Here is a 288,358-nt window from a genome sequence, read left to right as displayed (position 1 = left end):
CTAAGTAGGTCTGAATAGGAATTTCTGTATTTCTGTTTTGTCATTGTGGGGTATTGTGTATATATTGATGACGAAAATGTTTATTTAATCAATTTTAGTATAAGGCTGTAACGTAACAAAATGTGGAAAAAGAGAAGTGTTCTGAATACTTATAATTCTGAATACTTATATAGTGTATTTTCTGTGCTAATATCGCTGGCTATTATAATGTTTACTGGGTAGCTAACGTTACCCTCGCGACCATGGTCACAGTGACCAACCTGACACACAACACAGGCTGGGAGCAGCTCATGGGCACTTAGGGGTAAAGTGTCTTGCTCAAGGGCACAACATCAGCAGGTAGTATACAGAGATATTGTAGCTGGTAACCTTTTGGCTGCCGGATTACTCCCTGCGGATTTTCCCACAGGCAGCAGCTAGGGGTTCAAACCGATAACTATCGCTTAAAATCTCCCCCCTGGCGGTTGAGCCTAGTGGTTAAACTAACTTTGAATCCAAGATCTACATGGACAAGTTAGTTGTTTTCTATTTTGATGTTATTCACAAAAATAATACTAATAATAGGCAAGCAAATGTTCACACTTTGATTCAGTAGGTAAAACTAGAAATGGTGTTTTCTGCTGACGCCAGGCTTTCTGCAACATACTTTTTATTGCTTGTTCTGCACGACAACAAACAATTAGCTGAGTACAGAACAAACCCCTAATCTCTACACTCAACAGGGTATTAACAAATTCACTGACGACATGACTGTAACTCTAGAGGCTGGTATTCTCGATTCCAGCCTGTGGGTATCTGTGAATTTGTCCACATACAAAAAGGAACGTAAAGTGTACTGGGTTTAGAAGTAAACAAACACATGACACAGATTGAGTTGCCAACACAACGGAAAGAAGCTAACCTTGTTGATCAACTTGAATCTTTTTTCATGCATTTCTTGAACACCTCTTTGCATTGCAGTGATTTTAACACAACACAATACCAGACTGCTTAACATAAGAAACAACTCACCATAATTAAACCTGACCCAGACGCAGCAAGAGTCTGACCAAGCACAGGAGGACTACAAGCCTAAAGACTGTACTCTGGACTACTCACAGTTTCCATTGAACATAGTCAATATCACTTTATTGTAATATTTACGAATTGTATGATTGACACATTTCCTGAATATTGGGAATCTTTGCTTTTACTCCCAAGAGTTCCAGCTATTTGTTTTGTTGTTCAGCAAACTCAGTCCCTCATCAAAAAACTAGGCCAGCTCCTGCTCTGGAGCAATCTGAGCTATGAAGGGGGAGAGGAAAAGTTGGCCCACCATACCTTGGATATCACGTGAAGCCTCCAAAAATATCCTAGACGGCTGGAGCAGAAGCCCAGGCTCAGAGCCCTCCACTGTCAGAGGAGTGGAGAAGTCTTAGTGGGGGAAAGTGAGACTAACCAGAGAAGAAAAACACTTTTTAAACTGTTTTTGCCTCTGGAGAACGGTAAGAGCTTGGGTGGAAGGTAAGACAAGTTGTGGACTATGTTGTTCTTCCCTGTATTATACTTATGCTAAAAAAATATTCTACTGAGCCATTTACTTTATTTTCATATTCTTATCTTTTATCATTACTTATTGCATTGTCGAGAAGGAACCTGCAACCTGCAAGGGCTCCCGAGTGGTACAGTGCTCTAAAGCATTGCATCTCATTGCTTGAGGTGTCCCTACAGACAGACACCCTGGTCTGAACCCAGGCTGTATCACAAATGACCATGATTGGGAGTCCCATAGGGTGGCACACAGCGTAGTCTGGGTTTGGCCGGTGTAGGCCGTCATTGTAAATAAGAATTTGCATGACATTCTTATTAGGGGTGTGCCGACATGGAAAAAAAAAATGTTTTTTTTATGACTAAATAGATGTTGGCAAAATACCTCCCTGCACATTTTCACTGCAAAAGAGCTGCAGATTAGGATCAGCACGGAGGGGGTTGTGTGTGTGTGCCTGTGTCATCAACTTGCTGCAGGCAGACAAGTTTGCTGTCACTCAGTCAGAATACACATCAGCGTTTAATATTTTTGCCCTAACCTTTCCCCGCTTGCTAGATAGTATGGACATTGATGGCTTGACGGCAACAGTCCTCGACGTGTGATTTATCATAGTAGCATTCTAAATGATCAGACCGAAAACATGCGAGGAAAACTGATCAAGTGAAATTATGAAGCGAGTGGACAGGAGAAATATAGCTTAAATCTATCCAATCAACACAGCAGGATTAACGTATAGCCTGCCCTTCTCTTTACAGCAGCCAGTTGATTTATTTAGACCACATAGAACCTTGCACATGACTGACTGACATTAATAAGATAAGTCCTAACGGATAATTACAAAAGAACTTGATCATAATCATATCCAGAAAATTACATTATCCGTTACAAAACTCCTTTGTCCGACTACTCGGCCCATCCCTAATTATTGTGTACAATGGGAGTTAGCCTTATTAGTTGACAAGCCACTTGCACATACTTTGGTTTTGCAGTTACATTCAACTACATATTTATTTAGACAGTGATTCTAAAACGTTTAACTTGGCTCTATATTCCAACATTTTGGATTTGAGATAAAAATAAATAAATGTGGTGACAGTAGGAATGTCACATTTTATTTGATGGCATTTTAAAACACTATCTTTTTTTACCATTTAGAAATGAAAGCACCCCCATTTGAAAGTGTCATAAGTATTTGGACAAATTCACTTATTGTAAATTAAAATTAGTCAAAAGTGTAGTACTTGGTCCCATATTCCTAGCATGCAAAGTGTCACGGATCCCCTGGTACTGCTGCTCATTCCATTCACCAGCTCCAGAGGTCTACGTCTAGGCATCACTGAACTGGATACATTACCACCAAACCTGGACTGTCTTGTCTCATTATGGACACCTGGTTCCCATTCCTCTTGATTAGTATACAGTTGAAGTCGTACATTTACATACACCTTAGCCAAATACATTTAAACTCAATTTTTCACAATTCCTGACATTTAATACTAGTAAAAATTCCCTGTCTTAGGATCACCACTTTAATTTAAGAATGTGAAATGTCAGAATAATAGTAGAGAGAATGATTTATTTCAGCTTTTTGTTTCTTTCATCATCTTCCCAGTGGGTCAGAAGTTTACATACACTCAATTAGTATTCGTTAGCATTGTTTTAAATTGTTTAACTTGGGGTTTCAGGTAGCCTTCCACAAGCTTCCCACAATAAGTTGGGTGAATTTTGGCCCATTCTTCCTGACAGAGCTGGTGTAACTGAATCAGGTTTGTTGGCCTCCTTGCTCGTGCACGCTTTTTCAATTCTGCCCACACATTTTCTATGGGATTGAGGTCAGGGATTTGTGATGGCCACTCCAATACCTTGATTTATTGTCCTTGACTTTGTTGTCCTCCCTTGACTTTTTGTTGCAACCCCCGTACTTCACGGTTGGGATGGTGTTCTTCGGCTTGCAAGCTTCCCCCCTTTTTTTCCAAACATAATGATGGTCATTATGGCCAAAGAGTTCTATTTTTGTTTCATCAGACCAGAGGACATTTCTCCAAAAAGTACGATCTTTGTCCCCATGTGCAGTTGCACATTGGAGTCTGGCTTTTTTATGGCTGTTTGGGAGCAATGGCTTCTTCCTTGCTGAGCAGCCTTTCAGGTTATGTTGATATAGGACTCATTTAACTGTGGATATAGATACTTTTGTACCTGTTTCCTCCAGCATCTTCACAAGGTCCTTTGCTGTTGTTTTGGGATTGATTTGCACTTTCTCACCAAAGTACTTCAACACGCTTCTTCTTCCTGAGCGGTATGACGGCTGCGTGGTCCAATGGTGTTTATACTTGCGTACTATTGTTTGTACAGATGAAAGTGGTACCTTCAGACATTTGAAAATTGCTCCCAAGGATGAACCAGACTTGTGGAGGTCTACAATGGTCTACAATGAGGTATTGGCTGATTTCTTTGATTTTCCCATGATGTCAAGCAAAGAGGCACTGAGTTTGAAGGTAGGCCTTGAAATACATCCACAGGTACACCTCAAATTGACTCAAATTATGTCAATTAGCCTATCAGAATCTTCTAATGCCATGAAATCATTTTCTGGAATTTTCCAAGCTTTTTAAAGGCACAGTCAACTTAGTGTATGTAAACTTCTGATCCACTCAGAATTGTGTTACAGTGAATTATAAGTGAAATAATCTGCCTGTAAACAATTGTTGGGAAAATGATTTATGTCATGCTTAAAGTAGATGTCCTAACCGACTTGCCAAAACTGTAGTTTGTTAACAAGAAATGTGTGGAGTGGTTGAAAAACGAGTTTTAATGATTCCAACCTAAGTGTATGTAAACTTCCAACTTCAACTGTATGTGTTCTCTGTTCCCCATTGTCCTTGTTGGTTATTGTTACCATTGTCCGTTGGTTATGTGAGCACCTGTGCTGTTGTATTGGCCATCATTCAGATTTTTTTTTTGAGGTCACTGTCTATTCAATAAAGTTTCATTGGGAAACTAGATTTTTAAGGGACTTGTTTTCAGTTCCTACCACTTCCACTGGAAGTCACCAGTCTTTAGAAATTGGTTGAGGTTATTCCTTTGTGTAATGAAGAAGTACGGCCATCTTGAATGAGTGTCATTTGAAGTCTACTTTTTGAGACAGGAGCATGACTTAAAGTAGCTTGAGTTTGTTGTCTTCCTGTATTGAACACAGATTGTCCCGTATTCAATTTGATCGATTATTAACGTTTAAAAATACCTACAGTTGTATTACAAAAGTAGTTTGAAATGTTTTGGCAAATTTTACAGGTAACTTTTGATATATTTTGTATTGACGTTACGCAAGTTGGAAACTGTGTTTTTCTAAATGGACATTTTGGATATATATCGCCGAAATGAATCGAACAAAAGGACCATATGTGATGTTTATGGGACATATTGGAGTGCCAACAAAAGAAACTCGTCAAAGGCATGAATTATATTTTTATTTCTGCGTTTTGTGTTGCGCCTGCAGGGTTGAAATATGATACTCTCTTTGTTTACTGTTGTGCTATCATCAGATAATAGCATCTTATGCTTTCGCCGAAAAGCCTTTTTGAAATCTGACATGTTGGCTGGATTCACAACAAGTGTAGCTTTAATTTGGTATATTACATGTGTGATTTAATGGAAGTTTGATTTTTATAGTATTTTATTTGAATTTGGTGCTCTACATTTTCCCTGACTATTGGCCAGGTGGGACGCAAGCGTCCTGCCTATCCCAGAGAGGTTTTAAATAAAACTTGTATTATTTTTTATTGATCACAATTCTAGATCTCTAGCCCCTTGATATTATTGTTGGATCTGGTTTTAATAGCTAACATTTCAATGCCATAATAAATAGATATGCCAATAGTGGACAGCATTTTACTTCTCTTAACAATTTAATACTTTCTGAGAAGTAGCCATTATTTACTATTTTACACCAGGGGTTGCTATACATAACTTTAACACATTGTATAAGGGTTTCTCCTAAATTAAAATTATCCAGGCATTTACATATGAATTCCAGTCATACTTCATCAAAGGCTATGAATACCAGGCCTGGTGTCACAGATTCTTTATAGTTGTATGATTTTCAGTATTTTCTCGAAACTATCCATGTAAAAACCCTGTCTGACTAGAATGAATAATATATGACAATACCTTTTTAATAAATTCTATGCGCTATGCATTTTGCTAGAATTTTGGCATCACAATACTAAAGTGTAAGGGGTCTCCAGTTTTTTAGGTCGGACTTGATCTTTATATTTACCTCTTGGGTCCTGTTTCAGTAATCATTAAATCAGACCTTCTTGCTGAGAATTTAAGATTTTTATAGGAGTGGTTCAAGCATGTTAATAACGGACCTTTGAGTACATTGAAAAATATTTGATATACCTTTGATATACCAGCCCTGGAGTTTTCCCGGACGTGAAGGCTTTACTTGCATCTAGACGTTTCTCCTCTGTAATTAGGCCTTCACATGAGTATTTCTGTATACCTGTTAATTGTACACTATTAATATTAAAAATCCTTACAATTAACTTCAGTTAGTGGAGATGGAGGAAATGAAAACATATGATTGAAGTACTTCGCCTTTCTCTTTCAAAATATAATTTGATGAATCATGGATCACTCCATCATTTGTAACTTGTTTCTGTTAAATGTTGGTAGCATTTCTATGTTGAAGATGTTTCTATGTTGAAGATATGGTAGCATTTCTATGTTGAACATAATTACAGTTTCAACGGAAAGTATTCAGACCCCTTGACTTTTTCCACATTTTGTTACAATCTTATTCTAAAATTGATTAAATTGTTTTTTTCCTTATCAATCTACACACAAGACCCCATAATGCCAAAGAAAAAAAAGCTTTTTTATAATTTTTTTGTTAATTTATTATTTATTATAATAAATTCAGACCCTTTACTCAGCACGTTGTTGAAGCACCTTTAGCAGCGATTACAGACTTGATTCTTCTTGGGAATGACGCAACAAGCTTAGCACACCTGTATTTGCGGAGTTTCTCCTATTCTTCTCTGCAGATCCTCTCAAGCTCTGTCAGGTTGGATGGGGAGCATTGCTGCACAGCTATTTTCAGGTCTCTCCAGAGAAGTTCAATCGGGTTCAAATCCAGGCACTGGCTGAGACACTCAAGGACATTCAGAGACTTGTCCCGAAGCCACTCCCGCGTTGTCTTGGCTGTGTTCTTAGGGTCATTGTCCTGTTGGAAGGTGGACCTTCATATTAGTCTGAAGTCCTGAGCGCTGTGGAGCAGGTTTTCATCAAGCACTTCTCTGTACTTTGCTCCGTTCACCTTTGCCTCGATCTTGACTAGTCACCCAGTCCCTGCCACTGAAAAACATCCCCAAAACATGATTCTGCCACAACCATGCTTCACAGTAGGGATGGTGCAAGGTTTTCTCCAGAATTGACGCGTGGCATTCAGGCCAAAATTGTAAATCTTGGTTTCATCAGACCAGAGAATCATAGCAGGCTGTCATGTGCCTTTTATTTCGGAGTATCTTCTGTCTGGCCACTCTACCATAAAGGCTTGATTGGTGGAGTGCTGTAGAGATGGTTGTCCTTCTGGAAGGTTCTCCTATCTCCACAGAGGAACTCTAGAGCTCTGTCAGAGTGGCTATGGGGTTCTTGGTCACCTCCCTGACTAAGGCCCTTCTCCCCCATTTGCTCAGTTTGGCCTTGCGGCCAGTTTAGGATGAGCATTGGTGGTTCCAAACTTCTTTCATTTAAGAATGTGTGTTCTTGGGGACATTCAAGGCTGCAGAAATGTTTTGATATGCTTCCCCAGAAAACTTTTGGTTTTGATTATCTGGCCACTGTCTACAAATGCTCAGTTTTTTGCATTTGTGGCACGTAACCAATGCAAGTCAATATCCCTGATAATCCCATTTTTGCATGTCATGTCCAAATCATCTACACAATCAGAACCCATGTGTATTTGTGCTATTTGGGTAAACTATTCCTTTAATCATGGTCTCTAGATGGACGACATTGTGGCACCTGCTAGGACCAGTCTTGGCCACCACTGGTGTAGGTGCCAAGGAATGGGTCTCAAGATCCAACATGGTGGACATAATGCACAAAGCATCATATGTAACCGTTATATTGTATGCTCTCTTTTCTTTCCAGATCCAACATGGCAGTTACCAGCAAGTCTATGCCTGGCTCCACTATCGGCCCCACTCTGGGGTTTGATGACTACACTCTCTACAGCACCCTGTCAGATGACGAGCTGATGCAGCTGGCTATCGAACGCAGCCTTAGTGATCCCCACAATGCCACTTCACTGGGTGAAGCCAGCAAGACCTCCACAGCTCTAGGCAGAAGAACAGTCCAGTTCAGGGAAAATCCACCCACAACTACACCGAACCCATCAAATCCACCTAGGGAGGACCCAAGCCATAGGCCGCCTACTGCCAACCCACCTGACGCGTGTGTACCAGCTGAAAAGACCCTTCATTTGATTTTCATGATCCACTTTGGGTTTTGGGCCCCCATTTATATTAAGTTGTCGGCTACAGATAGTTACATGCATTTCAAATTCATTGGCATAATACATGTATTTCTTTTGAACATTTATTTGATTTAACTAGGCAAGTCAGTTAAGAACAAATTCTTATTTACAATGACAGCCTACCAGGGTTAGGGTTAAGGCCTTGTTAAGGGGCAGAACGACAGATTTTTACCTTGTCAGCTCAGGGATTCGATCCAGCAACCTTTGGGTTACTGGCCCAACACTCTGACCACTAGGCTACCTGCCGCCCCGTAGCACTATAACTGTCCTTATTTTTTTTTATTTTTCTATATTTTTTTTCACCTTTATTTAACCAGGTAGGCTAGTTGAGAACAAGTTCTCATTTGCAACTGCGACCTGGCCAAGATAAAGCATAGCAGTGTGAAGAGACAACACAGAGTTACACAATTAACAAGTCAATAACACAGTAGAAGAAGAAAAAAGAGAGTCTATATACATTGTGTGCAAAAGGCATGAAGAGGTAGGCGAATAATTACAATTCTGCAGATTAACACTGGAGTGATAAATGATCAGATGGTCATGTACAGGTAGAGATATTGGTGTGCAAAAGAGCAGAAAAGTAAATAAATATAAACAGTATGGGGATGAGGTAGGTAAAATTGGGTGGGCTATTTACCGACAGACTATGTACAACTGCAGCGATCGGTCAGCTGCTCAGATAGCAGATTTTTGCAATTCATTCCAGTCAGAGGCAGCAGAGAACTGGAACGAAAGGCGGCCAAATGAGGTTTTGGCTTTAGGGATTATCAGTGAGATACACCTGCTGGAGCGCGTGCTACGGGTGGGTGTTGCCATCGTGACCAGTGAACTGAGAGAAGGCGGAGCTTTACCTAGCATGGACTTGTAGATGACCTGGAGCCAGTGGGTCTGGCGACGAATATGTAGTGAGGGCCAGCCGACTAGAGCATACAGGTCGCGATGGTGGGTGGTATAAGGTGCTTTAGTAACAAAACGGATGGCACTGTGATAAACTGCATCCAGTTTGCTGAGTGGAGTGTTGGAAGCTATTTTGTAGATGACATCGCCGAAGTCGAGGATCGGTAGGTTAGTCAGTTTTACTAGGGTAAGTTTGGCGGCGTGAGTAAAGGAGGCTTTGTTGCGGAATAGAAAGCCGACTCTAGATTTGATTTTAGATTGGAGATGTTTGATATGAATCTGGAAGGAGAGTTTACAGTCTAAGCCAGACACCTAGGTACTTATAGATGTCCACATATTCTAGGTCGGAACCATCCAGGGTGGTGATGCTAGTCGGGCATGCGGGTGCAGGCAGCGTATGGTTGAAAAGCATGCATTTGGTTTTACTAGCGTTTAAGAGCAGTTGGAGGCCACGGAAGGAGTGTTGTATGGCATTGAAGCTCGTTTGGAGGTTAGATAGCACATTGTCCAAGGACGGGCCAGAAGTATACAGAATGGTGTCGTCTGCGTAGAGGTAGATCAGGGAATCGCCCCCAGCAAGAGCAACATCATTGATATATACAGAGAAAAGAGTCGGCCCGAGAATTGAACCCTGTGGCACCCCCATAGAGACTGCCAGAGGACCGGACAGCATGCCCTCCGGTTTGACACACTGAACTCTGTCTGAAAAGTAGTTGGTCAACCAGGCAAGGCAGACATCAGAGAAACCGAGGCTACTGAGTCTGCCGATAAGAATATGGTGATTGACAGAGTCGAAAGCCTTGGCAAGGTCGATGAAGACGGCTGCACAGTACTGTCTTTTATCGATAGCGGTTATGATATCGTTTAGTACCTTGAGCGTGGCTGAGGTGCACCCGTGACCGGCTCGGAAACCAGATTGCACAGCGGAGGAGGTACGGTGGGATTCGAGATGGTCAGTGACCTGTTTGTTGACTTGGCTTTCGAAGACCTTAGATAGGCAGGGCAGGATAGATATAGGTCTGTAACAGTTTGGGTCCAGGGTGTCTCCCCCTTTGAATAGGGGGATGACTGGCGCAGCTTTCCAATCCTTGGGGTTGCGACAATGGCGGCGGATAGTGTCAGAAATAGAGGGTCCAGATTGTCAAGCCCAGTTGATTTGTACGGGTCCAGGTTTTGCAGCTCTTTCAGAACATCTGCTATCTGGATTTGGGTAAAGGAGTACCTGGAGAGGCTTGGGCGAGTAGCTGCGGCGGGGGGGGGGGTGGGAGCTGTTGGCCGAGGTTGGAGTAGCCAGGAGGAAGGCATGACCAGCCGTTGAGAAATGCTTGTTGAAGTTTTCGATAATCATGGATTTATCGGTGGTGACCATGTTACCTAGCCTCAGTGCAGTGGGCAGCTGGGAGGAGGTGCTCTTGTTCTCCATAGACTTCACAGTGTCCCAGAACTTTTGGGAGTTAGAGCTACAGGATGCAAATTTCTGCCTGAAGAAGATGGCCTTTGCTTTCCTGACTGACTGCGTGTATTGGTTCCTGACTTCCCTGAACAGTTGCATATCGCGGGGACTATTCGATGCTATTGCAGTCCACCACAGGATGTTTTTGTGCTGGTCGAGGGCAGTCAGGTCTGGAGTGAACCAAGGGCTGTATCTGTTCTTAGTTCTGCATTTTTTTAACGGAGCATGCTTATCTAAAATGGTGAGGAAGTTACTTTAAAAGAATGACCAGGCATCCTCAACTGACGGGATGAGGTCAATGTCCTTCCAGGATACCCGGGCCAGGTCGATTAGAAAGACCTGCTCACAGAAATGTTTTAGGGAGCGTTTGACAGAGATGAGGGGTGGTCGTTTGACTGCAGATCCGTAGCGGATACAGGCAATGAGGCAGTGATCGCTGAGATCCTGGTTGAAGACAGCGGAGGTGTATTTGGAGGGCCCGTTGGTCAGGATGACGTCTATGAGGGTGCCCTTGTTTACAGATTTAGGGTTGTACCTGGTGGGTTCCTTGATGATTTGTGTGAGATTGAGGGCATCTAGCTTAGATTGTAGGACTGCCGGGGTGTTAAGCATATCCCAGTTTAGGTCACCTAACCCGAACAAACTCTGAAGCTAGATGGGGGCAATCAATTCACAAATGGTGTCCAGGGCACAGCGGAGGTAAGCCCAGGCACTGGGTGATGATAAGAGAGGTTGTATCTCTGGACATGCTGGTTTTAATGGGTGAGGTCACCGCATGTGTGGGAGGTGGGACAAAGGAGGTATCGGGGGTATGAAGAGTGGAACTAGGGGCTCCATTGTAAACTAAAACAATGATAACTAACCTGAACAACAGTATACAAGGCATATTGACATTTGAGCGAGACATACAGCGAGGCATACAGTAATCACAGGTGTTGATTGGGAGAGCTAGCTAAACCAGTAGGTGAGACAACAACAGCTAATCAGCTAGCACAACAACAGTACCTTATCTATAGTTACAGTGTAGAAAATAAAAGCTTTCTCTGATTATTATATGGATCTCGTCAGTAATGTGTGTCTATGTATCACTATACAGACATCTCCTTCAAAGCAAATGTAGTATATGTTTCCAGATTTATACAACCTTTGGTGGGGTTTGGCCATTCGATTTCATATGTAGGTTGCAGACATCATAAGTATGCATGAGTGGCGGTTTCCTCAAATAAATGACTTGACTCGTGCAGTGTTACCTTAATGATGTAGGATCTTAATTTGATCACTATTTTTTGGTGAGAATTCTTGCGCTGAAGGAAATGCAAATGAGCTTTGTGATTGACATAAATTAATAGAAAATCCGCGCTAACACAGTTATATTAACAGTACTGCACTTTACATGTAGCCTAATTTTGGCCAGCTAATAGCCTAACCATAATCAAAAACATTCTGGATTAAACATTGAAATCCTCTTGCTGCAGGATTATTTTGCTGCAACAATACCAGTCAAAATAACTTGACTAATAGTGACTCTATAGTTTTTCACAAAAACTTGGTGGTACCAGGGTTTAAAAAATATATAACTTATTAGTACCCTGCAACTGTGCATGTTGGATATCAACTATGCACATGCATTAAGCCTACCACTTAGAAATGCTTTCGGGGGAACACTTGAGCAGTGGATTGTGATGGTGGACAATTACTTTAGATGGCTGTACTGTATTCATTGATACAGAGCTTTCCATAGTACGCATGTCAGTAATGAAAGTTGTTTCAGGATTCAAATATTTCACTTTGAAGAAACACAATATACAATTAGATTAAGGACCCCCCATATTACTTTCATTTATTTGATGTACACATTTGCATAAAATGTGACTGTCAACTAATTATATCTCACCGTTCCTGTAGCAGGAGAAGGACATGTGAAGAAAGAAGGAAATGTGGAGACATTGTGGTGACTCATTTTGTAACTGGCAATGGAAAGCGCATGCTGGCATATCACAGAGGCGATGGCTCCATTCAGTACGTGCCAGACACAGAAAAGTAAGTGTGTCCTTTCACAGATGGTATTTAGCAACATATATTGCCTTCACACCAAGACATGAACACTTCAGTATATGTAATAATGTTTCTATATTATGTGATGATATTTGTTGTACTTTGTACATCATTTTTCCACGTTAAAGAATAGAAACCTGTTGGGATACCTGCTGGGATTTCCACCACTTTTCATCCTCATATGCATTATCTCCAGCAACATACCAACGTGTACCAATTTGTAAGTCGCTCTGGATAAGAGCGTCTGCTAAATGACTTAAATGTAAATGTAAATGTACATACTGTATGTGAAAACGATGCATTTCTTTTACAATACAGAACAACGAAAAGAAGAACAACAATGCACAACAGCGGTTTTCAAAACCTGCAACGTTTCTAGCCAGGGGAGGACATTTTCCTGCTCACCACGTGACCGCGATTCTCATAGTCTTTGAAAATCACTATATTTAAGAATGTTTTTACTTTTGATGACATCATCAAATTGGACTTTTTTTATCGTAGATTTTTAATCACAGTGCCATTTTCACATATATAGACAATGGTTTGGTGTTGGAAATAATAAATGAGGTAGAAAAGTGGTGAAATTCCCAACTTAAGTAACCAATGTCTTTCCAACACCATAAACCATAACTAAGGATGTGTGTATTTAATTTTAATCCACTTTCCATAACTCAAAGATAGCAAATCAATAAAATATTCACTAATTGAATTTGAGAATGTTCTGGATTGTCCCTTTAAAGGACTGCGAGATTCTGGCAATTAAGCCGTTTCTCTACTTAGCCAGAGTCAGATGAACTTGTGGATATCATTTTATGTCTCTATGTGCATTATGAAGGATGCTAGAGGTAGTTTTGCGAGCCATTGTTAACTAGTATTAGAGCAAGGACTGGAAGTCTACAGGTACAGTAGCATATGTTAGCTCTTCTATAGTTTATGTGGGCTAGGGAAAAAGGCAAGTGGATGATGATGGGTATGTTTGCCTATTAGGGAACAGGACCCTATTGTGAAAGCCATCCTGAATGGTGATGTGACTACGGTACGAGCTATGGCTAATAACATACTGCGGCCTGACAAGTATGGATGGATCCCGCTGCACGAGGCTGCATATTATGGCCAAGACCAGTGTGTCAGAGTTCTTCTTGGGGGTAAATGCAATTTAAAACCCCATAGATGTACTGTACATGTATAGTGAGTGGTTCCTTGTACATTTAGTAAAGTCATTCTTTGCATCATTGGTTGTTGTCCTTTTTTGTAAGGCTGGTATCTTTATATTTTATAGTCCCATTTAAGCTGGTACTTACCTGTTATTTACTGGGAAAGTGTGTAGTGGTAACAATTGACATTTTCTAGTCTCATGTTAAAGAATACAAAAGCAGTCCTTACCAAATGGTGCACCCATTTTACCAAGTAATTACCAAGTATTTTACCATTTTACCAAGTAAATGCCAGCTAAATAGCAGACTGTAAAATACAGTGTAAAATAAAGTATATCCTAATGTTCTTCTTTCCACTTTTCAAGCTCAACCTGGTGTGATTAACACGTGCGACCTGAAAGGCCGGACCGCTCTCATCTTGGCAGTGGAAAGCGAAAAGGTGGCCTGTGTAGAGGCACTTCTGGAGATGGGGGCTGACCCAGACCTTGCCAACAAGGAGAGAGAGAGCCCCCTCTACAAAGGTAAAACATTTGCCTTTAAGACCTTCTAAGACCTACAATATCTGCCAACCACTTTGTTATTATCCTTTTACTTTAAGCATAGTAAGTCATAGGCTACTGATAGTAAAATAACTTGTTGGATAGCAAGATCAGAAGACTGGGATTTTCTTTTAGCTGAAAAACATGTTGAATACATGAAGGGGGAGCACTTGTGAACAAGGGCACACTTCAGAAGAAAGGAGAGGTTATTGGGAGACAGGGATGGCTTGATATAGAAATACAGCTACACCCAAAATCTGCCATTACAGATGGCCTCTCCCAGTATCCTCTCAAGCTGTCTTGAGTACCCCAGAAAATTCTTCCATATAACTGCTGTCTGTCAATCTTTGACATTTTCCTCAGGTTGCGAAATGGACAATGCCGAGATTGTGGCCATGCTTCTGAATCACGGTGCTATGGTGAACAAATACTCTACCCAGGGCTGGACAGCTCTCCTAGAGGCTGTGAGCCGCAACAACGTTGAGATCTGTGAGATGTTAGTCCGGAACGGGGCTAAGGTCAACCCAACCAACCCAACCATGTCCAGTATCACACCACTTTCTACTGCAGCCCAGAATGGACATGTGGAAACACTTCGATTTCTTATTAAACACGGTATGGGTATGACTTCCCCTGGGAAAAAAGGATGAATTATGTAGGCCAAATGGCATTATACCGAATTGAGGCTATAACCATGGATATAACAAAAAACCTTTCTAACTGTACATTGTTCTGAATATGTTCTAGGTGCTGATGTCAATAGCGAGGCAAGTGATGGGTCCACAGCTCTGTATGAGGCGGCTAAGAACGGCCATGAGGACATTGTGGAGATTCTTCTTTCTCAGAAAGCTGTCGCAAACAAAGTGGGAAAGAAAGGACTTCTGCCACTCCATATCGCTGCCCAACAAGGAAATGATGGGTAGGTGAAATTAGCTTAAATTGCCTTGAAACATGGTTAGATTACAAATATCCCTGCACAGCACCCTTAACACTAGTACTCGCTAAAGAAAGCACTGTTGGTCATCCTCTTTAGCTTATGTATCAGATTCATCTACTGTGTTGTTATTAGTATTAGAGGTGTAACGACATGGCTATACTTGTATTTGTAATCATATCTGTAAATTGACAGTTGATACTCATGATCAGCAAAAGCTTAATTGTTTTATTATGCCTAAGTATCTGTGTGCTTCATTCTATAGCTAGAAGACTCTCCAGGGGTGTTCAAATCTCTTCAAGCACAGATCCCGCTAGCGGGATCAAATTCAAATACATCCGGTGAAATCTGAGCGCGCCAAATTCAAAATACAAAATCGTAATATTAAACATGAATGAAAATACAAGTGTCATACATGATTCTTTAGCTTAGAATCTTGGTAATCGAACCGCGTTGTCCAATTTCCAATAGGCTTTACGGCGAACGCATAGCATTTGATTATCTGAGGACAGCGCCCCACAACAACATATGTTTTCAAACCAGCACAGGTGTCATAAAATCATAAATAGATATCAAATAAATCACTTACCTTTGAAGATCTTCCTCTGCTTGCAATCCAACGGTCCCAGCTACACAATGAATGGCCGTTTTGTTCGATAAAGTCCTTATATCCCAAAAAGTTTAGTAGGCATCATTGAGTTCAGTAATCCACCAGTTCAACATGAAGACAAAGAAGTCCCAAAAGTTACTGGTGAAGTTCATCCAAACAAGTCAAACAACGTTTCTAATTAATCCTCAGGTAGTCTAATATTGAAATAAATGATCATATTTGATACCAAGACTAGTATGTTCAATGGGAAAGGAAAATAACGAAGCGCGCGCCCTCGTTCACGAGCGCAAAGAGACTACTTTTGCCTTCGTGCTCCCCTTGGATAAACTACTATTCCTCGTTGGTTTTTCTAAAGACAAGCCTGAAACCATGAATAAAGACTGTTGTCATCTAATGGAAGCTATAGGAACTGCAATCTGAGAGGTGTAAGTCATAGTTTTCAATAGCTTCACATTTGAAATAGCTGGGAGCTAAAAAAAAGGATTTCCCTCTGGTTTTTGCCTGCCATATCAGTTCTGTTATACTCACAGACATAATTTTAACCTCTTAGGTTTAGAAACTTCAGAGTGTTGTCTATCCAATTATAGCAATTATATGCATATCCTAGCTTCTGGGCCTGAGTAACAGGCAGTTTACTTTGGGCACGTCAGACAGGCGGAAACTCAGAAAACTAGACCGTGCGCTAAAAGCTTAAACTAATAACACAAATGATTGTATTTTTCTTGTCTATATTGAATACATCATTTGAACATTCAGTGTAGGTTGGAAAAAGCATGTCAACCCCTAGGCTAATGACTTCTTCAAAAGCTAATTGGAGTCAGGAGTCAGCAAACCTGGAGTCCAATCAATGAGACGAGATTGGAAATGTTGGTTAGAGCTAACTTTCCCTATAAAAAAACGCTCACAAAATTTGAGTTTGCTATTCACAAGAAGCATTGCCTGATGTGAACCATGCCTCGAACAAAATACATCTCAGAAGAACTACGATTAAGAATTGTTAACTTGCATAAAGCTGGAAAGGGTTACAGAAGTATCACTAAAAGCCTTGATGTTCATCAGTCCACAGTAAGACAAATTGTCTATAAATGGAGAAAGTTCAGCACTGTTGCTACTCTCCCTAGGAGTGGCCATCCTGCAAAGATGACTGCAAGAACACAGCGCATAATGCTCAGTGAGGTTAAGAAAAATCCTAGAGCATCAGCTAAAGACTTACAGAAATCTCTGGAAAATGCTAACATCTCTTTTGACGAGTCTATGATACGTCAAACATTAAACAAGAATAGTGTTCATGGGAGGACACCACGGAAGAAGCCACCACTGTCCAAAAAAAACTTGCTGCCCATCTGAAGTTTGCAAAAGTGCACCTGGATGTTTCTCAGCCCTACTGGCAAAATATTCTGTGGACAGATGAAACTGCAGTTGAGTTGTTTGGAAGGAACATACAACACTATGTGTGGAGAAAAAAAGGCACAGCACACCAACATCAAAACCTCATCCTAAATGTAAATCATGGTGGAGGGAGCATCATGATTTGGGGCTGCCTCAGGGCCTGGACAGCTTGCTGTCTTCGACGGAAAAATGAATTCCCAAGTTTATCAAGACATTTTGCAGGAGATAGACTATCTATCCACCAATTGAAGCTCAATGGAAGTTGGGTGATGCAACAGGACAATGACCCAAGATGGAGCCTGAGAAGCTGTCTATAAATCAACAACAGAAGGGCGTCAACAGAAGAAATTACACCTTCTGGAGTGGCCCAGTAAGAGTCCTAACCACAATGCGATTGAGATGCTGTGACATGACCTCGAGAACAGTTCACGCCAGACATCCCAAAGAATATAGCTTTACTGAAACAGTTTTGAAAAGAAGAATGGTCCAAAATTCCTCTTTACCATTGCATGTCTGATCCACAACTACAGAAAACGTTGTTTGAGGTTATTGCTGCCAAAGGAGGATCAACCGTTATTAAATCCAAGTGTTCACATACTTTTCCCAACCTGCACTGTGAATGTTTACACAGTGTGTTCAGTAAAGACCTGAAAACGTATAATTGTTTGTGTGATATTAGTTTAAGCAGACTGTGTTTGTTGTGACCAAGATGAAGTTCAGATCAAATGTAATGACCAATTTATGCAGAAATCCAGGTATTTCCAAAGGGTTCACATACTTTTTCTTGCCACTGTAAGTGCTGCCTGTCTTCCCAGTGGTCCACTTGGTGTGTGAACTGCTGCCTTCTCATAATTTGCAGGTCGTTGTTGACACATTAACTAGGATCAAGGGTACTCTACCCTACCTCCTATTTTCTCCGCACCTCAAAAGAAAAGTTAAAGGGACTCCCAGCCAATGAAAAGGCTGCTGTAATCATTCAGTTCGTAGAGCACATGATACGAAATGATAGTCATGCATAAACATTTGGTCGGACCTGTGACAAATATTCTAGACACACTAAAACCAAACTGTGAAAAAATGTTTTTGTTCCACCTAGAATATGAACCCCTTGTGTCCGGCCTTTGTGGTGGGCTTTACTTGTGGAGACTTTGAACCCATATTCCGGGTTGGATGATTCCCGCAATCAGGAGGATAATATCCAGGGAGGGAATTCTCCATCTTGGAATATTCAAATCAAATCAAATTAAATTGATTTATATAGCCCTTCTTACATCAGCTAATATCTCAAAGTGCTGTACAGAAACCCAGCCTAAAACCCCAAACAGCAAGCAATGCACGTATAGAGGCACCACTTTTCTTCAGAGAAGGAGGTGACTGAAAATGTTGTTGCTTGGTGGAATATATAATTTTACAAAATAAAATGCTTTAAACCATTATTACAGAGAATCTACCCCCTGCCTATTGGTTACTTAGCTTATTCAAGCCTGTCTCCAAATACAACACTGCCCCTATAAGACAAAAAAAGTTACTTACCTGACTCGCTTTTCAAACATGTCTAGAAATGCACACGTTTTGTACTCTTATAGGAAGCAATTACTCCCATATTGCTGACTACAAATGATCTATAACTGGGGTAATAACTCACTAACTAGCAAAATATGAATAAAATGTGCACACATGGCTACATGCAGCTCTCGCTTTGATCTCAAAACAAGTGCATCTACTCACCTCCACTCATGCTGTAAACGTGGGAGTGCAGTTCAAAATAAATGGCACAGATCCGTATATGTGACCCAATTCAGGAAACTAGGCGTATGTTGTGACTTCACAGGAGAGCTGTTTGAACGTACTAAAAATATTGTTTTATCAAAATGTGTTTTTTGGCAGAAATGCCTTCTCGAACATGTGAACTGTCGTGTACCTTGAAATCAAACTTTTATGCCATCTGTAAATACGAATACAATTGTTCAATTACAAGCCCAGTTGGTTTAGCCACAGAAAAAGGAAGTAACCTTTCCGCTAGCCATGATTGACTGAGATAATGAGTGTGCTGGACATGCAGAGATGAGTTTGGATTGGTCTATCATGTCTATAATATTCCGATTTCTGAAAGACGTGGGAACTTTGGGAAAGTTTTAGGGGGAAATTGCAACCCTAGCCCTTAATCCTCAAATCTGGGCACCCCCTAATTCCCCCTGTGTGATTTTCTATTTCAGTATCGTGTCGTTGCTGATCAAAGCCACCAGCAAGTCCAGAGTGAAACGCAGTGGCATCAGTCCCCTCCACCTGGCCGCCGAGTACAATTGGGATGAAGTCCTGGAGGTCCTGATCAAGGCCGGCTACGATGTCAATGCCGTGCTGTCGGAGGAACGCTCCAGGATGTATGAGGACCATCGTAGAACAGCGCTCTACTTCGCCGTCACCAACGGCAATGTGGACACGACCACCATGCTTCTAGAAGCCGGTGCCAACCCAAACCTGGACACATTCAACCCGCTACTTGTGGCCATGAGGCAAGGTAGTATTGAATTGGTAACTTTGCTGGTGGAGCACATGGCCAACGTCAATGCCTACATCCCCACTCACCCCACCTCATTCCCAGCCACCGTCATGTTCAGTATGAAGTATCTGTCCATGCTGAAGTATCTGATGGACAACGGATGCGATGCCCTCTCCTGTTTTAGTTGCACTTACAGCAGTGGTCCACACCCACCCCTTCAGGAGACCTCTGAGAGAGATGATTTGCGCTACAATACCGATATGCGCAGAAATACCGGGGAACCTGTTCAGGTAAATAGAATAGGAGTGAAATGTTTAGTGTGTGCTTGTGTAATATTTTCACATACAGTAGGATACATTTCTTTAGGGATCCCTTGATAAAGATGAGAATAGAAGACTGTATAAAATAAATACATACTGAGCTCTCTTGTATGCTAAAAAATATATTAATTGTATACTAATGCAATTGCTCAGAGAAATGCATTTTGTATAACAAGCAATTTAAAAAACCTCAAAAGGATAGCGGTCAAAATGATTGGATCCCCTGTTTTCAAGACTCCAGCACCCTCCCCTTGCAAACACTGAGCCTTTTTCTCAAATGTTTTATGAGATTGGAGAACACATAGAGAGGGGTCGTGGACCATTCCTCCATACAGAAACTTTTCAGATCCCTGATATCCTTCATCTGCGCTTATGGATTGTCCTCTTCCATCCAAACCATAGGGGTTCCACTCAAGAGACTGAGATGGCCATTGCAAAATGTTTATTTGCAAAAAACATTTATTTGTGGATTTGTATGTGTGCTTGGGGTTATTGTACTGCTGGAATGTCCACTTTTGGCTTCAAATTTCAGCCTCCTGGCAGATGAAACCAGGTTTTTGGCAAAAATGTCCTGGTACTGTCGCGGTTGTCGAAAGAAGTAGACCAAAGTGCAGCGTGGAGAGTGTACATTAATTTTTTTATTTAAAATGTCGCCAACAAAATAAGAAATGAAAAAAACAACCGTGAATCTCACAGGGCTATAGTGCCACTAACAAAGATAACTACCCACACTGAAAGGAGGGAAAAAGGGCTACCGAAGTATGATTCCCAATCAGAGACAACGATAGACAGCTGTCCCTGATTGAGAACCATACCCGGCCAAAACATAGAAATAAAGAAACATAGAAAAACGGATCTGTAAGGTCAGGGCGCGACAGTACCCCCCCCCCGCCCCCTCCCAGCGGACTCCGGCCATAAAAACCTGAACCTATAAGGGAGGGTCTGGTGGGCATCTATCCGCGGTGGCGGCTCTGGTGCGGGACGTAGATCCCGCTCCACCTCTGGCTCACCCAACTTTGGTGGCGCCTCGTCGACAACCCCGGACTGGGGACCCTCTCTGCGGGCCCCGGACTGGGGACCTTCGTTGCGGGCCCCAGACTGGGGACCCTCGTGGTGGGCCCCAGACTGGGGACCCTCGTTGCTGGGCCCGGAAAGGGGATACATTTAAAGGGGAAACATTTAAATTCAAAGCATTTAAATTCAAAGCCCAGACCCAGTTTTGTTGTGTGTCTTATTTCTTGTTTCACAATAAATAAATACATTTTGCATCTTCAAAGTGTGTTGCATATTGTACAAACCCCCCAAAAATACAAACCACCCTCTGGAGAGCCCTGCGGTTGCGGGCGGTGCAGTTGCCGTTTCAGGCGATGATACAGCCCAACGGGATGCTCTCAATTATCCATCTGTAAACGTTTCTGAGGGTCTTATGGGCCAAGCCGAATTTCTTCAGCCTCCTGAGTTTGAAGAGGCGCTGTTGTGCCTTCTTCACCACACTCTCTGTGTGGGTGGACCATTTCAGATTATCATTGATGTGTACGCCGAGAAACTTGAAGCTTTCCACGTTCTCCACTGCTGTTTCGTCGATGTGGATAGGGGCGTGCTCCACGTGCTGTTTCCTGAAGTGCCCGATCAGCTCCTTAGTTTTGACGTTGAGAGTGTGGTTATTTTTCTGGCCCCACTCTGCCAGGGCCCTCACTTCCTCCGTGTAGGCTGTCTCGTCATTGTTGGTAATCAAGCCTTGGTGTAAGGTAGAGGGGACATGATCCTTAATTAACTAGCCTCTCAAAGCACCTCATGATGACAGGTGAGTGCTACGGGGCGATCGTCACTTAACCTGTCTGCTACCAGTGGGACGGTAGCATCCCACCTTGAAAAACAGCAAGTGAAATTGCAGGACGCCAAATTCAAAACAACAGCAATCCTATAATTAAAAGTCCTCAAATATACAAGTATTATACACCATTTATGTCATGCAGGTGAAAGAGGACCCAAAAGCGACTTAACAGAAACAGAGTTTATTTAAGTCCAAACAGGGAATAACAGAAATCCTCTAGTCTGTAGAGGGGAATAACTGGAGAAGCGGCCACAGACTGCAGGTCGCTTCGGGTAGACGCAGGCCGTAGTAGACAGAGACACCTGCTCACACGCAGCATCTGATGAAGGCAAAAAACACGACAGGACAGGGCGAAACGCAATCACAGCATGGTGAATACTAAACAAGGAACCGACGGGACAGGAACGGAACACAAAGGAATAAATAGGGACTCTAATCAGGGGAAAGGATCGGGAACAGGTGTGGGAAGACTAAATGATGATTAGGGGAATAGGAACAGCTGGGAGCAGGAACGGAACGATAGAGAGAAGAGAGAGCGAGAGAGTGAGAGGGGGAGGGGGAGAGAGAGGGATAGAAAGAGGGAAAGAACCCAATAAGACCAGCAGAGGGAAACGAACAGAATGGGGAGCACAGGGACAAGACATGATAATAAATGACAAACATGACAGTACCCCCCACTCACCGAGCGCCTCCTGGCGCACTCGAGGAGGAATCCTGGCGGCAACGGAGGAAATCATCGATGAGTGAACGGTCCAGCACGTCCCGAGACGGAACCCAACTCCTCTCCTCAGGACCGTAACCCTCCCAATCCACTAAGTATTGGTGACCCCGTCCCCGAGAACGCATGTCCATGATCTTATGTACCTTGTAAATAGGTGCGCTCTCGACAAGGACGGGAGGGGGGGAGGGAAGACGAACGGGAGTGCGAAGAAAGGGCTTGACACAGGAGACATGGAAGACAGGATGGACGCGACGAAGATGTCGCGGAAGAAGCAGTCGCACAGCGACAGGATTGACGACCTGGGAGACACGGAACGGACCAATGAACCGCGGAGTCAACTTACGAGAAGCTGTCGTAAGAGGAAGGTTGCGAGTGGAAAGCCACACTCTCTGGCCGCAACAATACCTTGGACTCTTAATCCTGCGTTTATTGGCGGCTCTCACAGTCTGTGCCCTGTAACGGCAAAGTGCAGACCTCACCCTCCTCCAGGTGCGCTCACAACGTTGGACAAACGCTTGAGCGGAGGGAACGCTGGACTCGGCAAGCTGGGATGAGAACAGAGGAGGCTGGTAACCCAGACTACTCTGAAACGGAGATAACCCGGTAGCAGACGAAGGAAGCGAATTGTGAGCGTATTCTGCCCAGGGGAGCTGTTCTGCCCAAGACGCAGGGTTTCTGAAAGAAAGGCTGCGTAGTATGCGACCAATCGTCTGATTGGCCCTCTCTGCTTGACCGTTAGACTGGGGATGAAACCCGGAAGAGAGACTGACGGACGCACCAATCAAACGACAGAACTCCCTCCAAAACTGTGACGTGAATTGCGGGCCTCTGTCTGAAACGGCGTCTAACGGGAGGCCATGAATTCTGAATACATTCTCAATAATGATTTGTGCCGTCTCCTTAGCGGAAGGAAGTTTAGCGAGGGGAATGAAATGTGCCGCCTTAGAGAACCTATCGACAACCGTCAGAATCACAGTCTTCCCCGCAGACAAAGGCAGACCGGTAATGAAGTCTAAGGCAATGTGAGACCATGGTCGAGAAGGAATGGGGAGCGGTCTGAGACGACCGGCAGGAGGAGAGTTACCCGACTTAGTCTGCGCGCAGTCCGAACAAGCAGCCACGAAACGGCGCGTGTCACGCTCCTGAGTCGGCCACCAAAAGCGCTGGCGAATAGACGCAAGAGTGCCTCGAACACCGGGATGACCAGCTAACTTGGCAGAGTGAGCCCACTGAAGAACAGCCAGACGAGTGGAAACAGGAACGAAAAGGAGGTTACTAGGACAAGCGCGCGGCGACGCAGTGTGCGTGAGTGCTTGCTTAACCTGTCTTTCAATTCCCCAGACTGTTAACCCGACAACACGCCCATAAGGAAGAATCCCCTCGGGATCAGTAGAAGCCACAGAAGAACTAAACAGACGGGATAAGGCATCAGGCTTGGTGTTCTTGCTACCCGGACGGTAAGAAATCACAAACTCGAAACGAGCGAAAAACAACGCCCAACGAGCTTGACGGGCATTAAGTCGTTTGGCAGAACGGATGTACTCAAGGTTCTTATGGTCTGTCCAAACGACAAAAGGAACGGTCGCCCCCTCCAACCACTGTCGCCATTCGCCTAGGGCTAAGCGGATGGCGAGCAGTTCACGGTTACCCACATCATAGTTGCGCTCAGATGGCGACAGGCGATGAGAAAAATAAGCGCAAGGATGAACCTTATCGTCAGACTGGAAGCGCTGGGATAGAATGGCTCCCACGCCTACCTCTGAAGCGTCAACCTCGACAATGAATTGTCTAGTGACGTCAGGAGTAACGAGGATAGGAGCGGACGTAAAACGTTCTTTTAGAAGATCAAAAGCTCCCTGGGCGGAACCGGACCACTTAAAACACGTCTTGACAGAAGTAAGAGCTGTGAGAGGGGCAGCAACTTGACCGAAATTACGAATGAAACGCCGATAGAAATTAGCGAAACCTAAAAAGCGCTGCAACTCGACACGTGACCTTGGAACGGGCCAATCACTGACAGCTTGGACCTTAGCGGAATCCATCTGAATGCCTTCAGCGGAAATAACGGAACCGAGAAAAGTAACGGAGGAGACATGAAAAGAGCACTTCTCAGCCTTTACGTAGAGACAATTCTCTAAAAGGCGCTGTAGAACACGTCGAACGTGCTGAACATGAATCTCGAGTGACGGAGAAAAAATCAGGATATCGTCAAGATAGACAAAAACAAAAATGTTCAGCATGTCTCTCAGAACATCATTAACTAATGCCTGAAAAACAGCTGGCGCATTGGCGAGACCGAACGGCAGAACCCGGTACTCAAAATGCCCTAACGGAGTGTTAAACGCCGTTTTCCACTCGTCCCCCTCTCTGATGCGCACGAGATGGTAAGCGTTACGAAGGTCCAACTTAGTAAAGCACCTGGCTCCCTGCAGAATCTCGAAGGCTGATGACATAAGGGGAAGCGGATAACGATTCTTAACCGTTATGTCATTCAGCCCTCGATAATCCACGCAGGGGCGCAGAGTACCGTCCTTCTTCTTAACAAAAAGAACCCCGCCCCGGCCGGAGAAGAAGAAGGCACTATGGTACCGGCGTCAAGAGACACAGACAAATAATCCTCGAGAGCCTTACGTTCGGGAGCCGACAGAGAGTATAGTCTACCTCGAGGAGGAGTGGTCCCCGGAAGGAGATCAATACTACAATCATACGACCGGTGAGGAGGAAGGGAGTTGGCTCGGGACCGACTGAAGACCGTGCGCAGATCATGATATTCCTCCGGCACTCCTGTCAAATCGCCAGGTTCCTCCTGAGAAGTAGGGACAGAAGAAACGGGAGGGATGGCAGACATTAAACACTTCACATGACAAGAAACGTTCCAGGATAGGATAGAATTACTAGACCAATTAATAGAAGGATTATGACATACTAGCCAGGGATGACCCAAAACAACAGGTGTAAACGGTGAACGGAAAATCAAAAAAGAAATAGTCTCACTGTGGTTACCAGATACTGTGAGGGTTAAAGGTAGTGTCTCAAATCTGATACTGGGAAGATGACTACCATCTAAGGCGAACATGGGCGTAGGCTTCTCTAACTCTCTGAAAGGAATGTCATGTTTCCGAACCCATGCTTCGTCCATGAAACAACCCTCAGCCCCAGAGTCTATCAAGGCACTACATGTAGCACCCGAACCGGTCCAGCGTAGGTGGACCGACAAAGTAGTACAGGACTTTGATGGAGAGACTTGAGTAGTTGCGCTCACCTGTAGCCCTCCGCTTACAGATGAGCTCTGGCTTTACTGGACATGAATTAACAAAATGTCCAGCAACTCCGCAATAGAGGCACAGGCGGTTGGTGATCCTCCGTTCCCTCTCCTTATTCGAGATGCGAATCCCTCCCAGCTGCATGGGCTCAGTCTCAAAGCCAGAGGAGGGAGATGGTTGCGATGCGGAGCAGGGAAACACCGTTGATGCGAGCTCTCTTCCACGAGCCCGGTGACGAAGATCTACCCGTCGTTCTATGCGGATGGCGAGAGCAATCAAAGAGTCCACATCTGAAGGAACCTCCCGGGAGAGAATCTCATCCTTAACCACTGCGTGGAGTCCCTCCAGAAAACGAGCGAGCAGCGCCGGCTCGTTCCACTCACTAGAGGCAGCAAGAGTGCGAAACTCAATAGAATAATCCGTTATGGACCGTTCACCTTGGCATAAGGAAGCCAGGGCCCTAGAAGCCTCCCTACCAAAAACTGAACGGTCAAAAAACCCGAATCATCTCCTCTTTAAAGTTCTGGAACTTGTTAGAGCAATCAGCCCTTGCCTCCCAGATAGCTGTGCCCCATTCTCGAGCCCGGCCAGTAAGGAGTGAAATGACGTAAGCAACCCGAGCTCTCTCTCTAGAGTATGTGTTGGGTTGGAGAGAGAACACAATCTCACACTGCGTGAGAAAGGAGCGGCACTCAGTGGGCTGCCCGGAGTAGCAAGGTGGGTTATTAACCCTAGGTTCTGGAGGCTCGGCAGGCCAGGAAGTAACAGGTGGCACGAGACGTAGACTCTGGAACTGTCCAGAGAGGTCGGAAACCTGAGCGGCCAGGTTCTCCACGGCATGGCGAGCAGCAGACAATTCCTGCTCGTGTCTGCCGAGCATGGCTCCTTGGATCTCGACGGCAGTGTAACGAGCGTCTGAAGTCGCTGGGTCCATTCCTTGGTCGGTTCCTTCTGTCATGCAGGTGAAAGAGGACCCAAAAGCGACTTAACAGAAACAGAGTTTATTTAAGTCCAAACAGGGAATAACAGAAATCCTCTAGTCTGTAGAGGGGAATAACTGGAGAAGCGGCCACAGACTGCAGGTCGCTTCGGGTAGACGCAGGCCGTAGTAGACAGAGACACCTGCTCACACGCAGCATCTGATGAAGGCAAAAAACACGACAGGACAGGGCGAAACGCAATCACAGCATGGTGAATACTAAACAAGGAACCGACGGGACAGGAACGGAACACAAAGGAATAAATAGGGACTCTAATCAGGGGAAAGGATCGGGAACAGGTGTGGGAAGACTAAATGATGATTAGGGGAATAGGAACAGCTGGGAGCAGGAACGGAACGATAGAGAGAAGAGAGAGCGAGAGAGTGAGAGGGGGAGGGGGAGAGAGAGGGATAGAAAGAGGGAAAGAACCCAATAAGACCAGCAGAGGGAAACGAACAGAATGGGGAGCACAGGGACAAGACATGATAATAAATGACAAACATGACAATTTACTTCTACACCATAAACTTCTTGTAAATCCAACCACAGTGTCTGATTTCAAAAAGGCTTTACAGGCGAAAGCACCCCATCTGAATATGTTAGGTCAGTGTCTAGTCACAGAAAACCAAACAGCCATTTTCCAGAAAAGGAGAGGGCTCACAAAAGTCAGAAATAGCGATTAAATTAATCACTAACCTTTGATCTTCATCAGATAGCACTCACAGGACTTCATGTTACACAATAAATGTGTGTTTTGTTCGATAAAGTTAATCTTTATGTCCAAAAACCTCAGTTGAAATTGGTGCGTTATGTACAGTAATCATTGTCTCAAACAAACATCCGGTGATATTTCAGAGAGCCACATCAAATTACAAAAAACTCATCATAAACATTGATCTAAGATACAAGTGTTATGCATAGGATTAAAGAAACTTCTCCTTAATGCATCCGCTGTGTCAGATTTCAAAAAGGCTTTACGGCAAAAGCACACCATGTGATTATGTTAGGTCAGCGCCTAGCCACAGAGAACCATACAGCCATTTTCCAACCAAGGAGAGGTGTCAAAAAGTCAGAAATAGTGTTAAAATTAATCACTTACCTTTAACAATAAATGTTTGTTTTGTTCGATAATGTTCCTCTTTATGTCCAAAAACCTCAGTTTTGTTGGTGCGTTTAGATCAGTAATCCAAAGGCACAATGTGCACTCACAACATCTAGATGAAAAGTTTTTAAAAAGTACATTAAAAGTTTGTAGAAAAATGTCAAACGATGTTTAAAATCAATCCTCAGGTTGTTTTTGTCACAAATTATCGATAATATTTCAACCGAACAAAAGCTTCGTCAATAGAAAAGGAGAAACAAGTGGCGCGCTCCCGATCACGAGCTTGGCTCATGTCTGGAAATTTCCATTGTCCACTCATTGAACGTGCTGTATCTCCCTAAAATTTCAGAGTAAAAGCCTGAAACAATGCCTAAAGACTGGCCACATGCTCGTGGTGTAAGTTAGAGGGGACATGATCCTTAACTAGCCTCTCAAAGCACTTCATGATGACAAGTGAGTGCTACGGGGCGATCGTCATTTAACCTGTCTGCTACCAGTGGGACGGTAGCATCCCACCTTGAGAATTCTCTTGGGATGTAATACGGCCGTCATTTGATTGAAGTATTGTAGATTGGGTGAACAAAGGGACTTGAGTTTCTGTATGTTATCACAATCACACCATGAGTAGGTAATCATGAAGCATAGACCTCCGTATTTCTTCTTCCCTGAGTTATTTCTTCCCATCTGCACGATGAACTGAGTACCCAGCTGACCGACTGGATGGAGACAGTATATCCCCAGAGAGCCATGATTCCATGAAACAGAGTTTGTTACAGTCCCTGATGTCTCTCTGGAAGAAGATCCTCGCTCTGAGCTCATCTACTTTATTGTCCAGAGACTGAACATTAGCGAGTGATTTACTCGGAAGCAATGGAGGGTGTGCCAGCCTCCTGAGTCGGACTAGAAGTCCATTCCAAATACCTCTTCTCCAACAGCAGTGACTTCGAGCAGCCTCTGAGATAAGTTTAATTGCTTTGGGGGTGCGAACAAAGGCTCCAATTAGGGAAAATCTTATTACTGGTTGTAATGCTGGTGAGTTACCGTCGCTCTTATATCCAAAAGTTGTTGCGGGCTGTATGTAATAATACAAAGAACTTTCTGGGTTAATAAAGTAAGAAATAACACACACACAAAAAAACTGCAAAATTGCTTAGGAGCTAGAAGCAGAGCTACCATGTCTGTTTGCGCCATCTTACTTTCTATACAGGAACCGAGAGCTCCTTTTTCTTTATTTTCCTGTTAAAGTGTCCTTTGGTAAGGAATGTTTTTTGGATTTACTATGTAACAATGTTTAACAACACTGTAATCACCAATGTAACTGTCATGATGTTATGTTAGCACATAGGTATTTGGGACACTTCTTACACTTCTTGTTAAGTGGGGACAATTGCTTTTTGTGTTTCCATCATTAGTTTTGTGAGATAATCTCTACTCGGGCAATGAGCCGCTGGGCAGGACCCATCATAGACGTACTCCTGGATTACGTTGGCCAGGTGAAACTCTGCTCCAGACTCACTGAACACCTAGATAGCTTCAAGGACTGGGAAGTCATCAAGGAGAAAGCAAGTGAGTGTCCCCTGCTTCCAAACGGACGCACATATGCATACATGCTGTAGAAATACACCTACACAATTACACATATTACACAACAGAAGGTAGCATTTGGTGTAGGGGTACAGTATGTGTGGTTGATAACTAGGGTTCAATACCAGCATGTTACAGTGGTGTCGCGACCTGAATCCCAGAGCTAATGTCTAACCAGCAGCTAGAGGGTTGCTTCTCTGAAACTCATTTAGTATGTAGACTCAAGCAAGGCTGTTTCTCCTAGGGCAGCCTGCCCTGCCTGTCTCCCAGACTCTCACCAGCAGCCTATCCTCCTTATTTATGTTCAGAAAACAAATTGGAAGGCCAGAATTGTGGGGGGATAGCACGAATCATGTTTATGCAACCTAATAGTCACCCTTAGAATACTTCCAGAGCCAATTATGTTCCCCCATGCTGAAAGGGGGTTATGAATGAAAAAGTTTGGGAAGCACTGATCAACCGAATGGTTAGCACAAATCATGGGCAACCCCATGATTTGGCCTATTTGTTTATAGCCAGTATGCTGCATCAGTTAGGCACAGCTGATAATGCTTATTGCTAAATAACACACCAGCCTGATAATATGGACCAGTATGTTGTTCGGCTCATTTCTGGAGGATAAAATTATTTTTTAGACAGTGTCAGCATCATTTTATTTTCACTCATTTTGGAGTACAAACGTCGTTCAGTTGTGGTTGGGGATACAGTGTCATCGGAAAGTATTCGGACCCCTGGACTTTTGCCACATTTTGTTAGGTTACAGCCTTATTCTAAAATTGATTAATGAGGGGCGGAAATGTACACACAAAACCCTACAATGACAAAGCACAAACATGTTTCTTTCTTTTTTGCTAATTTATAAAAAAATAAATAACTGTGATATCAGATTGACAGAATTATTCAAATCCTTAACTCAGCACTTTATTGCAGCTCCATTGACAGCCTCAAGTCTTCTTGGGTATGACGTTACAAACCTGGCACACCTGTATTGGGGAGTTTCTCCCATTCTTCTCAGCAGATCCTCTCAAGCTGTCAGGTTGGATGGGGAACATTGCTGCACAGTTATTTTCAGGTCTCTCCAGAGAAGTTCAATCGGGTTCAAGTCCAGGCTCTGGCTGGGACACTCAAGAACATTCAGAGACTTGTCCCGAAGCCACTCCTGTGTTGTCTTGGCTATGTTATTAGGGTCGTTGTCCTGTTGGTAGGTCAACCTTCGCCCCAGTTTGAGGTTTTCGTCAAGGATCTCTCTGTACTTTGCTCCGTTCACCTTTGCCTCAGTCCTGACTAGTCTGCTAGTCCTAGCCTCTGAAAAACAACCCCACAGCATGATGCTGCCACCACCATGCTTCACTGTAGGGATGTGCCAGGGTACCTCAAGATGTGATGCTGAGCAATCAAGCCAAAGAATTTAATCTTGGTTTCATCAGACCAGAGAATCTTGTTTGTCATGGTCTGAGAGTCTTTTAGGTGCCTTTTGGTCAACACAAAGCGCGCTGTCATGTGCCTTTTACTGAGGAGTGGCTTCCGTCTGGCCACTCGACCATAAAGGCCTTTTGGTGGACTGCTGCAGAGATGGTTGTCCTTATGGAAGGTTATCCCATCTTCACAGAGGAACTCTGGAGCTCTGTCAGAGTGACCATCGGATTCTTGCTCACTTCCCTGACCAAGTCCCTTCTCCCCCTGATTGCTCAGTTTGGCCCAGCTGCCAGCTCTAGGAAGAGTATTGGTGGTTCCAAACTTCTTCCATGTAAGAATGATGGAGGCCACTGTGTTCTTGGGGACATTCAACCCTGCAGAATTTTTTTTTGGTACCCTTTCCCAGATCTGTGCCTCAACACAATCCTGTCTCAGAGCTCTACTGACAATTCCTTTGTCCTCATTGTCATGTTTTGTCATTTATTATCTTGTCTTGTCCCTGTGCTTCCTTCTATTCGTTTCCCTCTGCTGGTCTTATTAGGTTCTTTCCCTCTTTCTATCCCTCTCTCTCCCCCTCCCTCTCTCACTCTCCCGCTCTCTCTTCTCTCTATCGTTCCGTTCCTGCTCCCAGCTGTTCCTATTCCCCTAATTAATCATTTAGTCTTCCCACACCTGTTCCCGATCCTTTTCCCTGATTAGAGTCCCTATTTCTCTCCTTGTTATTCGTTTCTGCCCTGTCGGTTCCTTGTCAAGAATTCACCGTGCTGTGTTTGTGTATCGCCCTGTCGTGTCGTGTTTTCCTCAGATGCTGCGTGGTGAGCAGGTGTCTGAGTCTGTTTGGTTCAAGTGCCTTCCCGAGGCAACCTGCTGTTCACCTGCTGTTCAAGATCGAGTCTCCAGTTTGTCCTCGTCTTTTCGAGTGAAAGTTGTGTTTTTTTGATTGTATTTACTTTACTGGATTAAAGACTCTGTTTTCGCCAAGTCGCTTTTGGGTCCTCTTTCACCTGCATGACAGAAGGAACCGAACAAGGAATGGACCCAGCGACTTCAGACGCTCGTTACACTGCCGTCGAGATCCAAGGAGTCATGCTCGGCAGACACGAGCAGGAATTGTCTGCTGCTCGCCATGCCGTGGAGAACCTGGCCGCTCAGGTTTCCGACCTCTCTGGACAGTTCCAGAGTCTACGTCTCGTGCCACCTGTTACTTCCTGGCCTGCCGAGCCTCCAGAACCTAGGGTTAATAACCCACCTTGCTACTCCGGGCAGCCCACTGAGTGCCGCTCCTTTCTCACGCAGTGTGAGATTGTGTTCTCTCTCCAACCCAACACATACTCTAGAGAGAGAGCTCGGGTTGCTTACGTCATTTCACTCCTTACTGGCCGGGCTCGAGAATGGGGCACAGCTATCTGGGAGGCAAGGGCTGATTGCTCTAACAAGTTCCAGAACTTTAAAGAGGAGATGATTCGGGTTTTTGACCGTTCAGTTTTTGGTAGGGAGGCTTCTAGGGCCCTGGCTTCCTTATGCCAAGGTGAACGGTCCATAACGGATTATTCTATTGAGTTTCGCACTCTTGCTGCCTCTAGTGAGTGGAACGAGCCGGCGCTGCTCGCTCGTTTTCTGGAGGGACTCCACGCAGTGGTTAAGGATGAGATTCTCTCCCGGGAGGTTCCTTCAGATGTGGACTCTTTGATTGCTCTCGCCATCCGCATAGAACGACGGGTAGATCTTCGTCACCGGGCTCGTGGAAGAGAGCTCGCATCAACGGTGTTTCCCTGCTCCGCATCGCAACCATCTCCCTCCTCTGGCTCAGAGACTGAGCCCATGCAGCTGGGAGGGATTCGCATCTCGACTAAGGAGAGGGAACGGAGGATCACCAACCGCCTGTGCCTCTATTGCGGAGTTGCTGGACATTTTGTTAATTCATGTCCAGTAAAAGCCAGAGCTCATCTGTAAGCGGAGGGCTACAGGTGAGCGCAACTACTCAAGTCTCTCCATCAAAATCCTGTACTACTTTGTCGGTCCATCTACGCTGGACCGGTTCGGGTGCTACATGTAGTGCCTTGATAGACTCTGGGGCTGAGGGTTGTTTCATGGACGAAGCATGGGTTCGGAAACATGACATTCCTTTCAGAGAGTTAGAGAAGCCTACGCCCATGTTCGCCTTAGATGGTAGTCATCTTCCCAGTATCAGATTTGAGACACTACCTTTAACCCTCACAGTATCTGGTAACCACAGTGAGACTATTTCTTTTTTGATTTTCCGTTCACCGTTTACACCTGTTGTTTTGGGTCATCCCTGGCTAGTATGTCATAATCCTTCTATTAATTGGTCTAGTAATTCTATCCTATCCTGGAACGTTTCTTGTCATGTGAAGTGTTTAATGTCTGCCATCCCTCCCGTTTCTTCTGTCCCTACTTCTCAGGAGGAACCTGGCGATTTATATATATATATATATTGACAGGAGTGCCGGAGGAATATCATGATCTGCGCACGGTCTTCAGTCGGTCCCGAGCCAACTCCCTTCCTCCTCACCGGTCGTATGATTGTAGTATTGATCTCCTTCCGGGGACCACTCCTCCTCGGGGTAGACTATACTCTCTGTCGGCTCCCGAACGTAAGGCTCTCGAGGATTATTTGTCTGTGTCTCTTGACGCCGGTACCATAGTGCCTTCTTCCTCTCCGGCCGGGGCGGGGTTATTTTTTGTTAAGAAGAAGGACGGTACTCTGCGCCCCTGCGTGGATTATCGAGGGCTGAATGACATAACGGTTAAGAATCGTTATCCGCTTCCCCTTATGTCATCAGCCTTCGAGATTCTGCAGGGAGCCAGGTGCTTTACTAAGTTGGACCTTCGTAACGCTTACCATCTCTTGCGCATCAGAGAGGGGGACGAGTGGAAAACGGCGTTTAACACTCCGTTAGGGCATTTTGAGTACCGGGTTCTGCCGTTCGGTCTCGCCAATGCGCCAGCTGTTTTTCAGGCATTAGTTAATGATGTTCTGAGAGACATGCTGAACATCTTTGTTTTTGTCTATCTTGACGATATCCTGATTTTTTCTCCGTCACTCGAGATTCATGTTCAGCACGTTCGACGTGTTCTACAGCGCCTTTTAGAGAATTGTCTCTACGTAAAGGCTGAGAAGTGCTCTTTTCATGTCTCCTCCGTTACTTTTCTCGGTTCCGTTATTTCCGCTGAAGGCATTCAGATGGATTCCGCTAAGGTCCAAGCTGTCAGTGATTGGCCCGTTCCAAGGTCACGTGTCGAGTTGCAGCGCTTTTTAGGTTTCGCTAATTTCTATCGGCGTTTCATTCGTAATTTCGGTCAAGTTGCTGCCCCTCTCACAGCTCTTACTTCTGTCAAGACGTGTTTTAAGTGGTCCGGTTCCGCCCAGGGAGCTTTTGATCTTCTAAAAGAACGTTTTACGTCCGCTCCTATCCTCGTTACTCCTGACGTCACTAGACAATTCATTGTCGAGGTTGACGCTTCAGAGGTAGGCGTGGGAGCCATTCTATCCCAGCGCTTCCAGTCTGACGATAAGGTTCATCCTTGCGCTTATTTTTCTCATCGCCTGTCGCCATCTGAGCGCAACTATGATGTGGGTAACCGTGAACTGCTCGCCATCCGCTTAGCCCTAGGCGAATGGCGACAGTGGTTGGAGGGGGCGACCGTTCCTTTTGTCGTTTGGACAGACCATAAGAACCTTGAGTACATCCGTTCTGCCAAACGACTTAATGCCCGTCAAGCTCGTTGGGCGTTGTTTTCCGCTCGTTTCGAGTTTGTGATTTCTTACCGTCCGGGTAGCAAGAACACCAAGCCTGATGCCTTATCCCGTCTGTTTAGTTCTTCTGTGGCTTCTACTGATCCCGAGGGATTCTTCCTTATGGGCGTGTTGTCGGGTTAACAGTCTGGGGAATTGAAAGACAGGTTAAGCAAGCACTCACGCACACTGCGTCGCCGCGCGCTTGTCCTAGTAACCTCCTTTTCGTTCCTGTTTCCACTCGTCTGGCTGTTCTTCAGTGGGCTCACTCTGCCAAGTTAGCTGGTCATCCCGGTGTTCGAGGCACTCTTGCGTCTATTCGCCAGCGCTTTTGGTGGCCGACTCAGGAGCGTGACACGCGCCGTTTCGTGGCTGCTTGTTCGGACTGCGCGCAGACTAAGTCGGGTAACTCTCCTCCTGCCGGTCGTCTCAGACCGCTCCCCATTCCTTCTCGACCATGGTCTCACATCGCCCTAGACTTCATTACCGGTCTGCCTTTGTCTGCGGGGAAGACTGTGATTCTTACGGTTGTCGATAGGTTCTCTAAGGCGGCACATTTCATTCCCCTCGCTAAACTTCCTTCCGCTAAGGAGACGGCACAAATCATTATCGAGAATGTATTCAGAATTCATGGCCTCCCGTTAGACGCCGTTTCAGACAGAGGCCCGCAATTCACGTCACAGTTTTGGAGGGAGTTCTGTCGTTTGATTGGTGCGTCCGTCAGTCTCTCTTCCGGGTTTCATCCCCAGTCTAACGGTCAAGCAGAGAGGGCCAATCAGACGATTGGTCGCATACTACGCAGCCTTTCTTTCAGAAACCCTGCGTCTTGGGCAGAACAGCTCCCCTGGGCAGAATACGCTCACAATTCGCTTCCTTCGTCTGCTACCGGGTTATCTCCGTTTCAGAGTAGTCTGGGTTACCAGCCTCCTCTGTTCTCATCCCAGCTTGCCGAGTCCAGCGTTCCCTCCGCTCAAGCGTTTGTCCAACGTTGTGAGCGCACCTGGAGGAGGGTGAGGTCTGCACTTTGCCGTTACAGGGCACAGACTGTGAGAGCCGCCAATAAACGCAGGATTAAGAGTCCAAGGTATTGTTGCGGCCAGAGAGTGTGGCTTTCCACTCGCAACCTTCCTCTTACGACAGCTTCTCGTAAGTTGACTCCGCGGTTCATTGGTCCGTTCCGTGTCTCCCAGGTCGTCAATCCTGTCGCTGTGCGACTGCTTCTTCCGCGACATCTTCGTCGCGTCCATCCTGTCTTCCATGTCTCCTGTGTCAAGCCCTTTCTTCGCACTCCCGTTCGTCTTCCCTCCCCCCTCCCGTCCTTGTCGAGAGCGCACCTATTTACAAGGTACATAAGATCATGGACATGCGTTCTCGGGACGGGGTCACCAATACTTAGTGGATTGGGAGGGTTACGGTCCTGAGGAGAGGAGTTGGGTTCCGTCTCGGGACGTGCTGGACCGTTCACTCATTGATGATTTCCTCCGTTGCCGCCAGGATTCCTCCTCGAGTGCGCCAGGAGGCGCTCGGTGAGTGGGGGGGTACTGTCATGTTTTGTCATTTATTATCTTGTCTTGTCCCTGTGCTTCCTTCTATTCGTTTCCCTCTGCTGGTCTTATTAGGTTCTTTCCCTCTTTCTATCCCTCTCTCTCCCCCTCCCTCTCTCACTCTCCCGCTCTCTCTTCTCTCTATCGTTCCGTTCCTGCTCCCAGCTGTTCCTATTCCCCTAATTAATCATTTAGTCTTCCCACACCTGTTCCCGATCCTTTTCCCTGATTAGAGTCCCTATTTCTCTCCTTGTTATTCGTTTCTGCCCTGTCGGTTCCTTGTCAAGAATTCACCGTGCTGTGTTTGTGTATCGCCCTGTCGTGTCGTGTTTTCCTCAGATGCTGCGTGGTGAGCAGGTGTCTGAGTCTGTTTGGTTCAAGTGCCTTCCCGAGGCAACCTGCTGTTCACCTGCTGTTCAAGATCGAGTCTCCAGTTTGTCCTCGTCTTTTCGAGTGAAAGTTGTGTTTTTTTGATTGTATTTACTTTACTGGATTAAAGACTCTGTTTTCGCCAAGTCGCTTTTGGGTCCTCTTTCACCTGCATGACACTCATGGCTTGGGTTTTGCTCTGACTGACACTGTCAACTGTAGGACCTAATATAGACAGGTGTGTGCCTTTCCAAATCATGCCCAATAAATGTAATTTACCACAGGTGGACGCCAAGTTGTAGAAACATCTCAAGGATGATCAATAAAAACAGGATGCACCTGAGGTCAATTTCTACTCTAATAGCAAATGGTCTGAATACTCATGTAAATAAGGTATTTCTGTTTTTAATACATTTGCAAAAATATCTCAACATGTTTTTGCTTTGTCGCTATGGGATATTGTGTGTAGATTGCTACGGTGTTTTTTTATTTAATCCATTTTAAAATAAGGCTGTAATGAAACAAAATGTGGACAAAGTCATGAATGAATACTTTCCCGAAGACCAAATTATCAGGAATGTTTTATGTGTTTTCCCTACAAATTTTACCAGAAACAATCATTTCACAGTTATTTATTTGTTTATATATATTAAATCTCCAGGGGGAGCATGTCCCCAGACCCCCCCTAACATGCAACACAAAGTTACGCCCTTGGCTGCTGGGGTTACTGCTGTGATGAGGGGGGATGTCATGTACGCACGCACACAATGCACTGCCCAAACGGGCACTTATTTGGAGTGACTTGTGCACATGTTATATGTGTATATATATGTATACAAACATGTACAACCTCATATATGTTGTCATTGTCTTCCAGCGCCACCACGTCCACTGATGCAGCTGTGCAGGCTGAAGATCCGCCAGAAAGTTGGAATCCACAGACTGAGGTACATCAACAAACTGCCCCTCCCACAACAACTGATCAAGTACCTCAACCATGAAGAGTGCAACCAAGAACAGTTTGGTGAAGACTAATGTGTAAAATCATAGTCAAAGTAAGAGACAACAGAGGGAATACGGCACAAAATCGCTTCACATATTCATTGTTTTTAGTGTGATATTTGAGCAATAATATAGAGTAGAGTGCGTTGAACCTAGAGTTCACAATTAAACTTTAAGACCAGACTAAGGTAGACTTAACAAAGTCGGTAAGTGTGTGTGCTTGCACTTCACTTCAGACAAACTCCTCATGAGGGTGCCAAATGACTTCACAGAGGATGGATCCATGAATGAAGTTCTTTTGACACCACCATTCCTCTTGCCCTCTAGCATTGGACTGAACTACTACTGTACCACATAACCCAACCTAGTGCATTATTCATGCAATGTACTGTCCATGTTATGATGGCTCACATTTTACAACATATAATTATCTACAATGTTGTCTCTTGGATTGTTGTTCAATTACATTATGACCACTAATTGGATTGTGAATTATCACAGACATCCATATGGTAGAGGCAGCTGTTTTAGTCTTGAAATAGGTCTATAACAAGCTGTTCTGTATCCATGACTGAACTGCATTGGTCAGTATTAAAAACATAGTATGTAATTGCAAAACCTGTCAAGGCAATGGAAACTACTTGCCAACAATGTTGATTGACAGATGAACGCTTTTTCTGTAGAATTCATCACTTGATCTGTAAGACGTGTGGGAATCTGGTTCCACTTCTAGCACAGTGGTCCACTCTGTCCAAACTGAGGAACGCCACAGAAGATGGCTTTGTTAGACTGAGGTGCTATCTTTAGCTCACAGCTCATTTGAACTGTGTAGTGAAAACTCAAAAGCAGAGAGAAGGTGGATCTTTTGAGAAGTATTTCTTACTCTAACCTAAGAAAATATGCTATTTAAAAAATATACATGCATTTTGATTTATTGTTTGTAAATCCTGCTCTGTGATTTTCCCCAGTGAATTTTGCAGATGGTTACAGGCTACATTGATATGACATTGCTGCTGTTTGGTGTTATTTGAGTGTAAAAAATATATTTTCAAAGTTCACATTTATATGTATGGACTGTTATGTGCAACATCCTAATTAGGCTGCACTAAAAGTAAATGTAGAGATTATCATTATTTGAATGACAAGTCATCATTGAGCTATAATCCATCTATGATGATGCTGCAATTAACCTTACTCCATCTTCATACACCAAATGATTGATGTTTGACTGCACCTGTTTCCCATTTTCCTAAAATGAAACTGTCACCAATTTTCAGCCTCATATTTAGCACAGTTTCTACATTCTGAAGATTAACCCTTGTGTGGGTTAACATTTTCAATGTTTACTAAAAGAAAAATGATAGAATTAATACATTTTCAACCTGAGACTCACTGGCTTCGGCTCATTTTCTGTGAAGAACACATTTTCATTGAGTGCACACTGCATCCCCCTACACATTTATATTACATACGTGGTGTTCGGGTCCATTGGACCCAGGGGTAATAAAAGTGTGCGTGTAGGTGGAAACAAGTAAACATTTTACTCTGTATACCTCCTCCCTGGGCCTGCTGTTTCTAAATAGCACCCAGAACTTGTCTGTCTCCCGCTTTTCTTGCACTCTTTACTACTTTGTAGTGTGTGAAACTACACAATGTCTTGCGGGAACCTGCACACTGTACACTTATTGTGTACATAATGTTGCTGCTACCATCTCTTATGACCAAAAATTACTTCTGGACATCAGAACAGTGATTACTCACAGTGGACAGGAAGAAACTTTTTCCTTTAACGAGTCCGACAAGAACAATATCCTGCTTTCACTGGAACAGGACCAGATCCACGCTTTTTGCGTGAAGAAAAGACACAGGAAATTGGGCTGACGATCGGGCAGCCTTCTGGGAATCTGTAGGCGAGCGCGTACACTCCCACTGCCATCCATTTTGCTTGCTAACGTGCAATCATTGGAAAATAAAACTGATGACGTACGATTAAGATTATCCTACCAACGGGACATCAAAAACTGTAACATCTGATGTTTCACCGAGACGTGGCTGAACGACGAAACGGGCAATGTAGAGCTTGCAGGGTTTTTCCATGCACCGGCAGGACAAAGACGCTACCTCTTGTAAGACGAGGGGTGGGGGTGTGTGTCTATTTTGTCAATAACAGCTGGTGCGTGATGTCTAATATTAAAGAAGTCTTGAGGTATTGCCTGTCTGAGTTGGATTACCATATGAAAAGCTGTAGACCACACTATCTACCAAGAGAGTTCTCATCTATATTATTCATAGCTGTCTATTTACCACCACAGAACGAATCTGGCACTAAGACCACTCTCATCCAACTCTATAAGGCCATAGGCAAAGAAGAAAATGCTCACCCAGAAGTGGCGCTCCTAGTGGACATTAATGCAGGCAAACTTAAATCAGTTTTACCTCATTTTTACCAGCATGTCGCATGTGCAACCAGAGAAAAAAATGCTAGACCACCTTTACTCCACACACAGAGATGCATACAAAGCTCTCCTCCGCCCTCCATTTGGCAAATCTGACCATAATTCTATCCTCCTGCTTACAAGCAAAAAGTAAAGCAGGAAGTACCAGTGAGTCACTCAATATGGAAGTGGTCAAATGACACAGATGCTACACTACAGGTCTGTTTTGCTAGGACAGACTGGAATATGTTCCGCGATTCATCCAATGGCATTGAGGAGTACACCACCTCAGTCATCGGCTTCATCAAAAAGTGCATCGGCGACGTCATCTCCACAGTGATTGTTTGTACATATCCCAACCAGAAGCCATGGATTACAGGTAACATCCGCATCAAGCTAAAGGCTAGAGCTGCCGCTTTCAAGGAGCGTGAGACTAATCCAGACGCTTATAAGAAATCCCGCTATGCCCTCAGACGAATCATCAAACAAGCAAATCATCAATACAGGACTTAATAATAAGGGCAATGAACCACATGATTGGGCTTCTATCTGAATCCACGTTGACTCTTGTCTGTTTGTGATCCATGTCACCATGTTGCGGATTTGGGCAGGCCAGTAATACAATTGAAGGGAGGGAAGGGCAAGACCACCCTTAGATTCAGGTTTCGATAGAGTGGAAAACTTGATCCTAGGTTTTTTATTGCCCCATATAAATTTGGTGATGCTTTGGTTAGTTGTTTTGAAAAAGGAGACTGGGAGATAGCATGGGAGCATCTGAAATAAGTAGTTCAGTCTAGGGAGGACATTCATACGGATGACATTAATTCTTCCTACTAAGCTAATTGGGAGGGAGATCCAGGTTTGGAGATCATTCTTGATTCGATCCTGGAGTGGAAGATCATTTTCCTTGAAAAGGCCATTCAGATCTGGTGTTATGAAGATCCCGAGGTATTGAAACCCCTGTGTTTTCCATTGGAAAGGACATAGTGTCTTCATAGAGCTGGTGAGTGTAATATTGAGAGGGCAGACAGTGGATTTGTTAAAATTGATCTTATAACCTGAAAACTTGCCATACTGAGCAATTGTGTCTAAAATGAGAGGGAGGGATTTCTCAGGGTTGGATATGTAGAACAAGACATCATCCGCGTAAAGCGAAATCTTGTGCTGCAGGCCGCCTGCAGAAACACCCATAATACTTGGATTGCTCCTTATCAGCTCTGCCAGAGGCTCCGCCCCTAAGAAGTAGAGCAGGGGGGACAGCGAGCACCCTTGTCTTGTGATTTGATCCATTTAATAAAATTTGGGCCCAAAAAGAACTTTTCTAAGACTGAAAACAGAAAGCTCCACTCCATCGTGTCAAACCACTTCTCAGCATCCAGTGAAGCCAGCAGGACAGGGGTCTTCTATGCGTTTACTTGATCAATAATATCAAAAAGGCAGCGAATGTTATCAGAAGAGTATCTGTCTCTAATAAATCCAGTTTGGTCCGCTTTTATTATTTTGGGAAGAAGAGTGTTTAGTCTTTTGGCGAGCAATTTGGTAATTATTTTATAGTCGAAATCCAACAAGCTTATGGTCTGGAAGGACGAGCAGGATAGGGGGTCCTTGTCCTTTTTGAGCAACACTGTAATGCGAGCTGTGTGCATTGAGTCTGGGAGAACTCTGTTCTTTGCAAAAATCCTCCAGTATTGGCATGAAGATGGGGCTGAGCTGGGGCCAAAAAGCTTTGTAGAACTCTCTGGGGAATCCATCTGGGACTGGGGACTTATTAGCTGGCATGGAGGTAATTGCCAGGATCTCCTCAGGAGTGAAGGGGGAGTTGAGATCTTCTTGGTCGGTCTCTGATAGTTTAGGTAGCAAGATTCCCTCTAGGAAAGAGTGGAGTTCTGCCTCCGTGTGTTTTCTCTAAGAGGTATATAGCTTGCAGTAAAAAATCATGAAAAGTTCATTGATACTACCCATCGGGTCCGGGAGCGTAATCATCAACGGACACTAATTAGCATAACGCAACGGACATAAATATTACTAGAAAATATTCCTATTCATGAAATCACAAGTTAAATATATTGAAACACAGCTTAGCCTTTTGTTAATCACCCTGTCATCTCAGATTTTGAAAATATGCTTTACAGCCAAAGCAAGACAAGCATTTGTGTAAGTTTATGGATAGCCTAGCATAGCATTATGACTAGCTAGCAGCAGGCAACCTGGTCACGAAAATCAGAAAAGCAATCAAATTAAATCGTTTACCTTTGATGAGCTTCGGATGTTTTCACTCACGAGACTCCCAGTTAGATAGCAAATGTTCCTTTTTTCCAAAAATATTATTTTTGTAGGCGAAATAGCTCTGTTTGTTCTTCACGTTTGGCTGAGAAATCGACCGGAAATTGCACTACCACGTCGAAAAATATTCCAAATTAGCTCCATAATATCGACAGAAACATGGCAAACGTGGTTTATAATGAACCCTCAAGGTGTTTTCAAATATCTATTTTATAATATATCAACCGGGACTGGTGGCTTCTTAGTAGGATAGAGAGAAACAATGGCCGCATTTGTCCTTTACGCACCAAACACTCTGAGAGACTTCAGCTGACCACTGACGCAATGTTCATGTTCAGGCTCATTTTTCAAAATAAAAGCCTGAAACTATGTATTGTGACACGAGACACATTAGGGAAGCCATAGAAAAAAGGAATCTGGTTGATATCTCATTCACTGCTCAATAGGGACGCATAGGAACGCAGAGCTTTCTAAATAAGAGTCCCTTCCTGATCGGATTTTTCACAGGCTTTCGCCTGCAATATCAGTTCTGTTATACTCACAGACAATATTTTTACAGTTTTGGGAACTTTAGAGTGTTTTCTATCCTAAGCTGTCAATTATATGCATATTCTAGCATCTTTTCCTGACAAAATAGCCGTTTACTTTGGGGACGTTATTTTTCCAAAAATTAAAATAGTGCCCCCTAGATTCAAGAGGTTAAATTGATCTTTTTGGGGTCATATGTGACCTCGTCCTCTGCTGTTCGGATAGCCAAGATTGTACGCTCTGACTGCTCCTTTTTAAATTGGTAAGCAAGCAATCTACTGGGCCTATTGCTATACTCATGGTATTTCTGTTTAGTAAAGAAAACTTTTTTTATCTCCCGAGTATAGTCCAAATTCTGTTTAGCTTTGGCTGCTTTAAGATGACTCCAGGAGGTGCTGTCTGGGGATTGTTTATGTATTTTTTCACAGCATTCCAGCTCCCGTTCAAGATCTAGCCTGTGTGCTTCAATTGCTTTTTTCTTAGAGGAAGCATATGCAATTAGATGACCTCTTAGTGTGGCTTTAGCAGCGTCCCACATTGTGGCCGGAGAAACAGGAGAATCTTTGTTTTCTTGTGTGTAGTTGTCTATCCATGTAGTTACCAATGTATGGAACGCTTCATTTGATAGCATGGAAGTGTTGAATTTCCAGCTCTTTGACCTCGGTATGTTTTTGCAGAGGCAGAGGTCAAAGCGGAGGTGGACAAAGGCGTGATCTGAAAGTGTTATGGGTCCGATTGTACATGTGGCTGAATTTATGAAACTCCTTGGGATAAAAATGTAATCTATACGCTATACGGGAGTAGGTGTTATGGACATTGGAGTAGAATGTATAGTCCATAGATGAGCTATTAGTCTATCTCCAGATATCTATCAGTCCCATCTCTTTAGTAAGAGATTTCAACATCTTTGCAGATCTAGGATTTGTGGTGGGGACTTGAGATGATTTGTCTAGGGTTGGGTTAAGGGTGCAATTAAAATCTCCAGCCACAGCGCCAAAGGAAACACAATGCTCATTGAACAGGGTTATCATTTTTGACATGAAGACAGGAGTATCTGTCTTAGGGGCGTATATGTTTAAGATAGTAATTGGTTGACCATATAGTGACCCAGTTATCAAAATAAATCTCCCCTCCGGATCAATTATCAATTATGAATGGAACATTTTTATGGATAAGTATGGCTGTGCCTCTACTGTTTGATTTGAAAGATGAGAAATACACCTGTCCCACCCAAGCTCTGCGGAGTTTGGCATGTTCAGCGTCACAGCGGTGTGTCTCTTGTAATGGCGCGATGTCTGCTTTTTCCTTTTTTAGAGCACATAGTATCTTTTAATCCGTTGTATTACATGCCCTAGACCATGGCAGTTCCATGTCAATAGATTTAAGGTACTAGTCATCATCATCGAACAGTTATCGAACTTTAGTGCAAGTCATCGCTGGGTAAAAGTGGATAGTAGTTACAGCTGCGTTCACATAAAAGGAAAATAAATGGTGTACATAAAATAACAATCTCTGAACACCCCAGCCGAGATCCCAAACAACTCAACGCATCCCGTTGGATCTATTACCCCCCCCCCCCCTGCTCAGTCTCAATTGTGTGTTCCCGAAAGAAACAAAAAACCTGGGAACAGTTAGCAACGCACAATGTCTCCCTCTCCCCCCCCCAAAGAAATGCCTCATCCTCTCTGCCCCGCATTGAGTAAATGACACAGTAGCCCTCGTCCAGACCACACTAAAAGAGGGAGAAAATAAAATCAATAGCCCAGCCTACATATACCTCCCCCAAGGGACATAGGGAACCCCAAGTAATAATAGTAACAAATAAACAGGGAAATAAAAGTAGGCTGAAACATTAGTAGGCCTAGCTTAGGCTATAGCCTATCCTTCTCAGCTAAAGGAAAATAAATATAAATTGGACGGCTATAATGACATTTAGCTGGGCGGTTGGGTCTTTGGATATCAGCTATATGTCGTCTTACCTCCTTTAGTAAATAGCATTAATCGCATTTAGTCATTGGTCCGTTTCTCATTGACCAGGATTGTCTTTCAAAATGGTTTTGCCTCTTCGTGAGTTTTGAAGTGTCGCAAGGCTCCTTGGTGAAGAATCCTGAGCTCGTTTTTTTACCTTTTACTAGGCAAATCAGTTAAGAACAAATTCTTATTTTCAATGACGGCCTAGGAACAGTGGGTTAACTGCCTGTTCAGGGACAGAACGAAAGATTTGTACCTTGTCAGCTCAGGGATTTGAACTTGCAACCTTTAGGTTACTAGTCCAACGCTCTAACCATTAGGCTACCCTGCCGCCTATCGCACTGAGCAGAGAATTAATGGCATCTAATTTAGTGTTTAGTTCTGTATGTTGGGATCTCAACTCAGAAAGGATGTCTTCGACAGAGTGCGAGGTTGGCATTCATTGGGCCTCGGGGGGGAGCGGTTCCTCTTGCTCCTGGCTAATGGCGCTAGCTTTTTCTGAAGCTAGCTTCTTCTTGGAGGCCTTTTCCGTCGCTAATGCTCAAGTCCGGGTAAAAATGTCACCTGCAGTGTTGCTTTTTGTAGCCGCCATGACTTTTTTTACTAAAGCTAAATGAGTTTGAACTTGGAGTGGAGGTAAGATTAGGAATTGGAAATTACTTGTGCGGAGCTCTTAGTTCATGCGGCCATCTCATTCAAGGGTCACGTGATCCCCCCCTGAAACCCTTTCTGAAGACTGTTGACATCTAGTGGAAGGCATAGGAACTGCAATCTAGGAGGTATTCCTTTGAATATCCCATAAACAAGCATTTGAATGGGCTGTGACCTCAACAAAAGAAATGCTGGATGGATTCTCCTCGTGTTTTCGTCTGCCATATCAGTTCTGTTATACTCATAGGCATTATCTTAACAGTTTTAGAAACTTCAGCGTGTTTTCTATTCAATGCTTCCAATTATATGCATATCCTAGCTTCTGGGCCTGAGTAACAGACAGTTTACTTTGGGCACATCAGTCATCCGAACTTCAGAATACTGCCCCTTAGCCTTAAGAAGCTAGTTAAGGCTAAATCGTTAGCTACTTTTTGTCATCAGCTCAATTAGCAAGCTATCTGTTGAAAAACTTAGCTGGATAGCCGAGCTACATTTTTTTCCCAATTTATAGAAGATGGACATTTCTTCATGAGAAAGAGGGCGAAAGATACAACTCAGCAAACACAGTGACGGTTGTTTTATTTGCAGGAGCAATTTAATAGATTTTGTATGTGTGTTTACAGTACAATTACTTAGCATCTACAGTAGCTATATAGATGGATTGGCTGACAACGTCATGAGAACAATGTGCGGGCTTCCATGGGGCAGAAGTCAGCCTGTTGTGATTCTGGATGGCCAGACTGCTAGCAAGAATGACACTGCCATGTAGGGAATCATAAGTGACTTATTTCAGCATGTTTCATCATGTTATTGATACCATGTCTTGTTTTGAGGTGTTTTGACTAATTTCATGTCAATGCAAATATGTGACTCGTTTCAGGAAACTAGGCATTTGTCGCTGGTCATTACTTCGTATGAGAGTCATTTAAATTGAACTTTAAAAAACAAATGCGTTTCGGGGAAGAAATGCCTTTGGGAACATGTGAACTTTCATGTGCCTTTAATAACAGACTTATATGCCATCTATAAATATGAATAAAATGGTTGTTGGTTTAGTCACAAAAAAAAGTGAGCAACCTTCCCGCTAGCCATGATTGCCTGAGATAATGAGTGGGCTGGACCTGCTGAGAGATGAGTTCGGATTGGTCTGCCATATAGCACGGTTCTGTCTATTTGAGCTGGTCAGTATGTGTTGGTAATCCTGTCTAATGCAGCTTTATTTTAAATGTATCGCATAGTAGGACTGCATCAGTGTTGCTCTCCACTTTCTGGAGGACCGAGTTTTGAAATCAGTGGAATTAGAGTATGAAAGCTAAGGAGATTGAGAAAACACCTGTCTCCGGATTACATCTTCAAACTAAGGGCAACCATGGCATCCATGACAAGGAGCTCTGTGTCTCAGCTTTTATCCAATGCAAAAAACACCATTTCAAATTTTGCTACATAAGACCAAATCAAGGTGGTCGGTCACATACGGCAAGTATTTGCTCGCTATCTAACCAACAACTGTAAATGTATTTGAAACAACAATTGGTCATTGTGCAAATGTATTTGTTTTCAATACACATTGGAGAAAAAATATAGCTTACATGTTGTCAACAATCTAAGCCAACCTCATTGGTTTTTCCCCATGGTTGCACGCATGTCGATTTTGTTGCTAAAGTGACAGAGCGAGAGAGAACAGGTATTGAGGTTAGTGAAGGATAAGACAGTTGAATGTTAATCAGGTTTAAGATTGAGTGAACTGCTAATATTATTATGGAACAGAAATTATCCCAGATTTTACCTTTAGCTCAATTCAGGTAAACATGATTTGCCTTTTGTTCATATTTTCCGTGTGTGTGTGTGTGTGTGTGTGTGTGTGTGTGTGTGTGTGTGTGTGTGTGTGTGTGTGTGTGTGTGTGTGTGTGTGTGTGTGTGTGTGTGTGTGTGTGTGTGTGTGTGTGTGTGTGTGTGTGTGTGTGTGTGTGTGTGTGTGTGTGTGTGTGTGTGTGTGTGTTTGACTGTTCAGAATACTCCATATTGCTATGGTACTGATACTATGCCATCTCTGTAATAATATAGGAGATCCAGGAAAGCAGAACTTCAGACAAGGAAGAGAGGGGAGCAGACAGGACAGAGAGAGAACACAGAGAGAGGGGAGGCCCAAACAAGACAAACATGTCATATTCCACTCAAGCCAGAGAAAGTAGTTCTTGCTAAACATTGTCTCTCAAAAAAAGAAAGATGCCACTTCTGACAAGTCCTGTGTGTATAAACTGTTAGACCCTGTAATGTTTCCATCACTGAAGGCAATCATACAGGCCGCGCTGACCATCCCAGTTAGCAGCTGTGAGAGGTCTTTCAGTGCATTAAGACGTCTACATATCTGGTTGTGGAGCCCAATGACCCAAAATAGAATGCATCATGACAACTGACAAAGATATAGATAATAACACGCTTGGGGAAGAGTGAAGTCATAAAAAGGTTTGCATCTACAGATTCATTTAGTTTTATTTCTAATCTTTATTGATGGACTAACGTCCTAGTACTGTGTAATATAACTCGCAAACGTGAATATTTAGTTGGAGAATGGATTGTCTGCTGGTATGTACATGTGTGTAAAATTGTGAAGTGTTGTTACTACAGCGGGTTGGAGGTGGTGTTTTTGTGTAATTAAATACTCTACAGTTGTAATACAAGCCTACTGCTAATGTGATTTTAAGCAGTTCCAACATAATCCAAAGGATGGTAGCCTAAATTCTCAATCCCGCTAAATTGCGTGTAACTAAAACATAATTTCATGGAAAACCTTCATTTGTGGTTTAGGCTGCTACCATTTGGATTGTTTTGGAACTGCGCAGCATGACAAACTCAAATTATTTACCAGTAATGTGACCAACATCAACACATTTTTTATGCCAATCAAATATTGGACATGATTTATAAAAACATTGCAACAAAATGATAAATACTTTTTCCAACTATTTTTCTTCATGACAAATTACGATATATTTATGCGCTTGTACTTGTAATTTGTACTTTGCTAATAGAGTTGTATAAATATTATTAACACCATATTCCCTGGTTTTACTGAACATAATCCCTTTCATTAATATTGACAAGTGTTAATATTAGGCATGAGGAGAGCACAGAGTATGGAACAAAGTAGTGAGATATGTAACATAGTGTTATGTTTCTGCTAAATGCAAGGCCAAGAGTGCGAGGCGCTTAATTTCAGTCAGGCAGGGATCAAATTTTCCCCCATTCAGAGAGTGTGAATGTGGAAATGGATCAGCAAAGTGTTGACTGGGTGAGTGTGCAGGAGTGCTGGCAGCTGGGGAATGTCCCTATCGGCCAAGCTCACTTGGTACTGAAAGAAGATATGAGTGCGTCCCAACATAGTGACCTACTTTTGACCACTATTCCCTACATAGTGCGCCAATTTTTGCTAGGGCTAAAGTTTAAAAAAGCACTATAAAGGGATTAGGGTGCCATTTGGGATGCGCAGATCAAATTTCCATGATACGTTTCCCATGACCCAATAATTTGTACAGATTGAAAGACAGGCTATGGACCGTTGCTATACAATCTTGTTGAATTTTTTTTTATTATTTGTTTAAAAGTATTTCATTTTGAGTATATGTTTACGTAAAATAGGCCTAGGTTTCTGAATTGTGGTTGAGAGGAAAAATGCCAGCAACACCTTGTTCTGTAGAAGTGCCAATTGCAGGGATTTGAAGTAGTGTTTGTGTTGTTGATGTTTTCAGCCTTAGAGACTTTGTATCCACTGAAAGTGGTTGCCAGACCAGCAACTCACCAGTAAACATGGTACATTTTATAAATAGAGTGGAGAGACATGACTGCTCCTCAACCTACTTACTTTATTTTGCTACTACTCAGTGGTGTGAAGTACTTAAGTAAAAATACTTTAAAGTACTGCTTAAGTAGTTTTTTTCAGTATCTGTACTTTACTTTTTCTATTTTTGTCAACTTTTACATTTACTCCACCACATTACTAAAGAAAATAATGTACTTTCCATACATTTTGCCTGACACCCAAAAGTACTCGTTACATTTTGAATGCATAGCAGGACAAGAAATGGTGTAATTCATTCACTAAAAAAATAAAATCCCTGGTCATCCCTACTGCATCTGATCTGGCGGACTCATTAAACACAAATGCTTTGTTTGTAAATTATGTCTGAGTGTTGAAGTGTGCCCCTGGCTATCCTTAAATTAAAAAAAACAAGAAAATTGTGCCGTCTGGTTTGCTTAATATAAGGAATTTGAAATTATATATATACTTTAACTTTTGATGCCTAAGTATATTTAAAAGCAAATACTTTTTTACTTTTACACAAGTAAGATTTTACTGAATGATTTTCACTTTTACTTGAGTCATTTTTTATTAATTCATCTTTACTTTTACTCAAGTATGAAAACTGCAGTGCTAATTCCAAAAAAGTTTGGGCAGACTGTAAAGGGACACTGTAAAGTCCATAGAGAATAAGAGAACCTCCTCTCAGCTGCCCACTGCACTGACACTAGGAAACACTGTCACCACTGATAAATCTATGATAATCGAGATTTTCAATAAGCATTTCTCTATGGCTGGCCATGCTTCCACCTGGCTACCCCAACCCCGGCCAACAGCTCTGCACCATCGCAGCAACCGGCCGCCATTGTTGCAACCGCTATGCTATTACTACTCTGTTCAACCTCTCTTTCGTATCATCTGAGATTCCTAAAGATCGGAAAGCGGCCGTGGTCAACCCCTCTTCAAAGAGGGAGACACTCTAGACCTAAACTGTTACATACCTATGTCCATCCTGCCCTGCCTTTCTAAAGTCTTTGAAAGCCAAGTGAACTAACAGATCGCCAACAATTTCGAATGCCACCGTACCTTCTCCGCTATGCAATCTGGTTTCCGAGCTGGTCACGGGTGCACCTCAGCCACATTCAAGGTCATAAATGATATCATAACCGCCATCGATAAGAGACAGTACTGTGCAGCCATCTTCATCGACCTGGCCAAGGCTTTCGACTCTGTCAATCACCTTATTCTCATCGGCAGACTCAACAGCCTTGGTTTCTCTAATGACTGCCTCGCCTGGTTCAATAACTACTTCTCAGATAGAGTTCAGTGTGTCAAATCAGAGGGCCTGTTGTCCGGACCTCTGGCAGTCTCTATGAGGGAGCCACAGGGTTCAATTCTCGGGCCGACTCTCGTCTCTGTATATATCAATGACGTCACTCTTGTTGCGGGTGATTCTTTGATCCACCTCTACGCAAATGACACCATTTGGTATACATCTGGCCCATCTTTGGACACTGTGTTAACAAACCTTAACAAACACTCCTTCTGTGGCCTCCAACTGCTCTTAAATGCTAGTAAAACTAAATGCATGCTCTTCAATCGATCGCTGCCCGTACCCGCCCGCCCGACTAGCATCACTAACCTGGACGGTTCTAATTTAGAATATGTGGAGAACTATAAATACCCAGGTGTTTGGCTAGACTGTAAACTCTCCTTCCAGACTCACATTAAGCATCTCCAATCCAAAGTTAAATCTAAATCAGCTTCCTATTTCGCAAAAAAAGCCTCCTTCACTAATAATGCCAAACATACCCTCGTAAAACTGACTATCCTACCATCAAGGATGACTTCGGCGATGTCATTTACAAAATAGCCTCCAATACTCTACTCAGCAAATTGGATGCTGTGTATCACAATGCCATCCTTTTTGTCACCAAAGCCCCTCATACCACCCACCACTGTGACCTGTATGCTCCAGTGTGCTGGCCCTCGCTACATATTCATCACCAGACCCACTGGCTCCAGGTCATCTATACGTCTATGCTTGGTAAAGCTCCTACTCATCTTTGCTCAATGGTCACCATAGCAACACCCACCCGTAGCACGCGCTCCAGCAGGTATATGTCGCTGGTCATCCCCAAAACCAACACCCCCTTTGGCCGCCTTTCCTTCCAGTTCTCTGCTGCCAATGACTGGAACGAATTGCAAAAATCCCTGAAGCTGGAGACTTATATCTCCCTCACTAACTTTAAGCGTCAGCTGTCACAGCAGCTTACCGATCGCTGCACCTGTACGCAGCCCATTTGTAAATAGCCCATCCAACCTACTACCTACCTCATCCCCATATTTGTTTTTGTTTTTCTGCTCTTTAGCACACCAGTATTTCTACTTGGACATCCTCATCTGCACATATATCACTCCAGTGTAAATTTCTAAATTGTAATTACTTCGCCACTATCGGCCTATTTATTGTCTTACCGCCTTACTTCATTTGCACACACTGTATTCACATTTGTAGATTGTATTATTGACTACGTTTGATTATCCCATGTGTCTGTGTATATATATATATATATATATATATATATATATATTTAAATGGTTACTTTTTCCACCACTGCTACTACTATTCAACGGGTAGCCACAGAGCAACGGGTAGCCACAGAGCAGTGCCCCAAGAACACTTTAGGGGTGAAGTGCCTTGGTAGAGTGCGCAATGGCAGGATTTTACCTTAGATCAGACATCATGAAGCAGCCCTACTAAATGGAAACAAAAAATGATGTGCCATTTACGTGCAATGTGTATAGAGTTTTATTTTATTTGAACCAAATGAAACATATTGTCGCCTGTACAATTTTATTACAAATTTAAAGAGATGCATTACACTCTTTCAGCCAGGCATTGCTGTAGCATGTCGTCACCATGGAAACCCGTTTAGTTGCTGCAGTGCATATATTGTGTTACTAATGCAATTAATTTAAATCAGGTTGTTTGCTTGGGATTGTTGAAAAGTGTGACACCGATCAGGCCCCCAAGGACTGGGATTGCCCAGGCCTGTGTTAAAGGGGCAAGAGAAATGTTCAAGGTGTCTCTGGCACATGAACACGTAGCCAGCTATAATATGCTTCTTCATTGTTTTTGTTAGCTCGAAGTATAGATAAAATGGTGGTGGTGGTGCTTTTAGCTTAGAAAGGGCATAATTTGATCCTCTTCAGTTTAACCCTGAGGTAAGCTTTAGCCCTGGGCTAAGGATTCACACTTTCCAAAGCCCTGAGCTAACGGACAAACACAACATGCGACCAATGTTATAAGCATTGACATTTATCAACAGATTATTTCCCCTTGCTTCTAGTCTAGCATTTGCTTTCCAACAGTGATGGATTGCATAAACCTTGCTGTCTGCCTGTCTGACCTTCTGAAATTCGATCTCTCCCCTTTAAAAAGAATGCTATGCATGTTTTCTGAATCTCTGAATCAAATGAAATGTCAATGGAAAAGCTATGGAAACAGACAAACATGTAGTGTCTGCTCATAGAGATCATATAAAATTATTACTAGGCTATTTTAATTCTATGCATTTTCTCCAATTCCAGCTGTAGAGTTTTTGTAACTTCAGTAGGATTTTAGTGAGACGACATTAGCCAGCTTGCATAGCAGCTATTTTTGATAGTCATAGCAACCAATGTTTTTGAACAGAATAAATTATTTTGGTTGGAAGGATGAAAGTATGAATGCATCACAGGCATCACGAGCATATGTAAATTAGGTAACAGTGTAGCTTTTGTGATTGGACAGTGAGCACCCTAGGCATTGTGAACACTCGCTTAGCCCTGGTCTAAAATCTTCCTTAGTTAAGGTTTGAGGCTTCTACCATTTGTCAACAAAAAAAAGTAATTCAAACAAAAAATGTAACAGAACGTATTTCTTTGTACTTTTATTTTATTTATTGGCTCATTATATTTTTTTTCCTTGTATTATAGCATGCTTTCTCTCTTCTCTTTGTTTTATATTACTGGTGCCTCCGGAGGGATCTGCCCACGCCAACCCTCACCGCCCAATCAATAAAACCTGTGCTGAAAATCTGACATGCGTTAATAATGAGCTCAACTTACTATCTTATTCTAATATAAAGCATAGGTCAGTGCATGACATGCTTTATGGGGCAGTTTCTTTCAGACACAGATTACGCATAGTCCTGGACTAAAAAGCTAAATAGATCATCTTCATCTGAAGTTATTTTAAATCCAGGACTATGCCGAATCTGTGTCTGGGAAACTACCACTGATTTTGTTAGTCCTGTCGTGGAAATACTACACAGGGACAATCAAAGTCAATATTAAATGAATCATCCTTTATTGTCAGCGCATTGGAGAAGATCCAACCAACTTAATACACAAAAGTGCACATATCGATCAGGAGCTCCGACGGGGCTGTCCCATTAGTTCTCTTATATATTGGTTACAGACACGTTACATAGACATAGTTCATAGGGTTGGTTCCGGCATGTCTGGCTCCGTCTCCTATCTTAACTTATAGAACATATTCTGGATGTTCTGCCAGATGGTCCAAAGGAGGAGGTCGTGACGGCCCCCCCCCTCATATCTTTACCAGGCTCAGGCAGGAACCAAGGATTGTTTAGGACACCAAAGTCAAGATGAACATTTTCAAGACTGTTTCTTCACAAAGTAAAATTTCCTTCACAGTCCTTTGGGATGTTTTACACAAGGTTGGTCCCTAAGTTACATTCTGCTAATGTCATACTTTTGAGATTGTACAGCAGGAAAAACATGTTCTGTGTTATTAACATTACAAAAAAGGAAGGAGAGTATCATTTTAGGACATTGGATAAAAACTGCTCAACACATTGGGGTGTAAGTGTTGAAAAACTAGGACCACGATTCAATCCCATCGCGGGTTATAGGCTTTGCAGTTTTTAAAGGCACATTTTCTTTCAAATCTACACCTAACAGATTGAATCCCGGCCTAAACAATTTTTCAACTGCAATCTGCCCTTCAGTGTCACCATATCTGAATATAACCTACCACAATAAAGAATCCATTAATACTGTCCCCTTCAACTTGAATGTTACTAAAAAGACAGTATAGACATACAAGACCATTTGATTTAGTGTTATTACTCAACCACAAACACCTATATGACACTGTGTTTAACTTGGAGGGGTCGATCACCCTGCATATGAAGAGGAGGCTGCTGGTGGCTTCGAGGTAAATGAAGAAGAGGAAGGGCCAGTTGACAGTGAGCCGAGGAGGAAGACTAGCGAAGATGTTCAGGGCATGGGCATTCCCGGCATTGCTGTTCTCTTCTACGGTGATGGCTGCCTTGTCCACAACCTGAAACCACAAAATAATTAAGAAGACCGCTAAGAAATAATTGCCTAGTCAACATTAATCAGAAATAGCATTTTAAATATTCACTTAACTTTGATGATCTTCATCAGAATGCACTCCCAGGAATCCCATCATCCTCAAAACAGGTTTTAAATACTGTTGACATCTAGTGTAAGCCCTGGGAAGTGAAACATAACTAATATCACCCTGTATCTTCAATGGGGGCTGAGTTGAAAAACTACAAACCTCAGATGTCCCACTTCCTTGTTGGATTTTTGTTATACTTACAGACATCATTCAAACAGTTTTAGAAACTTCAGAGTGTTTGCTATCCAATACTAATAATATGCATATATTAGCATCTGGGACAGACTAGGAGACAGTTCACTCTGGGCACGTTTACCATCCAAAAGTAAAAATGCTGCCCCCTATCCCAAAAATTAAGAAACAAGGTTCATGAAATCAATAATTTGCTAGCAACAGATGACATTCATATTCTGACAATCTCTGAAACTTACTTAGCTTTGATCATACAGTGGTAGTGTCACGCCCTGATCTGTTTCACCTGTCCACCCCCCCACCCAGTGTCACTTATTTCCCCCAGTGTATTTATCCCTGTGTTTCCTGTCTCTCTGTGCCAGTTTGTTTTGTATGTTAAGTCAAGTCAACCAGTGTGTTTTCCCGTATTCCTTTTGCTAGACTTCCCGGTTTTGACCCCTGCCTGACTCTGGACTACTTTCCTACCTGCCTGATCATCCTGCTTGCCCTGACCTTGATTCTGCCTTCCCTTCGGTACCTTTTGGACATTAACTTTTTTTGACCTTCTTGCCTGTCCACGACTATTCTCTTGCCTTACCCTATTGGATTAATAAATATTGTAAGACTCCAACCATCTGCCCCCTGTGTCTGCATCTGGGTCTCGTCTTGTGTCATGATATTAGGGAACTCCCAGTCTGGCTCACCAGAGTACTTGTACCCACCAGAGACAAGGGTTTCCTAACAGGACAGGTAGCTATTATATGTCCTGCCCCTCCACAACTCTGCCTACATGAGCGTTCCCCAACCAATAACCTAGCTCTTCCCAGTTGCATAGGCTCAGGAGTATCCAATTCACCCGTCATTGATGATTCTCGGGGAACCTCGAGTGTTTTCGGCTCTCCTCGGAAATACACACTTCAGGGATTTCTCGATTCCTTAGGATGAGTGCCATCATCAGACGAATGAGTGTTGCCGAGTCCCCCCCCCACCTTCTATCTTGGGACTGCAAGGCCTGGCACACTTCCGAATCATGTTGGTAGCTCATGTTGACCAGTAGTGTGTGCCACAGAAAGTATTTGACTCTAGCCGCAAAATTAAGCAAATTAGAAGGGGGGTTCGGCAGGCAAGAAAATGGCCTTGCCAAAATCCTCACTCCCCCCTTTTAATTTCCTTAATTTTGTCACTAGAGTGAAATACTTTCTGTGGCACACATCAGAGTCAAATACTTTCTATAGAACAAACTTCACGTCAGGATAATCAACCGAAATCAATAAGTAATGTATGTGTGTTATATTAAACATAAAGGAGGGAGTAAAATGTAGGCAAGCAATAAACATTTCAGAACAACTACTAGTCGAATAAGACATGGGAGAGATGATGGATTTTGGCAAAGAGATGTATTTATAAACTGATACACTTGAAACAAATAGCCAAACTGAAAACTGCAGACATTACTAGTGCCTCCCCCGCGATGAAAGGACACAAATAAAAAATGTTTTCTGCTAGATTTTCAGCACAACAACGGCAAGGAGCCGCATACCAGTTATTACTATAGCGAATTGGTTAGGTTACTAATGTTAGCTCATCTGATGTTGGAACGTTAGCTAGCTAACGTTAGCTGTCTGACTTTATTAGCCAGCTCATTTTCACACCATAAACTCAATTATTTGATCAGTATAAGGGGGTGCATACTGGCGGCAGAGAAGTCAGACGCAGGAGAGGAAAACTACCCCCTTACAGAATCACCGACCAGGACATGAGGGGAAACAGAGGTTTAAATACACAACAAGTGTATTGGAGTGGGTCTAGGGTAACAGGTAGGGTGGAGGTGATCGAAGTCACCGACCTTCTAGCCATCACTGATCCTCTTTTCATTTTCCATTGGTTTTGTCTTGTCTTGTATCACACCTGGTTACTGTCATGTTTTGTCATTGATTATCATGCCTTGTCCCTGTTCTTCTCCTTCTATTCGTTTCCCTCTGCTGGTCTTATTAGGTTCTTTCCCTCTTTCTATCCCTCTCTCTCCCCCTCCCTCTCTCACTCTCCCGCTCTCTCTTCTCTCTATCGTTCCGTTCCTGCTCCCAGCTGTTCCTATTCCCCTAATCAATCATTTAGTCTTCCCACACCTGTTCCCGATCCTTTTCCCTGATTAGAGTCCCTATTTCTCTCCTTGTTATTCGTTTCTGCCCTGTCGGTTCCTTGTCTAGAATTCACCGTGCTGTGTTTGTGTATCGCCCTGTCGTGTCGTGTTTTCCTCAGATGCTGCGTGGTGAGCAGGTGTCTGAGTCTGTTTGGTTCAAGTGCCTTCCCGAGGCAACCTGCTGTTCACCTGCTGTTCAAGATCGAGTCTCCAGTTTGTCCTCGTCTTTTCGAGTGAAAGTTGTGTTTTTTGATTGTATTTACTTTACTGGATTAAAGACTCTGTTTTCGCCAAGTCGCTTTTGGGTCCTCTTTCACCGGCATGACAGAAGGAACCGACCAAGGAATGGACCCAGCGACTTCAGACGCTCGTTACACTGCCGTCGAGATCCAAGGAGCCATGCTCGGCAGACACGAGCAGGAATTGTCTGCTGCTCGCCATGCCGTGGAGAACCTGGCCGCTCAGGTTTCCGACCTCTCTGGACAGTTCCAGAGTCTTCGTCTCGTGCCACCTGTTACTTCCTGGCCTGCCGAGCCTCCAGAACCTAGGGTTAATAACCCACCTTGCTACTCCGGGCAGCCCACTGAGTGCCGCTCCTTTCTCACGCAGTGTGAGATTGTGTTCTCTCTCCAACCCAACACATACTCTAGAGAGAGAGCTCGGGTTGCTTACGTAATTTCACTCCTTACTGGCCGGGCTCGAGAATGGGGCACAGCTATCTGGGAGGCAAGGGCTGATTGCTCTAACAAGTACCAGAACTTTAAAGAGGAGATGATTCGGGTTTTTGACCGTTCAGTTTTTGGTAGGGAGGCTTCTAGGGCCCTGGCTTCCCTATGCCAAGGTGAACGGTCCATAACGGATTATTCTATTGAGTTTCGCACTCTTGCTGCCTCTAGTGAGTGGAACGAGCCGGCGCTGCTCGCTCGTTTTCTGGAGGGACTCCACGCAGTGGTTAAGGATGAGATTCTCTCCCGGGAGGTTCCTTCAGATGTGGACTCTTTGATTGCTCTCGCCATCCGCATAGAACGACGGGTAGATCTTCGTCACCGGGCTCGTGGAAGAGAGCTCGCATCAACGGTGTTTCCCTGCTCCGCATCGCAACCATCTCCCTCCTCTGGCTCAGAGACTGAGCCCATGCAGCTGGGAGGGATTCGCATCTCGACTAAGGAGAGGGAACGGAGGATCACCAACCGCCTGTGCCTCTATTGCGGAGTTGCTGGACATTTTGTTAATTCATGTCCAGTAAAAGCCAGAGCTCATCTGTAAGCGGAGGGCTACAGGTGAGCGCAACTACTCAAGTCTCTCCATCAAGATCCTGTACTACTTTGTCGGTCCATCTACGCTGGACCGGTTCGGGTGCTACATGTAGTGCCTTGATAGACTCTGGGGCTGAGGGTTGTTTCATGGACGAAGCATGGGTTCGGAAACATGACATTCCTTTCAGAGAGTTAGAGAAGCCTACGCCCATGTTCGCCTTAGATGGTAGTCATCTTCCCAGTATCAGATTTGAGACACTACCTTTAACCCTCACAGTATCTGGTAACCACAGTGAGACTATTTCTTTTTTGATTTTTCGTTCACCGTTTACACCTGTTGTTTTGGGTCATCCCTGGCTAGTATGTCATAATCCTTCTATTAATTGGTCTAGTAATTCTATCCTATCCTGGAACGTTTCTTGTCATGTGAAGTGTTTAATGTCTGCCATCCCTCCCGTTTCTTCTGTCCCTACTTCTCAGGAGGAACCTGGCGATTTGACAGGAGTGCCGGAGGAATATCATGATCTGCGCACGGTCTTCAGTCGGTCCCGAGCCAACTCCCTTCCTCCTCACCGGTCGTATGATTGTAGTATTGATCTCCTTCCGGGGACCACTCCTCCTCGGGGTAGACTATACTCTCTGTCGGCTCCCGAACGTAAGGCTCTCGAGGATTATTTGTCTGTGTCTCTTGACGCCGGTACCATAGTGCCTTCTTCCTCTCCGGCCGGGGCGGGGTTCTTTTTGTTAAGAAGAAGGACGGTACTCTGCGCCCCTGCGTGGATTATCGAGGGCTGAATGACATAACGGTTAAGAATCGTTATCCGCTTCCCCTTATGTCATCAGCCTTCGAGATTCTGCAGGGAGCCAGGTGCTTTACTAAGTTGGACCTTCGTAACGCTTACCATCTCGTGCGCATCAGAGAGGGGGACGAGTGGAAAACGGCGTTTAACACTCCGTTAGGGCATTTTGAGTACCGGGTTCTGCCGTTTGGTCTCGCCAATGCGCCAGCTGTTTTTCAGGCATTAGTTAATGATGTTCTGAGAGACATGCTGAACATCTTTGTTTTTGTCTATCTTGACGATATCCTGATTTTTTTCTCCGTCACTCGAGATTCATGTTCAGCACGTTCGACGTGTTCTACAGCGCCTTTTAGAGAATTGTCTCTACGTAAAGGCTGAGAAGTGCTCTTTTCATGTCTCCTCCGTTACTTTTCTCGGTTCCGTTATTTCCGCTGAAGGCATTCAGATGGATTCCGCTAAGGTCCAAGCTGTCAGTGATTGGCCCGTTCCAAGGTCACGTGTCGAGTTGCAGCGCTTTTAGGTTTCGCTAATTTCTATCGGCGTTTCATTCGTAATTTCGGTCAAGTTGCTGCCCCTCTCACAGCTCTTACTTCTGTCAAGACGTGTTTTAAGTGGTCCGGTTCCGCCCAGGGAGCTTTTGATCTTCTAAAAGAACGTTTTACGTCCGCTCCTATCCTCGTTACTCCTGACGTCACTAGACAATTCATTGTCGAGGTTGACGCTTCAGAGGTAGGCGTGGGAGCCATTCTATCCCAGCGCTTCCAGTCTGACGATAAGGTTCATCCTTGCGCTTATTTTTCTCATCGCCTGTCGCCATCTGAGCGCAACTATGATGTGGGTAACCGTGAACTGCTCGCCATCCGCTTAGCCCTAGGCGAATGGCGACAGTGGTTGGAGGGGGCGACCGTTCCTTTTGTCGTTTGGACAGACCATAAGAACCTTGAGTACATCCGTTCTGCCAAACGACTTAATGCCCGTCAAGCTCGTTGGGCGTTGTTTTTCGCTCGTTTCGAGTTTGTGATTTCTTACCGTCCGGGTAGCAAGAACACCAAGCCTGATGCCTTATCCCGTCTGTTTAGTTCTTCTGTGGCTTCTACTGATCCCGAGGGGATTCTTCCTTATGGGCGTGTTGTCGGGTTAACAGTCTGGGGAATTGAAAGACAGGTTAAGCAAGCACTCACGCACACTGCGTCGCCGCGCGCTTGTCCTAGTAACCTCCTTTTCGTTCCTGTTTCCACTCGTCTGGCTGTTCTTCAGTGGGCTCACTCTGCCATGTTAGCTGGTCATCCCGGTGTTCGAGGCACTCTTGCGTCTATTCGCCAGCGCTTTTGGTGGCCGACTCAGGAGCGTGACACGCGCCGTTTCGTGGCTGCTTGTTCGGACTGCGCGCAGACTAAGTCGGGTAACTCTCCTCCTGCCGGTCGTCTCAGACCGCTCCCCATTCCTTCTCGACCATGGTCTCACATCACCCTAGACTTCATTACCGGTCTGCCTTTGTCTGCGGGGAAGACTGTGATTCTTACGGTTGTCGATAGGTTCTCTAAGGCGGCACATTTCATTCCCCTCGCTAAACTTCCTTCCGCTAAGGAGACGGCACAAATCATTATCGAGAATGTATTCAGAATTCATGGCCTCCCGTTAGACGCCGTTTCAGACAGAGGCCCGCAATTCACGTCACAGTTTTGGAGGGAGTTCTGTCGTTTGATTGGTGCGTCCGTCAGTCTCTCTTCCGGGTTTCATCCCCAGTCTAACGGTCAAGCAGAGAGGGCCAATCAGACGATTGGTCGCATACTACGCAGCCTTTCTTTCAGAAACCCTGCGTCTTGGGCAGAACAGCTCCCCTGGGCAGAATACGCTCACAATTCGCTTCCTTCGTCTGCTACCGGGTTATCTCCGTTTCAGAGTAGTCTGGGTTACCAGCCTCCTCTGTTCTCATCCCAGCTTGCCGAGTCCAGCGTTCCCTCCGCTCAAGCGTTTGTCCAACGTTGTGAGCGCACCTGGAGGAGGGTGAGGTCTGCACTTTGCCGTTACAGGGCACAGACTGTGAGAGCCGCCAATAAACGCAGGATTAAGAGTCCAAGGTATTGTTGCGGCCAGAGAGTGTGGCTTTCCACTCGCAACCTTCCTCTTACGACAGCTTCTCGTAAGTTGACTCCGCGGTTCATTGGTCCGTTCCGTGTCTCCCAGGTCGTCAATCCTGTCGCTGTGCGACTGCTTCTTCCGCGACATCTTCGTCGCGTCCATCCTGTCTTCCATGTCTCCTGTGTCAAGCCCTTTCTTCGCACTCCCGTTCGTCTTCCCTCCCCCTCCCGTCCTTGTCGAGAGCGCACCTATTTACAAGGTACATAAGATCATGGACATGCGTTCTCGGGGACGGGGTCACCAATACTTAGTGGATTGGGAGGGTTACGGTCCTGAGGAGAGGAGTTGGGTTCCGTCTCGGGACGTGCTGGACCGTTCACTCATTGATGATTTCCTCCGTTGCCGCCAGGATTCCTCCTCGAGTGCGCCAGGAGGCGCTCGGTGAGTGGGGGGTACTGTCATGTTTTGTCATTGATTATCATGCCTTGTCCCTGTTCTTCTCCTTCTATTCGTTTCCCTCTGCTGGTCTTATTAGGTTCTTTCCCTCTTTCTATCCCTCTCTCTCCCCCTCCCTCTCTCACTCTCCCGCTCTCTCTTCTCTCTATCGTTCCGTTCCTGCTCCCAGCTGTTCCTATTCCCCTAATCAATCATTTAGTCTTCCCACACCTGTTCCCGATCCTTTTCCCTGATTAGAGTCCCTGTTTCTCTCCTTGTTATTCGTTTCTGCCCTGTCGGTTCCTTGTCTAGAATTCACCGTGCTGTGTTTGTGTATCGCCCTGTCGTGTCGTGTTTTCCTCAGATGCTGCGTGGTGAGCAGGTGTCTGAGTCTGTTTGGTTCAAGTGCCTTCCCGAGGCAACCTGCTGTTCACCTGCTGTTCAAGATCGAGTCTCCAGTTTGTCCTCGTCTTTTCGAGTGAAAGTTGTGTTTTTTTGATTGTATTTACTTTACTGGATTAAAGACTCTGTTTTCGCCAAGTCGCTTTTGGGTCCTCTTTCACCAGCATGACAGTTACAATCCTACATGGATATATGACGACAATTTTTATGGATATCTTTAAGAAATGGCTTTCTTCTTGCCACTCTTCCATAAAGGCCAGATTTGTGCAATATACGACTGATTGCTGTCCTATGGACAGAGTCTCCCACCTCAGCTGTAGATCTCTGCAGTTCATCCAGAGTGATCATGGGCCTCTTGGCTGCATCTCTGATCAGTCTTCTCCTTGTATGAGCTGAAAGTTTAGAGGGACGGCCAGGTCTTGGTAGATTTGCAGTGGTCTGATACTCCTTCCATTTCAATATTATCGCTTGCACAGTGCTCCTTGGGATGTTTAAAGCTTGGGAAATCTTTTTGCATCCAAATCCGGCTTTAAACTTCTTCACAACAGTATCTCGGACCTGCCTGGTGTGTTCCTTGTTCTTCATGATGCTCTCTGCGCTTTTAACGGACCTCTGAGACTATCACAGTGCAGGTGCATTTATACGGAGACTTGATTACACGCAGGTGGATTGTATTTATCATCATTAGTCATTTAGGTCAACATTGTATCATTCAGAGATCCTCACTGAACTTCTGGAGAGAGTTTGCTGCAATGAAAGTAAAGGGGCTGAATAATTTTGCACGCCCAAATTTTAAGTTTTTGATTTGTTAAAAAACGTTGAAATATCCAATAAATGTCGTTCCACTTCATGATTGCGTCCCACTTGTTGTTGATTCTTCACAAAAAAATACAGTTTTATATCTTTATGTTTGAAGCCTGAAATGTGGCAAAAGGTCTCAAAGTTCAAGGGGGCTGAATACTTTCACAAGGCACTGTACCTGCTAGATCTACTGTCTCTATTATATTATGACAGACCAGCTAGATCTACTGTCTTTATTATATTACAACAGACCAGCTGTATCTACTGTCTCCATTTCACTTTGGCCATTGTTGTGGGCCTGCCCTCCACTCAACAGCCTCAAATAGGCTATTTCATTTGGGTTGGGGTGGGGCGGCAGACACGCATCTCATATTTAATAAAAACATGAAGCTCCCGCGCTGAGGTCTGTTCAACGCTGGTCTGACCAATCTGATTCCACGCTCCAAGACTGCTTCCATCATGTGGACTGGGATATGTTCCGCATTGCGAACAACAACATTGTCGAATACGCTGATTCGGTGTGCGAGTTCATTAGAACGTGCAGTGAAGATGTCGTTCCAATAGCAACGATTAAAACATTCCCAAACCAGAAACCGTGGATTGATGGCAGCATTCGCGTGAAACTGAAAGCGCGAACCACTGCTTTTAATCAGGGAAAGGTGACCGGAAACATGACCGAATACAAACAGTGTAACTATTCCCTCCGCAAGGCAATCAAACAAGCTAAGGGTCAGTATAGAGACAAAGTAGAGTCGCAATTCAACGGCTCAGACACAAGAGGTATGTGGCAGGGTCTATAGTCAATCGCGGATTACAAAAAGAAAATCAGCCCCGTCACGGACCAGGATGTCTTGCTTATCACCTCCACCCTACCTGACACCCTAGACCCACTCCAATTTGCTTACCGCCCAAATAGGTCCACAGACGATGCAGTCTCAACCACACTGCCCTAACCCATCTGATGGCCTTGAGATAGAAGCTGTTTTTCAGTCTCTCGGTCCCAGCTTTGATGCACCTGTACTGACCTCGCCTTCTGGATGACAGTGGGGGGAACAGGCAGTGGCTCGGGTGGTTGATGTCCTTGATGACCTTTTGGCCTTCTTGTGACATTGGGTGGTGTAGGTGTTAATCTCTACCCGGCACAGCCAGAAGAGGACTGGCCACCCCACATAGCCCGGTTCCTCTCTAGGTTTCTTCCTAGGTTTTGGCCTTTCTAGGGAGTTTTTCCTAGCCACCGTGCTTTTACACCTGCATTGTTTGCTGTTTGGGGTTTTAGGCTGGGTTTCTGTACAGCACTTTGAGATATCAGCTGATGTACGAAGGGCTATATAAATAAATTTGATTTGATTTGATTTGATTTGATTTGACAAGAGGAATACCTATGTGAGAATGCTGTTCATCGACTACAGCTCAGCATTTAACACCATAGTACCCTCCAAACTCATCATCAAGCTCGAGACCCTGGGACTCGACCCCGCCCTGTGCAACTGGGTACTGGACTTCCTGACGGGCCGCCCCCACGTGGTGAGGGTAGGTAACAACATCTCCACCCCGCTGATCCTCAATACTGGGGCCCCACAAGGGTGCGTTCTGAGCCCTCTCCTGTACTCCCTCTTCACCCACGACTGCGTGGCCAGGCACGCCTCCAACTCAATCATCAAGTTTGCGGACAACACAACAGTGGTAGGCTTGATTACCAACAACGACGAGACTGCCTACAGGGAGGAGGTGAGGGCCCTCGGAGTGTGGTGTCAGGAAAATAACCTCACACTCAACGTCAACAAAACTAAGGAGATGATTGTGGACTTCAGGAAACAGCAGAGGGTGCACCCCCGTATCCACATCGATGGGACAGTAGTGGAGAGGTTAGTAAGTTTTAATTTCCTCGGCGTACACATCACAGACAAACTGAATTGGTCCACCCACACAGACAGCATCGTGAAGAAGGCGCAGCAGCGCCTCTTCAACTTCAGGAGGCTGAAGAAATTTGTCACCAAAAACACTCATAAACTTTTACAGATGCACAATCGAGAGCATCCTGTCTGGCTGTATCACCGCCTGGTATGGCACCTGCTCCGCCCACAACCGTACGACACTCCAGAGGGTAGGCAGGTTTGCACAACGCATCACCGGGGGCAAACTACCTGCCCTCCAGGACACCTACACCACCCAATGTCACAAGAAGGCCAAAAGGTCATCAAGGACATCAACCACCCGAGCCACTGCCTGTTCCCCCCACTGTCATCCAGAAGGCGAGGTCAGTACAGGTGCATCAAAGCTGGGACCGAGAGACTGAAAAACAGCTTCTATCTCAAGGCCATCAGACTGTTAAACAGACAGCCACCACTAACATTGAGTGCCTGCTGCCAACACACTGACTCAACTCCAGCCACTTTAATAATGGGAATTGATGGAAATTGATGGAAAATATATCACTAGCCACTTTAAACAATACTACTTAATATAATGTTTATATACCCTACATTATCCATCTCATATGTATATACTGTACTCTATCATCTACTGCATCTTTATGTAATACATGTATCACTAGCCACTTTAACTATGCCACTTTGTTTACATACCCTACACTACTCATCTCATAGGTATATACTGTACTCGATACCATCTACTGCATCTTGCCTATGCCGCTCTGCACCATCACTCATTCATATATCTTTATGTACATATTCTTTATCCCCCTACACTTGTGTGTATAAGACAGTAGTTTTGGAATTCTTAGTTAGATTACTTGTTGGTTATTACTGCATTGTCGGAACTAGAAGCACAAGCATTTCGCTACACTCGCATTAACATCTGCTAACCATGTGTATGTGACAAATAAAATTTGATTTGATTTGGTTTGTTTCTTCAGATCCGTTTCTTTCAGTCAATACATCCCGTGAAATGACCCATCAGATTTGATTGTGTTACAAACAAACCAGTTGATTGCAGTGAAACCAAACATGACTGGAAAAGTCACATTCTGTGTAGGTTATTTACCTGGAATGTGTCGTCGAAAATGGAATGAGACGGAATTCACGACACAAGCGATTCACAAAATGTTTCCTGTTAGGCTATAAAAACGGATTTTAAATCAACCAAAAATTTGTTTAAAAAGTTTGAAATATCCAATAAATGTCGTTCCACTTCATGATTGTGTCCCACTTGTTGTTGATTCTTCACAAAAAAATACAGTTTTATGTCTTTATGTTTGAAGCCTGAAATGTGGCAAAAGGTCGCAAAGTTCAAGGGGGCCGAATACTTTCGCAAGGCACTGTAGTTTCAGGCTTTTATTTTGAAAAATGAGCGTGAGCGACAACATTGCGTCAGTGGTCAGCTGGTGGCTCTCAGAGTGATATGTGCGTAATAGACAAATGCGGCCATTGTTTCTCTCGCTCCTACTAAGAAGCCAACTGACCCGGTTGATAAATTATCAAATAGATATTTGAAAAGCACCTTGAGGGTTGATTATAAAAAACGTTTGCCATGTTTCTGTCGATATTATGGATCTAATTTGGAGTATTTTTCAGGTTGTCGTGACAGCAATTTCCGTTCGATTTCTCAGCCAAACGTGAAGAACAAATGGAGCTATTTCGCCTACAAAAATAATCTTTATGGAAAAAAGGAACATTTGCTATCTAACTGGGAGTCTCGTGAGTGAAAACATCCGAAGATCATCAAAGGTAAACAATTTAATTTGATTGCTTTTCTGATTTTTGTGACCAAGCTGCCTGCTGCTAGCTAAGCATAATGCTATGCTAGGCTATCGATAAATTTACACAAATGATTGTCTTGCTTTGGCTGTAAAACCTAATTTCAAAATCTGAGATGACAGGGTGATTAACAAAAGGCTAAGCTGTGTTTCAATATATTTCACTTGTGATTTCATGAATATTAATATTTTCTAGTAATATTCTTTTGTCCGTTGCGTTATGCCAGTGTCTGTTGATGACAATTCTCCCGGATCCGGGAGCGGTAGTTGCAAGAAGTTTTAATGAATTAAGATCAAATTCACTGAAAGTAGACCTGAGAATACACACTGGAGAGAAATCTCACTGCTGCTCTGACTGTGGGAAGAGATTCACCTCTTCAGTGGACCTTAAAATACATCAGAGAATTCATACTGGAGACAAACCTTATGGCTGTGATCAATGTGACAAGAGATTCTCTGATAAAATATTTCTGATCAAACATCAGAAAATACATGGAGTTGTTTTATAATGTCAATGAATTAATGTCACAATGTAGAATGTTTTAACATTGTAGTAGGAGTATTTTAATGATGTCAGAATGTAAAACCCTAAACGTTTGTCCCCTGTTTATTTGATATACACTGCTCAAAAACATAAAGGGAACACTAAAACAACACATCCTAGATCTGAATGAATGAAATATTCTTCTTAAATACTTTTTTCTTTACATAGTTGAATGTGCTGACAAACAAAATCACGCAAAAATTATCAATGGAAATCAAATTCATCAACCCATGGAGGTCTGGATTTGGAGTCACACTCAATATGAAAGTGGAAAACCACACTACAGGCTGATCCATCTTTGATGTAATGTCCTTAAAACAAGTCAAAATGAGGCTCAGTAGTGTGTGTGGCCTCCACGTGCCTGTATGAACTCCCAACAACGCCTGGGCATGCTCCTGATGAGGTGGTGGATGGTCTCCTGAGGGATCTCCTCCCAGACCTGGACTAAAGCATCCACCAACTCCTGGACAGTCTGTGGTGCAACGTGGCGTTGGTGGATGGAGCGAGACATGATGTCCCAGATGTGCTCAATTGGATTCAGGTCTGGGGAACGGGCGGGCCAGTCCATAGCATCAATGCCTTCCTCTTGCAGGAACTGCTGACACACTCCAGCCACATGAGGTCTTGCATTAGGAGGAACCCAGGGCCAACCGCACCAGCATATGGTCTCACAAGGGGTCTGAGGATCTCATCTCGGTACCTAATGGCAGTCAGGCTACCTCTGGCGAGCACATGGAGGGCTGTGCGGCCCCCCAAAGAAATGCCACCCCACACCATGACTGACCCACCGCCAAACCGGTCACGCTTGAGGATGTTGCAGACAGCAGAACATTCTCCACGGCGTCTCCAGACTCTGTCACGTCTGTCACATGTGCTCAGTGTGAACCTGCTTTCATCTGTGAAGAGCACAGGGTGCCAGTAGCGAATTTGCCAATCTTGGTGTTCTCTGGCAAATGCCAAACGGCCTGCACGGTGTTGAGCTGTAAGCACAACCCCCACCTGTGGACGTCGGGCCCTCATACCACCCTCATGGAGTCTTTTTCTGACCGTTTGAGCAGACACATGCACATTTGTGGCCTGCTGGAGGTCTTTTTACAGGGCTCTGGCAGTGCTCCTCCTGCTCCTCCTTGCACAAAGGTGGAGGTAGCGGTCCTGCTGCTGGGTTGTTGCCCTCCTACGGCCTCCTCCACGTCTCCTGATGTACTGGCCTGTCTCCTGGTTGCGCCTCCATGCTCTGGACACTACGCTGACAGACACAGCAAACCTTCTTGCCACAGCTCGCATTGATGTGCCATCCTGGATGAGCTGCACTACCTGAGCCACTTGTGTGGGTTGTAGACTCCGTCTCATGCTACCACTAGAGTGAAAGAACCGCCAGCATTCAAAAGTGACCAAAACATCAGCCAGGGAGCATAGGAACTGAAAAGGGGTCTGGTCACCACCTGCAGAACCATTTCTTTATTGGGGGTGTCTTGCTAAATGCCTATAATTTCCACCTGTTGTCTATTCCATTTGCACAACAGCATGTGCAATTTATTGTCAATCAGTGTTGCTTCCTAAGTGGACACTTTGATTTCACAGAAGTGTGATTGACTTAGAGTTACATTGTGTTGTTTAAGTGTTCCCTTTATTTTTTTGAGCAGCGTATATATATCTATATCTCCTCATCAGGGGACAAATCCAGGCTTTGAAATGGATGAGTACTATTTTTATGATTTAACAAAACGTGACTAACAAAAAAGAGTTGTGTAACACTTACCACGTTGGTGACCCACTTGATTCAAAATGTACGCTTCAAAATGTAGCTGTCTGTCTTCTTCAGGTTGTCCTCTAGCCAGTGAGGTAAAAGATATCTCCCATTTCCATGTGTTTTTTTAGTTGTGTTAGTTTCAACAGCAAGTGCAACCTGATTTTCCCCCCTTAATCGATATCAGTGATTCATTGCTACTTGTCAAAACAACAGCATTTCTGGTGTTTGTGCAGTTTATAAGGAACTTGTATGATCATTGTGGATAAAATATTAGGAACACCTTAATATCGAGTTGCACCTCCTTTTGCTCTAAGAACAGCCTCAATTTGTCAGGACACGGACTCTTACAAGGTGTTGAAAGCGTTCCACAGGCAGAGAGAAAGAAAAGGACGAAGGCCAGTGGCCCGGAACCAGGCAAGGTAGTACTAGGTCCTTAATAGAACTGAAGACACTTGTTCTAACCTCCACTCTCTCTCTTCCTCTTTTTTGTCTCTCTCTCTCTTCCTCTCTCCTACTACCTCTGCTTTGATTCTTGGAGGTCCCTTGCTCCCATATTTTAGGAAAATTATGATTAAATGACTGAACAAATCATTTTAAAGGGAACTGTAACTAAGTAAACTTATACTCTGTTTTATTATATCTGATTAACAATATGAGTTCATAAGAAGGGATTGTGTGACACGGACAAGGAGTAATTAAAGTTAATGAACACCATTCCAACTAGGAAGAAAGGAATGGTTTGTGGATTAAGTAAACAGATAAGGTAGTTAACCTATGGTTGAACCGACGAAACTGAGCTCTGGCGTGTTTTAGATAAGGCAGTGAGTGCATTCCTAGGTTTTCTGTTAATTAGAACTGTCAGCTAAGTGGTGATCGATAATGGTGAGTCAAAAGTTAATTCAGTTGTGTTGTGTGTCCTGTGTATGTGCTAGGGGGTCAGAATGAACTCAGAATGAACCTTTAAAGTTCGCTTTGACCCAGTCTGGAGGAGGAGATTCATTTTAGGAGCAATGAAATGACGTCATGTTATTGTATATAAACTGTTGCTCGTGGTAACGTGGCAGCGCGCTCCGAGAATAAATGATGTTACCTATTATTGTTATGCAGGTGAATGAGGACCCAAAAGCGACTTGGCGAAAACAGAGTCTTTAATCCAGTTAAAGGAAATAGCAATACTCCTAGACAAATCGGAGCGGTAAATAAAGCATAAAAAACAATTCCACTCGTAATCACGAGAACTGACTGGAGACTCGATAATAAACTGCAGGTTGCCTCGGGAAGGCACTTGACCGTAGCAGACTCAGACACCTGCTCACCACGCAGCATCTGAGGGAAACACGACACGACAGGGCGATACAAAGACACAGCACGGTGAACAATATACAAGGATCCGACAGGGCAGAAACGGAAAACAAGGGGAGAAATAGGGACTCTAATCAGGGGAAAAGATAGGGAACAGGTGTGGGAAGACTAAATGATTGATTAGGGGAATAGGAACAGCTGGGAGCAGGAACGGAACGATAGAGAGAAGAGAGAGAGGGAGGGAGAGAGAAAAAGGGGAACGAACCTAAAAAGACCAGCAGGGGGAAAACGAACAGAAGGAAAAGCAAAATGACAAGACAATATAAGACAAAACATGACAGTACCCCCCACTCACCGAGCGCCTCCTGGCGCACTCGAGGAGGAATCCTGGCGGCAACGGAGGAAATCATCAATCAGTGAACGGTCCAGCACGTCCCGAGACGGAACCCAACTCCTCTCCTCAGGACCGTAACCCTCCCAATCCACTAAGTATTGGTGACCCCGTCCCCGAGAACGCATGTCCATGATCCTACGTACCTTGTAAATAGGTGCGCTCTCGACAAGGACGGGAGGAGGGGAGGGAAGACGAACGGGGGTGCGAAGAAAGGGCTTGACACAGGAGACATGGAAGACAGGATGGACGTGACGAAGATGTCGCGGAAGAAGCAGTCGCACAGCGACAGGATTGACGACCTGGGAGACACGGAACGGACCAATGAACCGCGGAGTCAACTTACGAGAAGCTGTCGTAAGAGGAAGGTTGCGAGTGGAAAGCCACACTCTCTGGCCGCAACAATACCTTGGACTCTTAATCCTACGTTTATTGGCGGCTCTCACAGTCTGTGCCCTGTAACGGCAAAGTGCAGACCTCACCCTCCTCCAGGTGCGCTCACAACGTTGGACAAACGCTTGAGCGGATGGAACGCTGGACTCGGCAAGCTGGGATGAGAACAGAGGAGGCTGGTAACCCAGACTACTCTGAAACGGAGATAACCCGGTAGCAGACGAAGGAAGCGAGTTGTGAGCGTATTCTGCCCAGGGGAGCTGTTCTGCCCAAGACGCAGGGTTTCTGAAAGAAAGGCTGCGTAGTATGCGACCAATCGTCTGATTGGCCCTCTCTGCTTGACCGTTAGACTGGGGATGAAACCCGGAAGAGAGACTGACGGACGCACCAATCAAACGACAGAACTCCCTCCAAAACTGTGACGTGAATTGCGGACCTCTGTCTGAAACGGCGTCTAACGGGAGGCCATGAATTCTGAACACATTCTCGATGATGATTTGTGCCGTCTCCTTAGCGGAAGGAAGTTTAGCGAGAGGAATGAAATGTGCCGCCTTAGAGAACCTATCGACAACCGTAAGAATCACAGTCTTCCCCGCAGACAAAGGCAGACCGGTAATGAAGTCTAGGGCGATGTGAGACCATGGTCGAGAAGGAATGGGGAGCGGTCTGAGACGACCGGCAGGAGGAGAGTTACCTGACTTAGTCTGCGCGCAGTCCGAACAAGCAGCCACGAAACGACGCGTATCACGCTCCTGAGTCGGCCACCAAAAGCGCTGGCGAATAGAAGCAAGAGTGCCTCGAACACCGGGATGACCAGCTAACTTGGCAGAGTGAGCCCACTGAAGAACAGCCAGACGAGTGGAAACAGGAACGAAAAGAAGGTTACTAGGACAAGCGCGGCGACGCAGTGTGCGTGAGTGCTTGCTTAACCTGTCTTTCAATTCCCCAGACTGTCAACCCGACAACACGCCCATAAGGAAGAATCCCCTCGGGATCAGTAGAAGCCACAGAAGAACTAAAAAGACGGGATAAGGCATCAGGCTTGGTGTTCTTGCTACCCGGACGGTAAGAAATCACAAACTCGAAACGAGCGAAAAATAACGCCCAACGAGCTTGACGAGCATTAAGTCGTTTGGCAGAACGGATGTACTCAAGGTTCTTATGGTCTGTCCAAACGACAAAGGAACGGTCGCCCCCTCCAACCACTGTCGCCATTCGCCTAGGGCTAAGCGGATGGCGAGCAGTTCGCGGTTACCCACATCATAGTTGCGTTCAGATGGCGACAGGCGATGAGAAAAATAAGCGCAAGGATGAACCTTATCGTCAGACTGGAAGCGCTGGGATAGAATGGCTCCCACGCCTACCTCTGAAGCGTCAACCTCGACAATGAATTGTCTAGTGACGTCAGGAGTAACGAGGATAGGAGCGGACGTAAAACGTTCTTTTAGAAGATCAAAAGCTCCCTGGGCGGAACCGGACCACTTAAAACACGTCTTGACAGAAGTAAGAGCTGTGAGAGGGGCAGCAACTTGACCGAAATTACGAATGAAACGCCGATAGAAATTAGCGAAACCTAGAAAGCGCTGCAACTCGACACGTGACCTTGGAACGGGCCACTCACTGACAGCTTGGACCTTAGCGGAATCCATCTGAATGCCTTCAGCGGAAATAACGGAACCGAGAAAAGTAACGGAGGAGACATGAAAAGAGCACTTCTCAGCCTTCACGTAGAGACAATTCTCTAAAAGGCGCTGGAGAACACGTCGAACGTGCTGAACATGAATCTCGAGTGACGGTGAAAAAATCAGGATATCGTCAAGGTAGACAAAAACAAAGATGTTCAGCATGTCTCTCAGAACATCATTAACTAATGCCTGAAAAACAGCTGGCGCATTGGCGAGACCAAACGGCAGAACACGGTACTCAAAATGCCCTAACGGAGTGTTAAACGCCGTTTTCCACTCGTCCCCCTCTCTGATGCGCACGAGATGGTAAGCGTTACGAAGGTCCAACTTAGTAAAGCACCTGGCTCCCTGCAGAATCTCGAAGGCTGATGACATAAGGGGAAGCGGATAACGATTCTTAACCGTTATGTCATTCAGCCCTCGATAATCCACGCAGGGGCGCAGAGTACCGTCCTTTTTCTTAACAAAAAAAAACCCCGCCCCGGCCGGAGAGGAAGAAGGCACTATGGTACCGGCGTCAAGAGACACAGACAAATAATCCTCGAGAGCCTTACGTTCGGGAGCCGACAGAGAGTATAGTCTACCCCGAGGAGGAGTGGTCCCCGGAAGGAGATCAATACTACAATCATACGACCGGTGAGGAGGAAGGGAGTTGGCTCGGGACCGACTGAAGACTGTGCGCAGATCATGATATTCCTCCGGCACTCCTGTCAAATCGCCAGGTTCCTCCTGAGAAGTGGGGACAGAAGAAATGGGAGGGATGGCAGACATTAAACACTTCACATGACAAGAAACGTTCCAGGATAGGATAGAATTACTAGACCAATTAATAGAAGGATTATGACATACTAGCCAGGGATGACCCAAAACAACAGGTGTAAAAGGTGAACGAAAAATCAAAAAGAAATAGTCTCACTGTGGTTACCAGATACTGTGAGGGTTAAAGGTAGTGTCTCAAATATGATACTGGGAAGATGACTACCATCTAAGGCGAACATGGGCGTAGGCTTGTCTAACTGTCTGAAAGGAATGTCATGTTTCCGAGCCCATGCTTCGTCCATGAAACAACCCTCAGCCCCAGAGTCTATCAAGGCACTGCATGTAGCACCCGAACCGGTCCAGCGTAGATGGACCGACATAGTAGTACAGGATCTAGATGGAGAGACCTGAGTAGTAGCGCTCACCAGTAGCCCTCCGCTTACTGATGAGCTCTGGCTTTTACTGGACATGAATTGACAAAATGTCCATCAAATCCGCAATAGAGGCACAGGCGGTTGGTGATCCTCCGTTCCCTCTCCTTAGTCGAGATGCGAATACCTCCCAGCTGCATGGGCTCAGTCTCTGAGCCAGAGGAGGGAGATGGTTGCGATGCGGAGCAGGGAAACACCGTTGACGCGAGCTCTCTTCCACGAGCTTGGTGACGAAGATCTACCCGTCGTTCTATGCGGATGGCGAGAGCAATCAAAGAGTCCACACTGGAAGGAACCTCCCGGGAGAGAATCTCATCTTTAACCACTGCGTGGAGTCCCTCCAGAAAACGAGCGAGCAGCGCCGGCTCGTTCCAGTCACTAGAGGCAGCAAGAGTGCGAAACTCTATAGAGTAATCCGTTATGGATCGATCACCTTGGCATAGGGAAGCCAGGGCCCTAGAAGCCTCCCTACCAAAAACTGAACGGTCAAAAACCCGAATCATCTCCTCTTTAAAGTTCTGGTAATTGTTTGAACAATCAGCCCTTGCCTCCCAGATAGCTGTGCCCCACTCTCGAGCCCGGCCAGTAAGGAGTGAAATGACGTAAGCAACCCGAGCTCTCTCTCTAGAGTATGTGTTGGGTTGGAGAGAGAACACAATATCACACTGGGTGAGAAAGGAGCGGCACTCCTTGGGCTGCCCGGAGTAGCAAGGTGGGTTATTAACCCTAGGTTCCGGAGGCTCGGCAGACCAGGAAGTAACAGGTGGCACGAGACGAAGACTCTGGAACTGTCCAGAGAGGTCGGAAACCTGAGCGGCCAGGTTCTCCATGGCATGACGAGCAGCAGACAATTCCTGCTCGTGTCTGCCGAGCATGGCTCCTTGGATCTTGACGGCAGTGTTACGAGCGTCTGTAGTCGCTGGGTCCATTCCTTGGTCGGATCCTTCTGTTATGCAGGTGAATGAGGACCCAAAAGCGACTTGGCGAAAACAGAGTCTTTAATCCAGTTAAAGGAAATAGCAATACTCCTAGACAAATCGGAGCGGTAAATAAAGCATAAAAAACAATTCCACTCGTAATCACGAGAACTGACTGGAGACTCGATAATAAACTGCAGGTTGCCTCGGGAAGGCACTTGACCGTAGCAGACTCAGACACCTGCTCACCACGCAGCATCTGAGGGAAACACGACACGACAGGGCGATACAAAGACACAGCACGGTGAACAATATACAAGGATCCGACAGGGCAGAAACGGAAAACAAGGGGAGAAATAGGGACTCTAATCAGGGGAAAAGATAGGGAACAGGTGTGGGAAGACTAAATGATTGATTAGGGGAATAGGAACAGCTGGGAGCAGGAACGGAACGATAGAGAGAAGAGAGAGAGGGAGGAGAGAGAAAAAGGGGAACGAACCTAAAAAGACCAGCAGGGGGAAAACGAACAGAAGGAAAAGCAAAATGACAAGACAATATAAGACAAAACATGACAGTACCCCCCCCACTCACCGAGCGCCTCCTGGCGCACTCGAGGAGGAATCCTGGCGGCAACGGAGGAAATCATCAATCAGTGAACGGTCCAGCACGTCCCGAGACGGAACCCAACTCCTCTCCTCAGGACCGTAACCCTCCCAATCCACTAAGTATTGGTGACCCCGTCCCCGAGAACGCATGTCCATGATCCTACGTACCTTGTAAATAGGTGCGCTCTCGACAAGGACGGGAGGAGGGGAGGGAAGACGAACAGGGGTGCGAAGAAAGGGCTTGACACAGGAGACATGGAAGACAGGATGGACGTGACGAAGATGTCGCGGAAGAAGCAGTCGCACAGCGACAGGATTGACGACCTGGGAGACACGGAACGGACCAATGAACCGCGGAGTCAACTTACGAGAAGCTGTCGTAAGAGGAAGGTTGCGAGTGGAAAGCCACACTCTCTGGCCGCAACAATACCTTGGACTCTTAATCCTACGTTTATTGGCGGCTCTCACAGTCTGTGCCCTGTAACGGCAAAGTGCAGACCTCACCCTCCTCCAGGTGCGCTCACAACGTTGGACAAACGCTTGAGCGGATGGAACGCTGGACTCGGCAAGCTGGGATGAGAACAGAGGAGGCTGGTAACCCAGACTACTCTGAAACGGAGATAACCCGGTAGCAGACGAAGGAAGCGAGTTGTGAGCGTATTCTGCCCAGGGGAGCTGTTCTGCCCAAGACGCAGGGTTTCTGAAAGAAAGGCTGCGTAGTATGCGACCAATCGTCTGATTGGCCCTCTCTGCTTGACCGTTAGACTGGGGATGAAACCCGGAAGAGAGACTGACGGACGCACCAATCAAACGACAGAACTCCCTCCAAAACTGTGACGTGAATTGCGGACCTCTGTCTGAAACGGCGTCTAACGGGAGGCCATGAATTCTGAACACATTCTCGATGATGATTTGTGCCGTCTCCTTAGCGGAAGGAAGTTTAGCGAGAGGAATGAAATGTGCCGCCTTAGAGAACCTATCGACAACCGTAAGAATCACAGTCTTCCCCGCAGACAAAGGCAGACCGGTAATGAAGTCTAGGGCGATGTGAGACCATGGTCGAGAAGGAATGGGGAGCGGTCTGAGACGACCGGCAGGAGGAGAGTTACCTGACTTAGTCTGCGCGCAGTCCGAACAAGCAGCCACGAAACGGCGCGTATCACGCTCCTGAGTCGGCCACCAAAAGCGCTGGCGAATAGAAGCAAGAGTGCCTCGAACACCGGGATGACCAGCTAACTTGGCAGAGTGAGCCCACTGAAGAACAGCCAGACGAGTGGAAACAGGAACGAAAAGAAGGTTACTAGGACAAGCGCGCGGCGACGCAGTGTGCGTGAGTGCTTGCTTAACCTGTCTTTCAATTCCCCAGACTGTCAACCCGACAACACGCCCATAAGGAAGAATCCCCTCGGGATCAGTAGAAGCCACAGAAGAACTAAAAAGACGGGATAAGGCATCAGGCTTGGTGTTCTTGCTACCCGGACGGTAAGAAATCACAAACTCGAAACGAGCGAAAAATAACGCCCAACGAGCTTGACGAGCATTAAGTCGTTTGGCAGAACGGATGTACTCAAGGTTCTTATGGTCTGTCCAAACGACAAAAGGAACGGTCGCCCCCTCCAACCACTGTCGCCATTCGCCTAGGGCTAAGCGGATGGCGAGCAGTTCGCGGTTACCCACATCATAGTTGCGTTCAGATGGCGACAGGCGATGAGAAAAATAAGCGCAAGGATGAACCTTATCGTCAGACTGGAAGCGCTGGGATAGAATGGCTCCCACGCCTACCTCTGAAGCGTCAACCTCGACAATGAATTGTCTAGTGACGTCAGGAGTAACGAGGATAGGAGCGGACGTAAAACGTTCTTTTAGAAGATCAAAAGCTCCCTGGGCGGAACCGGACCACTTAAAACACGTCTTGACAGAAGTAAGAGCTGTGAGAGGGGCAGCAACTTGACCGAAATTACGAATGAAACGCCGATAGAAATTAGCGAAACCTAGAAAGCGCTGCAACTCGACACGTGACCTTGGAACGGGCCACTCACTGACAGCTTGGACCTTAGCGGAATCCATCTGAATGCCTTCAGCGGAAATAACGGAACCGAGAAAAGTAACGGAGGAGACATGAAAAGAGCACTTCTCAGCCTTCACGTAGAGACAATTCTCTAAAAGGCGCTGGAGAACACGTCGAACGTGCTGAACATGAATCTCGAGTGACGGTGAAAAAATCAGGATATCGTCAAGGTAGACAAAAACAAAGATGTTCAGCATGTCTCTCAGAACATCATTAACTAATGCCTGAAAAACAGCTGGCGCATTGGCGAGACCAAACGGCAGAACACGGTACTCAAAATGCCCTAACGGAGTGTTAAACGCCGTTTTCCACTCGTCCCCCTCTCTGATGCGCACGAGATGGTAAGCGTTACGAAGGTCCAACTTAGTAAAGCACCTGGCTCCCTGCAGAATCTCGAAGGCTGATGACATAAGGGGAAGCGGATAACGATTCTTAACCGTTATGTCATTCAGCCCTCGATAATCCACGCAGGGGCTCAGAGTACCGTCCTTTTTCTTAACAAAAAAACCCCGCCCCGGCCGGAGAGGAAGAAGGCACTATGGTACCGGCGTCAAGAGACACAGACAAATAATCCTCGAGAGCCTTACGTTCGGGAGCCGACAGAGAGTATAGTCTACCCCGAGGAGGAGTGGTCCCCGGAAGGAGATCAATACTACAATCATACGACCGGTGAGGAGGAAGGGAGTTGGCTCGGGACCGACTGAAGACCGTGCGCAGATCATGATATTCCTCCGGCACTCCTGTCAAATCGCCAGGTTCCTCCTGAGAAGTGGGGACAGAAGAAATGGGAGGGATGGCAGACATTAAACACTTCACATGACAAGAAACGTTCCAGGATAGGATAGAATTACTAGACCAATTAATAGAAGGATTATGACATACTAGCCAGGGATGACCCAAAACAACAGGTGTAAAAGGTGAACGAAAAATCAAAAAAGAAATAGTCTCACTGTGGTTACCAGATACTGTGAGGGTTAAAGGTAGTGTCTCAAATATGATACTGGGAAGATGACTACCATCTAAGGCGAACATGGGCGTAGGCTTGTCTAACTGTCTGAAAGGAATGTCATGTTTCCGAGCCCATGCTTCGTCCATGAAACAACCCTCAGCCCCAGAGTCTATCAAGGCACTGCATGTAGCACCCGAACCGGTCCAGCGTAGATGGACCGACATAGTAGTACAGGATCTAGATGGAGAGACCTGAGTAGTAGCGCTCACCAGTAGCCCTCCGCTTACTGATGAGCTCTGGCTTTTACTGGACATGAATTGACAAAATGTCCATCAAATCCGCAATAGAGGCACAGGCGGTTGGTGATCCTCCGTTCCCTCTCCTTAGTCGAGATGCGAATACCTCCCAGCTGCATGGGCTCAGTCTCTGAGCCAGAGGAGGGAGATGGTTGCGATGCGGAGCAGGGAAACACCGTTGACGCGAGCTCTCTTCCACGAGCTTGGTGACGAAGATCTACCCGTCGTTCTATGCGGATGGCGAGAGCAATCAAAGAGTCCACACTGGAAGGAACCTCCCGGGAGAGAATCTCATCTTTAACCACTGCGTGGAGTCCCTCCAGAAAACGAGCGAGCAGCGCCGGCTCGTTCCAGTCACTAGAGGCAGCAAGAGTGCGAAACTCTATAGAGTAATCCGTTATGGATCGATCACCTTGGCATAGGGAAGCCAGGGCCCTAGAAGCCTCCCTACCAAAAACTGAACGGTCAAAAACCCGAATCATCTCCTCTTTAAAGTTCTGGTAATTGTTTGAACAATCAGCCCTTGCCTCCCAGATAGCTGTGCCCCACTCTCGAGCCCGGCCAGTAAGGAGTGAAATGACGTAAGCAACCCGAGCTCTCTCTCTAGAGTATGTGTTGGGTTGGAGAGAGAACACAATATCACACTGGGTGAGAAAGGAGCGGCACTCCTTGGGCTGCCCGGAGTAGCAAGGTGGGTTATTAACCCTAGGTTCCGGAGGCTCGGCAGACCAGGAAGTAACAGGTGGCACGAGACGAAGACTCTGGAACTGTCCAGAGAGGTCGGAAACCTGAGCGGCCAGGTTCTCCATGGCATGACGAGCAGCAGACAATTCCTGCTCGTGTCTGCCGAGCATGGCTCCTTGGATCTTGACGGCAGTGTTACGAGCGTCTGTAGTCGCTGGGTCCATTCCTTGGTCGGATCCTTCTGTTATGCAGGTGAATGAGGACCCAAAAGCGACTTGGCGAAAACAGAGTCTTTAATCCAGTTAAAGGAAATAGCAATACTCCTAGACAAATCGGAGCGGTAAATAAAGCATAAAAAACAATTCCACTCGTAATCACGAGAACTGACTGGAGACTCGATAATAAACTGCAGGTTGCCTCGGGAAGGCACTTGACCGTAGCAGACTCAGACACCTGCTCACCACGCAGCATCTGAGGGAAACACGACACGACAGGGCGATACAAAGACACAGCACGGTGAACAATATACAAGGATCCGACAGGGCAGAAACGGAAAACAAGGGGAGAAATAGGGACTCTAATCAGGGGAAAAGATAGGGAACAGGTGTGGGAAGACTAAATGATTGATTAGGGGAATAGGAACAGCTGGGAGCAGGAACGGAACGATAGAGAGAAGAGAGAGAGGGAGGGAGAGAGAAAAAGGGGAACGAACCTAAAAAGACCAGCAGGGGGAAAACGAACAGAAGGAAAAGCAAAATGACAAGACAATATAAGACAAAACATGACAATTATTGATAAGACTGGTCTCTGTCTATTTTATGCAAAAGAATCTTACAAATTCTCAAAATAGATTAAGGGAATTCAATTAATGAAAACACATTGGTATAATTAAATTACAGTAACACATGTCAGTTCAAGCCCTAAGAGGAGAGAGTGACCACTCCACAAGACCTCAGTATTCATAGGCCACTGTCACGTGCCCTGCCTCTCCTTCCCTTTCAGTCCCTCTCTGCTTTGTGTCCTGAACCAGGGGTCAGCAGGAGTCAGAGCGACAGAGGGAACATTAAAAGAAAGAAAGAGCCTATTTCCTGATTCCTTCTCTTCCTAGCTTCACGCTTTTAGATCTATGGTGGAACTGGAAGGCAATTGTCGTGGAAATTTCCTCTATTTACCAAATCATGAGCGCAAACCACAACACAAGTCAGAGTTAGTTATCAAAGTCCATCTTTAATTATATGAGCTTTATCATAACCCTGTGACTCTCAGATCAGTTCAGTGTCTATCATTTACTTACGCAACGTCTTTCAATGTTAAAATGTTTCACCCAGATGGAGATAATCCAATATGCGTTCTATAGTTACATCGTTAGGGTAAGATAACCAAAAGTGGACACACTCTAATCAGTTTCTAGAGCTCAATTTCCCAGATTTTGTAGATTATTTTAATAGTGCATAGTCATCTTTATCAAATTATCCATTTAAGATATCAACTCAAAACCTACGTACGTATACGAATGGGTGGTTTAAATTGTATCTAATCATTCTCAGCATTACTTTATCAAATCTCTAGTAATTGATTATACACACATACAATTCATCATAATTTCAAAGAATTCACAGAATCCATATAAAACTTAAGAAATCTTAGGTACTCACACAGAACTTTCAGGATCATCCACACAGGATTGGTCAGATGTTCACATAGAACTGGTCAGACGTCCACACAGAACATCAGAAAAAAGGTTTGCCCACACAGAGTCAACCCTACCCCGCTCACACAGAACGGTCCGACAACTATTACCTAGTGATCCCATAACAAAATACTCACACAGAGTAACCCAGGGCATACCTGGCTAGCACATTTAAAATAATTGGAATTCACCACATCTGAGGGTCACTTAGACAAATCACACAAATACACAGAATGAGGTCCTTCTTCCAATAGGGCTTCACCAAGTGCCGTGTTTCACCTAGAACACAGTCCCCCTGGCCCCTCACCCCGACAGACAACCTCACCAAATCCCCACTGTGATAAATTCAGTGCCAGGAGGGCTCTTGGTCACTGACAACCGGACAGTGCAGAGTATCTTTTGAGTCCACAAAACCCCCAGATTACTCTCCTCTGACTCGGCCCTGCTTACGCCGCCAAGGTGCCTTCCTTACAAACGAATTCACGCTCAGAGTATACGTAACAGGCATAATTTTAAAACTTTACTTCAAATCTGTGTGTGGTTCGCTCACCTTTTTCTTTAAAAAAAACTCAGTTTGAGATGTGGTATCCACTCGGCTCGCTTCCTCTTAGATCAAAGGTTGGTCCATCTGCTTCGTTCCCGAAGTGTGGTTCTCCCTGAGATCCCAAGTTTAGGGGATCCCTCGTGCACAATTTATTTACCTAGATCGTAGGAACGGTCACCGAGTGAAGATTCACATCCCCTCCTCGTCGCCAACTCATAAGCATATCATGAAAATAAAACATCTTACCTATGTTACCAACCAATTCTGATTATTCCACAACACAAGTTACTATTAAAGAGGCAGGTGAAGATTTAGGAAGGCACTTCAATGACAAGAGCTCACTGTTTATTAATCAGTAGGAAATACACCTTCTATAATCATTGTGGCAGATGTTTGTGTAGATAGCACATTTTATATTTAGGTTTTCTATATATCACAAACTGTTTCTGCATATTGGTTATTGATTTGGAGACTTTAAAAATGTTTTGACATTGGGGCTATCCCACCTAGCAAAATGTAATTGAAAAGAAGACCAGGCCTGACGTTCAATATACCTGTTGGTGGTAAACAAACTTGTCCAACAAATATATAGTATATATGTGTTGTCTTAAGGTGGAAGGATTTGGTTTTTCCATTATGTTTTGAGGTTGGACTTTAGCACGTAGCACGCACTGATTGGTGTCACCTTGTTAGTTAGTATATGTTACACCTGTGCTGGCTTGTCCATCTCGTTAGTGGGAAGGTGTTTCACCTGAGCTGGTCCAGGTTCTATTTAAGAGTGTCTGGCCCAGTGCTCCACTTGTCTTGATAGATGTGGAGAGTCAACACCTTTAGTTGCTCCACCTTTTCCTATTAAAGATGTTTTTCATTTCAGGTTGAAGCTTCTTTCTGAAGAGAGCTTATTTTTTTAAATGAATCAATACAAGCAAACAAGATCGTTTCCGGGGATTGGTATGGCAAATACCTTACGATTTGCCTGGACTGAAAAGGAGATGGAGCCATGGAGTAGAGAGACATTTGGAAGGACCATTTTGATGGGATGCCTCAGGATAGAGGTGAAGGAAGTGCTCTGCCTTCAAGGGAACCCGATTGAGAAGGCTTTCGATGTGACGTTTCACAAAGAAGAAAAACATGACGAAGTAATGAAGATGGCAAAGGAAGCGGAGAAAACGGGACCCCTGTGACATTATGCGGTGACCAGCCTGGCGAAGAACAACTTCAGGGTGGTCACCGTAACCATGTACAATCCGCATGTGAAAGATGAAGAGGTGAGGGCCTTTCTGGGGAGGTACATGGACAATGTCTCCTCAGCGAGGTACCTCAGGGACTCCCTGGGTTTCTGGAACGGAAAGAGAGGTTTCCAGGCATTACTCAGGGAGTCCCCGAAGAGTGTGGATGGCTATCTCCATCCTCCGGCGATGTTCTCCCTGGGGGCTGACAGGGGAACACTATACTATGCACGTCAGCCCCCGTTCTGCAGGCGTTGTATGGCCTATGGCCATATCCTGGCCTCGTGCAGTGCCAAGAGGTGTCGATTTTGTGGGTCAGAAGAGCACGAGGCCAAGGAATGTGACGAGCCCAAGGCTCGTCACAGGTCATACGCGTCTGCAGCTGGGGGGGCAGGGGATGGGGGAGAAAGAGAGGACGCATGCGGATTGTACGGATGGCACAGGGGAAAGGACGGAGAAGGACGAAGAAGGGAAGAAGGAAGAGGCGAAAAGAAAGAGGAGAGAAGATGGAAAGAAGGAAAAAGAAGGAGAGATTAAAACGAAGGTGGAAGAACGTGGAGGAGCAGAGAAGAGGGAGAAGGGGACAGTGGTATGAGAAGGAGTGGAAGAGGGAACGGGGACAGTGACGGAGAAGGAGGGAGGAGTGGAGGTGGGACGGGAGGGGGGAGATGGGGGAAGGAGTGGGGGACAGCCTGCCATGCTTCCTCGAGGTTGAAATGAGGGTTTTGGTGGAGGAGTTAGCGGGGATGGGACGTTGTCTCCCCGCTACCTCCTTCACCAAAGAAGAAAGGGATGAAGAGGGGGAGCTTTGCAGGAAGTGAGAGGGAGGGAGTGTGGAGGGGGAGGGGGGCTAAGAGAGTGGCGGGGGGAGGGAGGGTAATTTGTCCTCCCGGTTTGCCTCAGCCCCTTGCATTTTAGTGGATGACTCCAGTGAGGGGTCGGTGGGCTGTTTGCTAGAGGGATCCCAACTCCTGTTTGAGGAGATGGGGTCCCCTACATGCAGCCCCGAGGCAAGCAGGGATGGGGGGATGGTGGGTGGGGAGGGAGGACCCAACACACTGCCTGGGTCATGGGTTGGGATGGAGGACGGGGGGCGTCAGGAGTGGAGAGGACGTCCCCGCCGGTGGAGATGGACCAGGGGAGCATCGGGTGAGTCTCCTGGTTTTTTCTTTGGTTTTTGGGGTTTATTTGTTGAAAACAATTAAATGAATAGTTCTGTTTCTTTTTTTAGTCTAAATGTTAGGGGGTTAAGGGATAATGTTAAAAGGAGGGCGGTTTTTTGTTATTTAGATGGTGTGGGGTTTGATTTCTGTTTCTTACAGGAGGTTCACCTGAGGGATGGTGGGGATGTGTGTATATTTAGGAGGGAGTGGGATAAGGGGGAATCTTTTTGGGGCATAGGAGGGGTGCACTCAACAGGAGTAGGGATTATGTGTGGGAACAGAGAGGTTAAGGTAGAGAGCACTTTTGTTATAATGCAGGGTAGAGTATTGGGGATAGATGTCAAGTATAGAGAAGCTAGATATAGGTTAATTGGGGTGTATGGGCCACAGGTGGCGGCAGACAGGAGGGAGATGGTGGACTGTCTGGCTACCCTGTGTGTTACAAACAGGCACTTGGTGATAGGAGGGAATTTTAATATAGATTTAGGGGTAGGTGGTGATAGCAGTGCAGGCGCCATCACTGGGCTAATGGCTTGCCATGGTCTGGTTGATGGTGGCCTGCACACTACTCTGGCAATGGTCGGTCCTACATGGCGCAACTCCAGGGGGGGTGTTTTTAGAACACTTGTCCCGGCGGCTGCCAGAGGACATTAGAGACGTGATGGAGGCCCAGATCTCACTAGAAGAGGTTGAGAGCGCTCTTAGGAGGATGGGAAAAGGGAAGGTGCCTGGGATGGATGGGCTGCCGGCTGAGTTTTACCTCAAGTTTTGGGGTATACTTGGACCAGTGGTTCTCGAAGTCTTGAAGGCCATCCTTGAGACGGGGGTCCCGGGGGGATCAATGGCTGTTGGTGTGCTGTCACTTCTTTATAAGAAGGGGGGAAGCAACTGACCTTGGCAACTGGCGGCCTTTGACCATGCTGTGCGTAGATTACAAGATTCTTGCAAAGGTTTTAGCAGACCGGTTGCGCACAGCCCTTCCCTACGTCGTCCACGAGGATCAGACGTGCGGGGTAGAGGGCCGCTCTATAAGATGGAACCTACAGTTGATCAGGGATTCCATCGCTTGGGTTGAAGATAGAGGGCTGCCTTTAATGGTAGCAGCGCTAGATCAGGCGAAAGCTTTTGATCACGTGAATAGATCTTTTCTATTCAGGGTGTTAGGTAGATTAGGATTTGGGGAGAAGTTTATAGGATGGATTCGTACATTATATGTCGGAGCGGGGTGTCGAGTTAGTGTAAATAGTCATTTAGGTGACGTTTTTGACCTCTCGTCTGGGGTCAGGCAGGGATGCCCACTCTCGGCTCTCCTCTTCGTTCTGTACATGGAGCCTCTGGAGGCTGCCACTAGGGCAGACACAGGGGTGGAAGGCTTGTTGATCCCTGGAAGTGGTGGGCTGCGTGTTAAGATGACGCAGTACGCCGACGACACTTCCTTGCTGTTGTGCAAGGACTCTTTGGGGATTTCACCCGAGCGTCGGGAGCAGTTCTGAATCATTCAAAGTCTTCCGTCAAGTTTTTCAGAAGATGGCGCGGTAGATCTCTCTGCGAAGGGGCCCTGAGGATTCTCGGAGTTCATTTTGAGACCTCCGGCTCAGCGACGCTAAACTGGAACATGCGTATCGCAGTGGTACAGAGGAAGCTAGCAATGTGGAAGGCTAGGTATTTGTCTTTTATGGGCAAAGTCCTGGTCCTAAAGGTGGATGTGTTGCCGTCTCTTTTGTATTTGGCATACATCTACCCATTGCCGGCTTGTCTGAGGAGGCCTCTAGTGAGGCTTGTGTTTCAGTTTATGTGGAGTGGCAGGTGCGAGTGGGTCGCCAGGGCACGCATGATCTGTCCCATCGGGGAGGGAGGTAGGGGGGTACCACATTTCCCCCTCAAGCTGGACTCAATTTTTGTTTCTTTCTTGTTAGCGGAGCTTGCTCAGCCTGTGATACACCCGTCCGGTTACCTTCTGCGGGTGTTCTTCTCGTACCAGGCGAGAAGCGTAATGGTGTGGTCTAACGCGGGTCCTCGGGCGGAACAGCTGCCGTGGCACTTTGGCCATGCGGCAAAGTGGCTGCGTGAGCACCCCGAGGTTGAAGTTGCCCGAAAAGGTTTAGATCACAGGCACCTGTACGAAGAGGTCAGGCAGGCAGGGAGTCCTGCGCCTGTAGCGGGCATCTCGTCAGTGGTCTGGGCGGGAGTGCAGGCGCGGGGCCTGGACAACAGGCTCAAGGACCTGAATTGGTTGGGCCTCCATAAGTGCTTGCCGGTACTTTCCATCTTGTACCGGTATAGTGTGGTGCGATCCCCCACCTGTCCAAGATCTGCTTGTGGCAGGGAGGAGACTGTGCGCCATGCTTCTGGGACTGTGCCTGTGCCGGACTAGTATGGGCTAGGGCACGGGTGATGCTAGGTGTGGTTAGGAGGGATTTTGTTTTGACATGGGCTAGGCTAGAGAGAGGCGTAGGGAGAGCAAAGGGAATGGATAGGGACAGGTTTCTGCTCTGGCTTCTCATGAGTCTCTTTAAAAAGGGACTGTGGGAAGCCAGGCAGAATTTAGTCAAGACAGGGAGAGATTGGGGGGTGGAAGGGATAGTGAGAAGGGTGGAAGGTGATTTGAGGGGGAGGATGAAGAGGGAGGAGAGGAAGTGGGGGAAGCATGCGGCACGGGAGAGGTGGAGAGGGGGTTTAGGGCTGGGAGTGTTAGAGTGAGTTTGGTAAGGGGATAGATTAGGGAAGGGGAGATAGGGAAAGGGTTAGGTATTGGTTAGGTATGACAGGAAGGGACGATGCTCCCCTGAGGTTTGTTTTTGTTTGATGTTTTTGTAAATATAATTAATTAAGAATGAATGAGAATTATGATTTTGTAATAGTATGAATGGTATTGATTGTAATAAATTATTTTAACCACCTTTTTGGTTTACCTCCTGTCTAAGTTTTGTGTGGGTTTTTCTTTTGTTTGCCTCTTCTTGGGCAGATTTAGTGGGTCTCATGGGGTGTGTTAGGTTGGAGTCATTAAAACTCGTTTTTCAACCACTCCACAAATTTCTTAACAACAAACTATAGGTTTGGCAAGTCGATTAGGACATCTACTTTGTGCATGATACAAGTAATTTTTCCAACAATTAATTGACATAATTTGAGTCAATTGGAGGTGTACCTGTGGATCTATTTCAAGACCTACCTTCAAGCTCAGTGCCTCTTTCAAAGTTTTTACCAAGTTGCCATAATCAGCTCGTGCTGTATTCTGGCTGATCTAGTCGAAATTCACCATTCCAGCATGGTGATCGTCAAATCCACGTGATCTGGTCTCATGTAAATTTTGTTAGAGTAGTTGTTCAACCATTCGCATCCATAGCTCACACCTCGGTTTGCTTCATCTAATGTGAATTGGGTCATGGGGGCTTTATACTGGGGAAGAGAAGGCCGTTTTTCATCCCTCCCCAACCAATGTCTGTTCACTTGGGTGTGGCCATTGAGTGATTATAAAATGGCTTAAAAATTCTCTAATTTAGGAGCTAAAATCACATTTAATCTTCTCAAAAATAGTTTCATATTTAAATTGCACAACATTTCCATGATACCCTGTGTTAGTGTTTCATACTGGAGAGGGAATGCAGATCAACGACGATGGACAGAGTGGAATCAGGTGTATCAAAAAGGCCGTTTATTGGTCAAAGATATCTTGTTCTACATCGTGCACGGATCTAGTTCATATAACCCGATGAGGGGTCAGGTGAAAAAGAGAACTTATACAAAGGTTACATTCATTTTTATACCTAGAATAAAGTAGGTATAGCCTTGTCGTGACGTCTTCTGAATGGTCCCGTAGGGTTGGAGGCGGACCCGCTCTAGCCAGAGTAGAAGCCCCCATTGGTGCACAGCAGTCTTCTGTTCTGGGCACCCGACCAGTAAAAGAGGTGAAGACTGTTTATGTTTGTGTCAGGGGTTCGTGAGGTAGAGGGGCAGTTTACTATGGCTGGGTGTATGTGTTCATGCGATGGAATGTCTTTGTTTCCTGGGGTCGTAAGACAACAAGCTGAGGGGATAGTGTTAGGGGGTAGTTTTATTGCTGGCTGTGTGAGCTAGTTCCGGTTTTAGCAGGGGTACATAAGATGACTTGAGTCAGGCGGATTAGCTTAGTGCTGTATAATATATGAGCTATGTGTATGAATATTTATATAACACCTGATACCTAGAATGATTATATTTTCCAAGATACAGTTTATGTCATCCTGTCATCAGATATAATGTCCCAGACAAAAACTGATCTGACATATTCTTTAAGTACCAATGGACACTTTCAACTGGTTGAGAAAGGGAATTATTGTTCCATTCCCCAACCTTTTGATGTTACCATACTTTCTCTGTGGGAGAAAAGGGCTTTCCAAGAGACCATTCTGTAGAGTGGAGAGAAAAGGGGGGAAGGTATTTATGGGGTGGTCATAAACCTCACCCAACAGGGCAATGTCATGACAATACTAACCCATCATGTCTGCATTGGACACGCCTATGAGCCCAATACTAACCCATCATGTCTGCATTGGACACGCCTATGAGCCCAATACTAACCCATCATGTCTGCATTGGACACGCCTATGAGCCCAATACTAACCCATCATGTCTGCATTGGACACGCCTATGAGCCCAATACTAACCCATCATGTCTGCATTGGACATGCCTATGAGCCCAATACTAACCCATCATGTCTGCATTGGACACGCCTATGAGCCCAATACTAACCCATCATGTCTGCATTGGACACGCCTATGAGCCCAATACTAACCCATCATGTCTGCATTGGACACGCCTATGAGCCCAATACTAACCCCTCATGTCTGCATTGGACATGCATGCCATAAATAAATCCACTGTAACCAAAAGGGTAGAGCACTGATAGTGGAGACGAGACAAATCCCCTGGAGAGTGACCACAGTGAAGGATAACTTTTACATGGGCTGCAAAATAGCTATGTAGTGTATAAGTTCCATCCCTGTATGGCTGACTGGGCCAGGACACCAATTAAATTACACTTGTAGCTAGCATGCCAACCACTGGAGGACAGCGAGTGTAGCAGAATGAAGCTGATCTGTGCAAATTACCAGAGATCCTCCCGCAGCAGAGATGCTTCCAGTATTAAAATAGATCCATTCATGACATATAGGAGACACTACTTCAAGTCTCAGTGGGATGACATCACATCCATGGCAACTAGAGCTCACGTCTGCTAGTCACACCGCTTTCACCTCCTCCTATGCCAGACAGTATAACGCAAACACCGACTGATCTGAGGCAGTATAGCAGAATTAAATACTGATCTGTGTCAATGAAACATAATTAAATACTGATGAGTCAGTGTAGCATAATTAAATACTGATGAGGCAGTGTAGCATTATTAAATACTGATCTGAGTCAATGAAACATAATTAAATACTGATCTGAGGCAGTGTAGCATAATTAAATACTGATGAGGCAGTGTAGCATTATTAAATACTGATCTGAGGCAGTGTAGCATAATTAAATACTGATCTGAGGCAGTGTAGCATAATTAAATACTGATGAGGCAGTGTAGCATTATTAAATACTGATCTGAGGCAGTGTAGCATTATTAAATACTGATCTGAGGCAGTGTAGCATAATTAAATAATGATTTGAGTCAATGTAGGTAGCCTAGTGGTTAGAGCGTTGGGCCAGAAACCGAAAGGTTGCTGGATTGAATCCCGAAGCTGGTAAAAATCTGTCACTCTGCCCCTGAACAAGGCAGTTAACCCACTGTTCCCCGGTAGGCCGTCATTGTAAATAAGAATTTGTTCTGAACTGATTTGCCTAGTAAAAATAAAGTTTAAGTTAAAAAAAAATGTTTAAATGGAGCAGAATGAAATACACACAACATTCATTCTATGGGTACTAGATTGACTCAGTTCTGCTGGCTGCTGAGGTGTAGGAGGTCAGTGAGTGTAACAGAGGGGTGAGTGTGTTGAGGTTGAGGAGTTCAGTGAGTGTGTACATGAGTTAGTTGACAGGTGAGTGCTAGGGTATTTATCAATTCATCCTTCCTCAATTACTCTCCTCGTCTCCTTCTAAAAACCCATTGGAGAAGAAGGTCAGAGGGCAGGGACCTTGTACCTTCTCCTCCAATACTGTTTTGACACAATACAGGTAAGGAGATGTGAATAATCAAGGAAAGACGAAGTGAGAAAGCCCTAGTAGCCATCGATAACACTACTGTTATCCTAGCCCCACCCAGATCATGGTATTGGTAGGATAATGGCTGCTGCTTCGTGGGTATGAAGTGCTGTTGTGAACAGAGGCTGCATCACAGGTCAGACAGGGACTGTTCCACCCACACCAATGATCAAGGACATCAGCTGTTCCACCCACACCAATGACCAAGGACATCAGATGTTATACCCACACCAATGACCAAGGACATCAGATGTTATACCCACAACAATGACCAAGGACATCAGATGTTATACCCACACCGATGACCAAGGACATCAGATGTTATACCCACACCAATGACCAAGGACATCAGATGTTATACCCACACCAATGACCAAGGACATCAGATGTTTTACCCACACCAATGATCAAGGACATCAGATGTTATACCCACACCAATGATCAAGGACATCAGATGTTATACCCACACCAATGATCAAGGACATCAGATGTTATACCCACACCAATGACCAAGGACATCAGATGTTATACCCACACCAATGATCAAGGACATCAGATGTTATACCCACACCAATGATCAAGGACATCAGATGTTATACCCACACCAATGATCAAGGACATCAGATGTTATACCCACACCAATGATCAAGGACATCAGATGTTATACCCACACCAATGATCAAGGACATCAGATGTTATACCCACACCAATGATCAAGGACATCAGATGTTATACCCACACCAATGATCAAGGACATCAGATGTTATACCCACACCAATGATCAAGGACATCAGATGTTATACCCACACCAATGATCAAGGACATCAGATGTTATACCCACACCAATGACCAAGGACATCAGATGTTATACCCACACCAATGATCAAGGACATCAGATGTTATACCCACACCAATGATCAAGGACATCAGATGTTATACCCACACCAATGACCAAGGACATCAGATGTTATACCCACACCAATGACCAAGGACATCAGATGTTATACCCACACCAATGACCAAGGACATCAGATGTTTTACCCACACCAATGATCAAGGACATCAGATGTTATACCCACACCAATGACCAAGGACATCAGATGTTTTACCCACACCAATGATCAAGGACATCAGATGTTATACCCATACCAATGACCAAGGACATCAGATGTTATACCCACACCAATGACCAAGGACATCAGCTGCAAATCTGTGCAATATCAGACTAAATTAGAGTAACAACCAAATAAAAAACAGGCAAACAGGGAATGTTCAATTACCCAAAAATACACTTTACTTTATTTCATATCATAAAGAACACCTGTGGAAATGGGCAGTGGATTTAGACATCCATCTGACTCCAAAACAAGACATGATTGAATAGTTGAATAGTGTCTAATCCAAATAATCAGCACAATGGCAGGTGTTAGTGCAGGGCTAGAACAGAAACCTGCACACCCAGTAGCTAGATCTCTACCAGCAAGGTTGGCCATCCATTTTCTAGGTCGATGCATTGTTGCTTTAACTGTATTGCTGTAGTCAAACAACTTATTCTAACAGTAAACCAATATCATATTCAGAGCATTCAGAAAGTATTCAGACCCCTTTCCTCATTTTGTTACGTTAACGTTAACAGTCTTATTCTAAAATGTATTAAATAATATTGTTTTCCAAATCAATCTACACACAATACCCCATAATGTCAACGTTTATGGTTGTACATTGTGATATCACTAAAACACTCCTATTACAATGTTTAAACATTCTACATTGTGACATAATGTCATTGATATCATGAAACAACTCCTTTATATATGTATTTTCTGATGTTTATTTAGAGCTCTTTTATCATAGAATCTCTTCCCACATTGATCACAGCTATAAGATTTCTCTCCTGTGTGTGTTCTCTGGTGTATAGTCAGATGGCTAGATGTAGTAAAACTCTTCCCACATTGATCACAGCTATAAGGTTTCAATCCTGTGTGTGTTCTCTGGTGTGATACCAGGTTGCTTGACCGAGTACAACTCTTCCCACATTGCTTACAGCTATAAGGCTTCTCTCCTGTGTGTGTTCTCTGGTGTAAAATCAAATGGCTAGATGTAACAAAACTCTTCCCACATTGAGTACAGCTATAAGGCTTCTCTCCTGTGTGTGTTCTCTGGTGTATAGTCAGATGGCTAGATGTAGTAAAACTCTTCCCACATTGATCACAGCTATAAGGTTTCTCTCCTGTGTGTGTTCTCTGGTGTGATACCAGGCTGCTTGATTGAGTAAAACTCTTCCCACATTGATCACAGCTATAGGGTTTCTCTCCTGTGTGTGTTCTCTGGTGTGATACCAGGTTGCTTGACTGAGTAAAACTCATCCAACATTGACTACAGCTATAAGGTTTATCTCCTGTGTGTTTTCTCTGGTGTGATACCAGGCTGCTTGACCGAGTAAAACTCTTCTCACATTGATTACAGCTATAATGTTTCTCTCCTGTGTGTGCTCTCAGATGTACTATCAGGCAGCTTGAGCTAGTAAAACTCTTCCCACATTGAATACAGATATAAGGTTTCTCTCCTGTGTGTGCTCTCAGATGTACCATCAGGCCGTTTGAGCGAGTAAAACTCTTCCCACATTGATCACAGCTATAAGGTTTCTCTCCAGTGTGAATTCTCATGTGTACCTTTAGTGAATTTGATCTTAAGTAACTCTTCCCACAATCAAAACAGTGGTGAGATTTCTCTCCTGTGTGTGTTCGCAGGTGTACTTTAAGTTCTGATGAAGATTTGCAACCTTTCCCACAGTCAGAGCAGCGGTGAGATTTCTTCCCTGTGGGTCTCCGCTTGTGTTTCTTGAGGTGCCCTGAGGTGCCCTTCTCTGCCTCGTCAGCTTCATGATGTTGTAGAGACTCGCCAGAGGATCCACGGTAGTCACGTCTCTCTCCTAAAGTCAGACAGATGGTTAAGGCCACAACAGCAGAAATCCACTGTAAAAGGTGATACCAACATGATAGATGATGTTGAACAACAATTGACATCTGTAATGAATGTTACAATTATCTTAAGACAGTCAAGTGAGCAACAAGTAATATTTTTTATTGTTTTCACATTAGTAGTAACATCAATGATTGTAGGCTAGAAATAAGTTATTAAAGTTGTTGAAATCCTAAGCGCTGTGCCAGACGACTTTTGGTCTCCAATATAGGCCCCTTTCTGTGTTTGCTAAAATTGTCACGAGGGCAATGTAGACTCAATTTGGTTGTAGAAACTCATCCATGCTAATGCAGAAACCACTAGTTATACCAATAACATAGACCTACTGTAGGACCCATAACTTCACCTAATAATAACAAGATAGACTTCGGACTATAGATCATTTAATATTTCAGGTAAAACATGGAAAAAACCCAGATAATTTTGTGAATAATCCCACTAGGCTACTCTGTAATGTGTTGTCATTCTAAATGTCCTGAATAAAGGACATCAAGGAACAGTTCTTTACACATTATGAGCTAAGTATCTCCGTGTGCAGACAGACGACCTAGAATCCGGCGCCGACAGAGATGGCCGCCTCGCCGCGCGTTCCTAGGAAACTATGCAGGTTTTTGTTTTTGTACGTGTTATTTCTTACATTAGTACCCCAGGTCATCTTAGGTTTCATTACATACAGTCGAGAAGAACTATTGAATATAAGATCAGCATCAACTCATCAGTACGACCAAGAATATGATTTTCACAAAGCGGATCCTGTGTTCTGCCTTTCAACCAGGACAACGGAATGGATCCCAGCCGGCGACCCAAAAAAACGACTCCGCAAAAGAGGGAAACGAGGCGGTCTTCTGGTCAGACTCCGGAGACGGGCACATCGTGCACCACTCCCTAGCATTCTTCTCGCCAATGTCCAGTCTCTTGACAACAAGGTTGATGAAATCCGAGCAAGGGTAGCATTCCAGAGGGACATCAGAGACTGTAACGTTCTTTGCTTCACGGAAACATGGCTCACTGGAGAGACGCTATCGGAGGCGGTGCAGCCAGCGGGTTTCTCCACGTATCGCGCCGACAGAAACAAACATCTTTCTGGTAAGAAGAGGGGCGGGGGCGTATGCCTTATGGCTAACGAGACGTGATCACAGAAACATACAGGAACTCAAATCCTTCTGTTCACCTGATTCAGAATTCCTCACAATCAAATGTCGACCGCATTATCTACAAAGAGAATTCTCTTCGATTATAATCACAGCCGTATATATTCCCCCCCAAGCAGACACATCGATGGCTCTGAACAAACTTTATTTGACTCTTTGCAAACTGGAATCCATACATCCTGAGGCTGCATTCATTGTAGCTGGGGATTTTAACAAGGCTAATCTGAAAACAAGACTCCCTAAATTGTATCAGCATATCGATTGCGCAACCAGGGCTTGGATCATTGTTATTCTAACTTCCGCGACGCATATAAGGCCCTGCCCAGCCCTCCTTTCGGAAAAGCTAACCACGACTCCATTTTGCTGATCCCTGCCTACAGACAGAAACTAAAACAAGAAGCTCCCACGCTGAGGTCTGTCCAACGCTGGTCAGACCAAGCTGATTCCACACTCCAAGACTGCTTCCATCATGTGGACTGGGATATGTTTCGTATTGCATCAGATAACAACATTGACGAATACGCTGATTAGGTGTGCGAGTTCATTAGTGCGTTGAAGATGTCATTCCCATAGCAACGATTAAAACATTCCCAAACCAGAAACCGTGGATTGATGGCAGCATTCTCGTGAAACTGAAAGAGCGAACCACTGCTTTTAATCAGGGCAAGGTGACTGGTAACATGACCGAATACAAACAGTGCAGCTATTCCCTCCGCAAGGCTATCAAACAAGCTAAGCGTCAGTATAGAGACAAAGTAGAATCTCAATTCAACGGGTCAGACACAAGAAGTATGTGGCAGGGTCTACAGTCAATCACGGACTACAAGAAGAAAACCAGCCCAGTCACGGACCAGGATGTCTTGCTCCCAGGCAGACTAAATAACTTTTTTGCCCGCTTTCAGGACAATACAGTGCCACTGACACTGCCTGCAACATTTAAACGTGTTAACCCTCGCAGCGCTGCAGGCCCAGACGGCATCCCAAGCCGTGCCCTCAGAGCATGCGCAGACCAGCTGGCCTGTGTGTTTACGGACATATTCAATCAATCCCTATACCAGTCTGCTGTTCCCACATGCTTCAAGAGGGCCACCATTGTTCCTGTTCCCAAGAAAGCTAAGGTAACTGAGCTAAACGACTACCGCCCCGTAGCACTCACTTCCGTCATCATGAAGTGCTTTGAGAGACTAGTCAAGGGCCATATCACCTCCACCCTACCTGACACCCTAGACCCACTCCAATTTGCTTACCGCCCAATAGGTCCACAGACGATGCAATCTCAACCACACTGCACACTGCCCTAACCCATCTGGACAAGAGGAATACCTATGTGAGAATGCTGTTCATCGACTACAGCTCGGCATTCAACACCATAGTACCCTCCAAGCTCGTCATCAAGCTCGAGACCCTGGGTCTCGACCCCACCCTGTGCAACTGGGTACTGACGGGCCGCCCCCAGGTGGTGAGGGTAGGTAACAACCTCTCCACTCCGCTGATCCTCAACACTGGGGCCACACAAGGGTGCGGTCTGAGCCCTCTCCTGTACTCCCTGTTCACCCCGACTGCGTGGCCACGCACATCTCCAACTCAATCATCAAGTTTGAGGACAACACAACAGTGGTAGGCTTGATTACCAACAACGACGAGACGGCCTACAGGGAGGAGGTGAGGGCCCTCGGAGTGTGGTGTCAGGAAAATAACCTCACACTTAACGTCAACAAAACTAAGGAGATGATTGTGGACTTCAGGAAACAGCAGAGGGAACACCCCCCTATCCACATCGATGGAACAGTAGTGGAGAGGGTAGTAAGTTTTAAGTTCCTCGGCATACACATCACAGACAAACTGAATTGGTCCACTCACACAGACAGCATCGTGAAGAAGGCGCAGCAGTGCCTCTTCAACCTCAGGAGGCTGAAGAAATTCGGCTTGTCACCAAAAGCACTCAAACTTCTACAGATGCACAATCAAGAGCATCCTGACGGGCTGTATCACCGCCTGGTACGGCAACTGCTCCGCCCACAACCGTAAGGCTCTCCAGAGGGTAGTGAGGTCTGCACAACGCATCACCGGGGGCAAACTACCTGCCCTCCAGGACACCTACACCACCCGATGTTACAGGAAGGCCGTAAAGATCATCAAGGACAACCACCCGAGCCACTGCCTGTTCACCCCGCTATCATCCAGAAGGCGAGGTCAGTACAGGTGCATCAAAGCTGGGACCGAGAGACTGAAAAACAGCTTCTATCTCAAGGCCATCAGACCACTAACATTGAATGGCTGCTGCCAACACACTGACTCAACTCCAGTCACTTTAATAATGGGAATTGATGTAAAATATATCACTAGCCACTTTAAACAATGCTACCTAATATAATGTTTACATACCCTACATTATTCATCTCATATGTATACATATATACTGTACTCTATATTTATTTATTTATTTTTTTATTTCACCTTTATTTAACCAGGTAGGCTAGTTGAGAACAAGTTCTCATTTGCAACTGCGACCTGGCCAAGATAAAAGCATAGCAGTGTGAACAGACAACACAGAGTTACACATGGAATAAACAATTAACAAGTCAGTAACACAGTAGAAAAAAAAAATGGGCAGTCTATATACAATGTGTGCAAAAGGCATGAGGAGGTAGGCGAATAATACAGTTTTGCAGATTAACACTGGAGTGATAAATGATCAGGTCATGTACAGGTAGAGATATTGGTGTGCAAAAGAGCAGAAAAATAAATAAATAAAAACAGTATAAAAAAAGTATGGGAATGAGGTAGGTGAAAATGGGTGGGCTATTTTCCTATAGACTATGTACAGCTGCAGCGATCGGTTAGCTGCTCGGATAGCTGATGTTTGAAGTTGGTGAGGGAGATAAAAGTCTCCAACTTCAGCGATTTTTGCAATTCGTTCCAGTCACAGGCAGCAGAGTACTGGAACGAAAGAGATACACCTGCTGGAGCGCGTGCTACGGATGGGTGTTGCCATCGTGACCAGTGAACTGAGGTAAGGCGGAGCTTTACCTAGCATGGACTTGTAGATGACCTGGAGCCAGTGGGTCTGGCGACGAATATGTAGTGAGGGCCAGCCGACTAGAGCATACAAGTCGCAGTGGTGGGTGGTATAAGGTGCTTTAGTGACAAAACGGATGGCACTGTGATAGACTGCATCCAGTTTGCTGAGTAGAGTGTTGGAAGCCATTTTGTAGATGACATCGCCGAAGTCGAGGATCGGTAGGATAGTCAGTTTAACTAGGGTAAGCTTGGCAGCGTGAGTGAAGGAGGCTTTGTTGCGGAATAGAAAGCCGACTCTTGATTTGATTTTCGATTGGAGATGTTTGATGTGGGTCTGGAAGGAGAGTTTGCAGTCTAGCCAGACACCTAGGTACTTATAGATGTCCACATATTCAAGGTCGGAACCATCCAGGGTGGTGATGCTAGTCGGGCATGCGGGTGCAGGCAGCGATCGGTTGAAAAGCATGCATTTGGTTTTACTCGCATTTAAGAGCAGTTGGAGGCCACGGAAGGAGTGCTGTATGGCATTGAAGCTCGTTTGGAGGTTAGATAGCACAGTGTCCAATGACGGGCCGAAAGTATATAGAATGGTGTCGTCTGCGTAGAGGTGGATCAGAGAATCGCCCGCAGCAAGAGCAACATCATTGATATACACAGAGAAAAGAGTCGGCCCGAGAATTGAACCCTGTGGCACCCCCATAGAGACTGCCAGAGGACCGGACAGCATGCCCTCCGATTTGACACACTGAACTCTGTCTGCAAAGTAATTGGTGAACCAGGCAAGGCAGTCATCCGAAAAACCGAGGCTGTAGAGTCTGCCGATAAGAATATGGTGATTGACAGAGTCGAAAGCCTTGGCTGTATCACTAGCCACTTTAACTATGCCACTTTGTTTACATACTCATCTCATATGTATATACTGTACTCGACACCATCTACTGTATCTTGCCTATGCTGCTCTGTACCATCACTCATTCATATATCTTTATGTACATATTGTTTATCCCCTTACACTGTGTATAAGACAGTAGTTTTGGAATTGTTAGTTAGATTACTTGCTGGTTATTACTGCATTGTCGGAACTAGAAGCACAAGCATTTCGCTACACTCGCATTAACATCTGCTAACCATGTGTATGTGACAAATAACATTTGATTTGATTTGTCTAACGAGACCCTACTGTAAATCGAGCAGACAATAACATCAATTTGTAAGGGATGTTGGATCCAACATGGTGCACAGCATAACTGTCTTTACCAGAGTAATGAATGAAGAAGCACTTTGGTTGTTGTTGCATGTTGTGATGTTTGTCATTTGACTGGCATTCAGAAAATTATTTCCTGGATCCGCATATGATAGTTGAACATATGACTAACAAAACAGCTACAGTATTAAGTATTATGTGTAATTATTGAATGACCGCGTTAATGACAGTATCCATTTGGGTGTTGTGAATCAACTTAAGGTGACTCAGAACCATTGGATTTAGCAAACTGAAATGATTTAGAATTGCTGTGCCCATGAAAACTGTTTCCCCAGCGTAACATAAGGAGCCACTAAATGTTACTTAGTTAGAGAGCATTTCAGAGATCTGAAATCAAAACACTGTCCGACAGCAAGATCCAATATTTAAGTTGAAGTTCATCATATGACAAGCTTAACATTATGACTATAACTACTGTTCCCGGAAGGAGGGAAACTAGGTACATCATACTTGTTAAATCCGCAACTCGCTGGAAGCCCCGCCTTCCACAGGTGATGAGTGTTAGGCTCGGAATTATTCCTTCAATTTAATACCGCCCTTCACCGACCAGGAAGGGACGGGGACAAACAGGTGTTGTACATCTTTCCCAAGGTAATTTTTTCTTCACCTCAAATATTTTCAGCTCTCGCCCTTTTGATAACCACTCAGAATAAAACGGAAAAATGTAATGCTCTGATCCAGTGGAAATGTCATAAAATACCTGATTACTTCTTATCCCTTGAACAAATAGAGAACTCACTGGCGCAGGAAACTGAGGGCCCAGAATATTTCATACAATGTTGCAAGTTTGCTATCTCGAGTTTTGGGCTGACCCAGTTGATAGTTGATACAATGTTTAAAGTTTGGCCATGTGCAGCCAATGTGATTTATAGGATATGTATTTCTATTAGGATATTTTCTAGCTGCAGAATGCAATGTTTTTATTTGTTGGCAAAGATAATAGTTTCAGAATAATGTTTGTTTTTCGAACAGGTTTGCTATTTTATTTCAGTTTACTAAATAGTTTTTCCCTAAACTATTTTTCTATAATAAGCATGGAGGTTTCCCCCATCAACCAGTCACAAGTACTGGCGACAAAGCGCCTTGTAACCTAGCTGGGAATGGGACAGACGGAACCCTTCTGTGGTAACAGACAGGGGCGATTTGGAATCAAATCTAATTCCCAGGAATGGGGTTCATCTGAACCACAGAGACTGTGTGTGCGATAATAACATAGCCGTGTCCAACCCTGCTAGTTCCCTCGACTCCGCAACCAACCACTAATCTCCAACAGGGCCCTTAACCTGTATCACTTGACACCTCATAGTGAGCTACAGGTAGGAATCAGCAATGAATCACAAAAATGAGACACCTCTGGGGAAGGGTGTAAGCAACATTAAAAAATATATATACAGTGGGGAGAACAAGTATTTGATACACTGCCAATTTTGCAGGTTTTCCTACTTACAAAGCATGTAGAGATCTGTCATTTTTATCATAGGTACACTTCAACTGTGAGAGACGGAATCTAAAACAAAAATCCAGAAAATCACATTTTATGATTTTTAAGTAGTTAACTTGCATTTTATTGCATGAGATAAGTATTTGATCACCTACCAACCAGTAAGAATTCCAGCTCTCACAGACCTGTTAGTTTTTCTTTAAGAAGCCCTCCTGTTCTCCACTCATTACCTGTATTAACTGCACCTGTTTGAACTCGTTACCTGTATAAAAGACTCCTGTCCACACACTCAATCAAACAGACTCCAACCTCTCCACAATGGCCAAGACCAGAGAGCTGTGTAAGAACATCAGGGATAAAATTGTAGACCTGCACAAGGCTGGGATGGGCTACAGGACAATAGGCAAGCAGCTTGGTGAGAAGGCAACAACTGTTGGCGCAATTATTAGAAAATTAGGGAAGTTCTAGATGACGGTCAATCACCCTCTGTCTGGGGCTCCATGCAAGATCTCAGCTCGTGGGGCATCAATGATCATGAGGAAGGTAAGGGATCAGCCCAGAACTACACGGCAGGACCTGGTCAATGACCTGAAGAGAGCTGGGACCCCAGTCTCAAAGAAAACCATTAGTAACACACTACGCCGTCATGGATTAAAATCCTACAGCGCATGCAAGGTCCCCCTGCTCAAGCCAGCGCATGTCCAGGCCCGTCTGAAGTTTGCCAATGACCATCTGGATGATCCAGAAGAGGAATGGGAGAAGGTCATGTGGTCTGATGAGACAAAAATAGAGCTTTTTAGTCTAAACTCCACCCGCAGAGTTTGGAGGAAGAAGAAGGATGAGTACAACCCCAAGAACACCAACCCTGAAGCATGGAGGTAGAAGCATCATTCTTTGGGGATGCTTTTCTGCAAAGGGGACAGGACGACTGCACCGTATTGAGGGGAGGATGGATGGGGTAATGTATCGCGAGATCTTGGCCAACGACCTCCTTCCCTCAGTAAGAGCATTGAAGATGGGTCGTGGCTGGGTGTTCCAGCATGACAACGACCCGAAACACACAACCAGGGCAACTAAGGAGTGGCTACGTAAGAAGCATCTCAAGGTCCTGGAGTGGCCTAGCCAGTCTCCAGACCTGAACCCAATAGAACATCTTTGGAGGGACCTGAAAGTCCATATTGCCCAGCGACAGCCCCGAAACCTGAAGGATCTGGAGAAGGTCTGTATGGAGGAGTGGGCCAAAATCCCTGCTGCAGTGTATGCAAACCTGGTCAAGAACTACAGGAAACGTATGATCTCTAATTGCAAACCATGTAAATTGTTCGGTGTCGATTTTATGAATTGTTCAGCAGTCGTATGGCTTGGGGATAGAAGCTGTTGAGGAGGCTTTTGGTCCTAGACTTGACGCTCAGGTACCGCTTGCCGTGCTGTAGCAGAGAAAATAGTCTATAACTTGGGTGACTGGAGTCTCTGACAATTTTATGGGCTTTCCTCTGACACCGCCTATTATATAGATCCTGGATGGCAGGAAGCTTGGCCCCAGTGATGTACTGGGCCGTTCGCACTACCCTTTGTAGCGCCTTAGGGTTAGATGCCGAGCAGTTGCCATACCAGGCGGTGATGCAACTGGTCAGGATGCTCTCGATGGTGCAGCTGTATTACCTTTTGAGGATCTGGGGACCCATGCCAGATCTTTTCAGTCTCCTGAGTGGGAAGAGGTTTTGTTGTGCCATCTTCACAACTGTATTGGTATATACCCACGTGGGTGATTGAAATATGAACTGAGGTCCACACTCCAGTCCAGTTGATGGTGGTAATGCACCTTAAAGTTGGTTGCCAACCGCCATAAAAAGGCCAAAGAAGAAAAAGAAGCCTGAAGGAAGGAGAAAAGACTAGAAACTAATTTGGTTTACCGTTTGGGGCATCGCAACTGGTTACCTATTTTGATGTGATATGAAAGTATTGTGTGAAATGATTGATGTGAGAGAAAAAAGCTTATATTTAAAATTTTGATTTTCAAAATCTGGGTTCTGATGGGGTATGACAGTTGAACTAAGATCATGAGGCATTTCTATGTGATTTCTTCAAGAAACAATGGGTACATGTCATTAATGTATTAGTCCCAAAATGGATGTAACAACTGCTGATTTCCCCTTTAAGAGTATATCTTGGGATAAGCTAATAGGAGATATTGAGGACTATAGTAGTTCAGGCATTGTCATTGGATGCATTTGATCAATTGTTAACGTTTTGTTGATGGTCCACTCTTGATGTTCTACAGTTCCAGTGTAGCTTCAGCCATTCCTACAGAACATTAAAGTGTAGAACCCCTTTACTGCATATTGGTTCAACAACTGCAGAGACGGTACTTACTGGTGTTAAACAGATCTCCAACCTCCTCTTCTTCCTCCAATGTGACAGTAATCTCTCCCTGCTCTTCTTTCAATCCAAACACTGCAACCTCCTCTTTCTCCTCTTCTTTTACTGTAACATCTTCCTCATCTTTCACTCTGAACGCGTCTTCTTCTTCTTTCACGGTAACAGCCTCACCCTCTACTTGTTTTTGTATTGTAACAGCCTCCTCTTCCTTCTCCTCTTTCACGATAGCTTCTTTCTCCGCCCAGCAGATCTTCTCTTCTTTAGCAGGAGGAGAGTAGTTTAGTGAACTCATGGTCGGAGATATTAGCTAGCTAGCATTAGCGACTAGCCTTGTTCTAATCTAATTTAGCAAACCAGCAAGCTGACAAAAAAACGTAAATATATAATTAAATGGGCCAACAAGTACATACGACAGAAGTGTGTTTAATACACATCGACTAATATACACCAAAACAGTGTACAGAGCGTTAATGTTGTAGCTATGTTTGCTAGAAAGCGACCGAGGTGCCTGACTAGCTGTTGTTGTAGAAGCAGCGTCCCGTCCACTAGATTATACGTCACACTGGCAGCATCGCCTGAACCTAAAAGACGCACATTGCCATCTGCTGACTGGAATGGGCAACGCAGTTGAGGAACCAAAAGTTTATTTTTCATTTATTTCATAAAAATGTAATGTTATATTAAGTCGTTCAAAGAGAAGCATGTGTTGATTGATTCGTTTTCAATGAGTGAGAATTTAAAACAAATTTTACACCCATTACATATTTGCATTGAACCATACTTCTGACATAGATCATTTTGACCCCGGAGGCATATCTCGCTTCTTTGTATACATCAATGATGTCGCTCTTGCTGCTGGTGAGTCTCTGATCCACCTCTACGCAGACGACACCATTCTGTATACTTCTGGCCCTTCTTTGGACACTGTGTTAACAACACTCCAGGCAAGCTTCAATGACATACAACTCTCCTTCCGTGGCCTCCAACTGCTCTTAAATACAAGTAAAACTAAATGCATGCTCTTCAACCAATCGCTGCCTGCACCTGCCCCCCTGTCCAACATCACTACTCTGGACGACTCTGACTTAGAATACGTGGACAACTACAAGTACCTCAGAGTGGCAGGGTAGCCTAGAGGTTAGAGCGTTGGACTTGTAACTGGAAGGTTGCAAGTTCAAATCCCGAGCTGACAAGGTACAAATCTGCTGTTCTACCCCTGAACAGGCAGTTAACCCACTGTCCCTAGGCTGTCATTGAAAATAAGAATTTGTTCTTAACTGACTTACCTAGTTAAATAAAGGTGATTGGTAGGATGGTCAGTTTTACAAGGGTATGTTTGGCAGCATGAGTGAAGGATGCTTTGTTGTGAAATAAGAGATTTAACTTTGGATTGGAGATGTTTGATGTGGGTCTGGAAGGAGAGTTTACAGTCTAACCAGACACCTAGGTTTTTTATTTATTTATTTTAATTTTACCTTTATTTAACTAGGCAAGTCAGTTAAGAACAAATAGCCTCCAATACCCTACTCAACTAATTGGATGCAGTCTATCACAGTGCAATCCGTTTTGTCACCAAAGCTCCATATACTACCCACCATTGCGACCTGTACGCTCTCGTTGGCTGGCCCTCGCTTCATACTCGTCGCCAAACCCACTGGCTCCATGTCATCTACAAGACTCTGCTAGGTAAAGTCCCCCCTTATCTCAGCTCGCTGGTCACCATAGCATCTCCCACATGTAGCACGCGCTCCAGCAGGTATATCTCTCTGTTTACCCCTAAAAACCAATTCTTTCTTTGGCCGCCTCTCCTTCCAGTTCTCTGCTGCCAATGATTGGAACGAACTACAAAAATCTCTGAAACTGGAAACACTTATCTCCCTCACTAGCTTTAAGCACCAACTGTCAGAGCAGCTCACAGATTACTGCACCTGTACATAGCCCACCTATAATTTAGCCCAAACAACTACCTCTTTCCCTACTTATTTTATTTATTTATTTTGCTCCTTTGCATCCCATTATTTTTATTTCTACTTTGCACATTCTTCCACTGCAAATCTACCATTCCAGTGTTTTACTTGCTATATTGTATTTACTTTGCCACCATGGCCTTTTTTTGCCTTTACCTCCCTTATCTCACCTCATTTGCTCACATCGTATATAGACTTGTTTATACTGTATTATTGACTGTATGTTTGTTTTACTCCATGTGTAACTCTGTGTCGTTGTATGTGTTGAACTGCTTTGCTTTATCTTGGCCAGGTCGCACTTGTAAATGAGAACTTGTTCTCAACTTGCCTACCTGGTTAAATAAAGGTGAAATAAAATATAATAAAATAAATAAATAAAAAGTGGTTTATTCAATTCTTCCAATTTTTCATGACTTTGTCAATCAACTTGTTCTTAATAAATCTAAATAATGGTTTAGTGTTTCTGTATCAAAATGGACTTTTAACAATTTCAAATCCTTTGGAGTAATTTTGACCCCAGGCAAAAGCACCTTGATAAATAGGACATTTATTTAAAATCCAAATCAAATCACATTCTATTGGTCACATACACATGTTTAGCAGATATTATTGCAGGTGTATCGAAATGCTTGTGTTTCTATCTCCGACAGTGCAGTACTATCTGATAAGTAATATCTAACAGCACCCCACCAATCAGGCCTTTATGGTAGAGAGGCCAGACGGAAGCCACTCCTCAGTAAAAGGTACATGGCAGCCCGCTTGGAGTTTGCCAAAAGGCACCTGAAGGACTCTCAGACCATGAGAAACAAGATTCTCTGGTCTGATTAAGCAAAAATTGAACTCTTTGGCCTGAATGCCAAGTGTCACGTCTGGAGGAAAATTGGCACCATCCCTAAGTTGAAGCATGGTGGTGGAAACATCATACTGTGGAGATGCTTTTCAACAGCAGTGCAAATTGTCCACTGATATTGGTGTAATTTCTCACCCATTTTGTCTGTATGAAAGTTAATTTCCCCTCAGGCACACACATTAGTTATTTGTTATTATGAAGGTCATTTGTGTAGAATGTACTTTTCCCCACTACTCTTTACATTGCTTATTTATATTCAGTGGCCTGACTGCATCCAGACTATGTCAAAGGCCCATCCTGATAGATCTGAACCTAATGCAGCTTGCTGTGATTGGATGACAGAAGTCACATTTAGGTACCAGATTCCAAGAACACAGGATGAGATGTTACTATCCTGTGTGCAAGCACTTCCAAGAGTTAATGAACAGTGAGCCTGGTGAAATTTGGGGAGCGCATCGTCAGTAGTGTACCTTTGGTTCCTAGGGTGTTTCGGCCTTTCACACTATACACCCTCCCCAAAGGCGGCCAGCGACAGGGTGATCAATCCTACGCTTGCGTCCCATTCCCAATTAATCATAGGAGTTGCCTTGTTGTTGATAGCCAACATCCAATGGGACTATGCATGGCAGGGGCGTCCTCCTCCCTGAGTCAAGCATTGTTGACCGCATACCTCCTGGCCCTCTCACTTCGGGGCCCAGCTGGGGTCTTTCCTCTTCATCCAGAGCCACTGACTGCTGCCTTCTGCCGCCTCCGATACAGCTTTGATTGCCGAACGCTGGCTCTGGCCCTTAATTCCAAGGTCTCTAAGCAGTCTGGTTGTAGATGTTGCCACAAAACCTCTGCAGCCAACCTCCACTGGTCGGACTTCTGTGTTCCAGCCATGATGCCGTGCTTCGGCAGCTAGATCGGCATAGCGCAGATGTTTTCGCTCATAAGCCTCATCTACTGAGTCCTCCCAGGGTACTGTGAGCTCAATGATGAAGACCTTCTTGAGCGAACGGGACCAGAGCACCATGTCAAGTCTTAGGGAAACACAAGTTGCCGGCCAATGTCAACTAGCATTTTCCAGTCGCGGGCCAAGCGCAGCTGGTCTCGCTCTAATGGTGTTGAGGCGCTCTTCGGTGGTTTAGCCCCTTCGCAGACAAAGTTAGTCCGTAAGGGGTGTGACGCTGCTGGGGATGGTAGGGAGTTGGTGGCAGCTCGCTTGTCCTCCAGGGCGGACGCAAGGTTTTTAAGGACTTGGTTGTGACGCCAAGTGTAGCGTCCTTGGGTGAGGCTTGTTTTACACCCTGTGAGAATGTGCCTGAGGTTGGCTGGCATGGAACAGAGGGCACAGTCCGGATCTTCACCATACCATTGGTGAAGTGTAACTGAGGCCATAGATGCTCCATATCCATTACTTTGAGTGTTTATTATAATATGACTAAATGTGTTTCTGTGTTGCAGGGTGGATTTATCATTTTCAACAAATGTACTGGGTTCGTTGAAAAGTGATACTAAATTTACATACCATGCACTATTTTGACAGTGGAAGATATGCTGAATTTATACTATTTTCCATCCTAAAATGGACGAAGATACATGCTGCTTTTGCACAGATTTGTTCATTGGTTTTGCAAGAGGCTGTTGATTGGTCAGTCATTGGGTTCATTTGTTTTACAATATGTTCAAATCAAGCTTTATTTATACAGCACCTTTCAGACATGGATGCAACACAATGGCTTCAGAGAAAAAATCTAAAACAATGAAAATAAACATTTACACTCTAACCAGGCTACCTGCCGCCCCAAATATGTGTTGCTTATGCCAAAGTCTGTTGATTGGTCGGTCATTGGTTTCGCAATATGTTCAAATCAAACTTTATTTATATAGCAAATTTCCGACCATGGCTTTACATAAAGAAAACAATGAAAAACTCACATTTACTACACAACAAACATAAGAGGATAAAAAACTGAAGATTAACAACTGAAAGACTAATGAGCATTTTAAGGAAAATGATATTGAAATGTCATTGATTCAAATATGAACAATTGGATGCAATATACAACCCAAAATATAAGCTTGTTTTACTACATTGTTTGTTATTACGTTCCCCAGCAGGAAAACGAGAAATGTCCCTTAAATAGAAGACGGAACTAACAAAGAGTCACTGACAACAACTAAACAGGTGGGGTTTTAGGAGCAGTTCTGAAAGACACTATGGGGGTGTCCACTGAAAGTTGACTAGTAACAACAACTGCGACATAAAAGGCACCCCCCCATGAGACCCACTAAATCTGCCCAAGAAGAGGCAAACAAAAGAAAAAACCAACACCAAACTTAAAGACAGTAGTAAACCAAAAAAGGTGGAGCAACGAAAGGTGTTGACTCTCCACATCTATCACAGACTGGAACATGTTCTGGGATTCTTCCGATGACATTGAGGAATACACCACATCAGTCACTGGCTTTACCAATAAGTGCATTGAGGACGTCGTCCCCACAGTGACTGTACGTACATACCCCAACCAGAAGCCATGGATTACAGGCAACATTCCCACTGAGCTAAAGGGTAGAGCTGCCGCTTTCAAGGTACGGGACTCTAATCCGGAAGCTTACAAGAAATCCCGCTATGCCCTGCGACGAACCATCAAACAGGCAAAGTGTCAATACAGCGCTAAGATTGAATCATACTACACCGGTTCTGACGTTTGTCGGATGTGGCAGGGCTTGCAAACTATTACAGACTACAAAGGGAAGCACAGCCGCAAGCTGCCCAGTGACACGAGCCTACCAGATGAGCTAAATCACTTCTATGCTTACTTCGAGGCAAGCAACACTGAGGCATGCATGAGAGCATCAGCTGTTATGGACGACTGTGTGATCACGCTCTCCGTAGCCGACGTAAGACCTTTAAACAAGTCAACATACACAAGGCTGCGGGTCCAGACGGATGACCAGGATGTGTGCTCCGGGCATGTGCTGACCAACTGGCAGGTGTCTTCACTGACATTTTCAACATGTCCCTGATTGAGTCTGTAATACCAACATGCTTCAAGCAGACCACCATAGTCCCTGTGCCCAAGAACACAAAGGCAACCTGCCTAAATGACTACAGACCCGTAGCACGGGAACCCTAGACACCCGAGACACACTCCAATTTGGATACCGCCCAAACAGATCCACAGATGATGCAATCTCTATTGCACTCCACACTGCCCTTTCCCACCTGGACAAAAGGAACACCTATGTGAGAATGCTGTTCATTGACGACAGCTCAGTGTTCAAAACCATAGTACCCTCAAAGCTCATCACCAAGCTAAGGATCCTGGGACTCAAATCAAATCATTTTTTTTTATTTGTCACATACACATGGTTAGCAGATGTTAATGCGAGTGTAGCGAAATGCTTGTGCTTCTAGTTCCGACAATGCAGTGATAACCAGCAAGTAATCTAACTAACAATTCCAAAACTACTGTCTTATACACAGTGTAAGGGGATAAAGAATATGTACATAAGGATATATGAATGAGTGATGGTACAGAGCAGCATACAGTAGATGGTATCGAGTACAGTATATACATATGAGATGAGTATGTAGACAAAGTAAACAAAGTGGCATAGTTAAAGTGGCTAGTGATACATGTATTACATAAGGATGCAGTCGATGATGTAGAGTACAGTATATACGTATGCATATGAGATGAATAATGTAGGGTAAGTAACATTATATAAGGTAGCATTGTTTAAAGTGGCTAGTGATATATTTACATAATTTCCCATCAAATCCCATTATTAAAGTGGCTGGAGTTGGGTCAGTGTCAATGACAGTGTGTTGGCAGCAGCCACTCAATGTTAGTGGTGGCTGTTTAACAGTCTGATGGCCTTGAGATAGAAGCTGTTTTTCAGTCTCTCGGTCCCAGCTTTTATGCACCTGTACTGACCTCGCCTTCTGGATGATAGCGGGGTGAACAGGCAGTGGTTCGGGTGGTTGATGTCCTTGATGATCTTTATGGCCTTCCTGTAACATCGGGTGGTGTAGGTGTCCTGGAGGGCAGGTAGTTTGCCCCCGGTGATGCGTTGTGCAGACCTCACTACCCTCTGGAGAGCCTTACGGTTGAGGGCGGAGCAGTTGCCGTACCAGGCGGTGATACAGCCCGCCAGGATGCTCTCGATTGTGCATCTGTAGAAGTTTGTAAGTGCTTTTGGTGACAAGCCAAATTTCTTCAGCCTCCTGAGGTTGAAGAGGCGCTGCTGCGCCTTCTTCGCGACGCTGTCAGTGTGAGTGGACCAATTCAGTTTGTCTGTGATGTGTATGCCGAGGAACTTAAAACTTGCTACCCTCTCCACTACTGTTCCATCGATGTGGATAGGGGGGTGTTCCCTCTGCTGTTTCCTGAAGTCCACAATCATCTCCTTAGTTTTGTTGACGTTGAGTGTGAGATTATTTTCCTGACACCACACTCCGAGGGCCCTCACCTCCTCCCTGTAGGCCGTCTCGTCGTTGTTGGTAATCAAGCCTACCACTGTTGTGTCGTCCACAAACTTGATGATTGAGTTGGAGGCGTGCGTGGCCACGCAGTCGTGGGTGAACAGTGAGTACAGGAGAGGACTCAGAACGGGGGAATGGGGCCCCCGTGTTGAGGATCAGCGGGGAGGAGATGTTGTTGCCTACCCTCACCACCTGGGGGCGGCCCGTCAGGAAGTCCAATACCCAGTTGCACAGCGCGGGGTCGAGACCCAGGGTCTCGAGCTTGATGACGAGCTTGGAGGGTACTATGGTGTTGAATGCCGAGCTGTAGTCGATGAACAGCATTCTCACATAGGTATTCCTCTTGTCCAGGTGGGTTAGGGCAGTGTGCAGTGTGGTTGAGATTGCATCGTCTGTGGACCTATTTGGGCGGTAAGCAAATTGGAGTGGGTCTAGGGTGTCAGGTAGGGTGGAGGTGATATGGTCCTTGACTAGTCTCTCAAAGCACTTCATGATGAGGGAAGTGAGTGCTACGGGGCGGTAGTCGTTTAGCTCAGTTACCTTAGCTTTCTTGGGAACAAGAACAATGGTGGCCCTCTTGAAGCATGTGGGAACAGCAGACTGTTATAGGGATTGATTGAATATGTCCATAAACACACCGGCCAGCTGGTCTGCGCATGCTCTGAGGGCGCGGCTGGGGATGCCGTCTGGGCCTGCAGCCTTGCGAGGGTTAACACGTTTAAATGTCTTTACTCACCTCGGCTGCAGTGAAGGAGAGACCGCATGTTTTCGTTGCAGGCCGTGTCAGTGGCACTGTATTGTCCTCAAAGTGGGCAAAAAAGTTATTTAGTCTGCCTGGGAGCAAGACATCCTGGTCCGTGACTGGGCTGGGTTTCTTCTTGTAGTCCGTGATTGACTGTAGACCCTGCCACATGCCTCTTGTGTCTGAATTGAGATTCCACTTTGTCTCTGTACTGATGCTTAGCTTGTTTAATAGCCTTGCGGAGGGAATAGCTGCATTGTTTATATTCTGTCATGTTTCCGGTCACCTTGCCCTGATTAAAAGCAGTAGTTCGCGCTTTCAGTTTCACGCGAATGCTGCCATCAATCCACGGTTTCTGGTTAGGGAATGTTTTTATCGTTGCTATGGGAACGACATCTTCGACGCACGTTCTAATGAACTCGCACACCGAATCAGCGTATTCGTCAATATTTTTATCTGACGCAATACGAAACATGTCCCAGTCCACGTGATGGAAGCAGTCTTGGAGTGTGGAGTCAGCTTGGTCTGACCAGCGTTGGACAGACCTCAGCGTGGGAGCCTCTTGTTTTAGTTTCTGCCTGTAGGCAGGGATCAGCAAAATGGAGTCGTGGTCAGCTTTTCCGAAAGGGGGGCGGGGCAGGGCCTTATATGCGTCGCGGAAGTTAGAGTAACAATGATCCAAGATTTTACCACCCCTGGTTGCGCAATCGATATGCTGATAAAATTTAGGGAGTCTTGTTTTCAGATTAGCTTTGTTAAAATCCCCAGCTACAATGAATGCAGCCTCCGGATAAATGGTTTCCAGTTTGCAAAGAGTTAAATAAAGTTCGTTCAGAGCCATCGATGTGTCTGCTTGGGGGGGGCTGTGATTATAATCGAAGAGAATTCTCTTGGAAGATAATGCGGTCTACATTTGATTGTGAGGAATTCTAAATCAGGTGAACAGAAGGATTTGAGTTCCTGTATGTTTCCTTCATCACACCATGTCTCGTTAGTCATGAGGCATACGCCCCCGCCACTCTTCTTACCAGAAAGATGTTTGTTTCTGTCGGCGCGATGCGTGGAGAAACCCGTTGGCTGCATCGCATCGGATAGCGTCTCTCCAGTGAGCCATGTTTCCGTGAAGCAGAGAATGTTGCAGTCTCTGATGTCCCTCTGGAATGCCACCCTTGCTCGGATTTCGTCAACCTTGTTGTCAAGAGACTGGACATTGGCAAGAAGGATGCTGGGGAGTGGTGCGCGATGTGCCCTTTTTCGGAGTCTGACCAGAAGACCGCCTCGTTTCCCTCTTTTTCGGAGTCGTTTTCTTGGGTCGCTGCATGCGATCCATTCCGTTGTCCTGTTTGTAAGGCAGAACACAGGATCCGCGTCGCAGAAAACATATTCTTGGTCGTACTGATGGTGAGTTGACGCTGATCTTATATTCAGTAGTTCTTCTCGACTGTATGTAATGAAACCTAAGATGACCTGGGGTACTAATGTAAGAAATAACACGTAAAAAAACAAAAAACTGCATAGTTTCCTAGGAACGTGAAGCGAGGCGGCCATCTCTGTCGGCGCCGGATGTCCAGACTAAACCCCTCCCTCTGCAACTGGATCCTGGACTTCCTGACAGGCCGCACCCAGGTGGTGAGGGTAGGTAGCAACACATCTGCCACGCTGATCCTCAACACTGGAGCTCCCCAGGAGTGCGTGCTCAGTCCCCTCCTTGTGGACTACAGGAAAAGGAGCACCGAGCACGTCCCCATTCTCATCGACAGGGCTGTAGTGGAGGAGGTTGAGAGATTAAAATTCCTTGTTGTCCAGGAATTTAGATTGGTCCAAACACACCAATACAGTCGTGAAGAGGGCACGACAAAGCCTATTCCCCCTCAAGAAAATAAAAAGATTTGGCATGGGTCCTGAGATCCTCAAAAGGTTCTACAGCTGCAACATCGAGAGCATCCTGACCTGTTGCATCACTGCCTGGTAGGCAATTGCTCGTCCTCCGACCTCAAGGCACTTCAAAGGTTGGTGCGTAAGGCCCAGTACATCACTGGGGCAAAGCTGCCTACCATCCAGAACCTCTACACCAGGCGGTGTCAGAGGAAGGCCCTAAAAATGGTCAAAGACCCCAGCCACCCTCAGTCATAGACTGTTCTCACTACTACTGCATGGCAAGCGGTACCGGAGTGCCAAGTCTAGGACAAAAAGGCTTCTCAGCAGTTTTTGCCCCCAAGCCATAAGACTCCTGAACAGGTAACCACGTGGTTACCCGGACTATTTGCATTGTGTCCCCCCCCCCCATCCCCTCTTTTATGCTATTGCTACTCTCTGTTTATCTTATATGCATAGTCACTTTAACTATACATTCATGTACATACTACCTAAAGTGGCTCGACCAACCAGTGCTCCAGCACATTGGCTAACTGGGCTATCTGCATTGTGTCCCACCACCCACCAACCACTCTTCTTACACTTCTGCTACTCTTTAAAACGATACCTACATGTACATACTACCTCAATAAGCCTGACTAACAGGTGTCTGTATATAGCCTTTGCTACTCTTTTTTCTAATTTATTTTTACTGTTGTTTTATTTCTTTACTTACCTACACACACACGCACATGCACACACACACCTTCTTTTCTTTCCCGCACCATTGGTTAGAGCCTGTAAGTAAGCATTTCACTGTACTCAGTGCACGTGACAAATCAAATATGATTTGAAATTAAGATCCATGGCAATGCATGTCGATTTGGGGGAAATCAGGTTGAACCTGCTCTTGAAACTAACACAACAAAACAAAAAACACATGGAAATGGGTGATATATTTTACCTCAATGGTTAGAGGACAACCTGCAGAAGACAGTCAGCTACATTATGGATTGATGCATTTAAATGTAGGGGTCGCTAAACAAAGAGAAACAACACATTTGTCATCACTCATATAAATATCACGTTGACATCAATTGAGCGAGAGAGGGGAGATGAGGTTAAACGTCCTGTTAAAACTAACAGCTCAAAAAACACGGAATCTGGGAATAATGTGTACATCCCTGGTTAGAGGACAACTTGTAGAAAACAGCTACATTTTGATTCAAGTGGGTCGCCAACGTGGTAAGTGTAATAGAGCTCTTTTTTGTTACTCACTTTTTGTTAAATCTCTTTCAATTCAGAGCCTGGATTTTTCCCCCGAGTCATGCATAAATCAATCAAACAAGGAGCACACGTTTAGGGTTTTACATTATGACATCATTAAAATACTATTACTACAATGTTAAAACATTCTACATTGACATTATTTCATTGATATCATGACACAACTTCTTCATGTATTTTCAGATGTTTGATCAGAAAACTTTTATCAGAGTATCTCGTCACATTGATCACAGCTATAAGGTTATTTCTCTCCTGTGTCTTCTCTGGTGCACTATCAGAATGTTTTAGTTAAACTCTTCCCACATTGAGCACAGATACATGGTTTCTCTCCTGTGTGTGTGTTCTCTGGTGTATCTTCAGATAGCTAGAGGCAGCAAAACCCCTCCCCCATTGATTGCAGCTATACGATTTCTCTCCTGTGTGTGCTCTCTGGTGTATCTTCAGATTGCCAGTCACCTCTTCACTATTGACGTTGAGACTGGTGTTTTACAGGTACTATTTAATGAAGCTGTCAGTTGAGGACTTGTGAGCTTTTCTTTCAAAAACAAGGACATTTCTAAGTGACCCCAAACATTTGAACAGTAGTGTAACTTATAAATGCTTCAAATATTTCAACTGTATTACACCATCAGAAACCAAAACATTGCATAACTCCACTGTGTAGCCTCGAAACCTGGTTAAAACTATGATTTTGACCTTATGGATTGATTCAGTCCTTGTATTTAAAGTGTAGTGAATTCAGGGGGAAGCCCTGAGCTGAACTCAAACCTTGGTCTAGTGACTGTCAAGCCAAACACCTTATGACTGTCTGAACTTCTTGACGAGGTTGCTAGGTTTTGGGTTGAGGTTGATACAATAGCTTTCTCTATGAATTTGAGAGTGGTTACATTTCTCCAGCCCCCATCTCTCAACTGATTACCAAACCAAGTCTCAGGGCTGACATTTTGTTGCCGTTTAAATCCTAGGTTGCCCCTTTGAAAAACCCACACAATCAAATCAACCAATCTGCAGTTCAAACAATAACAAAGCTGTAATGCCACCGCTGTTTTGGTAATAAGATGATGGATGGGGCTGGAGAAATGTAACTACTATCAAATTCATAGATAGACCTAAGGATGCAAGGACCGGGAAATGGGAGATATATTTTATCTCACTGATTAGAGGACAACCTGCAGAAGACAGTCAGCTACATTTTGGAGTGATGCATTTAAATGTAGGGGTCGCTAAACAAAGGAACCCAACACTAATTTGTCATAACTCATCAATATAATGCTAAAATCATTTGTGCGAGAGGAGGGAGATGAGGTTGCATGTCCTGTTAAAACTAACAGCTCAAAAACCACACGGAATCTGGGAAAAATGTGCACATCCCTGGTTAGAGGACAATTTGTAGAACAGCTAGCTACATTTTGAAGTGTTGCATTTTGATTCAAGTGTGTCACCAACGTGGTAGGTGTAACACAACTCTAATGGTCTAATGTTGTTATGGTCTAATGGTCTAATGTTGTTATGGTCTAATGGTCTAATGTTGTTATGGTCTAATGTTGTTATGGTCTAATGTTGTTATGTTCTAATGTTGTTATGGTCTAATGGTCTAATGTTGTTATGGTCTAATGTTGTTATGATCTAATGGTCTAATGTTGTTATGGTCTAATGGTCTAATGTTGTTATGGTCTAATGGTCTAATGGTGTTATGGTCTAATGGTCTAATGTTGTTATGGTCTAATGTTGTTATGGTCTAATGTTGTTATGGTCTAATGGTCTAATGTTGTTATGATCTAACGGTCTAATGTTGTTATGGTCTAATGTTGTTATGGTCTAATGTTGTTATGGTCTAATGTTGTTATGGTCTAATGTTGTTATGGTCTAATGGTCTAATGTTGTTATGATCTAATGTTGTTATGATCTAATGTTGTTATGATCTAATGGTCTAATGCTGTTATGGTCTAATGGTCTAATGTTGTTATGGTCTAATGTTGTTATGGTCTAATGGTCTAATGTTGTTATCGTAGAATGTATGCACACATGACTGTAAGTCGCTTTGGATAAAAGCGTCTGCTAAATGGCATATATTATTATTATTAACTCTTTTTTGTTCGTCACTTTTTTTTTAAATACTCTACATTGTGACATCATTAAAATACTCTACATTGTGACATTATTTCATTGATATCATGAAACAACTCCATGTATTTTCTGATGTTTGATCAGAGATCTTTTACCAGTGTCTCTCTTCCCACATTGATTACAGCTATGAGATGTATCTCCTGTGTGTTCTGTGGTGTGACACCAGGCTGTTAATTAGAATAAAACCCTTCCCACATTGATCACAGCTATACGGTTTCTCTCCAGCGTGTGTTCTCTGGTGTAAAGTCAGCTGGCTAGATGGAGTAAAACCCTTCCCACATTGACTACAGCTATAAAGTTTCTCTCCTGTGTGTGTCCGCTTGTGTATATTCAGGCTGTCTGGTCGAGAAAAACTCTTCCCTCATTGATTACAGCTATAATGTTTCTCTCCAGTGTGTATTCTCTGCTGTGTTTTCAGGGTTTGTAGCCTAATAAAACTCTTCCCACAGTGATCATAGCCAAAAGGTTTCTCTCCAGTGTGAATTATTTTATGGTCTACTGAAGAATTGAATTTTTTCCCACAGTCAGGGCAGCAGTGAGATTTCCATCCAGTGTGAATTTTCAGGTGTACTTTTAGTGAATTGAATCTTATGAAACATTTCCCACAGAGCAGCAGTTCGGTTTTTTCCCTGTGGGTCTCTGCTGGTGTTTCTTGAGAAGTTCTGATCTGGAGAGACTCTTCTCTGCCTCGTCAGCATCATGTTGTTTAGGATCCACGATAGTCCCGTCTCTCTCCTGTGTGAACGACAAAGTCAGAAAGATGGTTAAATGCCAACAACAGCAGAAATCCACTGTTTGAGGTAAAAGGTGATGCCCAGAGCGTACCCATGAAGTTGTACAACAATTGACATCTGTTAAAATTTACAATTAAGACAGTCAAGTTAGAAACAATAGTCATATTTAGTCTTGTTTTCACATTAGTAGTAAGTTATTAAAGTTGTTGAAATCCTAACAGGCTGACTACACTGCTCACATCGCATGCGTTGCAAAATCAAATTAGAAATCTATATTATTCAATTATTGCACCCACACCTCTCGCACGCGCCAACGAGCGTCTGTGTTGCTAAGGGCTAAAATAGAAGTCAGTTCTATTTGTGATGCAGATCGCACTGCAAGTCCTGCCTCTCCCATCTCCTTATTGGTTTATAGAAGCAGGTACCCACATGCCATCTCCTCATTGCTTATACCCACATGGGTGACTGAAAGAAAGAACAGGGTCAGTGGTGGTAATGAACCTAATTTATGAAAGTTGCCAATCGCAATATAAAGTCAAGAGAAGAACAAGCCTGGAAGGAAGAGAGATGACTAGAAACGATTCGGTTGACAGTTTATGTGTGGATTAATTGGTGGAGTAGAGGACCTTGTGCATTTCAGGTAAAATAACACCTCAATGTTTATATCTCAGGACAAATGAAATAGCTAAATTGGCATACATCTTTAATGCCTCTCGATGTGTCCCCAAAAGAATATAATTGATTCAGTTTGTTTTGATATTTTAACCTGCGTGTTGTGGTCGCATTTGGTTTGGGGGGACAAAATACATGTATGCACGATTGCGCACGCGCAAACTTCTGGTCTCCAATATAGGCCCCTTTCTGTGTTGGCTAAAATTGGCGCATGATGGCTATGCACATGCAATTTGGTTGTAGAAACTCCTCCCTGCTAATGAAGAAACCGCTAGTTATGGATGTAATATATCTGCCTGGAGCAAAAATGGTGAGCGAAGATTTTAGTTTTCACAATGTATTCTGAATATTACAGCGCACTATCAGCGCAAGATCAGGAGTGCTACTCAACGAAGCTCACATTAAGCAATTCACCACCGTGGGGGAAACCTCAGGGGAGTTCTCTTAGGCTGAGTGCAAACATAGCCTTTTAACAAATTAACCCATAACTTTACCTAACAATAACATAGACCTACTGTAGGACACATAACTTCAACTAACAACAACATAGACCTAGTGTAGGACCCATAACTTCACCTAACAATAACATATACCTAGGACTATAAATAATTTAATAATTTTGTGAATAATCCTACTAAGCTACTCTGTAATGTGTTGTCATTCTAAATGTCCTGAATAAAGGAAAATAGCTCTGTGTGTTGTACAATAGCCTATCCATCAAGGAACAGTTCTCTACACATTATGCGCTAAGTATCTCTGTGTCCAAACAGACTAATGAGACCCGACTGTAAATCAAGCAGACAATAACACATTATAAACATCACATTTGTTAGGGATGTTGGATCCAACATGGAGCACAGCATAACTGTCTTTACCAGAGTAATGAATGAAGAAGCACTTCGGTTGTTGTTGCATGTTGTGATGCTTGTCATTCAACTGGCATTCAGAAAATGATTTCCTGGATCAGCTGATGATAGTTGAACATGTGACTGTAACTAAACAGCTACAATATTAAGAATTGTGTGTAATTATTGAAGAACCACGTTAATGACAGTATCGACTTGGGTGTTGTCAATAAAGTTAAAGTGACTCTCGGTTAAAACCATTGGATTGAGCAAACTCTGAAATTATTTAGGATTTCTGTGCCCATAAAAACTGTTTTCCCAGCGTAATATAAGTAGACACTAATTGTTAGGTTAGGTAGAGTGCATTTCAGAGATCTGAATACAAAAAAACTGTAGGAACAGGAAAATAACCTAAACCACAAGGCCACATCTACACTGAAGGAGCTTACCAAGATGACATTGAATGTCTTGAGTGGCCTAGATACAGTTTGGACTTAAATTGTCTTGAAAGTCTATGGCAAGACTTGAAAATGGCTTTCTAGTAATGATCAACAACCAACTTGACAGAACATGAAGGATTTTAAAAATAATTATGAATATTCACATGAAGATCTGTCGCCTATTGGATGACATCACGACTTCCCATCAAGCCAACTCCTTGAATGCCTTACTATGACATCACTCACTCCAAGTTTGCGGTTGTAAAAAAACACTATTTTGCTCAAATATATACACAGTTCAACAACTGCAGAATTTGTGCCCCTGTTAAGATAGTACTCAATGTATTTACTGGTGTTAATCAGATCAATGTCCCTGTTTTATTAGATAGTACTCACTGTATTTACTGGTGTTAATCAGATCAATGTCCCTGTTTTATTAGATAGTACTCACTGTATTTACTGGTGTTAATCAGATCAATGTCCCTGTTTTATTACATAGTACTCACTGTATTTACTGGTGTTAATCAGTTCTCCAGTCCTCTCTTCTTCGTCCTCCTCTAATGTGACAGTGATCTCCCCCTCTTCAGCCTTCATTCCAAAAATGTCTTCATCTTCTTTCACTTCATCCTCCACTCCCAAAACTGCATCTTCCTCCTTTTCTTTCACAGTAACATCCTCCTCCTCTTTCACCCTGAAGGCGTCTTTGACTGTAACGCCTTGATCTTCTTCTTTCACGGTAACAGTCTCACCCTCTATTTGTTTTTGTATTGTAACATCCTTCTCTTCCTCTTTCACGAGAGCTTCTTTCTCCGTCCAGCAGACCTCCTCTTCTTTAGAAGTTAGCATTAGCGACTAGACTTGTGCTAATTTAACCGGCCAGCTAGTTGACTTACAACGTAAATATTAAATTAAACGGGGTAGCTAGTTTTTTCCACATACGTATGTTTAAATCAGTGGCAAACAAAGCACGAAATTGTCTAAAGAACTTGAATGTTCTGACTTTGTTGGCTAGCGAGCTACCGAGGTGGCTGCAGTTGTTGAAGAAGCGTTCCGTCCACTAGATAATACGTCACACTAGAAACATCTTCTGAAAGACATATATCGCCATCTGCTGTCTGGAGGGATGAAACGCAGTTAAGGAGGGAACACTTCTCTTCTTCATTGAATTAGAATAGTATAAAGCAGTTTATGGAAACGTTTTTTCCTCTCCATTAAATATAAATATATCAACACGCACAAAGAGCAACAAGTGTTGTTTTATTAGTTCAGATTTTTAATGAGAATTTAAAACCAACTCTACATCTACTCCACATCTGTATTTCTGACTCAAATAACTAGATATCAAAATAAGTACATGGTTATTGATACCCTTGATAAAGATGAGCAAAAATTACTGTATAAAATAAATAAACTTTACCCACTACCAGGATATTTTAGCCCAAAACCTGGTTACCTCTCTGCTAGCAGAATGAAAGTTGGCCATAAGTGGATCTTCCAGCAAGACACATCAACATCCATGAAAAACTAGTAAATTGGGCACAAAATCAACATTTTTCTATGGGCATCTCAGTCTTCGGACTTCTGCTCCATTGAAAACCTGTGGTTTGAATTGAACAGGACAGTCCACAAGCGCAGCCTAAATAAATCCGCTCTCTCCACTGGCTTCCAGTTGAAGCTCGCATCCGCTACAAGACCATGGTGCTTGCCTACGGAGCTGTGAGGGGAACGGCACCTCAGTACCTCCAGGCTCTGATCAGGCCCTACACCCAAATAAGGGCACTGCGTTCATCCACCTCTGGCCTGCTCGCCTCCCTACCACTGAGGAAGTTCAGTTCCCGCTCATCCCAGTCAAAACTGTTCGCTGCTCTGGCTCCCCAATGGTGGAACAAACTCCCTCACGACGCCAGGACAGCGGAGTCAATCACCACCTTCCGGAGACACCTGAAACCCCACCTCTTTAAGGAATACCTAGGATAGGATAAAGTAATCCTTCTCACCCCCCCTTAAAATATTTAGATGCACTATTGTAAAGTGGCTGTTCCACTGGATGTCATAAGGTGAATGCACCAATTTGTAAGTCGCTCTGGATAAGAGCGTCTGCTAAATGACTTAAATGTAAATGTAAATGTAAATCAAGGACCTGGAGAGATTATGTTTGGAGGAATGGTCTAAGATCACACCCAATGTGTTCTCCAATCTCATAAAACATTTGAATGTCGTTATCCCCACAAGGGGAAGGTGCTGGAGAATTGAAAACATGGGTGGCAATAATTCAGACCCCTTCCTTTTGAGAATTACATGTTAAACTAAATCTCTTTCTCTGAGCAATTGTACTAGTATAAAATAATGTAATTTCCCTTGATTTGTTTTACATACAATATAGCTTAGTATTTGAACTCTTTATTTTATAGAGTCGTTTATCTTATCTTTATCAAGGGTGTCAACAATTGTCCCCCACTGTACCTCCATACTGCTGCTACATGGCGTAACAATACACAATGTAGATGTATATAATGAACAGACTAGGTCTATCCTGCTCCTACATGGTGTAACAACACATCATGTAAATGTATTTAATGAACAGACTAGATTATATCCTATTCTACTGTTTCTTAGACTATGCCGCTCTGACATTGCTCACCCAAATATTTATATATTCTTAATTCCATTCCTTTAGATTGTGTGAATTGTTAGATATTACTTGTTAGATATTACTGGACTGTTGGAGCTAGAAACACAAGCATTTCGCTACACCCGCAATAACATCTGTTAAACAACTGTATGTGACAAATAAAATGTGATTTGATGTATATAGGTCTGGTGTTGGTCATTCCACACTGTGTTCTACTACCCAGGTCTGGTGTTGGAGATCATTCCACACTGTGTTCTACTACCCAGGTCTGGTGTTGGTCATTCCACACTGTGTTCTACTACCCAGGTCTGGTGTTGGAGATCATTCCACACTGTGTTCTACTACCCAGGTCTGGTGTTGGAGATCATTCCACACTGTGTTCTACTACCCAGGTCTGGTGTTGGAGATCATTCCCAGGTCTGGTGTTGGAGATCATTCTACACTCTGTGGATCTCCTGCATGTATTTTCTGATGTTTAATCAGACCACTTGAATGAGAGTATCTCTTGCCACATTGATCACAGCTATAAGCCTTCTCTCCTGTGTGTATTCTCTGGTGCTCTTTAAGGCTTTCTCTCTGAGAAAAGTTTTTCCCACATTGCTCACAGCTAAATGACTGCTCTTCTGTGTGTGTTCTCTGGTGTGATACCAGGTTGCTTGACTGAGTAAAACTCTTGCCACACTGATCACAGCTGTAAGGCTTCTCTCCTGTGTGTGTTCGCTGGTGTGTTTTCAGATTACTTGAATGAGTAAAACTCTTCCCACATTGATTACAGCTATAAGGTTTCTCTCCTGTGTGTGTTCTCTGGTGTCCTTTAAGGTGTCCTATCCGAGAAAAGCTTTTCCCACATTGCTCACAGCTATATGACTGCCCTCCTGTGTGTGTTCTCTGGTGTGATAGCAGCTTGCTTGACTGAGTAAAACTCTTGCCACACTGATTACAGCTATAAGGCTTCTGTCCTGTGTGTGTTCTCTGGTGTCCTTTAAGGTATCCTCTCCGAGAAAAGCTTTTCCCACATTGCTCACAGCTATATGGCTTCTCTCCTGTGTGTGTTCTCTGGTGTGTTACCAGGTTTCTTGAATTAATAAAACCCTTGCCACACTGATCACAGCTATAAGGCTGCTCTCCTGTGTGTGTTCTCTGGTGTGATACCAGGTTGGTTGACCGAGTAAAACCCTTGCCACACTGATCACAGCTATATGGCTGCTCTCCTGTGTGTGTTCTCTGGTGTGATACCAGGCTACTTGACTGAGCAAAACCCTTGCCACACTGATCACAGCTATAAGGTTTCTCTCCTGTGTGTGTTCTCTGGTGTGATACCAGGTTGCATAACTGAGTAAAACTCTTGCCACACTGATCACAGCTGTAAGGCTGCTCTCTTGTGTGTGTTCTCTGGTGTGTTTTCAGATTACTTGAATTAGTAAAACTCTTCCCACATTGATCACAGCTATAAGGCTTCTCTCCTGTGTGTGTTCTCCGGTGTTTTTTAAGTTCTGATGAAGATTTGCAATGTTTCCCACAGTCAGAGCAGCAGTGAGGTTTCTTTCCTGTGGGTCTCTGCTGGTGTTTCTTGAGAAGTTCTGATCTGGAGAGACTCTTCTCTGCCTCGTCAGCATCATGATGTTGTTGAAGCTCCCCAGAGGATCCATGATAGTCCCGTCTCTCTCCTGTGTGAACGACAAAGTCAGACAGATGGTTAAAGACCCAGAACAGCAGAAATCCACTGTTTGAGGTAAAAGGTGATGCCCAGAGCGTACCCATGAAGTTGTACAACAATTGACGTCTGTTAAATTATTTGACAATTGTCTTAAGACAGTCAAGTGAGCAAGTCATATTGTGTCTTGTTTTCACATTAGTAGTAACATTGATGATTGTAGGCTAAAAATAAGTTAAAGTTGCTGAACCCCTAAGCAGTGTGCCAGATTACTTTTGGTCTCCAATATCGACCCCTTTCTGTGTTTGTTAAAATTGCAACATGAGGGCAATTTGGTTATAGAAACTCCTGCTAATGAGGAAAGCTCCAGCTGCGTACCCTCTAGCACCAGGGTCAACACACTCAAATGTTGTTTTTTTGCCATCATTGTAAGCCTGCCACACACACACTATACATACATTTATTAAACATAAGTTTGTCACAACCCGGCTTGTGGAAATTGACAGAGCTCTTATAGGAATAGGGCACAAATAATAATATAATCAATAATTTTGCTCTTCATTTAACTATCTTACATATAAAGCCTTTGTTCATTGAAATTTGTGAATAACTCACCACAGGTTAATGAGAAGGGTGTGCTTGAAAGGATGCACATAACTCTGCAATGTTGGGTTGTATTGGAGAGAGTCTCAGTCTTAAATCATTTTCCACACACAGTCTGTGCCTGTATTTAGTTTTCATGCTAGTGACGGCCGAGAATTCACTCTCACATAGGCACATGGTTGCAACGGGCATCAATGTCTTAACAGCACGATTTGCCAAGGCAGGATACTCTGAGCGCAGCCCAATCCAGAAATCTGGCAGTGGCTTCTGATTAAATAACATTTTCACAGAACCGCTTGTTGCAATTTTGATGAGGTTATCTTGTTCAGATTTCAGTAAGTGGACTGGAGGCAGGGCATGAAAGGGATAATGAATCCAGTTGTTTGCGTTATCCGTGTCAGGAAAGTAAATGCGTAATTGCGCACCCAACTCACTCAGGCGCTTCGCTATCACATTTGACATTGTCCGTAAGCTTGAGTTCATTTGCACACACAAAATCATACAATGATGAAAAGACCTGTGTGTTGTCCTTGTTAATGCAGACAGAGAAGAGCTCCTACTTCTTAATCATAGCCTCAATTTTGTCCCGCAGATTGAATATGGTTGCGGAGAGTAACTGTAATCCTAGATTAAGATCATTCAGGCGAGAAAAAAACATCACCCAGATAGGCCAGTCTTGTGAGAAACTCGTCATCATGCAAGAGGTCAGACAAGTGAAAATTATGGTCAGTAAAGAAAAACTGAGAGGCGAGCTTAAAGTTTAAAAAAACACATCAATACTTTGCCCCCTGATAACCAGTATGTTGTAAAAGCGTTACATGGTCGCTGCCCACATCAATGCATAGTGCAAAAAATACACGCAAATTCAGGGGCCTTGCTTTAACAAAGTTAACCATTTTCACTGTTGTGCCCAAAACGTCTTTCAAGCTGTCAGGTATTCCCTTGGCAGCAAGAGCCTCACGGTGGATGTTGCAGTGTACCCAAGTGGCGTCGGGAGCAACTGCTTGCTCGCGCCTTACCACTCCACTATGTCTCCCTGCGCCATCAGTACAGATACCAACATGAGCAGCAGCTACGTTTCGCTACATACGGACCGTTAGTGGAATTCCCGCGAGAGACTAATGGCTAATGTGATTGGATGTTAATTATTTGACTGGGCTACCTGTATTTGACATTGTGTTGTTCTTTTGCTGAACATGAGATGATTGAAGTTAATTTTTGGAAGTGAAACGAGGCTACCTAGGTAAGAAAAAAACATCACCCGGTTGGAAAATATAAACAGGTTGTTTGATAATGTGAAGAAAATGTATTATTTGTTCATTTTAAAAATGTGAATCACATTTTTATTTGGCGTACCCCTCACGGCATACTCCAGTTTGGGAATACCTGCCATACACCCACTGTAGGACCCATAACTTAACCTAACAACAACATAGATCTACTGTAGGACCCACACCTTCACCTAACAACAACATAGATGAAGTTATGGGTGCAACAGTAGGTCTATGTTGTTGTTAGATTACGTTATGGGTCCTACAGTAGGTCTAACAACAACATAGACCTACTGTAGGACCATAACTTCACCTAAAAATAACATAGACCTGCTGTAGGACCCATAACTTCACCTAACAACACAGGCCTGCTGACCCACAGACCTACAGTAGTAGGACCCATAACTTCACCTAACAACAACAAAGACCTACTGTAGGACCTATAACTTCACCTAACAACACAGACCTACTGACCCACAGACCTACAGTAGTAGGACCCATAACTTCACCTAACAACAACAAAGACCTACTGTAGGACCCATAACGTCACCTAACAACACAGACCTGCTGTAGGACCCATAACTTCACCTAACAACAACAAAGACCTACTGTAGGACCCATAACGTCACCTAACAACACAGACCTGCTGTAGGACCCATAACTTCACCTAACAACACAGACCTGCTGTAGGACCCATAACTTCACCTAACAACACAGACCTGCTGTAGGACCCATAACTTCACCTAACAACACAGACCTGCTGTAGGACCCATAACTTCACCTAACAACAACAACAACATAGACCTCGGACTATAAATCATTTAATATTTCAGGTGAAACAAGGAAACTAAAATGTCTGTCATGACATTTCATAACCTGATCACCAGATAATTTTGAGAACAATCCTACTAGGCTACTCTGTAATGTGCTGTCATTCTAAATGTCCCGAATAAAGGAAAATAGCTCTGTGTGTTGTACAATAGCCTATCCATCAAGGAACAGTTCTCTACACATTATGAGCTAAGTATCTCTGTGTCCAAACAGACTAATGAGACCCGACTGTAAATCAAGCAGACAATAACACATTATAAACATCACATTTGTTAGGGATGTTGGATCCAACATGGAGCACAGCATAACTGTCTTTACTAGAGTAATGAATGAAGAATCACTTTGGTTGTTGTTGCATGTTGTGATGCTTATCATTCAACTGGCATTCAGAAAATGATTTCCTGGATCAGATAATGGATTTCCTGGATCAGATGATGATAATTGAACATGTGACTGTAACTAAACAGCTACAATATTAAGAATTGTGTGTAATTATTGAAGAGCCACGTTAATGACAGTATCGACTTGGGTGTTGTCAATAAAGTTAAGGAGACTCTCGGTTAAAACCATTGGATTGAGCAAAGTCTGAAATTATTTAGGATTTCTGTGCCCATGAAAACTGTTTCCCAGCGTAATATAAGGCGACACTAAATGTTACATAGGTAGAGTGCATTTCAGAGATCTGAATACAAAAAAGAAAATTCACATGAAGATCTGTCGCCTATTGGATGACATCACGACTTCCCATCAAGCCAACTCCTTACTATGACATCACTCACTCCTTCAAGTTTGCAGTTGTAAAAAACACTATTTTGCTCAAAACACTTATCGGTTTCCCTTTAGTGTGTTTATACACATTACAGAACACATTACAGAATTTGTGCCTCAAGATAGTACTCACTGTATTTACTGGTGTTAATCAGATCAATGTCCCTGTTTTATTACATAGTACTCACTGTATTTACTGGTGTTAATCAGTTCTCCAGTCTTCTCTTCTTCGTCCTCCTCTAATGTGACAGTGATCTCCCCCTCTTCAGCCTTCATTCCAAAAATGTCTTCATCTTCTTTCACTTCATCCTCCACTCCCAAAACTGCATCTTCCTCCTTTTCTTTCACAGTAACATCCTCCTCCTCTTTCACCCTGAAGGCGTCTTTGACTGTAACGTCTTGATCTTCTTCTTTCACGGTAACAGTCCCACCCTCTATTTGTTTTTGTATTGTAACATCCTTCTCTTCCTCTTCTTCTTTCACGAGAGCTTCTTTCTCCGTCCAGCAGACCTCCTCTTCTTTACAATGAGGAGAGTAGCTTAGTGAACTCATGTTCGGGGATGTTAGCCAGTTAGCATTAGCGACTACACTAGTGCTAACCTAACCGGCCAGCGGGTTGAGTTACAACGTAAATATTAAATTATACTGGGTAGCTAGTTGTTTCCACATATGTATGTTTAAATCAGTAGCAAATAAAGCACGAAATTGTCTAAAGAACTTCAATGTTCCGACTTTGTTGGCTAGCGAGCTACCGAGGTGGCTGCAGTTGTTGAAGAAGCGTTCCGTCCACTAGATAATACGTCACACTAGAAACATCTTCTGAAATACATATATCGCCATCTGCTGTCTGGAGGGAGGAAACGCAGTTGAGTAGGGAACACTTTTTTCTTCTTCATTGAATTAGAACAGTATAAAGCAGTTTATGGAAACGTTTTTTCCTCTCCATTAAATATGAATATCATATCAACACGTACAAAGAGCAACAAGTGTTGTTTTATTAGTTCAGTTTTTTTATGAGAATTTAAAACAAACTCCACATCTACCCCACATCTGTATTTCCGATTCAGTTAAATAAACTACATATCAAAATAAGCACCTAGTTATTGATACCTTTGATAAAGATGAGCAAAAGTTACTGTATAAAATAAATAAATAAACTTTACCCACCCACTACCAGGATATTTTAGCCCAAAATCTGGTTTCCTCTCTGCTAGGAGGCTGAAACTTGGCCATAAGTGGATCTTCAAGACACATCAACATCCACGAAAAAATTGTTAATTGGGCACAAAGTCAACATTTTCAATGGCCATCTCAGTCTTCTACTCCATTGAAAACCTGTGGTTTGAATTGAACATGGCAGTCCAAAAGCGCAGACTAAATAAATCAAGGACCTGGAGAGATTCTATATGGAGGAATGGTCTAAGATCCCACCTAATGTGTTCTCTAATCTCATAAAACATTTCAGTGTTGTTATCCTCTCAATAGGAGGGTGCTGGAGTATTGAAAACATGGGTGGCAATAATTCAGACCCCTACCTTTTGATAATTACATGTTAAACTAAATCTCTTTTTCTGAGCATTTGTATTAGTATAAAATAATATTATTTCCCTATTTGTTTGCGTAAAAATACATAATGTAGATGTATATAATCAACAGACTAGGTCTGTACTGCTCCTACATGGTGTAACAATACATCCTGTAGATGTACAGTTGAAGTCGGAGGTTTACATACACTTAGGTTGGAGTCATTAGAACTAGTTTTTCAACCAGTCCACACATTTCTTGTTAACAAACTATAGTTTTGGCAAGTCGGTTAGGACATCTACTTTGTGCATGACACAAGTAATTGTTCAACAATTGTTTACAGACAGATTATTTCACTTATAATTCACTGTCTCACAATTCCAGTGGGTCAGAAGTTTACATACACAAAGTTGATTGTGCCTTTCAACAGCTTGGAAAATTCCAAGAAATGTTGTCATGGCTTTAGAAGTTTCTGATATGCTAATTGACATCATTTGAGTCAATTGGAGGTGTACCTGTGGATGTATTTCAAGGCCTACCATCAAGCTCACTGCCTCTTTGCTTGACACCATGGGAAAGCCAAAAGAAATCAGCCAAAACCTCAGAAAATAAAATTGTAGACCTCCACAAGTCTGGTTCATCTTTGGGAGCAATTTCCAAACGCCTGAAGGTACCACATTCATCTGTACAAACAATAGTATGCACATATAAACACCATGGGACCACGCAGCCGTCATACTGCTCAGGAAGGAGACGTGTTCTGTCTCTTAGAGATGAACATACTTTGGTGTAAGAACTGCAAATCAATCCCAGAACAACAGCAAAGGACCTTGTGAAGACGCTGGAGGAAACGGGTACAAAAGTATCTATTTCTACAGTAAAACAAGTCCTATATCGACACAGCAAGGAAAGGTCGCTCAGCAAGGAAGAAGCCACAGATCCAAAACCGCCCCAAAAAAGTCAGACTACGGTTTGCAACTGCACATGGGGACAAAGATCGTACTTTTTGGTGAAATGTCCTTTGGTCCGATGACAGAAAAATAGAACTGTTTGGCCATAATGACCATCGTTATGTTTGGAGGAAAAAGGGGGAGGCTTGCAAGCCGAAGAACACCATCCCAACTATGAAGCATGTGGGTAGCAGCATCATGTTGTGGGGGTGCTTTACTGCAGGAGGGACTGGTGCACTTCACAAAATAGATGGCATCATGAGAAGAAAATTATGTGGATATTTTGAAACAACATCAAGTCATCAGTTAGGAAGTTAAAGCTTGGTTGCAAACGGGTCTTCCAAAACGACAGTGACCCTAAGCATATTTCCAAAGTTGTGTCAAAATGGCTTTTAAGGACAACAAAGTCAAGGTATTGGAGTGATCATCACAAAGCCCTGACCTCAAACCCATTGACAATTTGTAAAGAGCAGCTCACAGATCACTGCACCTGTACATAGCCCATCTATCTACCCCATACTGAATTGATGTATTTATCTTGCTCCTTTGCACCCCAGTATCTCTACTTGCACATTCATCTTCTGCACATCTGCCATTACAGTGTTTAATTGCTCAATTGTAATTACTTTGCCACCATGGCCTATTTATAGCCTTAACTCTTACCTCATTTGCACTCACTGTATATAGACTTTTTGTTTTCTTTTTTTCTACTGTATTATTAACTGTATTTAATCCATGTGTAACTCTGTTGTTGTATGTGTCGAATTGCTTTATCTTGGCCAAGTCACAGTTGCAAATGAGAACTTGTTCTCAACTAGCCTACCTGGTTAAATAAAGGTGAAATAAAAAATTAATTAATAAATAAAGTGTGTGTGAGCAAGGAGGCCTATGAACCTGATCCAGTTAAGTTACACCAGCTCTGTCAGGAGGAATGGGCCAAAATTCACACAACTTTTTGTGGGAAGCTTGTGGAAGGCTACCTGAAACGTTTGACCCAAGTTAAACAAATTAAAGGCAATGCTACCAAATACTAATTGAGTGTATGCAAAGTTCTGACCCACTGGGAATGTGATGAAAGAAATAAAAGCTCAAATAAATCATTCTCTCTACTATTATTCTGACATTTCACATAAAAATAAAGTGGTGATCCTAACTGACCTAAGACAGGGAATTTCTACTAGGATTAAATGTCAGGAATTGTGAAAAACTGAGTTTAAATGTATTTGGCTAAGGTGTATGTAAACTTCCAACTTCAACTGTATATAGGTCTGGTGTTGGAGATCATTCCACACTCTGTGTTCTACTACCCAGATCTGGTGTTGGAGGTCATTCTACACTCTGTGTTCTACTACCCAGGTCTGGTGTTGGAGATCATTCCACACTGTGTTCTACTACCCAGGTCTGGTGTTGGAGATCATTCCCAGGTCTGGTGTTGGAGGTTATTCTACACTCTGTGGATATCCTGCATGTATTTTCTGATGTTTAATCAGACCACTTGAATGAGAGTATCTTTTGTCACACTGATTACAGCTATAAGATTTATCTCCTGTGTGTACTACCAGCTGGCTTGATGTAGTAAAACTATCTGCACATACATAGCTACAGTTGGGCAAAAAAATATTTAGTCAGCCACCAATTATGCAAGTTCTCCCACTTAAAAAGATGAGAGAGGCCTGTAATTTTCATCATAGGTACACTTCAACTATGACAGACAAAATGGAGAAAAAAAATCCAGAAAATCACATTGTAGGATTTTTAATGAATTTATTTGCAAATTATGGTGGAAAATAAGGATTTGGTCAATAACAAAAGTTTATCTCAATACTTTGTTATATACCCTGTGTTGGCAATGACAGAGGTCAAACGTTTTCTGTAAGTCTTCACAAGGTTTTTTGGCCCATTCCTCCATGCAGATCTCCTCTAGAGCAGTGATGTTTTGGAGCTGTTGCTGGGCAACACGGACTTTCAACTCCCTCCAAAGATTTTCTATGGGGTTGAGATCTGGAGACTGGCTAGGCCACTCCAGGATCTTGAAATGCTTCTTACAAAGCCACTCCTTCATTGCCCGGGTGGTGTATTTGGGATCATTGTCATGCTGAAAGACCCAGCCACGTTTCATCTTCAATGCCCTTGCTGATGGAAGGAGGTTTTCACTCAAAATCTCACGATACATGGCCCCATTCATTCTTTCCTTTACACGGATCAGTCGTCCTGGTCCCTTTGCAGATAAACAGCCCCAAAGCATGATGTTTCCACATGTTCTTTGGATGCAACTCAGCATTCTTTGTTCTCCAAACATGACAAGTTGAGTTTTACCAAAAAGTTATATTTTGGTTTCATCTGACCATATGACATTCTCACAATCTTCTTCTGGATCATCCAAATGCTCTCTAGCAAACTTCAGATGGGCCTGGACATGCACTGGCTTAAGCAGGGGGACACGTCTGGCACTGCAGGATTTGAGTCCCTAGCGGCTTAGTGTGTTACTGATAGTAGGTTTTGTTACTTTGGTCCCAGCTCTCTGCAGGTCATTCACTAGGTCCCCCCGTGTGGTTCAGGGATTTTTGCTCACCGTTCTTGTGATCATTTTGACCCCACGGGGTGAGATCTTGCGTGGAGCCCCAGATCGAGGGAGATTATCAGTGGTCTTGTATGTCTTCCATTTCCTAATAATTGCTCCCACAGTTGATTTCTTCAAATCAAGCTGCTTACCTATTGCAGACTCAGTCTTCCCAGCCTGGTGCAGGTCTACAATTTTGTTTCTGGTGTCCTTTGACAGCTCTTTGGTCTTGGCCATAGTGGAGTTTGGAGTGTGACTGTTTGAGGTTGTGGACAGGTGTCTTTTATACTGATAACAAGTTCAAGCAGGTGCCATTAATACAGGTAACGAGTGGAGGACAGAGGAGCCTCTTAAAGGAGAAGTTACAGGTCTGTGAGAGCCAGAAATCTTGCTTGTTTGTAGGTGACCAAATACTTATTTTCCACCATACTTTGCAAATTAATTCATTAAAAATCCTACAATGTGATTTTCTGGATTGATTTTGTCATTTTGTTTGTCATAGTTGAAGTGTCCCTATGATGAAAATTACAGGCCTCTCATCTTTAAGTGGGAGAACTTGCAAAATTGGTGGCTGACTAAATACTTTTTTTGCCTCACTGTATATGGCTGATGTCCTGTGTGTGTTTTCTGGTGTGATGCCAGGTTGGTTGACAGAGTAAAACCCTTCCCACACTGATCACAGGTATAAGATTTCTCTCCTGTGTGTGTTCTTGTGTGATACCAGGTGGCTTGACTGTGTAAAACTCTTCCCACATTGATTACAGCTATACGGCTTCTCTCCTGTGTGTAATCGCTGGTGTTTTTGCAATTCTGATGACGATTTGAAACTTTTCCCCACAGTCAGAGTAGCAGTGAGGTTTCTTTCCTGTGGGTCTCTGATGGTGTTTCTTGAGGTGTCCTGGTGTGGAGAGACTTCTCTGCCTCATCAGCATCATGATGTTGTTGAGGCTCCCCATGTTGTTGAGGCTCATCTGCCTACCACAGCCAGTGTGGTAGGCTGATGAAAGAATATACCAGCCATTGTAGCAGGCAAATGAAAGAAAATACACGACACAGATTTTTTACCAGCCCAAATATTTTTGGGGTCATGAATGACTGCACCAAATATCACAAGAGAACAAATGAGCATGCGTGGCAATGTTTGTAAAACAAGAAATGTAAGTATGAAGTAATGTGGTATATTGCTCAATTTAATTACATTTTTGCGACAAGAGACTTTTAATCTCTAAATAATTCATTTAGATACAATAGTAATGATGAACAGCTGTACAAGTGAACATCAAGAATCAACAAAGTGCCTGTCCTGCCAGATAAACTGCTTATATATTATTAAAGTTCAGGGCTCTACGCTGACAAGTTTATATACCAAAAATATAAACGACCAAAAATATAAACGCAACATGGAAAGTGTTGGTCCCATGTTTCATGCGGGATCGTCTGTGTGCTGAGGAGTATTTCTGTCTGTAATAATGCCCTTTTGTGTGGAAAACTCATTCTGTTTGGCTTGGCCTTGTGTAACATTATAACTTTAGACCGTCCCCTCACCCATACCCGGGCGCGAACCAGGGACCCTCTGCAGAGCAAGGGGAACGCACAGGAAATCTTCACTGGCAAATCAAGAATATACTATATAGCCTAGAAATCTGGTTAAACTATCATTATGACATCATGGATGAATTCTAGAATATACTATATAGCCTGGAAACCTGGTTAAACTATCATTATGACATCATGGATGGCCAGTCCTTGTATTCATAGTGTAGTGAATTCAGGGGGTAGCCCTGAGCTGAACTCAAACCTGGGTCCAGCGACTGTCAAGTCAAAACCTTATAACTGTTATGCAAAGATGTCTGAACTTCTTGACGAGGTCGGTAGGTGTTGGGTTACGGTTGCTACAATAGCTTTCTCTATGAATTTCAGAGTGGTTACATTTCTCCAGCCCCCATCCCTCAGCTGTTTACCAAACCAAGTCTCTGGGCAGCCATTTTGTTGCTGTTTAATAAAAACACATCAATCAATCAACTAATCTGCAGTTCAAACACTGTTTTGGTAATAAGATGATGGGGTTGGAGAAATGTAACTACTTTCAAATTCATAGACAGACCTATGGATGCAAGGACTGACCATCCATGATACTCGGCCTTGTCTCAGGATGGTAAGTTGGTGGTTGAAGATTTCCCTCTAGTGGTGTGGGGGCTGTGCTTTGGCAAAGTGGGTGGGGTTATATCCTTCCTGTTTGGCCCTGTCCGGGGGTGTCCTCGGATGGGGCCACAGTGTCTCCTGACCCCTCCTGTCTCAGCCTCCAGTATTTATGCTGCAGTAGTTTATGTGTCGGGGGGCTAGGGTCAGTTTGTTTATCTGGAGTACTTCTCCTGTCCTATTCAGGTGTCCTGTGTGAATCTAAGTGTGCGTTCTCTAATTCTCTCCTTCTCTCTTTCTTTCTCTCTCTCGGAGGACCTGAGCCCTAGGACCATGCCCCAGGACTACCTGACATGATGACTCCTTGCTGTCCCCAGTCCACCTGGCCATGCTGCTGCTCCAGTTTCAACTGGCCTGGGCCCTAGGACCATGTCCCAGGACTACCTGACATGAGGACTCCTTGCTGTCCCCAGTCCACCTGGCCATGCTCCTGCTCCAGTTTCAACTGTTCTGCCTTACTATTATTCAACCATGCTGGTCATTTATGAACATTTGAACATCTTGGCCACGTTCTGTTATAATCTCCACCCGGCACAGCCAGAAGAGGACTGGCCACCCCACATATGCTCTCTCTAATTCTCTCTTTCTTTCTCTCTCTCGGAGGACCTGATCCCTAGGACCGTGCCCCAGGACTACCTGACATGATGGCTCCTTGCTGTCCCCAGTCCACCTGACTGTGCTGCTGCTCCAGTTTCAACTGTTCTGCCTTATTATTATTTGACCATGCTGGTCATTTATGAACATTTGAACATCTTGGTCATGTTCTGTTATAATCTCTACCCGGCACAGCCAGAAGAGGACTGGCCACCCCACATAGCCCGGTTCCTCTCTAGGTTTCTTCCTAGGTTTTGGCCTTTCTAGGGAGTTTTTCCTAGCCACCGTGCTTTTACACCCGCATTGTTTGCTGTTTGGGGTTTTAGGCTGGGTTTCTGTACAGCACTTTGAGATATCAGCTGATGTACGAAGGGCTATATAAATAAATTTGATTTGATTTGATTTGATAACATCATAGTTTAAACCCATGTTTTGAGGCTATACAGTGTTGATTTACATTGTTTCTAAACAAGCTTATTTGGGGTGCTGATGGGGTACAACAGCTGAACTAAGCTCATGAGGCGTGTGTTATATTCTCAAAGAATTAATGGCACAGATGTAGCAATTGCATATTTCCCCTTTAACACCACACATCAGTTCAACAACTGCAGAGTTTGTGCCTTGGTATTTAAGACAGTACTTACTAGTATTAATCAGGGCCCGGTTTCTCAAAACCATCTTACGGCTAAGTTCACCATTGGATGCCTTAAGATGCGTTTGGGAAACCGGGCCCAGAAATCCAATTCCCTCCTCTTCTTCCAATGTGACAGTCATCTTCCCCTCTTCCTCTTTCACTCCAAAAACTGCATCCTCCTCCTCTTTCACTCTGAACGCGTCTTCCTTTTCTTTCATTGAAAATTCTTTCTCTTCTTCTTTCACTGTAACAGCCTCAACAACTTGTTTTTGTATTGAAACAGCCTCCTCTTCCTCCTCTTTGATGAGATCTTCTTTCTCCGTCCAGCAGCCCCCCTCTTCTTTAGCAGGAGGAGAGTAGCTTAGTGAACTCATGGTCGGAGATGTTAGCTAGCTAGGCCAATGCTAACTTAACCAGCCCGCTAGCTGACTAATAACAACAACACCGTAAATATGAAATTAAATCGGATAACTAACTAGATGACACAAGTGTGTTTTAAACACAGTGGCTAATAAACACTAAAGCATGTAAAGAGCTTTATTGGTTCGTCTATTTTGTCTAGCAAGCTACGGAGGTGGCTGACTAACTATTGCTGCTGTTGAAAGAAGCGTTTCATCCTCTAGATTATACGTCACACTAGCAGCATTGGCTTAATGTCCCACATCGCCATCTGCTGACTGGAGTGAGTAATGCAGTTGAGTAAAATGTAAATTTTATCTTCAGACAAAAAGATAAAGTGTAGGAAGCATGAGTTTTTATTCACCAGAGTAACAATACCATGTGGTTAAAGACTTAATAAGCTAGTTGTAGTCACTTTATGGTTACCTATAATTACAAACATGTTTTTGCGTTATTACATATTTATTAACTTATTTTGGGAAATCTTCTAAACTACCCACAATGCCCCTATTTCCCAAGGTCATGTGGATGATCAACTCTGTGCTACCGAAATTGTATGCTAGTGTAATGAAGTGTAATTTTTAAAATATATTAAACTTGATTTAATTAGGCAAGTTAGTTAATAAGAACAAATTATTTTTTACAATGACGGCCTACCCCGGCCAAACCGTAACCCAGACGATGCTGGGCCAATTGTGCTTACAGCCTGTTATAATACAGCCTGGTTTTGAACCAGGGTCTATAATGACGCCTCAAGCATTGAGATGCAGTACCTTAGACCGCTGCGCCGCTCGTGTGTTTACATTACACTCTGTGTAATACACTCAGTGATAAAGGTATGGGATTCTGGGTAATCCACAGCAGATATTTGGACAATTTGAAAATTGAGTGGTCCTGGGATAGAAATGTATAAAGTTGACATTACATCATACAATACACCTTTTAAATCATACATTAGTAATGTTTTAGTAACTACTGTTGTTGGTTTGTTGTCAAATAAGCCACTCTTTATGTTATTTTCTGAATCTCAGTTTTCCATGTAGGTTATATGCTAAAATTCCCTCTTTCAAGTTGGTAGCTAACTGGAAAATGCATATTCTGTAGGAGTGCTATTTTTACCCTGTCGACTACTGATCATTCATCCACACTGTGTGTCCAGTCATTGCAGGTCATTTAGATAATTTAAAACAAATGTATGAAGTATTATAAACTCATGAACACTAGCCGGTTTATTAGCCCGGTTTTGTTAGTTGATGTGTATTATACTTCCAGAGAGGGACATTGAGTAATTTCTAAGGTTAATTTGAAATATTTTGATGCTAAAATGGATGGTAGTTTACTCTGCTGTAGTGAATATGAGACACATGGAAATAATGTATTCATTTTTATTATAGCAAATTAGGAATTTTGGGAATTGTTAAATCCACTATACGATCACAATTATTTTATTTTTTTGATAGACATTTCAATTGTTTTTTTTTTGTATATTATGGTGCAGATTTATGGAGAATTGCTGTGGGAGTGCTATTTATATCCCGTCACTACTGATCATTCATCCATACTGTGTGTGTCCCATCATTGCAGCTTTGAAAAACTATCCATTCATTGCTCTTTCCTGTGTTGACTCACTGACTTGAGGGACGGGACTAGGAAGGTCACACTAGGTCCATATCTAGCTCAAGTTTGCAAATGTTAACCACACCTCATGCTTTTCATGAACTGTGTGATGGTGTTATCTAGTGAGAACCCGTTAGCAGGGTAGGCTCTGGTGCCTTTTTGCCGTGGGCTCAAAACGCCAGAGGAAATCAACTTGATTCATTTCGTCGAACAACCACCTGATTGGTTTGGTATTGGGCTTGTTCAACATTGCAGCCGAAAGTGCAGGTGACTGCTGACTGACTGGTCTACAAATAACCTTGCATCATAAATAACTACTCATTATTATTTATAAATCAGTCAGCCAGTAACTGTTAACCCACAATGCAGCATGGATTTGATGCTCTCGAACACGGTCAGTGGTTTAGTAGATGACATAAAGGCTACGCTGTGCACGCACTACAGTGTGGGACGTCATCTATAAAAATGTGGCTGTTCTAAATTCTGTGTTGCTCAAAGCCTTGAGTAGTGAACCTATTTTTGTCACAACAGGCTGAAAGCGGCAATGCTTCAGGAAGCTTTGTTTCCCCATCACTACTTTTCAGCATGTTCTCTGTGAAGTAGACTACGGGTGTTTTGCAACTTTTCCCGCCTTGGCTTACTGCTAGCGCGCTAGCTGACTGACATCTGGAATCTATCTATTTTGGATGTTAGGGATTTTCCCTGCCATCATTCTGTATGTCTCTGCTCTTTTGATCTGCAGTCATGTTTTAGTTGAGTTTTGTTAGTTGGGTTCAGACTGGTCTCCGGTAGTTGGTGTTCCAGCTCACTGACCATAGCTCATTGGCTAAATAGTCATGTTAGCTGGCTGGCTAAGATAACTGCATTTTGCTAACATTATTTGATATTTGTTTAGATGGCGTTATGTATTTCCAAAACTTTGATTTACTTTAATCACTCAAGTCATGAGTGCAAACGATTGGATTAATTTGAAGTTATACATGTAAAGTTATTTCTGTTGTAGTTTGCATCACAGGGAGTAGGCTGGTCCTCCATATTACATCGCAACTGACTTTGGCATTCTTCTGAATTCTGATTGGTTTTATGTAATAACTCCAACATCCAATGCCAAGAGGGGACAAAGCTGTAATCAAGGCAAATGGTGAATACTTTGAAGAATCTCAAATATAACATATGTTTTGATTTCTTTAACACTTTTTTGTTTACTACATGATTCCATATGTGTTATTTAATAGTTGTGTTGTCTTCACTATTATTCTACAATGTAGACAATAGTTAAAATAAAGAAAAAACATTGAATTTGTAGGTGTGTCCAAACAATTGACCGGTACTGTGTATGCATTGTGAAGGAGAACTGATCCTAGATCTGTACAAAGGCATAACATCAACAGCAGGAACAACTGTGTGTGTTAAAAAGGCCCAGGTGGATTGAATTGAGCTATTTAAAATGACATATTTTAATGTCAAATTATTTGTTCTGTTTGTCAATACAAGACAGGGTCTGTGGAGGCTTGGACTATTAGTGGTAGATTTGAGGGAGAATTTGATGTCAGTTAGAATAGTGATAGATTTTTGGAGGGACCCTTTCACTACAGCCAATCAGTGAGCAGCTTCCCTTCTCCCACATCTCAGGCAGTTCTGTTACTCACAACAATTCTCCTGCTTTCCTCAACAATGGCCTTGACATTTTTTACAATTAGGAAATAATGACATTTTTTTACTCGTACCTCAGCCAGCATTGTGAATGGTTGTCGTGCCCGGGGTGTAGTGGAGGAAGAAGTCAGGCGCAGGAAACAGAGAGTTCAGGGTAGAGATACTTTTTAATTCACCACACCGGTGAAAACGACGCCACCCAAACAAATGCTCCAAAACACGGGGAAGTAAACAGTCCAGAAGAACACACATACACGGACAACCGTGACCTACAGGCACAATAGTACACCGAAAAGAATCCCGCACACCCAGCAGGCGGGCCGGCTGGATAATAAAGCCCAACCAATTAACCTAACTGAACACAGGTGTAACTAATACACATACAAGGGGGGGAAAGGATCAGTGGCAGCTAGTAGGCCGGTGACGACGACCGCCGAGCGCCACCCGAACAGGAAGGGGAGCTACCTTCAGTAGGAGTCGTGACAATGGTGTCTGATGCCATACTAGACCATGGCAGTAAATCTAATACGTAGGTGTTTTTAGTCATGCATGAAACTTCTGGGGTGATTCTGTGGTTATAAGTTACTGACATTGGAATACATTTCTGGCCATGCTGGCAGGGTCTGAATCAAACCCAATGGCCACCAGGCACACTGACAGGGTCTGAATCAAACCCAATGTCCACCAGGCACACTGACAGGGTCTGAATCAAACCCAATGTCCACCAGGCACACTGACAGGGTCTGAATCAAACCCAATGTCCACCAGGCACACTGACAGGGTCTGAATCAAACCCAATGTCCACCAGGCACACTGACAGGGTCTGAATCAAACCCAATGTCCACCAGGCACACTGACAGGGTCTGTCTCTGACTGTGCTGCTGCTCCAGTTTCAACTGTTCTGTCTTATTATTATTTGACCATGCTGGTCATTTATGAACATTTGAACATCTTGGTCATGTTCTGTTATAATCTCTACCCGGCACAGCCAGAAGAGGACTGGCCACCCCACATAGCCCGGTTCCTCTCTAGGTTTCTTCCTAGGTTTTGGCCTTTCTAGGGAGTTTTTCCTAGCCACCGTGCTTTTACACCTGCATTGTTTGCTGTTTGGGGTTTTAGGCTGGGTTTCTGTACAGCACTTTGAGATATCAGCTGATGTACGAAGGGCTATATAAATAAATTTGATTTGATTTGATTTGTCTGAATCAAACCCAATGTCCACCAGGCACACTGACAGGGTCTGAATCAAACCCAATGTCCACCAGGCACACTGACAGGGTCTGAATCAAACCCAATGTCCACCAGGCACACTGACAGGGTCTGAATCAAACCCAATGTCCACCAGGCACACTGGCATGGTGTGAATCAAATTAATTACCTCAACACCGTGTCAGCACTTTCACGCTGGCCGACTGCCCTCTAGCTGCCAAGCTGTCAAAGTACAGCAATGTGTGTAGGGGGAAGAATAGTAAGAGTCGACCATCCGCAGTAGAGTGCTGGCTGTATGTCTCGCTTCCTACCTCCTCGCCCCCACGTTTCCATGGCATCGCGGTGGGTGGTCTCTCACAGGCAGCCAGTATGCTTTTGTTCCATGATGGGGGGTGGAGCTGCGGGCCCTTTGATGTGTTGTGTGTGTGATAGAGGAATTCTAAATTCCTTTATGCTTTAATTGCCAAAACCAATTAGCACTCATTTCTAATTCATTAATGAATTGTAAGTTCATTAATTATGCATGAAGTAGATCGAGACCAGTCTTAAAAGCCAGGTTAAAGAGCGTTTAATTCCAGAGAGTACTAACTACATACACAGATTTCCACAGGTTATAAACTCAAAATGACATCATCAGTTTCCCACGATAGCCCCGTTGTTTTTTTGTTTAGGTCCGGAGATGCTTTCTACTCCCCTCATAAACCAGACATTACAACCTGTCTAGAAGATATACTTTTCTCTTACCAATGGAAAAAAAAAAAACATTCTTATCTTGTCTGAAAAGCTTTTTCTCCCCCTTGACCTTCCCAAGAGGCACAGACAATCAAATTAGTTCTGCTTACATTTTCAGTAACAGCTTAACCAATAACTTTTACTTTTCATATCATAACATAATAGTATTAGAATAAATGGTTCTAATCAATAATGTATACATAATTAATCATCTTAACTACGATTTCCTCTAACAATCCTCCCTTTGATCAAATATTATACATTCAAATCTACATCTAGTTTTATTTAATCATAAAAATATAAGTATAAACGAATATAACTAACCTTTTTAAAGAGGTTTATCAGATTATCATATGAATAGACACACACATAATCAACAAATTAACATTATTATAAATGTTTATCCAACTCTCCAAATATCATTAATCAAATCTAACCTTAACTCCAACTGTTTTTAAACCTACATCAGAATCATAACTCTTCCTTCCGGATTTTCGTCACGACCTTCATTAAAAAACAGTTTAATCATGGAAACAAATTACAATCTAATTCCCCTTCATCTCAACACTAGCCTCATCAAACATAAATTCCCCACAAATGACAGATCCAGATTCGTCCACTTCCTCTGTAGACATGCCTTCATTCCTCCACGGGTCGGAACCTGGAATCGGCCCATAACGCCCCCATCTGTAGTGTCATTGATCTCTCTATAGTCCTGGAAACAATAACTTTCATACATACACACAATCAACCACGTACGTACAAGACTAACACAGTCACACAGGTTAAGGTGGCCCATAACACCACATTTTTCCATAAATACTGTCAACCCAATTTAGTTCAGAGAAGTATCCACCCCAGAGTTTCTGCCAACCCGTGAGCCAGGGTGGTCAAAACAGGCTCACGGCACTGATTCGTCCGGAGCTGTGTTACCTGGGATGTAAGACATGGTCCTGATCATCACGGCCACTTCCCCCTTGTGAGAGTAGAACCCCGGAAATGCTTAACTCTAATCCTGCTAGGATCCGATTTCTTGCCTTGACTCATCTGGCACCTCTCCTGGAACCCCAATGTTATCAATGTATACCTTGTCATCAAATGACCCAGATGGAGTGCCTCTCTGGCACCCCTAGATAACTTCATGTCCTTTTGTCTGCACACATGACCCACACAACCACTAGGTGTCAACACCGGCCCATTTTATTTTATTGAAATCCCCAGAGTTCAACCAGCCCGTCAATTCAGACATGGTCTCGTCAGTGCTCATACTCTCCGTCCTAATGCAAGTACCAACTCGGCTCCTGGGGACATAAATAGGGCAAATCATTACAACTTTCATTATCTTTCATGAACAGCTTTATCATACCGACCTACACTCCTCTACCCAGAACTGTACTAGGGTCTCGACCAAGACCTGGTCATATCCATACCAACCCTAGATCCGCCCCCATTTCTGTTTAAAGGTTTAAGCGTATCTTTATGCAATTACATCACTCTCTCCTGATTACAATCAAAAACTCTCATCTTCACTCTACTCTACCTTCTTCCATACTGTGGTTAGAGACTGCATTTTGGTCTACATAAAACTCCATTGGGAGATCCTTCCCATCCTCTACTCTAACTTCCTGTCTACCCAAATCTAGGGATCTCTTATGCTTATTCTGGAACAAAATCCTCATCGTCTAACCCATGGGTCAAATTACCACTCTCCGCATACTCAAGTAGGACGTGCTGTATCAGGAACATGTCACCCACGATAAGACAGCTCAGATGAACAGCTTCCATTTGAAACCCCACCCTTTCCCCAAGAACACATCACTTAGCAAGAGCCAGACACATCTTCACTTCTATGAACAAAAACAGGGGTGACAGGACAGGGAGGGTTACTTCATTCGAGAAATGGCCCCCGGAATTCTGTTAATTCCAGTTCTCCTCCCAAACACTGTTTATTATTCGATAGTGAAAATGTGCCCTACCCCTCCGCCGTGCGATATGAATCTGGGTAGCTCTTTCAGCTAGCTGTCACCAGGAGGCCTTGGTATGAGACTGGATTGAGTGACTTCACCTGTAGTTCTCCTGTAGTGTATAAATTCTTGGACATACAGATCTGGTTAATAAAACAGTTTCTTATTCGTTCGTTTTTTTATCCTATTCTAGAACACCATTTACCTCCCCCCTTTTGTTACCTGGCTCTGCCCAGGTAACAACCTTGCCTTATTTTAAACAATGACTTAGGTAAGATTTAGTATACCATCCTTATGTCTGACATCATCCTTTAGGAGTGTCCCTTTCATTTTCCACATGCCCAATTCTCGCTTTGGTCTCCACTCAGTAACTGTTTATCTACACACTATGTTATCTTTGCTCGTCCTGTCTCCCCTCCTGAAACTTCTCTGCTCTCCAACCTTCAAGGTCTCTGCAGTGCGGGGGAGGGCTCTTATGTCTGCCTTTTCCCCTATCTGTCTGTACTGTTATCTTTCTCATGTTTTCCAAATTTGAACTACATGTCTCACTGTTTGGCTCTATCCAAACCCATGGACCCTCTTTTAGAAAAAAAAACATGTCTATGAGCGTCTTTTCTCCAAATTCCCCACATTTCCTCAATCAATCTATATTAATCCTAACAATAATCCTAAATCAGCACAGATGTCCTACATTCCTGCTAAATGCAACACCATTCAAAAACTCATAATAATCAATCAAGGTCTAATAAATGCCAACCATATTAAAAATCCTTCCTACACTAACAAGCCCTCTCCTTGGGGACCCTCAGTCCTCTATCTGACAATAACATGGATTTAATGTGTTGCAAAGTGTGGAATAAAACTTTGGTCCTGTAAAACAGAGTAAAGCAGAACAAAGCATTCTTATAACCCATCTGGTCCTCTCAGCTATTCTTATCCAGCACCAGGTGGACACCATGCCACCCTTCAGGACAGGGAGAACAAACATACATGGGTCATCCTCAGTCAGTCTTATCCTCCCCTGAAAGCATGCTTCACCTCAGCCTCTCCAACTGGAGCATCAAGCAAAGGCATCATGCCTGAAGCCTTCACCACATCTGTAACAGACTTCTTAAAACACCCATCATGTCTGTCCTCGTCCTTTGTAGTCCGAGGGTGTAACTGCCTGCATCAGAGAGCTTAATAGTTTTGATGGTTAGTAGGATTTCATCACCTTTACAAAGTTCAACAGTGCTCCCAGGTTTCCCCCATATCATGGAAAGCCTAACCACCTTTGTGGGATCCCATATGCTATAATGATATCCTCTTCTCCAGTCCCAAAACTGTCCCAAGTTGGTTATCATACGGACACCCTCCCCCATTACACAGGTAATGTCCCCCGTCTTTTGACACTCCTGTAACCGAGTGTTAAAACCAAACAAAAATATCTCAATTTCTTCCCTGCCCTGTTGGCTCAAAATATGTTATCTTCCCCTATTTATTCTCAATGATAAATATGACTTTCTCTCTGTTACAATACCAAATCACTAATAGCCCATTCAAAAAACTTCACAGCTAATGTTATAAGACAGAATCCTGAACCACTTTCTCATTTGCGGTTCAAACAGTAATTCTAAACCCTCAACCAAAACTGCTTCATTTCTAATGAATTTACCTTAAAACTAGTAACTCAATATGACCCCATTCATTATACAAATGACTCTCCCCTGAGGCTGATCAGACCTCATAAGCCAGTCATGATAAGGTCAAAAGGTCATACCATATTAGACATAAAGATCCCTTTATCCTTACAATAGAAATAGTCACCTGTATTATTCAAACCCATAAAAAAAACATCTCATAAGGTTCCATATGTGAGCCTGCCTCTTTAAAATACCCTTGCACTAAACAAACAGTTCTAACAGTTGTTCCATGTGTATAATTTGCAGACCTTTTTCAATTTGGTCGTTTAAAGCTGCTCTCTCCCCAAAGTTATAATCCCAGGAGGCCTCTAAAGTGAGCCACCACACCCCTAACTATCATTCACTAATGCTACCTCGAATCAGAAACTCAATAAGTGAACTATAACTAAACCTAATGATAATTCCCCTTTGACTCAAATCATTAATCATAAGTTTTAAACATCGTTTACGGACATGTTTACTTAAATGACCATGCTACCTTTAGATACAATTAACCCGATAACATTATTATCCAATGCATTACTTTTTCTCTCTGCCGCAAATGTCATACATTTCACAGTGTAAGTAATCCGTAATTTAATCCCCGATATTTAATAAATATGCATTCGCAATCTCTAATGACTCCTTTAATTTACTTATCTTGTGTAACTCTCATCCGTTCCGGAACAAAGAGTTCTATCTAAAACCGCCAGAACACACTGTTCAAGTTTAATCAACCCCTAAAATTGACCATAACCAATAAACAACAAAAAACAAAACACTTTTATCTCAACTTCTGAAAGGTTACTCGAAACCCCGATACACACACTAACAGCCATACATTTAGCTCCGTTATCCCCAGTCCCTGGTGACAAAAGTGTCTCGCTAGTGACGTCATCATCAAGCGCTCAACCTGCCAATTCGTAGCGACTTCAAATGGATTGTAAATAATTCTTGTTCGATTAACCAAACCTAATTTATCACATCTGTTCAAATCCTGAATTATAATTTACCACCCCAACCAACATCTCTAAATTCGCCAATTTTATAAAAGCTTTTCGATGGGCATAAATCATAATTGTCTCTTTGTTATCATTTAGAATCGATTTTGCTCTAAATACCTGTCTCGTCTTTGACTTAGTATTTTAATTACAACTCTATTCCCAATACGTTATTCACTTGTCTAATTACAATCTCAGACCAGCATTAGTGAGTGCTCGCCTTAAAAATGCCTTGTCTCTGGGAACAGGGAAATCCCCTTAACCCAAACTTTCACTCCTACAACGACACCCAATAATTCTTATGATCCCTTCACGTCGTTCGTTTTAAATCTCTTGATGTATCATGTAACTTATTTTTCTCTCTTCGAATTGTCGTCCCACAATATTTTTTCCACTGTCATACACTCAAACCACTGTGATTACCGTGCACTGTCCCTTTAAGGTAAGACTTTTCATTTGTTACCCACAATGAGAACGGAAAACAGATCGTTTTTAGAATACGTTACTTTTTTGTTCAAATTTACTGGCGTTACCTTAACCAAAAATCAATAATCAGAAAAACAATCACAACTTCTTACGATTAAACTATTCTTACCTAATTTATAGTCCAAAGCGTTGCACTACATAGCCCCATTTGAGTGTCTAGCAATTCCGTTGCTTGGCTATAGACACAAATCTGCCCGCCTTTGTAAAATATATATTCCCTATTCCGATTGAGTTCAGTTTTAAATTCTAATCATCAGAGTAAACCCAACCAAACTTCTCAACTTACTATACCCTAACATTTAACGTACCATGCTATAACGTCCAGATAGCCCGAAATTGTATCGTATCTCTCCGTTATTCCCTACATTTAAATTACAACCTGTTGACGATTTTTTCGTGGAGTGTTACACTCCCGGGCGAAATGTCCAATTTTGTTACAATTAAAACATCTTGTATTTTTCTTTTGACCCACCTTATTCATTTTTCTCGACTTTATTTCCTTCTCTAACTTCATTATACCTCTCTTAGTTTCCGCGGGATCCACATACTTGGGTGGTAATTTCACTGGTTGCTCCAGCACCCGTATTCTTATAATCACAAATTTGTCAACTGGATTATCTCTGCATTGTTGGTATAATCTAGGAAGATATAGTTTGTTATCCTCACGCCCACCCAATTGGTTAATTTCTCTATCTGCGGGAGCAGTGGGTAGTGTCTCTCGAACCTTGTTAGATTTAATCTCTTTTTCGGCGCGTCCCATTCTCTTTTTTTGCTTCCGAAAGCCAAACTCCGGCTGTGTATAACCCCTGTTTATTCTGCTTTTTCACATTATTACCACATTCCTTATGTATCTGTTTTATAAGGGATTCCAGCTTTTCTACATTTAGACGGCCATCAAAATCGTATTTCTTTTTCCATCTTAGACAGAAATCGATGTTTCTCTTGTCTTTCTGTGCCATGTATCGCTCGTCTCCCGTTAGTTCTGGGGCTTCTTTCGAGGCATTTCTCCCCATTCTTAATCCTTATCGTTACATTTACATTTACATTTACATTTAAGTCATTTAGCAGACGCTCTTATCCAGAGCGACTTACAAATTGGTGCATTCACCTTATGACATCCAGTGGAACAGTCACTTTACAATAGTGCATCTAAATCTTAAAGGGGGGGGGGGGTGAGAGGGAATACTTATCCTATCCTAGGTATTCCTTAAAGAGGTGGGGTTTCAGGTGTCTCCGGAAGGTGGTGATTGACTCCGCTGTCCTGGCGTCGTGAGGGAGTTTGTTCCACCATTGGGGGGGCCAGAGCAGCGAACAGTTTTGACTGGGCTGAGCGGGAGCTGTACTTCCTCAGTGGTAGGGAGGCGAGCAGGCCAGAGGTGGATGAACGCAGTGCCCTTGTTTGGGTGTAGGGCCTGATCAGGGCCTGGAGGTACTGAGGTGCCGTTCCCCTCACAGCTCCGTAGGCAAGCACCATGGTCTTGTAGCGGATGCGAGCTTCAACTGGAAGCCAGTGGAGAGAACGGAGGAGCGTGGTGACGTGAGAGAACTTGGGAAGGTTGAACACCAGACGGGCTGCGGCGTTCTGGATGAGTTGAAGGGGTTTAATGGCACAGGCAGGGAGCCCAGCCAACAGCGAGTTGCAGTAATCCAGACGGGAGATGACAAGTGCCTGGATTAGGACCTGCGCCGCTTCCTGTGTGAGGCAGGGTCGTACTCTGCGGATGTTGTAGAGCATGAACCTACAGGAACGGGCCACCGCCTTGATGTTGGTTGAGAACGACAGGGTGTTGTCCAGGATCACACCAAGGTTCTTAGCGCTCTGGGAGGAGGACACAATGGAGTTGTCAACCGTGATGGCGAGATCATGGAACGGGCAGTCCTTCCCCGGGAGGAAGAGCAGCTCCGTCTTGCCGAGGTTCAGCTTGAGGTGGTGATCCGTCATCCACACTGAAATGTCTGCCAGACATGCAGAGATGCGATTTGCCACCTGGTCATCAGAAGGGGGAAAGGAGAAGATTAGTTGTGTGTCGTCTGCATAGCAATGATAGGAGAGACCATGTGAGGTTATGACAGAGCCAAGTGACTTGGTGTATAGCGAGAATAGGAGAGGGCCTAGAACAGAGCCCTGGGGGACACCAGTGGTGAGAGCGCGTGGTATACTAGTAGCAATGTTTTTAAACACTTATCTATGCCTTTCTATATAATTTTAAATTCTATGTGCGTGCAGTTCTATAAATGTGTAATTTACCGTTACTTAGTTACTTCTAGTTACTATCCTGTCTGCCTATGTGTGTGTTCCTTTAAAAATAATCAGTATGTATTTTCCATCCTGTGAACCGCGTCCATAGAAGACTTTTGATCGGACAATAATATTTCACCCATAGGATATTCCTTTTGGGACTTTCAACGTAAAATGTCTCAAATCTCACTACTCTAGACTAAGTTGACCTCTCCTGTAACCACGTCTATAGAAGACTTTTGATCGGACAATAACATTTCACCCATAGGATATTCCTTTTGGGACTTTCAATCGTTAATGTCTCGAATCTCACTAATCTAGACTAATCACTTATCATTTGATATTAATTTCTTTCAGCATTGTACAGGTTCATTTATTCTGTTCGCCTAGAATTACCCTGCCTTCTCACCAAGCCTAATTTATCCTCACCTGTTTTAACATATCTATCTGCTACTTTCCGCAGTCAGCTTCCCATATACAGATAGACTATTAGGTAAAAACTTTATTTAGGTATGTTTATTGAATTATTGGCCATCCTATTTGTACGGAACAAGCGTCCTAATTCTCCAATGCGTACTATATCACTCCTTAATAATCCTTGGCTTGCAAAACCAGGCCGTATTAAGCTCTAGTTTATTTGGTGGTAGTGCACCTCAATTTCGGACCTGCTTCCTTTTTATCGATATCCTGGTTAATACCCCCGGTAGAAACCCATTTTATTTGTTCGGAATATTCAAGCACCTATTATTGATCAAATTCAACTCCTTTATAACATTTTAATCAATAAATATCCTAAATAATCCCTCCCAAATTCGAGAATAAAGGCTACTTTACCTGCTGCCGACTGGGATAAGCATTGTTCGTTGTATCTAGTCACCATTCCTGTCCTCTGTGATAATACGCAGGCCTGTTTCAATTTTAACCTCAATTCAGAGGTCAGGTCTTTAGTAAAACGAGTCAAAAACTCGTCCGTGCACGATTTTTCAGCGTATTACCTTCAGATAACAGGTAGAGTTATTTAGACCCGGCTCAAAGGACCAAATTGATAGAGGAATTCTAAATTCCTTTATGCTTTAATTGCCAAAACCAATTAGCACTCATTTCTAATTCATTAATGAATTGTAAGTTCATTAATTATGCATGAAGTAGATCGAGACCAGTCTTAAAAGCCAGGTTAAAGAGCGTTTAATTCCAGAGAGTATTAACTACATACACAGATTCCACAGGTTATAAACTCAAAATGACATCATCAGTTTCCCACGAAGCCCCGTTGTTTTTTTGTTTAGGTCCGGAGATGCTTTCTACTCCCCTCATAAACCAGACATTAGAACCTGTCTAGAAGATATACTTTTCTCTTACCAATGGAAAAAAAAAAAACATTCTTATCTTGTCTGAAAAGCTTTTTCTCCCCCTTGACCTTCCCAAGAGTCACAGACAATCAAATTAGTTCTGCTTACATTTTCAGTAACAGCTTAACCAATAACTTTTACTTTTCGTATCATAACATAATAGTATTAGAATAAATGGTTCTAATCAATAATGTATACATAATTAATCATCTTAACTACGATTTCCTCTAACAGTGTGTCAGCCACACACACATGTACACACACACACATGTACACACACACACACACACGAGTGCTTTACACTCCACAGTAGACTGACAGCCTTCCCCTTGATGTCACCCAGCAGCATCCTAGGATATGAGAACAAGTTCATCATCTCAAACCGCTTTCCACCACCTGGTCCCATGTTACCTCGGTGCGCACAGCATCCTGGGAATGCTCGCCCATCACAAACCTCATCCAAAGCATGCATTATTTAAGATAAGCTCGGTGAACAAGCAGTAAAGCTAGGTCACATGAACTCTTTTATGTTGATACGAAGAGGTGAATTGGCATGTAGTACGTATCTATGTCACGCTGCTGCTATAGGCAGCGTGAAGCATTTGTAGAACGTCGACTGTGCAGCTGCAGTATCAAAGGGTATCACAGTATGTACTGCATGTATCTTTGCTCCTGGTCAGACCACAGCTCATGACACTAGTCCTCATCCCTAATATTTCCTTGTGTGTCCACCAGGCGAACGAGAAGGACAAGCTGCTGACAGAGAGGAACCAGCTGAAGGAGTGTATGGGTGAGCTGTGGGAGAACTTCTCCTGTCTGTCCCAAGAAGTGTGCAGGGACGTGCAGCTGAGCCCCGAGCAGGTCCAGTCCCTGAACCACTACTGCCCGGTCCTGAAGCCCGGCACCAACACCATCGACATTGCCGGCAATGCTGCCTCCAACAGCATTGACCTCCCCCGGGCCCTCAGAGAGCGAGCCTGACTCGGTCATGGGGAATGGGGCTGACGGGGGGCCGGGCAGCAACGAGGCGGAAGGCCAGGAGCCGAGGTTATACATGGAGGCGGGGCTCTCGTTCAATGAACAGTCCAATCAGACAGTGACGGTAGACTTCTGCCAGGAAATGACTGATAAATGTACAACTGATGATCAGCCGAGAAAGCACTGTACTTAGTAAACGGTGGTTTTAATATCTGTGTTTTTATTATTTAATTTTTAGTTTTGATTTTCTTCTGACAAGCCCCTTTCTCTGGGTTGTTGAGATGGTCAGCCTTGGCCAGTGTTCTTTGAAAATATTTTTTGTTTGTATTTTTAAAGTTTGACACTACAGTTGTCTTAAGAGCCGCAATACTGTTCTCCAGGTATTCTCCTCTCTGTAACCATGACAGAGTGGGAACTTCTCACACAAAACTCCTCTTACAATGGTGCTACACCGTGACCGGGCAGGCAGCGATCTCCACAGTGTTCTTTATCCATGTATTACAGTCTACTCACAGGGATGGGCAAAGTTCACATCTTCAATTCAAACCTCAATGGACCTAACAGCAGCTCCCTCTGTCTCTCGATCAACTTACAGTTTCCATCTCCCTGTCTCTCCTCTCTCTATTTCTCTCGCTATCGCTCTCCCTTTCTCTCTCTCTCTCTCTCTCTCTCTCTCTCTCTCTCTCTCTCTCTCTCTCTCTCTCTCTCTCTCTCTCTCTCTCTCTCTCTCTCTCTCTCTCTGTCTCTCTCTCTCCCTGTCTCTCTCTCTCTCTATCTCTCTCTCTCTCCCAATCACTCTTCTACTCTGTCTATTTCCTATCAATCTATTTCTACCTCTTAAAACACTTTCGCTCTCTGTATATTCTCTCTCTCTCTCTCGCTTATTCTCTCACTCTCTCGGTGGCCGTTGTCACAGCAATTCAAACTCAGTAAGAAATCTTCTGAATGTTCGATATGATTAATGAAAATAAGAATACAGCTGTCATGTTTTGTCATTGATTATCATGTCTTGTCCCTGTGCTTCCCCTTCTATTCGTTTCCCTCTGCTGGTCTTATTAGGTTCTTTCCCTCTTTCTATCCCTCTCTCTCCCCCTCCCTCTCTCACTCTCTCGCTCTCTCTTCTCTCTATCGTTCCGTTCCTGCTCCCAGCTGTTCCTATTCCCCTAATCAATCATTTAGTCTTCCCACACCTGTTCCCGATCCTTTTCCCTGATTAGAGTCCCTATTTCTCTCCTTGTTTTCCGTACCTGCCCTGTCGGATCCTTGTCTATATTCACTGTGCTGTGTCTATGTTTTGCCCTGTCGTGTCGTGTTTCCCTCAGATGCTGCGTGGTGAGCAGGTGTCTGAGTCTGCTAGGTTCAAGTGCCTTCCCGAGGCAACCTGCAGTTCTTGATCAAGTCTCCAGTCTGTTCTCGTCTTTACGAGTAGTATTATGCCTTTTGTTTTGTTAAGTATCTTACTGGATTAAAAACTCTGTTTTCGCCAAGTCGCTTTTGGGTCCTCATTCACCCGCATAACAACAGCTTCTGTACATGAAAGATTTATGAAGCAGTTAGACTGTAAATGTTCATATGCAAAAAAATGTCTTCTGCTTCACTCATTTAGCATTTTCTGTACAGCAAAACAATGTGTAGAGACAGTACCTAAACATTCCTCCTTTGCCTTCCACAGCACTGAAACGAAAGAGAAAAACTAACGATTTGACAGGTGGTTAAATAGCTATGTTCTCACCAGGGTTGGGGTCAATTCCATTTCAATTCCAGTCAGGAAGTACACTTAATTCCAACTCTCTTGAAGACTTTTCAATGAGGAAAATGTGAAATTGGAATTGCAATTTGGTTTGCTTTCTGAATGAACTGGAATGGAAAAGGAATTAACCCCAATCCTGGTTCCGACACATCAGCAATACCATTGTATTTGGATGTTGTAATGGTAACTTTCAAGTGCTTGCTTGGGCAGAGCGTATAATGTATATAGTATGGAGCATGGTGACTGTCACAGTAATATTATACAAGTAGAGGCTTAGACGTTTCTTTTCACTGAGGTTTTTGCTAAGGGGAAATATTTGCTTTGCTGTTTCCTGCCTAAAGGAAAATTCCCCATAAGGGTGGGTGTTCTTAAACTGAGGAAATCAGCTTGACACACACACACACACACACACACACACACACACACACACACACACACACACACACACACACACACACACACACACACACACACACACACACACACACACACACACACACACACATTAATTTCAGAGCCCCTTACATGAAAATTGGATGTTGCTGGCACGGACCATGTATGTTATTAACCAGTGGCTCAAGCAACATCCATTCAAAATTTGACACCACTTTAAATGTGAAAACGAGTTTCAGCTTGTTGTGTTTTTGAGGAAACTTTATTTCTCCTTATCAGTGTTTGAAGATGCTATATGTACGATGGGGAAAACTCTCACAGGCACCCTTTGGATTTCTTCGGTGTTATGTTTCAATGTTGCCAAGGAATGTGTGAGTAGACGTCTTCTCAAGCTGAGAGATAGCTACTCTGTCTGCAACAACAACAAAAACAGACACAAAGTATTTCTATTTAACAAGGATACTTTCTCCTAATGAATCTGGGCTCAATTCAGGCTCTTTCCTTCCAGCACCGGATGCTCAGTTATAACTAGTTCTAATAGCACTTCATAGAGGGCTTATGTCTGATTCAGAATCCTGAAAAGTCTGAAACCGAAACACTTGAATTGGCACTTAAATGAAAACATCTTATTGAATGTTAATATAGATATAAATATCTATATGAAGACATTAACTACAGTAAACAGGGTTATTAACAACAACAAAAAGGAAGCTAACATAATATTGAGAGGGTTCACATCTTATATTTGTAATTCTTTAAGAATTGAATAAGCTAATTGAGACTTCAGTTCACGTGAAAGCACTGTGTGTGTCATCATCAAACTGATTGAGCAACAATCATATGATATAGTAACATTTTTGCCCTGGTTGTACATTTGTTGAAAACATCATATTCTGTAATGTGAATGCATGCCCCTGTATATTTTACTTAGTTAGTTTGTCTAGCTTACGTTTGCTTCTAACGATAGTCCTCAGCTAAATGATTTACTCTTGTCTTTTGTTGATGAACCATATTTACATTTATAATGTAAATATACAGAAATACTTTTCTTATCTGTTCAACAGCCAGAGATGTGCTTGAACATACAGAATATAAGAAAATAGAGCCATAACCTATGAAGAGGAGTGAATTCAATTGGAATGTAAAGCTTTGCTCATAACTTGAACTTCATTCAGGACGAAAAGCTATACAGTTTGTCAGGAAAGAGCGATAATACAACTGTATATATTGAGGAGTCTGAAAATTCCCCTTGGCGTTACTCTGCTGCCCCCTGTTGGACACAGTTATGTAGTTCTCCAACCAGTCCTGACTGAGAACAAACCGTGTGGTATGAAGAGTGCTCTGTGTTTTGCGGTGTGGTTGCTAGTCTGATTATTTGACCATACACATAGGTTTCCCTAAGGTTGTAGCTAGACTCATATACAGTCTCACACAGAGAACCACAAGCATACGCACAAATATGAATACACACACACACACACCATGCATGTCGTAACGACATCCTTGTTCGAAGGCTTCAGTCTATAGCAGTTGTGATTGATTGCCTGTTGAAATATGTTTTTTGCGAGGTTCTTTTTCCACTTTGCTCTGATTCATAAGCCGTCACTGATGTGGAACGGTATTCATCCCCATTATCAGATACAAAACTGAAAACTAAAGATGGGTGGATTCAAGTGGACATTTGTGCAAACCATATGCAATTCCGACTTTTTCGTACTCGTTTTTTTAAAGTAAAAAGTGAAAAGCATGACGTTCCACCAGAAAAGCACACTCATTAGGCTACACTTTGACAAATGTCATATTGTGGGAAAATGTATTGAAATGCATCAGGTTTATATCGTCCTCCCTCAAAGCTATACCAATAGATATCCTTCTATCTGTTTGTAGATGCCCTTATAATACTATTATGATTACTGTTGATGTTCTTTGGATAGCAATGAGTGCATAGCATATTTCTGGTGTGTAGGCTACTGTGCGTAACATTTTTAATTCCTCATCATTGTTTTTTTTCTCTACCAAAAGAGCCCCCTGGATTCATGTAAAGGCTGGTTGGGTGGATGCAGATACATGAAGAGTTTTTAAAGCAGCACCATCCCTCCAGTCATTTGACAGTCCAGTCCATACCTCTTAGCCCTCTAGCCCCCCCCCCCCCCCCCCCAGAGAGTACAGAGAGTACAGAGAGTACACAATACATTGGAGTACAAATAGGAATTATGTTTTGGTAATACATTTCATTATTAGTTGGATTTATCTCAAGTTCTTTACCTCTGCAGTTTTTTACAAGCCAAACACACAACAACAACAACACAAATCCATGTCATTTGATTTGTTAACTGGCTTTGGTTATTAGTTGGTGGATATTTTCTTGTTTAGTTGGACTTTTGTTTGTTTGAGTTTTTCTGTGCTGCTTCTCTGGAAGAAAAAAACACTGTCTCTCCAACTCCAAAGGTTGTTGTTTTGAAAAGACAAACAAAACTAGCCTTTTTCACAAATTGCTCAACTTTATAATACAGTATACTGGTATCCTGATTACATGCACAGGCTGAGACCATTTTAGGAGTAAAAGAAAAGTTAAATATGTTTACAAAAATGTTGTGTTTATTCAATTTGCCATGTATATAGAAATTGGTAGGTTCAAATTGGACTGATGGTTAGTGTTTTTACATTTTGTAAACAGAAAACTGTGTTTCCTCAACTTGTCTTTTCATTCAACTGGGGATGTTTCAGAGTTACACGGATGCAAGTGCACCTCCGATTTTTGCCTTAGAACTTGCAGAGGCCATAGTTCACATTCAAGTGAAGTGAGTGTATGCAGGGGCCTACGCCCCCCCATCCCTGAGTCACACCCAGTGCAGACGTTCTCACACTTATCTACCTGTGAAATCTTTCATACCTCTCATAATTGGTCAATGACTGTATCAGCAAACTGCATCAGGTGGGTTTTTTTTACATGCTTTTTACACAGATTATATGGATTATTGTATTAGTAGATTGTGGTGCATCAATCTTTTTAAATGTAATAACTCTTAAGCTTGTAGTCACAAAGTTGTTTTTCTCTCCCGTTTTTCTAGAAGACTGCTTTGTGTTAATATTGTCCATTTGAAATAACTGTTATTTGCTTATTCTCTACTTACCTTGTTCATTTTTAAATGCTACACAACCCTAATGAATTCAAATGACTTAACAACCATTGTAAATACAGTGTTGCGTAAACCCCCTTTTCATTCATTTCAATTGCTAGTGTTATATAAATGACATTTTTGTCTAGACACCATTTCTGTTTATGAAATAAAGAATCATATCATGTACGTTATTTTTGTCCCCTTTTTTCTATCTGCAAATGCAAATAAATATTGTTTACATCGTCGTATTCTTTCACTAAATCATAATCTGTACTTTTAAGGTGTAATTCGAATCAAAGGTATATGGACTATCTGATTAAAAATCATATCAGATTTGAAATAAGGTGTAAAGTAGTCACATAAGAAGAGGACCCAAGTGTTTCTTGTCCCTTTGCACAGTGAGAAAGATGGTTTGGGAGGCAAAGAAAAGTCCAAGAGCCACAGTTGGAGAGTTACAGAACGCCACCTCCAAGCCAAAAGGCTATTTGGAAGGGTTTCTATTTTCTTTAAACGCCTGTATTGTGAGCAACCAACAATTGTAAACACTTGGTGTTTGCTAAATGGCATTGGCACTTGGGTTGGAACCTGGTGCTCTGGTCAGATGAGAAAAAAATAAAGCTCTTTGGCCACGCCCACCAGTGATCGGTTTGATCATCATATCCCACAATGTTTTACATGTATTATCAATCAAAATGTTGAATTCTCATCTTATGAGAAGACTGTCTTTTAGCAAAATGTCACTACAAGTAGCTTGCAGTCATATCACTTTGACAAAAAATATAAAATTCCACGAATGCAATTACATTTGATGCCACAGATATTTCTTGCAAAGATTGCATGTGACATATCAAACATTTGAAATTAGAACTACCCAAGCAAACATATACTGAACAAAAATATGAATGTAACATGTAAAGTGTTGGTCGCATGTTTCATGAGCTGAAATAAAAGATCCCAGAAATGTTCCACTACGCACAAAAAAATGTATTCTCTCAAATGTTGTGCAGAAATTTGTTTACATCCCTCTTAGTGAGCATTTCTCCTCCCATATAATCCATCCACCTGATAGGTGTGGCATATCAAGATACTGGTCAAACAGCATGATCATTACACAGGTGCACCTTGTTCTGGGGACAATAAAAGGCCACTCTAAAATGTGAAGTTTTGTGTCACATCACAATGCCACAGATGTCTCAAGTTTTGAGGGAGCGGGCAATTGGCATAATGATTGCTGGAATGTCCACCAGAGGTGTTGCCAGATAATTGAATGTTAATTTATCTTCCCATAACCCCATCACCACCATGGGGCACTCTGTTCACAACGTTGTCATCAGCAAACCACTCACCCACACCAAGCCATACATGCTGTCTGCCATCTACCCGGTACAGTTGAAACCGGGATTCATCCGTGAAGAGCACACTTCTCCAGCGTGCGAGTGGCCATCAAAACTGAGCATTTGCCCACTGAAGTCAGTTATGACACCAAACTGCAGTCAGGTCAAGACCCTGGTGAGGATGACGGGCACGCAGATGAGCTTCCCTGAAATGGTTTCATCAGCTGTCCAGGTGGCTGGTCTCAGACGATCCCACAGGTGAAGAAGCCGGATGTGGAAGTCCTAGTCTAGCGTGGTTACACATGGTCTGCGGTTGTGAGTCCGGTTGGACGCACTGCCAAATTCTCCAAAACAAGATTGGAGGGGGCTTATGGTATGGGTAGACATAAGCTACCAATACTTTGATGAGATCCTGAGGCCCATTGTCGTGCCATTCATCCGCCGCCATCACCTTATGTTTCAGCATAATACATGGCCCCTTATTGCAAGGAACTGTACACAATTCCTGGAAGCTGACCTCCAGTTCTTCCATGGTCTGCATATTCACCAGACATGTCACCCATTGAGCATGTTTGGGATGCTCTGGATCAACGTGTATGACAGCGTGTTCCAGTTCCTGTCAATATCCAGCAACTCCGCACAGCCATTGAAGAGGAGACAACATTCCACAGATACTGATTGGTTTTCTGATCCACGCCCCTACTTTTTTTTTTAAGGTACAGTATCTGTGACCAACAGATGCATATCTGTACTCCCAGTCATGTGAAATCCATAGATTGGGGCCTAATGGATTTCTATCAATTGACTGATGTCCTTATGTGAACTGTAACTCAGTAAAATCTTAGAAATTGTTGCATGATGCATTTATATTTTTGTTCAGTGTAACTATACTAATGCGTTTACTGCTCATCCACAATACATATGTTATTATGAATACAATTAGAAGGCGAATGTTGCTTCATAATCAGTGTCCCCAGATCCTTCTGGTCCCTCAGCCAGTTCTCACTTTTTCATGATTGAAGACAGTTCCAGAATCATGCTCTGAAAGATTGAAATATGCAACATGAGTTAGTCAGTAGTTATTTAATCCGAATCTTAGCCTTAGAAACACATGATGAGAATCCTACAATGCATTCTCCATTTAAAAAAAATTGTGTTGTGTAATAATTCTCCTTACCATTGACATTCTTCGTCCACTGGCTGGAGGCGGGGTCATAGGTGGGCTCTCTCCTTGGGCGATACGCTTGGCCTCTGTGTCCGTCCCACTCCCGGAGTTCGGGCTATCAGAAGGACTGTCCAGGTTGGTCTGAGAGAGTCCTCGGGACATGAAGCTAGCCTTCCTCCCCGTGGGATAGTGACCACTGTCAGGTGAATCACTCATGTCACTGTAATCCTGCAGAGCGCTGACCCGGCTCTGTTTGCGTAGCTGTTTCCACAGGGCTGCTGGTATCTCCATATGGCTGGCCATAAGGGAAGGCCGTGGCTGTGCTCCGCCGTGCCTGGGATGGCCTGAGCCTTTAGGCCCGTTGGAGTCATCACTGCTGCATGAGTGGTTCCTCTGGTCCAGGGTGTAGTGGTGCTCCACAGTCCTCAGCTGTCGCAGGGACTGGAGCTCAGTCTGTCTGAGGTACTGCTCTGAGTCGTTGGTGCCGCCACTATCGTTGCGAGGAGCTACCGAATGCAGGTACAAGGGGATAGCATCCACGTGGCTGTTAGGGACCATTGTGTAGGCCGTCTGAGTGAGTCGCATCATCTTTTGGGGTGATGAGTTTGTGAGGACACACACCTGCTGGACCATGGAGTTTTTCTTGGACCTGAACACTAACAAGCTTTCGTCATCTGCACCTTTATTTCCATACAGACTTTGCTTGACTTTTTTCACTCCCAGGTGGAATATCTCGAGGAGATTCAAGAACAAAGAAACCCCAGCGATGACGAGCATGAAGATCATGAAAATGTTCTTCTCAGTTGGTCTGGACACAAAGCAATCCACACTGTTCGGGCAAGGCAATCTCTCACATTTGTACAAAGGATCCAATCCAACTCCGTACAGCACATATTGTCCCACTATGAAGCCAACTTCCACCACTGACCTCGTCAAGATATGGAAAACATATGTGCGCAGCAAGGAGCCCCTGAGTGGAGCTTTCCTTACTCTCTTCTGTTCCTCCAGCTTCCTCAGCTCCCTCTCTATCCTCTGTCTGTCCTCGTGAACGGGCTCAGCGCCCTCTAGCTCCGCTTTCAGGAAGGCTTTTTTCTTGTGTCTCTCTTTTTCAAGGGCCCTCAAACGGTACAGTGCATGTCCCATGTACACCAGAGAGGGAGAGGACACGAAAATGATTTGTAACACCCAGTATCGGATAAGAGAAATGGGGAATGCATCATCGTAGCACACGTTCTTACACCCAGGCTGGTCCGTGTTGCACACAAACTCACTCTGCTCATCGTCCCAAACATCCTCTGCTGCCACACCAAGAACGAGCATCCGGAATATAAAAAGGATGGTTAGCCAGATTTTACCCACGATGGTTGAATGAATATGTACCTCTTCTAAGATACTCCCCAACAAGTTCCAATCCCCCATCTTCTGAGTCACATATCCTTATGCTATAAAAAAGATTTTACATACATGAATTTCCACTGGGCCATGCATGGTATTTTCTAAATACCTCACAGGATAAGCACATTTTTCATAGTTTAGTGTGTATATATTTCATGATTCCAATGCAATTGTCCTCTTTCAAATGTAGACTGTGCAAGCATGCAATATCAAAATAAAGGATTTAAGAGTAAGAAACAACTTACATGTCAACGAGGTTGTGTGTTCCACTTGCTTCAGAAATACCTGAATATTTGGTAGAATGTACGTTTTGTTTCCACCCATTGACGAGATAGGCGACCCATCTCTGAGAATCGCTACAGTGAGTGTATCGCCAATCTGTTTGCAAGCAGGATTCATAGATTGCGAGGATCGATCCACCAAGCGACGGGACAATGGCCCGGGGCTTGTTTTACCACACAGTTGTTGATGGCAGGACATGTAACGTTTCCAACAGCACCAATCAGCTCACGGCCTAGCTTTGAATGTCCAATACATGTCAAATGCAGGCTATTTTTACTTTCCAAATAGCTCTTGATCTTCACTGTATGCTGGTGTTATGTTTATATATGATCTAAATCTGCTTAACTAAATGTTTTCAAATGACCAAGTCAAAATGAACAATCTATTGGGTCAGACAGAATGCTCAACGAGTCATGCCCCATCTCATAGTTCACTGCACGGTGGGCTATTTAAGGCACTGGACTAGTCTGGCAACAGACCAACCAGACCTCCCCAAAAGTTCTGTTAATTAAATAAATGAAAACTGTTAACAGATGACACAATTAGAACAACATATTCACATGGTTTCCATTGATATTTAGTAGCCCATTTAGATTCCTAAAAATGAGTTAACAATTTAGTCATTGGAAAGAAAAATCAATTATGGAATGTATTGAACACTTACTTTTACATTGCGTGGTACTGTGTGGTTAAAGGGATAGTCCACCCAAATTATAACATGGCATATTGGTTTCCTTACCCTGTAAACAGTCGATGGACAAGGTGTGACGGCAATCTATGCTTTGGTTTTGTTTACCTGGCCGTTTCAAAGGCTAACTTTTTAGCATTTGTGGTACAAATCCAACGCAAGTCAATGTTACCTACATTAGCGGCCAGTTAAACAATAACAAAGCCCAGATTGCTGTCATACTTTCTCCCTAGACGGTTTACAGGGTAAGGAATCCCAAACATATTTTTGTGAAATATCCCTTTAATACACCCAAATGTGAGTCTCAACCCCATGATCCCATTCCATGACATTCATTTCTCATGAAAGAGAAGGTGTCCTTACAATCACTCTGCTATAACCAACTTCATTCAACTTTGTTTCAGTGAGCTAAGGCAAGTACATCCTTAGGCACTGACTTCAATTCCCATACTTCGTGGCCCAGTTTCTGCATATTTATATTAGAGCATGTATTACCTTGAAACATTGCCCTCCAGAAGGATTAATTATTAATGAACAATATCACATGACAGCTGTTGCAGCAAAAATAAGTGTGCTGAACTATGACCATGAAGCTTTTATACTTTTGGCCAGAAGATATGCTGCCCGTTGCTAATAAAACCTAAGCAGCAGTTGAGAATGTGCCTAAAATATGCTGTACTCATTTGGGTGGCAAGTAGTCATTGAGTTCAATTTCCATTAATAAATCAAAACCAAGTTAAATAAATACACTTTATTTACAAAACCAAAATATGCACAATATACAGTGTACATTTGTTTAACCAGGTAGTCACTCATCCAAAACCAACCAACCAAAAATCTGACAGGAAATGTTCCCCTTAAAATCCTTAATTTCTATAAACATACCACCTTGAATCGTACATAAAATTGAACGTGTACGCCTTATTTATTCATTTAACTGACCATCTTGAAGTCAGTACAATATATATCCAAAATAGAATACTGTTGACATACCGTACAGTAAAATGTACTTTCTGCCATGTGACCTTACAGCATTTAATAAGATATAAATGTGACCTGAATTGTAGTTCCAATCTTTAATTCCAAACAACCCCCCCCCAGACGTTGTATAAAAAGTAACTTTAGTACATACGACAATGCTCCATAAAAGTATCAGAGACAACTCCCCATTTACTGCTAAAAATGTGTCAATTAGTTCAGATTAAATGTATGATTGCAGCAGTGTTTAACTCCACGTACGGTATAAACTTGCTGGGGCATATTAAGAGTTGTGAAGTTGATATGGGATATTGCCCAGGATCAACATGGTAGATCGGATTTAACGCTGTGGGGAGATGATACATTGAAGCCTGTGTGGATGTTACCTCAAGGATATTCTGATCCTTGCTGACCACCCATCAAACAAACAAAAAACAAAAACAATTCAGTTTGAGATCTAGTTGGTTTGGCCTTCATATGTTCCAGGGCCATCAATTCCAGGGATCAAATTCAGATGATCTGCTTCTGCTCATTCATCAAATGGGAAATTTGAGCCTTGACCTTGCGACATCTGAGTTAAAAAAATAAAAAAAAAGCATAGTACACGAAATCTTCATTGAATGAAGAAAAATTCTACGATTCTAGAAAGTCAACTTGCCATCTTCTTCTTCTTAAAAAGCTTCATCAGCTGGGAAAATCTCTCTGCGATCTAAAAGATATATATATATATTTTTTAAATACTCAAATATACAGAACCGACATTAATGCTCAGCAATAACTACTAGTCTCAAATCAAAAACATAGAATTCCATTACTATGAAAAAGAAAACTCCAAACACAGCAAATAGGTAAAGACGTACCTGAGCGGGTGTCTTGTTCATCTTCTCCGATAGGGAAGAGAAAGTATCTGGAGAGGCACCTTTCATCTTCAGCGCGAGGAGAATATCTCGGTCTTCATCCCTTTAAAAGAAAACGATGGTTTTCAGTGAAAATCATGACACTTGACCTTGAAGACTCCCCAACAGCTAACATGCAAGATGGTACGTAAACAAAAAGGCATGAAAGTTAAAACCCAACTCACCTTGTCCAAGTCACCACCACTGCCCCCTTTCTTATGATGATATTCTTGGCAGACAGGCTGTTGGGTGATGGGGTAGATTGGGGTGGAGTAGTGACTTTACTTCTCTCGCTCTTGGAGCTTCTAGTCTCCTTTCCTTTGGCCCTTTTTGAGGACTTATTTTTATGCTTGATCTTCTCAGGGATCACGTCCTTTTTAGGCCGCTTTGCTTTCATTTCGACGTGGTGCCTTGTCCGCTTTTTCCCCGTCTTACCCTTGCTGTGGTCCCTCTCCGGTGTGTCTTCTATGATGGTGAGGCATGGTGAAGACAGCGCAGATGCTGTTTCGGTGCCTGTGGAAAGGTAGAAAGGAGGACTGGCCTCTGAAAAATGGGTTTTCGAAGGAGTTTTTCCTTGGTCTTTGCCATGTTGTTCTTCTCCTGGTGGTGTTTGAGGGCCTGAGACAGCCCTTGGATTGATGTCTGCACGTATGGGGTAGATAACTGGGTTGGTGCAGTTGACTTGTGGGCTTGTGGAGTTGACACATGGGTAGCTTGAGTTTGTGTCTTTGTTGGTAGAGTTATTTCCTGGGTAGGTAGAGTTTACACTTCCTGGGCTTGAAGAGTTGACTCCTTGGCTTGTTGATTTAATTCCTCGGCATGTGGGGTTGACCACTAGGCTGGTGGAGTTGTTGCCTAGGTTGGAGAAGTTGATGCCTGGGTTGGTGCAGTTGATGCCTAGGTTGGTGAAGTTGACACCTGAGTTGTTGGAGTTGATGTCTGGGCTGGTGTTTGCATGCCGTATCCTCACAATGAAATGATCATTTGACTTCTCCATCACTACTGCCTGCATGGGCAAGTGAGGCTTGAAGTGAAACAGGGGGTTAACAGGAGCCTCCCTAGTCCTGCCACCACCGCTTGACGCACCGCTGGAGTTGTCTGTGTCCAGGGCAAGGTGAATGTCCTGCTCTGTAGCATCTTCCCCATCCATAAGAGCATCCTCACTGAAATGTGCACTGATGACACTATCTGGAGCAGCCATGGGCTCCACGCTGGCTGGGTGCAAGAAGCTGAGGTGATTGTCAGACTTGAGAGGTGAAGGAATTGTGAGGGAGACAGCCAGATCTTCTGCCAAAATGGAATAAGATCTCTGCGAGAACACACTGGACTGCAATGTCATTTTGTCTTCTGGTAGGCTGGAGGGCACCTCCAACATGCAACTCTCATCCAACAAAGCTGGATTTAGTGGAATTTGGACTTTTGAATTTGGAGAGGAAAACTTGCAAGGTGAAATAGAAGACCATGTGGCAATGACTTTAGAGGGAGAACCAACTTTGGTTGTGGTACAAACTTTGCTTGGGGTGGTAACGCCTCGGAAGCGCTCTCCTTTCCGAGGAGTACCAAGAGGCCAGCCGTGATTGTCCCCAGCTGAGACATTAGTTTCTAGCAGATCAGACCCTTGTAACAGACACTTGAAGATCTCTCCCATCTGGGAGTCTGTCACCAGGTTGAATGTTAGGTTGGAGGCTTGCTGTTCTGTGAGGATTTCGAAGTCAGACTTGTCATGGAGTGAGCCATTTTGAGACAGCCGGCGAACATAGGCAGCCGTTTTCTCAGCAGACGAAGGGCTGTTTGATGATAAGATCTCTAACCCGTGTTGCAAAGGAGGTTGCATAAGAGGATGATCTGAGGTTTGAGGCTCTGATTCCTTGTCTTCTTCAAATGACATTTTAATATTTTTTCCTCTTCCAAGACCGGTTTTGCAAGGGGGGAGAGTCTGAGCCCTGTTTCTTTTTATGTTGGGTTCAACACAGTCTGTTAATTCCTCTTGCGGTCTTTTACTTGCAGATGTTCTGGACACACAATTCGTTTTTTGCACCGCTCCCTGCGGTCTTTTAAGTTTAGAGGCTGTGGACACCGATGACATCACTGGCTGCTTGGGGGACTTCACTGGCTGCTTGGGGGACTTCACTGGCTGCTTGGGGGACTTCACTGGCTGCTTGGGGGACTTCACTGGCTGCTTGGGGGACTTCACTGGCTGCTTGGAGAGACTCAAGTCCCTTTTTTCAGCTCCTGCAGACTGGTTTCCATTTGAGGATTTGCAAACACTTCTCAGAGCAGTCTGAATTTCCTTGAATAAGAAGTCTAACTGCACATTCACAAATTCCCACAGTTTCGACTTCATATTAAGTGGTTCCTGGTCAAAGATGCGGTTGACAATGCCATTATTTGATAACTTACTCAAAACAGACATTATGTTGTTCTTCAATTTCACTTTGAGGTCATCTTCTTGGCTGCATAGTTTAGTAAAGCTGACACTATCAACAAAGTCTGTAAAAGAGTCAAGGGACATGTCCATAACACCGCAGAAGCGTTCCTTAGAGAAGGTTGAACGAAGCTTCATGTACTTTTTCCTGCACGCATAGCGGATCTTTACAAACATGGCCATAACCTCCTCCACGGTACACAAGGCAGCTTTGGGTAACGGAGGTTGAACCGTTTTATAGCGAGATTTTGACATGGGGCTTCTAACTGGTGAAATCAAGGTTTTACTTAAGAGTTTAGAATTCCCTTTCTCTTCAAGAGACTTCTTGGAAAGCCTAGGGGATGACTTGGGAATTTGTTGACTTTTAACCGGGCTTGTGGGCCTAACCGTTTTGGCTGGAGAACTTGGCGTTTCTTCCCCTTCACTAAGGATTTCACCCTCTTCCAATTCATCCTCAGGGCTGGAAGAACGGACAGAAGCCCGATCCACAGCTTGTTGTGTAGCACTTGCAATGGAGCGGCCAGGATTCTTGTTCTCCATATTCACATCTAACTTCTTTGAATTGGGATCCCCAGCAGCACTGGTAAACTCTGTCAAATACAAGATTTTTGGTTTCATTAGCTAAGTAAAAGGCATAACCTGTAGGCCTATGTTGACAAAGTAAATTCAGTATCATGGAATTAGGCAGATGATTACAAACATAGGCTACTGCTGCATTTTCTTAACTTTGACAATAATTAAACATTTTCATACAATTAATAAAATCTTAACCATACCCATGGTGACATATCTTAAAGAGCAACTCCACCACTTTTCAACGTCATTTGATCATCTCCAGGACAATACCATTGTCTACATGTGAAAACAACTTTTGAAAGTTCTACCCGATTACATCATTAAAAATTTCAACAGTTTAAACTGTGATGTGGGGAGCAAGAAAATACTCTTCCCTCTGGCTAGAAACTCGTTGTAGACTTTGAAAAATCAACTGAAAAAAAAAATAAATAATAATCCCACCCTGTTATGTCACAGAGAAGCATTTTTTAGGACCTTTCCCATCTTTTTAACAACATATCATAGAAACGCGCCTTAGATGTACATGTAGACTCTGGTATGGTGCTGTAATGAATACGAGGTTCATTGTCATTTAAGTGATGAATTGTCATCTAAGTGATGCTTACCTTTGCGAAGACTCTTGACGTAAGCGGGTTTGCTGTGACATGGCGGCTGATGGCTTTTCCTCATTGGACGGACTGGGCTTGTGAGTGGGCTGATGGCATCTGGAATACCTTTAAGGCTGCCCAGTGTAAGCATCATCGAGTTCTCATCATGGGCCAATGGAATGGAGCTAGAGGGCTCAACATTCATGTCCTCATTCTCTGTGTGACTTGGCTCAGAATCAAGGGACTTTTTTGGCGTTTGTGACAAGCCACTGTTGTGCTGTGCTGATGGTGCAACCTCTCCCGTTGTGCTGCTCACCTTAGACACTTCAAAACCGCTCAACGGTGAACCTTGTTCCACAACAGTTCGCTCTTTCTCACACTCCAGAGGTATCTCTGTGGCATCTTCAACGATCTCAGATGGAATGCAGATCTCTGGAATTACCTCCATGCTAATCGTACTGGAAACACCATGCTTGGAAATATCTTGCACCTCTGCTGTCACGTCTAGACTAGAGGTTGAAATAACAGAGGCAGGCAGTGGCAATTGCAGAGATTCCGATGGTTCTTTTCCTGAAACACCTTCAACAGCAGGGTGTCCCACACAGACAGCAGCGGGTGGAACATGTGTCACAGTTTCAACAGCTTGACTTTCACAGACCAAAGCACTGGGAGTTTTACCGTTTGGCTTACACACCCGATTGTCAGTAATAAGAACTACATTTTCCTTTGAATGGTCAGGGGTAAATCCGTTAGACGATAGGCCAGTGTCAGTATTTGAATTGTTTCCACAATTCCCAGCCACAGTAAGAGCAGTGACAGCAGCAGCAGTAAAATCCTCAGACTCACTCGATTTATTCGCAGAGGCACATTCTTCAGGTCTGCTTTTCAGTGGAGTTCTCAAAACAATGGCACAGTCTGGAGCTGAAACACAAACCTCCCTGAGAGGTTCTGGTGTGGTGGGTTCAGTCCTCTGATCCACTGTGGCCTCCGGCAGCTCAGGCTTACCTTCAGAGACACCTTGGACAATAGTGTCTTCCACTTCTAACTGGCACTTAGGTTGCTTTTTGGCCACTGTGGCCTCAGTCAGACCTTTGTTAGCATCCTGACAAGGTTCTTTGTCTGTATGTCTAAGGTCAATACTTCCAGGTTCCGAAGGCATTGGGATTTCTGAAGTGGGCTGTACCACTGGGTCCTCAAATACCTCGTCGGTCTCTACCACACTGCTGTTGATTTCGTCTAAGATGAGTAACTTGTCGAGATCAGGCTGTCCACTGTCTTCCGCTGACTGGTCTTCAGAAACTTCCTCAGGTGGTGTGCCCTCCCGTTCCTTGGTTTCAGCACGCTGTCTTGGTTTTTTAACTGGTGACAGGGTAAGATTCAGAGTTTCCATGAAACTTAACTTTCTGTTTGGACCAGTTTCCTCTACAGAGCTTTTCGCAGCCACTTTAGCCTCAGATGGAAGAAATTCAGACTTCTCACCAGTCCTTTGCCCCCCGACTTTACTGTCGTCCATTGTCTTGTCCTTACTGCATCGGCCACTTTCCTTTGTTCTTCTTCTCTCTGTACAAGTGCTTTTTCTTTCTCCTGATTTTTTTGATGTATTCTTTTCTTTTCTGACCTCATCCTCTCTTCTTCTCTCCTCTTTCCTTTGACGGTCCCTTGGAGGACTTGTCCCTCCCTTGCGATTAAAAGATTCACAGGCATGCTTTCTGTTAGAGGAAATGTCTTTAGTACCTCTACTATGCCTATTACCATCACCCTTATCACGCCTGAGCTCCTGATAATGCCGACTAGAACCTTTTGATTGATAGGCTGCACAATCTTTAGACAATCCTTCGGAAGTGCGGTCAGAGGAAGCAGTGCAATGCAAAATGTCAGAGGTTGGATTTTTGGCCCGCTCTGATCTCCTGCGTACCTCAACATCTGAGAGACGAGGGCATCTGCTTGACTTGGAGTTATATTTTCGCTGCTCATTTGAGTCGGACAGCCTCGGATTTCCACCTCCGCCTTCTCTGTGCTTGGTTTGTTTCGGCTCGTCTGACGGGTCAAGTTCACGTGTAGGGTGTCTATTCACACAGTCCTGGCTGGAACTACCAACAGTGCGTTTCACTGGAGCTTCTGAATCTCCTTTAGCGGTCTTTGAAGTGACAGGAAGAGGTGGTCTGAGAACTGTTGCATCAAGAAGAGGTGGTCTGACAACTGTTGTATCAGGAAGAGGTGGTCGGAAAACTGTTGCATCAGAGGGGGTTGGAGGGAGAAGGGGGTGGACCACATCTCTGTCTTTACAGAGTAGCTGGCTAAGATCCTTTACAACACAATCCTGTCTAGGACCCGGGGGTTGACTTGGTGGAGGCTGCCCTGTAATATTCTGTCTAGTTGGAACAAGTGGTTGGCTAAGTTGAGACGGCCCAGTAGGATTCAGTCGGGTTGGAACTTGTGGTTGGCTAGGTTGTGACTGCCCTGTAGGATTCAGTCGGTTTGGAACTTGTGGTTGGCTAGGTTGAGACGGCCCCGTAGGATTCAGTCGGGTTGGAACTTGTGGTTGGCTAAGTTGAGACGGCCCCGTAGGATTCAGTCGGTTTGGAACTTGTGGTTGGCTAAGTTGAGACGGCCCCGTAGGATTCAGTCGGTTTGGAACTTGTGGTTGGCTAAGTTGAGACGGCCCCGTAGGATTCAGTCGGTTTGGAATTGGATTTCTCAGGCAGTTCATCTGAGATTGATGGTGAACTACAGGACCCCTCCTTGGCCTGAAACTAAAAGTTGAAACATAATTTACTCACATGCTTAGATTTACAGAGAGTTCATAGAAAGTATACATTTGTGTCAAATGTGTATTTTTTTGTTCTTGCCTGTCCCCGTTGGAGATGTACATCCCTAAATAACCGTGAGTACCCTGCCAACTACGAGTTACCACTTCACAGGTGTATATGAAGGTCCAAGACACTTGCCTTTGGCTCAACCTATTTATCTCCTCGTCCTTCCGCACAACCTCCATTTTAGCGGTCTTGATGAGCGCACAGATGTTCTTCTTCAGGCGGCTGTTCTCGGTGTTCAGCGTTGTATTCTTCAAAGGGAAAACGCATGTCAAGCACGTAAGTGGTAACACTAACTTACACCAACTGTAATGTAATTAGTTCGGGACAAGAGCGTCTGCTAAATGACTAAAAATGTAAATGGGATAATCAATGTGATAATTTTGCCAATTTAGCCTTTTCATCGCGACAGAATCACATTCATGATTGTCATGGAACATTTTTATTTGTACAATCAAATTATTTCAAGGGGTACTACTAATACATGAGTGACTCTTAAGACTTTCTATTACTAACCTGTGTTTCAGTCTGCTGCAACCTTCTCATTAACTCATCAACTTGGCTTTGTGCTGCATTGAATCTGGTCCTCAACTGTAATGAGATAGGGGGTACTGATGGTTATTCATTTCTGATGGGAAAAGGAGCTGTGTACCAGCATTCCATTTAAGACAAACCCGGGGGTTTAAATAAATAATGCATATATGAATTGGATAAGCATTATGGTACACACCTCATTGTAGGAAGACTCTCTATCCTGCTGTTCTTCTGTTATGATTTCTTCATACAAATCCATATATTTCAGATTCTGTGGTGAGAGGAGTGTGTAATTCCTTTCTGTAATAAGATCGCACAAATACAAAGTGTATTTTCAGTTCTCATATCAGCAACGTGGGTATCTTTTCTACTTGTAAAAAAAATATATATATATATATATATATCTGACCATCTTGTAAAGAAACCAATGTGTGTGTTTGAGTGATGTTTACCTGCGTTCGAATTCATCTTTGGACTTTCTAAACCAAAATAAATATCCACAGAGTCTTCATTGAAAGCTGGTGTGGTATCTGTCGGGTAAAAGTATTGCAAAGTTACCCACATATTGCACTTCATGTAATTTGATCAGATGGAATAATATTACTGCAGAAATGCCTTATATTATTGGATACAGTACAGATAATATGCTTATGTAGTAAGGGATCCACATAAGATAGGTATGTGTGTTTTCTTTGAGTGTATAAATCCGGTATGGCGCGACCCTTACCGAACAATACAAGAGAGAATAGGAGAATTCATACTTTTCCATAAGAGTGCTTTGTGACAGAACAGTTACGCAATAAGAATACAGATCAACTCATGGCAGTAACTATACTAAACAACAATATAAAACGCAACATGGGAAGTGTTGGTCTAATGTTTCATGAGCCGAGATAAATTATCTTTTAAATGTTCCATATGCACAAAAAGCTTCTCTCAATTTGTGTGCACAATTTTGTTTACTTCTCTCGGCTACAGACAATTTTGTGAGAAGAGCTGACAAACACTGCTCTAGCTCTGTCAACTGTCACCGTAGATGTAGAAGTGTGCCATAGGCAGATACGGCAGACTGAGACGCATCCAATGCAAAAAAAACACATCTCTAGCTTAAACTGATTTTTTATGGGGATTGTTTTTTATTATTATGCTAATTCGATTTTCAACCTTAGGGGGATGTATTAAAGTATCTGTGACCAACAACTGCATATCTGTATTCACAGTCATCAGAAATCCACAGATTAGGGACCAATGAATTTATGTAAATTAACTGATTTCCTTATATGAACTGTAACTCAGTAAAATCTTTGCAATTGTTGCATTTATATTTTTCTTCAGTGTACTTTAGGGAAGTTGTACCATGTCTTTCAGCAGTATATAACCCACCCAACTACCTCATCCCCATATTGTTATTTATTTTTGCTCTTTTGCACCCCAGTATCTCTACTTGCACATCATAATCTGCACATCTATCACTCCAGTGTTAATACTAAATTGTAATTGTTTCACCACTATGGTCTATTTATTGCCTTACCTCCCTAATCTTACTACATTTGCACACACTGTATATAGATTTTTCTGTTGTTTTATTGACTGTACGTTTGTTTATCCCATGTGTAACTCTGTGTTGTTGTTTTTGTCGCACTGCTTTGCGTTATCTTGGTCGGGTCGCAGTTGTCAATGAGAACTGGTTCTCAACTGGCCTACCTGGTTAAATAAAGGTGAAATAAAAATAAATAAAAAATCCACCATCTATGGACAGTGAAATAGGTTATAGCATTGTACTCACTATGGTGGTCTTGGCTGAGGTCACCATACACTTCATCCATCAAATCCCCCTCCATTCTCCTGATGCTCAATCAATGGCTCAGAGATGTACCTGGAAGAAACGATGCATAATTTGTGAGGCCATGCATTACTTGCAAAAGAGTCCAGATATCTTGAAATTGGTGAGGTCGATTGGAAAAGTGATCAGCAACACATTTGGACCTTCTAGAGACTAATGCCTGGATTTGAAAAGAAGTAACGTTAAGTTATCTTGTAGCATGATCACACAACTAGCTAGATCTTATAATGATCAGTAAGCTTTCTAATGTCAACTACTTTAGCTAGTTATTAACAGTAAGCTGCCTAATGTCAACTAGCAAGCTACCTAGGATCTAAGAAGCATAACGTTACAAAACATGTTACTCTGGCTGGAATGGCTAGCACAAGGGCTTCTGCTGGGTTGGTGGTAGCTACTAACTAGTACCAATGCCTAGATTGAGTAGCTAGTAAGCTTGTTAGTTAGCCAGTCATTTAGTTAACAACAAAACAATTATGTTTGTAGTTCATTGAGCAAACTTAAAATGAGCTATGTCGGCTCCTTGTAACGTCACATGCACCAAGGGCAAGGATATGATGGAATGACACAGCCACAAAATAGTTACCGTTACAATACTTTAGCTAGCGGACTGACACAAGCCAGCTAACGTTAGCTAGCTATGGGACCCACACAAACGTACCCATCTACAAACTCAAGACACCGAGGAACATTAAATCATGAAAAAACCTTGGAATGTGAATTTACACAAACTATCTACTCACCATATGACAATCGATTCTAAGAATGTTGTTTAGCATGTTATTATTCTTTATCATCTGTTTACAATCACTGTCGCGACGACTCGACAACCTTCTTCAGGGAGCAGGAAATAACGACATTTTCCCGCGGTCTCTGCAAGACACATGCAGCACCTCTTCCGGGACTTTCAAGCGTTCAAAATAAAATTATTAAATAAAAACAGCCTGTTGTTTAGGCCAGACTCAATCAAAGCCAAAGTCAATAAAATACTTTCTAATCATAGGAAACCACAGTTTCACACCTCGAAAACGCTGTCATTAAATTGTGAATCATCTTTAATTGGAACCTCCCAATAAATATATTTATAACTATGTCCTTGTTCTATCTGTGCTGTTGGGTGTCTTTTATGAAATTGGTTTAGATTTATCCAAAGCAAAAAGCATCTATCTCAAGTAGGTATGCTTGTCGCTTCCATCGGCGTCATCTAAGCGACATAATTTGGACAATCGCCCGAACCGGAAGTGTTTCTGATTTTCTCACATGTGGACTGGATTTTAACAGTAACGGGAACGTGCTTGCTGTGTTGTGATACAACCTAGATAGACAAGTGATGTACCTCACGATTTGGTCAACGAGTAATATAACAAGCTATTACAGTGTTTACCCATTATCGTTCATTTCCCTGTGGATCTCTATGTCCTAAACGACAAATGGTACGATGGAAAATTTAGAATTGAGCCTGTCATCACTTGGTACCATATCCAGACATATTGACAAAAGTCACAACGAACTCAGCAAGTATTTAACTAAACAGGTAAGATACATTTCTCCTTGACTTGTTAAAACCATAGTGTCTGTAATATGTCTCTTTATATGACTTATTGATAGGGGATGCATCCTATCTGCATATTCCACCATCTTATATATGCATAGATTAAACGTCTTATTAACCATCCAAGAAATTGCACCACGCCTACACACCATCTTAATGAATGCAAATGTAACCCAATTACAATTGTCTTTTATCAGGACGCTATTTACATGACAGTGATGGATGTCCCTTGAGATTGGAGGGTATAGATTTAGCCAATGCTTGTCTACAGTTGCCTGGAAAGTCCTAATGAATTCAATGTCAATCTTGACTTTCACCTGACATGTCTTTCTGTTTGTCTGTAGATATGGAGCCAGCAGGACAGACAGAGCATCCTGGCATGTTTGTCTCAGCTGCTATTGGAGAAGGACTACACATTGCTGCTCGCCCGCCACCTCCGGCCGCTGATCCTGGACCTGCTGGAGCGGAACGCACAGAGGATCAAAGCAGACGGCAGAATCAACCATGATCTCCACGAGCGCCTGTGTGTGGCGCTCAGCAAACTCCTCGGCGTCAGTCCCGATGCACAGGCGTAAGTGAACCCTCTGATCTCCGACGTGACGAACACTTCATAAACACTAGTTATCTTTTCTATTCTCGTCTTAAGTGCTTGAAGTGGCATGAAAAAGCTGCCAATGCTCACTTTATTTTTTTACTGTACCAGAGTTTGTATTTTAGTGCTGGTATTCTGTATGAGGGGCTTGTACTCAAGCAGTAGAAAATTCACAGTACTACCGGCCCACTTCAACCACTACTTCCACGCTGTTACACTCCCCTCTTTTCTTTCTCAGGTTTGCTGCGAGGTACTTCAACGACGCCCCTCCAGTGTTCCAGAGGCTCTTCTTCACCAGTGAAGAGTCCTCGTCTGTCCAGTATGGCCCCAGGAGGATGAAGCTGCGGGACCTAATGGGTGCTACCCTCCGCTTCCTCCAGAGCGACTGTGCCAAGTTCCGAGTCCTCTGGGACTGGAGTGCGTGTGTTTCTCAACTGCTCACCAGCGACATCATGGTTCGAGGGTGCGTATCTACCTTGTCTACCGTTTTCACCGAGTCTATTCTCTCTCGGGCCTTGCGACAGGCTAGCGTCCTGTCCGGAGGGGGTGTACTTGTACATCAAGCCGCCTCGCACCTCCGAAACGGGCTGAATGCTTTGATTGATGCTTTTACAACCTTCTGTTTGTTCAAATGAAGTCAACTTGAAGATGCTAACAGTGGTTGTCTGGGTTCTTTCCTGTGTAGTTACACTGCCCAGTGTCTGGCCCTGGTGTCGCACATGACTGACAATCAGAAAACCATTTTTTTGAGAAAGGTGTTGTCGAGTGACGAGATTCAGCACATGAAGATAAAGTAGGTTAATTTATGTTTCTATTATTACTATCTGTTGTAAATGCATGAATGACCTTTTCAGTGTATAACCTTTGCTTGTATCGGTTTATAAACATCTAGGTCACTGGAGGAAACTCAGCAGTTTGAGGTAGAGAAGGCCCTTGTCCTGGCTAATCAGGGCACTGTGATGTGGCACCAGGAGAAGGGGAACAAATTCACCCGGGGTCAGGTGGGGTCAGAAGACCTGTCCCAGACTGTGGTGGCTGTCTGTGGGGTGGTGCTACCAAGGATCGCCCCCAAACAGACAGAACAGGTAAGACTTCCTGTTGAAATTAAGGGGTGATTTTTCTGGACACAGATTAAATCTAGTCCTAGACTAAAAGGCAAACTTAATAGGGAATCTCCATCAAATTCTTTATAGTTTTGTTATTTGAAGAAGTGTATTTGATATATGGTTCAAACAACATCGGTAGTGTTGATTTGATTCATGGAAATATATTTCCAAATCTAGGGTAACCTAAAGGATCTGGTGCTGGTGGATTCGACCTGTCGCAACCTGCGGAGACTGGCCATGGCCGTGGCATCCCAGAAGGCTGTCCTTCTGGAAGGGCCCATTGGATGTGGTAAAACTGCCCTGGTGGAGTTCTTGGCTGCCGTGACTGGCCACACCAAAACACCAGAGATTCTCAAAGTTCAACTTGGGGATCAAACTGACAGCAAGGTATAATATGGGCAACCTATGAAATCTTTTTCCAGTATCAGTCCATGTAGAGGGAGAGTCCAATGACACGAGTATGACCTCAACCTCCTGAGAGCTTTCTAAGCGTTCTTTGAACGGTAGCAAATGGGAATTGTCTAATCTCTTTTGCTGTCTTTTTTGTTGTTGTTGCAGATGTTGCTCGGGATGTATCGCTGTACTGATATCCCAGGGAAGTTTGTGTGGCAGCCAGGCACTCTGACACAGGCTGTCTCTAAAGGACACTGGATCCTGTTGGAGGACATTGACCATGCTCCTCTAGATGTGGTGGGTATTTGCACACCTGAATCGCACATGGAATTACATGAAGTGGCCTGTGCGGTTATTGCCGTAGGAGTGGGTTCAAGCCTGCAAGGTATTTTCTAGTATGTCATCCTATGAGTTTGTATGCCTTGCAGATATCTGTACTCCTTCCCTTGATGGAGAATAAAAAGCTGGTGATCCCAGGACGGGAGGACTGTGTCGAAGTGGCCCCAGGCTTCCAATTCTTTGCTACCAGAAGGTAAGAATATGATTATATGTGGCCCCACATGTGACTCTATAAATGTCATCCTCTTTTTAAACACAGAAACTAACTGATGTTTGTGTTTGTTTGTAGGATGTTCCACAGTGCCGGAGGTTGGTACAGACCACAGAACACCCACGCAGCTCTCTTGGACAAGTACTGGACTAAACTGCAGATGGGAAACATGGCACGAGAGGAACTGAAGAAGGTGAGACGACTGAGGACTTGATCGAAACGGAGTCCACATCGATTTCCTGTGGTTTTATATTTTGACCGTTTGTATCAAGCGTAGTTTCTGTAGCACGATGTACTACGGTACACATAATGCTCAGTACACTGATTCCGTTTAACCTTACTATACTAAAAGATGTCCCTGAAGCTACCGGTAGTGTTATTCTTTGTCTGTGCAGGTTCTGGTGAACAGGTACCCTAACCTGACGGTTGTTGTGGAGCGCCTCCTGGATATTTACTGCCAGCTGACTGGAGAGAGTGATCCTGACCCGGTGGCACTGGGCCACACAGACAGCCTGCAGCCCCCAGAGGTGTCCCATCACAGGCTGGAAGGCAAGACCACGTCCCTTGAGGGGAGGGGACTGTCCCTGAGGTAATGCCCAGTAACATGCTAACATTTTTAAATCTTAAGATTTTGAGACCTGATACATATTGAAGCTGGGGGAAAAAACTGTTAAAGGAATGATTTACCCATTTTTATGTTTTTTTTGTTTTTATAGTTTTGGTGCGTCTCTGAGTGAAGTTCTATTGATACCCAGGGTCATTTCATGTTTTAATGTTTATCTGAGCTTCTTCCCTTCTTATAATGCAAAATGTGTCATACTGGCTGTATTTCTGCCCACTTAAACGGCTAGCTCAGATACACATGAAAACCTGAAATTAAATTTCCTTTAAGCTTCATTTTATACTTTGTAGCTACTTACATTTATTAAAATGTCTTGTGGAAATGGATTTAACCAATCACCGCTAACAATGCCAACCCTCAAATTCCCACCAAGGGTGTCTACAACAATTTTTTTCCCCTGCTTTGAAAGATGACACAGTCCATCTGTCTATATGCCGCTGTTAGCTCAAGAACTTGTGATAAACTGTTTGCCATAATTCCCTAGCTATTCAGCCCCTCCCATCATATAGAGAGTCAAACCCAGCAAGCCCCATCCATCCCACCACGTGTCCCAGAGCAGAGGAAGGTTGTGTGGTTTACATTTGGCTCTGTTGCGGCCTATTGGGAGATGAGATGACCAGCCAGCCCTGAGGACTTTAATTAGCTTTCCACTGGGTGCTGCTGCCTGCGCTCCATGGCCCATTGATTGGCCCCATCTTTCTATAGAGCTTGTTTCACTTATGCTAGACGTCACACCAGGACAGCCCTTATCATTAGATAACTAGTTCAAGCCTGACCCTCTCATTTGTAGGAGATCCCTCGTTGTTGGCAGCACGCTTTTCCATATGGCCTCTGTGGCCCTCTTCAATGTGGTATATGGTTTACCTGCATGGATCAATGCAATTAACTTACAGACTGAATGTATTTTTTCATTTGCAAAACTTAGCCTGGTCCTAGATCTGTATCTAGCCTGGTCCTAGATCAGTATCTAGCCTGGTCCTAGATCAGTATCTAGCCTGGTCCTAGACCTGTATCTAGCCTGCTCCTAGATCAGTATCTAGCCTGCTCCTAGATCTGTATCTAGCCTGCTCCTAGATCAGTATCTAGCCTGCTCCTAGATCAGTATCTAGCCTGGTCCTAGATCTGTATCTAGCCTGGTCCTAGATCTGTATCTAGCCTGGTCCTAGATCAGTATCTAGCCTGGTCCTAGATCAGTATCTAGCCTGCTCCTAGATCAGTATCTAGCCTGCTCCTAGATCAGTATCTAGCCTGCTCCTAGATCAGTATCTAGCCTGCTCCTAGATCTGTATCTAGCCTGCTCCTAGACCTGTATCTAGCCTGCTCCTAGACCTGTATCTAGCCTGCTCCTAGACCTGTATCTAGCCTGCTCCTAGACCTGTATCTAGCCTGCTCCGAGATCTGAATGTCCTTAAGCCAACTCCTCTGTCTATCATTGTCATATTTCTGTAACCTCTGCACTATATTTTACAGAGACCTGCTGAAATGGTGTGATAGGATCAGCAGTAACTTTGACAGCACCTCGTCTGCCACCGCTCAACATGTCTTTCTGGAGGTAAGCCTTGAGTCACCGCACAGGCTGGCATTCCAATGTTATCGCCCGCCTGCCATATTTACTTTGCTAATGAAGCTTTCTGCCTTGAACCGGCTTAAATCAGAGATCATTATTCACCACTGATCATCAGGCAAACTGTAACTTAGAACTCTGTGTGGAACTGAGGAGTTATAGAGACTATTATTAGATTAGATTATAACCCAGTCTTGGTTCGGAAAGAAAATCCTGCAGCTGCGCTAGCATTCGATGTCTTTCACACTTTTTCATAGCTGTTTCGGGTTAGCCTCATGAACCAGAATGTACTGCTGATCAGGGTGGTTGAACAAGGCTAGTTTAGGATAGACTATGGATAGATTCATTGGCATAGCACAACGTATCTTTGAATGGAAAAATCAATGTCGCTGTAACATTTAACAGTTTGAATCCCCCGCTCTTCTTTACTGTACTGTTTTGTGGCTTTCCCCCTTTAAGGCCCTAGACTGCTTCACGGCCATGCTATCCCGACCAGAGAGTAGGCTACGCATGGCTGAGGTCATCGGGAGCAAGCTCAACATCTCCAAAGAGAAGGTAAGTGCAGCACCACTGGAAATGTCGGGCAGTGGCCCGTCAAGGTGGGCCATTTGGGACTCAGACATTGTGACTGTTTGTTGTTGACGTGATGGCCGTGTGCCCCTCAGGCCGCACATTTCTGCCAGATGTACAAGCCTGGCATCTCTGGCACGGAGTTGGAGGCCTTGGTGGGCAGAGTGACCCTGGAACGGAAGCAGAACGAAGTGGTCCGCATCTGCAAGTAAGTCAGCTAACTGTGTGACCTAAAATAACATTTGGGGGCATCTGATGCATCCCAATTTGTTTAAGCTAGTGAAGTAGCCGGCCGCACAAGGGTTAGTAGTCAGTTATTTGGCTGGCAGCTGGGGTTAATGGAACGCACTGGGTCAGGCTGCCAGTATGTGCACGTAATCTCTCTGTTTTACACCATCTAGTCACTGTGCCAGGCCAAACACTTACCCAACCTGGGCAAACAGCCAAGTAGACTCCCCGCTGGTTGATGGAATAAACTTTTAATCGATCCCTACAGATGTCGGATCTTAACTTGATCCCGCTTTTGTTGCCGAGAATTTTCCTGCTGCATCAGGGAATTCAAGAGAACCTATTGAGTCCCGGGAAAGGTGTCAGTGTGGCTCTGATTCCGACCCACACCCTTCTGGCACAAATAGCTCAATTCCCCTGATTTTACTTGATTTATTTACACCTTTCAAATATGGACAGTCCAGGGATATTTTACCCCCCGATCCGGCTAAGAAATTACCACGCCAGACACTTTTGGATAACATAAATAGGACACAAATAAAATAATAACAATAGGCTACACCAACATTAGTTTCCATTCACTCAGTGTCGGGTTAAATTGACACAGTAGAAAACCTAGCGCGTATTGATGTTTTAACAAGCTGGCGATGGTTGCAATTGATCCCTTGTTATTTGATTATATTCTAATAGGTTACATTCTGTAGGCTACAACCCCATTCCTGGAGAGCTAACCTCCTGTTGGTTTTCAATCCAACCCCGTTCCTGGAGAGCTAACCTCCTGTTGGTTTTCAATCCAACCCCATTCCTGGAGAGCTAACCTCCTGTTGGTTTTCAATCCAACCCCGTTCCTGAAGAGCTAACCTCCTGTTGGTTTTCAATCCAACCCCGTTCCTGGAGAGCTAACCTCCTGTTGGTTTTCAATCCAACCCCATTCCTGGAGAGCTAACCTCCTGTTGGTTTTCAATCCAACCCCGTTCCTGGAGAGCTAACCTCCTGTTGGTTTTCAATCCAACCCCGTTCCTGGAGAGCTAACCTCCTGTTGGTTTTCAATCCAACCCCGTTCCTGGAGAGCTAACCTCCTGTTGGGTTTCAATCCAACCCCGTTCCTGGAGAGCTAACCTCCTGTTGGGTTTCTCCAACCCCGTTCCTGGGTTGGGTTTCAATCCAACCCCGTTCCTGGAGAGCTCCAACCCCTCCTGTTGGGTTTCAATCCAACCCCGTTCCTGGAGCTCCAGTTGGCTCCAAAGCTCCTGTTGGTTTTCAATCCAACCCCGTTCCTGGAGAGCTAAGCTCCAGTTGGTTTTCAATCCAACCCCGTTCCTGGAGAGCTAAGCTCCTGTTGGTTTTCAATCCAACCCCGTTCCTGAAGAGCTAACCTCCTGTTGGTTTTCAATCCAACCCCGTTCCTGGAGAGCTAACCTCTTGTTGGGTTTCAATCCAACCCCGTTCCTGGAGAGCTAACCTCCTGTTGGGTTTCAATCCAACCCCGTTCCTGGAGAGCTAACCTCCTGTTGGGTTTCAATCCAACCCCGTTCCTGGAGAGCTAACCTCCTGTTGGGTTTCAATCCAACCCCGTTCCTGGAGAGCTAAGCTCCTGTTGGTTTTCAATCCAACCCCGTTCCTGGAGATCTATCCTCCTGTTGGTTTTCAATCCATCCCCAGTTGTAACTAACCTCATTCAGTTGGAGCGAAAACCAACAGGACGGTAGCTCTCCAGGAACATGATTGGAGAGGCCTGCGTTAGCCTGTCCATTGTCACATATTGAGTGGTGTAAAAAAACAACAACAATCCGATAATAGGCTAGTTGATGAGCTGATTTGGGCCATCAGTTGATTGATAGGTGTAGTGCTACTGTAGAACGATAACATTCCCTCCCAGTGTGGATGCTCATCCACGTTTCATAGTCATGTGTATCATTTGTCAATATAGTTTTGGTCTTAGGTGTGGATTGAAGGCCTGTATTGTGTGAAAGCCTGTATTAATTTTTCGTAACGCTGCCAAGATGTTTATGCATTTGAATCGATCCAAAGACCAAATTTCTAAATATTTCTTCAGATATTCAAACCCTCCCGCCGAAGGATTACTTTCCTCCTGCAGCGAAAGGGGTCAAATTAAATCAAATCAAATTTTATTTGTCACATACACAGGGTTAGCAGATGTTAATGCGAGTGTAGCGAAATGCTTGTGCTTCTAGTTCCGACAATGCAGTAATAACCAACGAGTAATCTAGCTAACAATTCCAAAACTACTACCTTATACACATAAGTGTAATGGGATAAAGAATATGTACATAAAGATATATGAATGAGTGATGGTACAGAACTGCGTAGGCAAGATACAGTAGATGGTATTGAGTGCAGTATATACATATGAGATGAGTATGTAAACAAAGTGGCATAGTTTAAAGTGGCTAGTGATACATGTATTACATAAAGATGCAGTAGATGATATAGAGTACAGTATATACGTATACATATGAGATAAATAATGTAGGGTATGTAAACATTATATTAGGTAGCATTGTTTAAAGTGGCTAGTGATATATTTTACATCAATTCCCATTATTAAAGTGGCTGGAGTTGAGTCAGCAGCAGCCACTCAATGTTAGTGGTGGCTGTTTAACAGTCTGATGGCCTTGAGATAGAAGCTGTTTTTCAGTCTCTCGGTCCCAGCTTTGATGCACCTGAACTGACCTAGCCTTCTGGACGCTAGCGGGGTGAACAGGCAGTGACTCGGGTGGTTGTTGTCCTTGATGATCTTTATGGCCTTCCTGTGACATCGGGTGGTGTAGGTGTCCTGGAGGGCAGGTAGTTTGCCCCCGGTGATGCGTTGTGCAGACCTCACTACCCTCTGGAGAGCCTTACGGTTGTGGGCGGAGCAGTTGCCGTACCAGGCGGTGATACAGCCCGACAGGATGCTCTTGATTGTGCATCTGTAGAAGTTTGAGTGCTTTTGGTGACAAGCCGAATTTCTTCAGCCACCTGAGACTTCTTCACGATGCTGTCTGTGTGGGTGGACCAATTCAGTTTGTCTGTGATGTGTACGCCGAGGAACTTAAAACTTACTACCCTCTCCACTACTTAGTTTTGGCTGGCGTTGAGTGTGAGGTTATTTTCCTGACACCACACTCCGAGGGCCCTCACCTCCTCCCTGTAGGCCGTCTCATCGTTGTTGTTAATCAAGCCTACCACTGTTGTGTCGTCCTCAAACTTGATGATTGAGTTGGAGGCGTGCGTGGCCACGCAGTCGTGGGTGAACAGGGAGTACAGGAGAGGGCTCAGACCGCACCTTTGTGGGGCCCCAGTGTTGAGGATCAGCGGGGTGGAGATGTTGTTACCTACCCTCACCACCTGGGGGCGGCCCGTCAGGAAGTCCAGTACCCAGTTGCACAGGGCGGGGTCGAGACCCAGTGTCTCGAGCTTGATGATGAGTTTGGAGGGTACTATGGTGTTAAATGCTGAGCTGTAGTCGCTGAACAGCATTCTCACATAGGTATTCCTCTTGTCCAGATGGGTTAGGGCAGTGTGCCGTGTGGTTGAGATTGCATCGTCTGTGGACCTATTTGGGCGGTAAGCAAATTGGAGTGGGTCTAGGGTGTCAGGTAGGGTGGAGGTGATATGGTCCTTGACTAGTCTCTCAAAGCACTTCATGATGACAGAGGTGAGTGCTACGGGGCGGTAGTCGTTTAGCTCAGTTACCTTAGCTTTCTTGGGAACAGGGACAATGATGGCCCTCTTGAAGCATGTGGGAACAGCAGACTGGGATAGGGATTGATTGAATATGTCCATAAACACACCAGCCAGCTGGTCTGCGCATGCTCTGAGGGCGCGGCTGGGGATGCCGTCTGGGCCTGCAGCCTTGCGAGGGTTAACACGTTTAAATGTTTTACTCACTTCGGCTGCAGTGAAGGAGAGTCCGCATGTTTTGGTTGCGCAATCGATATGCTGATACAATCTAGGGAGTCTTGTTTTCAGATTAGCCTTGTTAAAATCCCCAGCTACAATGAATGCAGCCTCAGGATATGTGGATTCCAGTTTGCAAAGAGTCAAATAAAGTTTGTTCAGAGCCATCGATGTGTCTGCTTGGGGGGGAATATATACGGCTGTGATTATAATCGAAGAGAATTCCCTTGGGAGATAATGCGGTCGACTTTTGATTGTGAGGAATTCTAAATCAGGTGAACAGAAGGACTTGAGTTCCTGTATGTTGTTGTGACCACACCACGTCTCGTTAACCATAAAGCATACGCCCCCGCCCCTCTTCTTACCAGAAAGATGTTTGTTTCTGTCGGTGCACTGCGTGGAGAAACCAGCATCGCGCACCGACTCGAAACCAGATGGCTGCACCGACTCCGATAACGACACACTATGATAAACCAGCAAATATTCCAAGCCTCCGCAATCTACTAAAAACACGTGGAGTCTTCCTTTCCAAACCTATCAGATCTATTGTACCCGGCTTTAAAAACCCGGAAAAAAGCAAATGCCCATTTGTTTTTGCCTCCATGTTTTCAGTGAGAAACAGACATTTGCTGCCACGCGACCCTCTGCGGTGCTTTTGGAACAGCTAGCTGTGTGCATTACCAAGGGGGAACCCATCCTCCTGGTTGGTGAGACGGGCACGGGCAAGACGTCCACTGTGCAGTACCTGGCTGGACTCACTGGTGAGACACACAACACTGCCAGGAAGCTCCTCTCACAGACAACATGGTACAATACAGAAACCCACTAACCACCACCTCTGTTCGCCTCCTGTCCTCGCTCCCTCTCCTCTCTCCAGGACACAGGTTACGGGTGGTGAATATGAACCAGCAGAGCGACACAGCTGACCTGCTAGGAGGGTAAGTGAATTACAATAGAAGACCTAGCAAGTCCTTTTCTTATATGACCGTTTCACCTATACCAGCATATTCAGACTGGGAAAATGCCTGTGTTGGTACTGAGTACGCATATTCTCTTCCTCGATCTGCAGTTATAAACCAGTGGACCACAAGCTGATCCTGCTGCCCCTGCGTGAGGCCTTCGAGGACGTGTTTTCCCAGACGTACTCCCGCAAGCAGAACCTGACCTTCCTGGGCCACGTGCAGACCTGCTTCAGAGGCAAGCGCTGGCCGGACCTGCTCAAGCTCATGGACCACGTCTGCAAGTCGGCCCTCGGCAAGTCGGAGCTGCAGGAGAAGAACAATGGTACCGTCAGACACTTTAGATGTTGTCCTAAGTGGCACCCTATTCCTTTGGGGATCTGGTCGAAAGGAGTGCACTATTTCGAGAATAGGGAGCCATTTGGGGAACAACGACAGAAGTACCTTAAACCCCTGTCATCTTGAATAGCTTCGCCTTACTCTCACTGTGACAGCGATGTAAGTGTTGCCTCAGGCTATTCTCAGTGTGTGGTTTTGTTGTGTCTCCTCCAGCTGCCTTACTGCAGGACCAGTGGGAAGCCCTGGCCGTGAGGCTGGCTCAAACCCAGCAGCAGATCAGAGCCTGTGAGACCACACTGGTCTTTGCCTTTGTGGAGGTAATGGCTTACCTAAAGCCTCTCCTTTCTTATACACACACACACACACATGCTACACATCCCTGTTGCTCACCAACCTGTTATTATGATGCTAAACTCTGTGTGTGTCTATCTTTCCACAGGGGACTCTGGCCCAGGCGGTGAAGAAAGGAGAGTGGATCCTGCTGGATGAGATGAACCTGGCTGCAGCAGAGACCCTGGAGTGTCTGAGTGGCCTGCTGGAAGGCACCGCCGGCTCTCTGGTGCTGCTGGACCGCGGAGACACTGGTGAGGCTCCCACTGCTCTCCATAGCATGTTATGACAATTTATCAAATCACATTTTATTGGTCGCATACATGTGCAGTAATATCTAAAAGAAAAATCACAACAACTACCTTACACTTGTGTGTATAAAGGAATGAATAAGAATATGTACATATAAATATATGGATGAGTGATGGCCATGAAGCATAGGAAAGACGCAGTAGATGGTATAGAGTACAGTATATAAACTCAGCAAAAAAAGAAACGTCCCTTGTTCAGGACCCTGTCTTTCAAAGATAATTTGTAAAAATCCAAATAACTTCACAGATCTTCATCGTAAAGGGTTTAAACACGGTTTCCCATGCTTATTCAATGAACCATAAACAATTAATGAACATGCACCTGTGGAACGGTCGTTAAGCCACTAACAGTTCACAGACAGTAGGCAATTTAAGCTCACAGTTATGAAAACTTAGGACACTTAAGAGGCCTTTCTACTCACTCTGAAAAACAAAAAGAAAGATTATCGGGGTCCCTGCTTATCTACGTGAACGTGCCTTAGGCATGCTGCAAGGAGGCATGAGGACTGCAGATGTGACCAGGGCAATAAATGGCAATGTCCGTACTGTACTGTGAGACGCCTAAGACAGCACTACAGGGAGACATGACGGACAGCTGATCGTCCTCGCAGTGGCAGACCACGTGTAACATCTGCTCAGGATCGGTACATCCGAACATCACACCTACGGGACAGGTAAAGGATGGCAAATGGCGGAGTTACACCAGGAACGCACAATCCCTCCATCAGTGCTCAGACTGTCCCCAATAGGCTGAGAGAGGCTGGACTGAGGGCTTGTAGGCCTGTTGTAAGGCGGGTCTCACCAGATATCACCGGCAACAACGTCGCCTATGGGCACAAACCCACCGTCTCTGGACCAGACGGGACTGGCAAAAGTGTCTCTTCACTGACGAGTCGTGGTTTTGTCTCACCAGGGGTGATGGTTGGATTCGCGTTTATCGCCGAAGGAATGAGCGGTACACCGAGGCCTGCACTCTGGAGTGGGATCGATTTGGAGGTAGAGGGTCCATCATAGTCTGGGGCGGTGTGTCCCAGCATCATCGGACTGAGCTTGTTGTCATTGCAGGCAATCTCAACGCTGTGCGTTACAGGAAAGACATCCTCCTCCCTCATGTTGTACCCTTCCTGCAGGCTCATCCTGACATGGCCCTCCAGCATGATAATGCCACCAGCCATACTGCTCGTTCTGTGCATGATTTCCTGCAAGACAGGAGTGTCAGTGTTCTGCCATGGCCAGCGAAGAGCCCGGATCTCAATCCCATTGAGCACGTCTGGGACCTGTTGGATCGGAGGGTGAGGGCTAGGGCCTTTCCCCCCAGAAATGTCCGGGAACTTGCAGGTGCCTTGGTGGAAGAGTGGGGTAACATCTCACAGTACGAACTGGCAAATCTGGTGCAGTCCATGAGTAGGAGATGCACTGCAGTACTTAGTATCTGGTGTGGCCACCAGCTGCATTGACTGTTACTTTTGATTTTGACCCCCCCTTTGTTCAGGGACACATTATTCCATTTCTGTTAGTCACATGTCTGTGAAACTTGCTCAGTTTATGTCTCAGTTGTTGAATCATATGTTCATACATATATTTACACATGTTAAGTTTGCTGAAAATAAACGTGGGTGACAGTGAGAGGACGTTTCTTTTTTTGTTGAGTTTACATATGAGATGAGTAATGTAGGGTATGTAAACATTATGTATATTAAATCCAATTTTATTGGTCACATACACATGGTTAGCAGATGTTAATGCGAGTGTAGTGAAATGCTTGTGCTTCTAGTTCCGACCATGCAGTAATATCTAACAACTAATCGAACAATTTTACAACTACCTTATACACACAAGTGTAAAGGGATGAAACAAAATACTTCATAGTTTCCTAAGAACGTGATGCGGCCATCTCTGTCGGCGCCGGATGTATATGTGGATGTAAAGTGGCATTGTTTAAAGTGACTAGCGATACATTTTATTACATCCAATTTGAAATTATTAAAGTGGCTAGAGATTTGAGTCGGTATGTTGGCAGCAGCCACTCAATGTTAGTGATGGCTGTTTAACAGTCTGATGGCCTTGAGATGGAAGCTGTTTTTCAGTCTCTTGGTCCCAGCTTTGATGCACCTGTACTGACCTTGCATTCTGGATGATAGCTGGGTGAACAGGCAGTGGCTCGGATGGTTGTTGTTCTTGATGATCTTTTTGGCCTTCCTGTGACATCGGGTGGTGTAGGTGTCATGGAGGGCAGGTAGTTTGCCCCCGGTGATGCGTTGTGCAGACCTCCCTACCCTCTGGAGAGCCTTACGGTTGTGGGCAGAGCAGTTGCTGTACCAGGCGGTAATACAGCCCGACAGGATGCTCTCGATTGTGCATCTGTAAAAGTGTGAGTGTTTTCGGTGACGAGGCAAATTTCTTCAGCCTCCTGAGGTTGAAGAGGCGCTGCTGCGCCTTCTTTACCACGCTGTCTGTATGGGTGGACTATTTTAGTTTGTCCGTGATGTGTATGCCGAGGAACTTAACTTTCCACCTTCTCCACTACTGTCCCGTCGATGTGGATGGGGGGTGCTCCCTCTGCTGTTTCCTGAAGTCCACGATCATCTCCTTTGTTTTGTTGTTATTTTCCTGACACCACACTCCAAGGGCCCTCACCTCCCCCCTGTAGGCTGTCTCGTCATTGTTGGTAATCAAGCCCACCACTGTAGTGTCGTCTGCAAACTTCATGATTGAGTTGCGTGCATGGGGCGTGCATGGGTGAACAGGGAGTACAGGAGAGGACTAAGAACACACACTTATGGGGCCCCAGTGTTGAGGATCAGCGGGGTGGAGATGTTGCTTCCTACCCTCACCACCTGGGTGCGGCCCGTCAGGAAGTCCAGGACCCAGTTGCACAGGGCTGGGCCAAGACCCAGGGTCTCAAGCTTAATGACGAGTTTGGAGGGTACTATAGGGTTAAATGCTAAGCTGTAATCGATGAACAGCATTCTTGCATAGATATTGCTCTTGTCTAGATGAGTTAGGGCAGTGTGATTGCGATTGCTTCGTCTGTGGAGCTTTTGGGGTGGTAAGCAAAATGGAGTGGGTCTAGGGTGTCAGGTAGGGTGGTGATATGATCCTTGACTAGTCTCTCAAAGCACTTCATGATGACAGAAGTGAGTGCTATGGGGCGATAGTCGTTTAGCTCAGTTACCTTAGCTTTCTTATGAACAGGAGCAATGGTGGCCCACTTGAAGCATGTGGGCACAGCAGACTGGGATAGGAATTGATTGAATATGTCTGTAAACACACCAGCCAGCTGGCTTGCGCATGCTCTGAGGATGCGGTTAGGGATGCCGTCTGGACCGGCAGCCTTGCAAGGGTTAAAATATTTTACTCACGTTGGCCACAGTGAAAGAGAGCCCGCAGGTTTTGGCAGCGGGCCGTGTCAGTGGCACTGTATTGTCTTCAAAGCGAGCAAAGAAGTTGTTTAATTTGTCTGGGAGCAAGACGTCGGTGTCCACGACGGGGCTGGTTTTCTTTTTGTAATCCGTGATTGACTGTAGACCCTGTCCTGAGCCGTTGAATTGCGACTCTACTTTGTCTCTATACTGACGCTTAGCTTGTTTGATTGCCTTGCGGAGGGAATAGCTACACTGTTTGTATTCGGTCATGTTTCCGGTTGCCTTGCCATGATAAAAAGCAGTGGTTTGCGATTTCAGTTTTGCGCGAATGCTGCCATTAATCCACGGTTTTTGGTTTGGGGAAAGTTTTAATAGTCACCGTGGGTACAACATCACCGTGCACTTGCTAATAAACTCGCTCACCGAATCAGCGTATACATCAATGTTGTTGTGAGGCTATCCGGAACATATCCCAGTCCACGTGATCGAAGCAGTCTTGAAGCGTGGAGTCCGATTGGTCGGACCAGCGTTGAACAGACCTGAGCACGGTCTGTTCAACACTTTATAACACTATTATATTACATGTAATAAATTAATATTCTCATGATTTTGGTCATAAAATTGTTTGTTGATCATGACCTTGGAAATCACTTTGATGCTGACAGAATAAAACATTTTTGCACAGAACCCCTGGTTCGCCATCCAGACTTCCGTCTCTTTGCCTGTATGAACCCAGCGACTGACGTGGGGAAGAGGAACCTGCCCCTGGGCATCAGAAACAGGTGAGAACAAGAGAGAACCAGGCCTGGTGTGGGGCTGAAATGTCTTTAACTTACCCACAACCCTACTAATGGTGGTTTGACTTTGTGACCTTTGTCTTTTCCCAGGTTCACTGAGCTGTATGTGGAAGAGCTGGAGAATGAGGGAGACCTGCTCATCCTGGTGACTGACTACCTGAAAGGATTGAACCCGAATAAAAACGTCATCAACGGCATCATAAGGTCAGGGGTCAGAACACAGACTGTCGTAGCCATCACGTGGCTCACAAAGTCACGTTGAATGTCATGTCATATTGATTGCTGATTTGATTGATTCAATGTATTTTGTTGATGCAGCTTTTATCTGGCGGTGCGTAAGGAGGCTACCTCCAAGCTGGTGGATGGGACAGGACACCATCCCCACTATAGCCTGCGTACCCTCTGCAGGGCGCTGAAGTACGTGGCAGCCAACCCCTGCCACAGCGTCCAGCGCTCTCTCTACGAGGTAGGAGGCCAAAGGCTCTGTCACTGTTGATGTCCTTAGTAACATGAACCAGAGGTTCAGACGTCACCAGATTCTCCATTGGTGTCTTTCTCCAGGGCTTCTGTCTGAGTTTCCTCACCCAGCTGGACCGCAGCTCCCATCCCATGGTCCAGAAGCTGGTGTGTCAACACATCATGGGGGGAAACCTCAGGTGTCTAAAGCAGGTAAAACAGCAGTCCTGTACAATGACTAATTAGGTCAGAAGACATTTTATGTGATTTCTGAGTGTTTTTGAACATTTTAAAGGCACAATCTGGGGTCATTTCAAGTGCTTAATGAATCATGAGTTCAGGATTGAGCCGTGTCTCCTGATCTGTGTGTTTTCCCCCAGCCCATCCCGGAGCCCACTGGGCGACCCTGCATCCAGATGGAAGGCTACTGGGTTTCCCAGGGGGAGATGGAGCCGGCCCTGGACCCCAGCTACATTCTTACCACCTCCGTCAAGCTCAACCTGCGTGACCTGGCCAGGGTGGTGTCAGCCGGGTAGGAAAACCGACCTGCCGTCAAATAACCGTGGGAGCCCCCAAAACCATTTATTTAATTGGGCCATTGAAGTTTCTGCGTTGTGATGTGTTTTCATGACACGTCAACGTTCTATGTCAGCCATGTTCTCTCCCCCATTTGACATTTTACATGGGAGATATTAAATAAAAGTCCTATAAAACTGATGGCTCTGGACGTAGCCGCTATCTGGCTGCTGTATTCAGGGTTGATTCTGTTTCTTTAAAGGGAAATTGTGTCGTCAACCGGAGCGTCACACGAGCTGTTGTTAGCGGAATATTAGTTGCGTCATCACTCGCTGCTGCCATAAAGACGACGTGGCTGGTTTTCGAACGTTGTCGCGTGTTTCCCGCGCCACACCGTCCCCACTAAGTACTTGATTGTTTCTCGGCACTTCATTAATTCCGTCCTCTCTGGGCACGTGGGTTTGCATTCCAAATGGCACCCTGTTCCCTACGTAATGCGCTACTTCTGACCAAAACCCTGTGCGCCATTTGGGACACGAACATGACCGCTAGTCTCGAGGCCAGGGGGGGGGGGGGGGGGGATCAATCAACTCCTCTTCCACGAATTGCACAGTGGGACACCGCTACAAGCAGACGGTGACCAAGCGCCAGTAGAAAGTGTTGTGTTTATGTATTTCTGTTTGTTCTTCAGGAGCCACCCGGTCCTGATCCAAGGAGAGACATCGGTGGGCAAGACCAGCCTGATCAGGTGGATAGCGGCCGCCACGGGGAACCAGTGTGTGCGGATCAACAACCACGAGCACACAGACATCCAGGAGTACATCGGCTGCTACTCCTCTGACGGCAGGGGCAAGCTGGTCTTCAAAGAGGGTACGGCCAGTTCCACGCTGTAGCCCTGCAGTGTCTCACACGGCCTGTAGTAAACACTCTGTTCATGATTACGGTGTAATGTCTTGTGCCTCTGTGTATTCTTCCCCTGTAGGCGTTCTGATTGACGCCATGAGAAAAGGCTACTGGATAATTTTAGATGAGTTGAACTTGGCCCCTACAGACGTCCTGGAGGCACTGAACAGACTGCTGGACGACAACAGGGAGCTGTTTGTCGCAGAGACACAGGAGGTGGTCAAAGCTCACCCCCGATTCATGCTGTTCGCTACCCAGAATCCTCCTGGTTTCTACGGAGGCAGAAAGGTACGCGTCACTCAGGCCATAGTGGGATATTTAAGATTCAATTGGAATCGTGTAGTTTGGTTATTTCAAGTAAGCACGCAGATTTTCTCACTGAGTACGATGTGATCTCTCCCTTAAGAGAGCCAAAGCGGGATAGTGATAGTGGTAGCAGTGTTAATTTCATCAACAAAAATGGTGACAAGAATATTCGTCACACACACTTTTTTTGTGGCAATTGACAAGACTATAACTGAGTAAGTAGACCCAGAAAAAACTATTGACTAAAACAAAATAGATTTTGTAATTTCAGTTGACTAAAATGAGATGAGTCAAAATTGTCTCTACCTAAAATCTGACTACTGAGTAGACTGGACAATAGTTTTTAGAGAGATTGAGAGCATTTCGGTGATGAGCACAATATTAATATTTGCAGCACTGATGTGCAGCGCAGTTTTGTTCAGCTGTGAGAAGGACACGCCACACCTGGTACACACAGCCTACTGTACATCAGCTGGTGAGCTGCGGAGGTTCAAGTGTGGAGTGTGGGTAGACAGGCTACGCCTCCGATTATACACATCGCCAGGCGACTGTCTTGCTTCCCCGTAGCTAACCAGTCACTGCCAGCCTTCTAGTTAACTACCTTTGCCGGGTTAAGAAACACAAGCTGCTTTACAAAATTTTATAGTTTAATAGTAAAACAACAGTGTAAGCTATGTTTTTCTCTCCCTTGAGTATAGAAAAGTAGGCGGTCTTTGAATTTGTAGTCTTGTAACCCTCCCACTTTCCCCACTGAATTTCATAGCCAGGATATGCAGCCAAATCTCCCTCTGTTCCTCAGAGAAAACATCTTGATTCTCGTCCTTACCATTCAAGAGATATGACTCATAATACCGGCGCTACTAATCTTTTTTAGTCCTTCTATCGTTCATAAAGCATATCGCGGGCCATTCTGAAAACTAGGCTACTAGCGGACTCGGAACGTTAACCATTTGTTTAGGCTACGCCTAGTTCAGTCTTGTTACCTCATTAGCTAGCAATACCTAACAACCCAAGGCGCGTTCAGCAGGATGCAACGTTTTGGAATGTTCAGATGGCATATTTCCTTCTGACATGTTGAATACGGAACAACATTGGCTCTATTCATGGGATTTTGCAAAGAACGTGGCCCTGTAACATTACCAGTAGCCTGCAAAGAAAGAAAGGAAAAGGGATAGCAAGCAATTTATTGACTAAATCCTTCTAGTCAATTCACTATATCTGACTGGGTAAATCACTTTATTTTGAGCACTGGGACTTGGACTTCAGAGATGGGGACTCGTGACTCGAACCGACCATTGGTGACTCAGGGGACACACTTGCTCTCACTCTGCGCTTCTGTGTGTCCCTGTTTGTTTTGTATGTGATGTGCGGTATCTACGCTGAATTATTTCTTCTGTTGGGAAGAGACTAGAATGTTATGCAGAAAAGTATTGGTTGGACAAGGTTATGTATGTTTGTGCACATGGAATAACTAGACTAAATCATTATTGAAACGACATGATATTTTAGTCAGAATGATGTAAGAACTGGGTGAAATCTATAATAAATAAAAAATAAGTGTCAGAACTCTGCGGTGTAGTTTGACAGGCCGAGTCTCATCGATTGCAATGTAATCTTAACCCCCCATCAGGTGCTGTCCAGGGCCTTCAGGAATCGTTTTGTGGAGCTTCACTTTGACGAGTTGCCCAGTGACGAGCTAGAGACCATCCTCCAGCAGAGATGTAGTCTTCCTCCGTCCTACTGCTCCAAGCTGGTCAAGGTCATGCAGGATCTCCAGGTGAGTGTCACATATTTGAGCCTCCCTTTCACATGCTAACTCATTGCTTTTGGCATTAAGGTAATGCTGTTGTGTGTGTGTGTGTAGTCTCTTCGCAGGGGATCCTCAGTGTTTGCTGGGAAACATGGCTTCATCACCCTGAGAGATCTGTTCCGCTGGGCCGACCGCTATCGGCTGGAGGAGCAGACGGACGCCTCTCGCGATTGGCTGCAGCATTTAGCTGATGATGGTAAGGCCCAATCGAATCACACCCCTATCTTACGCAAAAGGCACATTTTCGTTTTTTGTCTCTTGCTTTTTCCGTGCTCTTTTTTAAAATATATTTTTTTATTTGATTGTGTCGATGACATCCACTTCATATAATGTAATCAAACCCTGTCTCTCTCTCTCTCTCTCTCTCTCTCTCTCAGGGTTCATGCTGCTGGCTGGGCGAGTGAGGAAGCCAGAGGAGGCCGCTACCATCCAGTCTATCCTGGAGAAACACTTCAAGAGGACGGTGAACCCTGACAACCTGTTCTCAGAGGAGCAGCTCACCACACAGTTTAGTGAGTGGAGCAGAGCCTGGTTCACACAGACAACAATTGAACCACAACCCAACTGAGTGCATGACCCTGTTCGATCACAGACAATTCCTATTGGAGGAGAGTGTCAACGACACAGGAAAGCATGCAACGAAAGCTATAATGTCAAAAGTGCAGAATGTGGTGTGGAGAATGTTCAATACAATGCACTCACAGGACATTCAACGTCAGAGTAACCACAGATTACCCGCGGTTGTACGTACTCAATATCTACTTCAGATGTTGAGAACACGAGGTGTCACTGTTCTCCATTATTTGGGGACAATAGTGTGTGAACATGAATATTGAGTGTGAAGTGGATGGAATGTGTGTCACGTGGCGTTGTCCGTCTCAACTGGAGTGACATTACGCACCTCCCTTTGCGTAAATGAACTCAAATGATTTCCATCAAGTTTAGCCCGGTCATTTGTATTGGTCAGCGTGTCCGAAGAGTAAATCTGGGTTATTGTGATTGGCAGGTCCGTCCGTGGACAGCATCGCGGGAGTGCCCGAGGAGTTCCGTCACGTGGTGTGGACGCGGGGGATGAGGAGACTGGCCGTGCTGGTGGGACGGGCCCTGCGCTTCGGGGAGTCTGTTCTATTGGTGGGAGACACTGGGTACGATTCATACGGAGTCCCTGATTGTCCATTTGAATTAGAAATATAATTTCCAAAGCGAACATGGTAAAGTGAACGGCTCAGTAGTACCTACAGAACATCTCTGTGTCTACTTATCCGGAAGCCACTACTTTAAAGTATTAGCCTTCAGAATGACAGATCAATTAGAACGTAAGTTCTCGCCCCCCCCCTTCAGGTGCGGTAAGACCACCATCTGCCAGCTCTTTGCTGCGCTGGCCGGACAGAAGTTCTTCTCCCTCAACTGTCACCTGCACATGGAGACGTCGGACTTCCTGGGCGGCCTGCGTCCTGTCAGACACGCTGGGACACAGCAGGTAGATGGATACCACACTGATATTGGGCACAATATAAATGGAACTATGAACGTATAAGTCTTAATGGAGCCGTCATTAAACTCTTCATAACATAAGGCATTTTTATCTTGCTGAGGTCAAAAAATACATTCAATAAAATGATGCTGTATGGGTAAAGATCATGCAGTCACAAATGATAATGCAACAGATAATGCAGTCCCACTGACCTCCTCCCGTCGTTGTGCGTTTGTACAGGCGGACGCTGAGGACGGCAGGTTGTTTGAGTGGCACGACGGGCCCCTGGTCCTGGCCATGAGAGAGGGAGGGGTGTTCCTCATGGACGAGATCTCCCTGGCTGACGACTCTGTGTTGGAGAGACTCAACAGGTACACACCCTGACTATGCTCCAATATCGGCACTGGTATACGACTTAGGATCCTTCCCCGGAACATGACTTCATTCTAAATGGAACGCTAGTGTGGATATGGGAATAGGGCCACTTCCTCACGAGAATTAGCGTATAGCACTTCATTAGACGGCATTGACCTCTAAGCTCTGACCCTGCTCTCTGATTGGCTCAGTGTCCTAGAGACGGAGAAGTCTCTGGTGCTGGCAGAGAAGGGAAGTGGCGATGACGATGACGTGGAGGTGATTGCAGCAGGGCAGAACTTCCGCCTGGTAGCCACAATGAACCCTGGGGGAGACTTCGGGAAGAAGGAGGTGAACAGTCTATATTCTATTCTTTTCTAACTCTGCCTCTAAAGGACCACAAGCACGTTTGTTTGTTAGGTGCATGATCAGTCCAACTTGTTAACATTTCTCTGCGTGTGTCCAGCTCTCACCTGCGCTGAGGAACAGGTTCACGGAGATCTGGTGCCCCCAGAGTAACAGCCGCAGTGACCTGGTGCAGATCATCCAGCACAACCTGAGGACTGGCCTCTCATTGGACGATAGCGACCACCAAGGTACTCCTCTCCTCCACACACCACAGACATAATACAGCTATTCATCTAGGAGTAGCATTTGATAGTCTAGAATAGTCTGACTGCATATTTTATATACTCTTCTCCAGTTTTTGTCGTGCTTTGCTTCAAATGTGTTGCACCCTCTGTGTTAATTTGGCACCAGTACTTTCAATATCCATTTTACTTATTTTTTTTGTGGCCATCTCTCACCGTGACCCTTTGACCCCCAACCCAGGAGGACACATCGCCGAGCTCATGCTGGACTTCATCGACTGGCTGACCAACCAGGACTTTGGGCGGCGATGCGTGGTCAGCGTCAGGGACATCCTGTCCTGGGTCAACTTCCTCAACCTGGTGTGTGAGCGCGACGCCGACGGCTTCATGACCATGGGGGAAGAGGGCGAGGAGGAGGCCGAGTGGGACCTCCGGCTGGACACGGTCACTGCCTTCATCCACGCAGCGTGCCTGGTCTACGTGGACGGCATCGGCTCAGGTAAGACACTGAGACACAAGACTGTTGTTGGTGTGTGGGATTACAACAGCAAATGATCTGTTTTGCTTATGTGTGGCTAGAATACACAGCACGTGGAAGACGCTGGCTGCTGTTGTGAGAGGCTTAGTAACTACTAGAATCGTTTAATCACGCGACCCCTCCTATGGTGTCACAGGGACCACGGTGTCTGCTGCGGAGAACGCCCTGGTGGCACGCAGGGCCTGTCTGAGCTTCCTGAGTACCAAACTGGCTGGGATCACCAAGCTGGACCAGGAGATGCTGGACGCGCTGAGGGTCTACGACACCAGCCTGTCCAGGGAGCCCCATTGGGGGGACGACTTCTTTGGCATCGACCCCTTCTACATACCCTCAGGTGTGGGACGCTTTGATCCTAGACGAGAGCATGTGCCCATTGGTCAAAAGTGGTACACTATATAGGGTGCCATAGGAAGCAAGACTGGAGCGTGTGGTTTAATGGATCTGTTTTTGTAAAAAAAAAAAAACATCCTTCAGTTTCTGTGTGTCGTTGGTGTTGAATGTGTTTACCTTTTTTCATAGATTTTTGTTTCCTTTTTCCATCCATTTTTTTTCGTCCTTTGATTCTGATCAGGCCCGGAGAGGGAAAGCAGGAGCCTGACTGACTATGCCATAGCCGCAGGCACCACAGCGGTCAACGCCCAGAGGCTCCTACGGGCCCTGAAGCTGCAGAGACCCGTGCTGCTGGAGGGCTCCCCTGGAGTGGGCAAGACCAGCCTGGTGGCCGCCCTGGCAAAGGCTTCTGGGAACCACCTGGTCAGGATCAACCTCTCTGAGCAGACTGTAAGACACTGTACACTAACTTTCACTGGGGATCTTGTGTTAATATAGAAGGCTTTACTACTATTATGCCAATTTCAAATGTTACTTGAAGGTTTCTGGATTCATATTTTGTATATGTGTGTACTATATAGTACTATTATGTCATTTCTGAACTTTCAACTTCAGGTACATGTTGTTGTCGTATCGTTGTACTGGTATAAATTCATAAGATTGTGGAATTAAATGAGCAAGGAATTAACAACACAGTAATGGACAAGTGGAAGCACTTTTAAAACCTATGTACGATGTCATATCCTTTCCGGACAGGATGTGACAGACCTGTTTGGGACCGACCTGCCTGTGGAGGGAGGAAAAGGGGGAGAGTTTGCATGGCGGGATGGCCCTCTCCTGGCTGGACTGAAGTCTGGACACTGGATTGTCCTGGATGAGGTGGGGGGGCTCTCACTGTTTTTTATTTTTATTAACTCCCCAGCAAATAGACATTTGTATAAACTTACTTGAATTTGTGTTGTTTTAGGTGATATAAATGAGATGTTTCGGAGAAGAATGCGATTTTATGAACACGTCTGTTTTTCTGTGTAGTTAAACTTAGCATCGCAGTCGGTCCTGGAGGGGTTAAACGCCTGCTTTGACCACCGTGCTGAGATCTACATTCCAGAGCTGGGCATGAGCTTCCAGGTACAACACCAGAAGACCAAGATCTTTGGCTGCCAGAACCCCTTCACTCAAGGAGGGGGGCGCAAAGGCCTGCCCAAATCCTTCCTCAACAGATTCACGCAGGTAAGTGATTAAGAGCCAGTGTTTTAGATATATGTAATGATACGTTGAATAAATATTATGGTTGATTTGAATATATTTTAGTCATTTGGGGAAGAAATCAACAGACATTTCACCTGTTTTCTCAGGTGTTTGTGGATCAGCTGACCAGTGAGGACATGGAATTCATAGGAGACTCCATCTTCCCAAACATTGACAATCAGATCATCTCTAAAATGGTGCAGTTCAACAACCGGGTAGGTAGAGCAGTCCTGTTACACTGACTCCCCCTTCAGCCCTTTTCAACTCTTTGTTTTTCTGGCTCTCTGTGACCGTTGGGGAGGTGACGTGTGTCCATATTTGACCTCACAGCCAAGGACAATGCCCGCCAGCCTGTAGAGCTGCGGCCGATGTTCCTCACATTTAGTGTCATTTAGTGCATGGCAAAGTGACCAAAAAACACATTATCCTTGTCAAATGGGTCACGATAGTCCCTCTGATTTATGTTGAGGACTTGTTTGATAGAGATTCAATTCTGTTTTTGTCTTTTCCACCTGTAATGTCATGAAATGACCGAGGCCCCGCCCCATTTCTTTGTTGGCCACCATATTTCTCCTAATCCTTTTTTGGCTGTGTTAAACGCCATTTTGTATAGCCACTCATATTCCTTAACTCTGTTCCCCTAAAAAATATTGCATTGCATTCTTATTTTCCCACAGCTGGTCCATGAGGTGTCTGTGGAGAGGAAGTGGGGTCAGAGAGGAGGCCCCTGGGAGTTCAACCTGCGTGACATGTTCCGCTGGTGTCAGCTGATGCAGGCCGACCAATCGCCAGGGTTCTTCAACCCGGGTCAGCATGTGGGGTTGGTGTACGCTGATAGGATGAGGACCGAGGCAGACAAAGCCCAGGTATATAGACTACAACTCCTGTACATATGTAGAACCTTTACTCTGGGTTTGTGTTCAAACTTCCTTTTTTATTTATTTTTTATCACTTGACGTGTTTTGTGTCTTCAGGTGCTGTCTGTGTTCAGGAAGGTGTTTGGTGAGGACTTTGAGCCCTACACCGGATCAAGACAATTCCACATCACTCCACTCAATCTGCAGGTCAGTCATGTTGCGAACTCCATCCAATTTTTGAAAGATATTAATAGTATTATTATTATTGAAAGATATTATCAAGAAATGTTTTGATTGTACTGATAAAATGGTGTCATTCAGAGCTAATTATCGAGACAGTGAATTGGCCCTTCATCTCTGTCCCCCGCCTCTCTCCCTCTCGTCCAGGTGGGCTTCTCTGTGCTCCAGCGTAGCGGAGGTGCACCTGTGGCCCTGGACCCTCCTCTGTCCATCACCCACCAGGCGCTGCGGCCCCTGGAGTCCCTGATGAAGTGTGTGGAGATGGGCTGGATGGCGATGCTGGTGGGCCCCACGGCCAGCGGGAAGACCAGCCTGGTGCGCCTCCTGGCCCTGCTCACCGGACACCGCCTCCGCGTCATGGCCATGAACAGTGCCATGGATACCACCGAGCTGCTGGGAGGGTTCGAGCAGGTAGCCAATCACAGAGAGACTTTTGAGAGGATCCGTTTTAGCAAGGCGATGAGCAGAGTGGTTATGTGATCAGGACACCTAATGAGTAGTAATTAGGAACACACGCTGATTTGTAGATCAGTGATTCCGTGCAGTCCGACTGCAGTTTAGTCGAACACGCACACTATACACGCTTCTTTGTAGGGCCAAGTTCTTTGTAGCGTTTGTGAGCTCTTAGTATTGAGTGTTGAGTTATAGTGCTGGTTGAGTTGGGATTGCAACACGGGTCGGGTCGGCTTCCGTTTTCCTTTCCGGAGTGCTGAGTTGGGTCCGTTCTCTTTCCAGGTGGACATCGTGCGGCCCTGGCAGCAAGTGCTGGAGAACGTGGACTACATCGTCGCCATGGTGACGCGGCGGGGCCTGATGTCGCTGGACGGGGCCGGGGTGCAGGACACCGAGTTCCTGTTGAAGACCTGGAGCCTGTTCTACCGCTGGCTGAAGGAAGAGGGGCTGGAGAGGACCGGGGGCGGTGACCTCGGAGGCGCTCAACAAACTGGAGGTCATCATCCTCCTGCTGCAGAAGCTCAACACCAAACTCAAGGTGTTCACAGGTACGGTATATTTGTGCACTTTATTTTGATTGAAGAACACAAACGGGCAGGAAGGTACAAGTGCATCTTCCTCGAGGTCATGTCAGGACCAGGCAGCTCCCTCTGGAACAGACGATCATTATCATGATGACTGTGTATGAGTAGTTGATTAATGAAATGTTTGACGCAAGTAGTAAAGAAGGACGACACTGGGTCGTTGTACACTGGGTCGTTGTACACTGGGTCGTTGTACACTGGGTCGTTGTACACTGGGTCGTTGTACACTGGGTCGTTGTACACTGGGTCGTTGTACACAGGGGCTGTGGGGAAACTCACCATAGCATTTTGCTCATGGCACATATTGTTGCTCGAGGAAAATATCTACCCATCTTCATGTGATAAACTCTGGTTGAGTAGTGTAAACTCTGTTCTGTGTCCCCACCCTCTCTTTCCAGACATGTCCAAGCTGCAGATGGACTTCACCCTGCTGAAGGAGCGTCTGGCCCAGCTGCAGGACGGCTGGAGTAACGGAGGCTTCGAGTGGCTGGACGGCATGCTGGTGCAGGCCCTGCAGGCTGGGGATTGGCTGCTCATGGACAACGTCAACTTCTGCAGGTGAGAAATGGCCTGCATCTGAAATGATCACATTGAAGGAAAATATTCTGAGTTGACCCTTGGTTTGAGTTGACCCTTGGTTTGAGTTGACCCTTGGTTTGAGTTGACCCTTGGTTTGAGTTGACCCTTGGTTTGAGTTGACCCTTGGTTTGTGTTGACCCTGGGTTTGTGTTGACCCTGGGTTTGTGTTGACCCTGGGTTTGTGTTGACCCTGGGTTTGTGTTGACCCTGGGTTTGTGTTGACCCTGGGTTTATGTTGACCCTTGGTTTGAGTTAACCCTTGGTCTGATGCAGGATGCCACCAGAGTGTTTTGTAGATGGTAAATGGCTGTTGTGTTTCTGTTTGTGTTAAGTCCCTCTGTGTTGGACCGTCTGAATGCCCTGCTGGAGCCCGGCGGCTGTCTGACCATCAACGAGCGCGGGGTCATCGACGGAACCACCCCCTCCATCACCCCACACCCCAACTTCAGGTACAATACAAAAGGTTACACACACACACACACACTCTGTTTGGATAGTCCGGTCTCAACTCATCACATCTCCCCATCTCCTTTAGGTTGTTCCTGACCATGGACCCAGTCCATGGAGCGATCTCCAGAGCCATGAGGAACCGAGGGTGGAGATCTACATCCCAGGGGAACACGAGGGGGTCTGCTGGGACACGCTGGACCTGAAGACTGTACTCCACACCGCCGGGGTGACCGGAGACTGTGTGTCTGACCTGCTGATCGAGATACACACCGACATCAAAACTAGCATCTGGGGTAAGCCCTGGGCACTGCGAGAAACCTCTCCAAAAGATGGAGGATGTCAGTTAGATATCAGCTGGGGTTGGCACGTTGCTTGTTTCTCCCAAATCAAAGGTATCCGTAGGAGGAGTCATCTGATACGAATCTCTCTGTCCACCCAGACTCCCCTGCGTCATGCGTTTCCTCCCTGCTCCACGCTGCAGCCCTGCTGTCCTGCCAGCTGCAGAGAGGGGTGGACCTGCCCAGTGCCCTACAGCACGCCTGTGGTGAGGCGTACTCCCTCTGCCAACGCACCAACGCCAGCCAACAGGTACCAACCAACACCACCGTGTCTATTATAGACCACCGTATGAAACTCTCACCGCTACCCTCAGCCAATCAGCCTCTCCCTGTCCCTCTGTGATGTAGGATACCCCGGCGACCAGTCTAGATCTACGTAGTGACATCCCACTGTCCAATACGACTTTTATTCTCCTACATTGATATTCTATCGTATTTATAAGCTTTGCATGTCTTGTCCCCTGCTCTGTGTTGTTCCAGCAAGCCCAGGAGGTGATTGAGCGTCGCCTGTCCATCCTGGACACAGAGGACTGGGGCAGTGGGCTGCTGTGTGCCGGGGTGTGGCCCGACGGCTTCCCCTCCGCCCTGCTATCCACGGAGGACTCCTGCTTCTCCTCGGTCCTCCGCGACGGACAGGTCCTCTCCTTCTGCCTCAACACGCTCAGCATGCAGGGCAAGAGGTGAGACTCGTAGGCCACAGGTCGGGGTGCCAGGAGTTTTTACTGATCATATGATCAGAGGCCCGGAGAAACAGGTTAGAACTAGGCCCCAGAGTTTTACCGGGTCTTATTGCAGCTATGATGCAAACCTTTTGGATTGACGTGTGTCTCTGTGCGTGTGTCACCAGGAGCCGTCCGCTCAGCCTGTGTGACCTCCAGAGGGCGCTTCAGAGCGGGACAGCGCTGCACGAGGGTCTGGTGTTCTCCGGCGGCGTGGTGGACCTGGTGGAGGACGGTGACGCCCTACGCCTGCTACCCACCGCCGTCAGGCTGCTCATCGAAAGGGCCTCGCACTCTGACTGGATGCTCCGCACCGCCTGGCTCTCCAGCCTAGCCAAGAGCTACAAGCACGCGCCTGGTAGGGGAGCTCCACTCACTGCCATTATTCCTTCGTAAAAAAAAACAACCTTTGTAGCTTTGTTGCTGCCTACCAGGGGTGTGCATTTGGTGTATATTACTGTTTGTGTCAAGGGGACTACTCTGTGGTCAGTGGAGCTTTGTAGCTGTCTGTCTGTGGTGCAGGTTACTCTGAAGGATGTCTCTGAGATCCGTTTGTTGTTTCAGAGGTGGCACTGGTGCAGCTGGAGGCAGGGAACAGAGCTCTGAAGGCCATTTTCAGCAGCAAGCTGACTGTGAAGGGGAAGTGCCTCACTGAGCTGCTGCAACCACACAGCACAGGTAGGCTAAACAAACTCAATTCCTCAATGTATACGTTAGATACCGATTGTACAAAAAAAGAAAAACTCCCCCGGCTATTTCCCGAACACCCTCCAGCTCTTTTGCACAGCTCTTACATACCATAACTCCCATCAAAACAATCCCTTTTCACAAATGTGCACAATTGACGTTAATGGTCACGTCTGTTCTTGTTAGATGACTACAGGATTCTGGTGGACATGCGTTGGAACAAGCAGTACCTGGACATTCTGGCCAACACGTGCAACTTTGAGGACGAGGAGAGGTACATGGAGTTCATGGAGGCTCTCAACGCAGTGGCCAACAGGTATGTGTCCGGCTGTGTCCCATATGGGACCCTATTCCCTATGTAGTGCACAGCTTTTTTTTTGACCCGGGCATATTGGGCTCTGGTCAAAACTAGTGCCTTTCACATATAGGGAGCCATTTGGGATTCAACCTCCGTCCGGTCGTCTGGATGTTTAGTGACACCGGGGGCTGTGGTTGCTGAGTAACCTGGGTGTGATGTGCGTCCTAACAGGATCATACTGTTGACGGACAGAGAGGAGAGGGCTGCGGTGGGGAGCTGTGCTATCAAGACATCAGCACACAACAGCGCGTTGAGGCTGGCCACTGCTTTCTCCAAAGGTACAGCATTCGTCTATACAGTTACACCATGTTGAACAAAACCCAGGGGAAGTCCTCAGTCAAGTATATGGTAATTGGGGGGGGCTGTGATATGAGTTTTAATATTGATGGAGTTTTGTTTTGACCGCTAAAGGGACGGTGGACATTGGTCGTCTGCCTCACCCAGTGTTGATGCACCTGCGCTCCTTCTTTGACCTGTGGGACACCTTCACACTGCAGGCCGTGCAGACTGGACAGCCCTACATATCTGACCACCTCATGTTCGAGGTTGGTCGTAATACCATCGTAGTCATTGCAGTTGCGTTTTAGTTTCTCTCGTTCAGCAACCGTCGTCAACCTTAGCGTGTGTGTGTGTCCACCACGGAATGAAATAGAACGATGGTAATTAACAGGATCTATGGTGTCCACAGATCCTGCAGCTGCTGCAGTGGAGAGACCGGTTCTGGCAGGTGTGTAACTCGCTGCCTGCCGACTCCCAGGGAGTGTCGGTCCTCTCGCTACACTGGCAGTGGGTCCAGAAACACCTCATCCTCCGGCTGCCACAGCTGCTACTGGGAGATGGCACCCATGAGTGAGTGACGTCTTCCTTTCTTTCATTTTTTTACCCAGGAGTCAGTATTTCGACTCCTCCGACGGACTTTCTGGACATTTAGAATCAAACACTTTGACTTGACAGTCAAAGTTGTCACGTCACCTATTCCCTACATCGTTCACTACACTTGACCGGTGTCAGCGTACTAACATAGGCAATTTGTGGAGGCAGACTTTGTGTTTTCGTGCTGCAATGTAATGACTGACAACTACCCTGTGCTGCCCTGCTGTTCCAGTGGTCAGCAGGAGCTCCAGACGGTGTCGGCTGCCATCCAGACCGTCCTGTCCACCTCTGTTACCGTGGCCACCGCCCTGAAGGGGATCCAGAAGACCCTGGGGAAACCCCTTCCATTCAAGGTACAGAGGGAGAGAGCATTCAATACACTCTGACAAACACCTTTACACTGCCCTAACTGTTATTGGCACTCAAGTGGAGTAGAGGTGCTAACTGAAGTTGAAAAATCGATGATTTATTTTACAAGTTAAAACCGTGCATAACGGTATTTGTCAGACACCTTCATCGGGTAGAGTTCACGGAGATCGTCCATGTTATATGACGCTGTCTCCCTCTCCATCTCCCATAGCTGGAGTCTGTGGCTGAGTGTGCTTCCCAGCTGAGGGTCCTGAGCAGGGCCCTGGACGTGGGCGACCTGAGGCTGGACAACACGGCCTCCCTGTGGAGACAGGAGCTGGTCCGCCTGCAGGGAGCCGCACTGGGCCTGGACACCAAGGAAAGACTGCTAGAAGCCTGGGGCCTGGTCCTGCTAGCCAACAACCAGCTAGAGCCCCAGAACTCCGGTAACCTGGTGCTGCAGAGTGAAGTGTCTATGTGTCGATCTGTGTGTGTTTGCATCTGTGTAACTACTCATTATTCCATTCTATCCTGGCCCCAGGTGTCCTGGAGAGGCTGGTGTCATGCGTCCAGCAGCAGCAGGATCACATGACCTCGTGCGGCCTTCTGGAGGTACGCCCCTCCTCCGTGCATGACGAGGGGGACCAGGGGGACAGCGCGCCTCCCTGTAGAGAGGTGCTACAGCAGCTCAGCCGCAGGGCCCAGCTCTGGCCTCTCATGGAGGAGCTGGCCGTCCTCAACCAGCTCAGGCTCAGCACCGACCTGCTGCAGCTGGCTCTCACACAGGGGTAAGGGAACGGCCAAACTGGGTCAATGGAGGAAGTACACCTCATGACGGATGGAGGACTTATCTCCCTTTACTGAATCAAAGTTTGAATCATGCCTGAAAGTATGTAGCGTTTCAAATGTGTCATCTTTGGCATATTAGACACCTCACACACAAGCAGCAATAATGCCATCAAAAATAAGTTTGTTGTGCCATGTAGTTGTATCGATAACTAACCAGTGTTTACTTTTGCCCACAGGGACAGGGAGTCAGAGGACAGCCTGCGTCGCGAGGTCTCCCAACACCTGCGCTTCTGTCTCCAGTCCACCCCCATGAACGTCACCCAGCTCCAGCCCCTCTGGTTCCTCCTCAGCAGTGACCGGGTCAGTGGTTCAACCAGTTTACCCTCAGTGTAATTGATTTATCATGTTGATGTATTGTCCTTCAAGAGGACATCCCTGTACCTGTGCCTCAAACAGAACAGGAGATGTGGTTTTGTGTCATGTGTTGTTGACTGTGGTGCCTGCCTGCATTTCCCCTCCCAGCCTGTGGAGGAGCTGCAGTTTGTGTGGTGTGATCTGCTGTCGGAGGCCCTGTCGGCCCTGTGGAGCAGCAGTGTGACCGCTGACCCCGAGCGCTGGCTGAAGTGGGACCCCCTGTGTCCTGAGGGCCAGATGATATCATCCAAGTCACCTCTGGGACCTGATACAATGGTAGCTAATGTAACATGTAGGATATTAGAGAGGCTCACTGCTTGCCAAAACAATCTCAATGTGTGTTGATGTCAATGATGTTGGTTTGATTTGTGCATCAGGATTTGGACCCATTTACATCACTGAATTGAATTCCGTTTCCCGCCATTCCGATTCCAATATGTTACTTCTTAACCTTCTTACTCCTTAACCTCAGTTGTACCACATACAGAGCCGGCTGGTGGACGGGATTTAGTTAATTATTTAATTGAATTGGAGTTTTTCGTAAATGAGGCGTTCACTCTCCTTGCGTCACCTCTAGGGTCCTGACATGCTGAGCAAAGCCGTGTGGTCCAGGTGCATGTTAGGGGTTCTTAGCAGCAGCGAGACAGGGGGACGTTGGGACCCCACGGGGACGTCCCTCCTGTCCTCGTCCCGGGTCACCCTGGGGGAGTGGAGGGAGAGGACCGAGCAGCTCCAAGACGTCACCGCCGTGCTGTGGGACAACATGGCTGTCCCGGCCCTGGCCGAGTTCAGGTACACGCGCTGGAGAAAGACACGCGCACCCCAGGCTTATAGAGGGGAATCACCACAAACGACATAGAACGCTGACACTATCAATAAGAGAAGTCCTTACCCTACCTATATCAAGAGTGGTGCACACAATCTATGGTTTTGGTGCATATCTACAAGGCCTACTATCGATATCCATTTGACTCGGCTAGATTATCTCTGTCTCACCCTCTCTTTGTTGGTTCTCTCAGGAGAACTGACCTGCGGCTGCAGGGCGTGGTGCTACGCAGGCAGCTACAGGCCCTTTCAGAGCTGCTCCCCCCGGGGCTGCAGGAGGGCTACACCGAGACCTGCGAGAGCCTGGTGGAGGACCAGGACCCTCTGGTAGCTGCCCAGGAGGTCCAGACCGCCCTCAGGGACTTCCTGCCCCCCAACCTGCTCCCCGAAGGCCTGCTGGACGCCCTCCTCACCTGCCTGCAGCAGTTTGTCCAGAACAGGGTCCAGGGCTCTATCCGCGTCCAGGGCTTCAGCCAGCTGGTCCGCTCCGGGGTCTTCTGGGTCAACATGGGCCTGCTGCAGATTAAGACCTGGACCCCACAGACCATCTTCGACCCGGCCGTGAAGAGGGCCTACAAGCTGGACTACGCCCAGGAGGAGGTGGGCCACTGTCAATGCAGCAGTCTCTGAATCCAGTTGAATCCAGCAGTCTCTGAATTCAACCTTGTAGAGTGTAGTAATGACAGGAAATATTATTTCTCTGGTCTTTTATTAACATTGGAGTTGAGGCTCATTCTCTGCCCCTATTATGTGACGTCGACAGTGCCCCTTCTCTTTCCCAGCTGGCTTTGCTGCAGGAGGAGTGGCGAGGACGCAGTCTGTCCTCTCAGCTGCTGACCGGAGCTGAGCTGGAGGAGAGCAGCACCACCGACGGCTTCCAGCATCCTCGCATCAGGTGAACAACCGTCCACAGTATCAGAACTCAACGTGTCCACAGACACCACGGCAATATATGTTCTGGTTGACTGGTTTTTGCCAGATGGGGTCTTTTTAAACGTCATTGTCTCTGTGTCCGCAGGTACCTGTGGATCCGTATGCAGCAGGTGAAGGAGCAGATAGCAGAGCTCTCCAGGAAACAGGCCTGCAGGCCCAACGAGCCCCAGTACGGCAGGCTGTTCCAGGAGCTGCAGCACTACCTCTGCAGCATCGGCCAGCCGGCCGCTGTGGAAGACCTGCTCTCCCACCTGCTGAAAGCCCTCCAGGGGAGTGGCCCCAAATTCAGGTCGGGGACTCAGAGCTTGCTGAAGGAGGAGGCTGTGTGGCAGGCATCGCAGCACCGCTTCGCCCAGAGGCTGGTGGAGGAGTACCCGCTGTACCCTGACGTAGTAGGGCCCCTGAGGACCGCCATCCTCCAGCTCCGGCACGGCATGAGGCTGGTGGCATCCCAGGTGGACTCCTCCCTAACCCTCATTCCTGGCCTGCCCAAGCTGGTGTCCTGCCTACTGGCCTTCCCTTCCATCTCCCCCAGCCTGCCCTCCTACCTGGCCAGGGCAGACTACCTGTGCTCCAGGGGCTGCATGGATGTTCTGAGGGGCCTAGGGAAACTCTTGCCCCAGCCGGACCCAGATCACGTGGTCCCAGAGCCAGGGACGTTACTCCTGAACGCTCTGCTGTACCTGCAGTGTCACGCCTTCTCCACAGGCCAGCTCAGCCAGGACACACTCAAACTCTTTAGACACATCTGTCAGGTGGGCGTCACACGTTTTGATTGGATAACATTGGATGTCGACTTTTTGATTGGCTTTTGTTGATCTTATTGATTGATAGTCAGGTGGACCAACCAGTGTTCATGTTGTTTGTCATGCGGTATGTCCAGGCTCTGGTGAACGAGTGGGACGAGCAGGAAAGACGTGCACGGGAGCGAGAGCAGCTCGAGGCCAGTCTGTACCGTCACCGCAGCAGACTCCACGGAACGGGCCTGAGCGAAGACGAGCAAGAGGAGAGAGACTTCAGACGCTGCTTCCCCCAGTTTAACAAGGTACAGTCACGTCAGGGATAGCCAATGGATCCAATGTAATCTCTCTTTAGTTTGTTACATTTCACTATCACCTAGTCAACTTTTGCAACCGTAAACAACCTGCCTCTCTAACTCTCTCTCACTTTCTTTCTCTCATTCTCTCTCTTTTCTCTCTCTCTCTCTCCTCAGGACTTTTCTGACATCACTGCCCAGCCCAGTCTGGAAGGACCAGCAGACAGGGGAGAGCCAGAGGAGGAGGAAGTGACCGAAGATCCCAGCGAAGCTGGCTGCCTGTCTCCAGCCTGTATGAACACTGTGGTACAGGTCCATCAACGCCTCTGTCTGGGCTACACCCAATCACTGTGGTACCAGGCCAGTGCTCCAGCCATTCACAGCAGAGATCACATCCGAGCTCTGGTCTCCTCCTATCAGACCACAGCCCCTGTGATGTCACGCTTCTACCATCTCATGGGTGGGTAGGACACTTAGTCATGCCATGTCTGTATTTATATCTACACAATTACACAAAACCTGAAATTGAGGTGTCGGGACTTTTAAGCCCTTCCTACAGGCATGTTATACTGTTTACGACTTTGTCTAAATCGGTATTCCCCCGCGTGGCCCTCAGACTCTGAGATGGACCAGCAGATGACAGGCACCCAGCTGCTTCTCAGCGCCCTGCTCCAGAACACTGTCCAGGGGACCCCGGGGCCCCAGGGACTGACCCTCCAGCCAGACGGGCCCTATGACTTCTACCAGCAGCCCAACATGAGCGAGGCCCGCCTGTGTCTGCCTGTACTGGAACAGCTGGCCCTGGCTGTCAGACAGAGGCTGGAGGAGTGGCCCGAGCACCCTGCCCTAGTGCAGGTAAGAACCATGAGTGACCCAACCTATGGGCTTATAAGTGTCTCGTATCTCATATCCCCTTTTAAGGGTTTGCTGAACTTAGTAGTTGAGTGCTATTTTGAATGAATATTACTTGTTACTTAATCCACTTAATCCAAAGGCTTTCACAAGAGAGAAATTTAACATGGGGTTGGATTCGAAATGTTGAACGTTGAGATATTAAAGACACGATAGATCAGACACATAGTATATTAAGGAGTGAGATCTGTAGAAAGACAGAGCGGCTGTGGAATGTGCTGGGTGGACGGGAGGAGATCAAAGGATTGCTATACGGGAAGCAGATGAACATCTGTGGATTAGGCGAAGGAGGGGTTGAGGTCAGGTCAGATCCCCTGAAGGGAGTAATACAGGTTTTACTACCCTCTTCCTGTTTAACCATAAGATGTAAGGATTGGAGAGAAGGAGGAGTGTCTTAAATGGGATATATATAAATATATATATATGTGTGTGTGTGTGTGTGTGTGTGTGTGTGTGTGTGTGTGTGTGTGTGTGTGTGTGTGTGTGTGTGTGTGTGTGTGTGTGTGTGTGTGTGTGTGTGTGTGTGTGTGTGTGTGTGTGTGTGTGTGTGTGTATACATACATACATACCTGTGATGGTGAGAAATGTCTGGTTGTCAGAATTACAGCTGTCACGACCCTTTTGGGAAGAAGTAAACTTGGTTAAAGCGTCTGTAGTGTCCGTGAGTTATTTACTCTGATAAAACAAGAACCTAACAGTAGGTTACTGCATCCTGCCACCAGCATCAGTAAGCATTCAGGTGTTTAGTGTTGCTGAGCTTGTCTCCGTCTCTCTGTTCCAGTTGACGGTGGTGATGGAGAGGATCATGGGCTTCAGTCTGGCCAGCCCACTGGCCAAGTTCCTCAACGGCCTGGAGATCCTGCTCAGCAAAGCCCAGGTGCGTCCTCCTGCCACTACTGCTGTTATTCTCCCTCTCTCTTAGCCTGGTCCTAGATACAGTATGTTTGTGCAGTATGTTTATGCTGACTATAGGAGATGGCAAGAACCATACAAACAGACCTGTGACCAGGCTATCCAGCGGCGGCAGGTAGAGAGCGTTGGGCCAGTAACCGAAAGGTCGCTGGTTTGAATCCCCGAGCCGACCGGGCTCCATACCCACTCCCCAAATGTCTCCCTATAGCCCTGAGCCCTAGTCAGAAGTAGTAGCCTTATAAAGGCAATAGGGTGCCATTTGGGATGCAGGGCCATCTCTTACTATAATGGCCCTAACCCTGTTCTAACTTCACCCCCTTTGCCCTCCTCAGGAGTGGGAGAACAACGCCAGCCGCAAGGTGTCTCTGAGGAGGGAGCTGGAGCTTGTCACGAACCTCATCATCCAGTGGCGCAAACTGGAGCTCAAGTAAGGAACAGCGGGCAGGCAGGGTTACACTCCTGGTTATGATACTGTTACCTTTTTTATCTTCTTCATCATGCGTATCATTTTCTGTTAAGAGTTATTGTAGTGTAGACGTGGTGAGCAATTGGCATGCATTTTGACACTATGGGAGAAAAATGGATCCGGTTTCCCACAACCCGCTAGACTTTAAGGTCTTTCTACTTTATTTATTTCTATGTGTTAACAGCTGTTGGTCCAGCAGTCTGGACAACGCCTTGAAGCGTCACACAGAGAGATCCACCAAGCACTGGTTCTCCCTCTACCAGCTGGTTGAGAGATATTTGGAGGAGCAGAGGATGGACACCGGCACAGGTATGAAAATGTTGGGTCACATTCATACGGTACCGAACGGAAGTAAACAGACTAAAACAAGGAAGGGACTACCTGGACCTGTCCAATAAGAAACACACAATTTTTGGGGGGTTTCCGTCGGGAAAAAAAAAAATTTGACGCCGTTTTCCATTGCATGCCCTAATGAACACTGGAGTATTAGCCAGCTAACTCTCCCTGTCCTCTGTTGTCTCCAGTAGAGGGTGATCTGTCTCTGGAGAGTCTGTCCCTGTCCACGGTGTCGTCCACGCTGCAGGCCTTCATGGAGGGTTCCACGCTAGGGGAGTACCACACGCGGCTGGCCATGCTTCTCAGCTTCCACTGCCACCTCCTCCTGGCCCCCAGCCAGCACGGACAAGGTGGGACCCAACCCAGCGTCCCCTCACATGCATACTTTTACAGACACACAGTAGTCTGCGCTAAGTCCGTTGACTTGGTGTTCACCTTTTTCAAACATGCAGATGTAGTCCTGACTAGGAAGTCCTTCCTGCTTTCACAGAAACTCTCTGCAGTCTCCTCTGGAATCTGCACAAGTACTACACGCAGTTCTCAGAATGCATCCAGACCAAAGTCACTCAGCTCCGGCAGCCCATTGAGAAGGATCTCAAGGACTTTGTGAAGATCTCCAAGTGGAACGACGTCAGTTTCTGGTCCATCAAACAGTCGGTGGACAAGACCCATCGGTAAGACTGCCTGTTGAATAAAATATCCTCATTTTCTTGTGTATTCAAAAAAATGACCGTTACGCCATACCATTTGACCTTTGATCCCCATCCAGTAAATACATGACAATATCCACCACTCTTATGGTTTCCCAGCACCCTGTTCAAGTTTGTGAAGAAGTTTGAGGCAGCGCTGAGCGGGCCGTGTGCCCCGGCACTGATGGAGCAGGGGGACAGTGCCAGCCTGGACAGTGTGGATGCCAACCAAGAGAACACCCCGTTGCACAGGCTTCACCATGCCCTGAAGAACGCCCTCCCTGGCAAGGCCAGAGACCTACAGGTGCAGTACAAACCACCCTCTAGCCACAATCACTCGGATCACACAGACGAGTGGCAATAATATACAACGTCAATATTTTTGTTATTTTTTTATATTTTTTATTTCACCTTTATTTAACCAGGTAGGCAAGTTGAGAACAAGTTATCATTTACAATTGCGACCTGGCCAAGATAAAGCAAAGCAGTTCGACAGATACAACGACACAGAGTTACACATGGAGTAAAACAAACATACAGTCAATAATACAGTTTAAACAAGTCTATATACAATGTGAGCAAATTTGGTGAGAAGGGAGGTAAAGGCAAAAAAGACCATGGTGGCAAAGTAAATACAATATAGCAAGTAAAACACTGGAATAGTAGTTTTGCAATGGAAGAATGTGCAAAGTAGAAATAAAAATAATGGGGTGCAAAGGAGCAAAATAAATAAATTAATTAAATACAGTTGGGAAAGAGGTAGTTGTTTGGGCTAAATTATAGGTGGGCTATGTACAGGTGCAGTAATCTGTAAGATGCTCTGACAGTTGGTGCTTAAAGCTAGTGAGGGAGATAAGCGTTTCCAGTTTCAGAGATTTTTGTAGTTCGTTCCGGTCATTGGCAGCAGAGAACTGGAAGGAGAGGCGGCCAAAGAAAGAATTGGTTTTGGAGGTGACTAGAGAGCTATACCTGCTGGAGCGTGTGCTACAGGTGGGAGATGCTATGGTGACCAGCGAGCTGAGATAAGGGGGGACTTTACCTAGCAGGGTCTTGTAGATGACATGGAGCCAGTGGGTTTGGCGACGATTATGAAGCGAGGGCCAGCCAACGAGAGTGTACAGGTCGCAATGGTGGGTAGTATATGGGGCTTTGGTGACAAAACGGATTGCACTCTGATAGACTGCATCCAATTTGTTGAGTAGGGTATTGGAGGCTATTTTGTAAATGACATCGCCAAAGTTGAGGATTGGTAGGATGGTCAGTATTACAAGGGTATGTTTGGCAGCATGAGTGAAGGATGCTTTGTTGCGAAATAGGAAGCCAATTCTAGATTTAATTTTGGATTGGAGATGTTTGACATGGGTCTGGAAGGAGAGTTTACAGTCTAACCAGACACCTAAGTATTTGTAGTTGTCCACGTATTCTAAGTCAGAGCCGTCCAGAGTAGTGATGTTGGACAGGCGGGTAGGTGCAGGTAGCGATCGGTTGAAGAGCATGCATTTAGTTTTACTTGTATTTAAGAGCAATTGGAGGCCACGGAAGGAGAGTTGTATGGCATTGAAGCTTGCCTGGAGGGTTGTTAACAGTGTCCAAAGAAGGGCCGGAAGTATACAGAATGGTGTCGTCTGCGTAGAGGTGGATCAGGGACTCACCAGCAGCAAGAGCGACCTCATTGATGTATACAGAGAAGAGAGTCGGTCCAAGAATTGAACCCTGTGGCACCCCCATAGAGACTGCCAGAGGTCCGGACAGCAGACACTCCGATTTGACACACTGAACTCTATCAGAGAAGTAGTTGGTGAACCAGGCGAGGCAATCATTTGAGAAACCAAGGCTGTCGAGTCTGCCGATGAGGATGTGGTGGTTGACAGAGTCGAAAGCCTTGGCCAGATCAATGAATACGGCTGCACAGTAATGTTTCTTATCGATGGCTTTTAAGATATCGTTTAGGACCTTGAGCGTGGCTGAGGTGCACCCATGACCAGCTCTGAAACCAGATTGCATTGCAGAGAAGGTATGGTGAGATTCGAAATGGTCGGTAATCTGTTTGTTGACTTGGCTTTCGAAGACCTTAGAAAGGCATGGTAGGATAGATATAGGTCTGTAGCAGTTTGGGTCAAGAGTGTCCCCCCCTTTGAAGAGGGTGATGACCGCAGCTGCTTTCCAATCTTTGGGACAGACGACACGAAAGAGAGGTTGAACAGGCTAGTAATAGGGGTGGCAACAATTTCGGCAGATAATTTTAGAAAGAAAGGGTCCAGATTGTCTAGCCCGGCTGATTTGTAGGGGTCCAGATTTTTCAGCTCTTTCAGAACATCAGCTGAATGGATTTGGGAGAAGGAGAAATGGGGAAGGCTTGGGCGAGTTGCTGCTGGGGGTGCAGTGCTGTTGACCGGGGTAAGGAGTAGCCAGGTGGAAAGCATGGCCAGCCGTAGAAAAATGCTTATTGAAATTCTCAATTATGGTGGATTTATCAGTGGTGACAGTGTTTCCTATCTTCAGTGCAGTGGGCAGCTGGGAGGAGGTGTTCTTATTCTCCATGGACTTTACAGTGTCCCAGAACTTTTTTGAGTTAGTGTTGCAGGAAGCAAATTTCTGCTTGAAAAGGCTAGCCTTGGCTTTTCTAACTGCCTGTGTATAACGGTTTCTAGCTTCCCTGAACAGCTGCATATCATGGGGGCTGTTCGATGCTAATGCAGAACGCCATAGGATGTTTTTGTGTTGGTTAAGGGCAGTCAGGTCTGGGGAGAACCAAGGGCTATATCTGTTCCTGGTTCTAAATTTCTTGAATGGGGCATGTTTATTTAAGATGGTTAGGAAGGCATTTAAAAAAAATATCCAGGCATCCTCTACTGACGGGATGAGATCAATATCCTTCCAGGATACCCCGGCCAGGTCGATTAGAAAGGCCTGCTCGCTGAAGTGTTTCAGGGAGCGTTTTACAGTGATGAGTGGAGGTCGTTTGACCGCTGACCCATTACGGATGCAGGCAATGAGGCAGTGATCGCTGAGATCTTGGTTGAAGACAGCAGAGGTGTATTTAGAGGGGAAGTTGGTTAGGATGATATCTATGAGGGTGCCTGTGTTTAAGGCTTTGGGGGGTACCTGGTAGGTTCATTGATAATTTGTGTGAGATTGAGGGCATCAAGTTTAGATTGTAGGATGGCTGGGGTGTTAAGCATGTTCCAGTTTAGGTCGCCTAGCAGCACGAGCTCTGAAGATAGATGGGGGGCAATCAGTTCACATATGGTGTCCAGAGCACAGCTGGGGGCAGAGGGTGGTCTATAGCAGGCGGCAATGGTGAGAGACTTGTTTTTAGAGGTGGATTTTTAAAAGTAGAAGTTCAAATTGTTTGGGTACAGACCTGGATAGTAGGACAGAACTCTGCAGGCTATCTTTGCAGTAGATTGCAACACCGCCCCCTTTGGCAGTTCTATCTTGTCTGAAAATGTTGTCATTTGGAATTAAAATTTCAGAATTTTTGGTGGTCTTCCTAAGCCAGGATTCAGACACAGCTAGAACATCCGGGTTGGCGGAGTGTGCTAAAGCAGTGAATAGAACAAACTTAGGGAGGAGGCTTCTAATGTTAACATGCATGAAACCAAGGCTATTACTAATATGGCATGTATACTATGGCATCAACATCAGTGTTCTGTTCTGACACAAAAACATTATTGTTCTGACTCAGTTTGGACCAGTATTGCTCTCCACAAAGAGCGCTTTCATTACATTCTGATGATGTTGGCAATGACTGTGCTTGTGTGTTACAGGGTGAGTCCCCAGAGGAGGGCCTGGCGGGTGTGGAGCCCTCATCTCTGCAGGGCCGTCTTCCCCTCCTCACCAGGAAGATGAGGAAGATGTGTGTGACCCTGGTGAAGAAGAACCCCCTGCCCGAGCTCTCTGAGGACCTGGACGTCTTCGCCGGTAAGAGCTGGAGAAAAACTAAGGCCTCTCACAGGTTCTAGATGAGAAGCGTCTGCTTGTGCTGCCTCGTTGAGAATCCATCACAAATGGCAATGAGAAAAACAAAAGATATCAAAGGTTTTGGATGAGAAGCTGAAGTTCTACTGCCTCGGATTAGATTGTGGGAAAAGTCCCTCTATGATTATAGTTTTGACTAAAGACATGTGTTTTTTATTTCAGGGGAGATCATCAGCAACCTGCGTGACCTCCAGAGCCTCGCGATCGACCTGAAAGCCGAGAAGGAGAAGCAGAAGTCCGAGGTCAAACACATCCTCCAGCAGAAGCAGAGGGCCCTGTCTGACCTCTTCAAGATGCTGGCTGAGATCGGTGAGTCCCTCCACATAGACTTTGTATCCCAAATACATCTTTATGTCAGCGATGCTGATGCTGTACAGTATTTTATGACCGGCGTTTACTTGACGGGGGCTCTGCTGTCTTTGTGCAGGTCTGTCCTACCGTAAGGGCCTGAACTGGAACAGGACTGCGGACCCAGAGGAGACCCTGTGTCTGCAGCCGCTGGATCTGCACACCGCCCTGGCAGCAGTCAGGACCCAGGAGCAGGCGGAGAACAGGTAAGACAAGACGCACCCACCTGGCTGCTAGACACCACACGTTAAAAATATTACACTTTGAATAGCCGTGCGGCACGTCACGGAGTACCTGGTTGACTGTGGCATGGAACCGTGTCTGTTTCAGTTTGTTTACTGAGATGAACGCCGCGTGGGACGGCTGTCAGAAGTACTTCTACCGCTCGTGGGCCCGCAGAACGGCCATGATGACTGCTCTCCAGAGCGCTGCTAAGGTGAAAGACTGAAATGGAACGACCGACAGGTTGACTTCATTGCAACTGCGAAATATTGGTTATTTTGTGTGTTCTAAATGGGGCCTAAAACACTGAGTTACGTGCCAAATGATAAGATATCCATGGCCTTAACGGTGTCTGAAAAACTGTGACGTAGTTTGAACTGTGTGTGTGTGTGTGTGTTCCAGGAGCTGGGGATTGGGAACATTGATCGGTGCCGAGGCTTCTCCTCCCACCTGTTCAAGCTGCTGCTCAGACAGAGGCGACGCCTGGCCAAGCTCACAGAGCAGTGGGTCCACCACAGGTGAACCTTACCTTCTAACCTATGACCTTACTCCTCGGAGCTTACAGTTTGGCTAAAATGGCACCCTATTCCCTATATGGGACCTTATTCCGCATCGGGCCCTGGTCAAGATCAGTGTACTATATAGGAAATAGGGTTCTATTTGGGAGACAACTTGAGTATCTCTATCTGTAGTTGTCCTTCTAACACTCTTTTTGGCTTGTATCCTCTAACACATGCAGGAGGCTAACAGTCAGTGTTCAGGGCATCCAGGCTCACCTCCGGGCCCACAGTGAGGATGCTGGTGGCCTCCCCCCCCAGGCTTCTCTCCAGGCCTGGGTGATCAAGGCCCAGGGCCTGTCGGCGCAGTGTGTCACCCTCCTCCAACAGCTCTCCTGGCTGCTGCAGTGTTGCCCCGAGGGGCCCCAGCAGACGGACGGGTCAGGCGGGCAGAGGGAGCCCACCCTGAGGTGCCCGTCCCCCCTGGCGTCTCAGAGGCAGCCCCCTGGGTGTCTGCTGAGGAGGGGAGACCCAGCCTGGAGCCAGCTGAGTCAGCGCGTGGCGGACATGTTGGGTCAAACCCAGAGCCTGAAGGGGGAGCTGGATGCAGTGGCACTGCAGTCCACACAGGGGGCGCTGCACTCCTGGTAAGGCCTAGGAGCACAAGATAGTATTAGGAATACTGATAGTACTAAACAGGAACTTAACACAGATAAGACCATTGAGCTTGGGTCTTCATGTCTTTCCTCCACATCTCCCCAGGAGCCACTTCTCTGTGTGTTGCTCGGGCTATGACCGGCTGGGTTCCGTGACGGCACAGATGCCCGCGGTGGAGCAGCTGTTCACCACCCCCGAGGGCACGGCCGACACCCAGCCTGGGCTGACCCGGGGCTTGCAGTACGTCAGAGGAGAGGTGGAGGCCACCCTGACTGAGTTCACCACCTGGAAGACCCAGCTACTCTCCCTGGGCCACGGACACACAGGTGAAAACAGACCGATCATGCTTAGTTAATCAATCCGTCACATGTATATTATAATGCCTGTTTCAAAAAAAAAATATATATTCCATTGGTATTACACTAGTGTTAAAATTGTATCACAGTGTTATTACATTGTTAAAATAATATTCCCTCCACCCCCACCCCCTCCCTCAGATTACCAGCAAACATTCCGCTCAGAGTTCTCTGCTGAACTTGAAAAGGCCATCAACACAGTGCTGGTTGCCGTGCAGACCCTGGTGAAGAGGAGGGAGGGGGAGCAGCAGGGAGAAGAGCAGATAGACACCAAGAGAGGTGAGGAGAGACCCCTGCTGTCTTCCTCCAATAACACACCTGGGCCATATTCGCTAGGCACCAAACAGAAGAAAAAGGACTGAAACTGGGAGGGGATTTTATTTGTGTCCTATTTGTTATTGCTGGAGAACTTTATAGCTGTCTAAAAAGCAAACCAAGCAAGCCAGAGTGAGACTGGGCCAAGATTTATTAACGTGGTCAATCCTAGGGTCCCGTAAAGTGTGTTGATCATTGATAGGACAGGAAATGACATTTCCAATCTGCCTGTTCCAGAAGGTGAGGTGGAGGCGCCCCAGGAGGACCTGCTGAAGCCTGGTCACCTGAGCCGCCTGCTGGAGGAGGAGCTAGGAGCCGAGGTGGCGTCTCTCTCCCTGGGGGAGGTCAGCGACACGCTGGAACAGCTAGTGGAGAGACTCCGAGTCCACCGAGACTCCTGTCCGTCTCACCAGCTCCAGGTGGGTGCAGTCAACACAGCATATACTGTAGCCTATACCGCCCTCTAGTGTAGTGGAGATATAATACTGAAACGCAACGGTTCTGTAAGGACGCCAACGATGTCAAAGTCGCCATAGGAGTTCATTACTTCTTTCTCCTGAGGTTTTCTGAGCGATGATGTCCTGTCGTTTCAGAATACTTTGTTCGTGATATTCATACGTCTCCGTTGACCTTCTGTTTTACTCCTTTGTCCCGTGTGCTGTGTGTTTAGGAGCTGAGTGAGGCGTGCAGGCTGCTGGCGCGTCTGGAGCCCATGCTGGGGCTGTACTCAGAGCTGGTACGCTACTACCTGGCCGTGTCACTGGGAGCCCACAGGAGCACTGGGAAACTGCTCTCTGTCCTGGCCGGCATCTTCACTGAGCTCGCCCAGAAGGTAGTGTACTGTATCCATTCTACTGGGATCTGCTCTAAAACATACTATCAGGTTCTCTGTGAAACCTTTTTGTAAACATTTGATTTAAGTAGTGAAAAACATTAGGACAAACTGTAGTTTCAGTACCTGTTTATTTCTACTGTTTGGGTAAGTTACCTACGTTGCAGTGGTGCCTACAGTACAGCAGTTATTTTTTTCTGGTTGATTGGCCTGTTGTCTTGTCCTGCAGGGCTTCTGTCTACCCCAGGAGCTGATGGAGGGAGGGGATGGAGAGGGGGCCACAGAGTTCCATGACTACGAGGGCGGTGGCATCGGAGAGGGAGAGGGCACCAAAGACGTCAGCGACAAGATCGAGAACGAAGAGCAGGTGATGCCTACAAGAACGACAATATAATGCAGACACTATAAGGTCTATGTTTTTTGACTAGCGTTGCTCGTGAAAGGCCGAATCCTAACTTCCACTAAAGTCTATCTTCACTGAGTCATGTATTGATGTCAGTGGGAGACTAAGTAAAAACAATATACTTGGTGAGAGTTGGGATTCGCCCCAAAAGTTATAACGTTTTGCTAGCTAAAATGGCTGTTTCTGTCGTAGGTGGAGGACACGTTCCAGGAAGGCCAGGAGAAGAAGGAGGAGGAGCCTGACAAGAAGAACATTGAGGAGGAGGACAACGCCATCGAGATGTCTGAGGACTTTGACGGCCAGATGCATGATGGAGACCAGCAAGAGCCAGGTGGGAAGACGGACCACTTAACGCACACAGCCTCATGGCAGTCTGAACTTTCTCCTGGGTCATGTTCATTAGGCAGCAACGGGAGAAAATTGAAACATTAAGGGACTACCTCGAATTTGTCCAATTAAAACGCTCATTTTTGCAAAACGGTTTTCTGTTGCATGCCCTAATAAACCCAACCCTGGTCTCACATCGCAAAGCACTCTTGGTTATTCCTTTTCAGGTGAAGATGACGAGGAGGAGTCTGACAAAGAGGAGGATGAAGATCTGGATAAAAAGATGGGTGACCTGGGCGAGGGCCAGACGGACACGCTGGACGAGAGGATGTGGGGTGATGATGAGGACGAGGATGACGAAGAGGAGGGCAGTGACAACGAGGAGGAGTCAGGCCAAGGAATGGACCAGGTACGGGGAGAAAGAATTTGATTCAAACTGTTCACATATCTGACAGCGAGTGCAGTATCTACCACTTGCGACCAGTCAGCATGCTACTGTATTCGTTGTTTAGTAATTGTTCTTCTGTTTGTCTTCAGGGGGAATCAGAACTGGTCGCCAAGGATGACAACCTGGATGCAGCAGACCCCAAAAAAGACAAGAACAAAGACGACAAAGACCAACAGTTGGACGAGGAGGAGAAGGAGAAGATCAACGAACAAGGGGACGAGGTAAGCTTAAACTAGGAAACGATGTTGACTTCGAAAGACTAGTAGTTTGGTCAAACTGTCCCTGGCTGTGTAATGAGCAATCGGCCACTAAATCTCAGGCTGTAGCTGGGTGTGTTTTAACAGGACTGCCAGACCGTATCTAATTTGAGTTTTTCTGTTCTTGTGTTCCAGCGGGAGTTTGATGAGAACGAGGTGGACCCGTACCACGGGAAGCAGGAGAAGAAGCCTGACCCGGAGGTCATGGACCTGCCTGATGAGCTCAACCTGGACCAGGAGGAGGAGCAGGCTGGGGACGAGGGGGATGGAGAGGGAGAGGGTGAGGCTTTAGCAAGGGTCAGGGGTCAACAGGGGAGGAGAGGAACATACCTGGGTTCAAATATTATTTGTCTTCTTACAAATACTTTCAGTGTTGGAATGCCAGGTAGGCAGGGTTTGCACTTTGGGACTATTGTATTGGGTCCATTGTGTCAGGCAAGCTGAATAAAAGCCCCCATGCAGTCTCTGTAATTGTATTTTTAAATCATCACTTTGTCTAATAAATTACTGTGTTTATGTAATGAAAATAACTCTAATATATATTTCACTGATCCTCCTTTGGCCCTTGAAATGCTCAGTCTGATCATCTGGGCTTTAGGAAACACATTTTAAGATATTTACATACACAGCCCTGATTGGCTGATAGGTCTAGAGCCCACCCCCTTACCCAGATGAACAGTCATTGGTCTATTATAATCAGATCACATTGTGACATCATGATATGTGCCAAAAAATAGATCTTACACAAAAATGGCATTATCAATTTCGGTGTTATTTTGACCTCCACGTGGAAATATCTTTAATAAAACAGGACAATCGTGTTTTTAACTTTACTGCCCCTTGAAGCGCAGCTAAATAATTTGAAAGAAAACAAATACTGTTTGAAAGACACAGGTGGAGACACCACAGAACCAGTGTGTGACCATTGTTTATTTCCTCCAGAGGAAAACCCGTTCGACATCGACGAGAAGCCCATGGAGCTGGACGAGAAGGAGGGAGCAGAGAAAGATGAGGAGGGAGGAGCTGAGGAGATGACTGAAGATCAGACTGACAAACAAGGAGAGGAGGAAGGCCAGGAAGCCAAGACTGAGGAGGAAGAGGGAGGTGGAGGAGAACAAACAGAGGAGGACAAAGAGTCACCCGAGGAGGAGGAGGAGGATGAAGGACGGGAGGCAGGGAAAGAGGAGGACATGGCCATCCCTGCAAACGAAGGCCAGAAACCAAAGGTTGTTTGATGAAGAGAAGAGACCTTCTTGCACATTGGGGATTCAGATGTACCTAGAGCAGGTAGTTTTGCTAGTCGGGTGTTTAACGCCTTTCTTCATCATTGCCCACAGGAGGAGGAAGAGGAGGGTACGGGTGAGGATGAGGAGCAGCCAGAGTCGGCAGAGAGGAAGGAGCACAACACGGACGGTCAGACGGGAGAGGAGAACGTCCAGAGTGAGACGGCCGTGGAGCTGGCAGGAGAAGCATCTGAGAGAGACCAAGCTAAAGAGGTACACACCCACCTCACCCAACCCATTTACAGCCCATGTAAATGTCTAAATCCACACATTTGACCCTCTTGTTTTGTTGTGTTGTTGTCCAGGAGCACGGTACCGGAGCAGCTGATGCCAGTCAGTCAGAGGGGCACGAGTCCAAACTCATGGCAAGGATGTCCTCTCAGAAACAGAGCCAGAGCAAGACACAGGTATGTCGGGTCAACGACTCTCTCCGGCCCGGTGTCAAACTCATTCCACAGAGGGCCGAGTGCCTGCGGATTTTCGCTCCTCTCTTGTACTTGATTGATGAATTAAGGTCACTAATTAGTAAAGAACTCCACTCACCTGGTTGTTCTAGGTCTTAATTGAAAGGGAAAAACTAAAAACCCACAGACACTCCAGCCCTCCGTGGAATGGGTTTGCTCTGCAGTGTGTTCTTGAGTTGAAGTTTTTTTTGTGTTTTAAGATGAGCAATATATTTCTAAATGGGTTCTAATTCCGACCTGGCTGTTCCAGAGCTTCAAGAGGAAGCCTGGGCGGGCGGACAACGAGCGCTCGACGGGCGACTACAACGAGCGCATCAGCAAGCGCCTGCGAACAGTGGAGAGCAGTACGGAAAAGACGCAGACTGAGAACAACCAGACTGAGGCCCAGCGGGAGTCGGACCTGTACGAGCACATCAAACAGGGAGAGACGGCCTACGACACGCAGACATACGGTGAGGCAGTGATCGCACCACAGAACACTGAGCTGCACAGATATCCATCCCGCGGAGTTCACTTCACACTTTTATTCTCGTCCTCGAAGACGACAGCCGGTAACGTTCTAAAACCATCGTGTCTCTTGACATGTTACAGATGTTGCCAGTGCAGACCAGCAGAAACCAGCCGGAGCCCCCCAAGAGGAGGACCAAGAGGATGAGGACATTGCTATGGATACAGAGGAGCAGGAAAAGGACCTGCAGGCTGTTGAGGCCCAGGAGTTGAAGCCAGAGAAGCTGGAGTCGAACAGAGCATCGCAGAAAGGTGCCCCAGCCATCTACTCATCTCGTGTGTGTGTGTGTGCGCGTTTGCGTGCGCTTGCCTGTTGTTAATGTGTCTTACTGTGTCTGTTCCCCACCGTAGGTCTAGACAGCGGAGAGCTGGAGGCTCAGAGGCAGTGTGAAGGGGACGAGGAGAAGCCAAAAGACACACAGGGTCACAGTGACGAGGAGCACCCACAGAGGAGCACAGAGTCTACCTTCCACACCGTCCCAGAGCTGCTGATGGACACACTGCAGGTACGTACCCGAGAGATGATCCGAGACCTGCTTTGTGCTCTACTACTAAAGAAACGGATCTGCCAGAAAACTCTGGCGCGCTCTGTATAAGATTAGCTAAATGTCTTGTGTGTCCCCAGAACCCAGTCCGCGACCCAGAGGAACTGAGGAGGGAGATGGAGCTGCAGCTGGAAGCCTGGATGAAACAGGCCCCTGGAGAACGGGAGGAGGTACCAGCACTTTGGATGTCCTGCAAAACATTCCTATAACCGGACACTATTTACCCTGTCATTCTCTGTTCCCATTACCTACCACTCGAAGTTCAGATCTCTGTGTGCAACTAAGATGTGTAACTCATGCCGTGGTCTTGACCTACAGGAGAGTGCAGCGGCAGCCATGTGGCACCAGTACCAGACGTTGACCTCGGCCCTGTCCCAGCAGCTGTGCGAGCAGCTCCGTCTCATCCTAGAGCCCACGCAGGCGGCCAAGCTCAAGTGAGTACCTATCGCAACCCCTAGACGATAATTCAGGGAGCACGGTCATTGGTCAACTATTAGACAACACTCAGACTAGAACAGGAACAGGCTTTTGCAACCTTTTCTATTCATTCAATCATTTCTATTTAAAAAAAAATATATATATATTTTTTTAAATCTCAGTACAAATATTAGCACTTTTTAAAATGTTTTCTGTTTTCTCGCTGTGTCACAGAGGAGACTTCCGCACAGGGAAGCGTTTGAACATGCGGAAGGTGATCCCTTACATCGCCAGTCAGTTCCGTAAAGACAAGATCTGGCTGAGGAGGACCAAGCCCAGCAAGAGGGAGTACCAGATCTGTTTGGCCGTGGACGACTCCTCCAGCATGGTGGACAACCACTCCAAACAGGTACAGTAGGCCTTTTCAGAGGGATGAGTGGATACAATAACCTTAGAGCGCTGGCCAAAACCGACCCGCAAGGGATATTATTTGCCCCCCCCCCAAAGTTTTTAGCAAAATAAAAGAATCAAATCATCAGGAATTAAGCAAAAAATGAGTTTAATTTAGGAAATCTGTTGATCAAGTATTCTCACAAATAAAATAAAAAGAGACCTGATTGTGTCTTAATATAATGAAGGTATGAAATTATCATTTTCAAATACTATCTCTTTTTGGTCCCCCGAACAGCCGCTCCGAGTCTAGTTGCCTTAGTCATTTTGCTGCAGGAACAATGTATGAATCCCAAATGGCATGCTATTCCCTTCATAGTTCACTACTTTTGATCAGGGCCTCATGGGTGTCTGTTCAAAAGTAGTGCCCTATATAGGGAATAGAATGCCATTTGGGAAACAGACAATGTCTCATTAATGTCTCACCTCTGTCTCCCGTGTGTCACAGCTGGCCTTTGAATCCCTGTCTGTTATTGTCAACGCTCTCACTCTCCTGGAGGTCGGGCAGGTGTCCGTGTGCAGGTGAGAGGAGCGGCCCTCTGTAGATAAATGAATATTTATGTCCAGGTGTTGCTCTTCCCCAGACAGTGCTGTTACATTTGTGAGATGTTTTGGTTGTCACCTCAGCTTTGGTGAGACGGTGCAGCTGCTCCATCCGTTCCAACAACAGTTTAACGACCAGTCTGGCGCCAGGATACTGAGGCTCTGTCAGTTCCAGCAGGAAAAGACCAGGATAGCCCAGGTGGGGTCCCGCTTTCTCTTTTTGTTTTTTTGTGCTTGATATCCTTGTTTTCATGAACTGAACGCCTTCCAGGCCCATTTGTTTTCCGTCTGTGATATTAGATCGCATCTATTTCGTGGGCTACTCTTGTTTGAGACTGACCGCCACATTGTGCTCATGTCCTTCAGTTCCTGGAGACCTCAGCCAACATGTTTGTAGCAGCTAAGCAGCACAGCCCTGGATCCATGAACACAGGTAATGCATTGCGGTGGTGCAGAAGCTCCCTTTCACTTGATCAATGCAATAAGAATGTTTAATATGATTACCGTACAAGAGAATGGCCTCCCCTAGTCCGTTCTTCATTTGCTAATGTATTCAAGTGGGTTTAGAGCCCACTATCCCTGACAGTAATGAGTTTACATATTAATCGATGCCTGCTGATTGCATCGTACTCTGAGCCTGTGTGGTTCCGTGCCCTGGTTGTATTTGATGTCAAACAAACAAGCCCTGAGGGAAACAGTGGGAGAGTAGGGGAGGAGCAGAGCACAATGGCTGTTATTCAAAGGCAGGGTATTGTTCCTGCTACAGTGGCCCCCTGGTGAAGCTAACATGCCCTCTATGGAGCCGTGGTGAAGATCAGAGCTGGTATCTGAGCTCTCACTGCTCTCCCTCTGCGGCTCAGAGGACTGGAACCTGTACACAGACACCCAGGGCCATTGTGGTGCCAGTGTTAACTGACCGCCTCCTCTTTCTCTCCCCCCCACACACACACACACAGAGACAGCCCAGCTGCTGCTCATTGTGTCGGACGGCAGAGGACTCTTCCTGGAGGGGAAGGAGAGGGTGACGGCGGCTGTGCAGGCGGCTCGCAGCGCCAACGTCTTCGTCATCTTCGTGGTGCTCGACAACCCAAAGTCCAGGGTAAGGGACTTAAGCTGGTTTAGATGGAATCCATGTTATGTATCAATGTCTGTGGATGGTAATGCAACATCTAATGTACATGATACATTTGTTAATGTGAATAATCAAATCACTACAAGATATGATATTCATATAGAACTATTCCCTTAAATATTCCTATTGGTGTTTCCTTTGTCATTTTTCGACAGGATTCCATCCTGGACATCAAGGTGCCCATCTTCAAAGGTCCAGGAGAGATGCCTGAGATCCGCTCCTACATGGAGGAGTTCCCCTTCCCTTTCTACGTGATCCTGAGGGACGTCCACGCCTTGCCAGAGACCCTGAGTGACGCACTGAGGCAGTGGTTCGAACTCGTCACGGCAACCGACCAGTAGAAGCCATCTTAGAAGGCAGCAACCAACCGCACAACGGCACTCTGCTGCTAGCCTCAGCACACGGACTCATAAACAAAACAGGACTCGCAATGAAAGACGGACTTGGCCGCTGTGTATGTGCCTTTTTTTAAATCTCGTTAGATTTTTTTTTTTTTTACTGTCATTTCAGTAGACTGTAGAGTTTGATAGCGACTTCCGCCATTTAGTCCTCGACTTCAGACCAGGGGGATTCTGGAAGTTCCTTCGCAATGTAATAAGCATCACTTTAACCTGCACGTCTGTAACAAATGATAGATGAGGATACAAAATGTGATTCCCTTCCGTGTAAACGACCTCAGTGAAGAGATACTGTACCTCCTTTCCCCCTGTGTAGTATATAACCCCTTCATGTTGTGTGGGATGTTTTCCGTGTTACATGCTCATCATCAAGTCATTCTACTTCCATGTGAACACCTCAACTGATAGTGTGTGGAGCGGGCAGTAGTGCTGCGATGAAGTTGTTTTTGGACAACTGTTTTGCAAAGAGCAGAAAAAGAAGAAGAGCACCCCTTTTCGTTATGTCGTGGCAAAACAAAAGCATGAGGATATGGTCTTGATCCATTTCGAAAGTAATCCCAAAATTGTGCCTTGAAGAAATGTTATTGCATCTCACTTTTAACGCCCATGTGCTTATAAAATAATCCGTTGTTTACATGGAAATGATCATTCTGCCCCAATGTGTTATTCATATAAAGCTTAACCCTCTCTCTCATTAAATGTCAAGGTTTTGGGAAAATTTAAGCACAAGGACTGCTAATAACAATTTTGATATACGCCCCAATCGATGCCATTTCTCTGGTCTAAGAGGCATATCCACTACATCTTACTGTAGATAAGGTTCATTCACTGACATGAAGACACCATTAGGAAATGTCATTGCTGTGGCCATATGGAACACAGTTGTAACTCAAAGTAAACATGTGATATTCATGGAAGTTTGTTTTCTTCATACCATCCATAAATCACATCATATGACATGATACATTGTATGATGATAATAAACTTTTTAATCTGTGTTTTGAGCACATTGTTTTATGTAATATGTACTGTATTTGGTAGTAGCCAATGTACATACAGTATTGGTTTATGGCCCCTAAAGAAATAGATTTTCAATAATACTCCACCCCACAAGAGGGCGACATTTATATTTATCTATGTTGACTGCCAAAACAGGTCAGCTGTGGAGCTGCCTCTACAACCATGTTTGCTACAATTCACATCATGGCTAGCTCAAGGTTACCCGCGGCAGCACTTACATTAAAACAGGTAATACATATTTTGTCGGTTTCATGACCTGTAAACCATGCGGTTCGAGTACTACTGCCAACTAGATAGTATTCTCTTTCATTCACACTTGGGAAATAGCCATGGCAGCATGATGAGCTAGCTAGCTAACGTTAGCATTTCAGCAGCAGCTCCAGTTCGCTCATCTGACAATTTGGTTTTACGTGTAATTTCCTCACTGCGTCGCTAATACTATGCCTTTTTTTGTTAACGCTTTCTCCTTCAGCAGATTGCTCTGCTAATATGATTGTTGATAAATTAGCCAGGTAACTTGCTAGTGATCATGTTTAGCTTCCTCTGGTCTATATTTCTACAGTTTATACAGAGGCAGAAAGTGTTGAGTCTCTACAGAAACATGATGAGAACCATCAGACAAGTGCCAGACGAGGGAGACCGAAAGTACCTGCGGGATTGGGCGCGAGATGAGTTCAAGAGGAATAAAAATAGCACAAATCAGGTGAGATATGGTCTGAAATGACGTCATTCTGTGTTCAACCCCTGTTCTTACCTTCATGGTCTCCGTATGTCTAGGACGCCATCCGAATGATGATCACACAGGCAAACATGCATCACGATGAGCTACAGTCATCCCTTGCATTGGCTAACGTTAAGAAGTAATGTCACCTGTCTGGGGCTGGGCTGAGGTAATCCACCGATTTCTCCTGCAAGTGAATGCCAGAAGCTTTTCTATGCTGCCTCAAATGGACTGTGAAAGCCATTGGAATCAGTACTTGGACAGTACTTACTGTGGAAGCACCTTGGCATTTGGCCAGACCAGCTCATTGCAGGTTCATAATGTGATTTGGACCATATGAAATCTGTCATGAGGAGTTCTATATCAGATGATTGCCATCAACATGTCCATGTCTAGCAGTGGTGACGCTTTCAAATCACTTTTGAGGAAAGCTGTGCGAGCCATGTGTGATATGCCATTTGCAATCATGTCTGACATAATACCCTCGGTCTCATGTTGGGCTATTGTAAAGCTGTTTGTGTCCAGAGGATCCTCATGAAATGTTATGTACATGTTGAATATAAAACAAAGACAGTTGTTTTTTTACAAAATCAATTTGATATCTATTTTACTACACAGAATGTGTGTTCATATCAACAAAGGCATCAATGTACACGACCTCACACCTGAACTGGACACATGTCACACATGAGCACTAACTAATACACTGTTTGCACAGGTCTATTTCAGAAGATTAAAAACAGACTTTCCACCATGCAAACAGGTTCTTCTTAACAGTACCTCGTTTTAGTGCTAAGGACAAGCGGTAGGGTGTTACGGTTTTTACCATTTAAAGAAACATACATTAGTGGGTTGGAGTAAAGGTTATGAATACTAACGTTTTCTTAATAGTTAAGCCATTGCCAGTTTGGCTGTATTCTCTTGAGTTCTGTTACCCTTGTAAGTCACATATCTGTATGAACGCTTGCAGTAGCGTATTCTACTGAAATTGTAAGCATCCTGGTTACCTCAACTATTTCCGCTGTCTGCGTTTGTCTTTCTCTACTCTCTGATTGAACACACGTTAAGAACGTCACCAGAAAAATATGACCCACATTTTCCACAAGCAAACCTCCAGAATCTTTCACATAACCGGCTTTCTCGCCACAGGATAAAACGTATTGGCATGTTGACGTAATGACCGCGTGACATTGTGCCCAGGTGTGTGCGCGTGTACCAGTTCTGTGATGGCCCCATGACATAATACATTATGAATAACTATCAGTAAATCTACCAGGGGTTTTTACAAAGCACAAACACAGGAGCTGCCCAAAACAAATGAATAACAAGACCACATTATACTGAATAGTCTGGCATGCCATAACATGCCTTTAAAATAAGTTACTATACAGATTATTTTCTACTGTTGCATGACATTATTTACCAAAAGTATTCCATATGCTAAATTCAGTCAATGACAATGTTTTTGGTCGGTGGGTCCAGTTGATCCAGGGTGCCATCTGTAATGAGCTCAGATGATGATTTTTTTTGCTGTTCTGAAGGTGTAGCTCTATACTCTGCAGTGGTGTCCCTGTGTTAGCTGTCATCGTGCCTGTTAGTCCTGAGCGTGCGTAGCTCGTCCTCCAGGTAGGTGATCCTCTCCACCAGGGCAGCCCTGTCTGCCTGGGCCCTCTGGTCCGCCTGCCACCTGGCCTCCTGGATCTTCCTCTCATACCAGTGCTCCATCTGGGTCGACACCGCCTCAAAGAAGTACTGTGTCACCTCCAGGGCGTGCATGTTCTCCCTCTCCTGTGCAAAGCCCTCCCCCCCACCTCTCTCCACGGCTCTCTCCCCAAACACCCCCAGAGTCTGAGTCCCCTCGGCCTGCCCCACCGAGGCCCCCTTGGCCTTAGTTCTGCCCTGGGAGTGCCTCTTGTGGTGCTTGCCCTTGTCCCTGCCCCGCTCCCTGTCTCTATCCCTCTCTCTGTCGCAGTCCTCGTCCTGCCTGGTGCTGCAGCGGCGCTCGGTGGCTGGGGACAGGCTGCTGGCCCGCTGGTTGTTGCCGCCTCTGCTCGGCGCCAAATCCAGCAGTGCCATGTCCTGCAGTCCCTGGTATGGCCTGCGGGGGTCAGTAGAACACAGCGAGCGTTCCTTGGGCCGCACCACTTGGGGAGATGGGGACAGGGACTTAGCAGCAGTTGGGGAGGAGATCTTTTCTCGCTTGTGATGTTTACCACCGTCTGTGAGATTTCCAGAGAGCCAATTATTAAGTGAATTAGAATTAAGTCAACCTTAGAGCACGGCACACAAATCATTTATGATTATTCAAATTAGTTCCAGTGAGATTGCCATCTTCAAATGCAGTGTGATAGATTAGGATGATAAATTAATTAACCTGCCAAAGGCAACTTTATATTTTGAGCATTTCTGTGAAAATGTTCTATTTGGGCAACATTCTCTATTATTTACTTCTAAAAAAAGGGTATGACCTAAGAATAATATATTTAGATTATGTAACGTTTACATAAGCCTGTATCTGTGTTAAATGAGTTCTCCCTCCATTGTGTGTGCGTTCGTGCATGTGCATAAGAGTAGTAATTCGGAGCGCTGGCTATTTCACTGAGTTCTGTTTTGAACTGTACCTGGAGAGCTGTCCACCTGAACCCCAAAGTTGTGATTGGCTGAGTGGTTCTCTGTGGCGGCCGCGTTGGGGTCTCCCTCGGTGAGGTCGGTGGTGTGGGGGGCCAGACACTCGATGCTGCACCCAGGCCCTCCTGCAGGCAACACAGTGAGGCTCCCAGGGGCCATCGCACACAGGCCTTCAGCCATGGACGAGGACTGACGCAGCTTGGCGTTGCGGGGGTCTCCAGTGACACGCACCTCAATGTTCTGGAGCTTGGCCAGGCACCAGTTTCTCAGCTCGCTCACCACTGATGCCTGCTGGAAGGGCAGGCCAAGACAAGGTTTCGTGACAGAGATACAGCAGGTTAGATACAGCGCCTTCGGAGAGTATTCAGACCCCTTGACTTTTTCCACATTTTGTTAGGTTACAGCCTCATTCTAAAATGTATTAAATTGTTTTCCCTCCTCAATCAATCTACACACAATACCCTATAATGAGGCTTAATACCCTATAATAACAGCCTTAATCTAAAATGAATGAAATAAAATAAAATCCTCTGCAATCTACACACAATACCCCATAATGACAAAGCAAAAACAGAAATACCTTATTTACATAAGTATTCAGACTCTTTGCTATGAGACTTGAAATTGAGCTCAGGCCAAAAGGGACCTAAAGACTCAGACCATGAGAAAAAAAGATTATCTGGTCTGAAGATTAAACTGTTTGGCCTGAATGGCATGTCTGGAGGAAACCTGGCACCATCCCTACGGTGAAGAATGGTGGTGGCAGTAGCATGCTGTGGGAATGTTTTTCAGCGGCAGGGACTGGGAGACTAGTCAGGATCAAGGCAAAGATGAACGGAGCAAAGTACAGAAAGATCCTTGATGAAAACCTGCTCCAGAGTGGACCTCAGACTGGGGCAAAGTTTCACTTTCCAACAGGACAATGACACTAAGCACACAGCCAAGACAACGCAGGAGTGGCTTTGGGACAAGTCTCTGAATGTCCTTGAGTGGCCCGGACTTGAACACGATCAAACATCTCTGGAGAGACCTGAAAATAGCTGTGCATCAATGCTTCCCATCCAACATGACCGAGCTTGAAAGGATCTGCAAAGCAGAAAGGGAGAAACTCTCCAAATAGGTGAGCCAAGCATGTAGTGTCATACCTAAGAACACTCAAGGCTGTAATCGCTGCCAAAGGTGCTTCAACAAAGTACTGAGTAAAGGAAAGGGTCTGAATACTTAGGCAAATGTGTATTTTTTATTATTTTTTTTATTTTTTATTGATAAATTAGCAAAAATTCTAAAAACCTGTTTTTGCTTTGTCATTATAGGGTATTGTGTGTAGATTGATTGAGGGGGGAAAACAATTTAATACATTTTAGAATGAGGCTGTAACCTAACAAAAGGTGGAAAAAGTCAAGGGGTTTGAATACTTTCCGCACTGAACAAAAACATAAATGCAAAGTTTAAAGTGTTGGTCCCGTGTTTCATGAGCTGAAATAAAAGATCACAGAAATGTTCCATATGTACAAAAAGCTTATTTCTCTCATTTATTGCACAACTGTGTTTACATCCCTGTTAGTGAGCATTTCTACTTTCGCCAAGATAATCGATACCTGATAGGTGTGGCATATCAAGAAGCTGATTAACCAGCACGATAATTACACATTGTGCTAGGGAAAATAAAAGCCACTAAAAATGTGCAGTTTTGTCACACAACACAATGTCACAGATGTCTCAAGTTTTGAGGGAGTGTGCAATTGGCATGCTGACTGCAGTTATGTCCACCAGAGCTGTTGCCAGAGAGGTCCAGGACCAAGTTTGGGGAAACCCTGTTCTAAAGGAGGATGAGCTGGCCAATCAGCTGTCTACATGGGTGAATATTTTTAACGACCAGTATACGGCCACACCATTCTGTTGTTGGGGTATGCACAGACCATTCCAACATAAAAATATGCTTTTTAACAGTTTTCCTTCCCAAATTGTTTTAATTAGCTATTTCACTCATATAAGTCACTACAGGTCATATTTCATAGAAATCTGGAAACACTGGACAGTTACTTTATAAAGCATTGTTAGCTATGTTAATATTTTAACGACAACCTTGAATTTAAAAAGTTTAATGACAGCACGTGACGGTATAGGAACTAGTGTTAAGTCCATCTGAGACCCGCCTCTCTTGCGGTGTTGAGTGAGTTTGACACTGCTGTCAGTATTACCTGTCTCTTCTCCCCCTCCTGTCTCTCCTGCATGGCCCTCTGGTCGATCCTGTGTTGGCACTCTGTCCTCTCCGCTGAAACTCTCTCTACTGTCATCTTATCTAGGGCACGGATCTCGAACCGCACAATCACAAACCACATAGTTAAATGCCAGAGCCTGATAAAGCTGTCGTGGTTAATGCAAGACGCCGGTTGTGAAACAAAAGCTCACAGCTGCTTATGACTTTAGTAACATTACACTTCATTTCATTAATAGGCAAAAATCAGCAAATTATGAATGCATGCCTGCCCCACATCCACTGCTGTGACTTCAGAGGCTTGTGGGATGTAGGTCGAAAACTATCATTTTCAGTTTACGTTGCAAAAAAAATGAAAACGCCCTAATGAACAGGACCCTGGTCTACTTCGTACCTGATGTTTGTTCTTGCGGTCCAACTGTCCCATCTTGTTGTTCATCAGGTCCTGCACCGTGTGGATCTCCGTCTTCATCTCCTCCTTGGTGGCCTCCAGCTGGTTCTCCAGCTTGATGATCAAAGGCTCACAGCGGCAGCCATTGATAGGCGCCTGGGACACAGAAACCAACCATGGGCACTGATCCACTTGATAGCAGACACAAACTCAGTCGGAAATTGTATTAATTACTAAGTATGTAAGTCTTGTCCGAGCCAGAGTGGCCCATAGGACAGGAGCCTAATCATGTTTCTGTAGCGTGAGGCAGCTAGATGTACAAGTACACCTCCTGGACAGGATGTTAGTCTGTCGCAGGGCCTTGCTCCGACTGAAATATGTGTCTTCTACATAAAGAATAGAGCAGCAAAGCAAGGTTACAAGGTTTCAACATGACAGAAAATCTCTGACAGTAGCTACTTTCACAGTGCTTTCACAGCAACACAATATGAAGTGAAAGCATCAAATGAATCATGTCAAACAAAAGCACAGGCGTCTGTGTGCTCTTTTCTATCTACCTGCATGATCTTGCCATCCTTGCCGCGGTACAGAGTGTACAGCTGATAGGCCTTGTAGTTGTGAGGCGGGGGCTGGGGGGAGGAGCCACGCAGTTGGCCCCGCCTCTTCTTTCCGTGTTTGTTCTCTCTCCGGCGGAGGGGGTCGGAGAGCGAGGGCTGCAACGACATCACACCGCATCACATATTCCATCTGTTTAAAGATTGATAACGTATCTCACCTGGGTAAACATGTGCGGGTTGTTTTAGAAGGTTAAGGTAATAGCTGACCTTCTCTTTGAGCTTCCTGTTTGTGCTCTTGCCGGCGCTCGCCTTGACCACCTCGTGTTTGCGGGCGACGAGGTCGCTGCTGTGAGTGTCGTCAGCAGCAGATGCACTGTCCTGTGAGGCACAACAAAAATCGAACATCTCCACATCTGTGTTATAATATGCTGCCGCACACGGTAAGAGTGAGACGGTTAGCTGTACTTGCAACTGTACCTTCCTGGGGAGCATCTCATCCCTGGGCACAGACTGTGCTCGGCGCTCAGCCTTCAGCTTGTCCCTCCTCTTCCTCACAATCCTGCCTCGGGTGAAGCTCTGGACCTGAATACACGCAGGGAGAACAGTGTGAGAACTAAGGGCCAGTCGTATTAATCACTGTACGTTTACTGATGGCCATTGATTGGTTGAAGGTCCTGTTTTTTGTTTACTTCAGCCTGTCCAGCTCTTTACATGGAGCAAATGCAAATTCTTCAATTAGTGAATGTTTCTTGATTAAGGTAGGGATATAGCTACAGCTAAAATAGCACAAATAATGCTAAATAGTTTAGCCTCTCCATTTCCCTATCACTTCCATGTGCCAGTGCCTATCTAGATCTATAGCACTCTCCCATGGACTCTGCCCATACTTGCACTTGATGCAGAAACACCTTTACTGCCAACCCACAGGAATGATGTCAGGTAGGCGTTATGGAGATATGATCATTTCAGACAGATAAAAACGCCAGTCAAACACCTGAAGTATCGTAATTCAAGTCCAAACACAGTCTGCAGCATACATTTTTTCTACATAAATATATAGATAAGTTTGGTATGTGAGGTGTGAAAGTAAAATAATAACACTGCCTGGGTACCCCTGTTGGACAGACTGGGTAAACCTGTACTCACCTGAGGTGCTTTGGTCAGAAGCAGAGCTATGTCTGGGTTGTTGTGGTCTTTGGCCTGGTCCAGTGCAGTCTGGCCTGCCTGCTCACACACAGAGACAAGAGGCAAGTCAACCAGGGCTACATCGCCTAGTTAGAGATACATAATTCAACTGGCTATGGCACTATGTTCATTGCTTGGCTACCCAAACTCCTTGCTCTGGCCAAACAGACGTTAGCTTCTTCTCCACAATGGGTCTGGAACTGAGTACCCTCCTGACGTTTTCTAGAAAGCAAACACATTCTAACCATTCTGATTGGTCCCAGAAACTGATGTGTCGGGCCAGAGCCAGAACATAAGTGGGTAAAGCTGCGTTTTGATAAAGTGTCATTGGCTTTCATACTCTGATTGGTTAAAGATTAGCCGATCGCCGATGACTTGGTTTCGTACAACAGCTCTCGTTTTGACGTCACCACAAACGACTTCAACGACGTCAGTCTCAGACTGAAGACTGTAGCGAACGTAGAGCAGCGGAGGAATTCAGTTTGAGTCGTCAGGCAACGAAGTGAAGGGTAAATATAAATATATATTTCCAAGTGGCTATTTCAGTTGTCAGTATGTCAAAACGACATTTCTTGAACAACATACTGTTGTTACTCATCAAGGAAGGTCTGCATGGCTTTACTGTGACTGAGGAAAAAACCACAGCCATGGTCATGATTAAGACGTCCTTTAGAAATGCATGACTGCTCCAGAGCATAGTGAACATAGCACCTTTTTTCCCCCTAAGAGTATACTATACTATCTAAAACCTAAAATAGTTATTTGGCAGTCCTCATCGGAGAACCCTTTGAAAGAACCCTTTTTGGTTCCATTTAAAACCCCTTTCCACAGAAGGTTCTACCTGGGAACCAAAAAGGGTTATCCTATGGGGACAGCTGAAGAACCCTTATTTTTCTCCTAAGAGTGTAGAACAGAGCCCGGTCTGCGGGCCCCTCCACTCACGTTGTTGCGGATGCTGCTCTCTGTTCCAGCCTCTAGCAGAAGACGCACCGTTTTCTTATGATTCAGCGCTGCTGCAACATGCAGCGGTGTGTCCCCAGCCTGAGAGAGAGAGAGAGGAAGAGAGAGAGAGGAAGAGAGAGAGAGAGAGGAAGAGAGAGAGAGAGGAAGAGAGAGAGAGAGAGAGAGAGAGAGAGAGGAGAGAGAGAGAGAGAGGAAGAGGAAGGGAGAGAGGAAGAGGGAGAGGAAGAGAGAGGAAGAGAGAGAGATGGAGAGGAAGCGAGAGAGGGAGAGGAAGAGAGGGAGAGGAAGAGAGAGAGGGGAAGAGAGAGAGAGGGAGAGAGAGATATACAAGAGAGCGATATACAAATATTACAAGACAGAACATAAAAAGAAGGAAAAGCCCTCTTGTGTGAAAGTAGTGTCAGTCACATTCTCAGACCAACCTGGTTCTTCTCTCCCACAGAACAGAAGGCTCCCAGGAGGATGTGGAGCATGGACACGTGGTTGTAACGGGCCGCCACATGCAGACACGTGTCACCCACCTGGAACACAATGAAGAGAGACCACCACCGCCACGCGCGGCTTGAGTTTCCTTTCACGCAGACTTTGGGAGAGCAGTCAATGGAGGAGTAGAGTAGCGCTGCATGACACTGGGAAGTGGCTGGTGTGGCAGAGGACTAACGAACTGCATTGTAGAGCTACTTCCTCTGCTCAGCAGCTTTGTTCAAGTCACCCATGAGGGGCGATTATGCTCGAAGTGCGGAGCAGAGCACTCGCATGCATACGTCGCTTCATAATTAAGTGACTGCAATGCAAACTGCTCTGTGGTAGTAGTTAAATGTAGAGCGGCTTCTGTTGTCAGCATGTTTCCCTCAGCAGTGGTTCAGAGATACCTGGGGTTTGTGTATCAAATCATGGGAAGGCTACTTTGGAGTAGCCACTTGTTATCATGCTACATTTTGTCACACAGAATTATTGTTGTTCGCAAATTATAGGACGGTACAAACGGCGCCCCATAGACTGGCCAACCCATGGAGGAGGGGGACTTACATGGTTCTTGCTGTCGGGCCTGGAGCCACCTAACAGCAGGACCTTGGAGCTCTGAGCGTGGCCGTTCTGACAGGCCAGATGGAGGGCTGTGTTCCCTGCCTACGTGGACAGACAAACAGACAGACACCAGGGTTGTGTTTTTAATAGGGAGACAACATTTTGGAACAGGGTGAAACTGGGAGGTGTTGTACAAAACTCAACTTGTCCAATTAGAGCACAGCTTTCCGTTTGCAGTTCTATATCTCTGCTATGGTGTGCCCTACTGAAAACCACCCAGGTCAACACTAAGCACCACTAAAAGCTCTCCAGTCGTATAATAATCTGCAGTCACAGCACAGGACCTATAGGAACCACAGCTGTTTTATAACTACAGTATTGGCAGTATATTTGCAGTACCTTGTTTTTTGAGTGAACGTTGGCGCCGGCCTTGACCAGCAGTTTGACAGACTGGCTGAAGCCGTGCCACGAGACCTCATGCAAAGCAGTGTTACCGTCCTGCAATAACAAACAGTCAAGAGCTTCACACATCCACAGCCTGACCTCTGGATTGGTAACTATCATACTGGACAACAGTGTTATTGTTACTCTTTCAGTCAAAATAGCTAACATGGCAAGCTAAGTAGGAGATTAGTGAGGTAAGGTAAGAGGCTGCATGTCTAGGCCTAGCTATAAACACACTTTCTATTCACATGGACTTCCATGGGCTATGTATGAATCCCAAATGACACCCTGTTTCCTATTTTGTGCACTACTTTTGACCAGGGCTCATAGGGTTCTGGTCAAAAGTAGTGCCCTATATAGGGAATTGGGTGCCAGTTGGGACAATTCCTATTTCTTTGCTGGGAATGAATGGGGGTTAAGCAGATTACAGGCGCAGTGTGTTCTCTATAGTTTTAGTGCTGTCTGACAGTTTGTTGGGGGTTTAAAATCCCTCTGTGCCTGTGAGTGCATTGGGCCGTGCTTTTATCTGTGTGTGTGTGAGTGTGTGAGCGCTGTGTGTGATATGTACCTTGTCCTGTCTGTCCAGAGCACACCCTTCCTGGATGAGGGCAGAGATAACATCACTGTTTCCCACCACGGCTGCCCGATGTAAGGCTGTCTGCTCACCCTGCACACACACACACACACACACACACACACACACACACACACACACACACACACACACACACACACACACACACACACACACACACACACACACACACACACACACACACACACACACACAATGATTAGTCAGGGATTTACACAACAATGATGAATACAAATGACCACATCCACTCTGGTTAATAACTTTCCATTCCATTGCAGTTGGAAACCTGACTTGAATATGATGGGTGGACTTTTTAGTAGAGTTTCTCAAGTGCAATGTTTCAGGTTCTTACTAACACAAGAAATGACCATGATGTTACAACAATCATCCAACACCGCAGTTTGACACCAGCCTCCATACTATCGCAGTCTACTACAGTGGGCATCCTCCACACAAAGCAGTGAACACAGCAGCAGCAGGTAAAAGCACTCAGTTCAGACCAGCTCATTTATGCTCTACCATAAATGGAATTCCCACAAACATGGAGAACCCCCTCCTAACAGCAGCTCAACAGAGTGACGTTTTGCAGACCAGGTTCGACATGTCACGGGAAAGGGTGGGAAGAAAGAAGAGCAAGAAGAAGCGCTGATTCCTGTGAGTGGGCGAGGTGGGGTTGTGGTTCGTTCATTCCAAGTGAAGATAACCAAGAGGCGTGCCCAACAACCAGAGGACGTGCAGTAGTAGAGGATTGGGAGAGTGAATATTTTCCACGGGCTCAAAGTAGCTTTTCTCTAACCTTCTTCACTCTCCCTGACCTTCCAGTCTCTCTCCCAGGCCCAGGTCCAGCAGCCTTCCTCCACTGCCGACTCTCTCTCTCCCCTCCTCTCCCTCCTCCTTGTGACCACTCCCCCCCGTTGGTGGCCGAGGACGCGCTGTGGCCCGTTCGGGATCGGGAGCTCATTGACCAGATGGAGAGAATTTGGGAGCGCCAGAGCTTTGGACCATTATCTGTGGCTGTGGGACTGCGGAGGGGGAGGAGGGTTGACCTGCACCCAGGGGGTGAGACCCGTAGAGGTCTGCTGCATGCCTCAAGCTGGCAATCAAAATAATCCCACTCGAGGCCACTGGAGGTCATTATACTACTAGCATGACAGTCTTAGAGAAATGGAAAGGGCGTCCGCACGCAGGAGAAACTTCACTGCAATCAAAACACACACCAGGCAGCCAGACTCAGAATCTCCATGCAGATGTTATGTCGTTTGTGCGCTTCAAAAAGTGACCTGGTTCACACGTAAAGGTCTATGTTACATACATTCTGGTGTTTGTTTGTGTGATTGTACAAATACTACATGGTGTTAAATGGGTGTGATGTTCATTTGGGAAGATGGTGAGCGACACTAATGCAACGCCAGCGAAAACCAAGCGATGGTCCACATACAAATCCATCATCACAATCATGACTGTGGTGCTGGAAACATGGAAAGAGGGCAGTGCAAATGAAAGGCAGTGTACAAACAGACAGTCTCTGGGTACTTGCATCGTCCTGGATGTCCAGATCGCAGTCGGCCTTCAGGAGAATGCGCACAACCTCGGTGTGGCCCTTATAGGAGGCCAGATGCAGGGGACTTCTGCCGTACTGTGGACACAGAACACACACTCTCACACACAGAAGAGAGGGCCACAGCAACTGAAGAGAGAGAAACCAAGTGAAGCCAGCCACACAACCAGACCGTATATCAGTGTCCCCAACTGAAGCCAACCAGACTGTATGTGACAATGTGTCTACAGTTCAGCCATACCCAGTAACACGTTGTGCTGTCATCGTGGCACAGCATTTAGCCGCATGCAATCTGTCTGTCATGGTCACACGGGTCATTTGAATAACGAGTTGCCAGTAAACAAACAAATATTTAATCCACATACGGTTTAAACGAGCTTGAATGGAAGGGAACCTATATATAGCTGCTTATGGATAGGCCTCCCACATCCTCCGACTCTTAGGCCCAGACTTATGGACCTGCAGCCTGCTATGGAGCAAATGTGTATTTATAGTTTTGGGAGGTTTCTCTTTCTATGGTAATAATGGATTGTTTGCCAGGTTAAATCAGTGATACTACCCGACGTTAGGATCATATGCTGTATTGGATTAGTAGATGAGGTTAGAAATGTAAAGGCATGCTGGATACTCGTCATGGGAAGGTTCCTTTTCTTTTAACAACTGAAAGGAATCCAAACTGTTGCTCTTTAGGAAAACTAGATTTCCGTCTTGGGATGTGTGTTTCCTAAATGATTTTGTGTTTGTCTCCCATTCGACACTGTAGACACAGAAGCCTATTTCACTTCCTCAATATCCCCAGAATGAATCCAAGAAATCTTTAATACATTTTGACGTTTTTGCCGAGGATGTTTTAGTTTGGTACTTAACACCTTAGGTGTAAAATTGCACAAGTTCTCAAGTAAAACAAAAAAAAATGTGCGACGTGTTTTCTTATGTAAGCAAAGTCGGAGCTGCTTGGCAGGCCTGTCTCACTGTCTATGCTATTGGATGTATAGCAAATCACCGCAGCTGTTCACCCCATAGTGGGCAAATGGACATCGTCCAATGAAAGCCCAACTTTCATTTGACGCCCGGATGTTCCAAACTCAGTTTTAAGACGAGACTGACTTTATGACCCAAATTATCCTATTTACACTGTAGTCAATTTTGACACTAGAATAACTGTTTTGGACTCTAATCGAAGCCACGTAGGCAGTTTTCAAAACTATTTGTTGCTTTTTTGAAGGCAGTCGCTCTTTAAGAGGCTTAATTGGGCTTAAGCTAATGTGAACAGATGCTCTCAGTAAATCTTAAAGCATTATTTCAAAACACCGAACCCTATGTCCACATAGGCTACAGGAAAGGAAGGCCCTAAAAATTGTCAAAGACTCCAGCCCCCCTAGTTATGGACTGTTCTCTCTGCTACGGCACCGCAAGCGGTACCGGAGCGCCAAGTCTAGGTCCAAAACAGCTTCTACCCCCAAGCCATAAGACTCCTGAACAGCTAGTCAAAGGGCTACCCAAACCCCTCTTCTAAGCTGCTGCTACTCTCTATTTATTATCTCTGTACATATTACCTCAATTACCTCGACTAACCGGTGCCCCCGCACATTGACTGTACCGGCACCGCCTGTATATAGCCTCGCTGTTGTTATTTTACTGCTGCTGTTTAATTATTTGTTCTTCTTAAAGCATTGTTGGTTAAGGGCTTGTTAGTAAGTATTTCACTGCAAGGTCTACACGTATTCAGCGCATGTGACTAATAACATTGGACTTGTTTAAAGCACAGTGACAATCTGGAAGTGAGAGAATAAAATGCAAACGGGCTGTCTGCCTGCGGCAGAATCCCTCTCCTGTAACTGGCAGCCATATTGAATCATCCATGTTAATTCAATGTAATTAGAGATCAGGTGTGCAATCACAAAGAACCACATCAACACAACCCCCTTATCAACGCCTAATCCTCACAGCCCTCCATTAAATGGGTAGAGACGGGAGAGACCACAATCACTTTAGCAGGCGAGTGTGGCCTGATATATGGGTGCGGCTCGGCACTGCCTGGTATTCACTATGGCCAGGCAGGGGTTGAGTTTCACTGGGCCAGGCTTGGATGTCTGCCATGGAAGCGTCTCAGGTAAACAGAGTCAGGGCCCAGCCAGGGTGAAGTATATTATCCCAGGAGACTGTGAATGGAAAGGGCCTGCTCTCTGCTCTGTGGCCTGGTACGACCTTAGACTCACGACTGGTTCTATTCTAACTCCTCTCTTTCTCATTCTCAAAAGAGACCTAAAACATCCATCCAAAACTTGACACTTTACCTCACATTCCCCAATACAATACCTTTCTCACCTCCCCTCCTCTTCCCCTGCAGCACCGGAATTTCCAACTGAAATATAATCCTCATGTTTCTAGTTTGTTTTTTGTTACTAGGGAACCCAGCCAAAATGTGAAAATCCAGCTGAACGTAACATTATCAAAGAGACAGGTAGACCTGATAGAAAAAGGACAACTTTCATATATTCAGTCAGTCATGTATTCATATTTCACTCATATTCAGCTGTTAGTGTAAGAATTGCAGTTCATTTCCTGAAACAATGAAAACTGCAGCATTCTTGACAAATGAAAGACGATTGAAAGTCTTCCTTAACCCAGGACTCTTGTGCGCTCTTAAAGGGGCACACGGCATTTAACGGGAACATCAGAGAGCAGAAAAAAAAGCTTCTGCCCAGAGATGTGTTATTGAGGAAGTACATTTAAGAGGCTCAGGAAAAAAGGCCTCTGCCTTACCTGTCTTATCGGCCAGTATCACATTGCAGTCTATCAAGAGAAAGACTGGAGATCTGAGGAAGGCCTGACCTAAATACTATCTCCACACCTCAGGTTTGTCTTAATTACCAGAGCTGCTCTGACAGAGACACAAAGACAGGCTATTCACTTCACAGACAGATAGGATTGCTACTGCCGCACATTACTTCAATCAAGCATGTCTGTCTGTGACTCTCACAGCAAACACCCAGGTGTTAATCTGATATATATATATATATATATATATATATATATATGAATTTTGTCAATCTCGGGCATCTTTATACTGTATTCCTCCTCTGCTCCTTTCAGTGAAGTGGCTTGGGGCTACATGGCATGTTTAAGAAATCTTCTCTCCCAGCGTTGTGTGTTGTGACCTCAAACAGAGGTTTACACTATGTTGCGTGTGTCCGCGTGTTTACCCAGATCTGTGCTCCCACAGCTGTGGTCGCGGACAGCCAGATGGAGCGATGGAAAAGCTCCTTCGCACAAGTGACACACACACATGGGTAAAATCAGCATCAGAGAGAGTCCCTCATGGCCGTGTTCATTTGTAACCTCCTCTTCCTCTCCTAATCCTTCAAATTCCAACTCCTCCTCCTTCATGTAAAATACAGCTACTCTAACTTATTGTAAGGACACAGGGTAGTTTAATAGATAGTCCATGAAAGTGAGGATTATAATAAATTCATATACTGTTCCAGTCCCACTAATCTGCCCCATGGTCATTGCCCTGGTGGCCTAATGAGGCTGCAGTTGAGACACAGTACCCACACAAACCCACCCATATTGGCTACACACAGAAACAGTACACAGCAGTGGAGGCTGCTGAGGGGAGGACGGCTCATCAAATGGCTGGAACGGTGCAAATGGAATGGCATCAAACACATGGAAACCATGTGTTTGATGCCATTCCACCGATTCCATTCCAGCCATTACCACGAGCCCATCCTTCCCAATTAAGGTGCCACCAACCTCTTGTGGTACACAGTACACGTTTGACAGGAAAAAAAGCCTGGTGGCCCAGCCTGTGTGACCGCCGCTACTTGGCATAATAAACACATTGAAAAGACAAAAGTCTTATGAACACACCAGAAGATAACCTCCTCTAATCCACTCACCTTGGTGACGGCTACTTTGGCGCCCTTGTTGATGAGCTGGACCACATTGTCGGCCTGGCCCTTGTGCGAGGCTACCAGGAGGCGCTCGGAGAGTGCGAGGACCGCAGCCGCGTCCTGCTGGCTCATGTAAGCAGGGCGAGTGAAGCACTGTCTCCAAGACGCAGTGCTCCAAGGAAGGGAGGGCGGGCTCACACCAACCCTAAGTCATGACCGTCACACACACACAGGTAGTGGGCAGAAAGAGAGGAGGAGAGAAGGAGAAGAGAGAGGGCTCGGACCTCCGGACACAACCAGGTTGGCTCCCTCATGTCATCCTCAGCGCCTGGAAGAGAACAGGAAACACGTGTGTGGTGATAACAGGCAAGCGCGTGTCACATGGTACAGTAGTAGAATGGCAAACAGGAAGCCAGGAGGGAATGGGGGAGAATATATTGAGATTTTAATTGCTGCTAGCTATCTAGTTTCAAGTTTTATTAGTCGTATGTACGGGATACACATGGAATACACTGTCCAATGAAATGCTTACTTGCAAGTTCCTTACTGACAATGCAACAACAATAAGACATTTAAAAAAAGACAAGTAGTCTGATGGCCTTGAGATCAAAACTGTCCCTGAGCCTGTTGGTATCAGACTTCATGCCCCGATACGTCTACCCGACAGTAAGGGAGTGAACAGCTTATGACTGGGGTGTGTGGTGTCTTTGATGATTCTGCAGGTCTTCCTCAGATACTGTTTTGAGTAGATGTCCTGGATGGGTGGGAACACAGTCCCAGTGATGTACTGGGCCATATGGAGGGCCCGCTGTAGGGCCTTGCCATCGTGGAAGGACCAATTCCCCTACCAGGCCGTGATGCAACCGGTCAGGATGCTCTCAATGGTGCAGCAGTATTATTTGGAGAAGACCCAGGCTGGCATGTAGAATTTCTTCAGCCACCTCAGGAAGTACAGGCGCTGTCGTGTCCTCTTGACAAGAGTGGTGGTGTTGTTGGTACATGACACGTCCTCTGTGATGTGGACGCCGAGGAACTTTAAACTGCTGACTCTCTCTACTGCAGTCCTATGGATGCGGATCAGGGCATGTTCCCTCCTCTGCTTCCTGAAGTCAACAATAAACTCCTTTGTTTTGCTGACGTTGAGGGAGAGGTTGTCCTGGCACCATAATGCCAGTTCACTTACCTCCTCCCTATAGGCGGACTCGTCCTTGTTGGTTATCAGGCCTACAACTGTGGCGTCGTCAGCAAACTTGATGATGGAGCTGGAGTCGTGCAAATCCACGCAGTCATGGGTGAACCTTACCAATCCTCGCAGCCTGTGGTCTGCCCATCAGGAAGTCCAGGATCCAGTTGCAGAGGGTGGTGTCCAGACCCAGGGCTCTAAGCTTGGTTTTGAGCTTGGCGGAAACAATAATGTTGACTGCTGAACTGTAGTCAGTGAACAGGATTGTCACATAGGTGTTCCTCTTGTCCAGATGTGTTACGGCCGTGTGAATAGCGATAGAAATGGGATCTTCCGTGGATCTGTTGGAGCGGTAGGCAAATAGAAGTCTGTCCAGTACCTGACATGCTGGCCATGATGTGGGCCATGACCAGCCTCTCGAAGAATTTCATGATAACCGATGATAGTTATTTCAGCATGTCACCCGGTTTTTCTTGGGCACTGGGATGATCTAACCCACTATAGTCAGCTGTGGGAATTGGGAAAACAGGCTAGTTCCTGTTGGGGGAGACAGCAGCTGTACACAGTAGATATGTCTCAAATTAGTTCATACAGGTTGAATAGGGGTTAAGGATTGACATTTCCAACAACAGAGAGTACTTTCTACACAAACTGTTTTGTTTTCACTTTTATGCCATGTCATTAGACATAAAGCTATAAAAAAAGCTAATAAAAACAGCTTTAACCAACCACATACAGGAGTCAGACTTCTGCGGTTCGCTGAGCGAGAGTTGGTGTGACCGCAGGCAGAGTGACTCACAGGAAAAAAGGTTGTCTTTCCTGGAGTTCCTACTACCATCATTACAACCCATCAATGTGTCGAGCTGTCAAATCTGTCAATGTTTTCAACTGGCTCAGAGGAACTAATGAATTGATGAAACACACCAGCATCTGGTGAAAAACCACTATAGTCCATTGAATGTAGCTTATTAGCTCAATTATAAGGCTGATCATCTGCCAGGCTGTATTCGGGCATACTTGTTGAAACTAAATTAACTGCCGAGAACATTCTCCATGGTTATTTAAGATTATTGTGACGGCCCTGAATTTTTATGAACCGTCTCAGTGCTTCTCCTTCCAATAGGGCGCTTTCCCTTTTATTCCCAATTAAATAGCCAGCATCAGCTGCGCAAAAGTGGGGTTGTGATGGAGACGTAAATGAGGATGTGTTCAACCCTCAGTTCCCCTATTTCGTTTATTTGTTGCCTTTAAACGTGTGTTTTGTAGCCTAATAGAGTTTACCCAGGATCGGGTCCACTCTTTGCGTCCGTGGACTACACCTCTCTGTTCTTGGTGGCTTTTTCTCAGCTGGAGATCTGTTGGCGGATTGGATTGTCTGACTGACCGACTGACTACAACCTTTTTGTATACGGTATTTCATTTGTTTTGATGTCATGTATACGGTGATGATTTATGTAGTTAGTTGTAGTTGAGGACTTTGAGAGTTGATACGCTTTAAAGTTCTGTGGTAAAATAATTGTTATTGATTATGATTAATACTGGGTTTACGCTACACTTGAATGAACGGACAAACATTGCGTGACAAAGGTCACTTTGAGTTCCCTGAACTCCTTTACCGGGCTGGACTCTTTTAGGCCCGAGGTACAGGACATTTCTGGAGGAACCAGAACTCATTGTGTTATATTATTATATGTGTGTGTAATCATTGTTGTTGGTAATACAACCCACGCAAAAGAATATAGTTGTTTTTGAAGTTCTTTTCAATGTTTTAAGGGTTTATGAAAAGTTTATTTCCATCCTGACTTTTACATAAGTCCTTTGTATTGGTGTAGACTTGATGGACCAGATGGGACTCATTCCCTCCCAAACCAAAAGGAGAAACCAATGTTTTCTCTGGTAGGCACAACCTACCTGGCACCCCTATAAATAATAACCTCAAGTCAAAACCGTTACAGTATGTTGCTAATAATTGTTAACAAACTATAGTTTTGGCAAGTCGGTTGGGACATCTACTTTGTGCTGGAAACCAGTAATTTTTCCAACAATTGTTTACAGACAGATTATTTAACTTATCACTGTATCACAATGCCAGTGGTTCAGAAGTTTACATAAAGTTGACTGTGCCTTTAAACAGCTTGAAAAATTCCAGAAAATGATGTCATGGCTTTAGAAGCTTCTGATAGGCTAATTGACATCATTTGAGTCAATTAGAGGTGTGGATGTATTTAAAGGCCTACCTTCAAACTCAGTGCCTCTTTGCTTGACATGGGAAAATCAAAAGAAATCAGCCAAGACCTAAAAAAGAAATCGTAGCACTCCACAAGTCTGGTTCATCATTGGGAGTCATTTCCAAACGCCTGATGGAACCACATCCATCTGTACAAACAATAGTACGCAACTATAAAACACCATGGGACCACGCAGCCGTTATACCACTCAGGAAGGAGACGTGTTCTGTCTCATAGAGATGAACGTGCTTTGGTGCGAAATGTGCAAATCATTCCCAGAACAACAGCAAAGGACCTTGTGAAGATGCTGGATGAAACCGGTACAAAAGTATCTATATCCACAGTAAAACTAGTCCTATATCGACATAACCTGAAAGGCCGCTCCGCAAGGAAGAAGTCACTGCTCCAAAACCACCATTAAAAAAAGCCAGACTACGGTTTGCAACTGAACATGGGGACAAAGATCTTACTTTTTGGAGAAATGTCCTCTGGTCTGATGAAACAAAAATAGAACTGTTTGGCCAGAATGGCCATTGTTATGTTTGGAGGAAAAAGGGGGAGGCTTGCAAGCCGGAGAACACCATCCCAGCCGTGAAGCACTGGGGTGGCAGCATCATGTTGTGGGGGTTCTTTGCTGCATTAGGGACTGGTGCACTTCACAAAATAATGTCATCATGAGGGAGGAAAATTATGTGGATATATTGAAGCAACATCTCAAGACATCTGTCAGGAAGTTAAACCTTGGTCGCAAATGGGTCTTCCATATGGACAATGACCCCAAGCATACTTCCAAAGTTGTGGCAAAATGGCTTAAAGACAACAAAGTCAAGGTATTGGCATGGCCAACACAAAGACCTGACCTCAATCCCAGCTCTGCCAGGAGGAATGGGCCAAAATTCACCCAACTTATTGTGGGAAGCTTGTGGAAGGCTACCCAAAACATTTGACCCAAGTTACAATTTAAAGGCAATGCTACCAAATACTAATTGAGTGTATGTAAACTTCTGACCCACTGGGAATGTGATGAAAGAAATCAAAGTTGAAATAAATAATTCTCTACTATTATTCTGACATTTCACATTCTTAAAATAAAGTGGTGATCCTAACGGACCTAAGACGGAATTTTTACTGGAATTAAATGTCAGGAATTGTGAAAAACTAAGTTTAAATGTATTTGGCTAAGGTGTATGTAAACTTCCGACTTCAACTGTATGTAAATAAGGTATTTCTGTTTAGTTTTAAAAAATCAATTAGCAAACATGTATAAACCTGTTAACACTTTGTCATTATGGGGTATGTATGTATGTATGTATGTATGTATGTATGTATGTATGTATGTATGTATGTATGTATGTATGTTTTTTAATCAATTTTAGAATAAGGCTGTAATGTAACAAAATGTGGAAAAAGTCAAGGGGTCTGAATAATTTACAAAGGCACTGTGTATAAATTATAGCATTTTTAAAATATATTTTCCGTTATTATTTTCCCCTAACCCTACCATCCCTCTCCTAATTGGAGTAAAACTGATGGACAACAACACTTAGGCTTCTACTTCCAGCTTATACATACTATATACATTTTACGGAAACAACTATTGTAAAAATATACTATCTTTTGTCCGTTTTTAGTCCCATATTTCAGCTACACTCCATTACATAGATGAGTGGTTAATCGGCATGGCCGATTTAATTAGGGCCGATTTTCAAGTTTTCATAACAATCGGTAATCGTCATTTATGGACGCAGATTATGGCCGATTACATTGCAATCCACAAGGAGACTGCATGGCAGGCTGACCACCTGCTATGCAAGTGCAGCATCAAAAGGACCTTGTGGCTGCAAGGAGCCAAGGTAAGTTGCTAGCTAGCACTAAACTTATCTTATAAAAAAACAATCAATCTTAACATAATCACTAGTTGACTACACATGGTTGATGATATTACTAGTGATATTATATGATATTACTATTAACTAGCTTGTCGTGCGTTGCATATTATCAATGCGGTACCTGTTAATTTATCATTGAATCACAGCCTACGTCAACTTTGCCAAACGGGTGATGAATTAACACCAATGTACCAATGTACCTAACCATAAACATCAATGCCTTTCTTAAAATCAATACACAAGTATTTATTTTTAAACCTGCATATTTATTAAAAATAGATTCATGTTATCAGGCAATATTAACTTGGGAAATTGTATCACTTCTCTTGTGTTCAGTGCAAGCAGAATCAGGGTATATGCAGCAGTTTGGGCCGCCTGGTGCACAGCACTGTTTATGACTTCAAGCCTATCAACTCCCGAGATTAGGCTGGCAATACTATAGTGCCTATAAGAACAGCCAATAGTCAAAGGTATATGAAACACAAATGGTATAGAGAGAAATAGTCCTATAATTCCTATAACTACAACCTAAAACTTCTTAACTGGGAATATTGAAGAATCATGTTAAAAGGAACCACCAGCTTTCCAATGTTCTCATGTTCTGACCAAGGAACTTAAACGTTAGCTTTTTTACATGGCACATGTTGAACTTTTACTTCTCCAACACTGTGTTTTTGCATTATTTATTCAAAATTGAACATGTTTGATTATTTATTTGAGACTAAATTTATTTTATTTATGTATTATATTAAGTTCAAATAAGTGTTCATTCAGTATTGTTGTTTGTCATTATTACATATATATATATATATATATATATATATCAGGCCGATTTAATCGGTATCGGCTTTTTTTGGTCCTCCAATAATCCGTATCGGTGTTGAAAAATCCTAATCGGTCGACCTCTAGAAAAAAGTAATCAATGTAAACTGTTGTTTTGAGGATGAAACCACAGGATTATGTCATTGTAACCAATTTTCAACATAGACAAACCCTGTATAAAATATGTTGAATTTGTATTGTACCTAGATATTGTGTTTGGTTGTCAACGGAGATGTATCTTCTGCTTGGATAGTTCCATCTTCGCCACTGACTTAGTTCTGGCTTTAATTCCAGTTTGTCTACAAATTAATATGTTGGATTCACGTCTCCATCTCAACCAAGAATCAAAGTTAAAGAATATGACTAAATATAATATAATCAAACTTTAAATGCACATTTAGTCCTATTCTTTAACTTTGATTCTTGGTTGAGATGGAGACGTGAATCCAACATATGAATTATTAATTTGTATCCAAACTGGAATTCGTTGACAACCAAACACAATTCAATATCACTTTTGCAATACAGTAAATAGCCACAAGTTAACAAATGATACGTTGGACTCACCTCCAACTAAACCAAAAATAAAAGTTAAAGAATAAGATTAAGCCAGTGGCTCAGATGAAACTATTCAAGCATTAGGTACATTTCCTTTAAATGTTGATATTTGGTTGCGTTGTCAACCAAACACATTTCAATATTACTTTTATAATACAGTAAATAGCCTAAAGGCTATCTTATAAACTAATTTAACAGAATTTATTCAACTGTAAAATGAGTAACACCTCCATGGCCACATTTTGAGGTTACCCTACTGTAACTATAAATGTATTCTTATGCAATCATAGAAAGCGTGCATGTTCAAGAAAGCATGCAAAGGTCGCAGATCGGTGGAGAAATTCACAACTGCTGTAATAATCTATACAGAACCTGAAACAGCATTGATCACTTGCACTGTGTACTTTTAATGTAATCTCGACTACAATCCACGTAATTTGTTTGTGCTGTTAGATGAAAGCACAGCGATCACACATTAAAGCTGCAATATGTAACTTTTTGGGTGACCCCGACCAAATTCACATGGAAATGTGAGTTATTTATCTGTCATTTTCATTGAAAGTAAGTCTAAGAATCGATAGTTCTTAAGTTTTGTTTTTACGTCGGGTTTACTTTCGGGTTTGTACACCGAGCTTCAAACAGCTGAAAATACAATATTTGGGGTTATGTAAAATATATTTCACAGCGGTTTAGATTCTCTACACTATACTTGCTTGTTTTGTCACATAAACTGAAATTAGGCAAACTATTAGAATTTTAGCAACCAGGAAATGAAAGAGCGATTTTTGCACATTGCACCTTATTTTGTATTTATACAATAACAATATCTGACATTGTATTCCCATGTGAACTTTGTTGTGTTTTTAAATGTTTGAAAGCGCAGTGATAACACATTGTGAATTCAACAAATAAAGGTTGAAATCTCTTTGAAGTCTCAACCAAATACTACCAAAATGTCCACGTTAAAATGTTGAGGTGTGCCCAGTGGGTCCTTACATGTCTTAACATTACTCAATATTTGATTGCAGAGCTTCCAATTCATGCCATTTGCTATTTGTGCTGTAAGTGGAGGCAATTATTTGAGTATATTATGTTCCCCCTTTTGTCACGCAACATATAGGCTAGGTCTACAGCAGGTGAATGAAATTCAACGATTCAAGAAGTAAGTTAATGGGCTGGTAAGTCTTAAATTACACATTCCAGGGACAGCTGTAAATCTATACCACAAAAGAATGTTACGCTTCCAGAGAGGCAAAGTAGAGTTACATGACGAAAAAGCTCACCATGTCTTTGTGTAATCCTGGAAAAATACAGGTCCCTGCACTAGTTACCCGGTTTATTTTCCTGATGATGGAGACGTATGGCAGATGATCCTAATTATAGAGCCCTGAGAACTCTGTCTACTGCTTGGTCCATCGCACCTCGTCTAAGGTTTCAGACATTCCTATTTCGCAGGCAACACCGAACCAACCAAAAGAACCAAACAAGTCGGCTGTCATGCTATGTCTTAATAATTGTTTGGATAAGCTGGTCTATGTCTCCCTCAGCCCCCTACCGACTTCAACAGATTGTCTAGATAAAGCTCTTTGAAAAGCGAAATAAATCAAACAAGCAGACTATACTGTAGCCATATAGACCATAAGTCTGTTGATAAACACTTCAAAACATCTGTTGCATCAGGGACATATGCTACATACCTTCCTAATCTCCATATACTAAGAGTAGTGTCTCTCCGTCAGATCTTCTGTCATGAAGGGACTGGGCATGCTCCGAGCAGGCAGGTCCCTCTGATCATGCCCCGGGGCTACAGATCAGCGGGGCCCACCTGCTCCTCTCTCACTGTGGCTTTAATCAAGCTTCTCACAGTCCCTCACACCTCTCGGCCTGGCCCCAATGAACCAGATGAATGTTGGTGTGTATGATACAGCGCTGCGATTAAAGCAAAGATAACCGTCGGGTGTCTCTAATCCGGAGCCTATTGAATCTATACGCTGTGAAACCTCCAGGTGGCTGGATCATTACACAGCTAACGGCACCCACCTCGGTGTTATCTGTGGCTTCTGTCAACCATTATAAAAGGAAGGGGCCAGGGCACCTCTTCACCAGTCAGTTCCTCTCTCAGTTCACTTTAAACGGCCCTGCCATAAAGGACTGTTGTCTGGGGAGTTCAATGGTAAAAATCTAAGTGAGAAAGATGGCACTAGACAGGAATGTCCCAACTTGTATCATTCTGGGCACCTTACAGGTCCAAGGATACGACTACGAAACATGAGACGAACCTGAGCTAACTATTAGCTCAAATGGCCATCTTCCCAGAGGAAGTGAGACACCAAGAAAAATCAGAACAATTTTTCTGGAACATTGTTCAGTTTCAATCTGGAGAGGAACATGCATGTCTCATCAGATTCCCCTGAGTCTAATTCACTTTGACAACTACTCTCGTGGCTCTGTTGAAATGATTCCTCTGCAAATAGTTGTCACACGCATGTATTGCATGTGTGACGTACACTGTACATCCTACTAACAGCGTTCTGCTTTACTAAACATATGAAAATATATATTTAGAAATTAAACTCTACTCTTCTTTTAATGACCTGTTGCACAGTGAATGCATTGCAGGCTATTCCTGTTTAATATTTTGCAAACGTATTCCAGGATGTATCACAGATGCCAGGTTAAAATAATAGATTACTGAAGCCATGTCCTTTCTATTTTCCTTTCTTTCTCATTTAAAAAGAGTTAGAACTAGGCCATTGTCAGGCCAAGGTGATCACACCAGGATGAGCACTAACACGTCTAACAAACATAGCAGACCCAAAAACGTCTGGGGTGTTTAGAAAACACTGTGCCCTTTCTGTAACCCTTCATTGCCTACGATGCATCATTTTCACATTTACTGTGCCTTCAGAAATGATTCATACCCCTTGATTTATTCCACATTTGGTTATGTCACAGCCTGAATTCAAAACGGATCAAATCCATTTTTTTCCTTACCCATCGACACACATTTTTTTGCAAATGTATTGAACATTATATACAGAAATGTTTAATTTACATAAGTATTCACACGCCTTGGTCAAAACATGTTAGAATCTCCTTTGGCAGCTATTTACAGATGTGATTCTTTCTGGGTTAAGTCTAAGAGCTTTGCACACCTGGATTGTCCAATACTTGCACTTAAAATTCGTCAGGCTCTGCCAAGTTGGTTGTTGATCATCGCTAGTTAGACATTTTCAAGTCTTGCCATAGATTTTCAAGCCGATTTAAAGTCAAAACTGTAACTAGGCCACTCAGGAACATTCAATGTGGTATTGGTAAGCCACACAAGTCTACATTTGGCCTTGTGTTTTAGGTTATTGGCCTGCTCAAATTTGAATTTGTCTCCCAGTGTCTGTTGGAATGCAGACTGAACCAGGTTTTCCTCCAGGATTTTGCCTGTGTTTAGCTCGATTCCGTGTATTTTTATCCTAAAAATAACTGAAAGGAGGCTGGTTAAAATAAATTGGCTGTTCTGCCCTTGAGAAAGGCAGTTAACCACCACAACAATTGCTCACGGAGTGCTGACGATGTGGATGTCGATTTAAGGTAACACCCGCACCTCTCTGATTCAAAGGGGTTGGGTTAAATGTGGAAGACTCATTTAGGTTGAATGCCTTCAGTTGTGCAACTGACTAGGTATTCCCCTGTCCCCTTTCTTTGCGAGGCATTGGAAAACCTTTCTGGTCTTTGTGGTTGAATCTGTGTTTCAAATTCACTGCTCGACTGATGGATCGTACAGATAATTGTATGTGGTACAGAGATGAAGTAGTCACTCAAAAACGTTTCAATTTTTAATAAAAAAATCTAAAACCATAATTCCACTTTGACATTATGGGGTATTCTGTGTCGGCCAGTGACACATCTCAATTTAATCCATTTTGAATTCAAGCTGTAACACAACAAAATGTGGAAAAAGTCGAGGGGTGTGAATAGTTTCTGAAGGCACTCTAACTGTGCTGTAATCTTCTGTCACTTGAAAATAGAAGCATTGTAAATATTTTTTGTTCCCTAATATGCTATGACTAAAAATGTGAATCTGACCAGGGGAATATCTTCCATACAAGCATTACATTTTAAATCCATTAGAATCAAATGGAGAACATTACTTTTTATGAAAACAATATTGAAAACAATTACAGGAGTCCAAGAGCAGATTTTCTTGCAATATCAACCAATATCTCATTCCACAAACATCTATGTAACTCTTAATGATGTCATCATACTGAAGCGTCTGAAGGAGGAAGCCATTTCCTCTGTCTAGATCTTACAGGCCAAGACATTCCAGAGCTTTCTATCTAGAAATGGTGAGTCTCTGAAATGTCCTAAGGGGAGGGGGGGGGTTTAAGAAAAGCAAGGCAGTGATATTACCCTTACAAATCTGCAGAATGCCATGCATGGATAATTCACACACAGATTAAGACACATTGAAATGTTTCTGATTGACAAGGGCTATTTTAACATGTCATAAACTTGACATGGAAAAAAAGTCACCTTTCGTTGGCTATTTAGAAGAGTACCTGTGCACAATGCACAAACTATTATTCTATTCATCAGGAATGCACTGTAACTAGTCAAAGAGGAGTTTCTTTCTGAAATACATTTTCTTTGAGTTAAAATGGTTGCTAAATGTACTATGGTAACATTTAAATGACTCCCTCCTACTAGCTGAGAAATGAATAAGATGAAGTAAGGAGAAAGTCTCTCCCCCTCTGCATTCTTGTGGATCTCCATAAGAGGTCTGTTCAGCCATATATAGCCACACACAAAGGCTGACGGAACAGGGATCCTCACAGGCAGCTAGGCAACGGGGCTTTTGTGCAAACATTTCAGGAACTCAGGCCTTGGTTCAAAACTAAGAAATGCCAAGCTCTCTTTGATTTTCATAACAATTTTGAGAGGGAGGAGGCCTAAGGACACAAAGTCTTTTTTTTATACAGGCATGTTTCGAGACTGCTAGATTTAACCTTCTCCCTCAATGTAGTTTGATCTATCCCTGGATTGGCATCTAGTGAATCTGAGGGAAAGTCAGGTCCCCAGGCAGTTTCCATCCACACCAATGGGAAGATGGGTGGACTTGTCTGGGATAGTCTCTGAGGTGATATACTCAAGTATATTAATAAACCCTCTTAAATGTAAAGTTCCCTGTTTAGGGGACCTGCATGGTTATGGTACCATTTTCGCTTATAAATCAATCTGTGGATACCGTAGATCAAAATGGCTAGCATTGAGCGATAACCCTGGTTCCCACGGACACAGTAGTATAATTAAGGTCCCCTTGGAGAGTTCATCAATGAGCTTGATGCCTTGATAAGCTCCTTTCCTGAGGATGGCTCACCTCTCACAGTTCTGGGCGACTTTAACCTCCCCACGTCTACCTTTGACTCATTCCTCTCTGCCTCCTTCTTTCCACTCCTCTCCTCTTTTGACCTCACCCTCTCACCTTCCCCCCCTACTCACAAGGCAGGCAATACGCTCGACCTCATCTTTACTAGATGCTGTTTTTCCACTAACCTCATTGCAACTCCCCTCCAAGTCTCCGACCACTACCTTGTATCCTTTTCCCTCTCGCTCTCATCCAACACTTCCCACACTGCCCCTACTCGGATGGTATCGCGCCGTCCCAACCTTCGCTCTCTCTCCCCCGCTACTCTCTCCTCTTCCATCCTATCATCTCTTCCCTCTGCTCAAACCTTCTCCAACCTATCTCCTGATTCTGCCTCCTCAACCCTCCTCTCCTCCCTTTCTGCATCCTTTGACTCTCTATGTCCCCTATCTTCCAGGCCGGCTCGGTCCTCCCCTCCCGCTCCGTGGCTTGACGACTCATTGCGAGCTCACAGAACAGGGCTCCGGGCAGCCGAGCGGAAATGGAGGAAAACTCGCCTCCCTGCGGACCTGGCATCCTTTCACTCCCTCCTCTCTACATTTTCCTCCTCTGTCTCTGCTGCTAAAGCCACTTTCTACCACTCTAAATTCCAAGCATCTGCCTCTAACCCTAGGAAGCTCTTTGCCACCTTCTCCTCCCTCCTGAATCCTCCTCCCCCCCCCCCTCCTCCCTCTCTGCAGATGACTTCGTCAACCATTTTGAAAAGAAGGTCGACGACATCCGATCCTCGTTTGCTAAGTCAAACGACACCGTTGGTTCTGCTCACAGTGCCCTACCCTGTGCTCTGACCTCTTTCTCCCCTCTCTCTCCAGATGAAATCTCGCGTCTTGTGACGGCCGGCCGCCCAACAACCTGCCCGCTTGACCCTATCCCCTCCTCTCTTCTCCAGACCATTTCCGGAGACCTTCTCCCTTACCTCACCTCGCTCATCAACTTATCCCTGACCGCTGGCTACGTCCCTTCCGTCTTCAAGAGAGCGAGAGTTGCACCCCTTCTGAAAAAACCTACACTCGATCCCTCCGATGTCAACAACTACAGACCAGTATCCCTTCTTTCTTTTCTCTCCAAAACTCTTGAACGTGCCGTCCTTGGTCAGCTCTCCCGCTATCTCTCTCAGAATGACCTTCTTGATCCAAATCAGTCAGGTTTCAAGACTAGTCATTCAACTGAGACTGCTCTTCTCTGTATCACGGAGGCGCTCCGCACCGCTAAAGCTAACTCTCTCTCCTCTGCTCTCATCCTTCTAGACCTATCGGCTGCCTTCGATACTGTGAACCATCAGATCCTCCTCTCCACCCTCTCCGAGTTGGGCATCTCCGGCGTGGCCCACGCTTGGATTGCGTCCTACCTGACAGGTCGCTCCTACCAGGTGGCGTGGCGAGAATCTGTCTCCTCACCATGCGCTCTCACCACTGGTGTCCCCCAGGGCTCTGTTCTAGGCCCTCTCCTATTCTCGCTATACACCAAGTCACTTGGCTCTGTCATAACCTCACATGGTCTCTCCTATCATTGCTATGCAGACGACACACAATTAATCTTCTCCTTTCCCCCTTCTGATGACCAGGTGGCGAATCGCATCTCTGCATGTCTGGCAGACATATCAGTGTGGATGACGGATCACCACCTCAAGCTGAACTTCGGCAAGACGGAGCTGCTCTTCCTCCCGGGGAAGGACTGCCCGTTCCATGATCTCGCCATCACGGTTGACAACTCCATTGTGTCCTCCTCCCAGAGCGCTAAGAACCTTGGCGTGATCCTGGACAACACCCTGTCGTTCTCAACTAACATCAAGGCGGTGGCCCGTTCCTGTAGGTTCATGCTCTACAACATCCGCAGAGTACGACCCTGCCTCACACAGGAAGCGGCACAGGTCCTAATCCAGGCACTTGTCATCTCCCGTCTGGATTACTGCAACTCGCTGTTGGCTGGGCTCCCTGCCTGTGCCATTAAACCCCTACAACTCATCCAGAACGCCGCAGCCCGTCTGGTGTTCAACCTTCCCAAGTTCTCTCACGTCACCCCGCTCCTCCACTCTCTCCACTGGCTTCCAGTTGAAGCTCGCATCCGCTACAAGACCATGGTGCTTGCCTACGGAGCTGTGAGGGGAACGGCACCTCAGTACCTCCAGGCTCTGATCAGGCCCTACACCCAAATAAGGGCACTGCGTTCATCCACCTCTGGCCTGCTCGCCTCCCTACCACTGAGGAAGTACAGTTCCCGCTCAGCCCAGTCAAAACTGTTCGCTGCTCTGGCTCCCCAATGGTGGAACAAACTCCCTCACGACGCCAGGACAGCGGAATCAATCACCACCTTCCGGAGACACCTGAAACCCCACCTCTTTAAGGAATACCTAGGATAGGATAAAGTAATCCTTCTCACCCCCCCCTTAAAATATGTAGATGCACTATTGTAAAGTGGCTGTTCCACTGGATGTCATAAGGTGAATGCACCAATTTGTAAGTCGCTCTGGATAAGAGCGTCTGCTAAATGACTTAAATGTAAATGTAAATGTAAATGTAAGCCTGTGTGATGCAGGATGTGAAATCTGAAACCACTTGTATCATCAGCACGGTGAGATTTTAGCCTTTTTTGGAGTATGTAGTATTACTAGTTATTTTTTATGGATCATCATAAATAATTACTTTTTTGGGAATGAAGTAGATTACATTTTTGATTACATTTAATCACAGTTAAATGGTTATAAAGGAGGCTGCCCGCCTCCAAATAGCTTGACCACGTTGCAATGTCTTAGGCCGCTGTTTACTCCTTGAGCTGTCAAATAGCAGCGAAAAGAGGTCAGCCAAAATACTCAAGCATAACTCTTTCAACCCTGGGTCACTGTCATGTATTAGCCGACACTGTAGTTCTGACATCAGACATGCCCTCAAGACTGTAGGCTACTTGTTTTAAGAGATTGAGGAAACCTTTGCGAGTGTGAAGGACCACATTCATAGACGCACCAAGAGACCTAAGCCGTACTGTAGCTGATGATAACTCATTCAGCTAATGCTTGGTCCATCATCGTTGTGCCATTTTTATCTTTGCCATAGACAGCGTATTCTCCTGTCAAACAGACGGGTGGCTGAAACTGCCCATACTTTGTGGTTTTCTGATGGTCTGACCCACTGAAATGAACAAATGTCAAATCTGATTAAGGTATTGACCGAGTTCATGTCTGCACCAAATGTATGCTTCCTAAATGGCACCCTATACTACTACCCTATACTACCATATTATAATATACTACTATAGTATACCACCACTATACTACTATACTATAGGACTATACCACTATACCAGGGGTGTCAAAGTCAAATGGACGGAGGGCCAAATAAAAAATTTAGCTACAAGCCGAGGGCCGGACTGTTCGAATGTTCATTGAAATTTTTTTAAATGACGCATATAGTCTAGTGAACCTAATTGAACCTACTGAAAACCTAACAAATATATTCCAATATGATCAGATAAATAAAGCAATATTTTCTTATGGCTCTGTCAGTAATCTTTCATTTTCAACAGACACAAAAGACAAATTTCCTTTATATATAAATCCCCATAACATGAACATTAAATGAAAGAAACCGGTATTCAAGGCACCATCAGTAGCCTATATTTTCTATTTTAGCAAAAGTGGGCTAAATTTACTTCAAAGAAAAAAACAATAATAGCAATTTTCTATCATCCACTCAACTGAAATATTTTTAAAATATAATTGGATTGAAATACAATAAAATAAAGTGCAAAAATCTATTAATCAAAAACAACACTTTGTTTAAGGAGAAGTAACATGCAGTGAAAACAAATATTAAACTTTAACTTTTAAACTTGAACTGAGTAAAAACTCTAAATATGTGATTGCACAGTAATGTTCACTTGTTTGAGGTTGAGGGTGATACTTGGTGGTGTCCCATCTTTTCCACAAGTTCATCAATGTTCGGGGTAAGGCTCTGAGCTGAGGAAATCCTCAGAATTGAGTGGAGGTGTTCAGCAGTAAGTCGACTTCTGTGTGATGTTTTGTTCAAGTTCATCAAAGAAAACAGTTGTTCACACAGGTATGTGCTGCCAAACATAGACAACGTTTGAGCAGCCTGGATGCGCAGCTGGGGCATTGTGTCGGGGAGGAAACGGGCGAACTCCGCAGCACCCACTGCCGCATATTTTGCCCTCAGTGCATCATTGCATTGGAGGTCAATCAACTCCATTTGGAGGTTTGGTGGTGAGCTTTCCACGTCAACAGCAAATGGGTTACCGAGCAGTTCCAACCTGCTTTTTTGTGCTTCAAAGTCAGCAAATCGGCGTCGAAAGTCAGCGGCAAGCATACCTATTTTATCAGCCAACTGTGCGCTCGGGAACGCACTGGTAGAGAGCTTCTCTTTCATGGTCTGGCAGCTGGGAAAGTGGCTCAAATTTTCTTTCCGCATCTGCGTCTCCCACAGAGTCAGTTTGGTTTTAAATGCCTTCACTGTACTGTACATATCAGAGATGACACGATCCCGACCCTGCAGCTGCAAGTTCATTGCATTCAGATGACTCGTAATGTCACACAGAAAAGCCATTTCACACAGAAACATTTCGTCTCGGAGTTGTGTTGTGTCTTTCCCTTTGCTGTCCAAGAACAGACAAATCTCCTCACGAAGCTCGAAACATCTTTGAAGCACCTTTCCCTGGCTTAGCCATCGCACCTCTGTGTGATAAGGCAAATCACCATGCTCCGTTTCTAACTCCGTCAGAAATGCCTTGAACTGGCGGTGATTCAAACCTTTGGCTCTGATAAAGTTAACTGTGCGCGTGATGATGCTCATTACATGCTCCATTTTCAAGGCTTTACCGCACAACGCTTCCTGGTGTATGATACAATGATAAGCTGTCAGCTCACCTGTCGCGTTTTCCTCTTGCATCTTTTCCCGTATCTTCGTCACCAGTCCGCTCCTGTGTCCACACATCGCAGGTGCTCCGTCGGTTGTCAAACCCACGAGTTTTTCCCAAGGCAGCTCCATCTCATTTACACATCTTGACACCTCTTCATACAAATCATGCCCCGTAGTTGTGCCATGCATAGGACGTAAAGCCAAAAACTCCTCTGTCACGCTTAGGCTGGAGTCCACTCCGCGGATGAAAATTGACAACTGGGCAATGTCAGAAATGTCGGTGCTCTCATCCACAGCCAAGGAATATGCAATTAAATCTTTTCCCTTTTTCACAAGCTGCTCTTTTAGATTGATGGACAACTGGTCTACTCTCTCGGCAATGGTGTTTCTGCTCAGACTCACATTTAAAAAGAGTTGCCTTTTTTCTGGGCAAACTTCGTCACAAACTTTAATCATGCAGTTTTTGATGAAATCCCCCTCCGTAAATGGCCGGGCTGATTTAGCGATCTCTTCTGCCAAAATAAAACTGGCCTTGACAGCAGCCTGGCCTTGTGATTTGGCTTTTTTGAACAGAGCCTGTCGAGATTTGAGGCCTCGTTTTAATTCCTCTGCCTTTTGTAGCCTTTGTTCCATGTCCATATTCTTGTTTTTGTCCGCGTGTTTCGTTTCATAATGTCGTCTCAGATTATACTCTTTCAGTACCGCCACACTTTCTCCACACAGAAGACACACAGGTTTTCCAGCTACCTCCGTGAACAAATACTCCGACTCCCACCTTGTTTGAAACCCCCGGTTCTCAGTGTCCACCTTCCGTTTTGCCATTTTTGATGGGTATCTGAAAGTTAATTTTACTGTGATGCTGACAACTGCTGTGCCAATAAATATTGAAATGAAGCAGCCTACTGCTCGGTGCGTCACCGTTGCATTGTGGGAAATGTAGTATTGGTGCGTGTAAAAGATCTGCGGGCTGCCGGCTTGCTGCGGTCTGCGGGCCGGTTCTAATAATAAATCAAGATCATCCCAGGGGCCGTAAAAAACCTTCTCGCGGGCCGGATGTGGCCCGCGGGCCTTGACTCTGACATATGTGCACTATACTATACCGATATACTATACTACAGGGTGCCATGTGGGACACACACAATGTTATTACATATTGAAGGGAATCCTTATTGAACTGATTTTAATTATATTCACGACACTGCAATATGGCATGGTCTAAAGAAGGGCCGGGCAATATGGCCAAAATAATATATAATTATATTCTTCTCATTTTTGGCCGTATTGCGTCATGACCCTAAGATTGCAAGAAATTAATTCTAAGTGGTTTTAATGGGCTTTTTTCCATTCGGATTGTTTTATACTCAACCAAACTAGGACAAAGCTGACAGTGAAGTAGTCCAATTTGTAGAACTTCATTTGTTTAGTACTGTATCAAAATATTGTTTATAGACGGTATTGTAAAAAATCGAAGTAACTTAAAACCAGAGGAAAAATAACTCTAGACCACCTTTACTCCCACACACAAAGACTCGTACAAAGCTCTCCCTTGACCTCCATTTGGCAAATCTGACCATAACTCTATCCTCCTGATTCCTGCTTACAAGCAAAAACTAAAGCAGGAAGCACCAGTGACTCGGTCAATAAATAAGTGGTCAGATACAGTGCCTTGCGAAAGTATTCGGCCCCCTTGAACTTTGCCACCTCTTGCCACATTTCAGGATTCAAACATAAAGATATAAAACTGTATTTTTTTGTGAAGAATCAACAACAAGTGGGACACAATCATGAAGTGGAACGACATTTATTGGATATTTCAAACTTTTTTAACAAATCAAAAACTGAAAAATTGGGCGTGCAAAATTATTCAGCCCCTTTACTTTCAGTGCAGCAAACTCTCTCCAGAAGTTCAGTGAGGATCTCTGAATGATCCAATGTTGACCTAAATGACTAATGATGATAAATACAATCCACCTGTGTGTAATCAAGTCTCCATATAAATGCACCTGCACTGTGATAGTCTCAGAGGTCCGTTAAAAGCGCAGAGAGCATCATGAAGAACAAGGAACACACCAGGCAGGTCCAAGATACTGTTGTGAAGAAGTTTAAAGCCGGATTTGGATACAAAAAGATTTCCCAAGCTTTAAACATCCCAAGGAGCACTGTGCAAGCGATAATATTGAAATGGAAGGAGTATCAGACCACTGCTAATCTACCAAGACCTGGCCGTCCCTCTAAACTTTCAGCTCATACAAGGAGAAGACTGATCAGAGATGCAGCCAAGAGGCCCATGATCACTCTGGATGAAATGCAGAGATCTACAGCTGAGGTGGGAGACTCTGTCCATAGGACAACAATCAGTCGTATATTGCACAAATCTGGCCTTTATGGAAGAGTGGCAAGAAGAAAGCCATTTCTTAAAGATATCCATAAAAAGTGTCATTTAAAGTTTGCCACAAGCCACCTGGGAGACACACCAAACATGTGGAAGGTGCTCTGGTCAGATGAAACCAAAATTGAACTTTTTGGCAACAATGCAAAACGTTATGTTTGGCGTAAAAGCAACACAGCTCATCACCCTGAACACACCATCCCCACTGTCAAACATGGTGGTGGCAGCATCATGGTTTGGGCCTGCTTTTCTTCAGCAGGGACAGGGAAGATGGTTAAAATTGATGGGAAGATGGATGGAGCCAAATACAGGACCATTCTGGAAGAAAACCTGATGGAGTCTGCAAAAGACCTGAGACTGGGACGGAGATTTTTCTTCCAACAAGACAATGATCCAAAACATAAAGCAAAATCTACAATGGAATGGTTAAAAAATAAACATATCCAGGTGTTAGAATGGCCAAGTCAAAGTCCAGACCTGAATCCAATCGAGAATCTGTGGAAAGAACTGAAAACTGCTGTTCACAAATGCTCTCCATCCAACCTCACTGAGCTCGAGCTGTTTTGCAAGGAGGAATGGGAAAAAATTTCAGTCTCTCGATGTGCAAAACTGATAGACATACCCCAAGCGACTTACAGCTGTAATCGCAGCAATAGGTGGCGCTACAAAGTATTAACTTAAGGGGGCTGAATAATTTTGCACGCCCAATTTTTCAGTTTTTGATTTGTTAAAAAAAGTTTGAAATATCCAATAAATGTCGTTCCACTTCATGATTGTGTCCCACTTGTTGTTGATTCTTCACAAAAAAATACAGTTTTATATCTTTGTTTGAAGCCTGAAATGTGGCAAAAGGTCGCAAAGTTTAAGGGGGCCGAATACTTTCGCAAGGCACTGTAACGCAGATGCTAAGCTACAGGACTGTTTTGCAAGCACAAACTCTAATATGTTCTGAGATTCTTCCGATGGCATTGAGGAGTACACCACATGAGTAACTGGCTTCATCAATAAGTGCATCGATGACGTCATCCCCACAGTACCCCAACCAGAAGTCATGGATTACAGGCAACATCCGCACTAAGCTCAAGGAGCAGGTCTCTAACCCGGAAGCTTATAACAAATCCCGCTATGCACTCTGACGAACCATCAAACAGGCAAAGCATCAATACAGGACTAAGATTGAATTGTACTACACCGGCTCCGACGCTTGCAAACTATTACAGACTACAAAGGGAAACCCAGCCGAGAACTGCCCAGTGACATGAGCCTACCAGATGAGCTAAATTACCTCTATGCTCGCTTCGAGGCAAGCAACACTAAAGCATGCATGAGAGCATCAGCTGTTCCGGAAGACCGTGTGATCATGCTCTCCGTACGCAATGTGAGTAGCCACTACTTGCATTGACCCCCCCCCCCTTCTCTTTTACGCTGCTGCTACTCTCGGTTTAGTATCTATGCATAGTCCCTTTAACTCTACCTACATGTACATATTACGTCAATTACCTCGACTAACCTGTGCCCCCGCACATTGACTCTCTACCGGTACCCCCTGTATATAGCCTCGCTATTGTTATTTTACTGCTTCTCTTTGATCATTTGTTATTTAAATGTAAATGTTTTACTTACCTTTTAAAAAAAAATTTTTTACTTAACACTTATTTTTCTTAACTGCATTGTTGGTTAGGGGCTTGTAAGTAAGCATTTCACTGTAAGGTCTACAACTCTTGTATTTGGCGCATGTGACAAATAACATTTGATGTGATTTGAACACGATATATCGCCCAGTCCTAGTCCAAATTTAAAAAGTCTAAAGTGTTTTAACACCTCTAGATCAGCTTTATTTTCCAGCGCTTCATCTTCAATGGAATTTAAGCGCTCAGTTGTCAGTTGGTAGGTGCCAAGAATGATAAGTGAGGAGAACTGCACACCTCCTGAATAACTGCACATCACTTGATATCCATGAAGCACGTCAAGAAAACCCACAACCGCTATTCTGGTTGACAGAAACAAACGGTTCCCCAGGGAGTCAAGCGTAATGTTTTCAGACACCTGGCAACAGAAACAGTACGGGGAGCCAGCCAACACTGCCGGGCCTTCATGTACTGCAGAGTGAGTCAGAGCGATGCTCACCTCCACCTGGGACATGCACACAGCACAGCACAGGATGGAGCCGGTCCAAACAACAACATTACATCCACACAGGACAGCACAGGATGGAGCCGGTCCAAACAACAACATTACATCCACACAGTACAGGATGGAGCCGGTCCAAACAACAACATTACATCCACACAGCACAGGATGGAGCCGGTCCAAACAACAACATTACATCCACACAGCACATCACAGGATGGAGCCGGTCCAAACAACAACATTACATCCACACAGTACAGCACAGGATGGAGCCGGTCCAAACAACAACATTACATCCACACAGTACAGGATGGAGCCGGTCCAAACAACAACATTACATCCACACAGTACAGGATGGAGCCGGTCCAAACAACAACATTACATCCACACAGCACAGGATGGAGCCGGTCCAAACAACAACATTACATCCACACAGCACAGGATGGAGCCGGTCCAAACAACAACATTACATCCACACAGCACAGGATGGAGCCGGTCCAAACAACAGCATTACATCCACACAGCACAGGATGGAGCCGGTCCAAACAACAGCATTACATCCACACAGCACAGGATGGAGCCGGTCCAAACAACAACATTACATCCACACAGCACAGGATGGAGCCGGTCCAAACAACAACATTACATCCACACAGCACAGGATGGAGCCGGTCCAAACAACAGCATTACATCCACACAGCACAGCACAGGATGGAGCCGGTCCAAACAACAACATTACATCCACACAGTACAGCACAGGATGGAGCCGGTCCAAACAACAACATTACATCCACACAGCACAGCACAGGATGGAGCCGGTCCAAACAACAACATTACATCCACACAGCACAGCACAGGATGGAGCTGGTCCAAACAACAACATTACATCCACACAGCACAGCACAGGATGGAGCCGGTCCAAACAACAACATTACATCCACACAGCACAGCACAGGATGGAGCCGGTCCAAACAACAACATTACATCCACACAGTACAGCACAGGATGGAGCCGGTCCAAACAACAACATTACATCCACACAGCACAGCACAGGATGGAGCCGGTCCAAACAACAACATTACATCCACACAGCACAGCACAGGATGGAGCCGGTCCAAACAACAACATTACATCCACACAGCACAGCACAGGATGGAGCCGGTCCAAACAACAACATTACATCCACACAATGAGACATATAAAAAACGCGCTAGAATGAACGTGTTTGTGCTCTAAGTCGGTGCCGGCTGTCTCTAACATTCCCATCAGTGAGGGCACTTTCTCCCTCCATTTGTTTAAGCTCACATCCATCCACCACAACAACAGTTCGTCTTTCTTTAGCATGCTCTGGGGCATAGGCTAGCCTAACACACAGGGATTTGACCTCTTGAGTTCTGGACCAGCTGTAGCTCTCCTCTAGAGATCTCCCTCTACTCTTACATAAACCTTCTAGCGCCCGATGGGGACAGAGGGGGTTACATAAGAAGCCATGAAGCCACAGCAAGATGAGAGGCGCCTCTGGATTGAAAAAGAAGGACTTGCTTGTGGTGTTTTTTTTATGGCTCAGGGCATCTGCTGGACCAGTTTCACTAACTCAGTGAGCCGCCAGCTTGGCTGGGACCCTTATTGCTTGGGTCAAGCATCTTTGTTTGTAATGAAGTAAGCAGAGACTAGATTCCTGAGTCTGACCCCAAAGAATTGTGATCTATTTGATTTTCTGGCAGCACATTTAAAAAAAATTAAAAAAAACATTTGACAGAAATACAACTTGTAACTGTGGCTTCTGTGGTCATGCTCCATGCTGGAATGGTGTTCCCCAGCGGAGTATGGAACAGGGATCAGTGACGTGATTGGACAATGATTGAGACGAGCACTCAGTCCAGAGCAGGATTGGCTCCCCAGTCCCCAGTATTTAGTCAAACTCAGCCATCTGTTTTTCCCCACCCCCACTTCCAGCAAATAGAGGCAGAAACGGAGAGAGGGAGACAAAGGCAGAGAGAAGGCAGAGAAAGGAGATGGCAGAGAGAAGAAGGGGCAGAGAAAGAAAGGGCCAAGAGAAAGAGTGAGCAGAGAGAGAGATAAGGAGAAAGAGAGAGATTAAATCAAAACTTTGACCCTTTCTCTAATCCCAAGATCTATTTCAGAGCTCATAGCCCCGGTTCCTCCAGGGGTGGTGCCTTGGAAACCTCTGACACACACAGATCAAGGAGTTTATTTCTGAATCAGAGATTTATGGCCATCACTAATCACAAAATCGAAATATTCAGATAGTCAGTTTAAATAGTCTAAATACAGATCATATACTTTCAAATGACCCAATTCCAAAACTCGTGACTCGTGAGTGTCAGCCTTGAAGAAAGACTCATGGGCTGTTACACTGAGGTAGTTGGGACAGTGATAATTGAGCTGTTCTGTGTGTTACTGATGCCTGCCAGATGTGAGACTGGAGATAACGCTAACAGCACTTCGAAGAAACTCAACATCAAAGGTATTACCAGGGGTCGTAACCTCTATAGCAAGCCAAGACCAGCGCTGCCACCGTAGTATACACACACTTCCAGCTGTGGGAAGATACTGTACTGACCAAAGACTCTAGACTCTGGCCAATCTAGTTATCATAATCATCTGATTTGGATTCATTGTCCTGGACCACTGAACAGAAAAGGCCCCTTGTGTTAGTCAGAGAGAGGCCAGTCAAACACATCTCTCTCTCTCTCCCTCTGGGTAATTCAACGGTAATGGAATCACGCTTTGACTCAGATTTCTCACTTTAAAACGGATGCCAGACAAAAACCACTGATTTCAAAGTTTAACAAACCATACAACTCTATGCACAAGGACTACTTTGAACACAAACAATTTTCCAAAAACACATTTACTGGAAGACAAAGTTTGGTAACAGAAAATCTGTTGTTTTTTATGCGACCACCTTTTCCAAAAAATTCTGTTAAATACATATGTAGGATCTTCATTTGAGCCAATTTCTACAGCAGAAATATTATACTGCAGCAACAGAAAATGTTAATTATTATATGGAATTTATTTTGTATTGGTTGCTACATAGGACAAATCAAGTCTGACATTTTAAGGTGGAAATGACAAACTTTAAAAGATATTGTAAACCTCACATACACCTCAAGTTCTCATTTCCTGTAGCGCAGGGAAATTCTCCGCAACAAGAGTGATCAAATTAAGATCCTATCTGTATCTGCTCCGATTGCGTTTCAAAGATGTCTGCAGAAAGAATGGAGTGTCAGCTATAACATTACACTTTGAGTTGGAAACAACTATTTTGGTTATCGAACTAGAGTTGGTGAAGTGGATTTACATTCGGTAACGGAATTACACAGTAACGGAATTAGATCATGGGTCCCTGATCTGTACTACACAGAAATGCATCATTATGGATATGAATATCATTCTCTTAAATGGTGATGTTTCCTGAATAAGGCACACAAAGGTAGAAATATGCAGCATCCTTATTTTGCATATTTGGATATTAGCCTACACGCGGGCTATTATTGTAATGACCTCCGCCCCCAAACAAGACCACATTTGATTGGTCCAGACCAGACCAAATCTGAAACAATCATAGACAAATATGTTTCAAACGTTTGGAAATCACGGTACAGCAACGTAGATAGAGTACAGTAGAGTACATACAATAAGATATGTTCAGTAGAGTAGGGTATAGAACAATACAGTACATAATACTGTGTACTATAGTCTAGTGTGCTCTACTGCACTGACCATGATTGGTTCAGATTGGTTCCGGCCAGGGTCAACTGACCAAATTTCAACTATTTTTCAACGTTCACGGACGTCCGTTGTCGGTCGGTGCTCAGTGGGTGAGAATGCTTGTTACAGTAAATGGAAAGAGGTTAGGTGGTAGGTGTCCCGGGAGGTGTCAGTAAGAGCCAGGAGAGGTGACGTTAACCGGAGAGAGTGGCAGTGAGGGAGAATGAGAGGGAGGTGTTGTCCAGACTGTTTTCACAGTCTTGCTTTGACCACCAGACGACAGAAAGTGAAGGGAAAAAATGATGAGCTGAACATAACAGTATGCCAGTGGAAGGGAGGACAGTAGCAGGTAGTTTCTGTTTACTATGATTTACCATTGTGACCAATTCAATGGCAGTAATTCTGTTACTGAATTTTAATCACTTCATTTTTTTTTATAGCTTTGGTACTATTTTCACAAGTATATGGTAAAATTTCACTTCTCTTAGTACAAAAATCAAAATAGATATTCAAAAAGGCTGTTTAAAATAACTTTAAAGCCCATTTTCAATTGACTAAGTACAACACACAACACTCACACAGTAACCTTTCTTTATATGAAATACCTTTCAGAAAAAGTAATGGCCTTTCACAATACAATGCTCGCAATACTCACAAATGTGTGTTTGTACAGTATAAACAAAATTACGTGTAAGATACATGACCATACATAATGACTACTCGTTATTACTAATTGAACCACAATTGGCCACCATATAAAAGTGGGTGTGTGAACACTTGCAATTTCTTTCAACACGGCGCAGGATAGACAGCAAGGGAGAGGAAGAAATCAAAGAGCTAGTGGGAAAGGGGCCCATCAGAGAGAGGGAGGCAGACGGCAGGGAACTGTTGTGTCTAATGAAGTCCGGACCATCGTCGTTGACCACGTGGTAAACAGAGGCCTTACAATTGCAGAGGCGGTCAAATTTAGTTCACCTCAATCTGAAAAGATGCATTCAATCTTGAACATTTCGCCAAGAAAACTGGTAAAGTCTGAAGGATATGCACTATTCGTTACCATTACATTTACAGCAAATGAAATTGTAACGCATGTAAATTCACAAAACATGTTTCAGTATGATCTATTGACAGTAGACTCTGTTCTACCCTCAGAATTGACAGAAGTCCCCATGGTGTTGTCTGTGGCCGTGTGTTGACCGACCAGCAGTGGTGGAAATGCTGAGGGCCAGGAATGACATACAGCTGTCCGAAATAAAGCAGGCCATTGGGAAGAACGATGACACCTTTGCCAACGTGGCATCCGTCAACCTACCAACAAACACCCGCCTTTTGAAGAGACACCAGGTATCTATGAAACCCATTTACCCGGTGCCTTTTGAGAGAAACGACGACCGGGTGAAACAACTGCGGGCCGAGTATGTTCAAGTACAACACTATATACTGTATTACTGATACTATTTTATGCACATGCTATTTCACAACATCATAATGGAACTATACTGTAAAAAAAAATATTTTTAAAGGGTGATTGTGTGGGATGCTACTGTGAACCACCACAAGTATACACTACATGACCGAAAGTATGTGGACACCTGCTCGTCGAACATCTAATTCCCAAAATCATGGGCATCAATATGGAGTTGATCCCCCCCTTTGCTGCTATAACAGCCTCCACTCTTCTGGGAAGGCTTTCCACTAGATGTTGGAACATTGCTGCGGGGACTTGCTTCCATTCTGCCACAAGAGCAATAGGGAGGTCGGGCACTGATGTGCAAATAGGCCTGGCTCGCAGTCGGTGTTCCAATTTATCCCAAAGGTGTTCGATGGGGTTGAGATCAGGGCTCTGGGAAGGCCAGTCAAATTGTTCCACACTGATCTTTACAAATTTCTGTATGGACCTCACTTTGTGCACGAGGGCATTGTCCTGATATCCAGAAGCTCTTTTCGGTCATTAGAGACGGTGGCAGAAAACATTATGAACAAACTAGTTTACAAATAATTCGAAAACACACAATGGCACAATTGGTTAGGGGCACGTAAAATGGCAGCCATCTCCTTCGGTGCCAACATCAGCTCATTATGTAGTGAATGAGGACATTCACTGTAATGTGGATGAGAATTTATGGCCAAATGCTCAAGACAGGCTTGATGCAAATGAATGTGTGCATTACATTTCATTAGACATTAGACCTACTGTGCGTGGCAAATATATCTGGAAAATGACTGATTACACATTGGGTATATATTATGGAAATTATAGATTTTCTGTCAATTTTGTTGGGTAATGTAAGTCTATTGCTTAAAACTGTAATCTGCTGTAATTTACAGTACTATAGCATATTACTTTCAGCATTTCTAAGGGCTATTTGAAACGTTTATCTTGCGTTATATGCTATTGGATTAACTGGTAGTTAAAATGACTCAATTGAAAATATATTCTGCTGTGTTTTGGTGATTAACCCAATGTTCTATTATATTTCCCAATAAACTTGTAATATGAATCAAATGGTTGTGTGCTGAGATGTTTACATCCAAACGTATGCACAAAATGACATGTTTTGGATGAAAGACGGGCTGCTTCAAGTCGGACCAGTTTTGTACTAAAAGTTGTGAAAATGTACCACATACTTGTGAAAATAGTACCGGTACCAAAGCAATAAAAAAATAATAATAATTCATTACCGAACTTTATATCAGTGAAAACACTAATTAGTAGGTCTACCTTTATTGCTTACTTATGGAAACTGTCATTATCCTCCCTCATGAGGGTGAGAAATTAGAAAATATCTTAGATATATGGAGTTTTGGTAATATAATTACAAGGCAATGTTTCTTCAACTTACAGTCCAGAAGGCAAAGGATTTCTCCAACTAAAAATAAGTGATATTTTTGGCCAAGGGTATTTACTTCAGCATTATTATGTTTTGATGTATTTCAAAGACCCGCTTTCCATCTGTTGACCAGAAATCAAAGCTTTTGCTTATTTAAAAAAAGTAAGATGAAAAAATATATATATATATTTCTCTAAAGCACTCTTCGCTTTCCTTTGACACGCTCCTATGAACTTCACGTTGGTGCTCACAGGTTTGTTTATATGGAAATGCCCCTCTCCCCACACACACTAGCAATTGCACAGCAATGGGCCTGCCAGCCTTGTCACCCAGTCTCCAGCTGCAGAGGACTAACAAATGTTTGTGTGAAATGAAGGCTGAGACGCAGCCTGAAGAGAAGACTTACTCCCCCCCACTGCTTTGTTTGGAGCGTCTCCTTTCAGCCTGCCTCTGAAAAGAAGGACCAAACATCAATATGTTTCAGCAGCGTGGGGTGGGGTGGACCATCTCAGACCCACTTTTTTTAAAGGACCTCTTGGCCGCAGAGACTCGATGTTGCTGTTTCAAAGCTAATGTCTACACATTTTGCCAATGCTTATGTCGTGTTCTTCATGCTATGTGAGTGACTGAAACATAAATAAATCAATGGTGGCCCCATGTCATGACTGTCTTATTTTGGTGATTTGTTAGATCTCAAAGAATCTTATTTGAAAATACACTGAACAAAAATATAAACGCTACATGCAATGTTTTGGTCCCATGTGGCATGACCTGAAATAAATATCCCAGAAATGTTCCATTGGCAGAATATTTTTTATTTATCTCATTTCTTGCACAAATTTGTTTACATCCCGGTTAGTGAGCATTTCCACTTTGCCAAGATAATCCATTCACTGGACTGGTGTGGCATATCAAGAAGTTTATTAAACAGCATGGTCATTACATAGGTGTACCTTGTGCTGGGGACAACAAAAGGCCACTCTAAAATTTGCAGTTTTGTCACAACACAATGCCACAGATGTCTCAAGTTTTGAGAGAGCGTGCAACTGGCATGCTGAGTGCAGGAATGTCCACCAGGGCTGTTGACAGAGAATGTAATGTTAATTTCTCTACCATAGGCCACCTCTAACCTCGTTTTAGAGAATTTGGCAGTGCGTCCAACCGGCCTCACAACCGCAGACCATGTATATGGCGTAGTGTGGACGAGTGGTTTGCTAATGTCAACATTGTGGATCGAGTGCCCCATGGTGGCGGTGGGGTTACGGGCAGGCATAAGCTACGGACAACGAGCACAATTGCATTTTATCAATGGCAATTTAAATGCAAAGAGATACCGTGACGAGATCCTGAGGCCTATTGTCGTGCCATTCATCCGCCACCATCACCTCATGTTTCAGCATGATAATGCACGGCCCCATGCCGCAAGGATCTGTACACAATTCCCGGAAGCTGAAAATGTCCCAGTTCTTCCATGGCCTGCATACTCACAAGACAACATGCCTATCTGTATTCCCGGTCATGTGAAATCTACATATTAGGGCCTAATGAACTAATTTAAATTGACTGATTATCTTAAATGAAATATAACTTGGAATTTTCGCATGTTGCGTTTTATATTTTTAAGTATACTTATTCCACTTTTTGTTTTACATTACAGCCTTATTTCAAAAGAATATTATACATTTTACTCATCAATCTACACACAATACCCCGTAATGACAAAGCAAAAACAGGTTTTCGATTTGTTTTTTTGTGTGCAAAAGTATTCAGACCTTTTACTCAGTACTTTGTTGAAGCACCTTTGGCAACAATTACAGCCTTGAGTCTTTTGGGTATGGCGCTACTTGCTTGGCACAGCTGTATTTGGGGAGTTTCTCCCATTCTTCTCTACAGATACGCTCAAGCTCTGTCAGGTTGGATGGGCAGCGTTGCTGCACAGCTATTTTCAGGTCTCTCCAGAGATGTTTGGAATATGGCTGGGACACTCAAGGACATTCAGAGACTTGTCCTGAAGCCACTCCTGCCTTGTCTTGGCTGTGTGCTTAGTATTGTTGTCCTGTTGAAAGGTGACCCTTCTCCCCAGTCTGAGGTCCTGAGCGCTCTGGAGCAGGTTTTCATCAAGGATCTCTCTGTACTTTGCTCCATTCATCTTTCCCTCAACCCTGACTAGTCTCCCAATCCCGGCCACTGAAAAATATCCCCACAGCATGATGCTTCCACCATCATGCTTCACCGTAGGGATGGTGCCAGGTTGACTCCAGAAGACACTCAGCTTGACATTCAGGCCAAATAGTTCAATCTTGGTTTCATCAGACCAGAGAATCTTATTTCTCATGGCCTTTTAGGTACCTTTTGGCAAACTCCATGTGGGCTGTCATGTGCCTTTTACTGAAGAGTGGCTTCCGTCTGGCCACTCTACCATAAAGGCCTGATTGGTGGAGTGCTGCAGAGATGTTTGTCCTCGAAGGTTCTCCCATCTCCACAGAGGAACTCTGAAGTTCTGTCAGTATGACCATTGGGTTCTTGGTCACCTCCCTGACCAAGGCCCTTCTCTCCCAATTGTTCAGTTTGGCCGGGCAGCCAGCTCTAGGAAGAGTCTTGGTCGCATATTTCTTCCATTTAAGAATGATGGAGGCCACTGTTCTTCGGGACCTTCAATGCTACAGAAATGTGGAGCCTGTCTTGGAGCTTTACAGACTATTCCTTCAACCTCATGGCATGGGTTTTTGCTCTGACATGCACTGTCAACTATGGGACCTTACAAAAACAACTTTTCACTTTGTAATTATGGGGTATTGTATGTAGATTGAAGAGGAACATTGATTTAATGTAATGTATAGCTCCATTATCTTTTCTACATACTTTATCTGGTTTTAGTTGAAATTTACACTGAAAACGTTTTACCATTCTCAACGTGTGTGTGTGTGTGTGTGTGTGTGTATATATACTGTATGTTTTTTCAAATATTTTTTGGAGTGGTGGCCTGTCGCTGCTAGATTAATATAGGCGAAACACCTTAAATCCTCTGCACTAAAACACTTAATGATCGCAGATGTGGCTGTGCTGAAAGAGCAAGGAGCTGTGGATAATGACAAGCGTTTACTGTACCAATAAAGAGGTTTAGAGCACCTGCAAGGCAAAGGAGTAAAGACATATATTTTTATTGTCCCACCAGGCTATTCACTTGCTCATTCAATGGCCTACTATTTATATCAAAAGGTGCACTTCTGTTTTACAATCACACAATTCCCTAAAATGTCCCAAAACAAAATACACAACATAGCAGTAATAGGCTAGTAGCCCATCATTAAATGGCCCCTTCCTTCCTATTCCTTCTCATTTATCTTGTACGTTGATAATAGGCATTGTCTCACCACCTGGGAAGTGAAACCGTAATCAATGTAAAAAGAATCTCATCCATATAACACTATCTGGTTTCCTCATCTCATATAAGTTTAATGGGCCCCCAGCCCCAGACGTCCATTATGGGTCATCCTTTCCCATTTACACACCGGGTGCCGCGCTGACCTCTCGATCACACTGGCAGGCTAATCAGCTCCCCAGGGAACCCAAGAGACGGCCAGGCGGGGGAAACAGCTAGGCAACTCCTACACACACTGACTGCATGATGAGTGCTTTCATGATAAACACAAAACTGAAGACACTGGCTATACTCCAATGCACAATTAGGCGAGGCCTATGCATCACCCTCAGACAAACATAATTCAATCACACATACTGTATTAAGATTCATTGGATAAAATGGGGATATTATTTACAGCACAATGCATGATCGCATAATTTCCTTCCGTTATGATCCCTTTATGTCACAGTTTTAATGTCTCTTGTCACATATTTAGTATGTAAAACTGAGTTTTGGTTCTGGTTTATCTCTGCATTACAATTTTAATATGGTTGAGGAGAATTCTGATTAGCCCTCATAAAGGCGTCCGAATGCTTCCCAGCTGAAATGGTTCGGAAGTTTTTTATTTATTTTTGGGACTTCCTTAAGGGTTTTTTCAGCTGTTCGGGCACACGACATCTTTTTTTCTTGAGGCAAGCCGAAATTGTCATGCAGGTGAAAGAGGACCCAAAAGCGACTTGGCGAAAACAGAGTCTTTAATCCAGTAAAGTAAATACAATCAAAAAACACAACTTTCAGACGAGGACAAACTGGAGCTTGCCTCGGGAAGGGAACCAAACAGACTCAGACACCTGCTCACCACGCAGCATCTGAGGAAAACACGACACGACAGGGCGATACACAAACACAGCACTGAATTCTAGACAAGGAACCGACAGGGCAGAAACGAATAACAAGGAGAGAAATCTTTTTTCTTGAGGCAAGCGATAGAGAGAAGAGAGAGCGGGAGAGTGAGAGAGGGAGGGGAGAGAGAGGGATAGAAAGAGGGAAAGAACCTAATAAGGTAGCTGATAATCAAGTCTAATAATTGGTCAACAGTAGGGATTCTTCAGTAAAGTCTTTGTAATTCTATAATAAATTAAGGAAATACTGCACCAAACATCTTAGTCAGATGTAAAATTGCATGACTAAGACCTTCTCGTCAAAAACATAAACTCGAGAAATCTGTCATTGATGGTCTTTTATTAATTCTGACATTTGAGGAAGTGTGTTCTGGCTACAGTGTCTCTAAATGGACAAACTGGACTATTGCTGCTTTTTTCTAGTTTTTCAAGTGAAGGTCTTTTAAAGGAGTAGCCAGTATACCCTTCCTCAAAATAATCTGAATCTGAAATAACTCAAGAAATCTGTCATTTAATTTTCACAAGGAGATCTTAGAGATCACGCAATTTTACATCTAACTAAGAATACCTTTTAAAAAAAAAGGTTTACTCTCTCAAAGTTAAAGTACGCAGGCACCTTGCACTGTTTAGTTAGCATGTTTCTGCAGTGCACATGAGATGGAGTTTGCTTCCATCTCATCGTCCCACACACAATAGCAGACCGAAGGGAGGGTGGTGCGGCATCCTCCAGATGCTGTTATTTTATCTAAAACATCAGGTGTACGCCGACTCCAGCCAAGTAATTCTTGCAAAGATTTAAAGTACAATTGTGTTTTATCTCCAGTACATTGCCACGATTGTCAGTTATGTAGCTGCTCTACTGATAATCTCAGTGCGTCCTTGCTGGGATGACACAACCAATCTACTGTCGGGGAATGCCAACATCCCAGACAAACACATTGGTTCACCGTTCCATGGGAGTGGACAGTACACAGCATACTGTACCATAATGTTCTGAATAATGGCCAAGTGTACCTTGCTCCCTATTCTACTGAATCGCTTAGGAGTAACAAACACAAGTCCAACATATATCGGAAACTGCTAAACTACAACAATATTAGCCTATCACTTGTGAATTATGCCCAGCATAAACTGCCTTTTATTTGTGTGACTTTTTCAAATCATAGTCGCCCACCTCATGTAGCCTAACCCAGAGGCCTATATGTTTTGATAAGGTTTGTATCACAACTAAAGTGGCCAAATAATAACTTCTCAAAATTAAGCACATGAATCCGCTTTACAAGGGGTTTAGAGCCTAACTGGCATACAAAAGCAGAGATTGAGTTTCAAGTTTGGGGAAGATCATTTTCACCATAAAAATGTTCTCAATTTTGATAATGGTGTTTTCCCGCTCATGGAACATTCGTGCTTATAACCTACTGCCATGTGCGCATTGCTGTACTCTATTTTGGTTAGGTCAGGGTGTGACTAGGGTGGGCAATCTAGTGTTCCTATTTATTTGTTTGGCCTGGTATGGTTCCCAATCAGAGGCAGTCGTCTCTGATTGGGGATCATACTTAGGCAGCCTTTTTTCCACCTTTTAGTTTGTGGGATCTTGATTTTGTATAGTTGCTGTGTAGCCTGCAGAACGTTACGTTCATTTTCGTATTTTGTTGTTTTTCGTTGTTCCTTTAAATAAAAGTAAGATGTTCGCCTACCACGCTGCACCTTGGTCTCATTCAAACGACGAGCGTAACACTAATAGTCGATTAACATTTTAAGGTAAATGTTATGTTACGTCAGCCACATTGTTTAAAAGTTTTTTTTTTAAATGCTAGTGGTTGTATTAATTTGTGATCTATTGCATCCCACAACTGTGACAGACTATGTTTGGAATATTTATTTATCGCAAACCTATTTCTTTAACTTCTCAACACAGAATAGCCGCATGTGCGCACTTCCTCTAATCATTTGGAGGAAATATTTATATTTCATTCAGCTTTGTTCAATTGTTTTCTTCATACTATAAAATAATGCTAAGAATTCTAAAACGCTTGTCTGCTAAATGAACTAGTGTAGCCCACAGCCATTTGGCATAGCCAGATCAGGATCTATCATAAGGACAACTCAGAGTATGCTATTCTGTTCTTCTGAAATAGACTAGATGTTCTTCATATCATGCTTCTTTAGACCTGTCCAAAATAATGTGTTTATTGTGAAGGTGTAGGCTATATTACATGGATTTATTAGACTTTTAAAAATGTAGATGTTCCAAAGGTGTGTGGAAGCCAGGAGAGCTAAATATGTTTGTTAATTAACAGTCAATTACCGTGAGACCAACAGTTATTTGCTTGACAATCACCGACTGACAATTTGGTCACCGCCACAGCCCTGTCCCCAACTCTGCTTCTGGCACGCAAGCTGTTTTAAATAGTTCCCCGCCTCCAGGGCAAGCGCAAGGGATAGTTAATTGTACTACCGAACCACCCCTAATCAAAACGGCCTAAACCCAGCCATAAGAAAACACTGAATTTTCCTTTTTTTCAATGTGTAAATCCTGCTTGAGTCATCTGGGACCCGCAAGCTAATTCCAAGCGGCTACTAGGGGGGGGCACTTGAAAATTCGCAATGTCATTCCAAAAAGTGATCAAATTACAACATCTTCTCACCGACTTCCGCTGCCTTTCAGAGACATGGCTCCATCTGCTGCTTTGATTGTACCTGTCTACAATGTTATCAGGAGAGGCAAGATTGAAGGAAGAGGGGGTCTGATTTATATTAAAGAACATTTCCATTGTAAACAAATTGATAATGTGATAATGAACTAGTGGTTAGAGTGTTGGACTAGTAACCGGAAGGATGCAAGTTCAAATCCCCGAGCTGACAAGGTACAAATCTGTCGTTCTGCCCCTGAACAGGCAGTTAACCCACTGTTCCTAGGCCGTCATTGTAAATAAGAATTTGTTCTTAACTGACTTGCCTAGTTAAATAAAGGTAAAATAAAAAATAAAATAAATATGTTTTGGCCTAAATGTTACTGTCCCCAAATGTCTTCTACCCTTATTGGAATGTACACACCACCTTCCACCAAAAGTGTGTTTTGTTATCGGTTTAATAACATGCTTAGGGAATGTGATTTTGGCAAAGAGGTAATCTTAGTGTGAGATTTTAACATTCATTATGATGACAAGTCTTTGTAGGAAATCCCTCAAACGGATCACTAATACCTTTGAACTCACACAGCTAGTTAAAGGGCCAACCAGGGTGACTAAAACACGTCTGGTGTTCAGTAATAAACCAGAAAGAGTGACTAAATCATTCAATATGGTAACTGGGCTGTCTGATCATAACCTGACACTCATAGCCAGAAAGCTTTCTAAGTACAGGTTTAACCTCTCTACTGTTAGAAAGCCTGATCCGCTCAGAATACCTAAGAGTGAATTAAATCATTTTGAAAACTTAATTAAGGGAATTATCTGGAATGATCTCTTGTCCTACACAAATTATGTGGAAGCTGATAGTCAGTCAGGTTTCTGTCCACAATTCAAACTACAATAAATGTCTTCCTAAAGAAGATCTAATACAAACCTGGCCAAAGGAGCACTCTTCCTTGGCTAAATGGAGAAATCTGGAAACTGATGAAAGAAAGAGATCATGCTCTAAAATCAACTCTAAAGGGAAAGTAGAAATTTATATGGGAGAATCTAAAAAAGTGAACAGTGAAAGACCATAGTAACACTGCAAAAAGACTAGAAATCGATGAGAATGACAGGATGCAGTCGAAATGGGTAACAGCCTTCAATTCGTACTTTGTTGACTGTCAAGGTACTGACACAGAGCCCCTCCACTGGTTTCTTGGGCTCAGTGCCAGTGAATGTCACTCAACCTGCCTTCATCATAAGGGAGGTTTCTGAGTCAGAGGTGAACAAGGTGATTAGCTCACTAAAGAACTCTAAAGCCAAAGATGTATTTGGGCTGGACTCTACCTTTCTTAAAAACTACAAAGAGTCACTCATTGGCCCCATTACTAAGGTCACCAACACGTCTATTGGTCGGGGGGGGGGGGGGGGGTTCCAAGGGTCTGGAAGTTGGCCATAATAACGGCCATCTTTAAATCAGGTGACCCTGTGGACATGAGTAACTACAGGCTCATTAGTATACTACCTGTGGTGTCAAAGGTTGTTGAAAAGTGTAGCAGAGCAACTGATTGCCCACCTCAACAACAATCCCTTCACATTACACTTCATGCAGTTTGACTTCAGAGCAAAACACTCCACAGAAATGGCCAACTGCTTTATTCTGGAAAATGTGAAGTCCAAGATGGGAAAAGGGGGTGTTGTTGTGGCTGTATTTCTAGACCTAAGGAAAGCTTTTGATACTGTTAACCATGAGGTTCTTGCAATGGGAATGTGAATGTTTGTGCTTTTCTTAGAACTCATTTCTGTCTTCTATTCATGTGCTGTTCTAATAACCAATTTCTGTGTTCATGCAAGTGGCTGACTGTACAAATCCTCACTATCAGTAGCTGCAATTTGGCACTACGCCCAGACCGTGTTTTGAGACAGAATGAAAGATATCTCCGTTTCAAGGACTCAGTTTAGAGAGAAAGAAGCCTCGTGAGGTGTTGGTCTGTCACATGTTATGAACCAGTATTGGTCGGTCACATGAATGAAACAAAACAGTCATGATTAATTAATTATGCTAAATCATGTGAATATAACTGGTCTGTGTATAGTCGTATATAAGACAACTTCTGGGTCTGCCCAGGTAGAGCTCCTGATTGACATGTGTAATATGGTGCATTGAGTTGGTTGCAACCTCTCCAGAGCTGACAATAAACAATTATTCATTTAAGATTGACTTTGTATCCCTGTGTATGAATTTCCACGACATTCTCATCACAAAACTGTCCAAGTTCAACATTTCCCCCGGTCCCTTGAGATGGATGAAATCATACCTTGAAGGCAGAACCCAGTGTGTCAGAGTGAGCAATGAGCTGTCTCCCACCCTCAGCTATGATGTGGGCGTGCCATATGGGTCAATACTGGGGCCCCTCCTGTTCAGCCTGTGCATTTAATGATCTGCCTTCTGTCTGTACTGGGTCTGAAGTTCAAATGTATGCAGATGATAGTGATATATGTGCATGCAAAGAGCAAACAACAAGCTGCACAAGAACTCACTACTACAATGGTCATCTTACAAAGTGGCTCAGTGACTCATGTTTGCATCTCAATGGGGAAAAAAACAGTCTGCATTTTCTTCACAAAGAGGGAAACTGATGCTTCTGAGCCAGATGTCTGTCTATGTGTCAGGGGAGAAGCTCTAGGTGATATACAATGTAAGTACTGTACCTTGGCATAATACTGGATTCCAATCTCTCTTTTAAAAAGCAGGTTAAAAAGGTAACTCAAATAACCAAATTCAACCTAATTTCCAATTCATATGAAATTGTTTGACTACAGAGGTAGCAAAACTGTACTTCAATGCTATGATACTCCCCTACTTAACACACTGCTTAACTAGTTGGGCCCAAGCTTGTTGTTCAACATTAAAACCCATTCAGTCTGTATACAAACAGGCTCTCAGTGCTTGATAGAAAGCCCAATAGCCATCATCACTGTGCAAAAACTTGTGCAATATTAAAGATATATTAAATGGTCTGGCTTCCCCTCCACTTAGTACTTTAGTCAAACAGAAAACCCAAACCCATGGCAACAGATCCACAAGGTCTGCCATGAGAGGTGACTATAGTTCCCTTACAGAAAAGCACCTTTAGTCAATCTGCTTTCTCTGTGAGAGCTTCCCATGTCTGGAAGACACTGCCATTAGACACACGCAACTGTCGAACCTTCACAAAAAAAACATAAAGACATGGCTAAAGGTCAATCGGACTTGTGAACATAATTCCTAGCTGTGTATTGCCACTTTCCATGTTATCTGTAGCTTGTGAGGTGTGGAACCACTTTGCAGCTTTTATATATTTAGTTTTGCATTTTGTGCCATTTCTCTGACTGTGTTCTACGTGTTGCTTGTCCTATGTTGCACCTGCATGTCCTCACTGCTCATTGTTCGTCTGTATTGTTAATGCAATTGATTTCAATGACCTGCCCAGCGACTGCGGTTGAAAATTAGCCGGCTGGCTAAACCCGTCACTTTTCCTCAAACGGTGCACTGCCCATGTAAATAAAACTCAGTATGTTTGGTGCTGTATTTCTCAATGAAAAAAATGTGCATGAAAATGAGTCGTCTCTCGTTGAAAGACAACAAAGACTATGGAGGAATCCCGACTGTTGACCAATCATCGACGAACGGGCGTAGACTTCGGCTCTGAACTTCGCCTTGCCTCTAGAAAAATGCAATGTGCCCGAACAGCCAAAAACGAGAAAAAAAAACGTCTTCATAATATACGCACAAACGTTTCCGGTTGGGAAGCATGCGGACACCTTTATCCTCTTCTGACAGAGCTGACTCAGAAATGTCTACCAAATCTGTCATCACTAAGGTGTTCAGCAGCTCCCTTTTTATTACCTTTATTTAACTAGGCAAGTCATTTAAGAAAAAAAATCGTATTTACAATGACGGTCTACACCAGCCAAACCCAGAGGACACTGGGCACCGCCCTATGGGACTCCCAATCACGACTGGTTGTGATACAGCCTGGATTTGAACCAGGGTGTCTAGTGACACCTCAAGCACTGAGATGCAGTGCCTTAGACTGTTGAACCACTCAGGTGCCCAAGGAATGCTTCAGAGACTGTCTCAGAGTTCCCTTCCCCAACAATATGTTTCACAGAACATTACAGCATTTGACTTCTCATGTCCTTATTTCTTACCATCCATAAAAACACATAAAACAATCTAGCTGGAGGAGGCCAGTGTAATGAGGGGAAAGAAATGTGTTTGTAGTTCAAGAAACACAGATCAAATCTACTTGAAACAGACAGTTAGCCCTTGGAGTGTGGATGACGCTCAATCATGCACCTATTTACATAAATGCACCACCTCGGAGTGTCTTTCTAATGATGAAAGGCAATAAGCTTAACTATTCTGCATTTGAAAAACAGTGAATGTATTTTCCGCTTCAGAATGGATTACTTAACAATCTAAAGCTATACAAGAAAACAGAGTCAAAAAACAGTCATTTCTTTAAATTTATATAAGTACAGCCTAGGGGATTTCTTCTAATGATTTTCTCTTAGCACAGTAATTACCCTCGACCTGTAATTGACTCTGACAATAATAAGGCCCTTACTTACAAGCTCTGCTTACAGTCCACTGAGAAGCCAAATGTGGCTGCCTGTGTATATCTCTCTGATATGCCTGTTTTTTTCTTCTTCAACTTTCCCCTCAATTTAAAACTTTCTCCCTCTCCTTCACCCTGATAGGCAAGGACATATACTGAAATAGATAATACATTATTTTATTCATATAGGCCTAGATATACAGTATATGGCATTGTCGTTGGTACCCCTTGGGCACGTGGAATTCTACTACCTATCTGGGACCAGGGATGTCCCGCTAAACATAAAACTGTTCAAAAGGCATCAATTTTGATCTCAAATTATCAATAATCCAAATGGCCAAGAAATATAATTTGACCAACGCAGCATAGGCTACACATAGTCCCAGATTTGAACATGATTTAAAAAAGGAACTCAATAAATGATTTGATCTGCTCGGGGGAAAAAATACATCACAGCAAAAAGTATCAGATATTGAGCTCATACCAAAATGTTCCGCGCGTAATTCGCCAGACGAACTCTCCGTCCGATTACAAATCCTTGGAAGATAAACCCGATTCGAAGCACGAGAAGCGGTGCGGGCTATTTACATTGAAAGACAACAAGAAGCTTGAGGGGACTGTCGATGGCTTCGTAGTTTATCCAGGCAGAAAGTAAAAACAGATGGGACGGGAGCTACGCGCACTGAGACCCAACTCCCAAGTAAACTCAATCCGAGTTTGTCTTCACACTACCACCCGCTCTGTCCAATTTGCATATCAATAGATCGTGTGACAGCCTCTGTTAATGAGGTGAAATGAAGGAGCGCTGATACAATCCCCCCTATTTGGGAAGAGAAGCAGTCCATCGGTTCTGCACCCGGCGCCACCCTATGGGACAGCAACCCTCTCACTGGCCTGTCACTTTATTTCCTACTAGAAAGTGAAAGGGAATTCCGGTTATGTCTGTGCTTCAACAGGCTACTCATGTCATGCTATGAAATGCATCTTACTGAGTAGACTAGTTTATCATTAACCAGCAATGACCAACATTTTTTTTTTTGGGGGGGGGGGGGGGGGGGGGGGGGGGGGGGGTTGTGTAATACAAGCAACTAAATTAGGTGAGTGGGGTATGCGAGATTATCCACATATGGATCATAATTTTTACTAAATCTGAACTACACTGTTAAAATGAAGTGCGTTCTAGCACTAAAACTAGTGGCAACTGAGCTGCCACCACCTTAGATGAGCCGAAACCTTAACTTTGCTGGAGTATTGAAACACATGTTGTGAGACAGATGGAAGGTGTGCTGTAACATTCATCCTGAGGTGTTCTGATACATCATATTGACATGGTGCATTCTAACGCAAAATAATGAAGAATTGTGCAACACCTTGCCAGAGATGGGTAGCATGAACACGGATAGTGTTGAAAATACTTATGGTGTTTCGAGTCCTGCCTAGAGCAGAATTGGCTCCCTTTTTCTGGAGTTTCCAAAATCTGTAAATGGGGGTCCATTTTCATATTGCATATTAATTATAATGGTAACCCTTTATTTTAAGGGTCCAAAATAAACCATTAAAGGCCATTAAGTTGTGTCTTCATCATTTATTAATCATTACTCCCACATTAATAAACCTGAAGACTGTCTGAGCGCACTAAGGCAGTGTTTTGACAAGCAAAAGCCCTGGGTTCACATCCACCTTCTCACGTGAATACCAGTGACGAAGGCCCACTTTACACATGTTCAGAAAGTATTCACACCCCTTGACTTTGTCCACATGTTGTTCTATTACAGCCTGAATTTAAAATGTATTATATTGAGATTTTGTGTCACTGGCATACACACAATAGTGCATAATGTCAAGGTGGAATATATTTTTTTATAGAAAATATCTTGAGCCAATTACTGTATATTGATCAACTGAGAAACAGCTTCTGTGAGAGTGTGTCAATCACAAGTTCAACTTTTTAGAGAGGTGGGTATCTTTCTATCTCCTCACATTCCAGAAGAAATGGTGTGAAATAAATTAAAAGTTTGGGTGTCCTACCCTTAGTGAAGGGATACAGTTTCATACACAGAAACCACATCATGGAGAGTGGCAGCCTGTCCCCATGATGGCAGCTTCTTAAGAAGCTAGCCTCCGTCATATCCTTTCACCTAGACGATGTGAGCCAAGCTTTGGAGGTTATTCAAGTGCCACTGTTAATAAGAGCGTGAGCGTGCACAGATATGTCTGCCTGTGGTAGAGCGAGCCCTTTGTGATTCCTGCTCTACGCCCTGGAGATGTGGAGATGGTTGTAACCTGACCTACCAGCAGCTCTCATCCATGGGACCTGTAGCTGAGGCTAACGGTAGCACAGCGGCTTTGTTTGACCACATTAGGCAGGGTTATAGCTGTCCGCCTAAGCTGCCTGGGCTTTGACCTTATTTTATTGTTATTATACACTATATATATATTATACACTATTATACACTATATATATATAAACAATAACATAAGGTCATATATATATATATATATATATATTACTTTTTGTATTACCTTGATGTGTGCAGATAGTAGTTAAGAAGCATGAGCACCCTAACAGGTACAAATAGCGTCAGTACAGTGAAGTACAGTGAAGTACTTTTCTATTATATTATTTCATCACACAGGTAACAGACACTGAGTGTACAAAACATTAGGAACACCTTTCTAATATTGAGTTGCACCCCCCTTTGCCCTCAAAACTGCCTCAATTTGCCAGGGCATAGACTCTTCAAGGTGTCGAAAGCCTTCCACAAGGATGGTGGCCCATGTTGACTCCAATGCTTCCCACATTTGCGAGGGGTGGCAGAGTAGCCTAGTGGTTAGAGTGTTGGACTAGTAACCAAAAGGTTGCAAGATCAAATCCCTGAGCTGACAAGGTGCTGTTCTGCCCCTGAACAACCACTAGGCTATCATTGGAAATAAGAATTTGTTCTTAACTGACTTGCCTAGTTAAATAAAGGTAAAACCAGTTTTTTTTAAATCAATCAAAGTTGGCTGGATGTCCTTTGGGTGGTGGACCATTCTTGATACACACAGGGAAACTGTTGAATGTGAAAAACCCAGGAGCATTGCAGTGTGTCAAGAACTGCAATGCTGCTGGGTTTTTCAGCATTGCAGTTCTTGACACGCTGCTGGCACCTACTACAACACCCTGTTGAAAGGCACTTTTTGTCTTGAATATTCACCCTCTGAATAGCACACATACATAATCCATGTCTCAATTTTCTCAAGGCTTAAAAATCCTTCTTTAACCTGTCTCCTCCCCTTCATCTACACTGATTGAAGTGAATTTAACAAGTGACATCAATAAGGGATCTTTCCCCTGGTCAGTCTATGTCAGTCTATGTCATGGTAGAAGCAGATTTATTTTACATTTATTTTTACTACACTAATTACATTGGAAACCAGTTTATAATAGCAATAAGGTACCTCAGGGGTTTGAGGTATTTGGCTACAATAATAACTATAGTATATTCTACAGTAGTTTTTTACTACAGTATTTACACTATTGTAAACTGTAAATACTACAGTATAATAGTCATGTCCAAAACACTACAACAAATACCACAGATTTCACTGTAGTGTTTATTATGCAAAAACACTACAATGCCCTTACGAAAAAATATTGCAGTCAGAGCGCAGTACACTGTAGTATAACTGTAGGTATAAACGGGTTCGAGCCCTGAATGCTGATTGGCTGAAATCCGTGGTATTTGAGACAGTATACCACGGATATGACAAAACATGTTTTTTTACTGTTCTAATTATATTTGTAGCCAGTTTATAATAGCATTAAGGTACCTCGGGGTTTTGAGATATATGGCCAATATACCACAGCTAAGGGATGTATCCAGGCGCTCCGTGTTGCGTAGTGCATAAGAACAGCCCTTATACTTGGTATATTGGCCATATACCACACCCCCTTGGGCCTTATGCAAATACCGCGTCCAAAATAACAGTCCACAGCAGTAACTGCAATTTCCTGCGGTTTCAAAACGGCATTTTTTTTGTAATGGTGAAAACTATAGTAAAGTCTGCAAAAACACTACAGTGAAAACCTATAGTATTTAACCATAGCATACTATCGTTTTTTTCTCATGTGGGCTAGCATGAACAGCATGGCGTGTGGCAATTGTAACAACAATTTTCACGAATACTGCTATGTAATGTCAAATTCTTACATTGTTTACTTTGTACTGGCTAAGCAACAGGTAAAGAAATGTCGACGTACTGTAAACACAGAACATTAACATGAACATATGACGCACTTAGCTACTGTTTTTAATGGATTGTGACGTCCCCTCGACAACAAGGTGGATGAACACTTGCTACTCATGGTTATTCAAAACTTTTTAGAGAAGAAAAACGTACCTTGCCGACATAATTGATGTGAAATTATTTCGGATGTGTGCATCTGACAGACAACGCAGCCTAGCAAACCTATTTACAAGGAATTATTAGAGAAAGTTCAGCTCAACATTATTTAATGGAGTGCAGATATATCACCGCTCTCAAGCGCTATCTGGTGGTGACTGGGGTGAGTCTCCTTAAAACTGTGGGCAAGTACACTATATGCGTTTTTATTATTTTTTGTGGTAACAGGATTTTAGGAGAGCAGTATAGTAAAGTCTAGGACCTAGACTCTAGGTGATGCCAATTAGTCTGATGCCAAAGGAGCTTCCTCTGCTTGTGTCCTTTCCTTCATCTGGCAGGTAGCCTAGTGGTTAGAGCGTTGGGCCAGTATCCGAGAGGTTGCTGGATTGACTCCCCAAACTGCACAAGGTACAAATCTGTCATTCTGCCCCTGAACACTGTTCCCTGCAGGTCTTCATTTTAAAATAGAATTTGATCTTAACTAACTTGCCAAGTTTAATAAAAAAAATCTGCACCTATGTGGAAGAACCTGGAAGCACACCTGTTCAGGTGAGAAGTGAAGCGGCAAACGTTGAAGACTGAGGATTTCCTCAAAATGGATTCTGCACATTGGAATATCCTGCACTGCCTGTGTTCTAGGACTGACGGGTGTCTGATGTTAAGTGACATAGTTCTGCTTTAAAAATGTATATTGACATTTCACACAGAATGCCTATTACTTTTGAGAATGCCACATTCGTCTCACTCTTGGACACTCACAGCAATTTGGAGTGTCCAAACACTGACTTTGCAAAGTGCATATAGTTTTATAGGTTTCCCTGAAAGACTAGATCCAGGGCAACACTATTCATACATTGACCAGCAAGTGTCAGCAGAATACAAAGAAACAGCATGGCAGCAAGGTATACTGAACAAAAATATAAACACAACATGCACCAATTTCTCTATATTTTATTGAGTTACAGTTCATATAAGGAAACCAGTTATTTAAAAAAAAAATCATTAGGTCCTAATCTATGGATTTCACATTACTGGGAATGCAGATATGCATCTGTTGGTCAAATATACCATAAAAAAAAGGTAGGGGCGTGGATCAGAAAGCCAGTCAGTATCTGGTCTGAGCACCATTTGCATCATGCAGCACGACACATCACCTTCGCATAGAGTTGATCAGGCTGTTGATTCTGGCCTGTGGAATGTTGTCCCACTCTTCTTCAATGGCCGGGCAAAGTTGATGGATATTTGCGGGAACTGGAACATGCTGTCGTACACGTCAATCCAGAGCATCCCAAACATGCTCAACGGGTGACATGTCTGGTGAGTATGCAGGCCATGGAAGAACTGGGATATTTCAGCTTCCCGGAATTGGGTAAAGATCCTTGCGATGTGGGGCCGTGCATTATCAAGCTGAAACATGAGGTGATGGCAGCGAATGAATGGCACGACAATGGGCCTCAGGATCTCGTCACGGTATCTCTGTGCATTCAAATTGCATTGATAAAATGCAATTGTGTTGTCTGTATCTTATGCCTGCCCATACCATAACCCCACCACCATGGGGCACTGTGTTCACAACGTTGACATCAGCGAAGCGCTCACCCACACAACGCCATACACGTGGTCTGCGGTTGTGAGGCCGGTTGGATGTACTGCCAAATTCTCAAAAATGACGTTGGAGGCGGCTTATGTTAGAGAAATGAACATTCCATTCTCTGGCAACAGCTCTGGTGGACATTCCTGCACTCAGCATGCCAATTATATGCTCTCTCAAAACTTGAAACATCTGTGGCATTGTATTGTATGACAAAACCGCACATTTTAGAGTGGCCTTTTGTTGTCCCCAGCACAAGCTGCATCTGTGTAATGATCATGCTGTTTAATCAGCTTCTTGATATGCCACACCAGTCAGATGGATAGATTATCTTGTCAAAGGAGAAATGCTCACTGACAGGGATGTAAACAAATGTGTTCATAAAATGTGAGAGAAATAAGCTTTTTGTGCACATGGAACATTTCTGGGATCTTTTATTTCAGCTCATGAAACATGCGACACACACTTTACATGTTGCGTTTATATTTTTGTTCAATGTATTATTTATATATTTAACCTTCATCTGACCAGGAAGTCCCTTGCGATAAGAAATCTTGTCAATGAAGACTTGGCCCTGGCCAGGACAAGAGCAAACCAGCTCTTAGAGGAGAAAGGCTCTGTGCTGTGTCATAATGCCCTTTGTGCCCATACAGGACAAATAATATTGATCTGAAGGACAGAATGTATGGGAACACAAGCATTGAAGCTGAATAACAACACCTGCAGTGGGAATTCATATGGAAACACAAGTCAGTCAAGGACCACCCCCTTCATAGTACTTTGTCAGTTGATCTGGAAAGATACCATTAGGAAAACACTGTGCCCATGGTGTTTGTTTGTGATATATATATATATATATATATATATATATATATATATATATATGTATATGTGTGTGTATATATATGTGTGTGTGTGTGTGTGTGTGTGTGTGTGTGTGTGTGTGTGTGTGTGTGTGTGTGGACATATATATTTTTTAACAGCACCGTTGTCCTTTCAATAAAGTATGAAAGCTAAAGTAGTCTCTCAAAGTGTCTCTGGTTGAAGATAAATGCAAAAATTAAGACAAACTAAAATAGTGAGAACCAAACGATTGTAGATTCAGTATTAAGTGTATGATTGGCCATTTGATTCTGTACATATTCTGGTTCAAGATATTGAGGACATTAATCTATCATTAAAGTATAGACAGGCCTTACAACCTTGGCATGGATAATGTTATTTTTCTCGCCCATATTTTCTACCCCAGTTTCTC

At 44.5% G+C, this 288,358-nt stretch overlaps 7 protein-coding genes and 1 pseudogene across 19 annotated transcripts; 3 read left to right on the top strand and 5 right to left on the bottom strand.

The window, feature by feature from the left end:
* The first annotated feature begins 1,367 nt into the window (after window positions 1–1,367).
* On the top strand, window positions 1,368–38,878 carry LOC123994928 (ankyrin repeat and SOCS box protein 2-like). 3 transcript variants are annotated; one of them, XM_046298048.1, is made up of 10 exons: window positions 1,368–1,484; window positions 7,685–7,987; window positions 12,325–12,459; window positions 13,462–13,619; window positions 13,994–14,149; window positions 14,531–14,782; window positions 14,915–15,086; window positions 19,317–19,890; window positions 29,233–29,386; window positions 37,368–38,878. In XM_046298048.1, exons 2-10 carry the CDS (start codon window positions 7,692–7,694, stop codon window positions 37,523–37,525), a joined length of 2,055 nt encoding a protein of 684 aa, XP_046154004.1. In that variant the 5' UTR covers window positions 1,368–1,484; window positions 7,685–7,691; the 3' UTR covers window positions 37,526–38,878. The 3 variants fall into 3 exon arrangements, with proteins under 3 accessions (XP_046154004.1, XP_046154005.1, XP_046154003.1); XM_046298049.1 differs by having other exon boundaries at window positions 1,375–1,503; window positions 12,328–12,459; XM_046298047.1 differs by having other exon boundaries at window positions 1,375–1,503.
* A 52,381-nt stretch (window positions 38,879–91,259) lies between these two features.
* Window positions 91,260–102,741, bottom strand: LOC123994927 (annotated as a pseudogene).
* Window positions 102,742–115,466: 12,725 nt separating this feature from the next.
* On the bottom strand, window positions 115,467–126,739 carry LOC123994926 (zinc finger protein OZF-like). Of its 3 annotated transcripts, none has more exons than XR_006831751.1 (2): window positions 118,710–119,250; window positions 115,467–116,247 (listed from the first exon to the last, which is right to left on the bottom strand). XR_006831751.1 is itself a non-coding variant. In XM_046298046.1 (2 exons), exons 1-2 carry the CDS (start codon window positions 126,512–126,514, stop codon window positions 116,219–116,221), a joined length of 393 nt encoding a protein of 130 aa, XP_046154002.1. In that variant the 5' UTR covers window positions 126,515–126,739; the 3' UTR covers window positions 115,467–116,218. The 3 variants fall into 3 exon arrangements, 2 of the variants coding, with proteins under 2 accessions (XP_046154002.1, XP_046154001.1); XM_046298046.1 differs by lacking the exon at window positions 118,710–119,250 and adding an exon at window positions 126,151–126,739; XM_046298045.1 differs by lacking the exons at window positions 115,467–116,247; window positions 118,710–119,250 and adding exons at window positions 121,186–122,502; window positions 126,151–126,739.
* A 30,236-nt stretch (window positions 126,740–156,975) lies between these two features.
* On the bottom strand, window positions 156,976–159,526 carry LOC123995732 (gap junction alpha-10 protein-like). Of its 2 annotated transcripts, none has more exons than XM_046299400.1 (3): window positions 159,116–159,526; window positions 157,488–158,917; window positions 156,976–157,351 (listed from the first exon to the last, which is right to left on the bottom strand). In XM_046299400.1, exons 2-3 carry the CDS (start codon window positions 158,892–158,894, stop codon window positions 157,313–157,315), a joined length of 1,446 nt encoding a protein of 481 aa, XP_046155356.1. In that variant the 5' UTR covers window positions 158,895–158,917; window positions 159,116–159,526; the 3' UTR covers window positions 156,976–157,312. The 2 variants fall into 2 exon arrangements, with proteins under 2 accessions (XP_046155356.1, XP_046155357.1); XM_046299401.1 differs by having other exon boundaries at window positions 157,488–158,770.
* Window positions 159,527–160,576: 1,050 nt separating this feature from the next.
* Window positions 160,577–171,603, bottom strand: LOC123994924 (CASP8-associated protein 2-like). Of its 2 annotated transcripts, XM_046298040.1 has the most exons (11): window positions 171,233–171,603; window positions 170,436–170,525; window positions 169,102–169,179; window positions 168,846–168,949; window positions 168,632–168,706; window positions 168,251–168,366; window positions 165,321–168,055; window positions 161,900–164,729; window positions 161,679–161,778; window positions 161,477–161,527; window positions 160,577–161,389 (listed from the first exon to the last, which is right to left on the bottom strand). In XM_046298040.1, the coding sequence occupies exons 2-11, from the start codon at window positions 170,488–170,490 to the stop codon at window positions 161,348–161,350; spliced, it is 6,186 nt and encodes a 2,061-aa protein (XP_046153996.1). In that variant the 5' UTR covers window positions 170,491–170,525; window positions 171,233–171,603; the 3' UTR covers window positions 160,577–161,347. The 2 variants fall into 2 exon arrangements, with proteins under 2 accessions (XP_046153996.1, XP_046153997.1); XM_046298041.1 differs by having other exon boundaries at window positions 160,577–161,527; window positions 171,233–171,602.
* A 139-nt stretch (window positions 171,604–171,742) lies between these two features.
* On the top strand, window positions 171,743–225,373 carry LOC123994921 (midasin-like). The gene is given in 103 exon segments (XM_046298030.1): window positions 171,743–172,023; window positions 172,386–172,612; window positions 172,872–173,096; window positions 173,319–173,426; window positions 173,526–173,718; window positions 173,917–174,126; window positions 174,298–174,429; window positions 174,561–174,664; window positions 174,761–174,875; window positions 175,078–175,271; window positions 176,775–176,856; window positions 177,328–177,423; window positions 177,534–177,646; window positions 182,182–182,330; window positions 182,447–182,507; window positions 182,639–182,853; window positions 183,081–183,184; window positions 183,307–183,451; window positions 187,559–187,655; window positions 187,761–187,874; window positions 187,989–188,136; window positions 188,232–188,339; window positions 188,507–188,658; window positions 189,334–189,512; window positions 189,625–189,833; window positions 191,482–191,628; window positions 191,716–191,857; window positions 192,039–192,173; window positions 192,668–192,806; window positions 193,003–193,141; window positions 193,376–193,506; window positions 193,702–193,840; window positions 193,956–194,085; window positions 194,321–194,578; window positions 194,754–194,951; window positions 195,189–195,397; window positions 195,704–195,826; window positions 195,980–196,177; window positions 196,303–196,410; window positions 196,873–197,061; window positions 197,170–197,259; window positions 197,440–197,703; window positions 198,028–198,206; window positions 198,208–198,293; window positions 198,728–198,887; window positions 199,241–199,357; window positions 199,444–199,502; window positions 199,505–199,651; window positions 199,798–199,946; window positions 200,177–200,376; window positions 200,544–200,773; window positions 200,980–201,093; window positions 201,289–201,418; window positions 201,632–201,738; window positions 201,872–202,005; window positions 202,149–202,309; window positions 202,566–202,686; window positions 202,914–203,127; window positions 203,223–203,469; window positions 203,707–203,830; window positions 203,993–204,160; window positions 204,462–204,676; window positions 204,904–205,309; window positions 205,492–205,604; window positions 205,728–206,397; window positions 206,526–206,687; window positions 206,856–207,138; window positions 207,295–207,533; window positions 208,372–208,467; window positions 208,835–208,929; window positions 209,153–209,277; window positions 209,493–209,654; window positions 209,795–209,978; window positions 210,114–210,297; window positions 213,764–213,917; window positions 214,137–214,283; window positions 214,402–214,528; window positions 214,653–214,758; window positions 214,947–215,062; window positions 215,284–215,688; window positions 215,804–216,024; window positions 216,196–216,333; window positions 216,607–216,788; window positions 217,040–217,201; window positions 217,431–217,568; window positions 217,797–217,935; window positions 218,159–218,340; window positions 218,469–218,600; window positions 218,772–218,916; window positions 219,579–219,862; window positions 219,974–220,132; window positions 220,225–220,326; window positions 220,634–220,835; window positions 220,975–221,142; window positions 221,242–221,396; window positions 221,516–221,605; window positions 221,754–221,869; window positions 222,087–222,261; window positions 222,751–222,824; window positions 222,930–223,044; window positions 223,212–223,278; window positions 223,802–223,944; window positions 224,133–225,373. Coding segments are annotated over 103 exon segments (16,626 nt in total). The 5' UTR covers window positions 171,743–171,927; the 3' UTR covers window positions 224,319–225,373.
* A 146-nt stretch (window positions 225,374–225,519) lies between these two features.
* On the top strand, window positions 225,520–226,706 carry lyrm2 (LYR motif containing 2). The gene is made up of 3 exons (XM_046298039.1): window positions 225,520–225,623; window positions 225,958–226,098; window positions 226,173–226,706. Exons 1-3 carry the CDS (start codon window positions 225,558–225,560, stop codon window positions 226,257–226,259), a joined length of 294 nt encoding a protein of 97 aa, XP_046153995.1. The 5' UTR covers window positions 225,520–225,557; the 3' UTR covers window positions 226,260–226,706.
* A 3-nt stretch (window positions 226,707–226,709) lies between these two features.
* LOC123994922 (ankyrin repeat domain-containing protein 6-like) lies at window positions 226,710–285,621 on the bottom strand. Of its 7 annotated transcripts, none has more exons than XM_046298035.1 (16): window positions 285,510–285,621; window positions 241,587–241,908; window positions 237,661–237,759; window positions 236,097–236,195; window positions 235,484–235,582; window positions 235,088–235,186; window positions 234,481–234,579; window positions 234,038–234,136; window positions 233,057–233,134; window positions 232,388–232,492; window positions 232,178–232,288; window positions 231,911–232,066; window positions 231,357–231,509; window positions 230,946–231,059; window positions 228,738–229,035; window positions 226,710–228,335 (listed from the first exon to the last, which is right to left on the bottom strand). In XM_046298035.1, exons 2-16 carry the CDS (start codon window positions 241,710–241,712, stop codon window positions 227,692–227,694), a joined length of 2,379 nt encoding a protein of 792 aa, XP_046153991.1. In that variant the 5' UTR covers window positions 241,713–241,908; window positions 285,510–285,621; the 3' UTR covers window positions 226,710–227,691. The 7 variants fall into 7 exon arrangements, with proteins under 7 accessions (XP_046153991.1, XP_046153989.1, XP_046153993.1 ...); XM_046298033.1 differs by lacking the exon at window positions 285,510–285,621 and adding an exon at window positions 281,611–282,024; XM_046298037.1 differs by lacking the exon at window positions 285,510–285,621 and adding an exon at window positions 281,611–282,024 and having other exon boundaries at window positions 228,738–229,032.
* Between the last annotated feature and the right edge of the window lie 2,737 nt (window positions 285,622–288,358).

Source organism: Oncorhynchus gorbuscha, linkage group LG14 (assembly GCF_021184085.1).
Source record: "Oncorhynchus gorbuscha isolate QuinsamMale2020 ecotype Even-year linkage group LG14, OgorEven_v1.0, whole genome shotgun sequence".
NCBI lineage: Eukaryota > Metazoa > Chordata > Actinopteri > Salmoniformes > Salmonidae > Oncorhynchus > Oncorhynchus gorbuscha.
This window is presented reverse-complemented; position numbering and strand designations above follow the sequence as displayed.

Excerpts from the sequence above, each read along its gene's own strand:
- LOC123994928 (XM_046298048.1), top strand. The coding sequence starts at position 7,692 with ATGGCAGTTACCAGCAAGTCTATGCCTGGCTCCACTATCGGCCCCACT. Across the intron at positions 7,988-12,324 it reads ACTGCCAACCCACCTGACGC|CAGGAGAAGGACATGTGAAG; the intron begins GTGTGTACCAGC and ends CCGTTCCTGTAG. Across the intron at positions 13,620-13,993 it reads TGTCAGAGTTCTTCTTGGGG|CTCAACCTGGTGTGATTAAC; the intron begins GTAAATGCAATT and ends CCACTTTTCAAG.
- LOC123994922 (XM_046298031.1), bottom strand. The coding sequence starts at position 237,258 with ATGACCTCCAGTGGCCTCGAGTGGGATTATTTTGATTGCCAGCTTGAG. Across the intron at positions 234,137-234,480 it reads CTGTGGGAGAGAAGAACCAG|GCTGGGGACACACCGCTGCA; the intron begins GTTGGTCTGAGA and ends TCTCTCTCTCAG. Across the intron at positions 231,510-231,910 it reads AGGATGGCAAGATCATGCAG|GCGCCTATCAATGGCTGCCG; the intron begins GTAGATAGAAAA and ends TCTGTGTCCCAG.
- lyrm2 (XM_046298039.1), top strand. The coding sequence starts at position 225,558 with ATGTTTGCTACAATTCACATCATGGCTAGCTCAAGGTTACCCGCGGCA. Across the intron at positions 225,624-225,957 it reads CAGCACTTACATTAAAACAG|TTTATACAGAGGCAGAAAGT; the intron begins GTAATACATATT and ends ATATTTCTACAG. Across the intron at positions 226,099-226,172 it reads ATAAAAATAGCACAAATCAG|GACGCCATCCGAATGATGAT; the intron begins GTGAGATATGGT and ends CCGTATGTCTAG.
- LOC123994926 (XM_046298045.1), bottom strand. The coding sequence starts at position 126,514 with ATGAGTTCACTAAGCTACTCTCCTCATTGTAAAGAAGAGGAGGTCTGC. Across the intron at positions 122,503-126,150 it reads GATTAACACCAGTAAATACA|GAGAGAGACGGGACTATCAT; the intron begins GTGAGTACTATG and ends TCGTTCACACAG.
- LOC123995732 (XM_046299400.1), bottom strand. The coding sequence starts at position 158,894 with ATGGGGGATTGGAACTTGTTGGGGAGTATCTTAGAAGAGGTACATATT. Across the intron at positions 157,352-157,487 it reads GTGGACGAAGAATGTCAATG|AGCATGATTCTGGAACTGTC; the intron begins GTAAGGAGAATT and ends TCAATCTTTCAG.
- LOC123994924 (XM_046298040.1), bottom strand. The coding sequence starts at position 170,490 with ATGGAGGGGGATTTGATGGATGAAGTGTATGGTGACCTCAGCCAAGAC. Across the intron at positions 169,180-170,435 it reads CCTCAGCCAAGACCACCATA|ATACCACACCAGCTTTCAAT; the intron begins GTGAGTACAATG and ends TTTACCCGACAG. Across the intron at positions 161,528-161,678 it reads TGAACAAGACACCCGCTCAG|ATCGCAGAGAGATTTTCCCA; the intron begins GTACGTCTTTAC and ends TATATCTTTTAG.